Below are 288,358 nucleotides of genomic sequence, written 5' to 3' on the forward strand. Positions count from 1 at the left end.
ATTCTATTTTAGGGTGGACATTAAGTACGCCAAACCCGCCGCCCTTGGTAAAGCGCGTTACGAAAATTCGTTGGTATTAATACTCCCAAATTTCTCACCAGATGTGAGCTGTCACTTGATCGGAAGCCACTTGAAGTGAGAGCTGTGCTAATGCAATACTTTTGTTGTATTAACAAAGACATATTCGTACTTCTTGACACAATGACCTTGGTTCTGTATTTCTTGCAATCACAGAAAGGGGCAAAAGATATTTATTTAATGTACTGCAGCGTCATTCATTAATATTTTCAAAGTACCCAGATGTGATTACATATTCTTCTTATCAGTTTATATGAGAGGAGCATAGCAAGTTCATTGTCAAGCCCTAACCTACACCATAGGCTTATACAGACAGGATAGAGGCAGAAGTAGAAAAGATATTACAAATGGTTCAAATGGCTCTGAGCACTATGGGACCCAACATCTGTGGTCATCAGTCCCCTAGGACTTAGAACTACTTAAACCTAACGAACCTAAGGACATCACACACATCCATGCCCGAGGCCGGACTCGAACCTGCGACCGTAGCAATCCCGCGGTTCCGGACTGAGCGCCTGAACCGCTAGACCACCGCGGCCGGCAAAGATATTACAGCAGCGTGTCATTGAACCAGCGCTTGGGTCTTACAATAATCCGTTAATTATCCCAAAGAAAAGAGTCAGAGTTCTATCGTCCACTGATTTGAGATAATGGTATTGGAGGAAACGGTTGCATCCGTCGTGTCCAAGATATACGTCATCTTTGTGTTATGGTAAGTCTAAGCGGCAGTTTGTGAAGGTAATCACAAGAGGCATAAGTTCGGCTATTTCCATTAGATGTTTCAGTATTATTTTTTGTTCTGATTTAAGACAGAGTGTAAGAACGGATCTTCATGATATCTTGAAAGCAGAAAATACACTCCTGGAAATGGAAAAAAGAACACATTGACGCCGGTGTGTCAGACCCACCATACTTGCTCCGGACACTGCGAGAGGGCTGTACAAGCAATGATCACACGCACGGCACAGCGGACACACCAGGAACCGCGGTGTTGGCCGTCGAATGGCGCTAGCTGCGCAGCATTTGTGCACCGCCGCCGTCAGTGTCAGCCAGTTTGCCGTGGCATAAGGAGCTCCATCGCAGTCTTTAACACTGGTAGCATGTCGCGACAGCGTGGACGTGAACCGTATGTGCAGTTGACGGACTTTGAGCGAGGGCGTATAGTGGGCATGCGGGAGGCCGGGTGGACGTAGCGCCGAATTGCTCAACACGTGGGGCGTGAGGTCTCCACAGTACATCGATGTTGTCGCCAGTGGTCGGCGGAAGGTGCACGTGCCCGTCGACCTGAGACCGGACCGCAGCGACGCACGGATGCACGCCAAGACCGTAGGATCCTACGCAGTGCCGTAGGGGACCGCACCGCCACTTCCCAGCAAATTAGGGACACTGTTGCTCCTGGGGTATCGGCGAGGACCATTCGCAATCGTCTCCATGAAGCTGGGCTACGGTCCCGCACACCGTTAGGCCGTCTTCCGCTCACGCCCCAACATCGTGCAGCCCGCCTCCAGTGGTGTCGCGACAGGCGTGAATGGAGGGACGAATGGAGACGTGTCGTCTTCAGCGATGAGAGTCGCTTCTGCCTTGGTGCCAATGATGGTCGTATGCGTGTTTGGCGCCGTGCAGGTGAGCGCCACAATCAGGACTGCATACGACCGAGGCACACAGGGCCAACACCCGGCATCATGGTGTGGGGAGCGATCTACACTGGCCGTACACCACTGGTGATCGTCGAGGGGACACTGAATAGTGCACGGTACATCCAAACCGTCGTCGAACCCATCGTTCTACCATTCCTAGACCGGCAAGGGAACTTGCTGTTCCAACAGGACAATGCACGTCCACATGTATCCCGTGCCACCCAACGTGCTCTAGAAGGTGTAAGTCAACTACCCTGGCCAGCAAGATCTCCGGATCTGTCCCCCATTGAGCATGTTTGGGACTGGATGAAGCGTCGTCTCACGTGGTCTGCACGTCCAGCACGGACGCTGGTCTAACTGAGGCGCCAGGTGGAAATGGCATGGCAAGCCGTTCCACAGGACTACATCCAGCATCTCTACGATCGTCTCCATGGGAGAATAGCAGCCTGCATTGCTGCGAAAGGTGGATATACACTGTACTAGTGCCGACATTGTGCATGCTCTGTTGCCTGTGTCTATGTGCCTGTGGTTCTGTCAGTGTGATCATGTGATGTATCTGACCCCAGGAATGTGTCAATAAAGTTTCCCCTTCCTGGGACAATGAATTCACGGTGTTCTTATTTCAATTTCCAGGAGTGTAGTTGGTACAGGCATATTGATGTGTTAGATTTGCAAGCGTGTTTGAAAACTGTAGGGTGCATGGTAACACAGAGAAAACAAATTTTAGTATGTGGGGCTTCTGTATCTTCCCTCATCGGAATGTTCGTTACATTTTGGACATATTTGGTTTTTCTATCGCAGGGTGTGATCTGTCAGTTTTTGTTTCGCCAGATTATAAACGTTTTATGAAGTTAAACATTTTGGCTACTCCATATGTTTCTGGAAAAATTGGTAAAAATTCCTCATGTACTTAGGATGCACAGGTGCAAACTGACTGTAGTGTGAAACACGTTTCTTATGAGGCTTCTCTCTTAACAAAACTTGATTTGAGTAAGGATCTTTCTGTTCCCTTGAACAGTTGTAGAACTGGTCCTAGCCTAGAGCTCTTTGAGGAATTTGAAGTCGATGATGTTACATGTCATCTAACTATTGTTTCTGAGAGCTGAGTACTCACAAAATGTCAATGTTACTATAGAGTTATTGAACTGGAACATAGATGATTACATGGGGATTTGTCAGTATCGTTTTTATCCGTTCGGTTAGGCGAGCAAGGTACCCATGCACCACAGAGCGTTCGTTTCTGATGAGTTAAATCATGGATGTTTAATCAGATGAGTGCTATAACTGATTTGATTTCAGTGTTACTAAAATCCTAGGAAAAAATGTATTACTGCTGATACTCTCCAGCGCCGCGTAATGAGAGCAAGGAGGGCCATAATGAGAATAGGTTAATTTTCTTTTATTTGTAGGGATTTCTTTCCGAAAGTTTTATTACACGTTCACTTGCCAGTAGTGGTAAGAAATGGTACAAGAATCCTTCTTGGAAGGGAGTGAATTTAAGGCGGATGGTTCACTTCAGTATCGCAATTTGACAATACTAGATTGCTGATATACTTTCTCATAAAGAAAATGTCATTTTCAACAATTAGTCTGAGATGACTTTTATACCATCTTTCTAATACCTGCTACTTCGTTAACATAGAGAATAGATTCTGTAAGACAGAGCTTCACGGAAATCTTGCCTGAAAGGTAAAGCTAATGACTCTACCTCAATGCTGCCTGTACTTGCGATGAAACATCACTATCCTAGCACTTGTTTCAGGTAATTGTTCCAATGCCTGGTGTTTGAAAATTAAAGCACTCTAACATAGTGGGCTATGCGCTGGGCTATACTGATAGGTGGCTAAGAAATGCAAGAGGTGCGATGAGTTAGAGAGACCACTAAGATAATTCACACTGTAATAAAGGTGCTGGTGAAATCTCAAAAGTTGACGAGGTAATGAATTTATCTTGCTTGTTAGTTTTTCCTTGTTTATGCCGAACCAGTTTTGGTAATGTGAGTGGAGCAATGAAATACTGAGGACAAAACTGCGTTATGCCCTAGAACAATGTACCGAAACCTGGAAGTTGTCTGTGACATTTGCACTTTTCATTTCTGAATTTCTAGCATTTGCTGAAAAGTAATGAGTCCACACTTTTTATGTGAAATCTCTGAACTGAATTCCGTATATTTAATGTGAGGATAATGCATTTCAGATGTGTTTAAAATGTCTTTCACTGACAAAGTTTCATGAGCAGCAGTGTTTTTTTGAAAATATGTAAATAACGCAATGTTGTAGTAATAACTTATAATTTGAAGAGACTAGGAGGACTACTTTTGACAATAAAACGTATGGTGTTGTATATAAATTGTTGTTTATAAAGTACTGCGTGTGTGAGGGAGTATTAATTGTATTGAAATGTATATATTTGTATTTTTCGTCTCACGAATTGTAAATTTTCAGTATCTGGCAGTTCAATGTCAACGTCTCGCGACATTTCAGTCAACGCTCTGCAAGGTGTTCATTGCATGTTCAGTAGTAAAGTGTAAAGTTAGAACTAATAGTACGCCTACATCTCCAGCTACAGCCACAAGTCACTGTATGGCGCACGGTGGAGGGTACACTGTACTACTAGTCGTAATTTCCTTCCTTTTTCCACTCGTAAATGGAACGAGGAAGAAACGACTGTCTGTATGCATCCGTGGGGCCACTAGTATTCCTTGAAAAATGAGTTACATTTTCCTAAAATTCTCCCAGTAACTCGAAGTCTTCCATTCGCCTTCGCTCCCATGGCCCTTACGTGCTCGTTCCATTTCAAATAGATTTGTAACGTCACCCTTACATATTTTAATGACGTGCACACCACTCATGCTGTATTCGAACGTTACAGGATTGTTTTTCCTTCTCATCCGCATTAACTTACATTTTTCAACTTTTAGAACGTGCTGCCATTCGGCACACCGACGTGAAGTTCTGTCCAATTCATTTTGTATCCTCCTATAGTCGCCTAACGGTGACACCTTCATGTACACCACAGCATCAGAAGCAAACAGGCGCAGATCTCCGCCCACCCTGTCCACATAGAGAGAGAGTGAGGGCGCTCCTGTCACACTCCTAGGACGCACTCCTGACGACACCCTCCCTCTGACGAATACCTGCCGTTGAGGACAACTCACTGTGTTCTGTTACTAAAGATGTCCTAGAGCCCGTCACGTATGTGAGAATATAATCCGCGTGCTCGGGCTATATCATTCTGCAGTGGACACTGTACCAAATGGTTTCCGAAAATCTAGGAATATGGGTTCTATGTGTTTCCCTTCACCCATGGCTTACTGGTTTCTCACATGATTTCTTGCAAACCGTGTTCTGCACGAGCGTTGCTTCCTAAATCGGTGCTGGTTGTCGGAAAGTAGCTTTTCTGCCTCAAAGAAATTTATTATATTCGAACTGCGAATATCCTCAAGAATTCTGCAGGAAACTGATATTAAGTGTATTGACCAGTAATTTTGCGGCTCCATTCATTTACTCACATTATACACACGAGCCATTCGAGCTTTGATCCCAGATAAGGGAGGGTTTCGCAATAAATCCAAGCTATGCAAAGTCAAATGCCGAACAGTCCTTGCTATAAAAATAAATTGTGTTTCTACCCGGTCCAGGTGGCTTGTTTTCAACTCTTTCAGGACTTAAGTTTCACTGTCCTCCTCACGGGAGTCTGTGCGACGCTCAAACTATGGTATGTCTATACGATTCTCCTCAATGAATGATTTTTTAAACGAAAATTAAAAGTTCAGTCTGGAATGAAACCGTCGACTTGCTTAGTGGTTACTATATGACGATGGAAATTGTTTTATGCTTCGTGGCTCGACCTTTTTCTACATGCACTAATTGCTAATTTTGCCTGTCCATATTTCCGCGCCGGCCGAAGTGGCCGTGCGGTTAAAGGCGCTGCAGTCTGGAACCGCAAGACCGCTACGGTCGCAGGTTCGAATCCTGCCTCGGGCATGGATGTTTGTGATGTCCTTAGGTTAGTTAGGTTTAACTAGTTCTAAGTTCTAGGGGACTAATGACCTCAGCAGTTGAGTCTCATAGTGCTCAGAGCCATTTTTGATATTTCCGCGTTCTTTTTCTAATCCAGAGGCTCACAATCTCTGCTTCCTGAGCATTTTCTGAATGTTGTTAAACCATGACGGGTCTTATGCGCTTAGTCGCCACATGCTACTCCAGAGCGCGATTTGCAGCCAGATTAGTCTTGGATCATGATGCCTCTACGCTTATCGTATTGGAACTAAGTGTAGTTGATTTATAGTCCACGTGGAATGCTAAGAACTGTTGATTCGCTCCTTGTAGTTCAAATTCAGTCGATCAAGAAAGCTAGGACCGTTCTTTAAACTTTGTATTATTTCCAGCTAGTCGCTTCAGCACTAATGACTACGGTAGATTTTTAATGGCATTTGTCTATTCTAGCAGCTCCAGAAACCTCATTTATCTACCTGCGCCTCATGTAAAAGGGACAATAACTCCCGAGAATCTTTCCTCATCCGCATCAGAGACTTTCACAATGAGTGAAAATTTCAGTTCGTCATTGCCGTCTCTCAGTCCTTCCTGGAAACTCCCTCCTGACGACAAAAATAAGAGAGTTAGTGTCATTGTCTCTCCTCGGACGACGTGGGTGCCGCGCCTTACCCAAAACCGTTGCTCTCTGCTGTTCTATTTCTATCATGAATGGCTTCTGTGGTGCTTAGCTGCAGACGAATTTAGAAAGAGAACGAGAATTAGTTCATTAGTTCATCTGCAGAGGAATTTGGTGAGTATATAACTGAACGACAGGTGACTGAATGGTAAAGAAATTGCGTAACGGTGATAATGTAAATAGATGGAAAGACCAGTTGGTTCTACACAAAGGTATCTTGTTTAATACATGCAGATATGGTTTAGAACGATGGAGAGTGTGTATTCCTTTGGATTAAAGATGTGAACTCATTTGGTATATCTGCTGGACTTATGGTCATTTTGGTTTTAAGAACCGAAACAGAGGACGACCGAAGAAAGGCAGAAATACTGAATTCAGTGTTCCGAAACTGTTTCACTGCGGAAAATCGTAACACGGTCCCTGACTTCAGCCGTCGCACGGACGCCAAAATGGAAAATATTGAAATAAACGATATCGGAATTGAAAAACAACTGCTATCACTTAGTAGCGGAAAAGCATCCGGACCAGACGAGATACCCTTAAGATTCTACAGTGATTATGCTAAAGAACTTGCCCCCTTTCTATCAGCAATTTATCGTAGATCGCTGGAAGAACGTAAAGTACCTAGCGACTGGAAGAAAGCGCAGGTCGTTCCCATTTTCAAGAAGGGTCATAAATAAGATGCGAATATTAATAGGCCTATTTCGCTTACGTCAATCTGTTGTAGAATAATGGAACATGTTTTGTGTTCTCGTATTATGACGTTCTTAGATAATACAAATCTCCTTCATCATAACCAACATGGATTCCGCAAACAGAGATCATGTGAAACTCAGCTCGCCCTATTTGCCCAAGAAATTCACAGTGCCGTAGACACTGGCGAGCAGATTGATGCCGTATTCCTGGACTTCAGGAAGGCATTTGATACGGTTCCGCACTTACGTTTAGTGAAAAAAATACGAGCTTACGGAATATCGGACCAGGTTTGTGATTGGATTCAGGATTTCCTAGAAGAAAGAACACAACATGTCATTTTTAACGGTTCAAAATCTGCAGATGTAGAGGTAATTTCGGGAGTACCGCAGGGAAGCGTGATAGGACCTTTATTGTTTACAATATACATAAACGACTTAGTTGACAACATCGGTAGCTCCGTGAGGCTATTTGCAGATGACACGGTTGTCTACAAGAAAGTAGCAACATCAGAAGACTCGTACGTACTCCAGGAGGACCTGCAGAGGATTAATGCATGGTGCGACAGCTGGCAGCTTTCCCTAAACGTAGATAAATGTAATATAATGCGCATACATAGGGGCAGAAATCCATTCCAGTACGACTATGCCATAGGTGGTAAATCATTGGAAGCGGTAACGACCGTAAAATACTTAGGAGTTACTATCCGGAGCGATCTGAAGTGGAATGATCACATAAAACAAATAGTTGGAAAAGCAGGCGCCAGGTTGAGATTCATAGGAAGAATTCTAAGAAAATGTGACTCATCGACGAAAGAAGTAGCTTACAAAACGCTTGTTCGTCCGATTCTTGAGTATTGCTCATCAGTATGGGACCCTTACCAGGTTTGATTGATAGAAGAGATAGACATGATCCAGCGAAAAGCAGCGCGATTCGTCATGGGGACATTTAGTCAGCGCGAGAGCGTTACGGAGATGCTGAACAAGCTCCAGTGGCGGACACTTCAAGAAAGGCGTTACGCAATACGGAGAGGTTTATTATCGAAATTACGAGAGAGCACATTCCGGGAAGAGATGGGCAACATATTACTACCGCCCACATATATCTCGCGTAATGATCACAACGAAAAGATCCGAGAAATTAGAGCAAATACGGAGACTTACAAGCAGTCGTTCTTCCCACGCACAATTCGTGAATGGAACAGGGAAGGGGGGATCAGATAGTGGTACAATAAGTACCCTCCGCCACACACCGTAAGGTGGCTCGCGGAGTATAGATGTAGATGTATGTAGAAGAAATGTATAGCCCAGTTAAGGAGATATCATTATTGTAAAAGCATTAATCGAATGATCGGAAAGAAATTAAGTACATGTAAGCTATGCCAACAAAGCAAGTATGCATTAGGCACTAGGCTGGTACTCGTTTTCCATTTATTCCTAGGAAGTTCGCTGACATTTCTTCAGCTGACACGTTTTGGCAGTTACCGAGAGGAGTAGATGGTTCAAATGGCTCTGAGCACTATGGGACTTAACTTCTGAGGGCATCAGTCCCCTAGAACTCAGAACTACTTAAACCTAACTAAGCTAAGGACATCACACAACACCCATGCACGAGTCAGGATTCGGACCTGCGACCGTAGCAGTCGCGCGGTTCCAGACTGAAGCGCCTACAACAGCTCGGCCACACAGGTCGGCGGAATAGATGGTATATGTTAAATTATAGTTACAGTAGACTTATGGTCTAAGTTCCTTGAATTACATCCTGTCAAAGCTGCCACTGGCCAAGCTGTTACAAGGATTTTCCATAGGGATTCCATATCTAAAGTTGGGAAACCTGAGAGGTTAAATCTAACAATGGAGTGCAGTTTATATCTAGAGAATTAAAGAATTAATAAAAGAACAGGTGTAGCAAGTGGGTACATTCAGTGCACTAGCCAGCTTTAATTTATGAATGAATTAAATTAATTATACTGTATTATGTTAATTAAACCAATTCATTATACTGGATTATATTGAAATTTATAAATGTAATATAATACAATGAATTTAACTTGCAAAATGTAATACAATTAATTTAATTAATTTGTAAGAAGTGTTTGTGCATTAAAATCACACCTAATGTGCTCCATACCCCCTTACTCCTAAATTTAAAAATCAATGCAAATTTTGAACACACTAATTAAAATCTATATAGAAATAAAAAAAAGTTATTTGTAAATTTTGGCCATCCTGAGCGAACTCAAATTTTTTAAAAAAATTTGATGTTCAAAATCATTAAATATTCTTTTATATTCAGTCAACAAATTTTCAGCAAAACCTTTTGATACGAAACGTATCAGGTTTAGTTTCTGGTTGTACTCTCTTTCTTTCATTTCAGCCTACTGTTTCCTTTTTTTTTTTTTTTTTTTTAGTCAATATCGCTTTTGGACTGCGACTCACCCATCTTCTTTTTCGTCTGGCAGCCTCTTGGCTACAATTTCTGCAGATGGTTCAGTTGCTAATAACAGATGTCCTCATTTTCTTCTTGATGTGCTCAAGCAAATAACAAAAGTATTGGCCAGGCAAATAAAACCTACAGCTATTGAGCTGTCTCCACAGGGCAAGGAGATAACGTTTACAGTTAGTATTTGAGAACAAAGCTGATGGAAGAACAAAAATGAGACACCTGCTAGCGGTTTCCTGGTCCAGCTCCAGCTGCTAAGGCTGTCCAGGAAGCTGTGGCTGGACAGCACGGCGCGGCGCGGCCTCCCCGCCGCTCCGGATGGCGATCAGAATTTGAGTGAGACACAGGTCACTCAGGAGGCAGGAGCTACGCTATATTTCACGCCAGCCAGCCTACGGAATTGATCGATTTTCTTTGATTTTTCAACCAAATATTAACCAGTTTTTAAAATTCAAAATTCTAGTATAATCTACATGAAAACGGATATTCAGAAAACAAATAATGAATAAAATTAGGTATCTTAGATGTGCAGTTTTTCTGTTCAAATATTTTCAGTAGGTATTCTGTGTTGAGACTCCCATATAAATTTTTTCTTACTATACATGAGTATAAAGAGAAGTGTGTCTGTTGATACCTTATCATTAAACGTACCCTCAAAGTCATTGGTGTCTTTTGAGTGGTAACTATTTCGTCCAAGTGTCATGTTGATCACATAAGAACGATAATGTGTTACGAAATTAGGGGGACTTCAATCAGTACCTCCTCTGCTGAGTAACTCGTTTAAAATACAGAGGTGTGTCATAAGCTTTCAAATAATTATCTACTGGTTCTAAATTCCAAGGTTCTTGTGGAAACATGTATATGAAAAACGGAAGAAACGACATATTATACTGTTTTATATGATCATATATTGACAATCAGGAAACTGGAGGAGAGAATCACTGCTCAGAATAACATCAAATTTGAGTAACATATTATTGATGCAGCGGGGAAAGTCATGGGATAAAAAACATTTAACAAAAATTTGACCAATAGATGGCGCTGTAAGCGTCAGAATCTGCACACCAATAGACGCACAGCACACGGCCCTCCCACAGTTGCGATTCATCTGTCGACGACAGCCGATTCTAGTTATATTAAGACCCTCACAGCGCCATCTAGTGGGAATATTCGTCTCCAGGATGTCTCCCCCTGTGTAAATAATATGTTGTTCAAATCTAGCGTCAATCTGAGCATTGGTTCTCTTTCTACGGCGTTTTGAAACTGAAAATTTAATTACGGACATCCTATGTGTATGTATGTATGTTCCACAGCAGTTCCTAAATCACCGTCCCGATTTCAACCACAACTGGTGCAAATATCATTTACGATCTGGAGAGAACAACTGTAGAGTTAAGAACTGTCAGCCTCCTAGTGGGGTGGGGTTGTTAACTTACGAGAGTGAACGGGGGAGGAGTAAACTGACACAAACAGGGGAAGGAGGAGTTGTACAGAGAGAATGGGGAGGCAGAAATAGGCAGAGACTGGGGGATGGAGGATAAGGCTGATGATGTTTGGTTTGTGGAGCGCTCAACTGGGGAATGGAGGAAGTGGATAGGGAGCAGAGTCAAGGGAAGGAGGAGATAGGTGGGGTGGCGGTGGGAGGGAGAGAAGGTGACGGACAGAGAGGGGGGAGAAGTAGATGGACAGAGGGAGGTGAAGGTGGAGATGAACGCTTACAAGATTGGGATAAACACAAATGTGGGCAATATCAGGTACTCAGTAAGTTCATTATAATTGTTTCATTGGCAAAAAGCCAGGAACGATCGAAAGCCCATTTTAGTTTTCAGTACAGCATCCGTCTAAAATCGTGTCCTAAACTCTTACATCTACTTGGTTGTGTCTTACATAATAACTGGTTCCTAGACAATACCTTCACATATGTAAGATGGAAAGTGTTTACAGTGGTCAATGATCATGATACATTGATACAAAAATTGTCAGTCTAGCTCGCACTTTGCTAAAACGCGTTATCGATTTGAAGAAACAAACTGTCATTACGAAATTTGTCATAAGACAAAAAAGGAAAGAGCACTGCGTACACATTGTTTCACGTGACATTAAAAAGGTGGTTTACCCAATAACTGATAAAAGAAAAGTTCCTTCTAAAGGAATTTGAAAAGTATTCCATTTGACGCAATACAATGAAATACGATAGCAGCGAGTATAAGAGCATTCTGGTTATACCAGAGTCACAGGAGAAGAAATTAGTTGTACATTCGCTACCAGTTTGCGCCCACAATAAAAGAAAAACATTGTCTACATTAATAGAAGAACAACAGGCACAAACAACATAAAATATCGACATCACTTTAGCTTATACAGTAGCGGCGCGCCGTGTGAAAGGCAGGAAGGTTGACAATGGAATGACGTCAAGTTACAATACCACCACTGGGAGGCAAATCCAAGACGCAAAAGGCCCAAATACAACATCATGAAGGCTAACTAGGAAGAACAAGAAGGGTGTTTCAGCGTCCGGGAAGTTCATCGCTCAAGAACTGACAGTGGCTATACATAGAGCAATGGAGGCACCAGTACCTGCCAGCGCAGGTCATTCTAAAGGAGTTCCTCGCATCTGGACTGAGGTGCTGAAGAAACTTAAAATGTGAAGCGGGAAGAGCCAGGAAGCTATACCTCAACAGCACGACCCAAGGAGAAAGAATCCAAAGGTAGCGTAGATACAGATACGTTAAGTAACATTTTACGGAAGACAGATGTAGGAAACAAAAATGGAACGATAAGAGCAGTTCGCGGAGGCCAACTTAGAAACCGATCCTTGGGGTATACCGTATAAAATAATCTGCAAGAAAATATGATCATTGGCAGTTTTCCCCACGCTCAAAACAAATGATGGACGGTAACAGGAAGTTGGCAACAGTCAGCTGCCCTGCTAATGGAAACACTACTTCCTGATGATGGAGAAGACGGCTAGACAGAAGATGACCATAGTTTACAAAAATGTTATCGGAAGACTACAGAAACAATAAATGTGTGAAACCCTTCGCACAAGAAGACACTAGGCAAATAATTTTAAGGCTGAAGAAGAAGAAAACCTCCAGGACCGAAGAGATCCCTGCTGAAGTAATACAAGCTTTATGTGGCCAATTAGATGGATCCTTCCTTGCAAGAGACATTCCTTGTATAGTTCGCAGAAGTAACCGTGTACTGTGCAAGAATGCTGAAATGGTAGTAATTACTAAAGGGCAACACAAGGATACCGAATCCTACATACCAATCTGTCTAATGCACATTTCCCGTAAGATATCTGAAAACTATTATTCAAATCGTTACAAGGTTATTGGCTGCTACATGGGATAAGCCGTCACAAGTACGGGGCACGTCAACTGAAGACATAATTAATAAGACGATTTCACTAACGACAGATACTCATTCTATGTATTCTCTAGCGATGATCTTCGAACTGAGTGTCCTGGAGCACCGTGGCACTGCCTGAGAGGTTATTGCCACCTCTGACGCGATTCTTTAACATGCTCAGGAAAGACAATAACGAATAGAATAAGAAAAGATTGTCCACAGGGATCACTGTGTGGTCCAGAATTTTGGGATGTAGCACTGGAGCCTAAACTACGAAAGTTGCATGATAGCTGCAACATAAGCGGTCTGGTAGCTTTTGCAGTTACGTGTTAAGAGAAAGCAGACAGAAAAGTTACAAACTTGACGAATAAAAATATAAAAAATGCAGATTGATGCTAATATATATTGGTGGTAAACTCTAGTTGTTAAATAGCCTGTCGTGGGATATGGTGGGAGCGTTTGGGCCCGTAGATTGCAGATAGCGGAGCTAGCCTCAGTAGTAAGAGGTGTTCAAGGAGGAGTGTTAGTAAGATTAATGTGCGCCTGCAGCGCTACCCCAAATGATACCTTGGTAGTAATTCTAGAAATATGAGTACTTGACTTGCAAATTAGGAAAAGGCGAGAATTTTACTGGTTAAAGAACGACAGTGAAATGTAAAAACGAAGGATGCATGTAACTGAGGCGAATTCGAAAAAGGCAATAAAGGATCGCATATTACAACTATGGCAAAATGAATGCGACACTTCGGGCCCAGGCATGAGAACATACGAATTTCTCTCTAACATGAGAGGTAGACAGAAAATCACATTTCTTAACCCATCGAGTGAATTGGTAAATTACCTGACAGAACATGGCCCATATTCTATAGGTCTATTCAAAATCAGAAGACAGGTGAATGATAGCAGCGCGTGCGGCTGTGTGGGCATACCACAAAACCATTGTGGGTCTGCACGCTTTATCGAGACGGGGTGGGCAATGGAGTAACGCTTCAAACGGTCTGGGCTTGGAACCATTCCTGGGAGTCCAGTAGTAGATTCCGACGCACCACTACAGGCTCACTGTAACCCTTGGACATTCACAATGACGATGAAACACTGAAATTGCATCGGGAAAGGCGAGAATTTTACTGGTTAAAGAACGACAGTGAAATGTAAAAACGAAGGATGCATGGAACTGAGGCGAATTCGAAAAAGGCAATAAAAGATCGCATATTACAACTATGGCAAAATGAATGCGACACTTCGGGCCCAGGCATGAGAACATACGAATTTCTCTCTAACATGAGAGGCAGACAGAAAACCATATTTCTTAACCCATCGAGTGAATTGGTAAATTACCTGACAGACCATGGCCCATATTCTGTAGGTCTATTCAAAATCAGAAGACAGGTGAATGATAGCAGCGCGTGCGGCTGTGTGGGCATACCACAAAACCATTGTGGGTCTGCACGCTTTATCGAGACGGGGTGGGCAATGGAGTAATGCTTCAAACGGCCTGGGCTTGGAACCATTCCTGGGAGTCCAGTAGTAGATTCCGACGCACCACTACAGGCTCACTGTAACCCTTGAACATTCACAATGACGATAAAACACTGAAATAGCATCGGGATTGAATAGAAAAGGCACACTGCCGACTTACGTCCACGGGGAGTAACGTATCAAACAGTCTGTCCTTGGAACAATTCCTGGGAGTCCACTAGTAGATTCCGATGCACCGCTACAGGTTCACTGTAACCCTTGCACCTTCACACTCACGGTGAAACACAGAAATTGCATGGGGATTGAATGCAAAAGGCAATATGCCGAGTTCTGTCCGGGGGGGGGGGGGGGGGGGGGGGGGAGGAGACGCTTCTACACAGTCTGTGCTTTGAACGTATCCTGGGAGTCCAGTAGTAGATTCCCATGCGCCACTAGAGGCTCACTGTAACACTTGCAACTTCACAATGACGATGAAACACAGAATCAGCGTCGGTATTGAACCCAAAAGGGACAATGCCGACTTCTGTCCAGAGGACTAACGCTTCAAGAATCTGTGCTTGGAACCTAGCCTGGGAATCCAGTAATAGATTCCAATGCGCCACAGCAGGTTTACTGCAACCCCTTGGACCCGCACATTGACGATGTATCACAGGAATTGCATCTTGATTGAACACAAAAGGCACAATGCTGACTTCTGTCCAGGCTGCGTAACGCTTCAAACCGTCTGTGCTTGGAACTTTCTGGCAGGCAGTAGTAGATTTCGATGCACCAATACAGGTTTTCTGTAATCCTTGGACCTTCGCATTGATGATGATACACAGAAATAGCATCGGGAATGAATACAAAATTCACAATAGCGATTTGTGTCCAGGGGGAGTATCGCTTCAAACAGTATGTGCTTGGAACCTTTGCTGGTAGTCTAGTAGTACATTCCGATGCACCACTGCAGGTTTACTGCATCCCATGGACCTTCACAATTACGACGAAACACAGGAATTGCATCGGGATTGTATACAAAAGGTACAATGCCGTCTTCTTTCCGGGGGCAGTAACGCTTCAAACAGTCTGTGTTTGAAACTTTATTTTGAGACCAATATTAGATTCCGATGCACCACGGCAGGTTTACTGTAAACCTTGGACCTTCACATTGACGATGTAAGACAGAAATTGCACCGGGAATGAATTAAAAATGCACAACGCCGTCTTCGGCCCAGGGGGAGTAACGCTTCAAACAGTCGGTGCTTTGAACCCTTCCTGGGAGACCAGTATTAGATTCCGATGCACCACGGCAACTTTCCTGTAACCCTTCAACATTCACATTGACTATAAAACTAAGAAATTGCATCATGATGTAATACACGATGCACAATGCCGACTTTTGTCCAGGGCGAGTTACGCTTCAAACAGTCTGTGTTGGGGCCTTTCCTGGGAGCCCGGTATTATGTTACGATGCAGCAAGGCAGGCTTACTGTAACCCTTTTAAATTCAAATTGACAATCAAACACAGAATTTACACCGGGATTGAATACAAAAAGCATAATGCCGACTTCTGTGCAGGGTGAATAACGTCTCAAACAGTCTGAGCTTTGATATTTCTTGGCAGTCCAAGAGTTAATTACGATGCAAAACGGCTAATTTACTGTAACCTTAGGTTCTTCGCATTGACGATGAAACACAGAAATTACATCGGGATGGAATGCAAAAGGTACAACGGAGACTTCTGTCCATTGGGAGTAATGACTCAAATAGTTTGTGTTTTGAAACTTTCCTGGGAGACCGGTATTAGATTCCGATGCACCACGGCAGGTTCACTGTAACCCTTGGACCTTCACAAGGACGATGAAACACAGAAATTGCCTCGGGATTGAATACGAAAGGCACAATGACGACTTCTGTACAGGGGGATTAACGCTTCAAACAAGCTGTGTTGGAAACATTCCTGGGAGACCAGAATTGGATTCCGATGCATCACTGCAGGTTTCCTGTAACATTTGTATCTTCACATTGACGATGAAACACAGAAATTGCATTGGGATTCGTACTGTTGTGTTGGCAGAAGAGCTAACACCGTGTTACTAGAGGAGGCCCAAACGCACGCGTTTTAGCTCACGCAGGCTGGCGTGAGGAGGGAAGAACTATAGTGATGTGAGGTCTGGAATATGACAAGGAATTAGAATTCAGAAAGCGGACATAGCTAGTTTGATACATAACTTTAATCCATTAATGATAAACGTCACTCTTGAAGGTACATGATACACAATATCAATCTCAATAGTTACTGAATATGGCGCCTTGATAGGTCGTAGCAATCGACGTAGCTGAAGGCTATGCTAAACTGTCGTCTCGGCAAATGAGAGCGTATGTAGAGAGTAAACCATCGCTAGCAAAGTCGGTTGTACAACTGGGGCGAGTGCTAGGGAGTCTCTGGACTAGACCTGCCGTGTGGCAGCGTTCGGTCTGCAATCACTGATAGTGACGACACGCGGGTCCGACTTATACTAACGGACCGCGGCCGATTTAAAGGCTACCACCTAGCAAGTGTGGTGTCTGGCGGTGACACCACACACACAAAGAGCACAATGCCGACTTCTGTCCACTGGGAGTTACGCTTAAGAGAGTCTGTGCTATGAATCTTTCCTTGGAATCCAGTAGTAAATTCCTATGTAACCCTGCAGGCTTACTGCAGTCCTTGGAGCTTCACATTACCGATTAAACACAGAAAATGCAATCGGGATGGAAAAGAAAAGCACAATACTGACTTCTGTCCAGAAGGAGTAACGCTTCAAACGGTCTGAGCTTTGAACCTTTCCGGGTGACCAGTAGTAGATTCCGATACACCACGGCAGGTATCCTGTAACCCTTGGGCCTTCACATTGACGAAGAATCACAGAAATTGCTTTGGGATTTAATACAAAAGGCACAATGTCGGCATCTGTCCAGGGGGAGTATCGCCTCGCTGGGCTTGGAACGTTTTCTGGCAGTCCAGTAGTAGATTCCGATGCACTACTGCAGGTATAATGTAAACCTTGTACCTTCACATTGGCGAAGAAACACAGATATTACTTCGGAATTCATTACAAAAAGCACAATGCCGACTTCTGATTAGGGGATTAAACCTTCAGTCTGTGCTTTGATCCATTCCTGTTAGACCAGTATCAGATTCCGAGACACCACAGCAGGTTTTCTGTACCCTCGTACCTTCACATTACCGATGAAACACAGAAATTGCATCGGGATTGAGTACAAAAAGACACAATGCCGACTTCTGTCCATGGGGAGTAAAGCTTGGAACAGTGTGTGCTTTGAACATATCCTGGGAGGCTAGTAGTAGATTCCGATGCACCAGTGCAGGTTTACTACAAAATTTGGACCTTCACATTGACGTTGAAACACAGAAATTGCATCGCGATTGAATACAATGGTCACAATGCCGACTTCTCAGGGTGAGTAACGCCTCAAACAGTCTGTGCTTTGTACCTTTCCTTGGAATCTACTTGTAGATTCCGTTGCACCACTGCAGGTTTATTGTAGCCCATTGACCTTCACATTAAGGATGAAACACAGAAATTGCATCGGCATTGAATACAAAAGGCACATTGCCGACCTCTGTCCAGAGTGAGAAACGCCTGAAACAGCTTGTACTTTGAACCCTTCCTGGGAGTCCAGTAGTAGATTCCGATGCACCACTGCAGATGTACTGTAACCCTTGTACCTTCACATTGATGATGAAACACCGCCACCACAAAATCATATTCAGATGCCACAAGGGAATTGTGCACAAACACGCAACCCAAGCCAACAAATGACATCAGCCAACGGAAAGCAGACAGGCGAATGGCAAAGACAATATGCCAATGTAAATATTATTGAGGTAGCTAATGAAACTAAAACTACACTTAGCAGTGACCAGACAAACCAGGTAAACTAGAACCAGTCATTACTGAACCCCAGGTCGTGATTGAGGAATGTTTGGGGGCCAACTTCAATTTAGAAACTATGTTTGAATACACACTAGCTAGTGAAACTGTGAAACAAGAAAAATTATCATTTACACAACAAGAGTTGCCTACACTATTCTTAAGATATAATGTAAGTAGAAACTTACCTGATGATATGATAAATCACAACACAAAATGTCACAATGTAAAGAAAAGATTGTACTGTCTTCCTCCTCAGACATTGTAGGAGGTATACCTACTAACATAATTATTGATACAGGAGCTGCTGTCAGTGTGATTTCTCACAATTTTTATATTATGATGAAGGAAACTTCTATGATACCAGAGTTCCCAGTCCAAAACAGTTTAATATTAACTGCATCAGGTAAAGTTAAGTAGGGTTAACAATCAGGTATTAGTGACTACTAATATGGGAAATGGAATCGTACAATGGCCTTTCCTAGTTGTCTAAAACCTTGTTGCCAATTCAATATTGGGCACTGATTTTCTTTGCGAGAAGGACTGAACAATAGACTTCTCCAAAGGCATTTGTTATTTTAAGTATGAAAGCAGAGACATCAAGTACTTAATTTCCATTAATTTGAGTGTGTCATACTCGCATACTTCTAGAAAGACCATGCTTTTATCTTTACAGGTCATACCTACCAGTTTAGAATGTCATTTACTCTCAATCTGAGTGGTGGTTTGATTATAGCACCAATGGATTATTTATTAGGCCTGGAATTACTAAAAAGAATTACTTTATTTATGGATGATTTGTTGACTCCCACACTAACTTGTGAAGAGCATGAGGAGATGATAAAGTGTCTTATATAAATTTCAGCAACATGATGTAATAGGCAATTTCAAAAAATGAAATTTTGTGGTGAGAAAATGAATTTTTTCGGGCACATTATTATGCCTCAGTGTCCTAACTGACAACAAAATACATCCAGTTCATTACTTTCAAGTATCCCAGACAGAGGCAATCAAACGTCCCTTTGGATTTATCCAACTTCCAGAGTAACTTCATTCCAGATCAATTATTTAATGCAGAACCATTACTGAAATTTCTACACAAACAGATATCATACATTTGGTCAGAAGTATGCGAATCTGCTTTCAGTAAAATAAAAAATGCACTAGCTAATTCACAATTGTTGTACCATCTGGATATGTATCAGGTCGGGAGCTTCTCCCTTCCAAATCAGAGGCATTTACAGTACATGAACTGTCTGTACAATACTCTTTGCTAGTGAGCCTACACGACCATTGAGTTAGTTTTCACTATTATATGCACTTTTAGGAAATTCCGTCACTGTTTTGTTGGTAATCACACCAAAGTATACTGTGATAACCAGCCTTTAAGCTTCCTTCTCAATTGCAAATTACTGCACGCAACACTGGTTCAGTTCTAGAATACGGTTTTGAAATAGTTTACATAATGGGAGATAATGATGTAGTAACTTGGGATCTGAGGGATAAAGTACTAAATATAAAGTCTTACTGATGCAAGATAACATTTATCATCTGCATTAAATATCTTTAGTTACGTGTCTCATCTCCGTGACCGAGACCCCAGGTGGAGAGAAATCTGAATACAATTTACCCTTAACCCACCTGAGGCACTAGTTAGATACTGTGTGTTTCACAATAATGTATTACGTTATTGCTGTCTCATGAGGTATGATAACTGGTGCAATTGAATTCCACAGGACAGTCTGGAGAAGTTAATCTTGTGCACCCATAGAGCACTGGGGATCCTGGAGTGGCTAAATGTGCTGAGAAAATCAATGACTATTGCTATTTTTCTTTCCTCCAAAGCAGTATGTAATGAATTATCCAGAAATTCCTAGTCTGTCAAAATGTTAAACCTTCGAACCATGGCTCCAAAGGTGAGCTACACCTAATCATTACCAAGAAACCCCTGAAAATCCTTGCCATTCACTTAAGCTGGTCCCCTTCCCTGGGGCTGTGCAGGTGTTACACACATTGTTGGAATATGAAAGCTATTTTCCAAATATATCAGCTTACATATATTGAAAAGTGCCACTGGTGCAGTGACAATATGACAGGTGATTAAAAATTACACTCCACATGTTGGCAATCCAGAAGTAATCATTTCTGATAATGCACAAAAATTTACTAGTGTAAAATGTAAAAAGTTCCTGCATGTTTATTATATTGAACATATCCTAAAATCAAGTTACCATCCTGAAAGTAAACTCAGAGAAAGATAGCTTGGAGAGTTGGACAGATTAATGAGAACTTTTGCTTTAAACAACAAATTTTGTGGCCAAATTACTTTTCATTATTTTAAGGATATTTTAATAATCTACTTCATACCTCTGTAGTATGTTCTCTTCCTCTGCTCGTCTTATCCTCTTCACCCTCTGCTCAATGTATGTGGCCCTATCCTCACCTGCACAAAGAACATTATGTATAAGAACAGATGTAGATAGAATAGCTAAAATGTCAACAGAAACAGATGAAAACGTTTCTGAAAGAAATTTATTGGCAGACATGCAAGTGAAAGGCAAAGGTTCACAGTGCAAGTTGGGGACCTCCACACAGTTGTAATCTGCCAGCAATTTTCATATCACAGCACACACTAATGTGAGTGAAACATTCACTGTGAGGACATTTATCACAGCTTCCGAAGCCACAGGTATTGAACACTTACCACAAGTAAAAAAAAATTTTAATCTGAGGAGTAATTTTTGTAAAAATTGACATAATTCTGAGTATCTATCAGTTGTTTACAATCAACAACGAGGTGTAAATTAGTATAATGTTACTACCTAGCCAGTGTTTCATGCACTGGATCTGCAGACGGCCACGTTTGCTTGTTCCAATGCCAGCAGCTTGCAGTGTCACCTGGTCCAAAACACTGCTGCCATTTGCTATAAGACAAAGGCACGTTCTGCATAATGGTACTTTTTAGTGGTGTACTGTTACTTAGTTATGGGTTTATTTATGATAAAAATAAAAAATTTATTTTTCAGAATTGTTATACATCTGAAATTTACAAGTAGTGCACCTGTAACACAGCTGATGGGTAAAAAAAACCAAATAGGTAACTGAAATGTAATTCAAATGTAATTACATTTTAAATAATAAAACCTTAAAAGTACACTATAGATAAAGAACATGTTATGTGACACTATTTGCTAGTATTCACTGTTTTAATTTTATAAAGTTGCATGTATTAATAATTACTAGGACATTCTGTTCTAGTGTGTGCTTGTGTTTGGGTAATGGGGTGGTGAAGGGGATGAGGATGGTGTGGAGGTGGGGGGGGTGGAAAGGCATCTATCAGGTTTCTGTCATAACAGACATGCCAACTGAACTTTAAACTGTCATCCCTCCTTAGTTGCTCAAGAAGAGACCAAAAGCACCAGCTTCAAATATTTTCTGATTAAGTAGCCTGCGATCAAACAAAACTAAAGAGAGAAAAAAATGCTGAGTAGTCCACTACGCCTCACTAATGAATGTCTTAGTGTATATACCATGTAAAATGTGCCCTGCAGGAATTTCACCCCAGAAGAGTGTCTTGTCAATATACAGAAAAGGGCAAAGAGTCATCAGAAAAAAGATATAATTATTTGTTCCCCATTTGGGAACAACATAGAATTAGAAGAGACTTTGCCCAACATGAAACACATGTGATAAAGTGGCAGAGGGGATGCAGGGGGGTTGAAGGATGTCACGGAGTGGGAATCTCATGGAAGTGGAGGAAACCAAGAAGAGATTTAGGTGACAAATCTCATGCTGCAGAGAAAGTTGTTTTACTGTTGTGGTTTAGATGTTGTACACATTCAAATCAAACAATAGATGCACCAGACACTCATTCTAATGTGAAGTTTAGTGGTCATTATGCACCCACAGAAAGCTAAACATTGGTTGTAAGCCAGCTGGAGTGAGATACGGGCTACCAGATCTATTTGAAGGACACAAACTGACATTGGGTCTGGCAGATGAATTGAAGAATTGAGTAAAAAAAGTTATTCCTGATGTCCAGACATTAATAGACAGGACGAGCCTACCTTCAGAAAGTATCGGACTCAGCAGTGAAATTCTTATCACAAATAATTTTCTTTGACAAGTCGTACATTCCTCAGGTGTCTTCCATACAAAATGACCTTATTTCATGGTCCATTTGATTCTCTCCTTGTGTACAATATAAAATGAATTATGGTTCAGGTGTCTAGCAGATACAGTCAACGTTAAGTTCAAGACATCAGACAAACTGCATGAAACAAAAAAATAAAATAAAAACGGCTCCATTTGCAAAGTGAAGGTAGGTGAAAGTAACAAGGATTGGTGACATTCATGTGAATGTTCCATTTTCCAAATCAGACTAATTAAACACTAGGTTAATTATACAGAAATGAGGAAAAGATGTGTGTACTTTTAACACACAGAAGCATATACTGCAAAATGTTGGCCAGACTTACATCAGCTTCAGAATATGATAAAAGTACTACATGTGGAGTACTGGAGTGAATCCAGTTTAAGGTGCTCATCTCTAAGGGCTTGACCACAATAATGGAGGCATGCAAAATATTTTACAGAGCTACAGGTGGGTGGGAGGGAGAGGTCCAATTTTAAATGGATATATTTACTAACAAACATGACCCACTACTCAGAGAATAGGACAAATGGACATACTGCAGTGAAGAACGACGAGTAGGCCTTCAGTTTTAATGCCCAAAAATTAGCCACATACAGAATGTCACATACAAACACACAAATGGGGCATTTGAACTCTACAAAACACATGGAGTGGAAGATTCTATACATCCATCTTATCAAAGATGGTTGTGGGCCTTGGCTTTTTAGTACGGACTTTCCAATCTGTACAATTGAACAGCCAGCAGGTGATGTTTCAAGTGATCACTGGCACCTGTAGATATTTGATACAGTCATTGAATATTGGCCTTTGTTCTGACTGGATCAGACGTGGAATCTTCCAACACATTGTGCACGGTGGCTGAAGATGGCACAATATACCACCAAAACAGTATTCTCGGTAAAATAACAATTCGGAAATTTAGATGGCTAACAGGTGTTCAATTTGACACTCTGTACCTGGAGAAAAATGTTATTTCGAAATTGTACAGATGCCACACTGCAGACACAAGTTTAGATTAGATTAGATTTACTTCCATTCCAATTGATCCGTAGTGAGGAGATCCTCCAGGATGTGGAACATGTCAGAAAAACAACAATACACGACAAATATTTACAACTAAAACAAGTAAGCTAATGTACCATTCCACAGGTCCCAAGTGGAATGATCGTCTTTTTTTAATGAACACTAAGTCATTTTACAAATACTAATGCACTGAATTTAAAATAGTTTTTTATTTATTTATAAGGTAATAAACATGTAATACAACTACTGTAATACTTACTTACAATGAACACATTACTGCACTGAAATTGTGCAGAAGTTATGTTGTACTTATATACAAATCAGTTGATTTTACTAAGAAATTCATCAATGGAGTAGGAAGAGTTGGCCACCAATAAATCCTCTTCCCACGCCCGGGTTCCCGGGTTCGCTTCCCGGCGGGGTCAAGGATTTTCTCTGCCTCGTGATGGCTGGGTGTTGTGTGCTGTCCTTAGGTTAGTTGGGTTTAAGTAGTTCTAAGTTCTAGGGGACTTATGACCACAGCAGTTGCGTCCCATAGTGCTCAGAGCCATTTGAACCATTTGAACCAATAAATCCTTTAGGCTTCTCTTAAATTGAATTTCATTGGTTGTTAAGCTTTTTATGGCTGCTGGCAAGTTATTGAAAATGCGTGTTCCTGAATAATGCACACCTTTTTGTACAAGACTAAGTGACTTTAAATCCTTGTGAAGATTATTCTTATTTATAGTATCGATTCCATGAACTGGGCTGTTGGTTTGAAAAAGTGATATATTTTTAATGACAAATTTCATTAGGAATAAATATATTGGGAAGCAGTAGTTAGTATCCCTAGTTCCCTAAACAGGCTTCTGCAGGATGTTCTTGAGTTCACACCACATATAACTCTTACTGCACGTTTTTGTGCCTGGAAAACTTTAGCTTGGCTTGATGAATTACCCCAAAAAATAATCCCATATGACATTATGGAATGAAAGTAAGCATAGTATGCCAGCTTTTTCATTTTTATATCCCCTATGTCTGACACAATTCGCATTGCAAATAGAGATTTGTTAAGACGCTTCAGCTGTTCTGTGGTGTGCTCCTCCCAGTTGAATTTATTATCAAGCTGTAATCCCAAGAATTTAACACTGTCCACTTCTATCTGCTTGTCATTGTATGTTAGCCATATACTCTTGGGACACCCCTTACAAGTTCTGAACTGCATGTAGTGTGTTTTTTCAAAGTTTAGTGACAAAGAATTGGCTAGGAACCAGTGATTAACGTCCACAAATATTTTATTGGCTGATCTTTCTAAGACTACACTTGATTTGCTATTTATTGCAATGTTTGTATCATCGGCAAACAAAACAAACTTGGCATCTGGTAATGTTACTGATGAAAGGTCATTGATATACACAAGAAAAAGTAAGGGCCCCAAAATGTAATTATTTCCCAGTTGGATGATGCCTAATAGCTTGATACATGTCTCTTTCCTAACAACACCCTTTGTTTCCTGCCAGAGATATAAGATTAGAACCATTTTGCAGCATTTCCCATTACACTATAATCTAGTTTACTTAAAAGGATATTGTGATTTACACAGTCAAATGCCTTTGACAGATCACAAAATATACCAGTTGCCTGCAATTATTTGTCCAATGAATTAAGCACATTTTCACTGTAAGTGTAGATAGCCTTCTCAATATCAGAACCCTTTAGAAATCCGAACTGTGACTTTGACAGTATGTTATTTGAGATAAGATGGTTATAAAGATGACTGTACATTACTTTTTCGAAAATTTTTGAGAATGCTGGCAACAGTGAAATTGGATGGAAATTTGATGCTATTTCTTTATCTCCCTTCTTAAACAGTGGCTTAACTTCAGCATATTTCAGCCACTCAGGAAATATTCCACTGATAAACGACTGGTTACACAGATAGCTTAATATGTTACTTAGCTCAGAATCACATTCTTTAATTAACTTCATTGATATTTCATCATACCCACTAGATGTTTTTGATTTTAAAGATTTTATGATGGGCATTATTTCTGTTGGGGTAGTGAGGGTCAAATTCATATTATGGAAGTTACTTGAAATTTATGGTCTAAGGTAATCCATAGCAGCATCTACCGAACCTGACAACCCCATATTTTCGGTAACAGATATAAAATGTTTGTTAAAAAGTTCTGCAACACTACACACATCTGTCACCAATGTATCATTTACTCTTAATGCTATTTGTTCCTCTTCATGTCTGGTTCTACTGGTCTCTTCCTTCACTATATCCAATATTGTCTTTATTTTGTTACCTGATATGACTATCTTTTCCTTGTAATATATTTGCTTTGACATCCGTATTACAGCCTTTAATATTTTGCAGTATTTCTTATAATGTGCTATAGCATCAACATTGGAAAGGTTTCGGATTGACAGATACAATTTTCTTTTTGTTTTACAAGATACCCCTATTCCTCGAGTAATCCATGGTTTCTTTGTAGACTTTGCTCTAACCTTGGTAAGTTTTGGGGCAAAGCAGTGTTCGAATAAGGTAAGCACTTTATTAGCAAAAATGTTATATTTTTCATTCGTGCCATGAGCACTGTAAACATCAGTCCAGTGAATGTCTCTGAGGAGTGTCCTAAAATAATCAATTTTTGGCTTACTGATTACCCTCTTGAGCTCAGATTTAACAGATTTTATATCCTGTTCAGTATTAACATTTAACAGAAGGAACCGCATGTCATGGTCTGAGAGGCCATTGACTATTGGTTTTGTAATATAATTTTGTTCATTGGACTTTTCTATAAAGATATCAATGGCTGTTTGTGAGCAAATGGCTATCCTAGTGGGGAACTTTACAGTGGGAATTAAGTTGAATGATAGTGTTACTAACTCAAATAAGTTCTTATTGGGAGAGTCTTTAAGGAAATCTACATTGAAATCACCAGCAACCAATATTTCTTTAATCTGTTTGTAAACCACCTTGAAGCTGTACTGGCCCATTTAACAACAAAAAAAGTTACCTGCAGGTGCACGATATACACTTAATATTATGAAGGATTTTTGTGAAATTCTAATTCTGTTGCACATGCTTCCATATGCTGTTCTAGGAAAAATTTATGAATGTTATGTTCTTAAATTTGACAGTTCCTGATGAATGTGGCAACTCCTCCTTTCTCCATTTCTGATCTACAAAAGTGAGATGCTAACCTAAACTCTGTAACACTTAAAAGTTCTATACCAGTGGTAACATCATGAACAGAGAGGCAGATTATGTCAGCTGGGTTTGAAGACTAATTCATTTATGCAGATAGTTAATTCATTAATTTTATTTCTCAGTCCTCAAATATTTTGATGCAATAAAGATAGATGACATTTCACATTGACTGAGTTAAAATTGGGTGAAGTTAAAATATCTGCTGACAGTTGAAAATTCTTAACCAATGGGTGTTTATGCTGATGTAATAAGCTGGAATTATGTTTTTTGATTTCTTTCTCAAACTGAAGGTTTGTCTCAGTTCTAACCTCTCTTAAAATTTGCTTTCTTTCTGTCCTCCCTACCCTAAAAAAGGGTCTTTTCTGAATCCTAGAACCACTGGTATTTTACCACTCATGACAGTGCCTCCCCCCTTCAACTTTCCTGCTATTTCCCCAGCCAATTTACCCTTCCCCCTTCCTGTTGAGGTGAAGGCCATGCCTAGTATAATCCCACCTACTGAGAGAATCGACATGAACCACACCAATGTGTGACCCCGCACCCAACATGAGCAGCCGTTCCAGCTCCAAATTAACTCTCTTGACAGAAGAGTTCAAATGTTGTCGGTCATGGCGCCCAAGAACAGATACAAACTCAACACTAGTGTGCTTCGATGCTGATGCAATCTTCGCCAGGTCACACACTCTACTGTACCCAGGATCTCTGTCAATACTGTTACCTGCCCCACCCACTATAACCACAGTGTCTTCCTTAGTGAAATCTTTGCAAAGTGATCCTAAATCCTCTGTCACCTGCTCCAGACCAGCACTAGGTTTAAAAAAATTGGTGACCTGGTATTATGATCCTAGTTCATCCTGCAAAAGTTGGCCAACACCTGTTCCATGGGAACTACCTAACAACAACACTTTCTTTCTCTTTACTGATTTCCCTACATTCTTACTTTTCAGTCTGCTGCTGAAAGTTTGTTGTGCCCTGTCTACACCTACACCTGCAACTGCTTGAGGCTCACCAGCTTCTAACTGAAGCAACAGGTCAAATCTATTTTCCACATTCACCATAAAGCTGTCAGACAAATTTCTAGGCCTGTTCCTCCTGTTGCCTGTTGCTACTTCCCACCTCTCTTTACCCTTCTCCCTCCTTAACCTGTCAAGATCTCCCCTGGCCTTGTCTAACTCAGCCTGAAGGGCGGCAATTTTCCCCTCCTGTTCCAGTATCTTCCTATCTCTACTACAAATCCTATAAAACCACTGATGAGTCTTTTACTTCACCTATTCCCACGCCACTACAGTCACCCACATGGAAAAAACTACAGCACCCATCACACCAAAGCCCCGACCTAACAATTCTACGGCAAGTCAAGCACTTTTCACTCATGATAAACGTATAGTTTATTAAGAATAAGTCAGTGAAATTACAGATAAACACGAAAATATGGTTACACAAATTTGGCCTGTATGCAACTGTGTGTAAACAAAAACAAAAGTGCAAAGTTTCTGAAACAACAACTTAAACTTTACGCTACTTTCCGGAAATGCTAGTTAAATAATGAAGAGGTACACTAAGTTAAATTGCTGGAGAGAGCAAGGAACAACTAAATGATATTCTATAGATTTGCTACAGCAGAACGTAAACAGAAAATATGAGTGTACGGTCTTTTCGCGTTTTCTGCTATATTACGTAAAGAAAAATGAAACCTTTAATGGTACACTTAAACGGCACACTAATACACCTATTTACCACGTAATCAGTACCAATATATGTTTTATAATCTAAAATGACTTATCTTTACGAGAACACCAAAACTCGCGCTAGTTGCCTGGCTGCAGGCTGAAAAGAACAGAAGGGGAACAGTGTTTGAGAAGAGAGAGAGCCACAATGCTATTCAGTCTGTACATTGAACAAGAACTTTAAAAAAGATGAAAGGAAAACAGAGGTTTTTGAAGGAATTTTAAGTCTGTGGGAGATGGAACATCACTTGGGAGAGCAGTTAAATAAACCTCTTTAAAGAGATTATAAGATGAACAACAAAAGTGAAACAAATGTAATGGAAAGTAGTGTAATTAAATCAAGTGATTCTGAGTGAGTGAATTAGATTGTGGAATTACACATGAAGCAAGACATTATTGTATAACAGGATGCCATAAAAATATGTGGTATTCTCCCTTGGTTTAAACTGACTAAGGGGTTAGGTATTTTATCTAAAGATTTACAGTACAAGTTTTCTCTTATCAAATTTGTTGTACATGATCCAGAAGAGTTCATCAGTCTTCTGACTGGTTTGTTGTGGCCCATCCTGAACTACTCTCCTATCCCAACTACTTCACCTCGCAGTGTAACGCACTTAATTATTTTCTGGACTACTCTAATCTCTCCCTTCTCCTAAAGTTATTTTCTCTGTAGCTCACCCAGGTATGATGGAAGATACTCATTGCTCTCTTAACATGTGGCCTGTCATTTTGTCCCTTCTTGTCACTGTCACTGTTTCTGTGGTGAAACTCTTCGTTTCTAATAATTTGGGCCACTGAATTTTCAACATTTCTGTGTAGAACCATATCTCTAACACTTTGATTCTGTCCTTTTCTGATTTTCCCACAATACTTAATCGACTTCTATACAATTCTGTGGTCCTTCCAAATTTACAATGCTCCCCCACCCTGACCCCCACGCCTCCCAGTCTTTTATGACTTATGAAGAAATGCTAACTGTGCCTCCAGCAGTATTGGATTGCACGTCTCCCAATACTTTAACTCTTAATCTTCATTGGATAACCAATGCCTTCTAACTCCTCTTCTATCATGTCATCAGACAAATTGTACCCCACATAGATGCCGTAATGCACACTTTCCATCTATCAGCTTAATACTCTGACTTCAACAGTGGAACTACTTTTGCACTCTTAATGCTTGTTCCTTTGGTTTTATTTTCACCAAAGGTTGCCTTGACTTTTTTATATGCTCAATAGTCCTACCAATGACTATTTCACTATTGATTTCTTCACATTTTTTCTGCAGTCATTTCACTTTGGTTCCTCTGCTTTCCTATTTATTTTACACTTAAATGTCTTATAATGATGTATTCCTATCTCTTACTGCACATTTTTGTATTTCCTTACTTAATAAATCAATTTCAGTATTTCCTCTGTAACACAATGTTTCTTTACAGTCACCTTTGCATACTTACACTTGTCTGTTCAACTTCCGTGATTATCCTTTTCAGATAAATACCTTCCTCTTCAACTGACCTGCCTATTCCAGTATTCATTACCACAGTATTTACTGCTTCAGAGAACTTCAAACACACACATTCTTCCAAGTACCCCACTTCCTTCACCACCAATAGTTCTGGATAATTCTCATAAGCTTCAGTCTATTCTTCATCATTACTAACATCATTACTAAATTGTGATAGGACTCTATATCTGCTCCTGGGTACACCTTGCAATCCAATATCAGATTTTGAAAAAGGTCTCAAAATGATGTAATCCAGCTAGAATCTTCTCACGACTCTACAACTTTTCGAAATGTACCACCTCCTCTATTAATTTTTGAATAGTGTATTCATAATTAATAATAAGCTTATAGAACAATTGAATCTGTGTTTTTTACTTTGTCACTCCCATTGCCAAGTTCATACTGCTCTACAATTCTGCCTTCTATTACATCGCCTTACATTCCAATCACTCACGGTTATTAGAATTCCATACTCCTTTCGTAAACATTTTGTCATATACTTTCACTCTCTCTTTATCAGATTGTGACATTGGCAGATATACCTGAACCAATAGTGGTTTTTTCCCCCTGTCAATTCTGATGAGCATAATCTTATTACTGAACTGCCCACTGTATTTACCCGCACAGATCCACACCCAAAATCTGGGTAAGCAGTTGTAATGTGCATCACACAAGTCAGCAGATACAGCTAGAAATTCAACAACAGCCAGAGGCTGACACTCATAGAGTGCACAGATGAGAGGCTCTGTGAGCATCCATTGGTCGGCTGACAGCTTTTGGAGACAGGACTGGTCAGCTCTAACTCAGTCATGTTCGCCTTGATGTGTGTGTTACCTCACTGTTATTGTGCACCTCTCCATTGCTAGTGTATCTATTATAACAAGCTGTGTCTAGGTGTAATAAAGTTCATTGTGTGTCACCACATAGTGTTCTCTTGTGGGATTAGAACATACACAGTGACTCATTTGATTTTAGCCAAGGAATCTTTGGAATTATCTGATGGCTTCTGCTTCCTGGCTTTAGATTTCTGCCATGAATTATTACAACTTATTCCATGAAAATTGACACTGAAACTATTTTCCAACATATTAGTTGGAAAGATATTTGCTATGACTACAAGGAATGACAGCATCTGAACAGAAGTTTTGCATAATGGCTTACCACACAGATCAGTCCTCGCTTCTCTCTTGTTTAATTTAAATGAATGTGATATTTCTCCAATACAGCCCATATAATTTGGCTATGCAGATGACTGGTCAACATCTTCTGATCTAGCCATATTCAACCAATACTTCAAAAAAAGGTTACAACCTAATGTAAGCAAAACTTAAGTTGCACGTTTTCACCTGTCAGACTGGCACACAAAGCCCTTGATGCCCATTTTGAGAGAGACAGAGTATCATAACATGCACCCAAAATACCTTGGGACAGACACTTCCTTGAAAGTAGCACTTAACACGAACACCTGGAAAGCTCAAAAGCACATACAACATTCTGAACAAGCTCTGTGGTCTAGTCAGGCAGTGTCGGAAAACACTCTTCAGTCAATAGCACAGTACATCAACTGTGTGCCCATTTAGTGGAATAGTACATATGTGAAAAAGATATATGTACATCTTAACTGATCTGCATCCACTGTCAGTAGGTCTGTACAATATATTTCCACACATTGGTTACCTATCTCAGGTCATATTCCACATCATTACACAAGGTGAAAAAGTGCTCTACTACACACACACATCAGAATTCTTATCATGGCCAGGTTTCTTCCTGAAAATGAATTCAATGCCACCAATAAACAGAAATACTGTCAGCAACAAAAGTGTTCTCTGACATGTCTGAAACTGTCTTGCACCCACAAGAAAATACATGGACTTGACAAGCCCTGAGAAATTTGTGGATTTGAATGGTGCATGGAAGACATGTAAACATGTTCCACAAGTGAGGTAAATCTTCATTACCATCTTGGGACTGTGGTCTGTGATGGCAGATAGTAGCTCATGTGTTATAAACATGTCCCACAAGTGCCTACAAGGGTCATTTTGAAGAATTTCTGATAGTGATGATTAATGTGATGAGCTACATAACAGAGCTACAGGTGTGAGTAATCTGTAAAGCATAAATAAAGAAGTAATAAGTCATCTCACGTCAAATCTTTTCATTTAAAAAGTAACCCTCTGAAATTGCACCTACTGTCTTTTGTGTCATATTACATTTGAAAGCCGTGTTGAAATTTAGTAGTTTAGTAGTTTGTATATGTATCATTTGATTGAAAATCTGTTAACATGTCCCTTAAATAAATTGGTTATTCCATCTTTGTCTCATAGTTACCTTCCCCTAGGTAGATTGAAATGAGGGACTAGTCCAGAATGTTTTGCCAATGGTGAGTTCATTGTGAACTGTAAATAAACTAGCTTCAGCAAGAACAACAAATGGAATTAAGTACCTTCATTCTTTGTCCACTCCGAACAGTAGTGTCTCCAATGTCGAGGTACTCCCTTAAAAAAAATCTCCTTTTTATCTCATCAGGCACTCCTGAAATTATAAATAAAGATGTATCAATAATTATCATAGACATTCAGATCTTATCTAGACTGTAAAAAGAAGTTCTGCTTTACAGCACACAGACACAAAAATGAACAAAAGGTGACAAATGCTTTAGATACAGAGATCGCTTCATTTAACAAAAGAAAATGAGGCGTTGCAGAAAATATTACACACGAATTAAGTCAGCCAGAATAGTGCTTGGCCACATGCAGCAATGTCTTCTCATTTATGTGTAAATAACCTTGCAGCATGAGATAGCCAATGCAGTGAGGAGTAAGACTGGAATCAGTGTGTCAACTGCTACATTCTCTTTCCTAAAACTTTCTTGAAAACTTCGTTCCTCTGGAAGCCAGGACATGTTGGTATCTACATCTACATTTATACTCCGCAAGCCACCCAACGGTGTGTGGCGGAGGGCACTTTACGTGCTACTGTCATTACCTCCCTTTCCTGTTCCAGTCGCGTATGGTTCGCGGGAAGAACGACTGTCTGAAAGCCTCCGTGCGCGCTCTAATCTCTCTAATTTTACATTCGTGATCTCCTCGGGAGGTATAAGTAGGGGGAAGCAATATATTCGATACCTCATCCAGAAACGTACCCTCTCGAAACCTGGCGAGCAAGCTACACCGCGATGCAGAGCGCCTCTCTTGCAGAGTCTGCCACTTGAGTTTATTAAACATCTCCGTAACGCTATCACGGTTACCAAATAACCCTGTGACGAAACGCGCTGCTCTTCTTTGGATCTTCTCTATCTCCTCCGTCAGACCGATCTGGTACGGATCCCACACTGATGAGCAATACTCAAGTATAGGTCGAACGAGTGTTTTGTAAGCCACCTCCTTTGTTGATGGACTACATTTTCTAAGCACTCTCCCAATGAATCTCAACCTGGTACCCGCCTTACCAACAATTAATTTTATATGATCATTCCACTTCAAATCGTTCCGCACGCATACTCCCAGATATTTTACAGAAGTAACTGCTACCAGTGTTTGTTCCGCTATCATATAATCATACAATAAAGGATCCTTCTTTCTATGTATTCGCAATACATTACATTTGTCTATGTTAAGGGTCAGTTGCCACTCCCTGCACCAAGTGCCTATCCGCTGCAGATCTTCCTGCATTTCGCTACAATTTTCTAATGCTGCAACTTCTCTGTATACTACAGCATCATCCGCGAAAAGCCGCATGGAACTTCCGACACTATCTACTAGGTCATTTATATATATTGTGAAAAGCAATGGTCCCATAACACTCACCTGTGGCACGCCAGAGGTTACTTTAACGTCTGTAGACGTCTCTCCATTGATAACAACATGCTGTGTTCTGTTTGCTAAAAAGTCTTCAATCCAGCCACACAGCTGGTCTGATATTCCGTATGCTCTAACTTTGTTTATCAGGCGACAGTGCGGAACTGTATCGAACGCCTTCCGGAAGTCAAGAAAAACAGCATCTACCTGGGAGCCTGTATCTAATATTTTCTGGGTCTTATGAACAAATAAAGCGAGTTGGGTCTCACACGATCGCTGTTTCCGGAATCCATGTTGATTCCTACATAGTAGATTCTTGGTTTCCAAAAACGACATTATACTCGAGCAAAAAAATGTTCTGAAATTCTACAACAGATCGACGTAAGAGATATAGGTCTATAGTTTTGCGCATCTGCTCGACGACCTTTCTTGAAGACTGGGACTACCTGTGCTCTTTTCCAATCATTTGGAACCCTCCGTTCCTCTAGAGACTTGCGGTACACGGCTGTTAGAAGGGGGGCAAGTTCTTTCGCGTACTCTGTGTAGAATCGAATTGGTATCCCGTCAGATCCAGTGGACTTTCCTCTATTGAGTGATTCCAGTTGCTTTTTTATTCCTTGGACACTTATTTCGATGTCAGCCATTTTTTCGTTTGTGCGAGGATTTAGAGAAGGAACTGCAGTGCTGTCTTCCTCTGTGAAACAGCTTTGGAAAAAGGTGTTTAGTATTTCAGCTTTACGCGTGTCATCCTCTGTTTCAATGTCATCATCATCCCGTAGTGTCTGGATATGCTGTTTCGAGCCACTTACTGATTTAACGTAAGACCAGAACTTCCTAGGATTTTCTGTCAAGTCGGTACATAGAATTTTACTTTCGAATTCACTGAACGCTTCAAGCATAGCCCTCCTTACGCTAACTTTGACATCTTTTAGCTTCTGTTTGTCTGAGAGGTTTTAGCTGCGTTTAAACTTAGAGTGAAGCTCTCTTTGCTTTCGCAGTAGTTTCCTAACTTTGTTGTTGTACCACGGTGGGTTTTTCCCGTTCCTCACAGTTTTACTCGGCACGTACCTGTCTAAAACGCATTTTACGATTACCTTGAACTTTTTCCATAAACACTCAACATTGTCAGTGGAAATGAGGCGGCGGATATAGGTCAAAGGCTGCAGCCTCTCTTCTTCAGCCTGGTATTCGCATGATTCCCTTCACCGATCTACGGAGTGTTTTATGTCGTCGTGTTGCTGTTCCCAATAATAAATCGCGGGACGTGAAAGCTCTTCCCTGTGCTTGGACCTCTTCCTCCCGAACGCGTCGTCGGGAGGAGGTAATTTTAACTAGACTCCGGATAGGGCACTGTCTTTTTAGCCATCGACATCTTTTAAGTGGCGATCCTCCCCCACTCTGTCCCCACTGCTCTCAGCTGTGGACGGTAAGACACCTTTTACTAGAGTGCCCCTATTTGACTCAGTTAGCTGTCGCCTGATGTGTCGTCAATTTTAGCAGATGACACGCGCTCAGCCTATCGCGTTCTCGAGTTTATTAGTGCCAGTGAGATGACGTCTGTCATTTGAAGCTGCTCTTGGGGACAAACAACCCCCTTCTATAGTGGTTTTTAAGCTTTCCTTCTGTTTTTGGTTTCCCCTACTTTCTGAGTTTTGCTCCCGTTGCTGCTGGTTTCCAGCAGCAGAAAACCCGAGAACGGCACAAACGGATCTGGTTCCGGTGTCGCTTGACAGTGCCGGAGGGACCAGAAATGACAAATAAGGCATGGCCATGCTGGCGAAGAATGCACCAGCGCTGCCTGCCAGAGAAAACGCGATAGAACACCAAATCGTGTGATGCCAAGCCAGAACGGGGCGGAGCAGGGGGAGCGCGTGGCGGCAGGTGCAGTAGCTGCAGGAGCGACCGATGGCCGTGGCCATGTACCAATTCCGCTGGGGAACGGGTGCCGCGCGGCTGAGAGAGATAGGAAGCAAGGAAAGTCCAGAGCGTGCGTGCGCGCGCGCGCTCGCGAGAGTGCGTTGCACGCAACTTGCTCATCTGCGACTTAAACGTACGCACAAAGCGTTCAGCCTCGCCGTTCCACTGGGGGTAGAACGGGGCTGAGGTCAGATGGCGAATACCATTAGCACCACAGAAAGCTTCGAACTCTGAGGACGCGAGTTGGGGGCCACTGTCGGAGACGATAACTTCAAGAAGGCCCCCAATAGATGTCAAAGCCCCAATAGTACTGGCGGATGTAGAAGCAGACATAGGTACAGCAAAAGGAAAGGTGCTGTACGCATCAATAAAAAGGACCCGCAAAATCAATATGAACGCGCTGCCAAGGTGCAGTAGGAGTACGCCACGCAAAGAAGCGCTGTCGGGGAGTAGATTGATGCTCGGCGCAAGAGTTACAATTAGCAAGCAAATACTCAATGTGAAACTCCCTGGCAGATTAAAACTGTGTGCCCGACCGAGACTCGAACTCGGGACCTTTGCCTGTCGCGGGCAAGTGCTCTACCATCTGAGCTACCGAAGCACGATTCACGCCCGGTCCTCACAGCTTTACTTCTGCCAGTATCTCGTCTCCTACCTTCCAAACTTTACAGAAGCTCTCCTGCTCTCCTGGCAGAAGTAAAGCTGTGAGGACCGGGCGTGAGTCGTGCTTCGGTAGCTCAGATGGTAGAGCACTTACCCGCGGAAGGCAAAGGTCCCGAGTTCGAGTCTCGGTCGGGCACACAGTTTTAATCCGCCAGGAAGTTTCATATCAGCGCACACTCCGCTGCAGCGTGAAAATCTCACTCTGGAAATTCTCAATGTGTTTATTAATGCCGACCCAAGTGCAGTGACGACGCGCTAATTGCTTAGTCTGCACTGTACCCCAACGACCAGAGTGCAGCAATCGGAGGATTTCAGACTGTAACGAACCAGGTACAGCCACACGCGACTGATCATTCAGTTCGTAACAAGATAACACCGTGGTGTACAGAAAAGTTGTCACGTTGCGCAAAGTAACGCCGTACAAGGGGATCTCGAATCTGCGTAACAGGGTGAGGCCATTGAGTACGAATATACTGCAAAAGAATCAGCAAAGAAGCATCGGCAGCTGTCACGGTAGCAATGCGACGAAAATCTACCAATTCACAAGATAAGGAATTAGCTGATGGTTTTCCGGTAAACATGCAGCACAATTCGGAAGAATCAAACACTTCGTCAGGACCTATAGGCAGGCCGAAACAAAATTTCGTAATTGTAGTTAGACAAAAGCAAGGACCAACGTTGCAACTTTTGGGCAGTGTAGTCCTGAACTGGCTTTGGCGGGTGAAACGTCAGAGGCTTATGGTCTGTGACCAAATAGAACTTACGACCATACAAAAAAAATCATGAAACTTAGTTACTCCATAGACAATAGCTAAAGCTTCTTTCTCGATTTGAGAATTTTTGCTGGGCAGAATTGAGCAACTTATACGCAAAAGCGATCGGGCAATCGACAGAATTAATGCGATACAAGAGAACCGCTCCGATGCCGTGCGAAGATGCATCGACAGCCTAAACAACTGGTTTGGAGGGATCGAAAGGAATCAAACAGCGATCACTCAAAAAAGCAGATTTGAGCTCGTGGAAAGCAGCGCCACATCCCGAAGACCAAACAAAAGGGACGTTCTTACGCCGAAGGCGAGGCAAAGGCGCTGTAATCTGCACTGCATTTAGTATAAACCGAATATAACATGTAATTTTGCCCAACTCAGACTGAAGTTCTTTCAAGTTCCTGGGTGTTGGCAAGTCTCTAATCGCACTGAGATGTGACGGCGAGGGGTGGATACCCTGTACATTGATCATATATCCTAAATACTGAATCTCAGTGTGAAAAAAATTTGGACTTGTCTCTGTTGCACTTCAACCCTGCCTGTAGAAGTACAGTAAATAAGGCACGCAAATTCTGCAAATGTTCGTCAGGGATGCGATCTGATACAACTACATCGTCCAGATAATTGGCACAACCAGGGACAGCGGCACACAACAGCTGCAAATAAGACTGAAAAATAGCAGGAGGCGGAGCACAACCGAGCGGAAGTCGGCGAAACTTGAACAATCCAAGGTGGGTGTTGATCACAAAATAGCGCTGCGACTGTTCGCCGAGCGGAATCTGAAAGTATGCGTCCCGCAAATCAATCGTGGAAAAGAATTTTCCCGCACCAAGCTTATAAAAAATGTCTTCAGGACGCGGTAAGGGAAACGTAGCTACCACTGTATGGGGATTTACTGTAGACTTAATCAGCACAGATACGGAGACGACCTTTGGTTTCTTCACACACAATATAGGCGAAGCCCATGGCGAAGCAGAAACGGGTTCGATGACTCCACTGTCTTGCAAGTGCGTAAGTTCAGCAGCTACGGCGTCGCGCAGTGCGTGCGGTACCGGGCGTGCGCGCCGGAAAACAGGCACGGCATAGCCCGTAACTACAACATGGGCTGCAAAGTCCGTGGCACAACCAAGGCCATCAGAAAAGAGTTCAGCAAAGTCATCGCATAGGGCGCAACACTGCATCAACGCTAGAGACCATGCAGACAAAGTACATTGTCCCGAATTGCGAGGCCAAAAAGTTCAAATGCGTCCATGCCAAATATGTTCATAGCATCACTAGAGCGGAGTACATGGAAAGACACTGCATTTACTGGACAAGAAATCTCAGTGCTCGGCGTGTGTAGTTTGACTGCACGGGTTGTTGCACCATACGTGGCTTGCAGTGTGGAATGTGAACGACGAAGGGGGGGGGGGGGGGGGCGCGAACCAAGCAAGTCATACGTCGATCTGTTCAGTAAAGAAACAGACGCCCCAGTGTCCAGCTGCAGGCGAACAGAAGGTCCACAAATGTGCAAAGTAACAGTGTTTCCGCGCATCGCGCTGAATGCGAGAGGAAGTGTCTGGCAAAACTTGATCCTCACGACGAGCCGTTGACGCACCGTGAAGCAGAAGGCTTTGAATAAGAGGCATTGACGTCCATAGGCTGATGTGAATCATGATCGTGGCGGTTTCCGTTGCGGTGACGCCCACGCGAACGGGAGACAAGTTGTGAATTCGTGTTTCTCTTACTGCACACAACTTGCACACGGCCTTCCTACTACAAAAATAACACTGTGCTTGACAGGATGGGCAACTGTCCCCTGGGTGGGCACGAAAGCAGTTCGGACATGATTTCAGTTTCTGAGCAGGTGCCAGGCGTGAAACCTGTTTAGGTGCGCGCGAGCAGCGCGGCGTGGCTGGCAGTGCTGGCGCTCACAGTACACACACCCGGCACCCGGGGTCACGTCGAAAGCGGAGGTAGCCATGTCTAATGTATCTGGTCAGCAAGTCGACTGCTTCCTGCAAAGACGGCTTTTTAAAACTGAGGACTTGTTCGCGGATGCGGTGATCAGCCAGATTCTGCGCATTAGCGTCTCTAATTGCTCATGTGGACGCTCATATGCGGATATAATGATTAAAGTCACAATCGGAGGTTAGTCCCTGAAGGTCCGCTAATCAAAATTTACTGGACTGAGTAGAGCCACCTAGAGGCGAAGGAATTTGTAGTGTGGAGCTACCACATTGAAGCTTTAAAACTTACACTGTCACGGAAGTGGGAGTTCAATCACTTCATCGTAAGTTTCTGGGCGGGTGGTGGGAAACAGCTTCACGAGCACACGGTACAACACAACACAACACAACACCCGCGTTGGCAATGAGAAAAAGCAAGCCGCTCTGTACCTGGTATGTTGTATGGTGCGAAGTGTGCCTCGAGCTGGGCGATGTATTCTGGCCAGCGTTCAACGTCACGACCGAAGGCACGAAATGGCGGCGCCGTCGGTACAGGCGGTGGCGTCGGAGGCGCCGAAGTAGCTGCAGTTTGTAGTGTGCCCAGTCCATTTATGGCAGCAAGCAGCAGCGTCATTTGCCGAGCCTAAAAACCTCAAAGATCGGACAGCGAAGCCTGTTCCTGTGACGAAGCCTTGGTTTACACAAATGAAAGTTCTGTACTGAGGCTAGCACGATAAGAAAGCAGTACCGAGCAAAAATAGGAAATGCTAGGAGATGGGAAAAAGTAGCCTCGTCGTCACTTTTGTATCCCACCTGGAAGGCGGTGCGTGGGTAGGAGCGTGAAAAGGTAATACCCGTCGGTACTGCAGTATGAATTTAAATCACCTTCACCTTAGCAAGAAGAATACATATATTTGCAATGAGGTGCGAAGTGTCCCGGCCGTCTCCTCTTGATCAAATGGGCAGAATCTGGAGCGGAGCTCGTAGATCTCTCCCGCTCCGGCTAGAGTGCGCTGTCGTCGGTGTCTGTCGTAGTGCCAACCTAGCAGAGCGCACCTACTTTGTGACATCGTAGCTGACGACACCATAGAGTGTACTTAATGACGTAGGTATAATGCGTTCTCGTGGACAATGTCGTGTCTCTCCCGCAAGCCTGAAGAGGCGATCTTTATGTGCTAGACTTCCATTTCTTAGCCCAATTGGATAACAGTCCATCTAGTAACAGCGACATTTAGACTGAATAGGAAGGCGAAGCAAGAACATGCAATTATTCTTCTTCTGTGAGGTTGGTCTTTAAGAGTGACACCTCTCGGTCTCAGAATCTACGCAAAATAATTAAAACGTTTTGCTATTTCAGTACTTTAAATCCTAAACACTAAACCAAGCTGTGATGTCTTGTCATGAGAGTTACGCTACACCACTTTTAAATTTCCTGCTGGTCGTCGCTTTATCTTTGTCCTAAAAATGTGTGAAATAATATTCCAATATAAAGTGATAATGCTGCCCAAAGCTGCTGCTAACAATGAAACATGTACCCGTACCTTGAACTAACGAAAAGTACAGCTTGTCATCAGAAAGCCAATTGTCATAAATGCATATAAAAATGTCAACGGCCTTAACCAATACTAAGAACGCTGCTTGCTTCAAGCCTCCATGCAGACACTAAACATATAACGACTAAAAGTCCCATTGAAACATAAAGTACCGAATATATCACAATAAAATCACTAAGACAGGTAATTCAGGTAATCCACACTTACAGATTTGAGTAATGCGAAAACCCAATAGAAATAAAACATTTGTAATGTTTTATGCAACCTTCCCAATTCAGTGGGATGAAAAAGAACACACCCGACAATGTTTAACCCTGTAAAGGTGAATAAATCCACCTGCATACGACCATGAGCCCACTAAAACATAATCCACCTTTCCATGAAAAGGTCGCATTATGTAAACTAAAGCTAACTGCCTAAACGCCTTCCAGGCCTATTTGTCTGCTTTTGTTACTCAATTCAACTGCAGCCATGACAGCTACAGTTTCTTTGTGTTTGGTTCTGACATGAGTTCGGTTGATCCTAGCTGTTTGTGTGCCCTAAAACAAAGAACACGAAGACGAAAACGGAGTAAAAAGCAACTACACGTTATACCCAATAGACGGAATGAAAGATAGCTAAAAGCAGCGTCATGGAGAGAGAGAGAGAGAGAGAGAGAGAGAGGACCATCAAAGACGTCATAGAGACAACGGAGGTCGTGAACTAAAGATTAAGCGTCCTTCGCCATATTGCTACGACCGATAATAAGTAAAGCGCGGTCGACAGCTCGCGCGTCTTTCGCTAAGAGTGCCGACAGCTCTGACGGCAGACATAAATTGGAATGTAGGTGGTTGAGAAAAGGGTATTCCGTCAGGAAACGGCGAACTGTCAAAGGTGAAGGACAATGAGCACAACCGGCCTGTGTGGCCAAGAGGTTCTAGGTGCTTCAGTCTGGAACCTCGCGACCGCTACGGTCGCAGGTTCGAATCCTGCCTTGGGCATAGATGTGAGTGATGTCCTTAGGTTAGTTAGGTTTAAGTAGTTTCAAGTTCTAGGGGACTGAAGACCTCGGATGTTAAGTCCCATAGTGCTCAGAGTCATTTGTGCTCAATGTTCAAAAATGGTTCAAAGTAGCGGGGGTTCACCGCCAACAAATGGCGATGGTCAAAAAGACAGTGCCCAATACGCAACCCAGCTAGAATGATTCCGCCTCGAAAGGGACGAGTGTTATATACCAAGAGCCTGTTCCCACGAAGGGGAAGACCAGTGGTGACGCCAACGTGACACCACCTGCTGACCGACGGCAACACAGAGTTCACTGGAGGGAACGGAAGAACCAGCGGGTTGAGGCATGAGGACAGCAGCGTCGGAGGCCTCGTTTCCCGTCAGACCGATGTGACCAGGAACCCACGCTAGCATCGCAGTGGCCCCATCGAGAGTGCCTGAGTGAAAGCATTCCTGGACCCGTTCCACTATGGGATGGATGGTGTACAGCACATATCGCCTTTGAAGGCCACTAAGACAGTTAGGCTTTTCGATTGTGTCATTTGCTCCGTGTTGCCAGACGTATACTGCATGGCTTAACATGGGGCAAAGAGCTCTGCTGTAAATACTGAGTAGTGTTTCGAAAGCCGATACCGCATATCGTCAGTGCCAATGACGAAGGCACACTGAACAAAACGGTCGGTCCGATCAATGTAAACAAAGGCAATATTGCGAAGTTCCGTGCGAAGGTCAAGAAACTTACGGCGATAAAGCGAGTCTGCGGCAGTGTTCTTAGGAAGCAAATGAAGTCCAAGGTGAACACGGGTCACTGCATGAAGCCATGGTGGTGAAGGGCTCACACCAACTGGGAAAGTGACAGGCAGTGTGGAGTTAAGGTCCTGGAGCAATAGCCAAAAGCAAACACCAGGAGGTAACAGAGAAGAGGGATGCATCCAGTACTTGTAATCAAAGGAGTCATCGAAGAAGGAGGCATAGGATGGGTGGCTAGGAATATCAAACAGTATGCATATCTGCTGAGGAGAAAAACCACAGCGGTGGTTTGGACAGCGGTGGTTTGGACAGCGGTGGTTTGGACAGCGGTGGTGGCCAAACAAATGCCACGGTGACAGAATGTATTGAGGCAGCATAAGATGGACGAACATGCAGATACATAAACCACCCACTTACAGTCTAGTTTCGAATGGACAAGGGACAGATACAAACGGAGTAAGGTGGTCCGGTCCGTTCCGCTCCTCTGGATGTAGCGTAGAGGACACCTAGGACGTTCAGGGACTGCGTACAGTAGGCGGCCAGATAACAAACGTGGGAGGAGCAAGAACGTTTCCTATCGAGTATGAGCCCCAGGAATTTTGTAGTTTCGACGAACGGAAGAGCGACAGCTTCAAGATGTAAATACAGTGGAAGAAACCAATTAAGCCACCAGAAATTCATACAAACGGTTTTGTCAGCGGAAAAACGAAAGCCATTGTCGATGCTCCATGTGTAAAGACGATCGAGAAAGCACTGATCACGCTGCTTAATGTGACAGGTCCGTGGAGAACAGCAATAGAAGGCAAAATCTTCAAACGAAAAGGGAGCTGGAGATGCCCGGCGGGAGGCAAGACCATTATGTGATTAATGGCGATAGCAAAGAGGACGACGCTCAGGGCGGCACCCTGGGTAATGTCGGACAAGGCAGAAAGCACACGAAGGTTGAAAACTTTGTAGTACATGTGGGGCTTTCGAAGTCGCCTGCCCCGTTTCTTTGTAGAGAACTGGAATCCTATGTGGAATTTTTTAAGGACAGAGTTTTCCAGGCTTGCTCCAAATCAAAAAACAAGGCGTCAGTCTGGTATCTCTGTCAAACGGCCCCCTCTGAACGTTTTTCTACAAAGTGACGAAATGGTCAACTGCAGAACGGCATGCTCAAAATCCACATAGTGCAGTGGTTAGTAAATTGCGGGACTTGAACGACCATACCAGCCGCTCATGAATCATACATTCCAGCACCTTACAAACACAGCTGGTGAGAGAAAAGGGATAAGCCTTACCTGGCTTACGTGCAGGGATGATAGTGGCTTCACGTCAACATCTGCGAAATGTGCCCTCTGCCCAGATGCGATTGTACGTATGGCGGTGAAAGTTCTTGCCTGCAAGAGAAACGTGCTGTAACATCTGAATGTTAACATCTTCTGGACCTGCCGTGGAGGATTGGGATGACCTAGCTCAGTCATGGTGAAAGCGGCGTCCTAGCACTCACGATTCTGAGAAGAGAGGGGTATCATCTGAGCCGCCTCCACCCGTTTCCGATGGAAGAAGGCTTGGTGATAGTGGATGGAAGCTTGAAGCTAGCAGCGTTCTTAATATTGGTTAAAATAGCGATCCCAGGTCTTGGTGATAGCAGTATTATCATCTGCTCCTGTCAGGATGGATATTGGGGAATGGACCTTGGTCACGGAGAGCCGTGGGAGGTAGGCCCACATGACGTAAGAGGGAGCGGAACTGTTGAAAGAACTAGTAAATGAAATTCAGCTAGCTTTTTTGCTATCCCAAAAACGAGACGACACGGCACACACCACCGTTTATAACGAATACAGTTAACGATTGTAGGATGACGGTTAAAACGCAGAGAGCACGTCTTCACGCGCAAATTGCGTCGGGGCATACCTCAGTCCACCAAGGGACCAGAACACAGCGTGGTAAAGATAAAGTGCGAGGAACGGAACACTGTGGTGGTAATGACAGCGTTCGTAAGGTATTCTGCCTGGTCTTGGGAGATACTGTTCGTCAAAAGGCGCCAGGGAGTAGTAGTATCTCCTCTCAGCCTTACAAAGCCGCCATTTGGACGTGGATATAAGTGGGATGTGAGTCAGTAAACGTATAGATGGGGAAACGATCGCTTGAGTACGTGTCAGAGAACGGACCTCTCGAGACGACGGGCAATCTGGACAGTGGAGAAGAGGTCCAAATGGGAATTGGTGTATGAGGAGTTGGACGGAAACGTGGGTGCTTAAATTGATTGAGAGCGTCAGCCAAGAAGGCACCTCTCGGACAGGTTCTGGGAGAGCCCCCAAACGGCATGGTGCTCATTAAAGTCACCGAGCAGCAGAAAGGGGTGAGGGAGTGCCCAATAAGCTGCATGAATCTGCCCTTGTGACAACGAATGACAGAGGGATGTAAACGGTACAAAGGGAAAGCTGAAGTGAGGAAGGAACATACAAACTGCAACAATTTGAAGGTGGGTAGTCAGGGAGATGGGTTGACTATGAACGTCATTCTGGACGAGTAGCATGACGCCCCCATGAGATGGAATGCCGTCCTCAGGGGGAAGTTTAAAGCATACCAGGAAGAAATGCGAGAGCTCAAAGCAGTCGTGAGGACGCAATTTTGTTTTCTGGAGACAGAATGGCAGCGTTCTCTGAGCAACAGTATGTCCTCTTTGCTGGATACAACACCGCAAACATTCCACTCGAGGAGAGTCATGACGAGGATAGGAGATGAGGGAAAGAATGAAGAGGCGTCATTTTTTAACATTTTTTTTAAATGTTAAGGATAATAAGTTGACGTCTCTTAATGTAAGAATAGATGATGAATGCAGCTAGCCGCTAACTTTGTGTAATGTCTCGTCTGTATAGACGTGTATCTGTTGCGTTTAAGATCCCTTCACCTTCACACACAAATCTATACAGTAAAGTAAGGGCCTCCCCTTTTATCGGCTGATCCGTGATAAGACAGGCGAAAAGTTAGAGAGAGAGAGAGAGAGAGAGAGAGAGAGAGAGCGAATGAAAATAGACTAATGGAGGATTATTAGTATTTTCTCTCTCTCTCTCTCTCTCTCTCCTTTATCTATGTACAGTTTTTAATGTAATATTTCATTACGTGAAATCAGCCAAATAGAATCTTTGGTGGAGTCCTTCGTCTTGGTATTCAGCGGCTGGCTTGCTGTAAGAGATCTTTACATTTATTATTACTGTTAAGCACTGCATTCAGTCGGGAGAATCAATCGTGTGGACAATTTGTTCCTTTTACGAGAGATTGCGAATTCCAGATGTGTACGAAGCCTTTTTGGACGATTTAACACACTCAGTGGGGAAGTTTCAGCTGTGTCGAAGAGAGCCTGCAATCACTAATTACAGGGCCAACGTGATCATCAAATGATTCAGAAAAAAACTCATTCGTTCATTCTCTCCAGAACAAAAAAGTCACAAACCTTATTTATGAAGGAAATTGTGTATTCAATCCATCTCCATTACATGTCCAGATCTCCGGTGATTCCAAGTCTTAATTATTTTCCGTTTACAGTCTCTTTCTCTTCAACCAAACCGCTAGCGGCACAAATGTTAATGGCTCGCTTTAGCGAGAAGAGAAGCAAAATATGTATCTCTCAGAAACACGTCAATCCCTCAACAGATACTACAGAAGCTGTCCTAGTTACCACCCTAACAACCATGGAGAATCCATATATGCATCTGTTATTCCAAAGAATAAACGTACTAGAAAATACTTGGGCGTCGACGAGCTGTCGCCGCATATATTACAAGAAAATCAGATCAGATACTTTTCCAAAGTGAATGAATGTGGATGGTTTGATTGACAATGATTAATTGGTGCGTGGTAGAGGGTATTTTCTGTGGGGACATTACAATTTCATTGGCTGCTGAGGGTCAAACTTGAAAGACTCACTGCTACAGAGCAAGGAGGCTCGAAGATCCTGCTCCATTAGATCTACAGAGGCGTTGGCATTCTCCCTCCATTGGTCTGCAGAGTCGAGGGAAGAAAATCTGTTGGCAGTGCGCACCGGCGACAAGGAGGTCGGCTGGGTGAGGGTATCATGTGGTGACTCGGTCATCGTCTTCGCCGAATCAATTTGTTTTTGACTTTTTGAAACCTTTGCGGGTGGCAGATGACGATTCAGATGTTTGTTGGCTGGAGGGACGTAAAAAGTTTTTGCAGGAGTATTACTTCTGTCCTTTTCGGCCTGCTGGTTGTGTAGCATGTGACTTCGCCCCATGAGGCGAAAGTTTCGTGGCTTGCTGCACAGCTGGAGGAGGAGGAGGAGGAGGAGGAGACGGGGATGCTGCCATTTACAACTATCGTGCTGAATTTGAGGTTGCATGTCTCTGTGGCCATGTCCTTCATGGAGCGAGATGTGGCAAAAAGAGTACTGTAAGTGCCAGATGGAAAAAGTGCCTTACCCTGTCACTCGCAAGTTGTTGGCTAGTCAGTAACCCGGCGTTTAACCTTCACCTGGAGCTCCTGGACGGCCTGCTCATTGAGATACATGGGACAATTTCGGGAGGAGGTTGCAAAGTCGCCATAGCAATTGATACAGTGGAGAGGAGGTGGACAATCGTCCTCATGAGCATCCCAACGACAAGTTAACATCCTGCCAACTCCTGGTCATATGGGTAGAGTGTTGTAACGATGACATTGGTAGCAGCACGTCAGCTTCAGAATGTACAGATGGACTGCGATAACTTCATAGCCTGCTTTGATCTTTGATGGAAGTACTACTCTAACAAAAGTGAGAAGAGAGAGCCTATGGGCACTAAGGATGCATCTACCTTTTCCATCATTCGATGTACTGCAATGACGCCCTTCTCAGAGATGTATCTTTGGATTTCTACCTCAGTTAGACCATTGAGCAGCCTATAGTAAATACCACAACGTGAAGAACGGAGCATTCGATGGGCCTTGACACGAATATGATCGCAATGGAGGAGCAAAGCAGCAAGCAGTTGTTTGCTTTTGGAGACTACTACTGATTCTCAAGCACAAGTGCCATATCGTAAACTAGAGCAGGATTTCACAGGGTCATCAATTGCATCAGCACCTCTCTGAATAATAAATGGAGGACAGACCATTTTCAGTACGTGAAACCACAATGAACTGTGGTGCAGCTGGTAGGGTCTTTGAATCGTTAGCCATATTTCGTTTGTGTGTAGTAGGTGTAGACAGTGAAGAAGATGGTTGACTCATTGTGAGGACTCATTGTGAGGACTCATTGTGAGGACTCATTGTGAGGACTCATTGTGAGGACTCATTGTGAGGACTCATTGTGAGGACTCATTGTGAGGACTCATTGTGAGGACTCATTGTGAGGACTCATTGTGAGGACTCATTGTGAGGACTCATTGTGAGGACTCATTGTGAGGACTCATTGTGAGGACTCATTGTGAGGACTCATTGTGAGGACTCATTGTGAGGACTCATTGTGAGGACTCATTGTGAGGACTCATTGTGAGGACTCATTGTGAGGACTCATTGTGAGGACTCATTGTGAGGACTCATTGTGAGGACTCATTGTGAGGACTCATTGTGAGGACTCATTGTGAGGACTCATTGTGAGGACTCATTGTGAGGACTCATTGTGAGGACTCATTGTGAGGACTCATTGTGAGGACTCATTGTGAGGACTCATTGTGAGGACTCATTGTGAGGACTCATTGTGAGGACTCATTGTGAGGACTCATTGTGAGGACTCATTGTGAGGACTCATTGTGAGGACTCATTGTGAGGACTCATTGTGAGGACTCATTGTGAGGACTCATTGTGAGGACTCATTGTGAGGACTCATTGTGAGGACTCATTGTGAGGACTCATTGTGAGGACTCATTGTGAGGACTCATTGTGAGGACTCATTGTGAGGACTCATTGTGAGGACTCATTGTGAGGACTCATTGTGAGGACTCATTGTGAGGACTCATTGTGAGGACTCATTGTGAGAAAATCGCCAATGATTGCCAATGTCTCTGACGGCGTGCTCTTTCCAACTGTGGGACCACCCCTCAGTAGGGGCTTACCCGCCTTAGGTGATTGTTCACACCTCGCGAACACCTGACAGGGGGACCAATTGGCAATTTGAGAAGGTAACATCTCAGGCACTCACCCCTCCCAGGGTTTGGCCTGTACCAGGGGTATGTGCAAACTCCACCTTTCCACCTGGGGCTGGGAATTACGCGTTACACATCACCTGTTAGGCATCAGATGCGTGGGCCGGCCTTTGGGAGTAGAGAGGGTGGAAGAACGAAAAGAGGAACCTCAAACGCCGAAGCAGAGGAAGGATGAGACAAGGGGAACAAACAAATAAAGAAGAAAGGAACGAAAATAAGTGGCGATGTCAGGCTACTGAAAATGCAGAGCATATTCCCAAACATGTTCCCCAAGGGATGGGAAAAAGAAAAGCAAGAGGATAGACACGTAGCAGGGAAGGAAAAAGATGCTGCCAAGGCTGGGGCCCTGTGGTAGCCATGCACCAACTCGCCAAAGAGCAGCGAGCCCTGAGGGGATAGTCGTGAGGATCGTACCCAAAACCACCAGCTGAAGTAAAGTGGAAGGGCACGCATGCGTGTGTGTACTGGGACGTGCAGGGAACCCTACGTTTCTATCCTCAAGTAACAAGCGGCACTATGTCTCATAAACCACCTCAGTTTTCGACTTTCATAGTAACAATAAAAAGAGTAAAGCGATACTGCCATTGAAAACGCTTCAAAAGGGATAAAGATTCATGTAGAACGATAAACATACTCATCAAGGATCACTGTTGTGCACAACAGCGATATTACATCATACCAATATACAGGGTGTTTCAGTAGCGCACATGGAAAGTACGGGCCAAAAGTAGCTAAAGAGATCCAGTAAACGCGCGTGCGCATATCATCGCTTGCCAGGTTATCATATTAATTATAGATGGCAACAAACTATAAATGCCGATGGCTGCCACGGTATTTACATTGGTATCCTAAAGTTTGGAATCGACTAATCGTTTACGCATCCTCCCACTAATTCCCTTCCCTCCCCTCCCTCCCTCCCTCCCTCCCCCTCCCTCCCTCCCTGTGCACTCTGGCCTCACAATCAGTTACGAATATGAAGACATCATGGAGAGAGAGGTTACACCAATGAAGAATACGCTGGAATGACCTTCATGTGTGGCAAAGCGGATGGCTGTGCCCTTGAGACTGCACGATCCTATTACAACATTACAACAACAGATCAATCCCGACCTGTAATCTTCAGTCCTGAGACTGGTTTGATGCAGCTCTCCATGCTACTCTATCTTGTGCAAGTTTCATCATCTCCCAGTACTTACTGCAGCCTACACCCTTCTGAATCTGCTTAGTGTATTCATCTCTTGGTCTCCCTCTACGATTTTTACCCTCCACGCTGCCCTCCAGTACCAAATTGGTGATCCCTTGATGCCTCAGAACATCTAATCTTCAGCATTTTTCTGTAGCACCACATTTCAAAAGCTTCTATTCTCTTCTTGTCCAAACTATTTATCGTCCATGTTTCACTTCCATACCTGGCTACACTCCATACAAATACTTTCAGAAAAGACTTCCTGACACTTAAATCAATACTCGATGTTAACAAATTTCTCTTCTTCAGAAACGCTTTCCTTGCCATTGCCAGTCTACATTTTACATCCTCTCTACTTCGATCATCAGTTATTTTGGTCCCCAAATAGCAATACTCCTTTACTACTTTAAGTGTCTCATTTCCTCATCAAATTCCCTCAGCATCATCCGATTTAATTCGACTACATTCCATTATCCTCGTTTTGCTTTTGTTGATGTTCATGGGATTGATCTGTGACGTGCTGAATATCTTACTTGTATCTGTCAGTTGGTATGGAGAAATTTGGGGGATTTCTTTATACAGTTTTGCGTGATTAAGTCCTGACGCTATGGAAAGCCGTCATTTAGTTACCTGTGATCTGCTATCTGTTATGTGTTACTTTCCGATAATAAATCAAATTTTTTTCTGATTACCATTAACATATGACGATAAATGTTAATTGTTAAAATATTATTCCAAATGATCTCTATGTAGATGACGTGAGGTCATTCGTTTACTCTTAGAAGAAAAACGAGTGTTAATTGTGCGTTTATGGACGGTCAGAGTCGGGGTCAGTGATTACGATTCTAGAAATAATTGATTGGTCGAAGTTAAATTGCACACAGTCGTGTAGGGCGAATTGTGACCTTGAAAATTGGTTGTAGATGTGTGCAGGTCAATTTCGTGACAGGCTGGTAAGCGTCCCGAGTGTGTCGCGGCCGATGGTTTGCTTTAAACTCGCGAAAATACAATTTACGCGAATTCTTAGTTATCGCGAAAGGGTAGAATGGTTCAAATGGCTCTGAGCACTATGGGACTCAACTGCTGAGGTCATTAGTCCCCTAGAACTTAGGTTAGTTAGGTTTAACTAGTTCTAAGGACATCACAAACATCCATGCCCGAGGCAGGATTCGAACCTGCGACCGTAGCGGTCTTGCGGTTCCAGACTGCAGCGCCTTTAACCGCACGGCCACTTCGGCCGGCGAAAGGGTAGAATATTCGATGAGCCATTGTGGAGGACGTAAGTTTCGATACAAAGATCATTTTCAAAATCCAATATAAATGCTGTTGATTGAAGTAGCCTATCAACCCAAAAGCTCATACGTGGTGATCAGCAGAAACAGTGTACTATTTTTCATGCATACTATATTTCGCGCCCACAAATCATCCACACCTCGATATAAACATTTGGAAGAATTTGATTAAACAAAAGGAAAAATATGGAGTTTGTTCATGAAATAACAAAATATTCGAATAGTGATATTTTCTTATGGTGGTGTAGAGCCTTACGTGTTGTTAATATTACGATCAGTCTCACAAGTGCTGTCGTTAAAAGTCAAGTATTGGGCCTGATTAACAACCAGCTACTCGTTGAAATCTCAAAGGTTAAGTGAAAAATAATATCACACTTAAATAACGCTGCATCGAAACCCACTACCTTAATAATATATTAAGCTAGCTATTCCGGAATCAGGTGATACCGTGACCGTGTAGTTGTGTTGTCGACAACAAATAGGTACACTCAAACATAAAAATTTCTCATGCTCTGACATGGAAGAGGGAAAGAAGAGACGACAACGACGACGACATACGCGTATACATGTATTTTAAGGCGCCACGTATACCGCTTGTACAACAACACAACGGACGTCACGGTATACTATGAAGAAGCGCTCGCTCGCTCGCTCTCTCGCTCGCTCGCTCTCTCGCTCGCTCGCTCTCTCGCCAGCCCAATAGGCGTACATTAAGCTGGCTATATCAACGCCTTAAAGAAACCGGGAGTTCCGCACATGTACGAGAAGGTCGACCCACATCCATAACACCCGATGCTGAGAAAAGGGTGTTACTCTGATGTTAGTGTACAATGCGTACTTCAACGAGGAGGATTGCTACCCAAGAGTGTGTCCTGAGCCGTAGCAGTGTGTGGCGGATTTTACATCTATCCATATCTCCAGAGAGTGTAAGTCCTCAACAATGCAGACTTCGGTTTTAGAGCGAATTTCTGCCAATGGGTGAAACAACAGTGCATCCTGAATCCCTGCCTACAAGCAGTATTTTGTTCAAAGATGAGGCTGTATTTACCCGTGAGGGTATTTTTAATTATGATAAGTGTCACATTTGGGCCGATTTCAGTCCTGACGGAGCACATGTATGACAACATCAGCAGCATTATTCGATGAAGTTCAAGGCAGTACTGCTCGGACACCATGTAACTGGACCACTCTTCATACCACAAAGACTAACCGGACAGCAGTGCATGCGGTTTCTGCGGACTATACTTCCAGACATACACCATGATGTCCCACTGAACCAACGCCTGAACATGTGGCTGATGCAAGACGGCGCTACAGCACATTTTCATCTAAGAGTGTGCCTGCTTCTAATTTGGAAGTACGGTCAACATTGTGGAGGCCACAGCATAGGCATTGCTCTGCCTATCCAGTCTCCGGATTTAAATCTCACGGATTGCTGTGGTGGGGTCATGTCTAAAGCCAGGTCTACGCTACCAAGATCAGCTCTCTTGAGGCTTGAGGCTTGCGGATTGAAGCAGCGCTCCAGCATGTACAGAATTTCCTAGAACTGCCTGAGAGGATTCGTAACTCATTTTAGAGACGTGGTCCATGCGTCTGAATGAAACAATGAACTCATTTTGAACACTTACTTTAACGTTTAGAGATGCTGTGTGTTCCTTGACACTGATGAACTGGAAGAGTCAATGTCCTGTATGTCTATAACGGTTGATTTATGTACCCATGTGTATTGGGACGTTTGACTAGTTTTTGCTTGTGCTTTGAAAAGTGATGGTGAATAATTCACACATTAAAACACCCTGTATTTGAAATTAATTCGCAACCCAGCGATGTTACAAAACGATTGGTGATAACAACTGCAACAAGCCCGGACATGCAATAACTAGAAAATCCTTGCACGACCAGAACATCTGCAAGAGCATGAGGTCTCATTCACCTGCAGTGTTTTCTTTAGCCAGTGTGTAGCTGATTTTTCTTAAGTCAGTCACCCGTACTCTGCGGTAGTATGGTGTCAGTGTATTCGGCCGACGGTCGTACAAGTATCCAAAAGGTTTAGTAACTTTCCTACTTCCTACTTCCTACTTGTTACTTGTCTCTGTGCAGAAGCAGAATGAGGAGACTAAAACACATGGAGATAACAGTAGGGCACCAGAGAAACGTTTTGGAGCCACAGTGGCCAACACGGGCGGCTAGCCTGCAGCGTCCTTCCGACAGGGTGGGAGGTTAGCGCGTGGGGAGGGTCTCACGAGCGGCAGTCACCGGGAGTGTCACCGGGAGTGTCACCGGGAGTGTCACCGGGAGTGTCACCGGGAGTGTCACCGGGAGTGTCACCGGGAGTGTCACCGGGAGTGTCACCGGGAGTGTCACCGGGAGTGTCACCGGGAGTGTCACCGGGAGTGTCACCGGGAGTGTCACCGGGAGTGTCACCGGGAGTGTCACCGGGAGTGTCACCGGGAGTGTCACCGGGAGTGTCACCGGGAGTGTCACCGGGAGTGTCACCGGGAGTGTCACCGGGAGTGTCACCGGGAGTGTCACCGGGAGTGTCACCGGGAGTGTCACCGGGAGTGTCACCGGGAGTGTCACCGGGAGTGTCACCGGGAGTGTCACCGGGAGTGTCACCGGGAGTGTCACCGGGAGTGTCACCGGGAGTGTCACCGGGAGTGTCACCGGGAGTGTCACCGGGAGTGTCACCGGGAGTGTCACCGGGAGTGTCACCGGGAGTGTCACCGGGAGTGTCACCGGGAGTGTCACCGGGAGTGTCACCGGGAGTGTCACCGGGAGTGTCACCGGGAGTGTCACCGGGAGTGTCACCGGGAGTGTCACCGGGAGTGTCACCGGGAGTGTCACCGGGAGTGTCACCGGGAGTGTCACCGGGAGTGTCACCGGGAGTGTCACCGGGAGTGTCACCGGGAGTGTCACCGGGAGTGTCACCGGGAGTGTCACCGGGAGTGTCACCGGGAGTGTCACCGGGAGTGTCACCGGGAGTGTCACCGGGAGTGTCACCGGGAGTGTCACCGGGAGTGTCACCGGGAGTGTCACCGGGAGTGTCACCGGGAGTGTCACCGGGAGTGTCACCGGGAGTGTCACCGGGAGTGTCACCGGGAGTGTCACCGGGAGTGTCACCGGGAGTGTCACCGGGAGTGTCACCGGGAGTGTCACCGGGAGTGTCACCGGGAGTGTCACCGGGAGTGTCACCGGGAGTGTCACCGGGAGTGTCACCGGGAGTGTCACCGGGAGTGTCACCGGGAGTGTCACCGGGAGTGTCACCGGGAGTGTCACCGGGAGTGTCACCGGGAGTGTCACCGGGAGTGTCACCGGGAGTGTCACCGGGAGTGTCACCGGGAGTGTCACCGGGAGTGTCACCGGGAGTGTCACCGGGAGTGTCACCGGGAGTGTCACCGGGAGTGTCACCGGGAGTGTCACCGGGAGTGTCACCGGGAGTGTCACCGGGAGTGTCACCGGGAGTGTCACCGGGAGTGTCACCGGGAGTGTCACCGGGAGTGTCACCGGGAGTGTCACCGGGAGTGTCACCGGGAGTGTCACCGGGAGTGTCACCGGGAGTGTCACCGGGAGTGTCACCGGGAGTGTCACCGGGAGTGTCACCGGGAGTGTCACCGGGAGTGTCACCGGGAGTGTCACCGGGAGTGTCACCGGGAGTGTCACCGGGAGTGTCACCGGGAGTGTCACCGGGAGTGTCACCGGGAGTGTCACCGGGAGTGTCACCGGGAGTGTCACCGGGAGTGTCACCGGGAGTGTCACCGGGAGTGTCACCGGGAGTGTCACCGGGAGTGTCACCGGGAGTGTCACCGGGAGTGTCACCGGGAGTGTCACCGGGAGTGTCACCGGGAGTGTCACCGGGAGTGTCACCGGGAGTGTCACCGGGAGTGTCACCGGGAGTGTCACCGGGAGTGTCACCGGGAGTGTCACCGGGAGTGTCACCGGGAGTGTCACCGGGAGTGTCACCGGGAGTGTCACCGGGAGTGTCACCGGGAGTGTCACCGGGAGTGTCACCGGGAGTGTCACCGGGAGTGTCACCGGGAGTGTCACCGGGAGTGTCACCGGGAGTGTCACCGGGAGTGTCACCGGGAGTGTCACCGGGAGTGTCACCGGGAGTGTCACCGGGAGTGTCACCGGGAGTGTCACCGGGAGTGTCACCGGGAGTGTCACCGGGAGTGTCACCGGGAGTGTCACCGGGAGTGTCACCGGGAGTGTCACCGGGAGTGTCACCGGGAGTGTCACCGGGAGTGTCACCGGGAGTGTCACCGGGAGTGTCACCGGGAGTGTCACCGGGAGTGTCACCGGGAGTGTCACCGGGAGTGTCACCGGGAGTGTCACCGGGAGTGTCACCGGGAGTGTCACCGGGAGTGTCACCGGGAGTGTCACCGGGAGTGTCACCGGGAGTGTCACCGGGAGTGTCACCGGGAGTGTCACCGGGAGTGTCACCGGGAGTGTCACCGGGAGTGTCACCGGGAGTGTCACCGGGAGTGTCACCGGGAGTGTCACCGGGAGTGTCACCGGGAGTGTCACCGGGAGTGTCACCGGGAGTGTCACCGGGAGTGTCACCGGGAGTGTCACCGGGAGTGTCACCGGGAGTGTCACCGGGAGTGTCACCGGGAGTGTCACCGGGAGTGTCACCGGGAGTGTCACCGGGAGTGTCACCGGGAGTGTCACCGGGAGTGTCACCGGGAGTGTCACCGGGAGTGTCACCGGGAGTGTCACCGGGAGTGTCACCGGGAGTGTCACCGGGAGTGTCACCGGGAGTGTCACCGGGAGTGTCACCGGGAGTGTCACCGGGAGTGTCACCGGGAGTGTCACCGGGAGTGTCACCGGGAGTGTCACCGGGAGTGTCACCGGGAGTGTCACCGGGAGTGTCACCGGGAGTGTCACCGGGAGTGTCGGCTTGAAGTACACGTTATATCTCGATCTTCCGTAAAACTTTGCCAGTCTTGGCGATTTTGCGTTCTAATTTGTTGCAGACAGACTAAGTTTCTCTAGATATCGCCCGACAATCAAAGTTTGTCTTCACAAAGCACTGAGGAGCACTTGGGAACCTGTCCCAAATGGCTACTACGCTTTTGGTTTGCACTAACGACACTGTTTTGTGTTTTCAAAGCCCTACGCACAGTTTGTCACTTAGATTTGCGTGAAGGAGTAGCAGGAGGGGATGTGCTAGGTTTTTGTAAGCACACTGACAGTACACGAGTCCGATTGCCGCAGAAGAAGCAAGTCGCTTCATGCGAGGAGCAAGATCGGCGAGCATATGAGGCATTACAGCAAGGGCGGGACTCGACACTTCTCTCCGAAAGAGACACTTGTTGACGTACGTACTGCGGCTGTGCCACTGTTTACGAGCCGAATGCGACGTCTGTTTGTCGCGGCTATCTGCAGACAGACAGGCTCTACCTCAAAACTGTCTGCTGGGCTGTCAAAGGAATCTCGATAGTCAAGAATCTGCAGAAAGTGTTGCAAGGAAGGGTCCGGGTATTTAAGGATCTGTTCCCGAGTTCGGGAGTTACCCTCATTGTGCGTGATGGCATCACGAACCATTGTATCACTGTAAATATTTCTCACAGTCACATTCGAATCTACAATTTCTAGTAAGGGTCTACAAATTAGTCACCCACTGAGCGTGTGTATGTCCTTGTTGCTTATTCAACCGAAAGAATTTATTACGAGGACAGGGTACAAGTAGCGGCTTCCCATTACACTCTGTGCTCTGTTTGTAGATGATGCCTAATCGGCGGCTGCGCGAACTTCACTGGATATAACTCAGTTTATTCAGTTTCAGAGTAGGTCAAGTGGCACACCTGCCTGAGGTGGCTGTGCACCGAGCCCTTTCCCATGCCCCGCCCTGGACCAGCACGTTGTAAGGATCTGTTGCAGGCACAAACAGCCAGAAGCAAAACCAGTACAGATAAAGCAAAAAGAGGTTCAAAAGCGGCAGTTGGAAATTTCTTTGTAAAAGGGCTGTGCTGACATCCCACCCAACCCCCTACCTAGGAACTGGGGGAAAATAAAAATGGTGGAACCATGGTCCTCACAGACAGAAAGCCCAAGTGCACCCCCCTAACATCATTATGCCACCATAGGCACTTGGAATTGATGGGAAATTAAGCCCATTCCAGGACTTGAACCCTGGTTCTAATGGATGGAAAGCCCAGGTGCGCCCCTCAACATATGGAAACTGTCCAGATGCAGGAGACGAAGTTTGGGTTAGTTTACTTTACTTCATTTTCCCGACCAAAATAAATAGAGAAAGGTACTAATTATTTAAATCAGGCCTAATTACACAACTATATTCCTAGCACAAAATTGTTTATTCTTTCGTGGTCAATTGTTGACAAACTGCCTATTGGCTTCTGTATCGGGTTCATTAGATCATGATTAGATGAACGTCGGCCGAAGAACCCGATACAGAAGCCAGCAGTATATTCGTAGCGCTACACGAGGACAGCCTAAAATCGCAATACAGCTGAAAAACTGACTGTATCATACAACTGGTGTCTTCCCACTGGGAAAAAAATTTCGTAATACATTCGAAACTAGTGACAGACACACTCAGTTTACCCTTCACCTACAAGCTGGCGGGGAAAAGACAGGAGTGTAAGGTACTATATTTATTCTTTCGGGCTGGAAATATATACAACTGACGAGATGCTGGTGTTGGCAGAGAGGAGTTTTAAAAGTATATTACCTGTAAGCAAACAGCTAAGAACAGTATCTATTGTTGTCTGATATCAGAGTTCGCTACAGACGCTTGCTCAAAAACTACACTGCAGCCCAGGTAATCAAAGCCAATACATGCTACCACAACTGATGGAACAAATGCATCAGAGTTCTAATTACACGTTAAAATTGTCTTGAAAAAACCAGCACTCGTGATGAATGGGTCATAATGCAACACATGTACTGGGCAAAACTGTCGCCCCAAAAGACCGCAGAGGGGGTGGTAGTTGAACGAGCATTCTCCTCGAGAGGCGCCCACCAACTACGTAAAATCGAGGCCCTCTTATCTTCATCCTCCCTTCCTCCCTCCCTCCCACCCACCCTTCCACCGTCCACCCATCCACCTAGCGGGAGGACACAGGCTTCTTCACGCTGCCAGCTGCTCCTCCGAGCTTTGTGCTCTACCGCTTTTCTGCCTTCGCCATGCTCGCTAACCACCTTGAAGCGACACTCCTTCACCAACACAATAGCATGTACAGTCAACTAAACAAGATGGGATAAAAGGACGGCTGCCCCAAGTGCAACTTGTTCGCCTAGAATGTAGTAACAAAGCCCCCGGACGCCAGCCCTTTGTCAGAGCACGGCTGTGTCCGGTGACCACCCACAGCAGACTGGCTCGTTCTCGCCCCTAGCTACCCGCCATTCTGCAATGCAGAACAAACGTGTTTATCGTCAATGCGACTCTTTCTTGAAATCTGTTAAACGTACTTTTCAGAAAGACTGCACCCCTCTGGAACAACAATGAAATTCCGCAGAATGCTCCAGATAGCTCTTTCAAATTAGCTCGGCCGAGCACTTCTGCGGCCCACTAATACCCCTATGCGGTCACTGGTTCACCGGGCCAACCGACTACCGTCCCCGGCCTGCCTTGAGTCGGCGACCCTTCGCCAGCACACAAGGCAAGTTCAGCGGCACTGCCCTGCGCCACTCTTAGAAGCGCGGCTGCATCCAGCGACCACTCACAGCAGACTCGCCCCCTGCCCCCGTGCCTGCCGTTCTGCGATGGAGAACGATTTTGATGTATGGGCAAAACTGGTATAGATTTTACGTTCAACTGCAGCTGTCTCTACAGCTCAAGTACGTGGTTGAATGGACAGAGTTGATTCCAAATTGTCAACAGCATTCCTACCGGAAATGGTAATCCTATCTCATCTCATTATTTTGCGATATCCAGTGAAGTGAAGTGTATCGTCGCCAATTACAGATGATCAGCAGAGGTATGTCCATTGTGCGTAAAATCTGGAAAAAAATCGATGACCATTTTGCTGCGAAAACTACCGATCACCGCAGAATGTCCTAGTTATTTCGAAACCGTCATGGGAGTAAATAAAAGGCGAGAATTTAATATAGATGTTTTTCAGAGTTTAATCAAATTTCTTTCAGCTTGATGGACAAATGACATGACCCGAGGGCATTCTCACATTCAGAGACTGTAAATAAACTGTCAGGCACATGTGTATTACAAACACTTCAGAAACGTGAAATCATTTTACTTTCAACAACAACAAACTATAGTTTAGGAGGACATTGCTGTTTCGTCGCCTTTTACCAATGAGATACTATATCGTATTACGCTCTCACGATTTGTTTCGTAAACGCTGTCTCGCCCTGTGTGGGTGGCAGATTGTTCTTTTTTCGTTCCGGCGATATCTTTTAACAATATTTCAAACACCTGTCAAGAATCATTTTGTGGTGCCCTAGCCATCGCTTCCACCCACCAGGTCATTGTTACCAAATTGATAGGCTAATTACTTAAACTGATCATGGGAGTCACTCCGCTTGGAGGGTATGTTTTTTTTTTGAGCAGTCGGATAACCCTCACCAAGTAGGTCAAATAGGAGTCCATGAAGGAAGTATGATGTTCTTTTCGAGGAACACTATTGAGAAACGACATTTGAAGCTAGCCACAGAGGGATTCTACGGCCCACAACATACATTTCGCGTACGGGCAGCGCTATTAAAAACACGAGCATAACGACTATGTTACTGTCACTCTGCATAAAAGTGGTCTTGAGTCTACAGGCACACGTGGTTCGCTGATAGGACTAGGATTTCTGGTAGAAATGCTGTTCACCATTTGGAATCAACTCTATCCATTCAACCACGTACTTGAGCTGTAGAGACATCTTTTAATGATTACGGCACGGGTGAATCGTACTCGTGGCCTACTCATATCTCGAAACGAGTCACCTTTCTGGAACTTATATGCTAAGGGTCCCAAACAGCAAAAACTCCAGCGCTGTTTTTTTAGACGATACTGTGCATCTTGTAACTGTTCCTCAATCTCTGCCCTCTCGCTGCAGCTTCGTCCATGTGATCGTTCCAGTTTAAGTCTGACCTGAACGGAAGTCAGACAGCGTTATATTCTGCATCCCGTGGAGAAACATAACTGCTAAGGTCATCAGTCCCTAAGATTTCACACACATTTTTTTTACAGTCAGTGAAGTCCCATAAGCTTACACACTACTTAACCTAAATTATCCTAAGGACGAACACCCCCCCCCCCATGCCCCAGGAAGGACTCGAACCTCCGCCGGGACCAGCCGCACAGAGGAGGGACTGAGTTAATGCGTCAGGACCACGTTTTGACCCCTCGGTGGAAATGGGAACATGTTGTCATAGCTCTACCAGTCGTGTACAATGTGTAAGGCCAGCATCAAATGAAGCTTTCCCCTGCACCACGAGGTAGCAGAAAATATAATTATTACGAGCAGTTATGATGGTGTGTAGTCTTCCTTATTTTCCCAACAAGAAACATCACACGGCGTTGGAGGAGGACGAGAATTTTGCGAGTGCATTGCGATACAACTCTAAACTACATACAGGTACAGAAGTCTGAAGAGATCTGCGTCTCTCAGGGAGCATTCACGTCTATACCCAAACATTCTCTCCCACCTCAGTATTTTGTACCATCCAACAAAGAAAACCTAGAAACTATCGCTATTTTATATCATCTGTTAGAGAAATCGATAAGATATTACCAGGGCCCTGTCTCCTGATACATCTGAAACAAATACAGTCTGCTTTCCAGCATTGACCATATGTGGCAATCCTATTGAATATGCAAGTATTGGTTGATTGGAGCACGAGGTTCGTGATCGAAGTTGCTTCCAAAGACCAGTGTAAAATTTCATCACTTGCACTGTAGAAGGATCACATCCAACAGACTATCACATGAGATGGCTCTTGTATTAAACTGGTTATGGAGGAAGAATACATTGGATGTGTTACAACTGAAAAAAAAAAACAATCAGTGGACACCGCCATACACTTTGTTTTTTTTACCAAGACTTAATGTCAGCTTAGCAGCAGCTGAAACAGACCTCTAACATGTTTCGATTCTTTGGCTCTCAAAGAAGACAGAGGATCGCATGGGGTAAACCATACAGCTGCCACAACAGGCTGGAAGAAATAAAACACAGAGGTGATGTTTCTCATTGACAAAAATGTGGAAGATATCGCAACATAAGGAAACTGGAAGAGTTTGCAGTATTTTAGAGCACTTCCAACAGCTATTCGAAGGTCATGCATGACCTGTACAGTCACTCTCATCTTCCCCATCGACAGGGTATTCCATTTCGAAGAGCATTGTTCCTTCATTTTGCAGTCATGTACATGATTACTTTTCCAGTGTTGACCATCGCCGGAAGGTGCTGTTTACAAACAACACGCGTGAGGTAGTAAAAATAAAAACATCGCAGCAGCGTATGGAAATAGTAGACCGCAGCATTGCGGAACGCTTCCAAACAACTGGTTCAAGGTGATGACCTCTACATTTAATCGCATGCTCCACAGCGACAAGTAGCAGATATCCAGTGATGTCAGCCGATCATTATGCGGTGATCAAAGCATACCCAGTGGATGGTCAGGATGGAAAACGGGACCATTGATATAGGGCGATGTACTGTAATACACACTGCAGTTGATAGTGAGAGCAGTTCTAGCACAGCAATTTTACCTGTTGCGTAATTTCAGTTCCAGTCAATGACACGGTAGAGCACTTCCCAGTTTCTGCATCATCGCTACATCACCCCTCCACTACTGTGTTGCAAGTGCCATATACTAGGTAGCGAATGCAGCTAGATGACTGTACAGTGCATCCCGTCGACGACCTACACCAAAGAATACAAAGCAGCGTCCTATACCGATAAAAAGAGGTTATCTACATATTTCCAGCACATCAATCATAGGGAAAGAACACCAGTCATAACCGTAAATTGTGCACTGTGTGTGTGGGCGCCACAGAGTATTGTCGCCTTCGTAGGATAAAGTCGGAGATTGACAATTCCCTCCCACACTGTCCTTGACCAATCCTTCCTGCAACACTGGTCTTACCCACGGCACCCATGCAAAAGCACAAGATCTCCCCGTATGTGTGCGTGTTATGGAGGGTCGCACCTCTTACTCGTGTATAATAGGCTTGAAAGTGTTGCATTGCTATGCTGTCCAGACACATGGGTTGGAAACATTTCATGTAAATCAACTGTGCAATCATTCCTGAAGAATTATTGCATCATCTGGAGTCAGTACCCGGGAGTTACCGGCATGAGAGAAATGATCAGAGAGCATAAACGCACACTTTAATGATTACGCGGTTCTGCACCTAAAACTGCTATACTGTTAAAGCCATGCATTATCAGAAGTATTAGTCACGTGGAATGCAATGCTCTTAATACTGTAACGGAGTATATATTTTTCCAACATCCGTCATGACAACCACCCCGCATTTATGTTACTCCATTCACTATGGTGACAAATTTTAAAATATATTGTATATATAGTCATATTGCCGGCATGCCCATGTGTTGTAAGACTTTATACGAGGATATCTGCCTCCCCTATACACATGCCTCTTAAAAAAAACCTAAGAATTCCCCTCCTCCTGATGTTCTACATGCACGCATTTGCATAGGAAGGTCATGAAAAGTATAGTAACACTCGACTCATACCTTGATGAGACCCAGAGAGTGATGCAGATTGGAAAGTCGTAGTCTGGAAACAAATCCGTGTACTGCTGTGACACATGCGAGAGCTTGTCTGCAGACTCATGTAGCCACACACTTGATGGAAACTCAAAGTCTGACACAGTTCTATACGTTCATCTGACTTCCCCTCTATCTTGTAGGGATCTGCAACAGGGAGCGGACATGTGTACAGACGTGATTTCTGCTGCCACTGATATTCTTTCTTTCCATGTGTATGTGCTCTTATCGCTTACCATATGAGCATCGCTACTTTGTTTACACCGCCCAACTCTGACAGGCCCCCACAACCGTGTCAGAACATATCCAAACTGTAGGTTTCGGGTATTTTTTATCCTAGTAATAAGTTATTCGGTAGTTGACAATGCGTCGAATGCACGTAGCGTCCTGTACCACGAGTTTCCCTTCCCCAAACCTACAGACTGCACAGCCCTGGTAGCGTAATTTATAGGCGAATACTTAGCATGTTATGCATTCGAACTGTTGTGGGTTGACAGGAGAGCCAACACTGTATTATTACAGGAAGCCGAAAGGCACGCGTTTTAGCTCACGCAGGCTGGCGTGAGGTCTGGAACAGGACAAGGAAATTAGACTTTAGAAAAACGGACGTAGCTGGTGGAATACTTAACTTTAATCCATAAATGGTGACCGTCGCTCTTGACGGTACATGATTACAGTATCAATAGTAACTGGTAATGGTGCCTTGCTAGGTCGTAGCAAATGACGTAGCTGAAGGCTATGCTAACTATCGTCTCGGCAAATGAGAGCGTATTTTGTCAGTGAACCATCGCTAGCAAAGTCGGTTGTACAACTGGGGCGAGCGCTAGGAAGTCTCTCTAGACTAGACCTGCCGTGTGGCGGCGCTCTGTCTGCAATCACTGATAGTGGCGACACGCGGGTCCGACGTATACTAACAGACCGCGGCCGATTTAAAGGCTACCACCTAGCAAGTGTGGTGTCTGGCGGTGACACCACAATTTGTATACTTCTTGGCGACAATATTCTGGACTTTTGTTTATGATTCAACACTTCATATAGTAGCATCTACGCTTCCTATTGCTACTATATAAAGTGTTGAATCATAAACAAAGTATGTTTACTTTGACGCATCTTCTTGTATCTGTAACTAATGAAGGGTGTGTGAGTACTGACCATTTCGATTAACGTATCTACAATGTGTGTATTAATGCGTCAGGTAAAGCGAGAAAGACGTGACAACTGTGAAATTTTATTTTGATTACCGCCTCACGCATTATCGTTAGACGACTGTTCTGTATGTATCAACGTACGATATAGACGAATAAAGACAGGAATTATTCAGATTGTATGCTAGTATGTAACATACCAGTCCGTCGTTATCTGCAGGAAATCCCAACGTCTAACGCAAGTCCTTGTGTCCTTAAATATGTAGCATTTCTGGTTGACATATGAGAACACATCAATTTGGATGTTACCAGCCAGCAGCTAACGCAGGTACAATTTGACCTATGTGATACCCAGAAGGTTTAATGTAGCCAGGGGATTTCTTGATTTCGAATATCGGAGAGGTGATTGCAATAGCTTACAAACAAGACAGATCTCCGAAAACAGTGGACAGAACCAGGAAATTGTAACCCCTTTAATTTTGATTAGATAGAAACATGACCCAGCAGGAATTACCAAGGGCATATTCCTAAGCATGTGTAACAGGGTAGAGTCGGTGTTTTCCCTGACGAGTGTTATTTTTGTCTAAGAAAATGTCACATTCAGTAAAATAAATTAAAAATTATTCCTATTCCCCAGTTGCAAACAAGTATTTCGAATTAAAAATTACTCCTATTCCCCAGTTGGAAACAAGTATTTCGAAAAGTTGACCTTAATTTACAAACTTATTCCAATCTGGAAAACTTCGCTAAATATTTCCAGATGGGGAACCATCTGATTACTACCATGTCAGCTGCCATTTAACTGACTGTGGCTGAATTTCAAATTTTCACTTTGTACCATTTCCTTAACTGCAAAATATCATTTCTTTTACCGGTAGAGCCATGGTTACATCGTGACTCATAGATCAGACCGCATACACAGACTGAGTTACTATTTACTGCTAGTCTTATTTAAATTAAGCTTCGCTAGGCTTCCGTTGTGATGAGTACAATTAACCATATATTTTCCTTCAGGTGAAATGATGCCGAGTACCCTCTATCATTTCTCAGAGAACTACTAATCAAACTAAAGAAATGGCTAGTGAACAAGTAGTAACGTTTCACATGTCTTTACAAAGATGTCATAAGTTTTGTATGTGTTTCTTTCAATACATACTGGGATTTTGTTGGCTGCGCTCACTTCCTTAGCCTGACTACCTGGTGTCGGCGTTTCTTCAGGATGAACTCTTATGAATAAAATTAAGAATATTCAATTTATTTCAATTTTAAATCGTTTTTACGCAAATTATTCATACAAGAAACTACGCGTGTAGCTGCCATTCAAAACTGTCGTATAATTATGTTTACTTTAATTTGATTAAAACACATGCATGATTATCTCACATAAATAACCAAAACTTGTTGATACTTGATTTACTGTTACAATTTGGATTTTGCACATTCTTCATAGGCACTCTTTGACCTTGATTGAGCTATTTCCCTACAATCAGAATTCTGGAGAATGATAACTAACTCTCAAGTCCCAGCACGCAGCTTCAGAACATAAATTTGGATAAGCCGAAACACCCCCCCCCCCCCCTCCCTCCAACCCTAGAGGTCACTGTGTGGGACGGTATTGACGGCATATTCACGAACTGAACTGCGCTACGCGGTAAGTTCCACGCTGAAGAATTCTGTACACATAGCACAACAGGCGAAACTCACCTGCTGGTCCTGGAATTGCGGCCTCGTGGCAGCCTAATGCAGAGGCAGGCCAGCAGCCGCCGCGGCTGGACTTGGCCTCCCTCACCTCCTCCTCCTCCTCCTCCTCCTCCTGACTCGGCCTCAACCACATCACGGTGCTGCTGCGGCGGCTGCTGCTGCTGCTGGGCTGTTTCGCCTCCACCTTGCCTCTCTTGCACCTTACCTGCTGCCACGTTTGGTTCTACATACGTGGGCGCGGGTCTCGGGGATGGCTCAGACTGCATGTCGGGGCGGTAGAAGTGGCCTGTAAAATAAATATTCACCATTAGTATAAACAACATCTATCCGCCAAAGCTCACTGTCATCCACTGCTACAGACCAATAATGTGTCATCATTGCAGTATGTACATAGACAGCAATAATCCAGAATGAGATTTTCACTCTTCATCTGTCAGGAAGTTTCGTATCAGCGCACACTCCGCTGCAAAGTGTGTACCGGAACACAGTTTTAATCTGTCACGAGGTTTCGACAACGATAATACTTAATATTACTGCTCTTGCATGTCAGAAAAAATGAATACATCTTCTGGTACTTACTGCTATCCAACGTTGTTGACACAGTAGGCGGACGAATAATAATGAAGTTAGTACCGTCTGTAAACAGAAATTTATTTGACATGATCAAATAATTATGAGGTAATCTAAAGAAGTATGAAACACCAGTGATGACCATCTCAGAGGACTGTGTACTGCCCATTAGCAGTACAGTGTTTAGTGGAAATATGACATACAGTACTGTGGTTCTACTACGGTGGGTTATTAAGATCTCCTCATCGTTTTCTTTAACTCTGTCTAGCTACTCAGCTGTCAGTGAGTGCACTCCTTCCTGATGGAACTATCAGCTAGATCCATGTGGTAGTAACAAAGTCCACGAATTGCGTCTGTCAGCCTAATGAAGAGAATACGGCCTGTAAAAAGTTGATACTCAAATACAAGTCGTCGGTACAGTGGCTCAAAATGGTTCAAATGGCTCTGAGCACTATGGGACTTAACATCTGAGGTCATCAGTCCCCTAGAACTTAGAACTACTTAAACCTAACTAACCTAAGGACATCACACACATCCATGCCCGAGGCAGGATTCGAACCTGCGACCGTAGCGGTCACGCGGTTCCAAACTGAAGCGCTTAGAACCGCACGGCCACACCGGCCGGTGCTCGGTACAGTGCTTTTTGCTGTAAGACTAGCACAACTGAATATCCTTCCCATAGCTAATGTCACAGAATCCCCAGATCACGTTACGTATAAAGCAGACTACAATAAAGAAACAAAGAAGTTCCAACGCTACATTCATTCCGTGTTTACTTGAGCAGACGCAGATGGGATAGGGAAACAAGTTTTTGATATTAAACGTAAGTTGTGTAACAAAGCCACTTCATCAAAACCATTACACTACTTGAATCATTACTACTCGCATCCTCGGCACACCAAAAGGTACTCACGGTATTGGAACAAGACCTCCACGTCTTTCTCCCGTACAGGCCGTAGAGGTGGAACGGTCCTACACTCTACATCACTACTCGCCACCTGTAACAGAGATACAGAATGAAGTAATTGTTGTTACGCTAAATTAGAAGACACGGAATTTTATGAATAGCAGTAAATGTTCCTAAAACCCTCAGCAAAAACTTTTGACCGATATTCAATCCAGTACAGTGATATTAGGACAAACTGATATGTAATATTGTTAATGCGAAAAATAGAAAAAAACGCCTGCTTGCATCGATATAAAAGGAATTATTTTAGCCATTTGTAAATCATGACGATAGTTTCAGAGTAGGGCATGTCGGTGGAATGTACCTACATTCGGCAGCAGTACTTACGACCTGGAACAGACACACAGAATGCAATGGCTGTGGGGTATTATGCTGTATCAAAAGCGACGGTATTTTCTCACTAGTAGTCAACGTATTGTAAAACTCAAATCGAAATTTGTCAACATTCAGTTTAGTAATTATTATAAAAAAGTATTTCATCACGCACCATCATTAATAAGAACAAGATAAAGCGTCTTGCAGCGCCGTGCTAAGTGAAACTTTCAAGATTATTCTGTAAATTACGTATAAAGAACATCGAGTGAATGATTATTAGTCATATATCTAGTTATGTCCCTACCTCCTATTAAATTACTAAATAATATCACGGAAAGGTTTTCTGAAGTAACGTCATATATTTTTATTTCTGTACCAGCAAAGCTGCAGACTATTTATCGGAGGCCAAGGTGTATGAAGAAACGCAACAGGACCACGAAACTATAGGAAGAGTTAAGCGGTAATCGCGATCGATTATTTAAACACGGTTTGCAACACCAAACATCTACTAGGAGGCTATCCTTTATTCATATTACTTTACGAACCAGAATTAAGAAAAATTGTAGCTCGCAAACACCAAAACTCAGGCGTATGAATTAATTTCTTTTGCTTTTCTAACTGTATCATTTTGTAACTTTACAATAATACGTAATTGAAGACGGAGAATTGTTTTACTGAAAGCGACCAGCAGATGAGGCCGACCCAAAGAGGAACCTCCGTCGACGGTCTGCTCTTCCACTGTGTTAGAGATTAAATGGCGAGAACACAAATATCAGATTACGTGTCATACGCTGCCATTACCATTAACCGACACTTCTTGTCACCTTCGTTGAATTTCCTTGCGTTTTGAGATACAAAAGTATTTTAACACCCAAACGAAGTAAACGTTTCTAATCGTGATTTGTCTACCGACACCATTTAGTGTGGTGCATCACAACATTTGTGGATTTCTAGCCTGTGCAACCTGAAAAGGAATATCCTTTTCGATAAACAAAATTGGAATGGACAGTGTCTTGGAAGAAGGATACAAGATGAACACTAACAAAAGCAAAACGAGGGTAATGGAATGTAGTCGAATTAAATCAGGCGACGCTGAGGGAATTAAATTAGGAAATGAGACACTTGAAGTAGTAGATGAGTTTTGCTATTTGGGCAGCAAAATACCTGATAATGGTCGAGATAGAGAGGATGTAAAACGTTTCTGAAGAAGAGAAATTTGTTACCATGGAGTAAGGATTTAAGTGTCAGGAAGTCTTTTCTGAAAGTATTTGCATTGAGTGTTGCCATGTATGGAAATGAAACATGAACGATAAACAGTTTACACACGAAGAGAATAGAGCCCTTTGAAATGTGGTGCTACAGAAGAATGCTGAAGATTAGATGGGTGGATCACGTAACTAATGAGGAGGGTACTGAATACAATTGGGGAGAAGAGAAATTTGTGCTACAACTTTACTAGAGGAAGGGATCGTTGTGTAGGACATATTCTGAGGCATCAGTTGATCACCAATTTAATACTGGAGGGAAGCATGAGGGGTCCCAGTATCATCATTTACAATCACACGTCAGTTGTTTTTTTCGTGGTAACCGAAATTTCACTTCCAAAAAGTAACAAAGTAACCATCATCACTTTGTAAAAATTCGTGGTGGTTTCGTTTTGCAGTTTAGGGGCCAATGTTCTGTTACAGACGGTTCGAATATTTATTTTATTTTCAACATCATTTTCGATATCATCGTCTAAGTAAAAGATGCATTTCATTAAGTGTTTATAGCAGTTGAATATTACTCTGCATGTCATGAAAACCACACATTGATGTGTATGGGCGGTACGAGGAATATAAAGGGCAGAAACAATGTTTATGTTGATCTCTATTCTGAGAGTTCGGGAATCTATTAAGAAAATTGGAACCCAGGTGATGCAAAACTTTTTTTTGATGTGTGTAAAATATGAATCATTATTCGCGTCGCGATAATAAACGCAAACCCATCATCTGCTGACGAGCAAAGCAGACACGGATTCCGGTAAGGTTGCTGGAGTTTAACAATTTATTGTCACTCGACTAATCGTATTAATGTTAGCTGAGAAGACCTTTAGAGTTACTGTATTTTTAGTTCGGTTAACTCAACAGTAGATACGAACTTTTTGGATGCTGGCCAGGAAGAACACGAACTGACACTAGCTCCCACACGCATTTTCAGTCCAGACACACAGACGCAAGTACTACATCGATTTTCAACGGAAGCAGAGAGGCTTACTACAGCAAGCTCAATTCTGCGTCTTTGTATTGGTCTTGTAGTAAATAATATAACTCCTTCTGACGCTGAATGTGTCACGATCGAACTGAGTATCATTGTGCGCGAAATGACGCGAAATTTTATGTTTGCTTCTGATCTATAAAGTGCGTAGCTACAGTAATTGCTTGTAATACTGCATGGGGCGCGCTCTTTACCTTTCCATACTGACTCCTGCTTCTTCACATCTAGAACAGCAGTTGGAACACTATTGCTTCGCTCAGCCATTGTGAGCGAACTGATGAGAGACGTCTCTGCAGCTACGGACTTAGCGATGGTGAAGTGTAATCAAGTATTGTTGCACGTGATATGGCTTATGGATGACTGTACTCGCCTGTCATGTTGAACAGATGTAAAACCTTGGTATTACACTCGTCTTACAAACAGGAGAGTCAGTTATTCTTTGTGGCTAATCTCGCCCACATTCAGGCCACCGTTACATGTCTCTCATGCTGTTTTCTTCAGTCACTAGTATGAAGACTGCTGTGACTGTCATGGACGTATGAGATCGCCTGTTAACTAGGATGAGCTTTAGCTTCAATAATATTTCTGAGATATCGCAGTACCTGTGATCTGATGAATAACGATGCAATGTTCCTTCGGTGCATGCTCGGAGGAATATTGGATCGTTCTCTAATACTAGGAAGCGACTTTAATTAAAAGGTTCTCCCCTGCGCAGGAATTACATATCGTGCGTACGGTTGGAGGGCGTGTGACAAAGAGTCCCGGCCCGGCACAAATTTTCGCTGTCGTCATTCCCCTATATAGCTGATTTATATTCATGTTCGCAGCTCTGAATAGTTCCTGTGTAATAATATTTCTGTTTTCAATAGAATTTATGTAATATATCGAGATGAGGAAACTAAGGGCGTCTATATTGGAACGCATGCATTCTAACTTCATGATGTCTCTTTTCACAGATGTTGGTTAACAGTTACACCTATCACTACTGCAATATCTGTAATACAGCTCTCGTATCTTCACAGTGATACACAGCAGTGTATACAAGAGCACTGACGAAGAACAGGCCGACTTTCCTCTGGTGTCTGGGCTGACAGTGCGGTGGCAGACTGCCACGACGACTCCGTGCTGACTGTTCCCGCAGCCACAGGGAACACGTCACTGTACTCTGGCGCCGTCTGAGGGTTTTTGCGTAACACTGTTGTGTTTCGGATCTTCTGTTGATTGAAAGTATCCTCACAACAGTAAATAATCGTGTGATACGCAAAGAAACGTAGGTAAATGTTGTAAAAAGTTGAAAAAATCATCTTTACATTATTATTCTATAACGAACGGCTGGTGATCACGAAACCCTTATTCTGGAATACTCATAAACTGCACACGAAGAACTTCACAAATTCGGATTCAGGAGTTCGTATTTTGGGTCTCCTTCCTTAACTACTTCACCTTCTACACACATAATTCAAATCGCTGCCGACAGGAAACTAAAATGTATTCACACTGTCACCTTAGTTCGCATACTCTATAGAAAGTTTGCTTTGTAATTTTGCAACTTATCTTAGTTGATGTTGAGTACCACTGCTCGCTTCCACATGTATAACAATCACTGTTAAGGTTTGTGTCAACAACAGATGAAAGATCCTAAAATTGGTACTATGTGGTACGAAACTAATAGTCGATATTCGACAAACGCATTGACGTCACTTTAAACACAGTTAACGATTTATGGATCTACCTGAATGCAAACGTATTGGCTTACTACTTCCAAACTAGTTTCAGCGGCAACTCATAAGCACCTGCGGTATTTCTGTTTCTGCACGTTTTCTAATCTTTCCGTGCTACTATTTTTCTAAATTGTTGATCTCTCCTTCACAACATGACTTGTCCTGAGACTGACGTACAACTTTGGGGATATGAAGCAAAGATGCCCGCCACATTGAGGAGTGTTTCAGCACTATATATGTTTAAGACCGGTTATTCCATAACATTATGCTCTGTATTATGCAAAATAATTGTCACGAAAACTGGCAATTAGTCTAACATTAGACACTCAAAATGTACAGAAAATTTGCTATCAATTACGTTAACTACGCGAATGACGATGTAATTGCAGTGAATAAGATAGTTTCCTAGCCCAATCCACATCATAATTGCATAAATGTAAGAGAGATAAGAATGATGATAAAACTTCTAGACAAGAGCTGAAATCAAGGGAATATGTACACCACCTGTTTGTATGTAGGCTACACTAATTCTGCGAAGTGCAGAAAAATAATATTAGCCCTGTCTTTGATAAAAGAAGATAGGGTTAAAAAGGAAATAAATTTGAATTGATCATATACTATCCTCTCGACTGCATGTAATTACTTATTTCTCTCCATATAGGAAATTTCCTACAAACTACTCAAAATATAACATCCCATACACGTCAGAGTAATATACAACTGCTATAAACACTTAATGGAAATGTATCTTTTACTTAGGCGACGATATCGAAAATGATGTTGAAAATAAAATAAATATCGAACCGTCTGTAACAGAACACTGGCCCCTAAACTGCAAAACGAAACCACCTCGAATTTTTACAAAGTGATGATGGTTGCTTTGTTACTTTTTGGAAGTGAAATTTCGGTTACCACGAAAAAAAAAACTGACGTGTGATTCGAAATGAAGATACTCGAACAGAAATAAATATTTTCAACATTTAAATCAGGTTATGTGAAAAATTGACAAAAAACCTCATCAGAATGCCAGATCGTAGAATTCTCCAGCAAATCGTGAACTACAATTCGAATGGTTAAGTGTGTGGTCATGGATAACCATTACGTTCAGATTTTATGGTATTGCGTGTTTTTGGAAGTATCACGTTCTTGACTTAAACTATAAAACTGAAGTTGAGAAATATTTTTTAGGGTTTCACTTTTTTCTAGCTCATATTTGCTGCGAACATTGTAATATTACTGATGTTAGGCAAATGATATTGCATACAACCAGCGTTTGCTGACATAAACATAAACAAAGGTTACAAGTCATGCACATAGGCAACGGTAGTGTGACGTGAGAGATGCACAACAAAAGATAAAGGTGCACTTACTCTGTCCAAGGCCTTTTTATTGCTAAGGGTTCCCATGATGAATGATAGGAAGTGGACACGGTGAATAATTAATCGGATGTGGATAAAGAACCACATTGCTTTTTCCTAACTTCCTGTGCTTCATAAATGAAGTTGGCGGTTATTTTCTTTCACTCGCGGCAATTTTTTATCCAAAATACGGAAATTAAGATACTGTCGGAAAATACCAACATCAGATAGATTTTCAGTTGATACTGCGTACTATCACCAGGCTTGCTACGACGTACGGCAACGAATTACCAACAGGAACATCCACGGCTGAGTCGCACACGCTTTAAGGCCACATCAGCTGAACAGATTCTTAATGAAACGCAATATAGATACAAAATGGTAGCTACAGTGATTAAACCGTTGCAGTTCGAAATGTGTATCGGTCATGAAGGAATTTTGAGAATGACAAGTCACGTCTTTTTCATTTCGTCTATTTACGAACTGCGTAGCACACAAAACCACACAATATCGACCCTCATTTCCAGCAAAGAAATAATAACTACACAGTGTCTCAGCATCTTTGCATGTCTCTCATTATAAGTAATATCGTTGAATGTAAGTTCCAAAGTCGCTGAGTCCATACTAAAGTCGTTTTTGAAAGCGGAGCGGTGGACACTGCATCCGAATTCTGTAGCTTCTAAACTGTGCGCTTTCCACTCCTAGGTATTTACTGAAACCGTGTGCAACACATCACTTACCTTTCCGTACTCGAGCCACGACACGTACTACTGCATGCTCTTTACCTCGGGCACAGCGACATGATCACTTCCGACACGCTCCGTCATCTTAAAGCGACTGAAGGGATGCGTTTCCGCGGTTATGAACTTAGCGATCGTCAACTGTCTTTCATTGTTACGTGTACCGTGGCTTCTGCAATGTAAATGACTTTCTATTCGATCTTTACATGTAATCAAGTAGGCACTGGATGTCAGAAGCTTTTGATTCGGAAACTTCATTTTTGTGTGGTAACCACGTGTTTCATCTAATTACCTGATGTGCTTCCTTTGAGAATGCTATATGCCTACATCGTCACCTAGGAGCTGACGTCACGGGTTAGGAATAGTGTGAGGTAGAGTCATCAAACTTAATATTTTTGTTCAGAACTTTATGTGATCAGTAAGCAGTCAGACATACATACATTTTAAATATATTGCAATTTCAGATTAAAAGCAACAATAATTCCAATTTTCCTTTCATGTAAAAAACGTACCTTACTCCAAAATTTGCACTAGACAATCCACAAACGACGACTGGAAGTGAAGATAGCCTTAATTACAGCTATTCCCATTAGAATTTTCATTTCGGAAATATTGAGCTGAATGCTTGTAACAAACGCATAAGATAGTCGTTACAAGTGACTGTATTGTCTTTTGACTACATAACGGCAAAATAGTTTACTGCAGTTGATTGGCAAAACATCAAGTGCAAAATTTTCATAACAATTTCTGCTGTCGTCTTGCAGGAGAACAAGTGGAAGGTATGTATAGAAACGGTAATCTTTTATGATTGTTGTTTCGTGTCGCCCCAGGCAAGTAGAAGTTTCTAAAGGAAAACTGCTGTGCCAAGTTATGAAAAATTGTGTACGAAAATTTATGTAGTAATCTTTCCACAAGTTTCGTAGCAGATCAGAATACAGAAAAGTGTTGATAATTGTACAGCGCCACTTCTTGTTGCTATGATTCACTTAAATTGCAGCTGAACTACAACGGTGATAGTATTATTGGCCAGACACTTTTTGTTACTGAATGTGCATCCTGTGTATTTGTCCACATGATTAATAGCTTTCATACACTACCGAGATGTCGCTTACATTCTACCAATTAATGTCTTTCAGTAATTTATGATTAGATCTATCGTGATTATGCAATACTGGGGTAATGAAAGTAAACTAGCTTCACTCAGTTACTTTTTCATTCTGATGCCAATATTTTACTATATGAATTCTCTAGGAACGTCGTCATTTACATTGAAGGTATCGCTACCTGTATCCTGTTGTTATTTTCGCCAGTTGCGCAATTAACTGAATCATCATGCTCTGTAGGAACAGTTCTATTTAAAAAAGAAAAATAAAGAAAACTATAATGACCGTGAGACTTAGTACTTTGTACCACAACCTTGTTAAGTACATGATGGTAGCGAGAAGACAGCTTCAGACCATGAGTCACGGTTACCGCATGACAGATACACTCTGACGCAGTAGCTAGATGCAAGTGGTTACGACTGTCGCCGAAAGACGTCAGCTTCTTGTGGACTACGAAACTAGCAAGTAGTTTAAAAAATAAGCATAATAACGACAGTTTTTTCCAAATTATATGACTGTCATTAATTATTGTTAATTTGTTTATTAATCTGAACGATTGTGTGAATCGGATGTAAGGTATTAAATGATAAGTACATGTTGGCGTGAGAACTGAGATTGTACAGAAAAGGTGAATTATACTCACAAGGGAATTTTGTAATGTACAACTAGCTAGGTTATGAGGCTGGGAAAACAAGAAACACAGATCGATAATTCTGATGTTGTACCCTCTGTTAGAAAGGTGCATCCTAAAACAAACACAGAAAGGGAGAGCGCAGTACACCTCTATGCCTACAACTGTCCTGCCTCACTGATTTTCCGTGTAAGACCTCTACTACATTTTTGCTTCACGTTTCGTTTCTTGTTCACCCTTTATTAGAGCTTTAGAACAATTTACAACACAGGTTCCCAAACTTTTGTTTATCGCGCCTCCCTTCTGCCGAAAAGAAAACGTCCGTGCCTCCCCTAAAAAAAATATAGAGATTTTTATTAATTATCAAGAAACTATTGAAAAATTTGTGATGGTGACGTCATGTAACATGGTGGGCAGTTAATGTATCGAGTCGCAGTTATTACGTCATCAGTCTAGTGATTAGAAGCCACTTCTAAAGTAAAGAAAGTCCTTGGTAAACAAGGAAAAATATTAGCGACCTTTGCAGATTAGTAGATACGGGCCATTATTTTAAGTTGAGTGTAGCTTATTACTTTCACTCATTATCAAAAATAGTCACTCAGTCACGGTGTTAACGAACATCACTGATTTGTATGCCTATAGCGCTCCCCATTTTCATTGCGCATAGTTTGGCATTTATGTCAACGACGACAGCTACCGAACGGCGACAAAGGCCCAGTCCCCAGAACCAGACAAAAAATACAAAATAAGTTTTACGAAATAATTTTGCAGACTACACAGAACTTTAAAAAATATGAATAAAACAACTTCCTTACCTTGATTACATTCCCTTGCTGCACTCCATTTCTTCACCAGTATACGATTTTAGGACTACTCTTAGCGAAAGTTTATCCTAGATATGGTAAGCGGTGTCTTCATCCTGAAGAAATACTATTATTAGTTGAAATACCATACCACACGTAACATCAGAATCCATAAGGATCACACGCAGTATTTATATTTAAATCAGGTTCACTATGTTTATTTTATATTGTTTCTTCGAAATAGATTTTTATAATTTTACAGTATTACCTACATGTAAGGATAGTTAGGAGGAAAATAACAATACTTTTATAATAAATACGCCACATTATAAGAGAACTTATTTCCACACACATATGGCAAGAATCAAACAAATAAATCAATGTGAAGGATCAGCTTGCATATTTTTTGCAAGATTTAGAATTATTGGCTGAATAGTAGAAACTGCGCAACGTAAATCATTGGCAATACTGAGTTTGCTTCTAAGCTTATTTTTTATCACCACTACCGCTGAAAATGCTCTTCCGCCCAAATAAGTGCTTGAAAATGGTAAATACAGTTTCAGTGCTTGTTCTGCTGTGCTGGGATACACCATGAGATATTTCACCCACAATAAAGGCGTATCCATCTTCTCAAAGTCATACTTTGCTGCACAATCATTTTTAATTTCTAAGACTTCCTCTTGTAGTCTGTCTGGCAACACATCCACGTCAACGTGAAATGGATCCGTCGCTAACCAATAATAAATTTTATCATCACAACTGTTAGGGAAGTATTGTTCGAATTCATCAATGAGGTGCTGCAAATGGTTCGATATTTTACTCTTAGTATCAGTATCCTTAAAATCGTTTTGAAATCGGGCTTCTTCCAGGATCCCAAACAATCTGGGAAAGCAGGAATAATTGCAGGCTAAAATTTTACGTTTCCATAGTTGCAACTTATCAATTTGCTTTGATTGCATACCGATGAAAAATTATGTTTGAATTTGAAATTACAAGGTGCAGAGTCAATGTGTTTAAAGATTCTAAAATATCTGACAGATAAGCCAATGCAACATGAACACCGCGCTTTCTAAGTTCCACATACAATTCAGTTTGTTTGTTATTTTCCAAAAACTGCATCACTTCGTCTCAAAATGAAATATGCTAGGAAGATTATTTGAACTTGGAGAGTCAGCGTAGTTCTGTATGAAATAAAACTGTTTTATACTCTGCTCCAAAGTCTTCACAAAGAGCCGTAAATAACGTGGAATTTAACGCACTCTTCTTTAATATGATTCACGATTCTGATGCACAATTTCAAGACATCATTGAGTTCCTTTTTAATACACCGCTAAGCAGCTAAGACACTTCCACAATGGATAGCAGTAACACTAGGGTTTTTTTTTTGTTTTTGTTTTTTTTCTCTCTCTGATCATCTGCACGAATCCTGAGCGACATCCAAGCATTGATGGGACGCCGTCTGTGCATACGCATATCAGTTTCTGCCTTGATAACTCATTTTTACAAAAGAATTCAGAGACGGCTGCCATATATGAATTGCTTTTGAAGTTGTCTTTAACTCTGTAGAAAACAGCAACTCTTCTTTAGTTGCTTCATTTTCTATAAAGCGAACGAAAGCTAGCAGTTGGCAACAATTCGCAACGTCGGCACTCTCGTCTAACTGTATTGAGAAAAACTGCGATTGTTTGGCGGCCGCAACTAATTGATTTTGTATGTCTTCGGCCTTATCATCAATCTGACGTTTCACAGTATTGTCAGAAAGCGGTATTTGTGAAAGTTTTTGTTACTTTCTGACCCAAGAACAATATCAGCAGCCTTCAACAAACAGGGTTTGACTATTATGTCTCTCCGATAATATGACTTTTCTTGGTCCTTGAAATAAGTAGCGATAACTCATACCAGGCTTCCGGTACCTTTTCTGATGTCTGAGCGAAGGATCCAGCAGTGTCCAACTTCATCCGTTTCAAATTATCACATTTTGCAGCAAAAAATTCCTTCAACTTCTCGTCTGGAGCGCCATTTGTGGGCAAAGCATGCGTTTTTTTCACGACACTCACGGCGAAGTTAACTTCTTGTTTTCTTTTAACAGTATAATTTCGCACAAACACTGATTTTACTGAGACACAACTGTGAAAGATTCAACGCGATTTCAGCAAAATCCAATACATCAGATGTGTCAACAACCGCAAGCAACCAGCTGACATAAAGGAAAGCTACTGTCATCTGTCAGCACTGCGGATGACTGCCTGGGAGGAGTGGGGCGAAGAATGGGGAAGCCCAGCCGCAGCGCAGGAAGTCAGTGGACTGTCTGCGACCTGGTGGCCGAGCAGGGCTCTTGCTGGTCAGAAACAGCTTTTCCCGGATTAGGGCGGAAACAGCACCACAGAACAGGTAGCCAATTCTTAGGGTGCCTGTGGGCTGTTCTGAGCAGTGCAGCCTGGGGTTTTGTGCGAAAATCGTTTTCGTGCCTCTATCCTTCGTTACTTATAAACGAAACGTTATAAATTTTGAGAGAACACCAATGAATTGGTTATCAAATTTCACAGTAATTAAGAAAGGTCATGGATACACCTCAGAAATCGCGGAAACTGTGCACAGTGCCAAGCAGTTACCTCTGTACTCGTACCAAAAGAAGCCATTGTCGCAGCAAAGAGCGTACACTAATTTCAAACGAAATTATGCCGTATTTCAAAAAGGTTGAAGAAAAATAACTGTTCTGTCAGATAAGTAATCCGAATGAAAGAGCTGTAGTACTGACCGTTCGGGAAAAAAAAGAAAAAAAATAGCCTCACTAATGGACTTCATTCTCTACCTAGCTGGGTTATGTTTCATTGTTAGCACTCACGACAATGTTTCCAGAACGGCGTGAAGTACTCTGCTCAGAACGAACACTTGTACTAGTTTCGCTTTCACGTCGTGCACACTTTTCTGGTGACTAAGGGCATAATCCTGGCGCCCAAATTACGAATCCGCCAGTTTATTTGAAGCGTATACAGTCTGTTAAAGTCACTGTAATCGCATGACATGGGGATCCGCGGGTTGACAGGGTAATAAAACGGCATTTTTGCAGTTACGCAGTATAAGTGATTATTACTCTGATGAACATAGCCTACTACGGCTAAAAGTTATAACATGATTATGTTCAGTTCATGTGTACAAATGTACGGAATAGTTAATACCTGACTTTTATGTTTTCCAATTGTCAGAAGTAAGTTGTTTACAAATCTGATATATTAGAATTAACGCATATCGCCTTCGTAATTTTGAGTTTCTGTGTGTGACATTCTAAACGTGATCTTCAAAAGCTGTATGTTCTAGGATAGGTTATTGAGATAGATTATGGTGCTACATGCAATCGTTTGGCGTCCCACTTCCCGCGATCCTATCATTAATACCCGCATATTCATTTTTATTAAAATATCGATATGAAAAAGAAATATTAGGTTTATACTGCTAACTCCAACCGCTCCCCCTTGCAACATCATCACGCCACCCCGAGGGGGCGCGCCTACCAGTTTGGGAACCTCTGATTTACAATGTACAAATTTAGTATCTTGATAACATTTTACAATGAAAGAGGGTGAGGGCGTGGATTTTGAGGAATTGTCGTCGTGTAAGGGTTTCCTGATGCTAGTTGGAGAAGTGGACCACTTGCCCATTAAGTAGCGAGAAGAAGATCGTGAGTGACAGTCTTTCAGTTGTGCGAACTTCCGACGTGAGCCGCACGTGCAGAAGACGGTGTCGTCACCGCTTTGGCCTAATTGTAGCTGGTAATCACCTAAGGCTTCTTCTTGCCCACAGTCGATTCGTCTGTATGATCATCACTGATAAAGGTGGAGAGAAGAATCACATTTTTGGAGAGTAGGACGCCAGTGTGGTCTGGGCACTGAATCCGATCATGCTGCTGGAGACTGGGCGGCCTGTGGTCCCAGTGAATGCCTAAGGGATTTCTGTCTTGTTCTCCCTAACCGTTCTAATCAGGGTCGTCTCGTGCTTGTGTAGGAACGTAGTGGGCAGTGGAACGCTAATGTACCAGTTGTCCGTCGTTAGGTTTCTTCCCGATCCACATAACTTGGCTATGAGGCATGCAATCACATCAGATGGGGAGTTGGTCTTGCGGAAAGCTCCGCCAGGTTGCTTTCCAGCGTACACCTCCATGCAAGAAGTGTAGAGCACCTCGGAGTCGCACATGGCGAAGGTCTCCTTGCCGTTCTAGGCCGGCTTTGTCGGAATGTATTGAATGAAAGAGCATCGCCCACGGAAACTCTACAGTTTCTCGTCGATCGTAACGTTGCTGCCGGGGATGTAACTGTCCTGGCAGTTCTTCACTGAGACCTAACTGATCCCCAATACAGGCAGGCAGAGGGTAGTAACGTTGCCCCTCATCACGGCAATTCACCCCGGTAAGTCACAGAACAAAGGGGTGGTTTCATTGACGCCTTTATGCCACACACTGGGGCGTTTTTGTGGGGATTCTGAGTGTCGGTGTGTCTGAAATATTTTGCCGGCCACTCTTTAGGAAACCGGGAGATTTCAGTTCTGGGTGTCGCAGACTCGCCAATAGCAGAACATTTGTGGGTGAGAGAGGGTGTGTCGCCTTCCTCGTGGTGGCATTGGGCAAAATTGTGGTGAAATACGGTGCCAACGCTACATAATTAATCCAACTGGCAGGTCACTGGAACATCTCAGCTGCGGCCTTCTTTCTGCACTGGACTCGCATTCGGGAGGATGGCGGTTCAATCCCGCGTCCGGCCATCCTGATTTAGGTTTTCCGTGATTTCCCTAAATCTCTCCAGGCAAATTCCGGGATGGTTCCTTTGAAAGGGCACGGCCGGCTTCCTTCCCCGTCCTTCCCTCACACGATGAGACCGTATGGCCTCGCTGTTTGGTCTCTTCCCCCAAAACAACCCCAACATTCTCTCTGCATGTGTCAGCACTTTGCTGTTTGAAGCACCGCTGAGCCCGAGGATAAGGTCACAGGGCGACGCGGTTTTGCACCATTACTGAGCAAGTTTGAAATTTGGCACTAATGTGGATACAAATTTTGGCATTGCAATGCGGTTTCGAAATAGTGATCATTAAAACATATTGTGCAGTGTAGTCGCTGAGCAAGTAGGACATAACTTCGCGTGACGTGAACTGCTTAATGTGATGTAATAGGATCAGTATCTTTTCAGCTTGATGACACTGCAAGCCATATCTCAGGCAACTTTGCTGCTTTCTGGGTGCGTGGGTAGAATATTATTCGATTGCACTGGCATGTCGTGCCTTGGGACGATCATCTTTGTGAACCCCCCTGTGGGTCCGGGGGTTAGAATAGGCCCGAGGTATTCCTGCCTGTCGTAAGAGGCGACTAAAAGGAGTCCCTCCCACTCAAGGAGGTAGTTAGCGCCTGCGTCCGGAGGCGGACGGTTCCACGACCTATATTTGTGGTCATTTTGGCTTTTCACTTCTTCTCGCTTCTTCCTTCCTTTGGTTGGTTCCTTTCTTTGTTCTTCTCCATCTCACTGTCTTCGTTACTCTTTCCCTTGCCTTCTTCTCCTTGCCTTCTTCTCCTTGCCTTCTTCTCCTTGCCTTCTCTGGTCTCCTCCTCGGCGTTTGAGACAGTCTGTCCTTTCTCTCTTCTTTTTCCTCTTCTTCCTTCCTCCCCGTGCGTGCCTGAAGGCCGACCCACGCGTTCGCACGCGTAGCCGCTGATGGGGTAACGCGTAATTCCCCGTCCTGGGTAGACAAGTAAGGCACGTACGTACCCCCTGGTAAAGGCCAGGCCCAGGGAGGGGTAATTGCCTGAGCTGATACCTTCTGACCATGCCGATAGGTCCCTCCGTCTGTTTCTCAGGAGGTGTGACCTGAGGTGTAAACATTCACCTAAGGCGGGAGTGCCCTCTGAGGGGGTCCCCACAAGGAAGGAGCGCGCCATCGGAGACGCTGGCAATCATGGGGGATTCCTCTGCAATGGATTTCACTCCATCTGTCTCGACTTCTGCCCAAAAACGGAAACGTGACCAGCCACCAGTGACAAAAGTACTACCGCCTGCCCCACAGTTCCTCGTCGTTTCTCGATCTGAGGACGGAAATGATTTTTCGTCTGTCAACCCTTTCGTTATCCAGAAGGGCGTAGATGCCATAGCCGGAACTGTTAAGTCTTGTACCAGGTTGCGTTATAGTACCTTGTTACTAGAAACTGAGAGCGCCTTTCAGGCACAAAAACGGCTTCGAGCCACACTCCTGTACACGTTCCCTGTCCGGGTGGAGGCTCACCGAACTTTGAATTCGTCTCGTGGTGTGGTATATACTAGATCACTCGACGGATTGACTGACAAGGAGATTCAGTCTTTCCTCGCTGAGCAGGGCGTGACGGCTGTTCAGAGGGTCTTGAAAAAGGTCAACAATGACCTTGTACCGACCCGGACACTTTTCTTGACCTTTGATAGAGTTCAGCTGCCATCGCGCATCAAAGCGGACTACGAGGTTATTTCTGTTCGCCCCTATGTCCCGACACCTACGCGCTGCTACCAGTGTCAGCGTTTTAATCACACTCGCCAGTCTTGTTCCAGTGCAACTAAATGTGTCACTTGTGGCAGGGATGCCCATGAGGGTGACTGTCCACCTCCGTCTCCTCATTGTGTGAACTGTCAGGGTGACCATGCAGCGTCCTCCCGCGACTGTCCCATCTATAAGGAAGAACGCTGTATCCAAGAAATTCGGGTCAAAGAGGAAGTGTCCACCTCGGCTGCTCGCAAGCTATTTCCTAGCAGGAAACCCACGCTGCTCCCAGCGAGGAAATACAGTACTGTCCTCGCCTCGCCTCTCCTCAGACTACCAGGGAGGTGGAAACCCAGACATGCGATCTGACCTTCAGCACCACGGTCGTCCGTTCGGCCAGTGCTAAGATCGCGCTTTCGACGTCTGCTCTTCCTCCCGTCACCCCACAGACACAAGCCCCCTCATCAGCTTCTGCCAAGACGAAGACCAAGGAGTCAGATGCACGGGCCTTCAAGAAGGAACCGTCCCGTGCAGACTTCCTACGTACCTCGACCTCCCAGCCATCGACCGGTACTTCCACCAAACGACCTTCCAAGAAGGCTCATAGCAAGCACAGTTCTCCTTCTCCGCCACGGCGCATTTCTTCTCCTGCGCCACCCAGCGGTTGCCGCCCCAGGCCGTCATCCGTTTCGCCTTGCCGCACCGCTGGTAGCGGAGCATCTGGCCGTTCACCGGCGGAGGAAGCTCCCCCTCCCGGCCATCTTACCAAGATGGCCGATGAACCTATAGAACCAATGGACGATGACTGTCCGCCTACTGATAGCGGCGGCAGTGCTCGCTCGAAGCCAGGCCCTCAGCGGCCTTCGAGGTGACCCCTTCATTCATCTTCCTTTTCTTCTTACGATGGCACTTATTCACTGGAATATTCGCAGCATTCGCTCCAACCGAGAGGACTTGAAGTTGCTGCTCCGCTTGCACCGTCCGCTCGTCGTAGCCCTCCAGGAAACGAAGCTCCGCCCATGCGATCAAATTGCCTTGGCACACTACACCTCTGTGCGTTTTGACCTACCCCCTGTGGTAGGTATTCCGGCTCATGGAAGGGTTATGTTGCTGGTCCGGAATGATATTTACTACGATCCCATCACATTGCACACCGGCCTGCAGGCAGTTGCCATCCGAATTACTCTCGTCACTTTTACATTTTCCATTTGTACCGTTTACACTCCATCGTCGTCTGCCGTTACCAGGGCAGACATGATGCAACTTATTACCATCCGAATTACTCTCGTCACTTTTACATTTTCCATTTGTACCGTTTACACTCCATCGTCGTCTGCCGTTACCAGGGCAGACATGATGCAACTTATTGCTCAGCTACCTGCACCATTTTTGTTAACTGGAGACTTCAATGCCCACCATCCCCTTTGGGGCTCTCCAGCATCCTGCCCGAGTGGCTCCCTGTTAGCAGACCTTTTCAACCAGCTCAATTTTGTCTGCTTCAATACTGGCGCCCCCACTTTTCTTTCGACACATCTCACACCTATTCCCATTTAGACCTCTCTATATGTACTACCCAACTTGCACGCTGGATTGAGTGGTATGCACTTTCTGATACATGTAAGAGCGACCACTTCCCGTGTGTTACCCATCTCCTGCAGCATACCCCCTCTCCGTGCTCATCTAGTTGGAACATCTCCAAAGCAGACTGGGGGCTCTTCTCTTCCAGGGCGACCTTTCAGGATCAAACCTTCACAAGCTGCGATAGTCAGGTCGCACACCTCACGGACGTCATTCTCACTGCTGTTAAATATTCCATCCCTCACCCTACTTCTTCTCCACGTCGCGTACCGGTCCCCTGGTGGACCGCAGCATGTAGAGACGCTTTACGTGCTCGTCGACGTACTTTACGCACCTTTAAACGCCACCCTACAGTGGCGAATTGTATCATTTATAAACGATTACGTGCACAGTGTCGTCGTGTTATTAAAGAAAGCAAGAAAGCCAGCTGGGCTGCTTTCACAAGCACCTTCAACAGTTTTACTCCTTCTTCCGTTGTGTGGGGTAGCCTGCGCCGGCTATCTGGCACTAAGGTCCACTCACCAGTTTTTGTCCTTGTGGCCCCTGAGGATGTCTCCAATGCCTTCGGCCGCTTTTTCGCAGAGGTTTCGAGCTCCGCTCATTACCACCCTGCCTTCCTCCACCGAAAACAGGCAGAGGAGGCTAGGCCACCTAACGTCCGCTCCTCGAATCGTGAAAGTTATAATGCCCCATTCACCATGCGGGAACTCGAAAACGCACTTGCCCGGTCACGGTCCTCTGCTCCAGGGCCTGATTCTATTCATATTCAGATGCTGAAGAACCTTTCTCCTGCGGGTAAAGGTTTCTTTCTTCGTACTTATAATCGCATCTGGATTGAGGGTCATGTTCCCGCATGCTGGCGCGAGTCTATTGTACCGATTCCTAAGCCGGGGAAGGACAAGCACTTGCCTTCCAGTTATCCACCCATGTCGCTTACCAGCTGTGTCTGTAAGTTGATGGAGCGAATGGTTAACTCTCGTTTGGTTTGGCTGCTCGAATCTCGACGCCTACTTACCAATGTACAATGTGGATTTCGTAGGCGCCGCTCTGCTGTTGACCATCTGGTTATCTTGTCGACCTTCATTATGAATAACTTCTTGCGGAAGCGCCCAACCGCGGCTGTGTTCTTTGATTTGGAGAAGGCTTACGACACCTGTTGGAGGGCAGGCATTCTCCGCACCATGCATACATGGGGCCTTCGCGGTCGCCTCCCTCTTTTTATTCGTTCCTTTTTAATGGATCGACAGTTCAGGGTACGTGTGGGTTCTGTCCTGTCAGACACCTTTCACCAGGAGAATGGGGTGCCACAGGGCTCAGTTTTGAGCGTCGTTCTCTTCGCCATAGCGATCAATCCAATAATGGGTTGCCTCACAGCTGATGTATCTGGCTCCTTTTTCGTGGACGATTTTATCATCTATTGCAGCGCGCAGCGTACATATTTCCTGGAGCGCTGTCTTCAGCGTTCTCTTGACCGTCTTCACTCCTGGAGTGCCGAGAAGACGGTCTGTATTAACTTCTGGTGCTACAAAGAGTTTCTCCCACCGTCCTTACGACTCGGTCCCGTTGCTCTCCCATTCGTGGAGACAACAAAATTTTTAGGTCTTACATTTGACAGGAAACTTAGTTGGTCTCCACATGTGTCTTATTTGGCTGCCCGTTGTACCCGTTCTCTAAATGTCCTCCGTGTTCTCAGTGGTATGTCGTAGGGAGCGGATCGAACCGTCCTACTTCGCCTATATTGGTCGATCGTCCGCTCCAAGCTGGATTATGGGAGCTTCGTATACTCCTCTGCACGGCCATCCATCTTACACCGCCTCAACTCCATACAACATCGGGGTTTACGTCTTGCGATCGGAGCGTTTTATACTAGTCCCGTCGAGAGTCTTCATGCTGAAGCTGGTGAATTGCCACTCACCTACCGGCGCGATATACTGCTTTGTCGGTATGCCTGTCGGCTACTGTCAATGCCAGACCACCCGTCTTATCGTTCCTTTTTTGACGACTCTCTCGACCGTCAATACGGGTTGTATGTCTCTGCCCTGCTACCCCCTGGAGTTCGCTTTCGTCGCCTCCTTCAACACCCTGGTTTTTTACTCCCTGCAACCTTTCGAGTGGGCGAGAGCCACACGCCACCTTGGCTCCAGGCTCAGGTTTGCGTTCAGCTTGACTTCAGCTCGCTCCCAAAGGAGGTTACCCCCGGTTCGGTCTACCACTCCCGTTTTGTCGAACTTCGTTCGAAGTTCATTAATATGACCTTCATTTATACAGATGGCTCAAAGACCAATGACGGGGTCGGGTGTTCCTTTATTGTCGGGGCACAAAGTTTCAAATACCAGCTCCATGGCCATTGTTCGGTCTTCACAGCTGAGCTCTTTGCCCTCTACCAGGCTGTTCTTTACATCTGCCGCCACCGACATTCTGCTTATGTCATCTGCTCCGATTCCCTGAGCGCCATCCAGAGCCTCAGTGATCCGTATCCGATTCACCCTTTCGTGCACCGGATCCAACGCTCTCTTCGGCATCTGGTGGACGACGGCTCTCCGGTTAGCTTTATGTGGGTTCCTGGCCATGTCGGTATCCCTGGGAACGAAGCTGCAGATGCCGCGGCCAAGGCTGCGGTCCTCCAGCCTCGGACAGCTTCTTGTTGTGTCCTTTCGTCAGATTGTAGCAGGGTCATTTGTCGGCGCATTTTATCGCTGTGGCATGCCGATTGGGCTGCATTTACGGACAACAAGCTTCGGGCCTTGAAACCTCTTCCCGCGGCTTGGCCGTCCTCCTCACGCCCTTCTCGGCGGGAGGAGGTCGTTTTGGCCCGGTTACGAATTGGACACTGCCGGTTCAGCCATCGCCATCGCCATCTGCTGACGGCTGCACCAGCGCCGTTCTGCCCATGTGGGCAATTGCTGACGGTCCGCCACATTTTAACGTCCTGTCCGGATTTTAGTACACTGCGTCTTGATCTTGGCCTGCCATGTACTCTAGATGCCATTTTAGCGGATGACCCACGAGCAGCAGCTCGCGTTCTTCGTTTTATCAACCTGACAAACCTCTCCAAGGACATTTGATTCCGCTGTTTTTTTAATCCTATGCCTGTCAGTCTGTCTTTTATCGTGTTTTCCCTTTTAGTTGCTGTTTAAAACTTGTGCCTCGCGGTGCATTCCTAACGTAGTCTGGGCGCTAATGACCATTGAAGTTGTGCGCCCTAAAACCACAAAAAAAATCCTTGTGACACTAATAATTAGTTACTTCTTCAGTAATGATCTGAAACTTTTTCAAGATTTTGGGCCAGTCAGTTTATCTATAGCGTCCAAGTTCTTGGCATGAACCCAGATTTGTCCAACATATGTTTCTAATATTTAATCTCCGGCTGTAAGAAATTGAAACACTATCTGGTCACAATCTATGAAGAGTGACCAAGGAGACTGAATACTGTGCTTCTACTGCAGGGTACCGCCAGACCGCACACCGCACTGTTGACAATATAACCTATCCAGATATTTGATTTTGAGCCCAAATCTCCCCTCGGTTATTCTCGTGACACTGCGGCGAGCAATATTTGGCTTTTTATCTAAAGTTTCGCAACAGCGTTTCGCGAGAAGAGTCTTTTTTCCCCTCCAGTGATCCCCGTTTCCGTTCATGGACCATGTCTCCAACATTCGCCTCGTTAAGACCGTACCAGTTACCAATCTACAGTATCTCTAAGGCATGGTTGGGATCTTAGACGCTCGAGTAGAGCTCAAGAGTGTATCGCAGAAGTGCTGTGATTGCGGTGTCACATATAGATCATCTAAACAGTGCTACATTTCTCTGAATAAACAGATGTCGACCATTCGCCTTTCCTGCTGCCGATCTCACTTACAAATTCCGTTTCATGTTACCTCGCAATATTATGCCTAGATATTTAATCGACGTGATTGTGACTAGCAACGCAACAGGAATACTGTGTTCGAAAAGTACAGGATTTTTATTCCTGCTCATCTGCGTTCACTTGCACTTTTCCGCGTGTAGAACAAGCTGTCAGTCATGACATCGAGTAATATGTCTATCCAAGTCATCCACGCCTCCGTCAGTCCCTTCGCCACGGCACTTCCTCTGGACCGGAGCGTCCTCAGCAGACAGGGGCAGACCGCTGCTCACCCTGAACCTCACTGGCATTAGCGGTTTCCCTGTTCCAGCTAGCATCGTCTCCTCACGCTATCCAATTACCCAGAGTACTTTTAGTCTACAAGGCAGTAACACGGCAATAAACGGCTTTTCTCTCCAACGTTCCAACAATTTCATTTCAGTACAAATACTCGGCATGTCATCCGAGGAAAGTGAGGTACTACATCATCTGCAGCGCAAAGCATTTGACGGCGACAACAGCTGTTTAATGACCCTGGTTATTTATGTAACAGAAAATCCACAGGTCTGACTCGTTCAAGCTACTGAGTGCATTCAATACAGTTCTGTGCGTACTGCACAGACGTATGATTGTTTTACACGGACATGGACGTACAACCTTGCGCTACGTTTTACGATTACGTTTCTGATACAAGTTTGAAGTGATCCTTCCTCTAGTTTCAATATTCCCGCCACCGGTTATAAGTCAGGTGTGAGATGCGTTTGCATGTCGATTCTGTGTCTGTCTTGTCAGGACTCACTTCATTCCGCCCGGTAGCTACACAGCATTGCAATAAGCCCAAAATCGTTCACCGGAAAGGCACGTAGACGGATTCGTTCTCAAATCGTTACACAAACAGAATCAAATACCGTCAGATCAAGTTGTTCCGTAAGATAACTTTGCAATTCGAGGTACCTACGCGCCTTTCAGTCGAAGTGTTGTTGGGAAGATCGTAGTGAAAGTGATTTTCTTGTCGATGCAACAAGTAGTGATGAATTTGTGTTTCAACGAAGGTATATTAATTAATAATGGACCAAACGCGGGGGAGGGGGAGAACGAGAGGCACTTTATGCCCGCTTTTTCAAAATATTGCTATCTAGTCATTTACTAGACTTGTGTAGACTTGTGTAGACTTGTGTAGACTTAGAGAAAGCTTTTGACAATGCTGACTGGAATACTCTCTTTCAAATTCTGAAGGTGGCAGGGGTAAAACACAGGTAGCGAAAGGCGATTTACAATTTGTACAGAAACCAGATAGCAGTTATAAGAGTCGAAGGACATGAAAGGGATGCAGTGGTTGGGAAGGGAGTGAGACAGGGTTGTAACCTCTCCCCGATGTTATTCAATCTGTATATTGAGCAAGCCGTAAAGGGAACAAAAGAAAAATTCAGAGTAGGTATTAATCCATGGAGAAGAAATAAAAACTTTGAGTTTCGCGGATGACATTGTAATTCTGTCAGTGACAGCAAAGGACTTGGAAGAGCAGTTGAACGGAATGAACAGTGTCTTGAAAGGAGGGTATAAGATGAACATCAACAAAAGCAAAACGAGGATAATGGAATGTAGTCGAATTAAGTCAGGTGATACTGAGGGAATTAGATTAGGAAATGAGACACTTAAAGTAGTAAAGGAGTTTTGCTCTTTGGGGAACAAAATAACTGATGATGGTCGAAGTAGAGAAGATATAAAAAGTAGACTGGCAAGGAAAGCGCTTCTGAAGAAGAGAAATTTGTTGACTTCGTGACACTTAAATCTATACTCGATGTTATTTCTGAAAGTATTCGTATGGAGTGTGGCCATGTGTGGAAGTGAAACATGGGCGATAAATGGTTTGGACAAGAAGAGAATAGAAGCTTTCGATATGTAGTGCAACAGAAGAATGCTGAAGATTAGATGGGTAGATCACATAACTAATGAGCAGGTATTGAATAGAATTGGGGAGAAGAGGAGTTTGTGGCACAACTTGACTAGAAGAAGGGATCGGTTGGTCGGACATGTTCTGAGGCTTCAAGGGATCAACAGTTTAGTATTGGAGGGCAGCGTGGAGGGCAAAAGTCGTAGAGGGAGACCAAGAGATGAATACACTCAGCAGATTCAGAAGGATGTAGGTTGCAGTAAGTACTGGGAGATGAAGAAGCTTGCACAGGATAGAGTAGCATGGAGAGCTGCATCAAACCAGTCTTTCTCAGGACTGAAGACCACAACATCAACAACAGTCATTTACTTTACATTTTAGAATTTTGAAAAAAAATATTGTTTTTAATTAATTGTCCTACCAGATTACATTTTTTAAATTATTCACTTAAATTTAACCCAAAACGTTAAGCTGTAATTGTGGAAGCCATTTCTCGGATGTATTTTCAAGAGGACGTCACTTACGCATCTGTACCTTTTTAAATAATAAGTTGTGAGTAAATTTCAAATTTGCGTTTCTTAAATAAAGTACCCCCCCCCCCCCCCAATCCCGTTTGTAGTACTCGTTACTGAAGGTGTGTTGTTATTGTTAAGTGTGCTAAGAGATATTTCCAGGTTGTGGAGCCTACTTAACGTCAGTATGTCTTTAAAAACTACACTCCTGGAAATCGAAATAAGAACACCGTGAATTCATTGTCCCAGGAAGGGGAAACTTTATTGACACATTCCTGGGGTCAGATACATCACATGATCACACTGACAGAACCACAGGCACATAGACACAGGCAACAGAGCATGCACAATGTCGGCACTAGTACAGTGTATATCCACCTTTCGCAGCAATGCAGGCTGCTATTCTCCCATGGAGACGATCGTAGAGATGCTGGAAGTAGTCCTGTGGAACGGCTTGCCATGCCATTTCCACCTGGCGCCTCAGTTGGACCAGCGTTCGTGCTGGACGTGCAGACCGCGTGAGACGACGCTTCATCCAGTCCCAAACATGCTCAATGGGGGACAGATCCGGAGATCTTGCTGGCCAGGGTAGTTGACTTACACCTTCTAGAGCACGTTGGGTGGCACGGGATACATGCGGACGTGCATTGTCCTGTTGGAACAGCAAGTTCCCTTGCTGGTCTAGGAATGGTAGAGCGATGGGTTCGATGACGGTTTGGATGTACCGTGCACTATTCAGTGTCCCCTCGACGATCACCAGTGGTGTACGGCCAGTGTAGGAGATCGCTCCCCACACCATGATGCCGGGTGTTGGCCCTGTGTGCCTCGGTCGTATGCAGTCCTGATTGTGGCGCTCACCTGCACGGCGACAAACACGCATACGACCATCATTGGCACCAAGGCAGAAGCGACTCTCATCGCTGAAGACGACACGTCTCCATTCGTCCCTCCATTCACGCCTGTCGCGACACCACTGGAGGCGGGCTGCACGATGTTGGGGCGTGAGCGGAAGACGGCCTAACGGTGTGCGGGACCGTAGCCCAGCTTCATGGAGACGGTTGCGAATGGTCCTCGCCGATACCCCAGGAGCAACAGTGTCCCTAATTTGCTGGGAAGTGGCGGTGCGGTCCCCTACGGCACTGCGTAGGATCCTACGGTCTTGGCGTGCATCCGTGCGTCGCTGCGGTCCGGTCCCAGGTCGACGGGCACGTGCACCTTCCGCCGACCACTGGCGACAACATCGATGTACTGTGGAGACCTCACGCCCCACGTGTTGAGCAATTCGGCGGTACGTCTACCCGGTCTCCCGCATGCCCACTATACGCCCTCGCTCAAAGTCCGTCAACTGCACATACGGTTCACGTCCACGCTGTCGCGGCATGCTACCAGTGTTAAAGACTGCGATGGAGCTCCGTATGCCACGGCAAACTGGCTGACACTGACGGCGGCGGTGCACAAATGCTGTGCAGCTAGCGCCATTCGACGGCCAACACCGCGGTTCCTGGTGTGTCCGCTGTGCCGTGCGTGTGATCATTGCTTGTACAGCCCTCTCGCAGTGTCCGGAGCAAGTATGGTGGGTCTGACACACCGGTGTCAATGTGTTCTTTTTTCCATTTCCAGGAGTGTATGTTGCTGATACAGCTCAAAAATAAATAACGAATTTTAATAATTATTTCGATTCTATTTTAGGGTGGACATTAAGTACGCCAAACCCGCCGCCCTTGGTAAAGCGCGTTACGAAAATTCGTTGGTATTAATACTGCCAAATTTCTCACCAGATGTGAGCTGTCACTTGATCGGAAGCCACTTGAAGTGAGAGCTGTGCTAATGCAATACTTTTGTTGTATTAACAAAGACATATTCGTACTTCTTGACACAATGACCTTGGTTCTGTATTTCTTGCAATCACAGAAAGGGGCAAAAGATATTTATTTAATGTACTGCAGCGTCATTCATTAATATTTTCAAAGTACCCAGATGTGATTACATATTCTTCTTATCAGTTTATATGAGAGGAGCATAGCAAGTTCATTGTCAAGCCCTAACCTACACCATAGGCTTATACAGACAGGATAGAGGCAGTAGAAAAGATATTACAAATGGTTCAAATGGCTCTGAGCACTATGGGACCCAACATCTGTGGTCATCAGTCCCCTAGGACTTAGAACTACTTAAAACTAACGAACCTAAGGACATCACACACATCCATGCCCGAGGCAGGACTCGAACCTGCGACCGTAGCAGTCCCGCGGTTACGGACTGAGCGCCTGAACCACTAGACCACCGCGGCCGGCAAAGATATTACAGCAGCGTGTCATTGAACCAGCGCTTGGGTCTTACAATAATCCGTTAATTATCCCAAAGAAAAGAGTCAGAGTTCTATCGTCCACTGATTTGAGATAATGGTATTGGCGGAAACGGTTGCATCCGTCGTGTCCAAGATATACGTCATCTTTGTGTTATGGTAAGTCTAAGCGGCAGTTCGTGAAGGTAATCACAAGAGGCATAAGTTCGGCTACTTCCATTAGATGTTTCAGTATTATTTTTCGTTCTGATTTAAGACAGAGTGTAAGAACGGATCTGCATATTGATGTGTTAGATTTGCAAGCGTGTTTGAAAACTGTAGGGTGCATGGTAACACAGAGAAAACAGATTTTAGTATGTGGGGCTTCTGTATCTTCCCTCATCGGAATGTTCGTTACATTTTGGACATATTTGGTTTTTCTGTCGCAGGGTGTGATCTGTCAGTTTTTGTTTCGCCAGATTATAAACGTTTTATGAAGTTAAACATTTTGGCTACTCCATATGTTTCTGGAAAAATTGGTAAAAATTCCTCATGTACTTAGGATGCACAGGTGCAAACTGACTGTAGTGTGAAACACGTTTCTTATGAGGCTTCTCTCTTAACACAACTTGATTTGAGTAAGGATCTTTCTGTTTCCTTGAACAGTTGTAGAACTGGTCCTAGCCTAGAGCTCTTTGACGAATTTGAAGTCGATGATGTTACATGTCATCTAACTATTGTTTCTGAGAGCTGAGTACTCACAAAATGTCAATGTTACTATAGAGTTATTGAACTGGAACATAGATGGTTACATGGGGATTTGTCAGTTTCGTTTTTATCCGTTCGGTTAGGCGAGCAAGGTACCCATGCACCACAGAGCGTTAGTTTCTGATGAGTTAAATCATGGATGTTTAATCAGATGAGTGCTATAACTGATTTGATTTCAGTGTTACTAAAATCCTAGGAAAAAAATGTATTACTGCTGATACTCTCCAGCGCCGCGTAATGAGAGCAAGGAGGGCCATAATGAGAATAGGTTAATTTTCTTTTATTTGTAGGGATTTCTTTCCGAAAGTTTTATTACACGTTCACTTGCCAGTAGTGGTAAGAAATGGTACAAGAATCCTTCTTGGAAGGGAGTGAATTTAAGGCGGATGGTTGACTTCACTATCGCAATTTGACAATACTAGATTGCTGATATACTTTCTCATAAAGAAAATGTCATTTTCAACAATTAGTCTGAGATGACTTTTATACCATCTTTCTAATACCTGCTACTTCGTTAACATAGAGAATAGATTCTGTAAGACAGAGCTTCACGGAAATCTTGCCTGAAAGGTAAAGCTAATGACTCTACCTCAATGCTGCCTGTACTTGCGATGAAACATCACTATCCTAGCACTTGTTTCAGGAGATTGTTCCAATGCCTGGTGTTTGAAAATTAAAGCACTCTAGCATAGTGGGCTATGCGCTGGGCTGTACTGATAGGTGGCTAAGAAATGTAAGAGGTGCGATTAATTAGAGAGATCACTAAGATAATTCACACTGTAATAAAGGTGCTGGTGAAATCTCAAAAGTTGACGAGATAATGAATTTATCTTGCTTGTTAGTTTTTCCTTGTTTATGCCGAACCAGTTTTGGTAATGTGAGTGGAGCAATGAAATACTGAGGACAAAACTGTGTTGTGCCCTAGAACAATGTACCGAAACCTGGAAGTTGTCTGTCACATTTGCACTTTTCATTTCTGAATTTCTAGCATTTGCTGAAAAGTAATGAGTCTACACTTTTTATGTGAAATCTCTGAACTGAATTCCGTATATTTAATGTGAGGATAATGCATTTCAGATGTGTTTAAAATGGCTTTCACTGACAGTTTCATGAGCAGCAGTGTTTTTTTGAAAATATGTAAATAACGCAATGTTGTAGTAATAACTTATAATTTGAAGAGACTAGGAGGACTACTTTTCACAATAAAACGTATGGTGTTGTATATAAATTGTTGCTTATAAAATACTGCGTGTGTGAGAGAGTATTAATTGTATTGAAATGTATATATTTGTATTTTTCGTCTCACGAATTGTAAATTTTCAGTATCTGGTAGCTCAATGTCAACGTCTCGCGACATTTCAGTCAACGCTCTGCAAGGTGTTCATTGCATGTTCAGTAGTAAAGTGTAAAGTTAGAACTAACAGTACGCCTACATCTCCAGCTACAGCCACAAGTCACTGTATGGCGCACGGTGGAGGGTACACTGTACTACTAGTCGTAATTTCCTTCCTTTTTCCACTCGTAAATGGAACGAGGAAGAAACGACTGTCTATATGCATCCGTGGGGCCACTAGTATTCCTTGAAAAATGAGTTACATTTTCCTAAAATTCTCCCAGTAACTCGAAGTCTTCCATTCGCCTTCGCTCCCATGGCCCTTACGTGCTCGTTCCATTTCAAATAGATTTGTAACGTCACCCTTACATATTTTAATGACGTGCACACCACTCCTGCTGTATTCGAACGTTACAGGATTGTTTTTCCTTCTCATCCGCATTAACTTACATTTTTCAACTTTTAGAACGTGCTGCCATTCGGCACACCGACGTGAAGTTCTGTCCAATTCATTTTGTATCCTCCTATAGTCGCCTAACGGTGACACCTTCATGTACACCACAGCGTCAGAAGCAAACAGGCGCAGATCTCCGCCCACCCTGTCCACCAGATCATCTACACACATAGAGAGAGAGAGTGAGGGCGCCCCTGTCACACCTCTAGGACGCACCCCTGACGACACCCTCCCTCTGACGAATACCTGCCGTTGAGGACAACTCACTGTGTTCTGTTACTAAAGATGTCCTTGAGCCTGTCACGTATGTGAGAATATAATCCGCGTGCTCGGGCTATATCATTCTGCAGTGGACACTGTACCAAATGGTTTCCGAAAATCTAGGAATATGGGTTCTATGTGTTTCCCTTCATCCATGGCTTACTGGTTTCTCACATGATTTCTTGCAAACCGTGTTCTGCACGAGCGTTGCTTCCTAAATCGGTGCTGGTTGTCGGAAAGTAGCTTTTCTGCCTCAAAGAAATTTATTATATTCGAACTGCGAATATCCTCAAGAATTCTGCAGGAAACTGATATTAAGTGTATTGACCAGTAATTTTGCGGCTCCATTCATTTACTCACATTATACACATGAGCCATTCGAGCTTTGATCCCAGATAAGGGAGGGTTTCGCAATAAATCCAAGCTAAGCAAAGTCAAATGCCGAACAGTCCTTGCTATAAAAATAAATTGTGTTTCTACCCGGTCCAGGTGGCTTGTTTTCAACTCTTTCAGGACTTAAGTTTCACTGTCCTCCTCACGGGAGTCTGTGCGACGCTCAAACTATGGTATGTCTATACGATTCTCCTCAATGAATGATTTTTTAAACGAAAATTAAAAGTTCAGTCTGGAGTGAAACCGTCGACTTGCTTAGTGGTTACTATATGACGATGGAAATTGTTTTATGCTTCGTGGCTCGACCTTTTTCTGCATGCACTAACTGCTAATTTTGCCTGTCGGTATTTCCGCGCCGGCCGAAGTGGCCGTGCGGTTAAAGACGCTGCAGTCTGGAACCGCAAGACCGCTACGGTCGCAGGTTCGAATCCTGCCTCGGGCATGGATGTTTGTGATGTCCTTAAGTTAGTTAGGTTTAACTAGTTCTAAGTTCTAGGGGACTAATGACCTCAGCAGTTGAGTCTCATAGTGCTCAGACCCATTTTTGATATTTCCGCGTTCTTTTTCTAATCCAGAGGCTCACAATCTCTGCTTCCTGAGCATTTTCTGAATGTTGTTAAACCACGACGGGTCTTATGCGCTTAGTCGCCACATGCTACTCCAGAGCGCGATTTGCAGCCAGATTAGTCTTGGATCATGATGCCTCTACGCTTATCGTATTGGAACTAAGTGTAGTTGATTTATAGTCCACGTGGAATGCTAAGAACTGTTCATTCGCTCCTTGTAGTTCAAATTCAGTCGATCAAGAAAGCTAGGACCGTTCTTTAAACTTTGTATTATTTCCAGCTAGTCGGTTCAGCACCAATGACTACGGTAGATTTTTAATGGCATTTGTCTATTCTAGAAGCTCCAGAAACCTCATTTATCTACCTGCGCCTCATATAAAAGGGACAATAACTCGCGAGAATCTTTCCTCATCCGCATCAGAGACTTTCACAATGAGTGAAAATTTCAGTTCGACATTGCCGTCTCTCAGTCCTTCCTGGAAACTCCCTCCTGACGACAAAAATAAGAGAGTTAGTGTCATTGTCTCTCCTCACACGACGTGGGTGCCGGGCCTTACCCAAAACCGTTGCTCTCTGCTGTTCTATTTCTATCATGAATGGCTTCTGTGGTGCTTAGCTGCAGACGAATTTAGAAAGAGAACGAGAATTAGTTCATCTGCAGAGGAATTTGGTGAGTATACAACTGAACGACAGGTGGCTGAATGGTAAAGAAATTGCGTAACGGTGATAATGTAAATAGATGGAAAGACCAGTGGGTTCTACACAAAGGTATCTTGTTTAATACATGCAGATATAGTTTAGAACGATGGAGAGTGTGTATTCCTTTGGATTAAAGATGTGAACTCATTTGGTATATCTGCTGGACTTATGGTCATTTTGGTTTTAAGAAATGTATAGCCCAGTTAAGGAGATATCATTATTGTAAAAGCATTAATCGAATGATCAGAAAGAAATTAAGTACATGTAAGCTATGCCAACAAAGCAAGTATGCATTAGGCACTAGGCTGGTACTCGTTTTCCATTTATTCCTAGGAAGTTCGCTGACATTTCTTCAGCTGACACGTTTTGGCAGTTACCGAGAGGAGTAGATGGTTCAAAATGGCTCTGAGCACTATGGGACTTAACATCTGAGGGCATCAGTCCCCTAGAACTTAGAACTACTTAAACATAACTAAGCTAAGGACATCACACACATCCATGCCCGAGGCAGGATTCGGACCTGCGACCGTAGCAGTCGCGCGGTTCCAGACTGAAGCGCCTACAACAGCTCGGCCACACAGGTCGGCGGAATAGATGGTATATGTTAAATTATAGTTACAGTAGACTTATGGTCTAAGTTCCTTGAATTACATCCTGTCAAAGCTGCCACTGGCCAAGCTGTTACAAGGATTTTCCATAGGGATTCCATATCTAAAGTTGGGAAACCTGAGAGGTTAAATCTAACATTGGAGTGCAGTTTATATCTAGAGAATTAAAGAATTAATAAAAGAACAGGTGTAGCAAGTGGGTACATTCAGTGCACTAGGCAGCTTTAATTTATGAATGAATTAAATTAATTATACTGTATTATGTTAATTAAACCAATTCATTATACTGGATTATATTGAAATTTATAAATGTAATATAATACAATGAATTTAATTTGCAAAATGTAATAAAATTAATTTAATTAATTTGTAAGAAGTGTTTGTGCATTAAAATCACACCTAATGTGCTCCATACCCCCTTACTCCTAAATTTAAAAATCAATACCAATTTTGAACACACTAATTAAAATCTATATAGAAATAAAAAAAAGTTATTTGTAAATTTTGGCCATCCTGAGCGAACTCAAATTTTTAAAAAAAATTTGATGTTCAAAATCATTAAATATTCTTTTATATTCAGTCAACAAATTTTCAGCAAAACCTTTTGATGCGAAACGTATCAGGTTTAGTTTCTGGTTGTACTCTCTTTCTTTCATTTCAGCCTACTGTTTCCTTTTTTTTTAGTCAATATCGCTTTTGGACTGCGACTCACCCATCTTCTTTTTCGTCTGGCAGCCTCTTGGCAACAATTTCTGCAGATGGTTCAGTTGCTAATAACAGATGTCCTCATTTTCTTCTTGATGTGCTCAAGCAAATAACAAAAGTATTGGCCAGGCAAATAAAACCTACAGCTATTGAGCTGTCTCCACAGGGCAAGGAGATAACGTTTACAGTTACTATTTGAGAACAAAGCTGATGGAAGAACAAAAATGAGACACCTGCTAGCGGTTTCCTGGTCCAGCTCCAGCTGCTAAGGCTGTCCAGGAAGCTGTGGCTGGACAGCACGGCGCGGCGCGGCCTCCCCGCCGCTCCGGATGGCGATCAGAATTTGAGTGAGACACAGGTCACTCAGGAGGCAGGAGCTACGCTATATTTCACGCCAGCCAGCCTGCGGAATTGATCGATTTTCTTTGATTTTTCAACCAAATATTAACCAGTTTTTAAAATTCAAAATTCTAGTATAATCTACATGAAAACGGATATTCAGAAAACAAATAATGAATAAAATTGGGTATCTTAGATGTGCAGTTTTTCTGTTCAAATATTTTCAGTAGGTATTCTGTGTTGAGACTCCCATATAAGTTTTTTCTTACTATACATGAGTATAAAGAGAAGTGTGTCTTTTGATACCTTATCATTAAACGTACCCTCCAAAGTCATTGGTGTCTTTTGAGTGGTAACTATTTCGTCCAAGTGTCATGTTGATCACATAAGAACGATAATGTGTTACGAAATTAGGGGGACTTCAATCAGTACCTCCTCTGCTGAGTAACTCGTTTAAAATACAGAGGTGTGTCATAAGCTTTCAAATAATTATCTACTGGTTCTAAATTCCAAGGTTCTTGTGGAAACATGTATATGAAAAACGGAAGAAACGACATATTATACTGTTTTATATGATCATATATTGACAATCAGGAAACTGGAGGAGAGAATCACTGCTCAGAATAACATCAAATTTGAGTAACATATTATTGATGCAGTGGGGAAAGTCATGGGATAAAAAACATTTAACAAAAATTTGACCAATAGATGGCGCTGTAAGCGTCAGAATCTGCACACCAATAGACGCACAGCACACGGCCCTCCCACAGTTGCGATTCATCTGTCGACGACAGCCGATTCTAGTTATGTTAAGACCCTGACAGCGCCATCTAGTGGGAATATTCGTCTCCAGGATGTCTCCCCCTGTGTAAATAATATGTTGTTCAAATCTAGCGTCAATCTGAGCATTGGTTCTCTTTCTACAGCGTTTTGAAACTGAAAATTTAATTACGGACATCCTATGTGTATGTATGTATGTTCCACAGCAGTTCCTAAATCACTGTCCCGATTTCAACCACAACTGGTGCAAATATCATTTACGATCTGGAGAGTTAAGAACTGTCAGCCTCCTAGTGGGGTGGGGTTGTTAACTTACGAGAGTGAACGGGGGAGGAGTAGACTGACACAAACAGGGGAAGGAGGAGCTGTGCAGAGAGAATGGGGAGGCAGAAATAGGCAGAGACTGGGGGATGGAGGATAAGGCTGATGATGTTTGGTTTGTGGAGCGCTCAACTGGGGAATGGAGGAAGTGGATAGGGAGCAGAGTCAAGGGAAGGAGGAGATAGGTGGGGTGGCGGTGGGAGGGAGAGAAGGTGACGGACAGAGAGGGGCAAGAAGTAGATGGACAGAGGGAGGTGAAGGTGGAGATGAACGCTTACAAGATTGGGATAAACACAAATGTGGGCAATACCAGGTACTCAGTAAGTTCATTATAATTGTTTCATTGGCAAAAAGCCAGGAACGATCGAAAGCCCATTTTAGTTTTCAGTACAGCATCCGTCTAAAATCGTGTCCTAAACTCTTACTTCTATTTGGTTGTGTCTTACATAATAACTGGTTCCTAGACAATACCTTCACATATGTAAGATGGAAAGTCTTTATAGTGGTCAATGATCATGATACATTGATACAAAAATTGTCAGTCTAGCTCGCACTTTGTTTCTTCAAATCGATAACGCGTTTTACCAATTTACGAAATTTGTCATAAGAAAAAAAAGGAAAGAGCACTGCGTACACATTATTTCACGTCACATTAAAAAGAAGGTTTACCCAATAACTGATAAAAGAAAATTTCCTTCTAAAGGAATTTGAAAAGTATTCCATTTGACGCAATACAATGAAATACGATAGCAGCGAGTATAAGAGCATTCTGGTTATATCAGAGTCACAGGAGAAGAAGTTAGTTGTACATTCGCTACCAGTTTGCGCCCACAATAAAAGAAAAACATTGTCTACATTAATAGAAGAACAACAGGCACAAACAACATAAAATATCGACATCACTTTAGCTTATACAGTAGCGGCGCGCCGTGTGAAAGGCAGGAAGGTTGACAATGGAATGACGTCAAGTTACGATACCACCACTGGGAGGCAAATCCAAGACGCAAAAGGCCCAAATACAACATCATGAAGGCTAACTAGGAAGAACAAGAAGCGTGTTTCAGCGTCCGGGAAGTTGATCGCTCAAGAACTGACAGTGGCTATACATAGCGCAATGGAGGCACCAGTACCTGCCAGCGCAGGTCATTCTAAAGGAGTGCCTCGCATCTGGACTGAGGTGCTGAAGAAACTTAAGATGTGAAGCGGGAAGAGCCAGGAAGCTATACCTCAACAGCACGACCCAAGGAGAAAGAATCCAAAGGTAGAGTAGATACAGATACGTTAAGTAACATTTTACGGAAGACAAATGTAGGGAACAAAAATGGAACGATAAGAGCAGTTCGCGGAGGCCAACTTAGAAACCGATCCTTGGGGAATACCGTATAAAATAATCTGCGAGAAAATATGATCATTGGCAGTTTTCCCCACGCTCAAAACAAATGATGGACGGTAACAGGAAGTTGGCAACAGTCAGCTGCCCTGCTAATGGAAACACTACTTCCTGATGATGGAGAAGACGGCTAGACAGAAGATGACCATAGTTTACAAAAATGTTATCGGAAGACTACAGAAACAATAAATGTGTGAAACCCTTCGCACAAGAAGACACTAGGCAAATAATTTTAAGGCTGAAGAAGAAGAAGAAGAAAACCTCCAGGACCGAAGAGATCCCTGCTGAAGTAATACAAGCTTTATGTGGCCAATTAGATGGTTACTTGTGCGAACTATACAAGGAATGTCTCTTGCAAGGAAGGATCCGTGTACTGTGCAAGAATGCTGAAATGGTAGTAATTACTAAAGGGCAACACAAGGATACCCGACTCCTACATACCAATCTGTCTGATGCACATTTCCCGTAAGATATGCGAAAACTATTATTCAAATCGTTACAAGGTTATTGGCTGCTACATGGGATAAGCCGTCGCAAGTACGGGGCACGTCAACTGAAGACATAATTAATAAGACGATTTCGCTAACGACAGATACTCATTCTATGTATTCTCTAGCGATGATCTTCGAACTGAGTGTCCTGGAGCCCCGTGGCACTGCCTGAGAGATTATTGCCACCTCTGACGCGATTCTTTAACATGCTCAGGAAAGACAATAACGAATAGAATAAGAAAAGATTGTCCACAGAGATCACTGTGTGGTCCAGAATTTTGGGATGTAGCACTGGAGCCTATACTACGAAAGTTGCATGATAGCTGCAACATAAGCGGTCTGGTAGCATTTGCAGTTACGTGTTAAGAGAAAGCAGACAGAAAAGTTACAAACTTGACGAATAAAAATATAGAAAATGCAGATAGGCTATTTAACAATCAGAGTTTACCACCAATATATATTAGCATCAGTCGTGGGATATGGTGGGAGCGTTTGGGCCCGTAGATTGCAGATAGCGGAGCTAGCCTCAGTAGTAAGAGGTGTTCAAGGAGGAGTGTTAGTAAGATTAATGTGCGCCTGCAGCGCTACCCCAAATGATACCTTGGTAGTAATTCTAGAAATATGAGTACTTGACTTGCAAATTAGGAAAAGGCGAGAATCTTACTGGTTAAAGAACGACAGTGAAATGTAAAAACGAAGGATGCATGGAACTGAGGCGAATTCGAAAAAGGCAATAAAAGATCGCATATTACAACTATGGCAAAATGAATGCGACACTTCGGGCCCAGGCATGAGAACATACGAATTTCTCTCTAACATGAGAGGCAGACAGAAAATCATATTTCTTAACCCATCGAGTGAATTGGTAAATTACCTGACAGACCATGGCCCATATTCTGTAGGTCTATTCAAAATCAGCAGACAGGTGAATGATAGCAGCGCGTGCGGCTGTGTGGGCATACCACAAAACCATTGTGGGTCTGCACGCTTTATCGAGACGGGGTGGGCAATGGAGTGACGCTTCAAACGGTCTGGGCTTGGAACCATTCCTGGGAGTCCAGTAGTAGATTCCGACGCACCACTACAGGCTCACTGTAACCCTTGGACATTCACAATGACGATGAAACACTGAAATTGCATCGGGATTGAATAGAAAAGGCACACTGCCGACTTACGTCCACGGGGAGTAACGTATCAAACAGTCTGTCCTTGGAACAATTCCTGGGAGTCCACTAGTAGATTCCGATGCACCGCTACAGGTTCACTGTAACCCTTGCACCTTCACACTCACGGTGAAACACAGAAATTGCATGGGGATTGAATACAAAAGGCAATATGCCGAGTTCTGTCAGGGGGGGGAGTGGAGACGCTTCTACACAGTCTGTGCTTTGAACGTATCCTGGGAGTCCAGTAGTAGATTCCCATGCACCACTAGAGGCTCACTGTAACACTTGCAACTTCACAATGACGATGAAACACAGAATCAGCGTCGGTATTGAATACAAAAGGGACAATGCCGACTTCTGTCCAGAGGACTAACGCTTCAAGAATCTGTGCTTGGAACCTAGCCTGGGAATCCAGTAATAGATTCCAATGCACCACAGCAGGTTTACTGCAACCCCTTGGACCCGCACATTGACGATGTATCACAGGAATTGCATCTTGATTGAATACAAAAGGCACAATGCTGACTTCTGTCCAGGCCGCGTAACGCTTCAAACCGTCTGTGCTTGGAACTTTCTGGCAGGCAGTAGTAGATTTCGATGCACCAATACAGGTTTTCTGTAACCCTTGGACCTTCGCATTGATGATGATACACAGAAATAGCATCGGGAATGAATACAAAATTCACAATATCGATTTGTATCCAGGGGGAGTATCGCTTCAAACAGTATGTGCTTGGAACCTTTGCTGGTAGTCTAGTAGTACATTCCGATGCACCACTGCAGGTTTACTGCATCCCATGGACCTTCACAATTACGACGAAACACAGGAATTGCATCGGGATTGTATACAAAAGGTACAATGCCGTCTTCTTTCCAGGGGCAGTAACGCTTCAAACAGTCTGTGTTTGAAACTTTATTTTGAGACCAATATCAGATTCCGATGCACCACGGCAGGTTTACTGTAAACCTTGGACCTTCACATTGACGATGCAAGACAGAAATTGCACCGGGAATGAATTAAAAATGCACAACGCCGTCTTCGGCCCAGGGGGAGTAACGCTTCAAACAGTCGGTGCTTTGAACCCTTCCTGGGAGACCAGTATTAGATTCCGATGCACCACGGCAACTTTCCTGTAACCCTTCAACATTCACATTGACTATAAAACTAAGAAATTGCATCATGATGTAATACACGATGCACAATGCCGACTTTTGTCCAGGGCGAGTTACGCTTCAAACAGTCTGTGTTGGGGCCTTTCCTGGGAGCCCGGTATTATGTTACGATGCAGCAAGGCAGGCTTACTGTAACCCTTTTAAATTCAAATTGACAATGAAACACAGAATTTACACCGGGATTGAATACAAAAAGCATAATGCAGGGTGAATAACGTCTCAAACAATCTGAGCTTTGATATTTCTTGGCAGTCCAAGAGTTAATTACGATGCAAAACGGCTAATTTACTGTAACTTTAGGTTCTTCGCATTGACGATGAAACACAGAAATTACATCGGGATGGAATGCAAAAGGTACAACGGAGACTTCTGTCCATTGGGAGTAATGACTCAAATAGTTTGTGTTTTGAAACTTTCCTGGGAGACCGGTATTAGATTCCGATGCACCACGGCAGGTTCACTGTAACCCTTGGACCTTCACAAGGACGATGAAACACAGAAATTGCCTCGGGATTGAATACGAAAGGCACAATGACGACTTCTGTACAGGGGGATTAACGCTTCAAACAAGCTGTGTTGGAAACATTCCTGGGAGACCAGAATTGGATTCCGATGCATCACTGCAGGTTTCCTGTAACATTTGTATCTTCACATTGACGATGAAACACAGAAATTGCATTGGGATTCGTACTGTTGTGTTGGCAGAAGAGCTAACACCGTGTTACTAGAGGAGGCCCAAACGCACGCGTTTTAGCTCACGCAGGCTGGCGTGAGGAGGGAAGAACTATACTGATGTGAGGTCTGGAACATGACAAGGAATTAGAATTCAGAAAGCGGACATAGCTAGTTTGATACATAACTTTAATCCATTAATGATAAACGTCACTCTTGAAGGTACATGATACACAATATCAATCTCAATAGTTACTGAATATGGCGCCTTGATAGGTCGTAGCAATCGACGTAGCTGAAGGCTATGCTAAACTGTCGTCTCGGCAAATGAGAGCGTACGTAGAGAGTAAACCATCGCTAGCAAAGTCGGTTGTACAACTGGGGCGAGTGCTAGGGAGTCTCTGGACTAGACCTGCCGTGTGGCGGCGTTCGGTCTGCAATCACTGAAAGTGACGCCACGCGGGTCCGACTTATACTAACGGACCGCGGCCGATTTAAAGGCTACCACCTAGCAAGTGTGGTGTCTGGCGGTGACACCACACATACAAAGAGCACAATGCCGACTTCTGTCCACTGGGAGTTACGCTTAAGAGAGTCTGTGCTATGAATCTTTCCTTGGAATCCAGTAGTAAATTCCTATGTAACCCTGCAGGCTTATTGCAGTCCTTGGAGCTTCACATTACCGATTAAACACAGAAAATGCAATCGGGATGGAAAAGAAAAGCACAATACTGACTTCTGTCCAGAAGGAGTAACGCTTCAAACGGTCTGAGCTTTGAACCTTTCCGGGAGACCAGTAGTAGATTCCGATACACCACGGCAGGTATCCTGTAACCCTTGGGCCTTCACATTGACGAAGAATCACAGAAATTGCTTTGGGATTCAATACAAAAGGCACAATGTCGGCATCTGTCCAGGGGGAGTATCGCCTCGCTGGGCTTGGAACGTTTTCTGGCAGTCCAGTAGTAGATTCCGATGCACAACTGCAGGTATAATGTAAACCTTGTGCCCGCATCTCGTGGTCGTGCGGTAGCGTTCTCGCTTCCCACGCCCGGGTTCCCGGGTTCGATTCCCGGAGGGGTCAGGGATTTTCTCTGCCTCGTGATGGCTGGGTGTTGTGTGCTGTCCTTAGGTTAGTTAGGTTTAAGTAGTTCTAAGTTCTAGGGGACTTATGACCACAGCAGTTGAGTCCCATAGTGCTCAGAGCCATTTGAACCATTTTTTTGTAAACCTTGTACCTTCACATTGGCGAAGAAACACAGATATTACTTCGGAATTCATTACAAAAAGCACAATGCCGACTTCTGATTAGGGGATTAAACCTTCAGTCTGTGCTTTGATCCATTCCTGTTAGACCAATATCAGATTCCGAGACACCACTGCAGGTTTTCTGTACCCTCGTACCTTCACATTACCGATGAAACACAGAAATTGCATCGGGATTGAGTACAAAAAGACACAATGCCGACTTCTGTCCATGGGGAGTAAAGCTTGGAACAGTGTGTGCTTTGAACATTTCCTGGGAGGCTAGTAGTAGATTCCGATGCACCAGTGCAGGTTTACTACAAAATTTGGACCTTCACATTGACGTTGAAACACCGAAATTGCATCGCGATTGAATACAATGGTCACAATGCCGACTTCTCAGGGTGAGTAACGCCTCAAACAGTCTGTGCTTTGTACCTTTCCTTGGAATCTACTTGTAGATTCCGTTGCACCACTGCAGGTTTATTGTAGCCCATTGACCTTCACATTAAGGATGAAACACAGAAATTGCATCGGCATTGAATACAAAAGGCACATTGCCGACCTCTGTCCAGAGTGAGAAACGCCTGAAACAGCTTGTACTTTGAACCCTTCCTGGGAGTCCAGTAGTAGATTCCGATGCACCACTGCAGATGTACTGTAACCCTTGTACCTTCACATTGATGATGAAACACCGCCACCACAAAATCATATTCAGATGCCACAAGGGAATTGTGCACAAACACGCAACCCAAGCCAACAAATGACATCAGCCAACGGAAAGCAGACAGGCGAATGGCAAAGACAATATCCCAATGTAAATATTATTGAGGTAGCTAATGAAACTAAAACTACACTTAGCAGTGACCAGAAAAACCAGGTAAACTAGAACCAGTTATTACTGAACCCCAGGTCGTGATTGAGGAATGTTTGGGGGCCAACTTCAATTTAGAAACTATGTTTGAATACACACTAGCTAGTGAAACTGTGAAACAAGAAAAATTATCATTTACACAACAAGAGTTGCCTACACTATTCTTAAGATATAATGTAAGTAGAAACTTACCTGATGATCTGATAAATCACAACACAAAATGTCACAATGTAAAGAAAAGATTGTACTGTCTTCCTCCTCAGACATTGTAGGAGGTATACCTACTAACATAATTATTGATACAGGAGCTGCTGTCAGTGTGATTTCTCACAATTTTTATATTATGATGAAGGAAACTTCTATGATACCAGAGTTCCCAGTCCAAAACAGTTTAATGTTAACTGCATCAGGTAAAGTTAAGTAGGGTTAACAATCAGGTATTAGTGACTACTAATATGGGAAATGGAATCGTACAATGGCCTTTCCTAGTTGTCTAAAACCTTGTTGCCAATTCAATATTGGGCACTGATTTTCTTTGCGAGAAGGACTGAACAATAGACTTCTCCAAAGGCATTTGTTATTTTAAGTATGAAAGCAGAGACATAGTTTTGAACTTGGACACTCGACTAGTAGACCATAACAAGCGCTGTTCTGGCTACAAGATACAGATTATACATGAGACTGACGTAGATTCCACACAATAACCTGTATAGCACTGTGAGGTAGTGAATGATGTACTTACACAAATTAATTCCAAGTTATCAGAATGTGATGCTATTAATGAAGAGGAGAGATCCCAGCTTAAGCATATTTTACTTAAGAATAAGGATGTTTTCACTAGTAAGCCAGGTAGGATCAACACATATATGTATACGATTTAAATCAAGCCTCACCAAATCTATTACCGTAAGTCATACCTCTACCATAAGTCATACCTCTAGCTCTGCGACCTGCGGTTTGGGAAGAACTAAAGAAAATGATTACATGGAGTATTATAGAACCATCAACATCTCCATATTGTAGCCCTTTGCATGTAGTGAATAGACACAATGGAAGTATCAGGTTAGTATTAGATGCAACAGCTATCAACCAAATTATCTTACCTGTGAGGACACAACCAGAGAATTTTTAGAGAATTAAACAGATTCATGAGAACTTATACCTCAACACAGCACACAAACTGGTTACATTGCCTAGCACTTTTTGAGGAAATACTCAACAATTTAAATATATACAACACACCTTATACTCCCAGAGAAATCATGTTTGACACAAAGGAAACTAATGAATGGAGCAACCCACTACCAAAATTTTCTGACACCAAACCTTCACACGACTAAAAGGTAAGGGATGTACTCGTTGCAATTACTGAACAAGCTGATATTAGAAATAAGAACTATGGTGCTAATCTTAAAAGAAGGCAAAACTTTACATTTGGCATGCAAGTTTTACTTAAGACACACTACAAATCGTCATCACCTCTAAAACGTAATGTTAAGTGGCGTTCATCATATGAAGGTCCTTACACAATCATTGATATACCACACCCTGGAGCATATCTTCTGCAAAACCCAAAGAATAAGAGAATTTTAGGTTTGTACCCTCACAAAGATTTGAAAACCTTTAGCCCTTAGCAGAGTATGCTACACAACAACAAGGTAAGTCACATCTGGTACTTCAAGCTGGAAGAAGAAGAAGAAGAAGAAGATATAAGCTATTATCTTAAGTATCTACATTTTACAGCACCAGCAACGACAGCAGCAGCAAGAAGATAAGACACAGAAAGAACTAACAATTTTCATGCAAAGCACAGCTAATGATTATATTTATTAATACCCCGCAAAAAAGCTGACAGACTAAATGACCGGAGACAATTTCTGCCCTGAACCTGATATATTAATTGGCATGATAGACACTTGATTTGCTATTCACACTCGCACCACAGTCCACACGAACACAACATGCACAAAAAACACTGTACAGGAAATGACAAATGAGGTTAATTGAGCAATGCTATTTACTTTATTTTATTTGTAAATGATACTTTGTGCATGTGCTAATTTGGAATTGATTGTGGATGTGACGTGTCGTGTCTTATTGTAATCATGACTTTTCAGGACAAATCATCTCCAAGATGTTTTCTAATCTACTATGAAAGTTTATATTGCAGTAAACATTTAATGAGGGAGAACACTTATTGTGCAGTACTGATGTAAAGGAAAATATACTTAAAAGAAAACTTTTAAAAAATGGCACTGAACCTATAAGACAATTTTTTCTATAATAGTCGTACCCATATGTATTCGTAAATATCTAGTTTAATGCAACTGAGAAATGTAAAATGTGTATATGTATTACCAGACAATGTAATGTCAATGTATGGGTACATGTTTCATAGAAATTTTTTTATGTCTATGTAAATGTGTAATAGAACACTGTCCTCAATATGAAGTATAATTTGTTATGTGTTGTGCTCTCTGTTGTGAACGAACATTTTCTTTTGCAACGAACAATGTACGAACAAGTTGTGTGCAAATTGTTAAAAATCGGTTCACTGCGCTCATGATGGGACACGATAGGTGACGTGAGTCGCAAAACCACAGCACACTTTTCGACGAAACGACGACACAATATCCAGGAGACGGCATATGCCTTTCGGAAGACGAAATATGGAGGTTATTGAGTAGATGTAACACGGACTGGTCAGTATGGAACCACTGACACAACGTATTCCTACCAAGACGAAACCACATTTTAACTTCGTCTTCCAAAGCACGCTTCATTGCGGGATTCTTGATCTCCGACTTATTTCTTCAAGAACTTTCGTCTCAACGTAAACTAAACGTGTGACATGTGATATTTATTTTAAAGTGCAAAGACTTTAGCACAGTGTAAACCATTTCTAACAAGTGACATTCTACAGAGAATACGTTCACATATCTCTGAATGTGCACAAAAACATTACACATTTTCATTCGACGAATAAAAATAATTAATAACATTTTGAAGTGAAAGAGAACAATGGACTACATACCCAACAATTTTTTACAAAGTAACAGCACAAATGAATACGAACTGTGAAATGAATGTTGAAGTCAGTCATACAATAGCGAGAGACTTGTAGCAACACGCATCAATAGCATCAGTCTGGCTTTAGCTGTCGCCGCGGACGCACGATCCTCAGGTTTACTCCGCGAACGTTCAGTGTTTACACCAGTGTTTTCGTGTTTCGTGATAGTTAATTCACGTGAAAAACGCCAATAAACAGTTATAAATTGAGCTATTGGTCTTCGTTCGTGTCGTCTTTCTACGTAGTGCCGTTGGGATTTCGACGTTGTCCGAAATTTCTTCGCTGCAGAACACCATGGCAAACTCCGTGAGAAAAAAAAGCACCGTGATTTTCACTTTCGACAAGTACACCCGTCGAGTACAGCCCTCTGCACTTGAAATACACGACTGGATCACCGAGGTAATTGGCCTTCGTTGTGAATCTGTTCATACCATGCAGCTAGACTCTACAAAAATGCAGTATTCATCAAAGTTTAACGATCCCGTGAGAGTAGACCGCTTTCTGGAAAGATTTGGTTATGAAACGGAATTTATACACCGAGATGGTACTAAAAGTACTGTAAAACTCAGGAATTCCGAGTCTGTAATTAGAAATGTTGGGATTTTGAATATTCCTATAGAAGTAGACAACTCGAAAATTAAAGATGTCCTTTCAAAGTATGGGGTAGTCAGGCAAATAGTCAACGAAAGGTGGGCTTCGCATTTCAAGCTGCAGTGCTTTAATGGCATTCGCTCCGTGGAAGGCAAACATTCCCTCCCACATCTTTGTTGGACACAAGGCGCATGTTACATGACATGTAGGGGTTTGCCCTGAGTAAATATATAACGAGTCTGGTCACTTCCGTCAGCCAGCCGGTGTGGCCGTGCGGTTCTAGGCGCTTCAGTCTGGAACCGCGTGACCGCTACGGTCGCAGGTTCGAATCCTGCCTCGGGCATGGATGTGTGTGATGTCCTTAGAACTACTTAAACCTAACTAACCTAAGTTCTAGGGGACTGATGACCACAGATGTTAAGTCCCATAATGCCCAGAGCCAGAGCCACCTCCGCAGGACTGCCCTCGCCGTGTTTTTGTGCTAACAAATAACCTTACGCAACGCCGAAAATTAACACTTAACGATTTGTTGCCAGCCAGTAATACAACAGAGCCGGCGGCTGCCGTGGATCCTGTTACTACCTCTGAAAATGTTGCACTCAATGTTAATGAATTTTCGTCTTTAAAACCTGCATTAACTGCTGAAATTCCGTCCCGTGACAGCGAGATTCCCACAAAAAAGCGTCCGCTAGAGGACACTGAAAAAAATGTTGATGAGGACTCTTTCTGTGAAACACCCGTTGCCAGGAAGCCGAAGTCAAGTCCTGAAGATCTGTTGGAAGTGGGAAAAGGAGATGAAATGCAGGTCGATGTGGCTCCCACTTCTGCACAAGGAATTATGCCGCCACGAAGAGAGAGTGACGCAGCTGGTAGTTACCTTTCACAGAAATGTGACCCTGAGCCTGAGGTCACAGCGGCAACAACCGCATCAAGTGCGCAGCCCATACAGTGCGAACAGTACGAGGAAGTACACAAAGTAAATAACGTGCTGACTGCGAAGCGCAACACCGCGCCGATGGAGGAAATAAACAAGCATCACCGCCTCGCCAGCAAGACAACACGCCGGAGCCAAATATCGACGACTCGCAAGCCACCGCCGTTGCGCCAGACGGCCACCGTCGGAGGCTGCGACCGAAACCAGGTTTCGCAGTCACGCGTCATCAAGCGAAAGCCACACCAGAGGAGAAAGACATCAAGAAAAAGAATATTAAATATGAAGTCATCAGGGCCAACACTGACGAGGAGAAAGAGAAAGACCACAGTGACTTATAGCAATGCATTGTCAGGATTTCGTGATAATTTTCTTGTCAAGCACTTTGTTTAAAAGCAGTAAAAAATTTTCTACGAAGTTAGTACATGTAATGGGCACCCAGCTTGTAAAGATTGTGACTTGTAGAGAAGCACGTTGCTGCTATAATCATACCGATCCTCATCCCAAATAGCTTCTTCTGGCATGTCTGTGATGCAAGCTTATAGCATTACTACTGTTAACATAATTAATAAAATACAGTCACCCTTGAAATTGGCAGCACTAAAAGAATTCTTGTAGCAACGCGATATCCGTCCCAGACTGGTATAAGAAGTTGCGATAGCGGAATTTCGGATGCCGGGCTTTTTTGAAATTGTTAATGTTTCTACAGAAGCCAATATCGGTACAGCCATTCTTATAAGGGACGGCATTCCAGTGACTGAAATCAAACGACTAGAATCAGGAAGAGCCGTAGGCATAAATATTTTCGATGTGACCGTGCTCAACCTTTACGCCCCATCAGGAAATTCCCATAAATTGGATCGTGCGAAGTTTTTTCAAGATGAACTAATTTATTTATTGAGGAAAAATCCGTGTTCTCTTATACTAGGTGGAGATTGTAACTGTGTTTTAAACCAGAAATATCAACAACCCAATTTCAACTACTCGCCACAGTTAAAAAAGTTAGTAAGTTACCTACAGCTTAAGGATGTGTGGGAACTTCAGTACCCGACGTCAGTCGAGTTCACGTATGTAACCAGCCACTCCCGCAGCAGACTAGATTGAATCGACGGGTTGGCTGTACACGTAAATTGAAGCAAGTTAAAAGTGTACTGTGATCGCTAAACTACACGGGAACAGTTTCAACGTTTAATAAAAAATTTTGCAAATTTGGTGACACGTAAATTCTGAGGCCAATGGAATTTGAATATCTTTGTTTTAACTGACGAAGAACTGGAACAGGAAATAAGAGTAGCGTGGACTATGTGCCTCCGCACAGCAGACAAGCACCCAACAGTCATTGACTTGTGGACTAGGCGGGCTAAACCGAGGCTGAGGAAAGTTGTCATGCAGTATAGTGTAGCGAGGCACAGGGAGTTGGGGAATACAATGGAGTTTTATTATGTTTTAAGAGACTTATATCAACAGGCACATGACGTAATTCGTCTGAAGGATATAAAAAAAATAAAAGCCTAGTTATTAAGCATTAAACGGCAACATATGGAGGGACTAAAAATTAAATCGAAAGCCACATCAGTAGCAGCAGATGAAACAGCTTCTCTGTCTCACTTGGTGCGGCATGCTAAAAACAGACGTCAAACTTTTATTGATGAAGTCCAGACGCATACTGATACAAGGCTCACATGCCAGAAAGAAATACTGGACGAAGTCCACAGGTACTATGACATATGCCCCTATCACAGTGGACGATGCAGCTCTCGAGGACTTTCTCACTATTTTAGGTCCACAATTGTCGGGAACAGAAAACGCTGACATCCTGTCACCTATTACTAAAGATGAAGTGCATGAGGTAGTGCGTAACTCACCTCTCAAAAAATCTCCGGGACTTGATGGCCTCCCTGTGGAGTTTTATGCCCTCTACTGGTCTATAATTGGGGACAAGATCACTGCAGGGACCGATTTTCCACTCAGGACCTCATTTGCCATAGAAGAGTTTAAGGAAATTAAAATAGTACTGATTCCTAAGAGTAAAGGCAAAACTAACTTAAACAATTTTCGGCCTCTTTCGCTGCTAAATTCTGATTACAAAATAATTTCGCGGATTATCAACAACAGACTCTCTGCCTTATCCACCAAAATATTGAGTAATCATCAATCTTGTTCTCCAACCAGAACGATATTAGAAAGTCTATCTGCATACAGAGACGTCATTGCAATTACCTCAGTGACAAGTATAAAATGTGCTTTAATCTTCATAAATTTCAACAAAGCTTTTGACCGCGTTAGTCATAGATACCTCTTTGCGACACTGTCAAGAATGGCTTTCCATCCTCAGATTGTCAACATGCTAAGAAATATTGCAACAGGTATAAATCCGAAAATAGCAATCAATGGCCAAACAGCTAAACCCATACAGATAATGCGAGGGGTTCCACAGGGCAGTCCCTTACCTATGTTTTTGTTTTCCGTATCTTTAGAGCCCTTTCTCCGCACTGTCCACGCAAGATTAACAGGCATAACATTGAGTGGTGAGAAAACTGTCATACGAGCTTATGCTGATGACGTGGGTGTCGTAATAAGGAATAAGGAGGAGACAGTTACACAGGAAAGAGAAATCCAAAAGTATTGTCTAGCGTCGGGAGCGACAACAAATGAAAACAAAAGTAAGATACTGAATCTGTGGGGCCTAAATCACATCCGACTGGCATTGGCAAAACAAGACAACAAACATAAAACTTTGGGAATAACCTTAATGGCATGTCCGATGAGGATGGCTAATTTTAACTCGACGGAAACTAGGAGGAAAGTTCATGGTGCTGTAATGGAGAACATCCGTAAACTATGGACCTGGTGCAAAAAGCCAGATTCATCAACTCCTGCATTTTGTCTAAAGCGTATTTCACTGCACAGGTATTTCCAATCCCCAAACTAGTAGCGAAATGGATCATGTCCACTGTTACCAATTATTTATGGCGAGGAGACATAATCAGGGTTGGTGCGACTACCGTTCTACAGGATATCAGAAACGGGGGCATCGGTTTGGTGGATATTCGAAATAAAGCGTCTGCTCTGTTCCTCAAACGGACTTTCCATATACTCAGAGAACTTCCACGATGTATAACCGCAAAGCTCTTTGAGGCTGTGACACCCCATAGCCTGCAAGCACCGATTGATGTGCGAAGGATTACTCCCCGTCTGCAGTATGTGAGGAACTTTTTCCTCGAAGCAAGTTATCTTAGTGCCGAATTCAGAAGCAACACATGTATCACAGCGCGCGACATCATACTTGAAAGGAAGTTAAATGAGGGCAGAAACACAATTGAAAATAAATTCCCTAATTGAGACTGGAAAGCTGTATGGCGTAACAGCGTCTGTAGATAGCCCGGCATAGTTGATATTTCCGCATGGTACGAAACAGTTAACAATGGCATCAGCACCAACGAGAGACTATATGGGATCGGTTTAAACCAGACACACCTTTGTGGAAAATGCAATCTGGTGGATACACTCATCCACAGATTCACCTGTGGCGGCAATGTGAACAACTGGAATTGGATCAGGCAACAAATAGCCTTTCTCACCAGATCCTTGATGCTTCTGTGAATTGGGAGATAAAAGTCCGTGGGTGTATAACATTATTGTCCTCTCGGTAGTGTTGTAATCTTCGTAGGCTTATGTACTTTTGATGGTCGAACGGCTCCTCGTATCTTGGAGTACGTTCATTTCCATGACCCTGCTGTATATTGTAGTGTGTCGGCGGTGTACTGTCTCCTCCGTTCGTACTGATTTGTGTTTCCGTACTACCGGAATTTCCGCTCTGCGAGTTGCACAGTTGCAGAGGTAAACAGTTCTCATGGCTGCTTCATACCGACCTCGGCTCTGCAACCATGAGAGCCACCGTGCCTTTCCTCATCACGACCTGTCTAGCTGCTTAGATGCGACTTGGTCCGTAAGTGGGAGGTGGAGGACCTGATTGCGTCTGTCCCGTGCAACCTGCACTGCCACCGTTCAGAAACTCTGTGTCCCCAGTTAGTGGTGTTACAATTCCTGCGCCCTCTTTTGATTGCACCGCGTGCCCAGTTATCTGCGTGCGAAGATTTTCGCGTTCTCGCTGCACGATCTGGATGGAATTTTCCATCTCCGCCACTATCTCTTCAACTACTTTCTCGACGTTAATCTGTAATGACTTCCCCGCAACTTTCGCCAGTTTCTCCAGGCGATGTTTCAGTTTAGTTCTTGCACGAACGAAAGCATTTTTGTTTCCAAATCCGCACGCATCCTATATGATTTCTCATCGGTCTTCTTCTTAACAAAATTCAATAGAGTCATGATCTGATGCCCCTGCCAGTCCCTTTATTATAAATACTAATGTCGTTAAGCGAATGAGTAAGTGCCCATGTTCTAGCACCTTACACTTGTACCTTCACATTTACGATGAAACACAGAAATTGAATCGGGATTGGATAGAAAGGCACAATGCAAAGTTCTGTCCAGAAGGAGTAACGCTTCAACGGCCTGTGTTGGACCCTTTCCTGGGAGACCAGTATTAGATTCCGATGCACCATGGTATGTCTACTGTAAGCCTTGAACATTCAAATTGACGATGAAACACAGATATTGCATCGGGATTGAATACGAAAAGCACAATGCCCACTTCTGTCCAGGGGGAGTAGCTCTTAAAACAGTCTGTGCTTTGAACCTTTCCTTGTAGTCCAGTAGTAGATTCCGATGCACCACTGCAGGTTTACTGTAACCTTCTGACATTCACATTGACGATGAAACACAGAAATTGCAACGGGATTGAACACGAGAGCCACAATGGCGGTTTCTGTCCATGGCAGGTAACGCTTCAAACAGTCTGTGCTTTGAACCTTTCCATGGAGTCCAGTAGGAGATTCCGATCCACCAATGCAGTTTTACCGTAACCCTTGGACCTTCACATTGACAATGAAACACAGAAATTGCATCGGGATTCAATACAAAGACCACAATGAAGACTTTACCTGGTAGCCCATTGTTAGATTCCCATGCACCACTGCTTGTTTACTGTTACCCTTGTACCTTCACATTGACGATGAAACACAGAAACTGCATCGGTATTGAATACAAAGGGCACAATGCCGACTTGAGTTCAGGGAAGTAACGCTTCAAACAGTCTTGGCTTGGAGCCTTTAATGGGTCTCCAGTGTTACATTCCGATGCACCATTCCAAGTTTACTGTAACCCTTGTAATTTCACGCTGATGATGAAACACAGAAATTGCATCGAGATCGAATACATAACGCACAATGCCGACTTTTGCCCAGGGGGAGTAACGCTTCAGTATGTGCTTTGAACCTTTCCTGCTAGACCAATACTAGATTCCGATACACGACTGCAGGTTTAGTGTAACCTTTGGACCTTCACATTGACGATGAAACACAGAAATTGCATTGGGATTGAATACAAGAGCCAAAATGACGACTTGTGTATAGGGGGAGTAACGCTAAGTGGATTTGGATGCACCACTGACCATAAAACACAGAAATTGCAACGGTATTGAATACAAAAGGCATAATGCCAACTTCTGTATAGCGTAGTAACCCTTCAAGCAGTCTTAGCTTGGAGCATTTAATGGGTCTCCAGTATTAGATTCGATGTACCACTGCACGTTTACTGTAACCCTTGTACTTTCACACTGCCGATGAAACACAGAAATTGCATCTGAATTGAATACAAGAGGAACAATTAGGATTTTTATAAAGGGGGAGTAAGGCTTCAAACAGTCTGTGCTTTTAACCTTTCATGGGAATCCAGTAATAGATTCCTATACACGACTTCAGGTTCACTGCAACCCTTGGACCTTTACATTCAAAGTGATACACACAGATTGCATCGGGATCGAATACAAAAGGGAAAATGTCGACTTCTGTTCAAGGGGAGTAACGCCTAAAACAGCCAGTGGTTTGAACCTTTCCTGGGAGTCCAGTGTTGGATTCCGATTCACCACTGCAGGTTTACTGTAACACTTGGACCCTCTCAGTGACGATGAAACACAGAAATTGTATCGGGATTGAATACAAGAGGAACAATGACGACTTGTGTCCATGGGGAGTAACGCTTTAAACAGTCTGCGTTTTGAAACTTTCATGGGAATCCACTAATAGATTCCGATACACGACTGCATTTTTTACTGTAACCCTGGGACCTTTACTTTGACAATGAAACACAGAGATCGCATCGGGATTGAATAAAAAGGTCCAATGCCGAATCCTGTCCAGGGGGAGTAACGCCTCAAACAGTGTGTGATTGAAACTATCCTAGGGGTCCAGTATAAGATTCATATGCACCACTGCAGGTTTTCTGTAGCCCTTGGACCTTCCCATTCACGATGAAACACAGAAATTGCATCGGGATTGAATACAAGACCAACAATGACGACTTCTGTCCAGGGGGAGTAAGGCTTCAAACAGTGTGTGGTTTGAAACTTTAACGGGAATCCAGTAATAGATTCAGAAACATGACTGGGGAAGCACTGTAACCCTTGGACCTTTTCATTGACGATGAAACCCAGAGATTGCATCGGGATTGAATAGCAAAGGCACAATGTCGACTTCTGTAAAAGAGGAGTAACGCCTTAAACAGTCAGTCCTTTGAACCTTTCCTGGGAGTCCAGTTTTCGATTCCGATGCACCACTGCAGGGTACTGTAACCCTTGGACCTTCGCATTGACGATGAAACATAGAAACTGCATTGGGAGTGACTACAAAAGGCACAATGTCGACTTCTGTCTAGGGTCTAGGGGGAGTAACGCTTCAAACAGAAAGTGCTTGGAAGATTTCCTGGGAGTCCAGAAGTAGATTCCGATGCACCACTAGGAACTCACTGTAAGCCTTGGACCTTTACACTGATAATGTAACATAGGAATTGCATCGGGGTTGAATACAAAAGGCACAATGCCGATTTCTGTCCCGGGGGTTAACGCTTCAAACAGTCTGTGCTTTGAACCTTGCCTGGGAGACCAGTATTAGATTCTGATGCACCAATGCAAGTTTACTGTAACCCTTGTATCTTCACACAAAAGGCACAATGCCGACATTTGTCCTGGGGGAGTAACGCTTCAAACGGTTTGTGCTTTGAACCTTTAAGGGGGTCCAGTAGTAGATTCCGATGCACCACTGCAGGTTATTTCTATGTTATGTTGTTTCTAAAAGGTGAATATGTTCCGCCACTTGACTTCAGATTTGCAGTTCAGCTTAAGTATGTTTTACATGCATATCCCGTATCAGAGCTGTCTAAGAGTTTGCAATCTAAAAATTTCTAGCTGTATAACAAAAATAATGGCATTCCGATGAAAATATCCAGTGAGACAAAAAACTGTTTTAGATAATTCACTTTTAAAACTAGTGTTTCAAACCTGTTACTTAGGCGACGATGATACTGAAAATTTTATTTTCAAATTAATGCGTATTCGAACTGTCTTTGGAACCAGTAGCAGAAAAATGACCCCCAAAGTGCAAAAAGAAACCAGTACGAAATTTTAAAAGGTGATGGTGATTACTTCGTTTGAGCTGCCAGATTAGTCAAGGGCGTTAATGCCCTGATTCCTGAACTCGGGTAGGCGCGCCGGCCTTGTATCGAATCCCCCGGCAGATAACCGACGAGGGCCAGTCAGCCTGGATGTTGTGTCTAGGCGGTTTTCCACATCCCACTCGCAGACATTTGAAAACGTTCGCACTATTTCATGGCTTACACTTGGGGAATACGGTGTACAGCAGGAAGTGCACTAGCCACCCTCCGACCCCAACATCGCCAGATCCATGTTAAGAAGGCCGACCCCACGCTAAAGTGTGACAAAGGGCCAAAGGAAGCTTTGATTATGGATGATGGTGATTTACACCAATTCCATCCCGGGGAGTACGGGGCACAGTCGGAAGTGCCTCTGAAAGGCACCCTCTGACCCCAACATCGCCAGATCCATGGTAACATGGCCGACCCCACGCTAAAGTGTAACAAAGGCCCAAAGGAAATTAATGATGATGGATGATGGTGATTACTTTGTTACACTATGGAAATGAAACCTTGGAGACCATGAAAAGAAAGAACAGAGACGTGATTGGAAATGAAAGAACAGAATTAAATATTTTCAACATGAAAATCAAATGGATCTTGTAAAGTAGACACAAAACCTCATAAGAATGCCAGGTTCTGCAGAAGATCGTGAACTACAGTTCGAATGGGAAAAAGAGTTGTTGTTTGTTAGGTTTGGAAGGAGCAATAGCCTGAGTCTTGAAAGGAAACTGGTGATACGATGTGTATCATTTGGCGTAACGCATTTTTGTTTAATCGTTATTGGGTAGAGGGGATGGAGAGATCGCATTCCTGACTATGGTTACAAAGTTAATGTTAAATTTGTGGTCATGGATACCCAACCCATTACGTTCAGACTTGATCGTATGGCCCACTTTTGGATGTACAATCTTCTTGACTTTATCTATAAAACTGAAATTTAGGAATAAATGAAACACTAAAAGTATTTCTTACTCATATTTGCTGCGAACATTGTAATATTACTGATGTTAGGCAAATGATATTACAACCAGTGTCTGCTGATATAAACATGAACGAAGATTACAAGTCAACCACATATGCAACGGTAGTTTGACGTGTGGGATGCACAAGAGAAGGTAAAGGTGCACTTACCCTGCGTATGGCCTTTTTATTGGAAGAATTCCCGTGAAAAATGGTAGGAATAATTAATCGGATGTTGATAAAGAACAACACTGCTTCTTCGTAACTCTCTGTGTTTCATAAACGAAGTTGATTTATACTTTCTTTCACTCGGAGCAATTTTTAGCCACAATTTCGTAAATGGAGATACAGTCGGAATAAAACCGAAGAGACTGGTGATAGTACACAGTAGCAATTGAAAATCAGACTGGCTACGACGTACGACAACGAATTACCAACAGGAACGTACAACGGTTGAGATGCACACGCTATATAAGTTCACGTCAGTTCAGCAAATTATTAATGAAACGCAAAATAGATACAGAATGGAAGCTACAGTGATTAAATCCTAGCACTTCGAAATGTGTATCAACGATAAGGGAATTTTGATAGTCATATATAACGTCTCTTACATTTCGTCTATTTACGAACAGCATAGCAAACAAAACCACGCAAACCGCCCCTCATTTCAAGCAAAGAAATAACGACTACACTGTGCTTCAGTAACTTTGTCTCTCATAATAAGTAATATCGTTGAATGAAACTTCCAAAGTCGCTGAGTCAATATTGAAGGCGTGTCATGAAAGTGGGGCGGTGCACACAGCATCCAATTCTGCAGCTTCTAATCAGTGCGCTTTCCTCTGCTACGTATCTTACCTGAAACCGTGTGCAACGCATCACTTACCTTTCCGTACTCGTGCCACGGCACGTAGTACGGCTTCCTCTTCACCTCGGGCACAGCGACAGGAACACTTCCCGATGCCCTCCGTCATCTTGAAGCGACTGAAGGGATGCGTTTCCGCGGATATGACTTCAGCGATCGTCAACTGTCATTCATTGCTGCGTGTGCCGTAGCTTCGATGTTATCGCTTTGGAGGATGAAAGTCAAGCCGTCACATAGACTCCGGGACCAATAATAGTGCGTGTAATCATTTCAGAGTGTTAAACCGGAGTGGAGATTCCCGAAAGTGACATGCGAAACCCGCATACAGCCGCGAAGAAAGTATTCGAGGCTTCTTTTAAACCGTTTGTCTCAATTGTTTATGTGAATATCCAACGATAATATGTGTGTCGAAAAATGAATTTAACTTTGCCGTAAATAGGGTCGATCTAAAACTGTTACCACTCTCCGAGAAATTATTAGTTGGCTTTTTGCTGACGAGTTAAAAAGCATGTAATATTTAATAGAATCATATATGTAAATGGCTTTCTATTCGATCTTTACATTTAATGAATATAGTTTCTGGATAATTGAAGCTGTTCATTCGAAAACCTATTTTGTGTGTGTGTGTGTGTGTGTGTGTGTGTGTGTGTGTGTGTGTGTGAGTGAGTGTGGTGACCACGTGTTTCATCTCACTTATTTGATGTTTTCCCTTTGAGAATGCTGTATGTCTACATTATCACCTACCTTCTTTCACACGGGAAACGTACCGTACTCTAAAATTTTTACTAATCATTCTACAAACGACGACCTAGAAGTGAAGATAGTTTTAATTACAGCTATTCTCGTTAGAATTTCCAAATGGGAAATATTAAGCTGAATGGTTGTAACGCACAACAGAGTCGGTTAAATGTGGTTGTGTTGTTAGAGTAAAGACGGTGTTTTGCCTGGCAACAGCAGTGTTTTGCCGCTGTATAGTAAAAAAACGTAAGTGCAAAATTTTCATAACAAATTGTGCTGTCGCCCTGCAGCAGAAGAAATGGAAATACGAATGAAACGGTATCTTTTGTGATTGGAGTTTAGTGTCGCACCACACGTGTAAAAGTTTTTAGAGTACTGCGTGTGCCGAGCTATGGAAAATTGTCTTGTTTAAGCAGTAACCTTCCCACAAGTATCGTACCAGATTAGAATCCAGAAAAGTGTTGGTAAATGTACTGCGCCGCTCCTTGTTGACACGACTCATTTAAATTACAGGTGGACTGTAGATGTGATAACACTGTCGGCCAGTCACTTTCTGTTACTAAATGCGCAACCTGTGCATTTGTCCAAATGATTAGCGGTTTTCATACACTACCAAGATATGTCTTACATTCTACCAATTCTCGTCTTTCACATATTTATTGTAAGATCTACTGTGATTATGCAATACTGGGAAAGGAAAATAAACTGGAGTGACTCAGATTGTTCTTCATTCCGATTCCAATTCCTTAGTAAACGCTGAAGCAGTGCAGGATAACTTTTTATATGAATTCTCTAGGAACGTCATCATTTACATTTAAGTTATCGCTACGTGTTTTCTGTTATCTTCGCCAGTTGCCCAATTAACTGAATCACCATGCACTGTAAGAGCAATTGCCGGCCTCAGTGACCAAGTGGTTCTAGGCGCTTCAGTTTGGAACCGCGCGACCGCTATGGTCGCAGGTTCTAATCCTGCCTCGGGCATGGATGTATGTGATGTCCTTAGGTTAGTTAGGTTTAAGTAGTTCTAAGTTCTAGGAGACTTATGATCTCAGATGTTAAGTCCCATAGTGCTCAGAGCCATTTTTTGTAAGAGAAATTCTATGAAAAAACATAAAAATAAAATAAAAAAATAAAGAATGACCATGAGGCACACCGCTTCATTACGCGCCCATGTTATGCAAGAAACCCGCGGCGGGCAGCAGCTTTCAACAGCGAGTCATGTTTATCGTTACGTCTGTGGTCGAAAGGCTTCAGCTTCTTATGGACTATGAAATTATCTGGTAGTTAAAACATAATTTCGAAACAAAACTGTGATCATTATGCTTATTACAATTGTCATTAATTATTGCTAATTTGTTTAATAATTTGAAACCACTCAGCCTGCAAATCCGGGCAATCACAGTGGGTGGGATTATCGGTAGTACGGAGCTCCAACTTTGTGCGCGTTATGGGGCCCCTTAGGGACTTAGCTGACAAGAAGGGAAAGAAAACCAATGTGCAATCCGTGTGCATACCGGGTGGAGTCATTCCAGATGTGGAAAAGGTCCTCCCGGATGCCACGAAGAGCAAAGGATGTAGCCAACTGCAGGTGGTTGTCGGTACCAATGATGTGTGTCGCTATGGATTAGAAGAGATTCTCTCTGATTTCGAGTGGCTAACAGAAGTGGTAAACGCTGCTAGTGTTGCTTGCAAGAGCAAAGCGGAGCTGACCATTTGTAGCATAATCGACAGGACAGATTCAGACCCTCCACTCGGCTCTGTACCACAGGTCCGCAATCAGAAGCTCAGACGGTTCTGCGACCGTGGAGGCTGCAGATCCCTCGACTTGTGCCAAAGTGTGGTTGGGTTTCAGGTTCCGCTGACTGGGTCAGGTGTCCATTATAAGCAGGAGGCTGCTACACGGGTAGCAGGGATTGTGTGGCGTGGACTCGGCATTTTTTTAGGTTAGAGGATCTCGGGAAATCACAAGAAGGGTTTCAGTAACAAAGGGGCAGGCCGAACACAGGTAGAACGTAGATAGAGGAACCATTGGTATAACAGTTGTAAATTGTCGTAGCTGTGTTGGGAAAGTACCAGAGCTCCAAGCGCTTATAGAAAGCACTGATGCTCAAACCGTTATAGGCACTGAAAGCTGGCTAAAGCCGGATATATTCTCAGCCGAAATTTTTGCAAAGAACCTAACGGTGTTCTGAAAGGATTAGCGGTGGCGTGTTTGTTGCTGTTAGAAGTAGTTTAACTTGTCGCGAAACTGAAGTAAATACTTCCTGTGAGTTAGTATGGGCAGAGGTCATTGTTGGCAACCGGAATAAAATAATAATAGTATCCTTTTACCGACCTCCCAATTTAGATGATGCAGTTGCTGAAAGGCTCAAAGAAAACTTGAGTTTGATTTCAAATTCGTAGCAGACTCATACGGTAACAGTTGTTGGTACCCTCGATATGTTGGCGAAAATACATGTTTAATTACGGAGGCAAGCATAAAGTATCAGCCGAAATTGTGCTAAACGCATTCTCTAATAATTATTTCGAGCAGTTAGTTCATAGGCCGACGTGAATCGTAAACGGTTGTGAAAACACACTTGACATCTTAGCAACAATTAATCCTGTGTTAATAACGAGCATCAAAACGGATACAGGGATTAGTGTACGCAGGGTTCCCGTAGCGAGATTGAATATTGTAACCCCCAAATAGTCAGAAAAGCAGATACAAATTCACTTAACGCCTTCCTGAGAGACAATCTCCCCTCATTCCAAATTAATAATATAAGTGTAAACTAGATGTCGCCTGAACTCAAAGAAACAATATCGGCGGCAATTGAGAGATTTAGACCAAATAAATTAACAAACGACTAAGCTGATCCTCCTTAGTACACAAACGGGTTAGAACACTGTTTAAATTTGGCATGTTTGTTTCGTTGTTTCTGGAACAGACTCAAAATCCCCAAGATTGTTATAAGCACCTCGCATTGAAGTCTGCGCTAAATTTCGAGCTTCTGTAAAAGATCGCCTGTTTCCACAACGAAACTTTGTCTCGAAACTTGGCAGAAAATTCAAAGAGAATCTGGTCGTATGTGAAGTATGTTAGCGGCAAGAAACAATCAGTGTCTTCTCTGCGCGATTGCAATTGCGATACTATCGAAGACAGTGCTGCCAAAGCAGAGTTACTAAACACAGCCTTCCGAAATGCCTCCACAAAAGAAGACGAAGTAAATACTCCAGAATTCGAATCGAGAACGGCTGCCAACATGAGTAACCTAGAAGTAAATATCCTCGGAGTAGTGAAGCAACTTACATCACTTAATAAAAGCAAGTCTTCTGGTCCAGACTGTATACCAATTAGGTTCGTTTCGGAGTTTGCTGATGCATTAGCTCCATACTTAACAATCACATACAACCGTTCGCTCGACAAAGATCCGTACCCATAGACTGGAAAGTTGCACAGGTCACACCAATATTCAAGAAGTAGGAGTAATCCACTAAATTACAGGCCCATATCGTTAACGTCGATATGCAGCAGGATTTTGGAAGATATATTGTGTTCGAACATTGAGTTACCTCGAAGGAAACGGTCTATTGACACACAATCAACGTGGGTTTAGAAAACATCGTTCCTGTGAAATACAATTAGCTCTTTATTCACATAAAGTGTTTAGTGCTAGTGACAAGGGATTTCAGATCGATTCCGTATTTCTGGCTTTCCGCAAGGCTTTCGACACGATACCACACAAGCGGCTCGTAGTGAAATTGCTTGCTTATGGAATATCGTCTCAGTTATGTGACTGGATTTGCGACTTCCTGTCAAAGAGGTCACAGTTCGTGGTAATTGACGGAGAGTCATCGAGTAAAAAAGAAGTGATTTCTGCGTTCCCCAATGCAGTGTTATAGGCCCTTTGCTTTTCCTTATCTATATAAACGATTTGGGAGACAATCTGAGCAACAATCTTAGGTTGTTTGAGGGTTTGACGCTGTAGTTTATCGACTAATAAAGTCATCAGAAGATCAAAACAAATTGCAAATCGATTTAGAAAATATTTCTGTATGGTGCGAAAATTGGCAACTGAAACTGGAAGGAACACATAGAAAATGTTGTGGGGAAGGCTAACCGAAGACTCCGTTTTATTGGCAGGACACCTGTAAAATGTAAAAGATGTACTAAGGAGACCTCCTACACTACACTTGTCCGTTCTCTTTTAGAATACTGTTGCGCGGTATGGGATACGTACCAGATACGACTGACGGAGTACATCGAAAAAGTTCAAAGAAGTGCACCACTTTTCGTATTATCGTGAAATGTGGGAGAGAGTGTCACAGAAATGATACAGGATTTGGAATTTCGTGAGAAGATTCCGTATATTTTGTAATATAAAACAATGCAAGTTATGGAATTGGGGAAACAAGAAATACATTTCGAAAATTCTGTTATTTAATCCTCCGTTAGAAAGGTGGATACTACAACACCAACAGAAAGGAGGGGTGAGGAACACATTTCATTGTTGGAAGTGTGTGAGCACTCAGATAAAGGACTTTATATAGTTTGGAACGGAAATGAGGGAAAGAAAACAGGCGGACCAAAGTGCATGGTAAAATGGTTATCACAATAATAGCTTCAAAGTATACCATCACACTAGAGATCCACGTAAACCAATTGAGAGTTGCATTAATTAAACGCTAGTGTCGATTCGGCATTGCAGACTATTCCACAATTAAAATTTCATAGATAAAAGGCAGAACATGACACAGGAAAATAACACAAGCTGACCTAGTCTCTCTTTCTTTCCAAGCATTAATCCCGACATGCGGGGTCTGCTGTTTCGCTACGTCTCCTCCATTTCTCCCTGTCGTTGACATCTTCTGGTCTTAAGTCAACAACGTGCATGTCTCCCCTGACGTTGTCAGTCCATCTCTTTGCCGGTCTTCCTCGTAGTCTTGTTCCTCCTGCGTTGATGTGGAGCGCTGTTTTTGCGACTGAGTTGTCTTGCTTCCTCATGACACGAGCTAACCTACTGCACCAAGAAAAAATATCACTCTTGTTTTTGATGGAAAGTACTGTGACTAAAGAAGTTCAGAATAAATTTTAGCTTTGACACTGATGCAACGTTATGGTATTAAACCAAGAAAAGGAAAAATGTAAAGCATTAATTCCTTGTACACTTCATTCAATGCATTCTCGCAAAAAGCAAAAATAGCATACAAAGAACACGTATTGTACAAGTACAGTTTAGGAGAATACAACCTTCGTACCAGCAGTTTGGCCCCAGCATGTGTATGTCATATACAAGATGTGTAAGAAGAAACATCACTCTCATTACTTTTCTATCACAGTTTTAATTTTTTCAATAAGAATACTGTCCACTCCTAAGTAGTTCCCTTCAGGAGCTGCACCCCGGTGGAGTAACTCCAGTCTTGGTATAAGACCTGAAGGGCTTCAATTGTTAGGTCATTTAACATGGTTGTTACACTCCTTTTAATGTTGTTCAGAGTTCTAAAATTACGTCCACTTAAATTATTTTTCAGATTTGGGAAAAGAAAAAGTGGCAGAGACTCAAATCAGGTGAATACTAAGGCTTTTGGAACAACAGAAGTGCCGTTTGAGGTCAAAATATCTGTGATGGATGTGACCACTTGAAGTGGAGTGTTTTCATAATCCAGCAGCATCCACCTGCCTGTAATGTCCAGCCTCACTCGATTCACCCTTTTCCTGGCTTTTAAAGAACATCTTTGTGAAGCTCTTGCTTGGTGGTTTGTCGTGGATGAAGAATCTCACAACAGCCCTCACACGTTCGATCTTTTGATCGGATTTTGAAGTTGAAGGCTCTCTCTGAGCACAATTCTTCTTCAACGTGTTCTCGGTCTTCCTAAATCTATTAGCGACAGTGAAAAACTTGCGCTCTTTATAGAATTGTTTCCTAAGGACCGGTTTCTAGTTATCTAGGGTCACACTCGCGGATTCCCCAATTCAACATCAAACTTGATGGCATAACGTTGCTCTAAAGTCCGCTGTTCCATTTTCGTAACAGACAATAAAAACGCAACACCACTGATGGCACTCTAAGGAATCACATAATGTCTGTACAGAGGTGAAACTCTGAGTATCAGGGAGGGATGAAAGCATTGGTCTACACAAGAACAACAACACAGCGTTACCGGATCGCTCGCATAGTTGCGCACACTTTGCTGCAGAGTGAAAATCTCGTTCAGAAAAGCAATGAGACTGACAACACAGCGAACCGATCTGGCAACGCTGTGTCGTCCCACTTGTGCAGACCTACGTGTTCATCCCTTCCAGATGCTCATCCGAGTGTCAGCTCCATACAGCCATCAGGGGATGTTCGAGAGTGCCATCAGTGAAGTAGTATCCTTGTTGTGTGTTACGAAAACGGAACAGTGGAATTTAGAGCAACGCTATGTCATTACGTTTTGTGTCGAACTTGGGAAATCCACGTGTGTGACCTTTGACAAGTTGAAACAGGCCTATGGGGAACATTTCTAATAAAAAGCCCAAGATTTTTGTTGCCACAAGTCATTTTTGGAAGGCGAGAAAACGTTGAAGATGAATCTCGCTAAGGGAGATCAGTTTCATAAACCAACGAAAACAAGGGAAATGTGTGTGCTCTTGTGAGACTGCTCCTCCTGGACGAACTGACAACCAAGAGTAGTATAAAGCTGTCTTTGAAAGACTCAGGGAAAGGGTGACACGAGGGAGACCAGACACTGCAAACAAGTGGATGCTGCGTCATGGCAATGCCCCGTGCCACAGGGCCACTTCCATCACGGAATTTTTTACCTCAAAAGGGACCCCTGTCATTCAGCAGCCCCTGTTTTCGCCTGATATGAGTCCTCGTGACTTTTTTATTCACCCTAAACTGGAAAATGTCTCAAAAGGACGTTATTTTGGTATTTTGTGACTATGGAGAACACTGTCAAGAATGTGCCCGGCACGTTAAAGGCCTTTCAGCGCCGCTACCGAGACTGGAACAACGACTCCACTGGTGTGTATCTGATGAAAGGAAGTACTCTGAAGAGGAAAATATCGTTGTTTGAAAGCAATAAAAACATTGGTAGATAGGAAAATCAGTCTTATTGCTTTCCTGACACATCTCGTTAATTCACTCATAGCCCTGTGCCACATTCATCCAGCTAACGGCACTCAGCGGTAGATGCCATTTGGAATATGGCTGGTAGCCAGTGGCCACTGAAAATCGAGGAACCTCTCAAGCATAAACTGTTCTGATCTTGACGCAGCCGCGAGCTGTTTTGAAGAATAGCTTCTGGAAGGTTTTGTTATTACAACTGGATTAGAAGGTGAAGCGTACTATATTTCATTCAGTCTAAATACTATTTAAAAATAAAGGGAATGGAGTGGACTAGAACTCGAAACTTTACACTTACATTGGACGGTGCTTAACACTAGCCCATGAGCAGATACAGCACTGTGACAGCTCGTGGAGGGTGACAGCACTTCCTCCATACACGTTTGCATCGTACAGTGTTGCCAGACAGTGCATATGGCCAGACGTAGAATGCTTATGGGCGGCTGGTTATAGTGGCCATCTTGAGTGAACGATTCTGACAGCCTTTGTGGCAGCTGGACAGGGCCAGGTTTTATGTCTGAGACTGTACTTGATTCCTGGTTGTAGACAGTTCCATAGGCAGTCAGCAAACAGCATCTTGAACCATGGTTCATCTGGATTTCAGCTTAATTTTTTCGGGAATGCCATTTAATTGGGTATTGTTGCTTTCACGTGCTACATCCTGCTTTACTGCAAAGTTTTCACTGCGTGCAGTTCCATCTGTTTCTGCGAGATTTTTTCTCACAGTCAGAGACCTAAGCGTCGATGTCCTCCGTATTTCACAAAACGAAATTCACAATACAAAACAGGCATTGTTCGTGTGAAGGTGTTTAATTCACCCCAAAGTTCACTTGTACATATGGCCACATGCTGTGATGTCAAAGCAGTCTTACGTGAGTACTTAATTTTGTACTGAGGTTGTAATCAAGACAAATACTTATTGCAATCGCTGTCCATATGGGGCAACATAAATTTATTACTTGTGAAATATTGAGTATTTGTGGTGTCACCGCCAGGCACCACACTTGCTAGGTGGTAGCATTTAAATCGGCCGCGGTCCGTGAGTATACGTCGGACCCGCCTGTCGCCACTATCAGTGATTGCAGACCGAGCGCCGCCACACGGCAGGTCTAGTCCAGAGACTCCCTAGCACTTGACGCAGCTGTACAGCCGACTTTGCTAGCGATGGTTCACTGTCTACATACGCTCTCATTTGCAGAGACGACAGTTTAGCATAGCCTTCAGCTACGGCATTTGCTACGACCTAGCAAAGCGCCATATTCAGTTACTATGAATGTAATCCATTAATGATGAACGTCGCTCTTGACGGTATATGATTCAAAATATTATCTGTTCAGAATAAAGTTACGTATCAAACTAATTACGTCCGCTTTCTGAATTATAATTCCTTGTCATGTTCCAGACCTCACGTCAGTATAGTTCTTCCCTCCTCACGCCAGCCTGCGTGAGCTAAAACGCGTGCATTTCGGGCTCCGCTAGTAACACGGTGTTGGCTGTTCTGCCAACACAACAGTATTCATTGAAACATAGTGTGTGTAGATACTGACACGAAGTTTATAAAAACGGGTGTCAGTGCTTTACGTTTGTTGTGATGGTCGACATACACTCTGATGAGCGCAGGCAATTTTCATCGAAATGGGTCACATGTAGTTCCGTAGAAAGGTATGCAGTACTAAAGGTGTCGCTTACCTTTTCACAGAGCTGCTGTGTTTAGACACAAGTGCATAATCCATATGAGAGGTAGAGATTATAGGTGAACCTCCCGCGTAGCGGTCACCAAAAATTCTCCGCCTAAGTAAACAAAGTTGGCAGCGCGAAAGACAGAAATTTTCAGAAAAGATATCAATCAATAACTGTTCATATGTGGCACGAATGATTGTGAAGCAAATGCCAAGCGTAAGGTTCTGAAGCTCCGTTCAGGTCTTCAGGTCAGGTTTTGCCACGAACGTTGCCCATATGGGGGAGCTTGTTTTCGATCGATTTTCCTGAGCGGTGAAAATATATTTTGGCTCTGTAGTTCAAGTCACGTAGTATATGAAGGGCTTACTTCAATAGTGAGCCGCGCGGGATTAGCCGAGCGGTCTAGGCGCAGTGTCGCCTTGCGCGTCGAGCGAGCAGGTTGTCGTTAACTTCCGCCTGTGTCGCAGCGCCGCTGTGTCGAAGCTACTCAGTCTTGTGGGTTGTATTGGCCGGAGTCACACCGTAGTTGCGTAGCGGAGTTTGTTGTCGTTTTCCTCTTGGCGGCGGTGTTTTCTGCTCGCGCTATGGTGTCTGTCGAGTCTCCTAATTATGTTCCTCGTCGAGCTACTGTTCGTTTTAGTTTTGACGACAGTACGCGTCGTGTTCAACCTGGCTCCTTAAAACTTCACAAAGAATGCATACAAATCAGAATCAAAGCAAGCAGTATCTACCTGATCAGGTGTAACACGGATAACATCAGCCAACCAATCGTGAATTTCTATGATCCCGTTCAAGTAGAAAACTTCTCTCCCGGGTTGGTTCTATAGTGTTGTTTACACATCGCGATGGTTCTGTTAGTCAAGGCATCTTTGAAAATGCAGCACTCGAGTATACTCCGGTTAGAATTTATAACCTCCCTTTTGAAGCGGACGATTCATTTCTTAAAACAGCGTTGCTTCCGTTTGTAATAATACGGCATATTCGATGGAACGCTGGTCAGCACAACATAGCTTCCAGTGCTATAATGGTATCTGGACTGTGGAAATGTGCGTTAAAAAGAATATTCCTTGCCACTTAACTGTTTGTGGTTACCGCATCCATGTTACGTATACAGGGCAAGAACGAACTTGCTTTCTCTGTATCGAAAGCGGTCATCTCAGATCTAACTGCCCGCGCCGTACTACTGTTCTGACGTCGTCTTATCAAAAACGTCTTCCTTTAACGTTAGCAGACATAGTAACTTCGCAGTCAGTTGTCAGTCAGTCTCCAGCTTTAAGCGATTTAGGGGAAACATTACCCCCTTCTCCTCGAGAATTTCCACCGTTACCGACGCATACCAGGTTGATGTTGAAATGTGCGTTCAATCTGCGTCCCCCACTTCACCCGTCGACGTGACGGTTCTCGTGGGTTCCGTTGTTCCCGCAGAGACGTCGCCTGCTGGCCAGCCTTTACAGTGTTCTAGTGCAGTACCACCTCTCCTCCACGCTGAGACGGTCGAGCAACAGAATTCTACGGGTTCTCTTCCTGATGTTCAGGAGATGCCATCCGACACCGGCACTGCATTACCTGTCTCTTCTGTAACTGATGTTTTCAACCTGCCCGTGCCGCGGCACGTCGTAAAAAGAAAAGCGAGGATTCCTCGGCGTCAGGTGGGGAGCACTAGCATTATACCTTCTTTTCCCCGCCTCCGGACTTTGGGGAGAGACGGACGTGATAGTGCTTTTTCCTTAATGTTGTTTTATTGACCTTGTATGTGTTAACGGATGCAGGCGTATACATTTACAACCCTCAGTGTTAATAGGATACGTTCCCAATTACGGCTTGCTGCGTTACGCCAGTTTATTTACGATTCCCCAGCTGATATCGTGTGTTTACAAGAGGTATTATTTGATGTGTTTTGTCTTCCTGGATATTCTATGTTTTTCAATGTAGCGCCTGAAATTTCTACCGGTATGGCTCTCCTTTATCGAGATGGAATCCCTCTGATGGACTTCGAAACAATAGATAATGGTCGTGGTACAGGCTGTAGTTTTTATGACCTCGCCTTAATTTTTCTTTACGCTCCGCCTGGATCCGGTCGGTCATCCGATCGTGCGCGGTTCTATAAGGAAGAAGTTGTTTATTTACTTCGACAGAACCCACACTGGTTTTGTTAGGGGGCGATTTTAACTGCGTCTTACGCCGTGTTGATCAGCCCCCCAATTATACATTTTGTCGTGAACTTAATGATATGGTGACGTCCTTGCGTCTGCAGGATGCTTGGGTATGCAGATATCCTACATTGGTGCGGCTTACGCTTTTTACAGCTACTTCAAGTATCCGATTGGACCGTTTTTATTTATCTGCCCCCATTTGTAGTCAGCTTCTATCGATTGACGTAATTCCTGCTAGTTTCACTGATCGCTGTGCTGTTTCAATGACTTTTAACCACGTCCCGCAGTGGGTCCATCTCTCTCATCTTCAAATATTCAAATTTATCTACAATCTAAATGAGAACCAAAAATTGCAAAATACATTATTAAACACAAAAAATCGTATCTATACAGGCTAAATTAAATATATTAATTATTATATATTTTATATTTACATATAAATTTATTATATATACATATAAATTAAAACAATATGAAATACTTACACAACCAGAAATAGCATATGGAACTGGTCCATTTCTGCTGTATTAGTTTTGAAGATTTTTCAAAGACAGAAAGAATAATAATTAGGAATCACACAAACAAACAATATCAAGTAAATGGGCATTGGAGAAAATACATAGACTATACATCAAATCATTGTAAAATAGATCCAAATGAAACAATATAAAAGAAGACAGGACCAATAACGAGCACAATCAGGAAGAAACAGGTAGAATTGTATTGCAGAACACTACAAACAAATTCACTGAACCACTCCCATTGAATTTTTAAAAGTTTATAGACGTCATAATAATAATAATAATAATAATAAATAAAAGAATAGGCCTTCTGCCAGTCGTAAAAGGCGACGAAAAGACCAAACCACTAATAGGGCTAACCCCCCTTTTAGTGTGATTAGTTGGTTCAGGACAGAACTAATGAAGCCTCGGACAAGTGCCATCATGGTCGGGGACGACGCTTGAACCCTATGCCCGCCCACAATGGTAACGACACTGCTAGCCAACTGGAAAATGTTTTCCTTCTAGGGTGGTTGCAGGAAGCATATCCTGCAAAACACCTCTATTTAGATTTAAATCAAAGACAGAGGATGAGATGGTCAGATGAAGTTAATCGACACCTCATGTTCTGTTATTACCAAGCAACAAACCTAGGAACCAACACAACTGGATACAGATCACAAGTATACACAACATTTATTACCAGATACCCAGAATTAAAATTTTTATTACACGGATCTGATCAGCTAGTCGTTGTTCTGTTAATCAAAAATAACAGGATACCCCAGTCAGAATTAGAAAACATCAAACAACAAGTACAACAAATAATGGAACAAAATAATGTGCAATCAGAAGAAGAAGAAAATACAGTAATGGACTCAAACATCCCAGAGCAAACAAAAAAGACCAACAAGCACAAATAGAACAGGAAGTGACACACATGTTAGATATAGAAGAGAAATTTCAGCTGACATATATAGAATACAAAGACACAAATACAGACATTAGACCATTCTTGCATGGACCACCAAATAACCCACAAGTCGAAACAACAATAAAAATTGTCAACACACTCATACACAACAAAATAAATGAAAACACAACTATGGAAGAGTTACAACTACTGATTTATATAGGAGCACTCACTACACTAAATACACACACTAGGCAGAGATCAGAACCAACCAACACACAGAAGAAACCCACAAAACCAGCATGGCAACACAGGCTACAGATCAGAGTAGAAAAACTGAGGAAAGACATCAGACAGCTAACACAATTTATAAGAAATGAAATGTCAGAAAAAAAACTAAAAAGGTTAGGTAAAATCTCACAACAAGAAGCGATAGAGCAATCAGATCAAAAGAAGCAGAAATTACAAGCATTGGCCAAACGACTTAGAAGATACAAAAAAAGTGAAAATAGAAGGAAACAGAACCAAAGATTCAACACAAACCAAAAGAAATTTTACCAGACAATAGGTAACACACACATTAAAATCCACCAAACACGGTTTTATGCGGCAACATAGTCAAATATGAAAACTAAGACCAAATTCAAAAATATTTCTGTTTCGGTTGTCATATGGGTGCTGACGTATTTTATCTGAGTCAAGCATATTCCAGAATCCCCAAACAGCTTGTTAGGGATAACGCAAACCTCATTATAGCCTTCAAACGAGACAATCTGAATTTAAAGCACATTTACCAAGCACATGTCGGAATGGACATGTCCTTCAGTGATTTTGTAAAGATATGTGCAGATTGCTTGAACCATTTACGGTATGGATTTCTCGTTATTGATAAAACAATAAAACTGAATGATGGTAAGTACAGGCGAAACTTTCAAGAGTTTTTGCATGTATAGCACGGTAAGAGAGGCTAGTACATCAGTCTACGCCTCACCATGGACAATTTCGCGCGTATGTCTACCCCTCCACCCGAGAGGATGGGCATACACAGACAGAACATTCGCTTGTACTTGGATGCGAAAATTCAGGCTATGGCGCATAAAGTTGCAGGTATGCACATGGAACTAGCGAGGTATTACCAATCTTATTAGAATGGTGAATGCGTTAAATGATCTTGTTAATCAAGTCAGTAAGAAAGTAACCGACTTAACTGAAAAGGTTGATGCTATTCAGAGTAAACCAGATCTAGACTTCCTTATTTTTGAGAAGGGTGATCACGACCATAGTAAGAGGAGGAAGAAAACGACTGGATATATAAAGCCTCACGCTGCGGAGATGTCTGATTAGTATACGCTAAGATGTTGAAGCAGAAAGTGATTCAAGCGCGTAAAGCAGTTCATGAGAAATTATGGCTGCTGGGGTTAAAGCATATGGATTGGCAGCAAACACTAAAGAGAGATCTTTAAGCTCGTTACTGAATCTCTTGGACAGCTCTCATCAAAAACAAAAACACACGATAACGAGGGTGCTGCCATTGATGAATTCATTATTAGTCACGCTCTAGGTCAGATAGAACATTCGGCGTTAGCAGGGGAAGACCGTACATATTGGTAGCGCATCCCATAACTCTATCACCGATCTGTATTTTATCTTCAGTTAGAGAGGAAAATAAGATTCATTTAGCCAGGTATTTTGTCAAACTAAGACCTACCAAAAAGCCCATAAATTATTCAGTTAATGATAAGGACACGTACCGTGAAATTTTGCACATGACTCGTGTACACAAGATCACGAAAAGCCTGAGCAGCAAGACATATAAAACCAATACTTGAAGACGAAAACATCAACAACGATGGCAGCAGCGGTGATGGTATTGACATTTGTCTTAAAGCAATGAACAATCGAATCCCACAGTATGCAGGATGGTCCGTTGATAGTGACCGGTCCAAATATCTCACGAAATAAGCATCAAATGAAAAAACTACAAAGAACGAAACTCGTCTAGTTTGAAGGGGGAAACAAGATGGCGCTATGGTTGGCCCGCTAGATGGCGCTGCCATGGGTCAAACGGATAGCAACTCCGTTTTTTAAAATGGGAGCCCCATTTTTTATTACATATTCGTCTAGTACGTAAAGAAATATGAATGTTTTAATTTGACCACTTTTTTCGCTTTGTGACTATTACAGCACCATCTATCACAAACGTATAAGTACGTGGTATCACGCAACATTCCGCCAGTGCGGACGGTATTTGCTTAGTGATAAATTACCCGTGTTAAAGTGAACCGTTTACGAATTACGGAAAAGGTCGATCGGCTATTGTGATCAAAATGCCCAACTGGCGTGTGGTATGTATGCTGCTCGGTATCCTGGACGACATCATGCAAGTGTCCGGACCCTTTGCCGGACAGTTACGCTATGTAACGAAACGGGAAGTGTTTAGCCACATGTGAAACGTCAACCACGAGCTGCAACAAATGATGATGCCCAAGTAGGTGTTTTAGCTGCTGTAGAGGCTAATCCGCACATCAGTAACAAACAAATTGCGCGAAAATCGGGAATCTCAAAAACGTCGGTGTTGAGAATGCTATATCAACATCGACTGCACCCGTAACACATTTCTATGCACCAGGAACTGCATGGCGACGACTTTGAACGTCTTGTACAGTTCTGCCACTGGGTACAAGAGAAATTACGGGACTGTGACAGATTTTTTGCACGCGTTGTATTTAGCGAGGAAACGTCATTCAACAACAGCAATAACATAAATCGACATATTGGGCAACGGAAAATCCACGATGGCTGCGACAAGTGGAACATCAGCGACTTTGGTGGGTTAATGTATGGTGCGGCATTATGGGAGGAAGGATAATTGGCCCCCATTTTATCGATGGCAATCTAAATGGCGCCATGTATGCTGATTTCCTACGTAATTTTCTACCGATGTTACTACAAGATGTTTCACTGCATGACAGAATGGCGATGTACTTCCAACATGATGGATGTCCGGCACATAGCTCGCGTGCGGTTGAAGCGGTATTGAATAACATATTTCATGACAGGTGGATTGGTAGTCGAAGCACCATACCATGGCCGGTACGTTCACCGGATCTGACGTCCCCGGATTTCTTTCTGTGGGGAAAGTTGAAGGATATTTGCTATCGTGATCCACCGACAACGCCTGACAACATGCGTCAGCGCATTGTCAATGCATGTGCAAACATTACGGAAGGCCAACTACTCGCTGTTGAGAGGAATGTCGTTACACGTTGACGCTGACGCTGACGCTGGAAAGACGAGCCTATCCTTGGCTCGAGGTGGTGCAGTTTAGACAAAATTGGTCATTCCTGCGGTTCCTGTAAAAGAGAGAAATATATATTACCACTCTTGTTGATTGGTCCTAGCTGGTGTAACCTGAAAAAGAGAGACTCCCTCTGTTGAGGGATTAGTAAAACTTAATCCCTCAGCAGGTCAGGCCAACGCGTGGTTGGCCTGTGATGAGGTTGTTGGCCAGTCCACGGACGAGCCGGTTGCGGGAGCGTCCCGCTTTCTCGTAGAACTTCCTGGCGATGGCGCGAAACCTGCCTCGGAGAGGCAGGATCCCGGTGTCGTCGTGGAGTTGGCGCGTCGAGAAGCGCCCCCGGAAGATGCACAGCAGTCTTCAGTGCGCGGTTCTGTATCCGCTGCAGAGTCACAATGTGAGCATCTGCGGCTTTCCCCCAGACCACGGCCGCATACTCTAACAGTAGGCAAACCAATGTTAGGTAAAGCGGGATGCCGTGTTGCGGAGGCAATGAAGACTGCGGGTTTAGCAGCGGATACAAGGCGCGAAGGCGTCCTATTGCTCTCCCTTTCACATCACGGATGTGATGCTTCCAGGTGAGCCTGCGGTCTAGGGTAGCCCCTAGGTATTTCGCCGTCCCACTCCATGGGATAGGTTCTCCCAGGATTTCGACCGGCGTAAGCCCTGGCGGCAGAAGTCTTCGGGTGAAGACGACTGCCTGGCTCTTTGTGGCGTTGAATTTCAGCCGCCACTTTGTTGCCCATGAGCCCAAGGCGTCGCACCCGCGTTGGAGGCAGTTTCTCAGCACTTGGGCGTTCATGCTGCGAGTGAACAGGGCTGTATCATCAGCGTACAGCGCCACTTCCGGCGCGTCGTCAGTCTACAGGGAGTACAACGAGGGGTCGAGGAACGACCCCTGTGGCACCCCTACACGTATCTGCCGGTCTGTGGACGTACCGTCGTCAGCCCTCACGTGGAAGGTTCGTTCGGACAGGTACGACCGCAGCAGCGTCATGTGGGACGTCGGTATTCCTTGTTCAAAAAGTTTGAACTCGAGACCGTCGTGCCACACAGAGTCGGCACTCGGGAGACGTCGAGGAACACTGCCCCAAAGAATTCCCTTTTTTCCAGTGCCCTCATCGCCGGCTCTACCACCCACAAGAGCTGGTGGGTAGTGGCATGTTCTTCTCGGAACTCGAACTGCTCGTTCGGGATGATGCCCTCCTGGGTGACGTGTCGCATCAGTCTTCTCGCGTACAGCCTCTCGAAAACTTTCGAGAGGGACGGGAGCTGGCTGATGGGTCGGTAGCTCGATGCCTGGCGTGGGTCCTTGCCGGATTTCAGAATGGCCACGACCTCCGTGTGCTTCCACGCAGAGGGGTAGACACCCGATCGGTGAATCTCGTTGAAAACATCGGCAAGTTGCCGGTGTAAGCCCGGCGGAAGGTTCTTCAGCAGAAGGTTTGTGACGCCATCGCTGCCTCCAGCATTCTTGGGTTTCAGCGAGCGAAGCTGCACAGCAACTTCCTCCTCCGTTATCGGCTCGATAACGTCGCCTTCCTCCCTTGCGGCACGGAAGGTTGGTAGTTTATCGTAGACCCGCCGCATGTGGTCGTCGTCGATGACGTCGGCCACTGGTGTGAAGTTTGCTGCAAATTCGTCGGGGTCGGGGTCGCTGGCGGAGTCGTTCCCGACCTGTAAAGGCGGTATTCGCTGTCGCCGGCGTAGGAAGGACTTTACCCTCAATCCTGAGTACGGCAGTGCATGGAGGGTGGTAGACTCAAGGTCTTCCCATTCCTGGTTCCGGTGTTGCTCGACTGCTGCCTTAATTTCCCGTCTGATGCGGTTTAAGCGGCGCTTCGTGTCTGGTTGGCGAGTGAGCTGCCATTCACGAAACAGTCGGTTCTTCTCGGTGATCGCGTCCAGGATAGGGCGCGGTAGCTGTCGCGAGAAGTCTGGTGGTCCTTGGCGATGTCTCGGCGTGGCTTCCTCCGCTGCTCGGAGTATTCTTCGGGTGAAGAATGCTAGGGCGGCGTCTGCCGCTACCACGGCGGGGTTTGGCGCGTCCTCGAGCAATTCGAGGGCTTTCTTCTGAAAGCGCTCGTCGTCGAGCCTGCGATAGGTCGGACGGCTGTCTGGAAGAGAAGCTCCGGCCACGTCGAGGCCAAAAATGACCGGTACGTGGTCGGAGGAGAGGACGTTACGCGTCTCGGCGGTCGCGAAGTGTCCGATGCCCTTCAGAAGAGCAATATCGAGCACGTCGGGCTGTCCCCGTGCATGGAAGATCGTGGGGTCAAACGGCCCCACGGTGATCGCGACGTCGCGGTGAACAACGCGGGAGAGGCGGCGCCCGCTGCGGCTGTTGGCGAGTTCCATTCGGTGTGTTTCGCATTGAAATCCCTGGCAATGAAAGCTCGCCCCTCCAGTGACAGCATGTAACGCCGGAAATGCATATCCTTCTATTTCCATCTATTGTACTATAGATTTTTCCTTATTTTGTCACCTGAAGATATGACATTTCTGTCTCTTTATACACTCCTGGAAATGGAAAAAAGAACACATTGACACCGGTGTGTCAGACCCACCATACTTGCTCCGGACACTGCGAGAGGGCTGTACAAGCAATGATCACACGCACGGCACAGCGGACACACCAGGAACCGCGGTGTTGGCCGTCGAATGGCGCTAGCTGCGCAGCATTTGTGCACCGCCGCCGTCAGTGTCAGCCAGTTTGCCGTGGCATACGGAGCTCCATCGCAGTCTTTAACACTGGTAGCATGCCGCGACAGCGTGGACGTGAACCGTATGTGCAGTTGACGGACTTTGAGCGAGGGCGTATAGTGGGCATGCGGGAGGCCGGGTGGGCGTACCGCCGAATTGCTCAACACGTCGGGCGTGAGGTCTCCACAGTACATCGATGTTGTCGCCAGTGGTCGGCGGAAGGTGCACGTGCCCGTCGACCTGGAACCGGACCGCAGCGACGCACGGATGCACGCCAAGACCGTAGGATCCTACGCAGTGCCGTAGGGGACCGCACCGCCACTTCCCAGCAAATTAGGGACACTGTTGCTCCTGGGGTATCGGCGAGGACCATTCGCAACCGTCTCCATGAAGCTGGGCTACGGTCCCGCACACCGTTAGGCCGTCTTCCGCTCACGCCCCAACATCGTGCAGCCCGCCTCCAGTGGTGTCGCGACAGGCGTGAATGGAGGGACGAATGGAGACGTGTCGTCTTCAGCGATGAGAGTCGCTTCTGCCTTGGTGCCAATGATGGTCGTATGCGTGTTTGGCGCCGTGCAGGTGAGCGCCACAATCAGGACTGCATACGACCGAGGCACACAGGGCCAACTCCCGGCATCATGGTGTGGGGAGCGATCTCCTACACTGGCCGTACACCACTGGTGATCGTCGAGGGGACACTGAATAGTGCACGGTACATCCAAACCGTGATCGAACCCATCGTTCTACCATTCCTAGACCGGCAAGGGAACTTGCTGTTCCAACAGGACAATGCACGTCCGCATGTATCCCGTGCCACCCAACGTGCTCTAGAAGGTGTAAGTCAACTACCCTGGCCAGCAAGATCTCCGGATCTGTCCCCCATTGAGCATGTTTGGGACTGGATGAAGCGTCGTCTCACGCGGTCTGCACGTCCAGCACGAACGCTGGTCCAACTGAGGCGCCAGGTGGAAATGGCATGGCAAGCCGTTCCACAGGACTACATCCAGCATCTCTACGATCGTCTCCATGGGAGAATAGCAGCCTGCATTGCTGCGAAAGGTGGATATACACTGTACTAGTGCCGACATTGTGCATGCTCTGTTGCCTGTGTCTATGTGCCTGTGGTTCTGTCAGTGTGATCATGTGATGTATCTGACCCCAGGAATGTGTCAATAAAGTTTCCCCTTCCTGGGACAATGAATTCACGGTGTTCTTATTTCAATTTCCAGGAGTGTATATTGTAATTATTTTACTGTTTGTATATATATATATATATTCATGCATTTATGTTGGTTTGTTTTGTGAATATTATTTGTATTTATACGCTGCGTCTGGCCTAGGGAAAACTATGCTATCGAACGAATACATCGATAGGTCGTGTGGAGAACCAAAGTGTTTAGGATCTTTGGTAGTGTTAACTATGTCGCGTGGAGCGCGGGCAGAGGGAGAGTCTGGCTGGGGTGGTGCAGTGGAGCAGGTGTGTTGTGTGACGCTCCCGCGAGTTGCCGCGTTTTCGGGGTTGGGCAGCATGTAATTGCGTTCGACTTGCCATGATAGTTTCTGACACGGTGTCGCGGACGGGAAGCATTAGCTGGCGCACATCAAGAGCCCGTTTCGCCTGGTGACCGTGTCGAGAAGAAGGCGCGCCAACATCCAGCTTCTGCAACAGCGACGGCCGACAATGAATGACTGTCGCCACCTCCTCGATCGACGGCTTCAAACCTTCAATCAACCAACAAGGAAGTCTGGAAGCACGTAAAGTTTTAGAACTGTATGGCAGACCTCAGCTTTTCAAACTGTTTCGTGTTCATAACTAAATTACAGCAACGTAGCATGAACCTTTGTTGCTCATTGTCCCAATTGCATTACCAAGCAGGGTCCCTTCCTTTTCCGGAATGAACCCGAGTGTCGTTGAAATTCAAACGCCAGCATCATTCGATTTCACTGCTTTAATTTCAAAGTTCAGTTAAGGTATTCATAGCTGGCTACAATATTTAGATTACACAAGCACAAATTAAGAGTGCGAGTTTTGTTACCGTATTTTAGCTTACCTGTGACTGCAGCTCAGCTTGGTACGCACTAAATTTTACCATTGTTAATTGTTCAGAATCATTTAATTCAAGTTCAAAGTTAAATCTCTTATTTCTAAATTGCGTAGAATCAAGTAGCTTTTCAAATGATTGTTGAGGTAGTCCAAGAGTAACCGTATTTTACTGAATTTAGATGTGCTTCAGAAAGAAAGCTCACTATTAACTTCAGTCACTAAATTAACTTTTAATTTTCCGCTTTTATTAATTCTTTTACTAAATTAAGTCAGAGTGTAGCGAAATTTATTACTTCTGACAAACATTCAGTTTTCACACAACACGTGTCAACCTTCAGATGCCACGCTTTTAGTGCTAATTGTATGTGCAATAACCTTTCTTTTTCAGTTACTATAGTAATTGTCCATAGGACTGGCGACTGTAATTTTCCCAAAATCTCAAATATCTAATTACCGCTAGTTAATTGTTAACGTAACGACCGCACATTTACTTTCCTTATTAACTTTACCCTTTTTCAAAATTAATTTCCACCAGTTTCACTTGCATTTTTTCCTTTCATTTAGATGTAACCCTTTCCTCCCTCTTTACCGACAGGTTAACTTCGGTGACGATTGCTTTTCCCAAATTTCCATTAGGTACACGCGGTTTAATTTTTCACTGTCATTAAGGTCGATAAGTGAGGGGGAGGTAACAAGCAGGACGTCGAAGTCGGCTTCGTCTAGCGGTCTTCTAGGCTGCCGATACACCGACACGAAAAGAATCTTTCCGGCGGTGGTGTTGACGGCCACTCCTGTGGCTTCCAGCGCGTTGAGCGCCGGCAGTTGAACTCGGTGGTGGCGCAGTGACTTCTTCACGTAGATGGCCGTGCGTCCCCCGTGGGTGGCTCTGTCATCTCGGTAGAAGCAAAAATTTGCTGCTCGCACGTCGACCCCGAGTTTAAGGAAGGTCTCCTGCACAAGGCAGATGTCGACCGCCTCGTCCCGTAGGAATTGGCGAAACTCGCCCTGCCGGGGGGTGGAGATCCCGAGCATTGAACGTGCAAATGGTTATCCCATAAATATGGTCGTCATCCATTTTAAGGCTGGCTTCTCCCGGAGGTGGCCTGCAGGGCCGCCGTCACTGCTCCCACGAGGACTGGTAGCTGCGTCATCAGCTGGTTGAGTGATCGCAGAAGCGCGGCCAGCTCGGTGGTGTCTTCTTCGCCGTTTCGGGAAGTTTTGACTCCTTCGCGACGTTTCCGGTAGTCGGCAGCGGAGCGGCGTGCTGGGAACGCCCTGCGCGGGCGGCAGCCCCCCTTACAGCCGCGGGCTCCGGCAAGCCGGCCTCCCCGACTGCAGGCGGCGCCGCGGGCGAGGGCAGCTGCGACGGTTGCAGTGCCGGTGAGGCCTCCCCTGCAAGCGGCCCTGGCCTCTCGGAGGGGGCGGCCGGCTTCCCCTTAGCGACGTCCGCGAAGCTGCGGCTCGGGTTTACGCGGCTGGCGCGCTTCCCGCTCTGGAATGTGGCGCATCCCCGGTAACAGGCGACATGGTCCCCGTTACAGTTGCAGCACGTCGGTCGGTCTGCCTTCCTTCTTCTTCGGGCAGTCCCGCGACGGGTGCTCCTCGGCGCACTTGCAGCAGCGCACAGGCATCCTGCAAAACTTTGCCACGTGGTCCAGGCGTTGGCAGTTGAAGCACTGGGCTCGTCTGCCTTTGGCGTGGCAATGTTTTCAACCTGAAAAATTTTCCGGTTGTCGACATTGTCGACTAAAACCACAAGGAACAAGGGCATGTCCCTGTGGGTCCTGGGCGACCTCATCAGGCCGACGTGGCAGGTCTGGAAGCAGAGTTCCTCCAGCTGCCGCTGTAGGAACGCCGGTTCCATCTTCTGCGGCAGGTGACGAAAGACGACCTTCAGCTGCTCCGTGCTCTGCATGAAGCAGTTCCACTTCTCGGTCTCATAGAGTGGCATGAGGTTCGCATGGTCCTCTATGCACTCTGCTTTGACCTTGTAAGTGTCAGTCCCCGGGATCATCTTCCGCGGTTTAGCGACGGAGTAGAGCTTCTCTCTAAGCTCGCTATAGCCCTTACTCCACCGGATGGTAATCAGCGGCGGGCGGCGGGGTGGTTTCGTCGCCATAGTCTGTGTCGTCCCGACCCCGTCAGTCTCGGCTACTTCCGGTGGATCTGCAAACCGGTTTGCAGCCTCGACCTGCTCCGGCGTCACCGGTCCTAACGACCTGGCTCTCGTTGTGTGGCGCCGGGAGGGCGTGATGAAGCCTTCTTCGTCAGGCTTCCTCGGCGATGAGGTCGTCGTCCTGCGACGTACCTTCCTCTTCTTCCGCCTGGCGCGACCGGAACTTGCCTGGGGGGAGGGAGTGTCTTCTACGGCCGCGGCTGGGCGCTTCCGTGAGGTTTTCTCGACCTCGGCAGGCTCGTCGGGTGTTGGTGAAGGCGTGGCGGTTTCTATAGCCGGCATTCACGCCTGCCGCGACACCACTGGAGGCGGGATGCACGATGTTGAGGCGTGAGCGGAAGACGGCCTAACGGTGTGCGGGACCGTAGCCCAGCTTCATGGAGACGGTTGCGAATGGTCCTCGCCGATACCCCAGGAGCAACAGTGTCCCTAATTTGCTGGGAAGTGGCGGTGCGGTCCCCTACGGCACTGCGTAGGATCCTACGGTCTTGGCGTGCATCCGTGCGTCGCTGCGGTCTGGTCCCAGGTCGACGGGCACGTGCACCTTCCGCCGACCACTGGTGACAACATCGATGTACTGTAGAGACCTCATGCCCCACGTGTTGAGCAATTCTGCGGTACGTCCACCCAGCCTCCCGCATGCCCACTATACGCCCTCGCTCAAAGTCCGTCAACTGCACATACGGTTCACGTCCACGCTGTCGCGGCATGCTACCAGTGTTAAAGACTGCGATGGAGCTCCGTATGCCACGGCAAACTGGCTGACACTGACGGCGGCGGTGCACAAATGCTGCGCAGCTAGCGCCATTCGACGGCCAACACCGCGGTTCCTGGTGTGTCCGCTGTGCCGTGCGTGTGATCATTGCTTGTACAGCCCTCTCGCAGTGTCCGGAGCAAGTATGGTGGGTCTGACACACCGGTGTCAATGTGTTCTTTTTTCCATTTCCAGGAGTGTACATTTTAATGGTTATTGGTACATACTCGAAATTTGCATGGGCATTGCCTGTCAAAACAAAAACCAGTCCACATGTCGCTGATGTTTTTCAACGCTTGCTACAGACAGGAACGAATCGATGCCCGTACAATCTCCAAACGGATCATGGTGGGATGTTCTACAATAGGTATTTCAAGACAGTGGTGCAGCGGTGTGGAATACATCACTACTCGACATTCACTCACCTGTAGGCGAGTATTGTGAAGCGCTTGATAAGAACAGTAAAAGGTCGAATGTGGATGAGTTTAACCTTCGAGGCTCGTATTTATGGACAGATATTCTCCCAAAAAAATTGCTCAGTATAATAGAACCAAACATGACACAATAAAAAATGCGGCTAATCGATGTTCGTGATAATGGGCTCATGGATACCGTATACTTTCTCTTTAAGATGCTGGATCCACGCAAACTGGAACTGTAAATATCTCAGTTGACCAGTTCAGTAGGTATGATGTCTCAAATGCGGTCTTGTGTTTTGAGATGCGTACCAAATCACCTACAGTCAATTTCTAAGGTGCAGCGAACGAATTCTAGAACTCACATGCTGAAGGACAGTTAAGGTGAAGGAATTGCGGGCTCCTTCTACACTGAGGAGATACAGAAAAGCTCAGAACCAAATGTTTTTCTCGTGGAGAGAGTCATAAGGGGACGCGGATGTTAAGGCGCTAGTCAAATGGCTTGGTTTTCCTGCTACACAAAACAGTTGGATTGATGCCAACGATTTGCTATATAATGAGGGTGCATTGTTCACAATCAACACAGTAGCGTAACATGCGTGCTCGAAGACACATTAGAGGAGACGATGGTGATCTGGACGAACTACCTGTGGAATTACACATCCCTGGGTACAACTACTGTGGACCTGGGACAAAACTTCAGAAAAGGTGGCGCGAGGCGATAAGGGAGTCAATCTGCTTGACGAAGCATGCATGGAACACGACATTGCATACGCAGCAAATAAAAAATCTATCGAGTCGTCACATTGCAGATAGGATTTTAGCTGATAAGGCTAAGGCGATACGGAAAAGAAAAGATATTGGTATAGGTCAACGCATCGCGGCATTTACAGTTGATAAAACCATGCACGGAAAAAATCAAGTTGGGTTTAGGAGTGATGAATTTCAAGCGAGTTATGAACGCTGCACGTTGCGCACTTAACAATAAGAAAAAGAACAAGAAGGGTTGTCTGAAGAATCGTATCCTGACAGCGATGTATGCAGCTAAAAACGCAATGAAGCAGAAAAATTCCAGAACAAGAAGAAGAGGATCAGTTAAAGCACCTCATGTTCCACCAATACCCAAGAGATCCGGCGGTTTTATTCCTTTTCTCATCTCAGCCCTCTCCGCGCTCTCAGTGGCAGGTTACCTTGCCGGTGGGATTGCAGCTATAGCTCGAACGGTCAAGAACGCGCAAAACTCCTAAGCGCAGTTAGAAGAGGTGAGAAGACATAACCGCATGATGGAAGCCGCAGCCATTGGAAAAGGGCTATACTTGAAACCATAGAGGAAGGGTCTTGGTCTATTCACAAATTAAAAAAAAAAAAAAAGCCCATTTGGCGGACCTACCAGATCGACCCCACACAAATACAGACCTTCTTAAGTTTGTTAGACACAAATTCAAGATACCCAGATTCCGTGATGTGTTTATCCCGGATACATTACCGAAGACTACATGGAAAACTGGTGAATGCGGTATTATGAATTTTGATGTTACCGGATGCCCCGGCACCCACTGAATGGCATACGTTATGAAAGATGCAGATACTGTCTACTATTTGGACTCAATTGGTGATCTCCAGCCACTCGAAGAATTACAGCAATACTTCACTCAGGAGACATGTACTCTGTTAAAGTCCTGATAGCGTCGATAATTGCACACACCTCTGTGGACATCTTTGCATCATGTGTCTCTTGACGTTCACAAAGAAGAATAAGAAGCATCATGCTATATAAGGAGGATTTTTAAACATTCATTCAACAGTTGAGATTCAGATGCAGTGTCATACACTTTGACGTTGAAATGATGATCATCTGTATTGCGTGCAAATTACTTCCCACTAATTGATTTGAGTACTGGTCAATGGAGTGTTGCATTGATTGGACTGGAGACGTACAACAGCATCCTGAACATCACCGAGACTAACAATAAACTGCATCTGAATATTAATGGTGAAAAAGATATTCTGGAGATAGAACCTGGTGCATACGATATCGACGATTTAAACGACGTCTTAAAACAGTCGGGAAAAGGTATTGAACCACGTGCAAGCATCAATACACTTAAATCTGAAATAAGAACTGTAAATGTAACGATTGACTTCAACCAGAAAGGTTCAATAGGACGCCTGCTTGGATTCACAAAAGGACAGATTTTGAAGAAGGATCCAAGTAAATTTTACAAGTCCAACCGACAGTGGAAGTACTCACAGTCAGGAGTTCGGTGCAATGTTACACTCAACAAGTATTGTGCTATCTCAACGACACTCTCATTCACGCTATTTACGGATTCTTTCCCTCAGTTGCAATGGGGTATAAGATTGTTGAGACCCCCGCCAACGCAATATACCTTCCAGTGACAGCTCAGACATTGGACTTCGTGGAGCTGCGTATTGTGGATCAGAATAATCAACTTGGTGACTTTCGTGGCGAGGAAATCATTGTAAGATTACATCTAAGACAAGATGGGCGTGCGGTATAAAACAAGTGCACACAATCCACAGCGCGCCACTTCGCTACTTAATGGCAAAGTAATAACACCTGCTAACTAAGACTTTCTTAAATCAGTTGGTCTGAAACCGCGCAATGACATCATCACTCAGAAGAATTCCTGATATATTCCTCTCACCATACTGTACTGGACTGGTTATACTGTCATAAACCTTACGCTTCAACCACGTTTAACAAGAATGATGAAATATGGATTGTCATACAGCTCCAAAACACACTCACGCTTCCATGCAAGAGTTCCATATATCTCGAGGGGTCATTCAAGAAAACTGATGGCAGCGATGCAGTGGGATCCAAGCTGACACGTAATGCATTACCATTCCTCTTCCAAGAGATTCGATATGAGATGAATGGCTCTGAGATCGATCGTACACGCAATGTTGGCATAACATCAATCCTTAAAACATATGTCTTGCCATCACCAGCAGATTTGCATAGTTTAGAAAATGCAGGATGGTTCATAGACGAGCCACAGGATATATCAATTGAAGAGTACAGGCGATTTACTGCATGCATACCTCTAAAAATGCTTATGGGATACTTTGAGGATATGAGGCAGATTATTATGAATGCTAAACAAGAACTCATTCTGGTGCGAAGTGCGACGGACAATAACTCATACATTCAAGGAGCTCAAGAAGAGAATATGGTCTCACAATCAACAAGATGGAAAATGCCTCACATCAGTGTATCTGATGAGGAGCATTTGAAGCTTTTAAAAGTGCTGAATTCAGGTACATTTCTGTCACTGACATTCCACTCATGGGAGATCTTAGAGTACCCAGTGTTATCGACTGCGAGCAGACAAACGTGGGCCATTAAGACCTCCAGCCATCTACAGACACCCAGATTCATCATACTTGTATTTCCTCTTCTGTCAGTCTGAAAAGCATCAAATGATTCCACTGTGTTCGATAACTGCAAGTTAACTTATGCCAAAGTCTACCTCAAATGAGAATTCTACCCATATGACAATCTACATTTGCGATGGAATGAAAATGTATACAGCCTGGCGTATGACATGTTTGCAAGGTTTTGTCAGCATGGAACTGCTGAAGGAGAGAGAGGGAGGGAGGCGCCTACTAAGTCCACGTAAGTTCAAAAAGCTTTCACCAATCATTGTAATAGACTGCTCGAAACAGAATAAGATAATTAAGTCTGGACCTATAGATGTGCGAATTGAATTCGAATCATCGTCAAATTTTGCAGAACACAGTGCTGCATATGCCTTAGTTCTACATGACCATGTAATCAACTACTGTCCGCTCACAGGTGTCGTGCAGCGAGCTGTATAAATGAATAAGTACTGCCCTGTGCATCGATCATTCGATGATGGCATGTCAGCAAGTGAACATCATTGTAGATGTTACAGGATTCTATGACGGAGAGCATAGACAGTTCATATTTAAAGGTGTGTTTGTAGCGTGCACACAAGATACACGAATAATTGAAACTTTATCTACAAATATTGAATCACCGAGATTGTTCAAGCAAGTGAAGTGCTCTAAAACACGAAAGAGCGCGAAGTGGTTGACTAATTTCTAGCATGGAATTCACTGGGATTATCCAGGCATACCCTAAAAGATATAGTGACTGCACTTAAATTATTTGATCACATGGACACCATCGTTTACGTGAAGGGAAAGGACAAAATCTCCTGGGTGCGGCGAATATTTTGAATAGAAGCAAATTTAGACCTGGAATTCTACGGATGTCCATCTATCCATCGACTCAAGAACATTTACCAAAAAAGTGCTGTTGTATCAGCGTATGAGCATGTAAAATTACGTTTAAGTTGGATGAGAAGTAAATAAATAATTTGTTATTCGATAACATTGGCTGTTTTCTTTGTTTCTGTGACACACACGTCCATCGCATGTAAGTTTAGGGGTTATAATGTACCTGAGACGCATGCCACTGGAACTGTCCGAGGCACATACCTCAGCCTTTCAGACCGCTTTGACGTGGTGAGTAACGTTACCTGCGTCAGTAATAGACCAGCTTTCACCTCACCTGTGTGGAATACAGTGACTGTGGTAGTTCAGAGGCGATGCGTCAGATACCAGCCTTGCAGCCACCACCAAAAGTGACAGCAGCACGCGAACGCCTCGGCCAAGGCTGTAAGAGAGAGAGCTGAGGCACGCTGCTTGTGCGTGTTCGTAACTGCCGAATGAAGTGCAGCGCTTGTCATTCGGAAATTATTGTTTTTAAAGCAGCATACCTTATAGGCCTGTGCAGTGCAATGTGGATGTTTCCATGTCTTGTAAACACAAAAATACAATTTATCATATTTGTTTTAATAAAAAGAATGATGATTCAGGGGTGAAGTAACAATATTCGACATTTTTACAATAAAATAAGTGAATCATTGAATTCAGAATTTTTTAACAATGTTTGCGAAGTATCACTTTACACATACATCATTCAATTTTCAGATTATATCAGTTTACTGATCCATGATTGGTTTGTTGACAAAAAAAGTCAACCTTCTGCTGTTTCTGAATAATGTAAAATCTTAAACACGTATCTGGAAATATAAGCATTCTGCTCAGATAATTTATATATATAATTTTATAACTAATGCAGAGGTACTACAAGAAAGTGCAATTATCTTACAAGGTAAATACTACCACTAGTGAAGTTCCACCCGAAAAAGAAGACTTTTAAATAAAGGCGAAAGTATTTCTTTGAAGTGGTTGGCTATAAACATTTTCCACAACGACAAGCAATTGAACATGTAGATTTCTTTGAAGTAAGTACCTCTAAACATTTTCCGCTACAACAAGCAAGTGAACATGTACATTTCTTTGAAGTCGATGGCTGTAAATATCTTCCACTACAACAAGAAAATGAAAATATACAAAGAATTTAATTGGATGCAACTCGCATACTTATATCTAGTTCTGACTGGAAGGCTAGTGGTAGGTGAAACAACTAAAATTTAATCTATAACCACTCACACAGAAGCACATATGAAGTGTGAAAACTTTGTTTTTTCTTCATATACAGGTACAAATGAAGTGCCAGAAGTTAGGTTTCATTCATATATTAACTAGTAATACAGAAGAAAAATATTTACTATTTATATACATAGACTTTTTTCTAAATGATTTTTCAATTTTAATATTTTTTTCATTTTTATCATTTTCTTTACCAAAATGATGAGTATATATATATATATATATATATATATATATATATATAGAGAGAGAGAGAGAGAGAGAGAGAGAGAGAGAGAGAGAGAGAGAGAGAGAGATACATACATTTGACACAGGCTCCCTCACTCAATTGCGCACACCGGCATGCATGGAAGCATGCAGACTGATACACACCACACTACACACTCCTCTGATATTTACACTATTATTAAAAAGCCATACTATTTCCATGCATAACCCCCAATCATCACATTCACACGCTCGTTCCCTCTCTATCAATCAACCAGAGTCCCCCACACCTACATTTGTTTCAAGTAAATAGTGTGAGTATGGGAGGGTTTCCACCCCATCCTCACATATGACTCTTTTTATCGTCATGAGGAGACAATCCGACTTTAGACTGTAGCACAGTGTATACATTGTCACCTCGTGATCAAATGCTAGTTTGCTGAACCATGTGTCGACGTGCGCCTTGAATGTTGCGACCATACAGGCATTGCAAATAGTCCTTGACTGTAAGAACACGAGATGCCATGTGTCTAACACCCTTTGCCCACCTCCGAGTGTCTCCGTCTACTGTAAGATATGCAAACATTTTGGACCTCAATCCCACAAACTCTACAATAGGTAAACCATTCCATTCGTCTTTCACCAGACTGATAACCTTCTTGTTCTGAGTAACTATACTGTAACGATTATTGGCCCCATAAGATGATGTGTTGAATTCTTTACCATTGAACCTAATTATTCCATATGGATTGCAGTTCTTGATTCAGTAAATAAAGCTGTCTGTATCCATATAAAGTAACTTTCGTTCTATGAAATGAGGTTTCGAAAATGTAGAATTTGGAGATATCCAGTATGCAAATCCCCAAATAGATAAGCGTCATAAACTCTACTGCAGTCTTCGACATCTCCAAAGCAACAAAATTTTCGTTGAAGATGGTGGCACACTTAAATTTGGCCTGGCAATACATTTTCTCATGCCACAACGCCCTTCCCATTCGGTTCTAATGACAATATCGGCTTCATTTCGTACGTTCTGCATAGTTTTACCGAAAATGGAATTATTCAGTAATGTATAAGTCTTTTCTGAAATCATTACTCGCGACTGTCCTTTTTTCGGTATTTAGTTTGATAAACTCCTTCAACCAGGGGGATTGCTTGAAGGAAATTGTATGTGTAACTCCAACAAACTTCATCTCTAATCTGAGGCACAGCTGGAGGTTACGGTAATGAATAATATACCCCTGCTTATCTCCAACAGTAGCCAGAAGTTTGGGGATGGTGCTTCCTTGTGGAGTTTCCATGGAGAGACAAGCGACTTGCCATTATGTCCAGAGCAACAAATTATTAGGGTACGCGATGTCTGCCTCAAGCACATACCCTACATCAGAATCAGCTGCAAGACCCATTATTTTTCGACCTAATCCCTTCAATTCGTTTTCAGACAGCCACCAAAACCCACCAACCGGCAGTGGCTGCGTCATGGCGTGCCCGTATAAGTTGTTGACATCCAAGTACAAAATATAACTAGAATCAATGGATGCATTGAACTAGACACCGATCCATGGGTTTATTTGCCTTGGCGTGCCTGTGAACACATTGACAAAGTCCCCCACAGATCCCTCGCTCAAAAAATAGAAGCATTGCAGCATCAGTCAAAATTTCAATGCTGCATCCCGTTTCTTTTTTTTTTTTTTTATGCATAGTTTCCCAGGACAACCCAGGTGCCATGTAATAAAAGACGGGGTCCAGAGAGTATGTGGTCATACATGCACTCTGGAACTTATCGAAAACAGCTGCAGGCAAACGCACATCTGTGTCCATGTATAACCATGCGTAGTCTCCCAAATTGAGGATCTTGAATTCCCGCCAGACATTCAAGTATGCTCATAATCTGCCATAGTTATGGCATCGCCTGTAATAGTACTGGTAAATGCAGATAGGTCGGGAAGCCTGGTTTCATTGAGTTTCGCCATACTATCAGCATACTCGTATGGGAAAACTCATTTCCTAGTCGCTAGTTGGAACTTCTCCTCATTGCGGAATGCAGATCGAGTGAGATGCATATCATTCTAAGGTATATTCTTGACCAGTTTCTGGAGTGAAGTCTGCATAAAGCGTAAAGAGTCAAGGAAGTGGAGCATAATTTTTGGCATCATTGGTTTTGAAAAAGAAATGTACTTCACAACACTTTCAGGAAGGTCACTGAGCAGGTATGACGCTCATTTTCTAGTTGATCACATGGCTAAGTTCGGTCAAATTATGAAAAAAGACGGGTATGTGTCTTAGGTAACTGATACTTCAAGTTGCATGAATTGTGAGCTGCACTGCGGAACTTACCTGTAAGATGACCTTTATCTCTACGAGGAGTTTCCGCTTTTCTATCTAAGACCAGCCCACAAATATGACAATTAACCGCCTGTTCATGCAATTCATCATCTTCCTTTGGTTTGGTCATGTGAATGTTGGTGCTGTAGAGCCTGCCAACTTCCCATGAAAGTTTTTCAAGCTCAGTGAGAAGCCAAACCGCTGGATCGTTCCTTACATAAGACTGATAGCGATTAAGTTTAGAATCATAAGCACATACAACTTGGAAAGCTGCCAGATAAGGTACGTGTTTTTGTGTGAAGATTGTGTGTGAGGCTAGGAGATTCCATTCACAACGATTTACAGGAGCCAGCAGTCATTCAAAATCGGTGTACACAACAAAGGACATCGCTGCTGGTGGTGAGCATTTTGAAATTTAATGAACTTATTTTCCTCAGTGGGCATAATCACACGTACCGCATTCTTGGAAGCAAAATCTGCATTATTTTTCATCCGAACAGTTATTAGTGACACATCTATCAAACACCCTAAACAAATATTCATTTCATAGTTGTTTTTTTTTGTAGTTGGGAGGAAAGGAGTCGGGATATGTCTTTGATCTAGACATAGTGGTAATTATGACCTTCAGAGAAGAGCAGCATGTTTACATGCAACTCTCGCTCACCTGCAAATTTTGATAAATGAAGGGGGCTTGTCTTGATCATCTGACTTGCTTTTCTTCTTCTTCTTCTTCTTCAGGCTATAAACATGAACCGATATTCAGGTATTCTGAGCCTCAAACTTACGTATGTCCTGGGTCTTTACAGGGAACTCCATACCATCAAAGTTATACTGTCTCTTAATATCTTTGACTTCGTAACCGCCGGGACACTCGGGATAATCTCTATAATGATACTTTCTCTCGCAAGCCAGGGCTGACCATGCAAAACAAGCATTCTCATACCCATTTTCAACATGAACACATTCATGTTTCTTCTTAATATCCTCAGGGAGTTTAATATATCTGGACCCTCCATTTATTGGCTCATAGACATGTATGTGGATATCGAGGTGTGGTATACAGCTGAGCACTTTAGCGGAGCCACGTACTTCCATCTCGCAAAATCGGGCCATAATAGCACTCAAGGGGAATTCTCGATACCACTCAACAATGGAAGTGCTCCGAGAAATAACGCCATTATCAGCCCACATATAGCGCAGAGTCGTTGTTTCCGCCTCACCTTGATGTTTAGGTGGGTGACTCAAGTGCATCTCGGTATTATGCCGCGAATTAATGGCATTAAAGACTGATGACCACAGCTGTTAAGTCCCATAGTGCTCAGAGCCATTTAATGGCATTAAATCCCAGATCTTCTAGGACTTTGAGGAGGTCGGTCTCCAAGACAGAGAGGCACGTCTCTAAAAACCCGACATGGTCACGGTACCTCCCGCATGGATTCTCAATTCTAGTGAATGAGATGCGCCCCTCAAAAGCCCTAGCAACTGCTGAATATTCTAAGGGGTCATTACACCATTATTCTGATCCAAATCATTATCGACAGGATGGGGGAGAGAACTACCACTAGCCACAGGATAATTACTACTACTACTACTACTACTACTACTACTAGTACAGCTAGGGGTCCAGCTGGTAGACGATGGGGCTGGCGCGTCATGGAGGGTTATGCGTGTCGGGACACGAACCTTCTGCTGGCGGCGGCGGGGGCTAGGTGCTTCAGGAGGAGGAAGAGGAGGTGGAGGAGGAGGAGGAGGACGTGGTGATGACAGCCGACTGGAGCAGCCGGGCTGTGGCGACGGCCCCCAGGCTGCGTTTCTCCCGCTACCTGCCTGTGGGGTGAGAGACCGTTGTTCTTCTTGTTCATGGCCAGCCGGTTGAGTTGCCCATGGACGCCAGAGGACCTAGGGGGGTGCGGGGGGCGGTGCTTGCGTGCCTTCTGCTGCTGCTGCAGGGGCTACATAGGGCGCCGCATGTCTTTGCAGCTGTGTGACTTCGATTCCCGCCCCCGCAACCCCTGCTCTGTGTACACGAGCTATGCCGTGTGATATACCTGTAACATAAATAAGAAAAGAAAAACATAAGTTTAATGAATTACATTTAAAAGACCAATAAATTCTAAGACTAACATTACTGCAAATAATTACCATTATTTAATGTTTAAAACTATTCAGCTTCTCTGCTCTGGCTCTATGGTTTAAGCAACTCATTGCCACATTCAACAAGGCCCCGAAACCAGTCAGGCAGATCGAGTTCCTCCTCCTCCAAAAACTCGGTAATTTGGCTGTCCCCTGCAGCGGCCGTTATTTGAACGCCACCTTGCACGGATTCCTCGACACACCCCCTCCCTATGCGCGGGATTAGGAACATCTAGAAAGTGAAAGCAAAGAATATGTCTGAGAAAGCTCAATCTAGACACTTGGAAAATGAGTATTTGTATATATAGTGTGAGTCACCTAACGTTACCGCTGGATATATTTCGTAAACCACACCAAATACAGACGAACCGATTCCACAGACCGAACGTGAGGAGAGGGGCTAGTGTAATTGTTTAATACACACCATGCAAAAATGCACGGAAGTATGTTTTTTAACACAAACCTACGTTTTTTTAAATGGAACCCGGTTAGTTTTGTTAGCACATCTGAACATATAAACAAATACGTAATCAGTGCTGTTTGTTGCATTGTAAAATGTTAATTACATCCGGAGATATTGTAACCTAAAGTTGACGCTTGAAACCTCCGACGTTCAGTTGCGTGTTGTAACAAACACGGGCCACGATCGGCGAGCAACATCTGCAGGGATATGTTCACGATGACGACCGTGTTTACGAGTGTGGCTGTAGTGCACTGTTGTGGTTTGGTCTAGCTGTCGCAATGTCTGCATGTAGCGCTTGCTACTATTGTTATTCTGCATTCGTCTCCGCACGCAGACCAACTGTAGTACACCGTGTTACCAAACGTCTGTGATAGTGTAGTGTTGTAGGAACTGTGACCATGGTGTACTCGAACTCTTGAAAGGCGGAGATGATACTCATCTATGGCGAGTGTTGACGAAATGCAGCTGAAGCCTGCAGGGTGTATGCAGAACGGTACCCGGACAGAGAGCATCCAACGTGCCGCACATTGCAAAACATCTACCGCCAACTGTATGCAACAGGTATGGTTGTAGCACGCAAACGGGTCCGTAACAGGCCCGTGACAGGAGAAGCGGGTGCAGTTGGTGTGTTAGCTGCTGTTGCCATGAACCCACACATGAGTACACGGGACATTGCGAGAGCCGGTGGACTGAGTCAAAGTAGTGTCATGCGCATACTGCATCGTCACCGCTTTCACCCGTTTCATGTGTCGCTACATCAGCAATTACATGGTGATGACGTTAATCATCGAGTGCAATTCTGTCAATTGGCATTAACAGAGAATGCGTTGCAGTTCTACATGTTTACCGATGAAGCGGGTTTCACAAACCACGGGGCAGTGAATCTACGGAACATGCATTACTGTTCCGTGGACAATCCTCGCTGGCTCAGACACGTAGAGCGACAGCGACCGTGGACTGTAAATGTATGGTGCGGAATCATTGGCGACCATCTCATTGGTCCTCACTTCATTGCAGGGGCCCAAACAGCTGCAACATACATCGCGTTTCTACAGAATGATCTGCCAACGTTGCTCGAAAATGTCCCACTGGAAACGCGTCGACGTATGTGGTATCAGCATGATGGTGCACCTGCACTTTCTGCAATTAACACTAGGCTGACCCTTGACAGGATGTTCGACGGGCGTTTCATAGGACGTGGAGGACGCATAAATTGGTCAGCCCATTCTCCTGATCTTATACCTCTGGACTTCTTTCTGTGGGGTACGTTAAAGGAGAATGTGTACCGTGATGTGCCTACAACCCCAGAGGATATGAAACAACGTATCGTGGCAGCCTGCGGCGACATTACACCAGATGTACTGCGGCGTGTACGACATTCATTACTCCAGAGATTGCAATTGTGTGCAGCAAATGATGGCCACCACATTGAACATCTATTGGCCTGACATGTCGGGACACACTCCGTAATTGAAAACGGAAACCACGTGTGTACGTGTACCTCACCCCTCATGGTAATGTACACGTGCGTCAGTGAAAAAGACCAATAAAAAGGTGTTAGCATGTGGATGTAATGTCCTGTTCCAGTCTCTTCTGTACGTAAGATCCACCACCGCTCCCTTTGGATCCCTACATAATTCGGTGCTCTCCGATACACACGATCGAACAGCGGAGGAGTGGTACTCAAGCGTCAACTTTAGGTCACAATATCTCTGGGTGTAATTAACATTTTACAATGCAACAAACGGCGCTGATTACGTATTTGTTTATATGTTCAGATGTGCTAAAAAAACTAACGTGGTTCCATTTAAAAAAAAAGTAGGTTTGTGTTACAAAAATGCACGGAAGTATGTTTATGTTTTGTATTAACCAATTACACTAGCCCCTCTCCTCACGTTCGGTCTGTGGAATCGATTCGTCAGTATTTGATGTGGTTTACGAAATATATCCAGCAGTAATGTTAGGTGATATATATATATATATATATATATATATATATATATATATATATATATGAAATGATTTCATCTAAGAACTACGTTATTTTATTATTTTGAGCTTTTCCTCATTACAGAGGCTTATCTCCAACATAATAATTTACCTGGAAATGACAATACAAACAATAAACGTTCTTAACCTATACTCTCAAAATATTTCTCCAGGTGTTTCGATCTTGCGTGTCCTCTTCCTCTGCGCCCATTCTCCTGATTGTGTGCTGTACATTTTGGAGCCAGGTGGTCACAGGTCGTCCTCTTCTTCTTCTCCCCTCCGGTTCCCACTCCAGTATCAATTTTGGTATTCTGGCTTCCTCCATTCGTCGTACATGCCCGTACCACTGTAATTTCTTCCTATCCATTACGTCATATATTCTTTCTTTTATTTCCATTCTCCTTATTACTTCGGTGTTCCTTATCTTTTCTTTCCTGGAGATTCTTGCCGATCTTCTCCAAAAGTCCATCTCTAGAGCTTGTAATTTTTTAATGTACTTCATGTTAATTGTCCAGGTCTCCGTTCCATACAGAACCACACTCTGTAATATGGATTTGTATTAAGAACTACGTTTTTATTAGAAATATACTTACATTCGAGCTGTGCTTACTGCCGCCACTGGCACAGTCGCTGTCCCTACCGGCTCACTTCATTTTCAGAGTTTAATGACCATGAGGTTTAAGACACATGCACTCAAGCAATTATAGGAGTGCAATGAGGGTGAGTTGGATTGAGGTCTGGTTTATATAGACTATGAAATAGTCACATGACTAGTGCCGTAGCCCATAGGAGACCATCATTCTATGGGTGGGGGTGGTATGTCATGAAGGACCACTCTGCCCCCAGTTGTAAAATGTGAAATTTGTCATTCGGTCATTGAATATGGAAGTAACACATTAAACATGAAATGGAATGAAGTACTTGGGTAATTAATATGTTAGATGCAAGATGTGTTAGTTATTCTAACTAAACTATGTCTGGCGAGTGTAAAGGTCCAGGTTGGGGAGCTGTGATGTTAGCGGTCTTGCCCTCGGGGGCCGCTGGCACGGTGCGAGAAAGAAAGCAGATGATCTTGCGTCATCACCCGACCTTGCGTCATCACCCGACGTCGCGATGGCGTCCTCTGGTGGCAACAATATGAACTAAGCCAGTTGGGCTCTGTATCTCATGGTGGATATATCAGGTGCAGCCATCTTGGATGACGGTACTTGCGTCATCGCCTGATGTCAGGAGAGCGCCCTCTGGTGGCACCGATATCAATTAAACCAGTTGAGTCCAAACCCAGTGGAGAACACACCTGCTTGAAATTCGTTAAATAATAAAGACAAGTCCTTTTTTCCTGCCATATTCTTTGCTTAGTAGAGATAAGTGTGATGTGACGCATTATCATGTTGGAATTTGAACTTCTCGCCATTTTTCTTGGGGAGGGGGTTAGGTTAGTGGAGGCAGCCCAGTTGACCTGGTTCCTACCAAAATTCAAACTTCCCGCCAAAATCTGCCATCTTGATTGACGTCACAGCCGCCATCTTGGATGAAGTCATCGCCGCCATCTTGGATAACGATACTTTGGGGTAGAACCCGCCTCATTCCAATACTATGGAATTGTCATTGGACAAGAGGAAAAGAGGAAAGGCATTGGCTATGGATGAAGCTAAGTGTCATAATGGTGAAGGCAGTATGGGAGATTTGGAAACGAGCTGTTTCATATCATGAGGTCAGTGTGGAATGAGAAGAAGACTCCAGAAGATTGGAAGAGCGCACTCATTGTTTCTTTATTCAAGAAAGTCGAGTACGAAGGTTCGTAGAAATTACAGGAAGTCACACTGATGGCATATTGTGCCAAGTTTATGGAAAGATTCTGGAGAGCAGATTCCAGACAAGGATTGAGACCTAACTGGAAAAGGAACAGCATTGTTTCAGCATTTGCATTGAGGCAGCTCCAGGAGTATAACATTGGATTTGAGGAAGACTTTGTTATAAAATGGGAAGCGAAAGCAAATAAGTGGGGTCAAACAGGACAGGGCAGCGCATTGTCACCTCTAGTCTTCATTGTTGTCTTGGATAATATAATGACTAAGGTGACAGGAAAACTGCTCCTATCTTGTCTTGTTCAATGGTGTTCATGGATGACTTGATGATCTGGGGAAACAGGGAGGGGGAGATTCAGAAACAGCTGGATGCCTGGGAAGAAACCGCGAGACAATATGGAATGAAATTTAATGCAAACAAATATGAGAAATAGTTATAACTAGAAAGACAGGTAGATCACCTCCATTCCTTATTCTGCTAGTTGAACAATTGAAGAAGGTGAAAAGTGTCAAGCACTTGAGAAATGTGATTGAAGAAAAGGGAAGAAATGAGAGAGAGATCAGTGAACGAGGCTCACAGGCAGAAGCATTCTTGTAAAGCGTCAGGAACTTGGTTTGGAACAAAAGCAGAGAAGTGATACGTAGAAGTTACTACATCCCAATACTGACCTATGCATCTGAAATGCAGGTAATGAAGAAAAGAGATGTAAGCAGATTACAGGCATATGAAATGAAGTTCCTCAGAAGTAGGGTAAGGGAAATAGTGAGAGAGGAACCTTGGAACCTTTACAGAGCAGAATGGAAACATCAAAGCTAAGATTGTATCAGCACTTAAAGAGAATGGAAAATAAGAGAATTCCCAAGAAGATACACGAAACGGATTTACGAAGAAAACGATCAAAAGGAAGACCAAGGAATAGATGGCTGAAAGATGTGGAGGAGTGTGTTGAAATAAGCGGGGAGGACTGGACCAAAGTGAATACAGAAATATGGGAAAACAGGCTAGATGGCGAGGCTTAAGTTCGAAACAGACGCAGCCTGGGAGTCGAAAGTGTTCAAGATGATGATGACGATGGCAAAAAGATGTAAGAATTAAATTCAACTACAGTTTGAAGACAACAATCATGGAAGGACTTCTTTGGTAACAACACATATGTGAACATTAAGTGAAGTCACAAGCAGGTAGTTTTTGTGACAGAACTACTTCTTCAATGTGAGAAATCTCTTTACAGCATATCCTATACGTTTTGTTTTCTTACTTTGTAGCTCTATTAGCTTTTTCTCTATTCTATTTCTTCTATCTCTCATTTACTATTGAGGATATCTGAACTGCCATTTTCTCTGCTATGGTTGCACTGTACCTACCACACGCATTTCGGAGGCTGTGTATTAACTGCTTCGTGATAGTTGCAAATCTCACATCTACAGCAATCTTGACTGTACTGAGAATGATATGAAGTGCTAGAGAGACGTTTCAGGCGAATTTTTGACTGGAATTGTCAGAGAAACCTCTTTCAAGTGTAACTCCCCCGTTGAATTGTTAAAAGCTTTGTCAGTCTGTGTCGTAATTTTGAAATGTGAGTTAGGGGAAGAATGTCGCGTAATAAATACTTTGCGTGAAGCGCCGTTGCGACAGTGACAAAAGGTCGATAGTGGAAACGAAGCCACTGAATATTAAAAGTAACATTATTAAGGAATGCAGCCGGTTGACTACACAAAATAAGAGGGCACACATTTGCGAGTGAGAACCTCAAAATAAGAATCAATACTGTAAGGGAAATGGGTTATAAGTATAGTTACGTCGGTACACACTCAAATCGTACGTGCCTCTATCCCGATCGTACGTTCGCATACAACTAAGTACTATCATTCCCCATGGCTTTGGTAAAAAGAATTGTGATTAAAATGCATTTATTCATCTGAGAAAGAAAAGAAAGATGACAGGTTCTGAATGTCGCGGCACATATGACCCAAACATTGAAATTGACATTGGCGGCCACGAAGGGAAAGAGATGAACACATTCACATACCTCTATTGTTGAGCAGCGCCGTCGTGAAGGTCTTCCCCTCCATCTAAATTCTCCATACAGAAATTAAAAGAATAATAATCTAACAGTCACAGGAACTGGGGTCCATGATATCGCATGGAAGAAAATGGTATTGTTTCAGAAGTTGCTTTCATTATTTCGCATAATGTCACCTGAAATTACAGAACACTCCGGTTACACGTATTATCACCAGGATATGAGAACAACGAAAGGTAGCTAGTACCAAAACTAATAAACGAAGAGCGTAAATTTTCTTTTGTCCGTCAGTGTTGAATACTTTCCAAAGGAATCTTTGGTATGAGAGTCGAATAGTTATCGATGGATCTATCAATAATAAAAAATTGTTAACTTACTATGCAAAGTATTGCCCCCTTCCTCGAATTGTCCGAAGAAACGTCAGATTCCGGGCAGTGAGCCCAACCGCTTTACACACTGGTAGTTCCTTCACTCCATTACACACGTACTTGAATTACGCCCATAGAATGAAGGCTTTCACGGCAGGTGTTGTCGTCACTTAACACTTCCGGGCTGAGATGCCGTGGTCCATACGTAAGACTCTCCACTGACGTTTCGCCTTCGACTGCAGAAGGCATTCTCTGAGGACAATCGGCAAACTGCAACGAGAGCACAGCCTTTTTTTTTTCCCTTTATTGAGTTTCGATTCCCCCTAAAGGGGGCGGGCTGGCAGCAGCTTATTACGCCGCTCTTCAGCCTACAGAATTTGTTTCAAAAAGATGAAGATAATAAAAAATAAAAACAGTTGGTGATAAAATCGGTGACTTAAAGGTAAAATGGCAGAAAATTCTGGAGCGTAAAACATAAAACACAGGGTGGATGATGCTAATAAAATACACAGGAAGCAGAAAAATAATAGACACACAATTAAAAAACATGGCGACAGTCTGGGTTAATAATTCTCTACAGCGTCGTGGCGCAGCGGTAAGCGCTCCGGTTCGTAATTCGAAGGTCGCCGGATCGAATCTCGCGTCATATATATATATATATATATATATATATATTTGAATTACAAAAAACAAATACTAAATATATATATATATATATATATATATATATATATATATATATATATATACACACATTATGTTTTACGCAAACAAAGTTGTATTTCACAAATGTTATTAATTATCTTCATAATGTTATCCACGTATAGTTAACGGAAGACGTAGAAACGATATTCCGAAACGAATCCGTATAGCGTAAGTCAAACGTTCGAATTAGAATAGAGACACCACGAACACAAATTTGCTGTGGCAGGTATGAAATATAAACTCCGTTACTCGCTCGTTACACTTGAAGGACAGATGTTGAATGGGCCGCTCCATAACAGCGTAGTTGCGTGCTAACTCCGAAAGAAGGTAGATGCGGTCCCTAGCGCAACTTATAACATCGTCGAAAATCAGTGCGGACGGGAGAGCTTTGGTACACCCTGTTAAAAAAAAAAGGGAAAAATGGAGGCGGTACAAACAATTGGACAGCGATCCGCCTTCACCAACATGCATAAGCAATTCATTAATATATATATATAAAAATTTGAATTACAAAAAACAAATACTAAAAAAAAAAAAAAAAAAAAAGTTGCATGGCGCGAGATTCGATCCGGCGACCTTCGGATTACGAACCCGAGCGCTTACCGCTGCGCCACGACGCTGTAGAAAATTATTGATCGTAGAGAGTATTTCACCGCAACGGTTTCTTTTAACTGTCGATTTTCTCGACAACGGCTGAGAAGTGCATCTTGGTGCTTTGCCACATTACACATTTGGCCATGAGCTTTTATTATGCGCAGTATGAATCGAATCTGAATTTCACAATTGGCGGCCTCCCCTTGTAAGAAAAAACAGAAAAGGGAGCAGCTGGGACGTTATTATCTCATCATGAGCAAGATAAAAATGTAACAAATTAAATTCAGAGATCAGTACTTAGTCTAACTTGACACTAACATGTACAAAAACATAGTGCGGTTCTGCCTTAAGTTGAATGAACGTGGGTGTCATTTTTATTTCGTAACGTGGGACGTAGATCATGAGCTGAAGATTATTTAGTGGGTCAGGAAATCGTGTCTCTACATCTCTCTGCACCATGGTGAGTCTCCATTTGAAGGTAGACTTTCCTTTCCATTCAAATTGTCCTCCTGCATCACGCCGTCAGTCAGTAATGCGTCAGTTACAAGTAACCACACACGCGACAATTAGTCTGGGAGCACGCTACGCACCGTTTGGAGTCCAGCAGCCGGGTAGCGATGCCACGCGTGCTGGTCAATGAATCTTTATGAAGTGTTTTCTGCAGCGTTCGCAGCATTTACGAAACTATGCACCTGCGTCAAATCGTTGTACACCTTGGCTGTGAGAAGGGACCACAGGGCACCTCCTAAGTTCACTGCCCGAAGGTATTTACTGCACTTTATTATTTAGGCCGACTGTCATAGTGCACAAACACATGTACCGTAGCAGGCTTCCTCGATTCATCAAGTCTCATTTATTTCGAAGTAGAAGGCTCGTGGTATGAAACTTGTTCTCACTTACCTCTATGTGTATAACTCACATGTCACTGAATAAACCACTGCCACTGAATAAATCACTGTCATTGGTTACCTGTACACTGTTCTGTTAATTTTTACCGTTCAAAAATTTGTAGCTCATAAGACCACTGGCTAGGTTTTAGTAGTTTATGCCCACGTTCGTTATTTGCTCCTGTCTCCTCTTCCAACACTTTATCTATGTACATACCGCTCAAAATATTTCATTACACAAATTGGTAGGTGAATGTGCTCTCAGCAAATACGCGTACAGTTCGCGATCGCGGTACTACCTTACATCCCAAAAATCTTCAAACGTGTGTGAAATCTTATGGGACTTAACTGCTAAGGTCATCAGTCCCTAAGCTTACACACTACTTAACCTAAATTACCCTAAGGACAAACACACACACACACACACACACACACACACACACACACACACACACACACACACACACACCCATGCCCGAGGGAGGATTCGAACCTCCTCTGGGACCAGCCGCACAGTCCGTGACTGCAGCGACTTAGCCGCACGGGATTAGCCGAGCGGTCTGTCTTACATCTCATAGGGCATAAGAGAACACGTTTCCGAGAACAGCAGCACTACCCAAACTTAGGATCGTGCTACAAATGCATTTATACATCGAAACGACTGTACAAGAAACGAATGCACCAAAAGTGCTTATAGAAATTGTCTCCAAATGAGTCAAAATCTGTGCTTTAACTATCCGCAATTTATTGTAGAGGAAAGAAATTCACTTTTACGTTACCCAAACCTAGCCGGCCGGTGTGGCCGAGCGGTTCTAGGGGCTACAGTCTGGAACCGCGCGACCGTTTCCGTAGGTTCGAATCCTGCCTCGGGCATGGATGTGTGTGATGCCCTTAGGTTAGTTAGGTTTAAGTAGTTCTAAGTTGTAGGGGACTGACGACCTCAGATGTTAAGTCCCATAGTGCTCAGAAACATTTGAGCCATTTTTGAACCCAAACCTAGATAACAACGCATGATTCAAGCACCAAAGAAAGAAAATAATAAATGACACAGAAATAGAACAAATCTCCATACCTAAAATCACAAAACAAACAAGAATAACCTGACAAGTAATACGAGTAATATTACAGATAGTGAAGCTTGCACGCTGTGCGCTAGACTGCTGCTGAGTGCGTCAGTGTACTGTATATGTCTCATGTTGTGTTTGCTTCTTCGGCGCACCAATATGAGCATGTATTAATAATCGTGACCTCTGTCACCTCTCAACTTTCATCACACATAAAATATCTCCCACCTATGTTGAGTAAAATATTATAAATATAAGAAAATTCAAAGTATGTACATGTTTTCTTTTTCTGTTATTAATAGTATTCATATCATGTTTTCATGACGTAGAACTCATATTCCACCTGGCGTTACTGAGCTGCATGTTGTGTACACGCAATGATCGTCATAAACTATACAAATTGCCTGAAATAGTTGTGACGTCTGTAAAAGTTACTGCTTTTTATCGCCGGACGATGTCTTGTAGAATTTCGAAGGGCACCAGTCGTAAATAATTGTGTATGACTCGGTGTCAGCTAGTATTTCACCCCAGATTTGCGTTTGTAGCTTACCTTGCACTTATTTGCATATGGTGTCGTATTTACCTTATTTCATGTTTACAAATCGTACCTCATTAGCGTAGTTATCCTCTCACACAAACAGAGAATTAGTGTGAACTGGTAAGGATACATTTATCTTTATCTATCATAAGTATTATCTCTTGATGCACAGAACTTAGGCTAGGTTGCAGAGTAAGTAGTAGATGATACGAGAGACTTTCTTCAGCAGCTCGAAATCAGTTCAGCCTCGTAATACATACTGTAATTAATTCAATTCTAATCAAAGTTGCGTCGAAATTGCGTAGTGGTGTGGATACATCGTTAAAGTTTCTACGCACCATGACACGTACAACCATGTACTAATACCCTGCCTTAGGGAGTCCGAATTTTTTATGTAACATACCCAGATCCTTATTATCCTGACATACAAGTGGTGAGAAAAAAATAACTTACAACTACTTTATTTTAATACCAGGTCTGTGCTAATTGTTCACCCCATGTACCTGTATTCATAAACTTAAAACTGAAACCAGCGTGCTCAAAAAAATCAATCAAAACCTTAAAAGTACATTCTTTGCGTATTTCACAAGTCACTAAGTCCTGTCTGTGTGTCCTAGTTCAGCTACGTATCGTGTCCACATTCACTTGCGGTGAAAACAAAATTGGCATTACTCTGACAGTACGTTTGCTGCAGATTATAAACATAACTTTCCTTGGCCAGAGTTTCTTTCTCTTATCATAGAATATACAGTGTAACGTGTGATTCTAAACATGGTAAAACTTCTTTAAGTCTCAGTGTGCTTTAAGTCTTTTGACTTTGTGAAGGTACGATATTAGATAACATCCGTCGTGTGGAATCTGTACAATGGTGTAAGGGTCAGTATATTTAATTTGCCACTTAGCATTTCTCTTTGGTAATAAAGATGATTTAACATGAGTTTTCAGCAAGCTCTTCTCTCCACAAACAAATCTAGTTATACCATGCAATTTCCTGTCAAAATGTTTCTTCCTATGATTGGCATTCTCTGTAATAGAAACTGGCACTTGTCTCACCTTATTATCTAAATTTACTTGTTCTCTTGGAAAAAATGGGATGGGATTTACCCACTGTCGATGATATGCCTCGCTCAAGCCGCCCATGTCCGAACCACATTTCTTTGGTTCACTCCGAGTCGCCTGGACACTTCCCTTGTTGAAAGACCTTCCTGGCACAAAGTAACAATACGGACGCGATCGAACCGCAGTGTTGACCTTACGTCCTTCCTGGTGGAATGACTGGAACTGATCAGCTGTCGGATCCCCTCCGTCTAATAGGCGCTGCGCATGCATGGTTGTTTACGTCTTTGGGCGGGTTTAGTGACATCTCTGAACAGTCAAAGGGATTGTGTCTGTGATACAATATCCACAGTCAACGTCTTTATTCAGGAGTTCTGGGAACTGGGGTGATGCAAACCTTTGATGTGTGTATATAAAAATACTAACCTTTAAACATTCTCTTTTCAAACATTCATCCAGAACCTCACAGCAATCAGGAATGAGGTGAGAAGTCATACACACAGGGACACGAAAAAAATCGAAGGGAAATCAATAGGTGATCTCTTGGGGAGTTGGCTTGCCACAGTTTTGTATGCTGTTTTGAATACTTGTACGTAAGTTTTGAACAACTATTGTCTATTGTAGAATCAACATTCTTAGAAAGTTTTTGATCTAGCAGAGTCATTTAGTTCGCTCAGCAATGTTTCTTGAAAACATGTACGCTTCTGTACCCATTTATTCACCCAAACACTTATTCTTCTCCTTAAAATTTTATTCATCAACATTTTTCTTCAATAATAATAATAATAATGCTAAAATAGTGGCAGCTGCTCTGGTGTTTGCACATGGTATTGTAAGCTTCCACTTGCCTGTCTTGCAACATGACTGTAGTAGAAACTCTTCCAAAAGCACTTGTAACAAGTTCCAAAAATTAACTTGCCCAGGTAACTTGCTGAAGAGAACTTGCACAAGTTTTTGTTCTAATGTAAGCACCTCGGCAGGTACTTGCACAAATTACTTGCTAGTGTACATCTGACTTTACAGAGGCCAACAGAGCTCCTAGTGGCCTGAGAGCGAACTTTGGTTACAATAATGTCTATACTCTGCAAACCACTGCGAAGTGCATGCCAGAGAGTATGTACCACTGTACTAGTTATTAGAATTTTTTCCCATTCCATCCACATATGGAGCGTAGGAAGAGCAATTGTTTAAATTCCTCTGTGCATGCTATAATTAACCTCATCTTGTCTTCGCGATCCCTATGACAGTGATCACAGGGTGTTGTGGTTTATTCCTAGAGTCATCATTTATAGCCAGTCCTTGCAACTTTGTAAGTGGGCTTTCTCAGAATAGTTTACATCAAGAGTCTGCCAGCTCAGTTTCGTCAGAATCCCTGTGATACTCTCCCATGGATCAGATAAACCTCTGACTATTTGTGCTGCCCTTCCCTGCATATGTTCAATATCGTCTGTTTGTACTAATTGGTATGGGTCCCACACACTAGACTAACTTTCTAGGATGGGTAACATGAGCAATTTGCAAGCAATCTCCTTCGTAGACCAACTGCATTTCTTTGATATTCTAACAGTAAATCGAAGACTACCACTTTCTTTACCCATGACTGCGCCTAAGAGATCATTTCATTTCACATTCCTACAAAGTGTTACACCCAGGTATTTGGATGATTTGGCCGATTCCAACTGTGACTAATTGATGTTATTGGATACTATCCTTTTTCGTTTTGTGAAGTGCACAACGTTACATTCCTAATACTTTTTAGCGAGTTGCCAATCTTTGAATATTTATGCAGTTTCTTTCAATGGTTGTGCAGTCAGATCTCGATAAGCTTTGAGACAGTACTTCATTACAGTTAACTGTTTCATCTGCAAAAATTCTAAGACTACTGTCGATATTGCCTGCAATATTATTGATATGCTGTTCATATTGTATAAGTCGCAACAGACTGGCCTGCGGCGCACCCTGGTTTACTTTTACATCTGTCAATGAAGCTCCATCCAAGATAACTTGCCTACCAAAAAAATCCTCAGTCCAGTCACAAATTTGGCTTGATACCCCAATTGATTATACTTTCGATAATAAGCTTAGATGCGATACTGAGTCAAATGCGTTTTCGAAGTCAATAAATACTGCAAATCCTGACTGCCTTGGCCCAAATTTTTCAGTATTTCTTGTGAGAAAAGTGCGAGTTGGGTTTCACGTCATCGATGTTTCCGGAAAACATGTTGATTGTCATGTAAGAGGTTATTCTGTTCGAGATATTTTGTATGGTTGAACTGAGATTATGTTCTAAGATGCTGCAATAAAACTGTGTCAAGGATACTGGACTGTAGTTTTATGGGTCATTTCTATCACCCCTCTTGTAAGTAGCAGTGACTTAGGCTTTCCTCCAACTAATGGACACAGTTTATTGTTTGACTGATCTACGATGGATTATTGTTAAGAGGAGCCAACTCAAAAGCAAATTCAGTATAGAATCTGATAGAGATTCCACCAGGTCCTGGAGCTTTGTTCAATTTTAACGATTTCAGCTGTTTCTCAACACCACTGACACCAACACTTATTTCACTCATCTTTTCAATGGAATAAGTATTAAACTGAGGCAATCCTCCTGAGTTTTTTCTTAGAAATTGAGGGCAGCAAAGCGAAAACAGAAACCCTTAACTCCGTTTTCAAATGCTCCTTTACAGTTTCTGCTTCATCCTTGAGTGACTGCACACCAACTCTGGTGTGACTAACAGCCTTTACATATTACCAGAATTTCTTTGGGTTTTGTGGAAGATCATTTGAAAAAAAACATTTCTCTGGTAGTCATTGAAGCCTCCCCATAGGCTGCCCCCATAACGTAGATGGGAAGGTTTGTGTTTTTCATTGAGCCACTGAGTTATGCTGGCGGGAGAATGTCTGGAGTCACACTGACTGATCAGTCTGGCATGAGTGACCCTACAATGAGCGAAGTTTAGTTCCTTAGAAGGCTCCCATCGTGGAAGTATGTGGGTGGCAACCGCATGGGCATTAGCTACGTCTGACGTTACTTCCTTCTACTCGTGTCAGGCTTCATCTGTTTCCTTTCTCATCAGCCTCTGCTGGCCACAGGTTTCAAGGCACGAGATTATCTCCCACTTTTCCGTTTCTATCTCAATGGGATGCATGCCTACCACGGGTAATAGCAGGAACGTGCTGCCTTGTAGGAAGAGGAGAGATTCACAAAGGCTAAGGGACAATTCCAGACAGAAAAACCAGGCAACCAGTAGGCTGTCAAGGTACAGTCCCCTGATGTTTGTGCACAGGGGTGACTTCCATGCCATATAAAAACTATGTAGTCAAGAAAATGTTGAGCTCTTGTGGAAACCGTCCAGCCTCTACAATGACTGCTGAGCAACAGACATAGACAGATGTAAAAGTGGCTACTTGAAAGACCAACTGAAAAAGTACCAAATAGTAATAGCAGTAGCAATATCAGTACTGCGTTTTACCCTTTGGGTTGAACGTTACTGCTGGAGTCTTCATAACTGCACTTGACTCTGTATTAGGGCCTGATCTCCTAGACAAGCTCACTGTGTACATTGATGATATATTAATAGCAACATCTACTGGCATGAGCATTTAGGACTATGAGAGAATGCTACAGAGATTTTCGGCAGATGGGGTAACGGGGATCTTAAGAAATCAAAATGTGCTAGGAAAAACGTTAAATTTTTAGGTGACATATTTTCGCCTGCTGGAATAAAACCTGGCCATGAAAAATTGCTGGCGATTAAGAATTTTCCTGTACCTTGCACAAAACCGCAGCTAAAAGAGTTCACGAGTGTGTGTTCTTTCTTCCGCTGTTTTGTACCTAATCAACTGTTAAATAGTAGCGCCTTGTTGGGATTGTTAAAGGAGGACAGACAGTGGATTTGGACACAACAATGCCAAGCGACTTCGAGGACATAAAATATTCTTCGCCACACAGACATGAGCCAAGACTTTTGTATCGCTACTAATGCATCATATTCAGGTTTAGGTTCCTGCCTCTTTGATTACCGAAGGTGGGGGCACCAAAGATTTGAAATTGATCAGTTTCGCTAGCAGGATTCTTGCTGAATGTGAACGTGGGTACTTCACAACAGAGTTGGAGACTCTCTGTATTGTGTGGGGATTTAAGAAAACCCATTATTGTTTGTTTGGTAAGCATGTGCGAGTACACAGCGATCATCAGGTACTAAGTTTTTACTCACTTGTAGGTTGTTACACATCTGGCTTGCAAGGTGGACATTGTTCTTACAAACCTATTATTTTGAAATTATAAGTGTGAACAATAAACACAACGTAATTGCTGATGCCTTATCACGATTGCCTCAAGGTTTACCTGAATTCTAGGAATTGGTAGAACTGAATACTGAGTACAGGATTATGCTTATTGTGGTGTCATCGCCAGACACCACACTTGCTAGGTGGTAGCCTTTAAATCGGCCGCGGTCCGTTAGTATACGCCGGACCCGCGTGTCGCCACTGTCAGTGATTGCAGACCGAGCGCCACCACACGGCAGGTCTAGAGAGACCTACTAGCACTCGCCCCAGTTGTACAGCCGACTTTGCTAGGAAAGGTTCACTGACAAATACGCTCTCATTTGCCGAGACGATAGTTAGCATAGCCTTCGGCTACGTCATTTGCTACGACCTAGCAAGGCGCCATAGCATTTGATAATTAATATTGTGAAGCTTGTACAGTAACGAGAGATGTTCACCAATTGTGGATTAAAGTTAAGTATTCCAACAGCTACGTACTTTATTTGCTAGACTCAAATCCTTTAACTGTTCCAGACCTCACGCCAATCTGCGTGAGCTTAAAAGCGTGCATTTCGGCCTCCCCAAGCAACACAGTGTTGGCTCTTCTGCCAACACTACACTTATAAAGGACACTAAGTTTAGAAAATATTTTTTGAATATGTGTAATAACATGGCTAAACGGCAAGAGGAGGATCACCAGTGGAAAAAAGTAAGGTTTCAGTTAAGCAACAATCCACAATTAGCTGTGCGGCAGAACTACCAACTATACACATCAAAAAATGTTTTGCATAACCACGATTCCCAGAACTCCTGAAGATAGTCTTTGACTGTGGATATTGTATCACAGAGATAGTCCCTTTGACTGCTCAGAGACGTCACTAAACCAGCCCAAAGATGTAAACAGCCACACATGAGTAGCGCCTATTAGACGGAGGGGGTCAGGCAGCCGATCAGTTCCAGTCATTCCACCAGGAAGGAGGTACACGACTCGTATTGTCTGTAGTTCAACCACGCCTAGACGATCAATACCGCGATTCGATCGCGTCCGCATTGTTACTTTGTGCCAGGAAGGGTCCTCAACAACGAAAGTGTCCAGGCATCTTGGAGTGAATCAAAGCGATGTTCGGACGTGGAGTAGATATAGAGAGACAGGAACTGTCGATGACATGCCCCGCTCAGGTTGCCCAAGGGCTACTACTGCAGTGGATGACCGCTACCTACGGGTTATGGGTCAGAGGAACCCTGAAAAGAACTCCACCATGTTCAATAATGCTCTTCGTGCAACCATAGGACGTCGTGTTACGACTCAAACTGTGCGCAAGAGGCTGCATAATGCGCAACTTCCCTCCCGACGTCCATGGCGAGGTCCATCTCTGCAACCACGACAGCAGGCAGCGCGGTACAGATGGGCCCAACAACATGCCGAATGGACTGCTCAGGATTGGCATCACGTTCTCTTCACTGATGAATGTCACATTTGCCTTCAATCAGACACTCGTCGGAGACGTGTTTAAGGCGTTCAGCCTGATCAGGTTGCCTTCAGACACACTGTCAAGCGAGTGTAGCAAGGTGATGGCTCCCTGATGTTTTGGGGGTGGCATTATGTGGGGCCGACGTACACCGCTGGTGCTCATGGAAGGTGCCGTAATGGCTGTACGATATGTGAATGAATGCCATCCTCCGACCGATAGTGTAACCATATTGGCGAGGCATTCGCCTTTATGGACGACAATTCGCGCCCCCATCGTGCACATCTTGTGAATGACTTCCTTCAGGATAACGACATTGCTCGACCAGAGTGGTCAGCATGTTCTCCAGGCATCAACCCTATCAAACATGCCTGAAATAGATTGAAAATGGCTGTTTATTGACGACATAACCCACCAACCACTCTGAGGGATCTACGCCGAATCGCAATTGAGGAGTGGGACAGTCTGGACCAACAGTGCCTTGATGAACTTGTGGATAGTATGCCACGATGAATACAGGCATGCATCAATGCAAGAGGACGTGCTACTGGGTATTAGAGGTACCTGTGTGCACAGTAATCTTCACCATCACCTCTGAAGATTTCGCTGCATGGTGGTACAACTTGTAATGTGTGGTTTTCATGAGCAACAAAAATGTTGAAAATGATGTTTATGTTGATCTCGATTCCAACTGAGGTGATGCAAAACTTTTTTTGATGTGTGTGTTATAAGTTCAGGCAGAGAATTCACTTAAGAAGAACATTTGCAAAGTACTTACCTTGTTAATGATGCACTTCGATGAGATCAGATAAAATGACTTCTTCTGTCAGAGTAACATATCGTAAATGTAATTTCTGTCACCATGCGTTATTGGCAGCGTCACTCTCCGTCGGAACTTCCAAAAATGGCTTGTTGGATTCTGTTTTTCAATTTATTTAATTTGTTGCTTGCGGCAATGCTCAAAGGTTGGAAGCAAAATACTCATGGAACATTTGAAATTTGTCATTTGGATTCTGCATCATTTCTAACATGTTCTTGCAAAAGGAAGAAAAGACACAGGCGAATTCTGATGCTATTTTAAAGTAGTCCTTGTGGCTTTTGTTTCCACAGTATTTACATCCAAAACAGTATGCTTGTTTGTCTGATATTCATTTTTTCAGATATTTGAAATAAATATCATAATGTAGTATGCATCTTACTATACGTATGGGCATATTTCAGATGTAAATGCTATTTTCTATAATTTTAGGTCCCTTCAGCACAAGAAGAATCGTTACAAACTGTTAAGAATTTTGAAAATAAATGTGATTTTCGAAATTGTTAGTACTATGTGTGGGAGACCCATATTTTTAGATCTGTAGTGTGGAATAAGATAGGAAAGACATACTGTTTGACATTGTAGGGATAAATATTCATTTATTTGCATAAATGTCAATAACTGCAATGTTGTCCTTACAAGTTGGGGCCATAGAGCTCACTAAGGAACACACAGTCAACACCAAATATTAAGCCTGGTTCCCACACACAACAAAAGTGTCACCATGGCTAGTGGCATACTGCAGCATCAATGCAATTGTATGCGTGAACTCTCAGCTTATAGCAGTGTAATTTAAGAGACACAACTTCTGTCCTGCCACTAAACACCTTGGCTGTACTTCGTTGCGCCACTTTCCTTCCAGGACTCCTCCCTGGTGGTAGTATTTCGAAACACGAGCATTCTGTGCCATTTGTCGTTGAGTAATTGGTGCTGTGCTCCATTATATTTCAGTATGTTTTCAATGTATAACTGAAGAAAATGAAAACAATGGTCGGCAGGTATAATTGCAGCTTGTGGAAGTACAAGAACAGCAGCAGCAGCAGCAGCAGCAGCAGTAGCGTGTCTGTCTGTGTGTGTGTGTGTGTGTGTGTAAAAGAGTCTTATAAACTTCGTGATTTGTGAAACCAAGCTTTGTATAAATTATGGATTGTATGTAGAAAATAGCTCACGAGTGTTAAGTGGCACCTGTTAAAATAAAAATTACTTATTCGAAATGCCCATATCAACTAATACAATAAAATTGTAAAATTTTGGTAGAGTGGCGTGATGATATTTACATGCCAGCTACGGTTAGTTTGCCACTGCTGACAGCATTTTCTTCTGCTGGTGTTACTTCTTTTATAAATGTGTTTGTGGTCTCTGATTTATCCCTGTGCCAAATCTACTTTTAAATCCAAAAATTTGGATTTCTTTTTTCTTGTATTTAACTCTTGGCACAGCTCTAACACAATTACCTGCACTGTAACGATCACACCTACCCATATGATTTCAATTGATGCCATACTGAAAGCAGTCCAACTACGTAGAATTTGTGGCGTTCTGTGTGAATGGTAGCTCGCCATACCATTACAAAGAACCACTAGTTGTGGCACCACATTAGTTGAATGCGTGAACCCAGCTTAATCCATTGTGAGCCACAATCTATTGTCAGCGACACTATGCAAGGTAGAGTCCACAAAGAGTCACCAACCCCCCCCCCCCCCCCCTCCGCCCATAGTGCAGAGCACTGTGGGAACATTATCACTGTGATCCAATAGTAATCCGACAAGATAATTCAGTTGTGAAGGTGCGGTGGGGGTGAGGCATTGTAAGCATCATTCAAAACGAAGTCAGTGGTAGATGAATCAGCTGTACATGGGGCTGACTGCCATACCACCACTCAGAGATGGCAGTCTTGCAGGTGCATGGGTGGAATCTGAGTCTGACCGTTACAGGATTGGTTGGGAGTGTTACTGTCTGAGGTTGCCCGGGAGGACTAACCTGCAGGGTGTGAGTTTCATAGACTTTGGTTGTGGTGGTAGGGAGGTGTGATAGTAAGGTAGTCATCTGCAGATAGCCGGGATGTGACGGTAGTTGTGTTCACGCGTTTTGACAGTCTATATTGACGTGTGAAATGCGGGCTGATGAAGCTTTCTCGGCCGAGGAGAGCTCCAGAAGTAGTTTTGTGCTGTGGGAGCCGCGAAAAGCAAATTGTCGTGTGTGTTGTTTTCACAGCGCCAGCAAATTGTCGTGTTCTGCGCCCCACAGCGTGGGAAAGGAGGACTCGCAGAGGAAACCTGCTGCCACGAGGGGGCCTTCAGTTTTGCGACTCACTGAGTCTGCCGACCAAGCAAGGAAGACCAGAGAAGAAGACTCGCAGCCTGTTCCTTTGTACATCAAGTGCAAAGGCGGGTGGACGGCGCTGTTCGACTTAATGACGAATTGCGCCAAGAACGAGGTGGTCAACGGGTCTGTCGACCCAGACTCGCTGATCTGCGTTTGGGCAGCAAACTTGGCCGACAACAGGGCGATCATAAGTGCTGTGGCCGCCCACATTGTCGACGCTCCGCCGACGCGTGAGAAGGTGCCTTCCAACGGAAGGAAGAAGACGACCAAGGCACTCCTAAGGGGGCTGCCTCGGTGCTGTGGCGAAGCAGCGGTTCCGGAAAGGCTGCTGCGAGCCGCTTTCGGTAACGCAATCGCAAGGTTGCACAACCGGACGAACAAGAAGAGGGCACCGCTCTATGCCATGTCCGTGCAAACGGCCGATGGCGAGGGTGACATCTTCGACCTGCGGAAGCTTCTGGGCTTCCCGTTTAAGACAGAGGCTCTCCCGATCGCCAGTGCTTAAAGTGCCAGGGCGAGGGCAATGTCGCGAAGTACTGACGCAACGTGGCGCGGTGCGTCAAGTGCTCTGGAGAGCACGAGAGCCGCACCTGCGACCGTGACAGAGAAGCTTTGCCGACCTGCGCCCGGTGTGGCGGCCCGCACGTCGCCAGCTGGCGCGGCTGCCCGGCTTTTTCAAGCCACAGTCGCGCCGAAGGCGGCGAGGCGGCCGCGGCCGCACCGATTGATAAATTTGATACTAGCCATTATCCTGAAAATAATATTGTGGTGTTCCACAAGTAAATAAGAGAGTTTTAGGAAAAGTGAAAGATGAGTGCAATGGAAAAATAATGGAAGAATTTTGCGGTTTCAGAGAAAAAATTAATGCTAATAAAGTTGCTGTTGGAAAAGACGAAAAAATCTGAAGGAGTTAAGAAATGTATTGTTAAAAATAGAATATGGTCAGAGGATTATTAAGGTTGTTTGTTTAACAATAGAGACCACTACAGTAAAATTAATATGTTTGGATGTGAAAAACACGAAAACTACACAGTTGAAATAAACAAGAAATCGTTGAGTCCTCAGGATGATAAAAGATATGTTTTGGAAAACAAAACAGATTACTATATCGATATTACAAATGATAAGGAAAAATTTTAAATAGATTTTTTTATAAGTGGAGAGACTAATCAAGAAGCTCAACAACGCAAGTGACTTGAAAGTGATTAAAAACTGAGTTAGAGATAAATATTACTCAATGTCAAGATTTAAATACTAAACATGGAGAAAAAATTCGTATGGAACTTAATAATGACTATTAGATTAAAAGCACTTGCCCGCAAAAGGCAAAAGTCCCGAGTTCCAGTCTCGGTCCAGCACACTGTTTTAATCTGCCGGGAAGTTTCATATCAGCACACACTGTGCTGCAGAGTGAAAATCTCATTCTGGAGTATTAGATTAGTTTACCTGATAGATGTTGTAATTTATTTACTGATTGGGATTTTCAGTTGATTGAGAAAGAACGATGAAACTGAAATATAAATGAATGAAGAAACTTCAAAACAGAAATAATCAATTTCATGATTTGGAATTCACTGTAAAATTTTTTTGAAGAATTAATTTTTTCATATTAAATTTAATATATTTTAAATGGACAATACCAAACACCTGAAGCAGTGCAGTAATTGTACAGATAAAAGAATATCACAGTAATTCACAAATATAATTCCCTAAAAGATGGATAACATAATATATGTAAAGAATGTGGTGAAGAACATAAAAAAATTAAAGTTACAAGTGAATGTGGTAGAAGTGTAGTCAAGTGTCAGCTCAAAAAACATTTACAAATGAATGTTCATAAAACCTTCCAGCTGCTCAAGAAGAAAGAATTAGGAAAATGTTAGGTAAGGAATAGATTTCTTATGCACTCCACAATTCATTTTATTTTCTTACAGTCACCTTTTATAAAAAAAATATTAAATTTATTACCTTACATTCAACATTTGTGAGAAAAAATAAATAATTTATAATAAGTGAACATGATAATAAAAAATTTCATATTTATTTATTATGCGAAGTAATTTATACTAAAATAGGAGTTTCTTAAATGAAAATACCTAAGGATATGCTTTGTAGTAGGATATAAATGTTGGTCTGGATAACTTGGGTTTGTCCTGGATTGAGCAAGAATGCAGCCAAGTGAACTAGGACTGGCATCTATATCCTACTCAAGCTGAAGAAAAACTTGCAGCAACTAGTGAGTTCATTAGTAGTTGCGGCATGTCAGCAAATTGATTTCGTATGAGAACTAATATGACATCCTCAACCATTATCAACTACTAAACTAATTGTCCTTCATAATTAGTTCTGAAACTACAAAATTATTTTAATGAACCACTTTCATAAATGCAATCTTATTATATCAAACTCCCTTCAGACCAAAAGTCACAATAACAAAGACCGCCCGGCTAGCCATGTGGTATAATGCACTGCTTTCTGAGCTTGAAGGCATGCCAGTCTCCGGCACGAATTCCCCCGGTGGATTTGTGTTGAGGTCCAGCATACCGGCCAGCCTGTGGATGGTTTTTAAGGCGGTTTTCCATCTGCCTCTGCAAATGCAGGCTGGTTCCCCTATTCTGCCTCAGTTACACTATGTTGGCAATTGCTGTGCAAACACTGTATCCACATACGCGTACACCATCCTTACTCGACCACGTAAACATTTGGGGTTACACTCTTCTGGTGTGAGACGTTCCCAGGGGGGAGGGGGGTGTCCACTGGGAGCCGGTGTGGTGTGGCAGTGGGGTGGGTGGACTGCTTTGGCCTGTTGTGAGGTGTGAACCACTGAGGCCTACGTTGGGATGAAGCCTCTTTGTTGTTTCTGGATCCCTGGTTTAATACACAATATGAACACGAAATTCCTATTTATTAACCAGTGTACTTTATCACAAATCTAGTTCACTGTTCTTCCAAGGTAATTAGATCACTGTATTTGCATTCACTTTCGTTTATGTCAGAAAGGGCTCTCAGCATTCTCACTCCATGAGACATTCTAGACTATTAATACCTAGTGATAATCAAGTGATCATTGATATCGTGTGTGAACACTCAAGTTCACAAATAAAATCTTCAGTCAAGGCTTATAAGTTCACTATCCATTAAATCAGTGGTATTCTACAGACATACACCTTGCTTATTTGTGAAAGCAGGTGACCCACTTTGCTATCCCTTATTGTTCTAGGATGCAGCATACATGTATCAAATATGACACAATCATAATAACACCATTAAAAAATAAAAGTTAAGCATTGATGCACAGGATCTCAAAGCTCAGCCACATTTTGTAAGACGAACAGAACATATTGCCTTGGCAATCTGACGCAAGAACTCTTCATTTACAATGGACACACTTCTATGCACTGAAATAGTCATCATCTATGTAGATCTTCTTCTGCAAGAAATTCATCACATGATTTAAATGCCTATTTCCCTGTTTTAGACAGTAACTTGGTTTTCTTCATGTTTTCCATGTTTACTTCACACACATTGTACACGTTTATCTTGATATGAACAGCAGTATCATGAAGTGATGCAACAGGATTGATGGGGAGATGTACAACAGTGAATTGTTATCATTTTCTGGAGCAGAAGTTCTGAAAATAAAAATCTTCCAAAATAACAATTAGCAAAGTGCGGAATAATCATAAATGCAAAATAAAGAACAAATATGTTGAAAATTTTAAATGAATAATTAGTTGCTTAGTCATGACATACGCTCACTAAATTATCTCAAACGTAAACATTTAAGTAAAATATAAAATGCATTGACAGCTGCCATGACACCTGCTGCCAACAGCAAAAGGAAATCAGGTTTGACATCAAATTTTGTCAAATAAATAGATATCATGTACTGAAGCATTACAATCATTTGTGAGAAAATGGGCGCAAGTTACATTCTGAAGTGAATGTGTGACATTAAATTTCGGTCTAACTAAGCTACATGAAAATATTTTGAATTTACTGCGCTATATTTTACTGTGTTTCTATATTTTGTTGCAAAGCCTTGATCCACAAGATTTTCCTTGTAATGCCTTTGTAAACTTACATATTGTAAACATAAACATCAATGAGTTAAAACTTTGAAACAAATCATCCATATTTGACTCAAAATTATTTTACATAAAGCATTTACGATACCTGCAGAAAATAACTCCAGACTTTCTACTTCTGTTTATGCATCTACAGGTAGCGGGAGTAACTATTTTTACACAACTTTAGTTTTGTATTTCGATGATTAACACTAAAAACACGCACACTCCACCATATGTTTACGTCCAAGACGCTGAGTGTAGTATGTAAGTCCCTGGCTTCTCGTTTTCTGCTCTAAGCCAGGTTCACACATGCAAAAAACTATCGCCACAGCTAGTGCCGTACTACAGTTGCAATGCAGTTGCACGTGTACCTCCAGTTTTCATTGCCACAACTTTAAGTCTTAAAACTTTTCTCATGCCACAAAAAATTCAATTTGGTTGTTCTTTGCTACACTACTCTCTTTCCTCCGCTGCTTCCTGGTGGTTGTATTTCGAAACAAGATCTTTCTGCCACAGTTATTGTGGGGTAATTACTGCTGTCCACCATTCCATTTCAGTGTGCTTTCATTTTATTTCTGAGGAAAGACGAAACAGTGGTCAACAGGTACACTTTCGCAGCTTCTGAAACGACAAACACAACAACCAGTGTATAATTTTCTGTAGGTGTGTGTGTGTGTGTGTGTGTGTGTGTGTGTGTGTGTGTGTGTGTGCGCGCGAAATATTTGCAAACCAGTGATGTAGGTCTACCGCATAATCTTGACAGATTTTTAGATGAATAAATAAATAAATAAAAGTAATACATAACCAAATAAGCGAGTCAAACAACTGCGTTTTTAGACCAAGCACAGTATAAATTGAGGATTACATGCAGGAAATAACCCCCAAGTGTGATCTGGCAGCTGTTAAACATAAATTCAGTTATTCAAAACGCCTCGATCGACGAATACAGTTAGATTGTAAAATCTTCGGAGACTAGCATGTCTGCAGATGACATTTACGGTAGTGATGTGACAGACCTCTGCTTCCGCTTCCACAACTGCGGAAATTCCGCATGTCGCACATTTTCCGGATCTGCTTCCGATCTGGTTCCGCATTTTTATATCGCAAGATTATCGGAACTTTCAACACTGGCGAGATTATCGGTGCGCGCGCTTATTGGCCCATCGTGCTGGCTGCTGCTAAAACGGTAGTTTGGGTACAAGGTGTAGCAAGCCGATATGTGCCCATAGGGATTGATGTTCTTATTGGATTATTACACAGTGATCTCTGTCCATGGCCGCGAAAGTGTAGCGTTTTTTCGCTTGTCAGTCTATTGTGTGTTGCTGTATAACGTTATTGTATTGTACAGTATTTTTTAGACAATAGTTTTGTAGTGTAATGTTGGTTAAGAGCGCAATAATGAAACCAAAAACAAGTCTTATGTGGAACTATTTCGTTAAGAATAATTATTTGAGTACCAAATGTAGAATCTGTGACAAAGTATACTCACATAAAGAGTGCATGACCACTGCATTGAAGAATCATCTTAAATCATTATGTGTGAAATTTGCAGAGTTTGAGAATTTAGATGAAACTATCAAATTTTCAGTGGAGGTGGAAAAACAAAAGCTTCATCAATATTTATATGAGAATGTAGTTGGCACTAATAACATTGGTCGATTATCATGGGGTGAAATCTGGCCACTGCCCACACAAATCTGTTTTTTCTGAGTGATTCACAATACGATAACTCACCCTGTCCTTAGTTCTGTCCTGGCCATGTTGGTACAAGGCGATGGATAATGTACCTTTCCTCATTGCAGCCAGAACTTAACAATATCAACATACAACAGTTTGTGGCACGGAATAAATGCGCCATTGTAGTACATGAGTTGCACATGAGTTTATGTTGGCAGCATGGCACGAAATTTAAACGGGTTTTATGTCCCTGCCCCTCCTCCATTCTGAGGTGAGCATTTAAAACAGTTATCACACTCTGTGTAAAACTGTTTCTAAGTATTTTGTCTCACATTTATCAATTGAAGAGTGATGGTACTCATGTAACTACGAGGGCAGTTCAATAAGTAATGCAACACATTTTTTTTCTCGGCCAATTTTGGTAGAAAAAACCGGAAATTTCTTGTGGAATATTTTCAAACAATCCCGCTTCGTCTCGTGTAGTTTCATTGACTTCCGACAGGTGGCAGCGCTGTATGGAGCTGTTAAAATGGCGTCTGTAACGGATGTGCGTTGCAAACAACGGGCAGTGATCGAGTTTCTTTTGGCGGAAAACCAGGGCATCTCAGATATTCATAGGCGCTTGCAGAATGTCTACGGTGATCTGGCAGTGGACGAAAGCACGGTGAGTCGTTGGGCAAAGAGTGTGTCATCATCGCCACAAGGTCAAGCAAGACTGTCTGATCTCCCGCGTGCGGGCCGGCCGTGCACAGCTGTGACTCCTGCAATGGGGGAGCGTTCGAACACACTCGTTTGAGATGATCGACGGATCACCATCAAACAACTCAGTGCTCAACTTGACATCTCTGTTGGTAGTGCTGTCACAATTGTTCACCAGTTGAGATATTCAAAGGTTTGTTCCCGCTGGGTCCCTCGTTGTCTAACCGAACACCATAAAGAGCATAGGAGAACCATCTGTGCGGAATTGCTTGCTCGTCATGTGGCTGAGGGTGACAATTTCTTGTCAAAGATTGTTACAGGCGATGAAACATGGGTTCATCACTTCGAACCTGAAACAAAACGGCAATCAATGGAGTGGCGCCACACCCACTCCCCTACCAAGAAAAAGTTTAAAGCCATACCCTCAGCCGGTAAAGTCATGGTTACAGTCTTCTGGGACGCTGAAGGGGTTATTCTGTTCGATGTCCTTCCCCATGGTCAAACGATCAACTCTGAAGTGTATTGTGCTACTCTTCAGAAATTGAAGAAACGACTTCAGCGTGTTCGTAGGCACAAAAATCTGAACGAACTTCTCCTTCTTCATGACAACGCAAGACCTCACACAAGTCTTCGCACCCGAGAGGAGCTCACAAAACTTCAGTGGACTGTTCTTCCTCATGCACCCTACAGCCCCGATCTCGCACCGTCGGATTTCCATATGTTTGTCCCAATGAAGGACGCAATCCATGGGAGGCACTACGCAGATGATGAAGAAGTTATTGATGCAGTACGACGTTGGCTCCGACATCGACCAATGGAATGGTACCGTGCAGGCATACAGGCCCTCATTTCAAGGTGGCATAAGGCCGTAGCATTGAATGGAGATTACGTTGAAAAATAGTGTTGTGTAGCTAAAAGATTGGGGAATAACCTGGTGTATTTCAATGCTGAGTAAAACAACCCCTGTTTCAGAAAAAAAATGTGTTGCATTACTTATTGAACTGCCCTCATATTTGTAATTTCAACTAATACCAATCATGTAGCATCTACTCAGTATAATGTTAATTTATTTTTGCATTTTATTCTCCCTATTGCATACTATGTGTTGGTAATGTCTTTACCACCATCAGTTCTAAAATAAACACTAATGATGGTAAATAAGTTACTGAATCCTGGTATGCAATATGAAGAAATTTCCAATATTTATACATTAACACCCTACTGAGAGACTGCAGCATGTTTTATAAACTGATTCAGGAACAGTTCTTTTACAATTGTCATGTTATCTGGGCACACTCCGAATTATTGACTTGGTATACCTTACAACTTGGAATTTTAATTTTGAATTACTTTTTACATATTTCATTACTTTTGGTATTTTACTATTTTTGTGTCATTGTGATAGGTTTTTTTTACTCCAGCCAAAAATGCTAAACAACAACTTACATTGCAACGAAGTCTGCAAGTAAATGATTATTGGGGTCCCTCACAAGTAAAAGTCTCAAAAACTGGATTGTGTGATTGCTGAAAAGATCGCCCTCCAAAACTTGCCGAGGATACCAATTTCCGTGGAGTAATGAATCTGCACTTCCTAAGTATAAATTGATAGGTCGTGACTTTCTTACTTTTTATTTATGCAATAACTTGTACAATAAGCTGGCAAGAAAAATCAAAAATTTACTTGAAGAATTTGAAAAAATATCTTTCACATCTGATATATAGGCTGATCTACATTCTAGGACTTCATTGCTATGTTTAATGAAGTCTTGTGAAACATCCTTTGAATTCAATTTTGAAATGTAAAGCCATGACTGGGCGTCGTAAAGGAGATGTAATATCGACAAAATTTGAAACGATACTTCAAGAAGGGGCCATAAATCACCAAGCATTGTTCATGAGTGTGGATCTAACATGATTAAAGCTTTACAGTTGTCTGGCTTTGATGATGCGAATTGTGCAGTGCATCAGATACAACTTTGCATTCGAGCTGCTGTGGAATCGCAGGAGTGACTCGCACAACTTATTGCTGAACTGAAAAAAAAATTGCCACCCATTTCAATCATGTCTTCCTCACAGAAACCGAGATGGCAAAAATTCAAAAGGAGCACCTTAATCAACCTGCTTTATCTGTCATTCAGGATTGCACAACATGGTAAATATTGTTAAATATATATAAATGAATTTTAATTTTATGGTATATCTTTAGTGTAAGTATTGTGTGTTTGGTTTTTTTGTGAATCTCTTATCTGTTCATTTAATTTCTTCAATTTCCTCCTGAAATAGCATGTTCAATATGATGGAACGATTTTGAAAGTTCAAGAATTCGCTAATTTTTTACTTATGCAAATCCAATCATGAAGACTGAAGCCTGGATAAATGTTCAAAAATTTGTGGAAGGAGTGACACTATTGGAAAAAGTTACTACAAACTTCAGCAAATCCCAAGCAAACATTTCATCAGTCATACAACTAATTCAAGTTGTTGTGAGCACTTTACAGCAAGAAGAAACAAAAACTGATACTTCAGAACAATTCCAAAAATTTGAAAGAAAATTACATGATGAATTGAATTGACACACGAGATTTGGAGAACTGACCAAAAACTATAAGTACACAATTGCGATAGATTAAGTTCAGTGATACAAATCAAAATTTTTCAATGGCATTGTCATAGAGCAAGTCAAGTCGCAGATACTTAATTTGATGGTGATGAAGGCAGAGACCCAGTCTCGTCTCAAGATGAATGCATACCTACTAGCTCTAAAAGGTGCCAATTCTGAACTGAAAATCAGCCTACAACAAGCTGTGGCGTAATCACAGAATCTCAATGAGAAACAGCGTTACAAACGCTAGAATTCGTGCTAAATATGAACGAAGATCAGCAAGACCCGACTACAACTAACGAAAACGACAGTCTGCTTTTGATGCTAAATCAAACCAAATGGAGTACCAAAAAAAAAGACTTCCTCTATAAGATGGTACCCTAATATGGTGGAAATCAAAGGGACACAAGTACCACTATCTATTGCCATAAGTTCGCCAGCATGTTCACTGCTACGCTACTGGGAGCAGCTAACAGTAATTCAGTGGCCTCATATTCAAACAACATCGAAATAGACTGTAGGGTGAAAAAGCGGCAAAATTACTTTTTGTTAAATGTTATCTGTTGTTGATATATTTTGAGTATTAATGTAACAAAAAACAGTGTTTTTATAGAATTCTTGCTTTTTTTTCCTTAATATATACACTTCCGCCTCCAAATCCGCTAAAATTGGCTTTTGACACCTGTCTCCAAGTCTCCTTCTCTTATCATACTTCTCCCTCATCACTGATTTACATATCAGGTGTTGGTTAGTTTGGTATAGGAGACAGAATTTTTCGTTTTCCAGTATTATCGTTATTGTAAATATGTTTGTGGCCTCTGATTTATCCCTGCACGAAATCTGTTTTCGAATTTTCATTTCGGTTTCGTTTTGCTTGTACGTAACTCTTGTCACAACTCTAACGGCATAATCTGCACCATACCATTAATACCCGCTTGCATGATTTCGGTTGACACCATGTTGAAAGCTGTGCAACTAAATAGAATCTTTGGCGTCCTGTGTGAACCGTAGCCCATGGTGCTGCTACAAAAAGTCACAACCTCTGCTGTCACATTAGCTGCATGTTTGAACCTGGCTTTAAGGCCAGTTCACACTGGTCATCATGGCACTGTCATGTCAAGGTGTATGCACCCTCTCCATCATGCTTGGCACATGAAATCAATTCAAAACACGCGATCTCAACTCGCATGGCTGTCCTCAAGTGTTTTTTTCCACGGGAACTGTGATTTCGCAATATGATTTTCAACTGTTTTTACACAGCAACTGGACTTACTCAACACGGTAGCTTATATATGTGGCTGCCAGAGTCCACATTTGTATGAAAAAGCCATTTATTGGACTCAAACGGTCTGCAACTTGCAGGAGTAGCTTGTATGTTTGAGAAGAAAGACAAAAGTGCGAAATAACACAAAAAAGGGCGTGGGCGCGGAAAACGCCATTACATGGAACAGAAGGGGAGCTCAAGAAGGAGGAATCTGCATTTTATATTTTATAAAGTCAAAACATCAGGTTTTTTTTTATTTGTTAGTTAAACTACTACTAGACTTTCTAAAAGAGATACAGTGTTACAAACCACGAGGGTAAGTCATTTATTATCCGCAAAGTAGTTATAATATTTTACTGTAATCAAGTAGGAAACTTACAAGAACATCATTTTTCGATGTAGTCTCTTTGCATTTCAACGCACTTGGTCCATCATTGTACAAGCTTCCTGATGACCTCATAAAAGAAGGTTCTCGATTGAGCTGTGAGCCAGGAATGTACTGTTTCTTTCACTGCTTCGTCCGAAGCAAATCGATGGCCCCTTAATGCCTGTTTGAGTGGACCAGACAAGTGATAGTCAGAAGGGGCAAGACTGGGACTATTTGCACGATGATCCAGTACTTCAAATTTGAGTTTCTGGAGCGTTTCATCATTGTGGGGAGCATTATGCGGACGGCCATTGTCGTGCAACAACACAACACCTTTTGACAACAATCCTCGGCGTTTGTTTCGAGTTGCAGGCTTTAGCCTGGCAGTAAGAATCTCACTGCAACATATACTGTTTATTTTTCTGCCCCTTCCCCATAATGTTCCAGTACTGGACCTTGTGCATCTCAAAAAACCTTAAGCATCAGATGGCGAATTTGGATGGTTCCATTCCATACTCTGCCGTTTACTCTCCAGTTCGTAATGATGGATCCATGTTTCGTTACCAGTAATGATCCTGTCTAAGTCGTAATCCCCTTCGTTACCATAGCGATCCAAATATTTTTTGCAAATGTCCAAGCGCATTTGCTTATGCAACTGTGTGAGTTGGATTTCATAAAGTTTGTGCAAGATGGGTTTCAAACCAAGTCTGTTGTGGATAATTTTGTAGGCAGAACTGTGTCTAATTTGCAGACGATGTACCACTTCATTAATAGTTAATCGTCTGTCTAAGAGAATCATTTCACGTGAACGCTCAATGGTTTCTTCACTTGTGGCGGTAAACGGTCGTCTGGCTCCTTCATTGCACATAACACTTGTGCGACTATATCGGAATTTTTCAAACTATTAGTAGACACTCTGTTGTGGCAAAATACTGTTCCCGTACTTTACCGAAAGTCTTCGATGAATTTCGGCCCCTGATACGCCTTCCAACCACAAAAAATGGACCAAGCAGCTTGAAAATTGCAAATACATAACAACAAATAAAAAAAGCATGCGCCATCAACGTAAAACGACAGTACTACCAAAATAAACAAAAAATATAACTGAATTGCGGATAATAATTGACTTACCCTTGTACCATCACATCCCATGAAAAATTGGTTAGTTTAAAGTTAAATTTACTTGCTAGTCCAGTGCAAATTTTTGTGTGATAGTCATATCTCGCTCAAGATTCATAGGTTTCCTTTGCCCCTTGTATTTGGCTTTTAATAGTTCAAGTGCCTCATCTGTATTGGAGTTGCTAGTAAAACCACATAAACATTGGCCACTGATGTTTGCAAAACTGTTTCACATGCAACCCAGAGAGCTACATAATAAATAAACCTGCAACAAACGCATATTTAAACAAACAACTTGCAGTATCTCAAGGTTTCAGTCCATTTCTTTTTTAAACACTACGAATGCCTGCCAACACACAAATAAATTCCACCTACTAATCAATCTGATTCTACCCACAGTACTTTTTTCACTTCAATTTGCAGCCATAAAGCAATCGATTACATTGTAATATATAAAATACAGCACCAGTGTGTATAAAAATACACTTTATTCATGTATCAACCACGAAAACCAGAATGAAACGAGATATGGAGATCTGCATAAGGTCCATGTATTAGGATGAAATGAGCTTGGGTGTCGTAATCAACACTGGGCAGATGATGTCAGCCATCAAAACTTCCTTCCCATGAAACCTTCATGGTGCTGTGGTATGACATGATATGATGGAATGAGCAGTGTGGATGCCACCAGTTGGAATGCACTGCAGAGTGTTTTGATGGGATGGGATGTGGTGGCCAGTGTGAACTGCCATTTATGCCATCTCACACAGATATACATGTCTGTGGTGTATCCAGAGATTCTAATCTCCTTGATTTTGGTCTTGCTTAGCACTCCTCATTCTGACGAGCAGCTGCCTCCCAAAGTACAAATTTCGCAGTAACATAAGTTTGAGGATAAGTGTTATGAGACAAACATTCCAAATGTAGTTCTTATTTGTAACAGAGAACGTAAATGAAACTAAAGTTTCGACGATATGACGATTGGAAGAAAAGACGCCCATATTGAGGAAATCCTGACCCTAAAAACGATTTTGAATAGAGAACAATCAAAGTGATGGGCTCCGAAAGGGGCAGACATGCAACGACCGAAACTAGGGGTCCATCAGACAACTTTTTTCATGTCTACTGTAATCTCTTCACCATTGTTACTTCCACAGTTACATTCTTAATCTCCAAGGCGGCGATTGTCTTTATCCTTTATTTTCAACATGTGAACACACAACAATGACAATCAGCTCGCATAGATTGGTTCAGTTCTTTTAGCCCAATATAAGCTTCAAAAAAGTTTCTTTTTTTGGGCATGTAACTGTAGTATTAGCATTTTGTTGTTATGGCTTTAGCATCGAAAACAGAAAGTGAGTCACAAAACAATGACAGTCAAAGCCTAAAACAAAAATTTAGGGAAGTATGGCAAGAGCAAGAACAGTTTAAAGGACTGTTAACTACAGACCCAAAGACAGTTATTGTGCTCGGTGAAGGGCGTGTGATTATATATTAGGTTGTGTGCTGGAAAAAGCGAACTTTTTAAACGCTCAAACGCTATACACACAAAAGTCGAGTGTCGCAATTTGATAAACAGTCAGTGCTTTCATCGCAGGTGCATCAACTTATTACAAGCACCACAAGTCGTAAGCTCAAAGAGGACACCATAATTGCTGAAATAAGATTGGCGATAGCATTTACTAAGCACTCACTATCCTCATTAACAGCAGATCATATAGGTGAGCTCATAAAAGACATTTTCGTTGATTCTAAAATTTCCCGTAACACAGAAATACATAGAACAAAATCCACAAGTATTTAAAAAAATGTTGTGGCTAAAATAGAGTCTATGAACTTAACGATATTTTGCAAACTCAAATGTTTTCATTATTTGTAGATGAAGGCACTGATATTTCCAGTAAAATAAATATTGTGTGTAGTTGTTAGGCATTTTTCTGAAGCAAAGAAGTGTACTGTTATGCAGTTGTTGACAGTCATAACTTAAGATACCATACATTGTAGTGCACAAACTCTCTTTGATGCAGCCATCACATGCTTCAACGAGAAAAACATTCTTGCTAAAAATGTTATTGCCATGTCTGCAGATAATGCAAGCATGATGGTAGGTGAAAGTTGCTCATTGGCGATGATATTGAAAGCTGAGGCAGATGACTCATTCTTTGTTATTAAATTTCTATGTCATTCCTCGCAGACTGCTGCCAGTAAAGCTACAATTAAGGTGCTGAGAAACATAGAGGGTTCAATGACAGATAACACCCTACTTTAGCCACAACAGCAGAAGACAAGCAATGCCCTCTTCATTACAACATGTTTACAGAAAATCTTATCTTGAATTTATGAAATACTTTCTTGGTCTTTTTAACTCTGCAAATTCTTCTTTTCAAAGTAAGCAGAATTTAATAGGGCAGCTACAGCATCAAAGCTAGATATTAGTCAGAACACATTGTCAAAACTTTATGAAACCTATCTCCTTTTAAAAAAATGGATAAAATAAATCCTCTTGACTCTAAAACTTTACTTACTTTAGATCAAATCTTCCTTGGAAGTAAATGCTCAGAGTTGTTAAATACTTCCACTGGAAACGAAAACACAGATATTGATAATTTTGGACTATGGTGCCTGCAGTTTTATCAAACTGCTGTAATGGAAGTGATGCACTTAGGTTACCAGTAACAGATTAACTACTTCACTAGATCCAATTTGTTGGGCCAGATGTTGCTCTTCACTATAAAAGGAGAACAGATACAGCAAATTTGCAAATATTTCAGAAAAGTATCAGCATTTGTTACCAAATCCTGTCTCTTTACAGAATGAATGGAGTTCATTACCTTGCTATTTTGATGCAACAGACAACAAACTACTCCAAAAAGAATCACCTGAAGTCTTTTGGAGTAAACTGTCATCAATCAAAACTTTCAAAGGACAAACATATTTCTAAAAATATTTCTATACATGCAAATATAGCGTTAACACAACTGCATTCAAATGCAGAACCAGAAACATTTTTCTATATTATGTAACACTAAAACAAAAAACGGAATGAAATGGGATCTACACTTCTTGACGCAATGTTCAGAATTAAATCTGTTATTAAAGCTCAGAACTAAGATTGCAGAACCTACCAAGTAAGTGACAAGCCTCTGATTCTGCATGACCAACATATATATGATTTTAAGTAATCTTCAGCAAATGCAGTTACCAAAAGATGTCTTCAGCGAAAAAGGAGTGAGTGAATGTGTTTACCTACACCACATTTTGTTACATTTACTGCAAGACTGTATTTATTCAGCATTCATCTAGTTAATGAAAGCTTTACTCACTGCATTTTTAACAGAAAAGAGTAGCTACCGCTATCAGACAAGTGAGTAAGTATAAAAATGAAATCATTCACTCCATGATGTCCTGTACAAGTAGTAATTATTTTGTGTTGTAAATAAAAGGTATAAATTAATACCTGTTCCCTTTATTTAGATCCCCTACTTCCTGGTCTTGATCGCAACTCGTCAACAGAATTAAGAACATTTCATGCTGCTAGTAACTGCTGCCATCCATTGGTATCTAAACCACAGGGATAGATTAATTACATATAAAAGCAGGTTACTCATGCAGATCTAACACGGGGAAAGGAGGAGTTGTGACATATTAAGACAGAACACAAGTTTAAAAACATTGAGACAAGTAGATTTTGTAGTGATCAACACACAGAAGTGTGTGCTTGTAAATTAATACTGAAAAATAGTACACTTTTAATTGTAACTATATATAGATCCTCACTAGGAAATTTTGAACTACTTATAAGGAATCCCAATTCCCTACTGTGCTGTCTGTCTGACAGCAGCAAGCAATTAATAGTCTCTTGTGATTTCAGTGTAGATTTTGTAAAGGATTCTGATTTAAAAATGATCTGGAATCCTTATTTGGATCCTACAATTTGATCTCAGTAGTTAACTTTCCAATTTCGGTGGATAAAGGCAATAGGACCACAATTGATAGTTATTTTCTTGCTGTGAGCTTCATCAAAGAAAACATTTTTTACCCAGTAACAAATAATATCTCTGATCATGATGCAAAGTTAGTTAGGATAAATAACAATGCCATACAGCATGTATACGCCTCATGGAAATCAGTTACAATAACTAATGACTCCAGGATAAATGTTTTTGAGAACAGTTTACTGGAAATGACCTGGGAGGTAATTTATAATGAACCAAAAGCTAACATAAAAATTAATCTAGTTCACAATAAATTCATATAATTATTTGGAAATGGCTTTCTGCATAAGCTTGTGAGAGGTCCATGGCTAAGGAATTTACATCTGCTCGAGTACGCTAGCAATAAATTCGATGGTTGCTCATGCGGTGCCTGTGATATTTAAGCTACAATAGAATCACAGACCAAAGAGCAATGTCAGCAGCAGCAGTAGCAGTAGTAGCCAGCAGTTGGGTGGCTGGGTCAGGTTGCTCATAGAGAGCAGTTATCGAGTTGTATAGCTCACAGAGAGTGGTGTTTTGTAGCTCGAGAAGAGCAGTAGAGTTATGAAATTACCAAGACCGGTCATGGGGAACTATGGCGGTGCCTGAGCGATGTAGTGTAAGGTAAAAGCAAAATATTTTTGTTCTTTATTGCTGCGCTAAACCTGATTTTTGTTCTATTGTTATATCAAGGTCCCATGTAAATGCTTTTCAAAAATCTTTCAACAATAATCTTTCTTATAAAGATAAGTTTCGACAGTCATTCATCTGAATTTAAATGTTTTTACTAATTTCTCCTACCCATAGTCATGTCGATTATCATAAAGAAAATCAGTTGTTTTTCATACATAACAAAATCTAGTGGCCAGCATTGCATCGGGCGGTGCCAGAAAAATTTCTTACAGGAGCAGGTATATACACGTTTTCCAGCGACGTAATTGAGGTAAGAATTTTCAGTTTATGTAGAATGATTTTTCAGGGCCATGACGCAGCACTGCTGACGTCCAGATTTACCAGTTTATATTCACAGTCAGTTAATTATTGAAAGGTTACATTACGAGATTTCTTTTGAAAGATCATATATGAGTCACATTTTTATTGGGAGGTTACTCACCTTTTTATTGGTAGGCTATGGAATTAATCTGTTGGGAGGTTACAAGCTAATCAGAAAGGACACTAAAGAGCTATGCAGAAAACCATGGATCACTAGAGGAATTAAATTATACTGTGAAAGGAAAAGACAGATGGAGAAGTAGAGGTCCTGCCTTAGTTGCACACTATGAAAAATACTCACAATTACCAAAAAAAAAGGTTACTAAAAAGTCAAGAAACATGCACATAATTGTCAGAAATCAGTACTTCTGAGAACAGACATAAGGATATATGGAATGTGGTGAAATGAGAGACAGGACAACGAGTCATAGAACAATACAACATCACTATTGAATTGAATGGAACTGCTATAAATGATGAATGAAAGTTATACCAAAACCATTTAATATTCATTTCTTAAATATAGTAGAAAATGTACAGACAAAAAATACAAGAGCAAAATCAGAACACTATGTTGAAAATGTAACTCTCACAAAATTCAGTCATTTGAATGTATCACCTACTTCTCCTTCTAAAATTAAGGAACCTACACATGTTCTCAAAAATAAAATCTCATCTGGTTGAAGGTGTTTGCTTATTACATGGAAACAAATTTTTAGAACTCTAATGTACAGTACTATCCGAAATACATCACTAACTCAAGGCATTTCTGTAGAGAAACTGAAATATGCCATTTTTAAATCCCTCTATAACAAAGGTGATAAGAAAGATGTCAATAACTACTGATTTGTTTCACTGTTGACATCATTCTCCAAAATTTTTGAGAAGACGATGTATTCTAGAATAGTGTCTCACCTTAGTAACAGTAGTATCCTTAGCAAATCACTGTTTGAGTTGCAGAAGCATTACTCTACCGAGATTGACATTTACATGCTGACACACCGGATTTTACTAGCATTAAATAATAAAAAGGGCCGGTTGGTATTTTCCGTGACATCTCTACGGAATTGGACTGCGTGAATTACAGTATTATCGTAGATAAATTGACATTTTATGGGGTTGATGGTATAGCCAGCCCAAGGATAATATTATATCTAGACAAAAGAATGCAGAAAGCTGTAATTAGTAATTCAAGCAATGTAGGCCCTGAGATATAATTCTGACTGGGGAAAAATCATGTATGCGGTTACCCAAGGTTCAGTCTTAAGGTCCACTACCGTTTCTCATATATGAAAATGAGCTTCCGCCCACTATACAACAAACAGAGTTATTTCTTTTTGCGAATGACTCTAGTATTGTAATCAATCCAAGAATATGCACAGAAATGGAACAAACGGTAAATAAAGTTCGTAAAAGTGTCATTGACTGGTTTCCTGTGAATGGTCTCAGCCACTATTTTAAAAAGACACAACATATTCAGTTCTGCACATCTATAGATACTACACCAACGATAAGTGTAACATATGGTGAGGAAATAATAAATATGGTGGAAACTCAACAATTCCTAGGGATCCATATTGATGGGAATTTAAATTGGAAAAATATATACATTTTGGAGCCCTTAGAACAACTTACTTCAACCACATTTGCGCTTGTAAGCATTCCAAGTCTTGGGGTGAGACAAATTAGTAAGTTGACGTATTTTGCATATTTTGATTCAATAATGTCAACAGAATTATGTTCTGGGGTGACTCATCTTTAAGAAAAAAGTCTTCATCACTGAAAAACGTGCTGTAAGAATATTATGTTGTACTTATCCACGATCATCTTTTAGAAATCTGTTCAAGAGTTGAGCATTCTGACTACTACTTCACAGTATATTTATTCCCTCATGAAGTTTGTTTGCCGGCCGGTGTGGCCGAGCGGTTCTAGGCGCTTTAGTCTGGAACTGTGCAACCGCTACGGTCATAGGTTCGAGTCCTGCCTCGGGCATGGATGTGTGTGATGTCCTTAGGTTAGTTAGGTTTATGTAGTTCTAAGTTCTAGGGGACTGATGACCTCAGATGTTAAATCCCATAGTGCTCAGAGCCATTTGAACCATTTGAAGTTTGTTCCTTTTGAGCTGTGGTGGATCATGAACAACAATGAGGTACATAATTACGATGGCAGGAAAAAAAGACATAGCTACATTACTCCACTTTAAGGTTGTCTGTAGCACAAAAAGGGATCCACAATGCTGCAACAAAAATTTATGATCGGCTAGCCAGTGACATAAAATGGGTGACAGCAAAGTAAAATTTGAAAACAAACTGAAGAACTTTTTGCTTGACAACTCCTTCTATTCTGTAGAGCAAATTCTATTACTGTAATGTGTGAAAGGTGGAGGGTAGGAATTACTAACTCATATCCATGTTTTTTTTTCTTTCTGTTGTACAAAATTAAAAAGAAACTCACAAACTTTCGGAATGTAACTGTATACAGAAATTAATTTTTAATGTGAATGTAAAATGACTCGTTCCACATCATTACGAATATATCGTGCACAGTGATCTGTGGAACATGCAACAATAACTAGCTAACTTACTAACAGCATAGCCACAGTTAACTAACAGCATAGCTACAGTCGAACATAAACTGCGGCATAGCGTAGTAGCCATTAACGTTGTCAAGTGCTTATTGTAATACTGGTTCTCCACGAACTCTATGTTATTAGTGGAGTGAGTAAGATGCGCAGTGGGACTCGAAACCGTAGATTCGATAAGAATCAAGAGCTGCGTAAGTTATTAGAACGGCGGAACGTTTTGAGAATATTGGAACTGGTACTGGTTTCAGCACTTACAATGCACCTGTTTTGTTTTACCATTACATAAAAAGTCAGCTTTGAGATCTAAATCTTTATATTTTCAAATACGCGCTTCGGCGTTACATAATACAGTATAATAATCTGAGGATTAGGATTTCGTGAAACTACAAAACTAGTCACTTGAAGAAATAAAAATTTGCGCCTGGAAGCTAACTTTTTTTGTATAATGTGTAATATTATTTCCCCTTGCCAACCCCTACCCGCTACCTCGTGCTTCCCAAGTTTCCGGTGCCCGACAACCTTAGCTAAAAGTAACAGACAATAAAATTTTATAAAATAAAAAAAAAAACTTAAACAAGCCTTTTCTTTTCGTACACCTCCGGTTCAATATAACTGAAAATAGTGCGTCATTCCCATAATAAATACTCCATTTCACTGCTTCTGTTGGCGCCTTTAGTAAGAGCCATAAAAATTATGAACTGCGCACATGATGTAGAAACTAACAGCAGCAGGTTCCCCAAATAACATTAGGAATATTTTGTTTGGAAATAGTGAACGTTCAGTGCTCAAAATAGCTAATAAAGGGAAATGGTTACTACCCAATACATGATTAACTCTTTTTTTGTAGTCAATCTAGAATTTTTTGCGTCCATGGGGACTTTTTAAGATGAACATTAGGACTTATTACAAGTCGTGTAGGCCGTAGGGACATGGTCGAAAATAAGTTGGCAACACACGATAGTTTTCCATTTGTTGATAACTGTTGATTCGAACAAAATTTCGTAATTGTAAGTTCATGTTTTCATATAATTATATTTATGGTGTCGTATAACCTATCAGAACTTACGTTTGTGTTTGGCTGTAATAAATGTTTTATTATAAACTACGTGTTGATAATAGAGAAAAGAAAGAAATTGTACAGTGATTTTAACATACACTTTTGATCTGTATTTGAATGTTGTGATTAACAACAATTAGTTACAGTGTGTTTCTCTCACAAAGCCCGTGAAGTTGGAGCTGGAACTGAACTTGGAAAGGGGAGAACACGAGATTATACGTACTGTATTTTGATTAATTTTTCATCTCACCGGGGATCACGTGCCATTAATTTTTGCGTCGTGTATTCGTCTGAAGACCACTAAGCATCCGTTTCTGGTTTTGAATCTTACTGTACGACTTTCCTTTAGTGTAAACTTCATTCAGCTTTTTTGTTATGTTATTCTCTCATATCTCCTTGTGTCAATTTGAATCAAAGAGAGTTGGTGGGTAGGTAGGTGTGAGTGATTGTTACTTATGATGTAGTTTTGTTAGTTTTGTATATTTTCATTAACTTTCTATGCTACTACATAATTGGTGGCCTTATGTGCTGCTTGTCGAACAATTTACCTCCTAGTGCATCACTGGTGTGCTTGCCTTGTCCTGTCGCAATGCACATTTTTTTTTTTTCATTTCGTGACGTTACCTTTCTGTTAAAAATATTTTTTTCTTGTTACATTCATTATGTATCCGATTTTATGGAGAGCGCATGGGTCATTCCATGTCAAATAAACCAATTGTACTACATGATTTGAACCATGACCCCTCAGATTTGGATGAATTATTTTTCAGGTAATGTACCCACTAACACTAGTTTAAATTTGAGATTTCAAATTTTTCTGATCTTTGGTTTTTGAGTTTCAAGGGTTTAAAAATCAAAAGAACCTCTGTTTTTGATCAATCAATGATTGTTTAAAATGCTGTAGCTCAAATACTATACAACCCAGAGAGCTCAAATTGCACCATTGTTTTCCTCTAAAAATGCCCTCCAATTTGATATGTAACATGACTAAAATGTTCAGATTTAGGTAGCATAAACTATTTCAAAAAAACATGTTTTCAAATTTCCAAAATATGTACCCTCGGATTTCTTTATAAAAATTGTATGTGTTGTCCAGTCTAACTGACTACATGCGTGCAAAATTTCAAGATGGGATCTCATTGGGTTCTTGTATAAAATAATATTTTACTACCGCAATACACACTAGTGAGGTGCAAAGCAGACTATTTCTAGGCTATGAAGGCCTAAGGTAGGCCTACATAATTCTAACAAACTTATTTTTTTAGCCTTTTTATGCAACATTGCTCCTTATTGTTTGTTAATTCATTAAATGATATAGTGTTGTTTTAATTTAATGTTCATGATTCTTTTAACTATGCATCAGAAGGGAGTGAACACATTTTAATTGGTAATACTTGTGCAACAAGTCAAAATTTTGAATAAAGCCACTCACATTCATCCTTAGTCGTAAATGGTAGAGATTATCTTTTTCTTGGTTTTCCAGTGTTATTTGTAATCATTTACAACTCGTTCTTTATATTAGAAATTTGATATAAGTAATTTCACTTGGGAAAAAGATTAACTTGTTGATATCTGCATGGATAGAACTGTATTTCTAATACCAATTGGTATTTACAAAGTTAATACACATGGTATCTATACAACTTAGCGTTTAGTGAGGGTAGGTGTAACATAATTTAAACGTGCTTCTTTTATGATCTTTTAATATACTTTTCCAAAGCAATAGAAGACAACTTCATTTCTTTAGCACTTCAACTGAGGTTCTTCCCGTAGCTGTTGTTGGATTCGCTGTTTGTAAAAGAGTATTTCCTGGGACATCTAATATATCTCTTGGTTGTGGATAGCAAAAAGACTGGGCTGGACCCTTTGGGTGTAAAAAATTTATTCGGTACATGTCATTGTATTTTTCTTCAGTGCATCATAGCCACCGAGAGTCGTCATACGCTACTGTCACAAGACCAGCAGTAATATTTTTCATATGTGACGGTGTTATTTGGTTCAGTGTTGTCACATATTCAAGAGACTCGTCCAGACTAAAATGATATGGCTTGACAGTAATTTGACTCTCTGTGCAGGGTTTATATGAGTGAAACTATTGTGTTCCCACAATCGCTTTTGAGTCACTAAACTGAGGAAGTAAGTATTCTTTGGTCTGTTCATACTCCTCTGTTGTGCAATATTCAAAGCCAATGTTTTTTATGTTTTCTATGGCAAATACATGAAGTGATTTGGGTGTAAAGATTTGTTGGTCATATGGCCTTTGTAAGCTGGCTTTAGCAGCTAGCCGCTTAACAGTTCCGCCAAGGACATTGCATGTGCTCTTGCCATGGGATGTTGCAAAGAACTCAAACTTTGCCTCAACTTCAAAATCAGTTTTATGCAAACACAAATTAAGGAAGTTTTTCTTATTTTTATATTGTGCAGCACTGCCATCAGAAAAGTAAGTAGGCCTAATCTTTTTAACTGCAAAAGACAAGTTTTGGTTTATGATTTCTAGCAGTTTTTCCTGGAATACGTAGAAAGCAACTGCATTATGTTTCAGGCAATCTGATATGAAGACATACTGGAGATGTTTTAGTTTTCCCTCCCATTTATAATATATAATGAAAGGGTGCAGTGTAGCTTCCCCGTTGCATCAAGGTGGCCATAAGTGGGGTAGTGGCCAAAACTAGAGCCTTGTCCCTATATGAAAATCTCACGTTTTTTTAATAATAAAAAGTGAATGTCGTACAAAATCGTAAGATTCTTAAGTTATAATTTTTATGGGTAGACAGAAGCGTCCGATCCCACGTGTCAGCTTTGACCCGTGACGTAAGGGTGTTGTCGTGTGTGACGTCATGGCGGCATGGAGTTTGGTTTGTTTGTGTGGCGTGTTTGTAGATGTCGTCGTGTTGTGGTTTGTTGTGCTGTGTGGTGGTATGTTCAGGATTTTCGTTTGTGTGGTGTAATGGGCTCAGTTTGCTTTTGCTCATAATCCAGAATTGTTTTGAGTGTCGGCTGTGTTTGTAGTCAAAATTCATTTCAGTAAGTTAATGATTTTGTGTGAAGGTTAATTTAGTGTTGTTCGCTGTACATTGTGTAGTAATTTTAATAAAATTAATTAATTAGTTGTTGCTTTTGTTCAGGAATGGATATGACGGATAAAATTAACAGAACACAGGTCAAGGGAAGTTTTCGATCCCAATGTGTGGCTGTGTATGTTGATATTGGTATTGGGAGATGATTTTGAGCTATATAGGCAAGAGGAAGTGTTTTATCCTAATTTTGGAATCGGGAGCTGCTGTTGAGCTATATAGGTCAAGGGAAGTGTCCGATTCCAGATGATATTGTGTTTAGTGCTATTTGGGGAGTTTTGTGATGTCGGTTTTTTTCATCATTTTGTGTGGTTTTGTATGGGGGTGGGTGTCTAAATTTGTTTATATTTAGTTTGCCCCCACCCAAAAACACCCCATTTCCCACGCTTGTCTCGTTAGTGTCATTAGGCTTTTTGTGGGAAGTGTGTGTGTGTTTGTTTTTCGATGTATTTTCGTCCTCATAATGTGTACGTACCAACTTCATATGCGCCATATTGAAATCGTGGTCTATGGTCGTTTCCGCCATATTTGTGACGTCATGGATCAAAGCAGACGGGCGGGATCGGATGCTTCCGTATTTCCTTTTTTTTGTATATTTTATTCTCACATTAAAATATCATTTAATGAATTAACAAACAATAAGGGGGTAATGTTGCATAAAAAGGCTAACATAATAATTTAAGTTTGTTAGAATTGCATAGGCCTACCTTTGGCCTTCATAGCCTAGAAATAGTCTGCTTTTCACCTCACTACTGTGTATTGCGGTAGTAAAATATTATTTTATACAAGAACCCAATGAGATCCCATCTTGAAATTTTGCATGCATGTAGTCAGTCAGACTGGACAACACATACAATTTTTATTAAAAAAATCCGAGGGTATGAATTTTGGAAATTTAAAAAAAAATATATTTTTTTGGAATAGTTTAAAATTTTCAAATTTAGGTAGCATAGTCATGTTACATATCAAATTGAAGGGAATTTATAGAGGAAAACAATGGTGCAAGTTTGAGCTCTCTAGGTTGTATAGTTTTTGAGCTAAAGCATTTTAAAACAATCATCGATTGATCAAAAACGGAGGTATTTTTATTTTTAAACCCTTGAAAGTCAAAAACCAAAGGGCAGAAAAATTTGAAATTTCAAATCTAAACTAGTGTTAGTGGGTACATTACCTGGGGGGGGGGGGGGGATATCCAAATCTGAGATATCAACTTTCAGGCTGTTAGTTGATTTGAGACGGAATGACCTACTGTTGTATGGACGATTAACAGGGGCGCTACATACAGAAGGAAAATAGATTATGCCGTATGTGAAACCAAGCCTCAACGGGTAGATCAGATAACAAATTAAATGCTACTGAACTGAAATCTGTAGAAATGAAATTCATTCCCCAATTTGAATAAAAGAAGGGATAAGTTACGACGATTCGTGATGTGTAATTTAACATTTAATTTGGTAAGTGGTGAAAGTGGGGGGGGGGGGGGGGTAACAATTGTAGAGAGAGGCCAAGGATTGTAAGCCGTTTCAAATCACTTTAGGTATTAGTATTTACATAGGGATAAAACTGGCACATGGGTAGACTAGTGTGAAAAGCTACATCAAACTAGTCATTTTAAAATTGCTTGTATTCGTATTTGTGATGCATGTACACTGTAAAAATGAAAGTTGATGCAAGTTTACCACTTAGAAAAGCTGAAATGTAAATTACTTAAGACCACTGTCGCATGCTGCTAAAATTGGGCACTTTATAGAAAACAATTTGCACTAAGCTGTTCTGCTGATAATGTAAGCTGAGATAGTCTTATTATTTGGAAAAAGCTGTTTCACTAGTGATGGAAATCTTTGCATTGTAATTAATATCAATTTGAAATTATAAAATTACTCGGCAACTTACTATAATATGTGATAATGTATTTTTAAAGAAATCAACATTCGTTATTGCATTATGAATTCTGCTATTGTAAGATAATATCATAATATAATTTGTTTCTTCTAAAACAGTTTTCGTTTTTCAGGTGGCAACTGTGTACTGATGAATGTCGTAGTCCCTTCTGTATAAGTACTGGACCTTATAGTTACAGAAATTGAGGCCGCAATGACAGTAGAATTGAATCAGCTGGGAGATGCTCTGCCTGCATTGCAGTCTTCTTCAGTTGCAAGGCAATTGGGGCAGCAGTGTAGCAGTAGCTTAATAACCAGGTTATGTGACGGCACACAGACATTTTTTGTCATCGATTACTACATTCCCTCATTTGTGATAAGTTTTGATACATCAAGAGCTGGTATTTCATGATTTGCCTGAGGTGAAACATCAATTTTGAAGATGAAATTTGTGGTATCGTAATGGAGCAAGCAATGGGGAACATAGCAGCACACTGAACAAAAACATATGCAGATGATGATTGACGACATCCTGTGTTTTGCAAATTCCAGTCTCAATACATCACATATGAATAACACAGTTGTTTTGTGTAAGCGCTACTCAAAGGTGAAGAGGAAGTTGTGGTGGGATGCATCAAACCAGTCAGAACAACGCTTATGAAATTTTCATTACTTCCTCTTACAAGGTAAGATGTGATGGTTCAAATTTTGGACTCAATGTACATTGTTGGATTGCTTTTTTTATCAGGGTTTTTTCTTCCCATTTTGTTCTGATTCACTGTAAGATTTCCCACAAATACCTTATAATGAACCATAAAGCTGCAGAGTAAACCTACTTATGAAATGAAACTCAAGACCAGTAATTATTTTAGATGTATGCTGTAATTTGTTGGTATGGGTTAATGCTTTCTAAGTTTGAAGTCTCTTTCAATATGATGGTGCATGCCAAACTTGGAAAATGCTCACCAGACCGATTGTGAATGCAGTTGTCCTTCTTGGGATAGTTTGTATCTGTTTGTCCCACAATCTCCATGTTGGTCTCCCATGGGTTAAACAAACCTTTAACCATTTGTGTCATCCCTCTATGTATGCATTAGTATTCTTTGTTAGTCTTGTGTGGTAATAGTCCTAAAGACCTCGGCACTGTATAAAATGTGTCGCACATGTACATTGTAAGCAGTCTCCTTTGTAGACTGTTTGCATGTTCCTAGTGGAGCTAGAAGTAGAAAGGATGACAAGGACTACATTAACGTAAGGTTAATCAGCACAGCAACATATTAAGTCTTATTGGTTATCACACATCACACACAGCTTTCTTGGGATGTTCTTCAATATTAAAAATTCCCTCAAGTTTCTTGAAGTTAATACCCTTTTCAGTATAATTCCTCCCTCCTCCCTCTGAAGTATGCTAATGCTTATTACAAAAGAACTGAAATACCTTTTTCAGAAGAAAATTATACTTGAATCTGCCTAATCACTATTCAAGTATCAGAAAATTAAAATGTGTAAAACAAAATGCCTTGAATCTTGCCTTTTACAATATTTCTTAATGAAATAAGAATTCAAATCTAGCTTGTTGGTAGTTTCTCAAGGAGAAAATTTCTCTGTTTGTTTTCACATTTTACTTTGCTGTCACACATTTTATGTCACTGGCTAGCTGATCATAAATTTTTGTTGCAGCGTTGTACGCCCCTTTTTGTGCTACAGACAACCCTAAAGTGGTGTACTGAATGTCGTTTTTCATTCTGGTATCGTAATTATGTACCTCATTGTTCATTTTGAGCTGTGGTGTATTATGAACAACAAACGTCATGAGGGAATAAATATACTGTGAAGCAGTAGTCAGAATGCTCAACTCTTTTAACAGATGTCTTCAAGATGAAAATGGTAAGCACAACATAACATAGTTACAGTACATTTTTGTGCCATGAAGACTTTCTTTCTTAAAGATGGGTTACCACAGAACATAATTCTTTTGACATTATTGAATGAAAATATGCAAAATACATCAACTTACTAATTTGTCTCGTCCCAAGATTTGTAATGCTTCCAGGTGAAAATTGGTTGAACTAAGTTGTTCTAAGAGTTCCAGAATGTATATGATTTCCAATTTAAATTCTCATTAATATAGACCCCTAAGAATTTTGAATTTCCACCGTACTTATTATTTCCTCACCATGTGTTACACTTATTGTTGATGTAGTGTCTATAGATGTGAAGAACTGAATATGTTGTGTCTTTTTTAAATAGAGGCTGAGACCATTCACAGAAAACCAGTCAATGATACTTTTAAGAACTTTATTTACAATTTGTTCCATTTCTGTACATATGCTTGGATTGATTACAGTACTAGAGTCATATGCAAAAAGAACTAATTCTGCTTGTTGTATAGTATATGGAAGATCATTAGCATACAGGGTGTACATAAAGCCAGGAACACTTTCAGTTATTTATTACACAAGAACCAAACATTGTACAGATATCATACATATGTCATTTCAAAGAGAGAGGGTTTTTTTTTTTTTCATGTATACCGCCACAGCGTAGTTTGGTAATTTTCTGATAGTCGGCAGCCAGCGCTAATTGCAAACATGGTGACCATGCTACAGAAGGGGACAGCTGTTCCATGAAATGGCCTCCCTGATCACCAGATTTCACTCCATGTAACTTTTTTTCTGTGGGGACACATTAAAAATGTGGTGTATGTACCGCCTCTACCACATGATGTAGCAGAGCTCCAGGAGAGAACATGGGAAGCGACTGCCACAGTCGACGATGCCGTGTTGGGAAGGGTATGGCAAGAATTCGATTACCATGTTGATGTGTGCCGGGTCACACATGGTATGTATTAAAATATTTGTAAAAAAAAAAAAAAAAAAACTTTCAGAGTTTCTTTTCAAAATGCAGTATGATATCTGTACAGTGTTTAGTTATTGTACTATAAATAATTGAAAGTGTTCCCGGATATTATGTACACCCTGTATATGAGGAATAGTGGTGGACCTAAGATTGAACCTTGTGGAACCACATACATGATTTCTCCCGTCAGAATTATGTCCCTGAACTACATTTCTTGAATTGCTAAGTACAGTTTTTTGCATTCTTCTGGCTAGATATGGCATTATCCATGAGTTGGCTGTACCATCCACCACATATCTCGACAGATAAAAAAGGTTCGAGAATTAATCATACAGCAAAGTATGCATCTCTTTGTGTGCTATCGTGGTACCATCCAAAGATTGTAGTGCTGTAACAAAGTCAGCAGCTTGCATCAATATAACAAAAGATAACAGTGTCTCGCTGCATACTGCAGTGACAAATGGGAGACACTGGTGAACCTTCACCGCGCGGGATTAAATGAGCGGTCTAAGGCGCTGTAGTCGTGGACTGTGCGGCTCGTCCTGGCGGAGATTCGAATCCTCCCTTGTGTGTGTGTGTGTGTGTGTGTGTGTGTGTGTGTGTGTGTGTGTGTCCTTAGAATAATTTAGGTAGTGTGTAAGCTTAGGGACTGATGACCTTAGTTGTTAAGTCCCATAAGATTTCACACACATTTTAATGTTTTTGGTGAAGCTTCACACTTCCTCCCAGCCCCACAGGGCCATCACGCAGACACTGATTAACATCCACCGACCAGAGGAATCCTTAGCCTAGTTCATGATCAACTATTAAGTTGATAGCATAGTCTTCAATAGGGCACCAGTGTATTTCATGTCTTCTGCTGAACTTTAATTTTGAACCTTACGTTAGTGTACAACAAGAGAAGAGTCTTGTAAAATTTTCTGCGTCCAGTGATAGTTTAATATCCATATACAGTAGCTAAGACTCCGAGCATTCCTGTGGAAGTGGAATATATACAAAGTTAAATAAATCTTCATATCTGTCTTGTAATAAAGTGAGCTAATATTTCCGTTCTCCTCTCGCAGCAAGTAAAACGTCCACTGTTGTAGTGCCAAATGTATTTTTGTCATTCACAATAGCTATGATTTGCAAAGAAAACCTTCTTTCGATATCTTGAACTGTTTATGAAGTAGACGGGTGCTATGATTACACGATTCACATCATGCATGGACAGAACAATGGGTGCACAAGAATTGTGATGGATATCGCTCTGCTCTCAGCTTTAAATACAATTTCAGTATGTTAGCTACATTTCATATATTGCAGTCATGATGTCAAACGAATCATATGCAAAGACTGTGCAGTGCGTTTTTACCTACGAATGACATGTCCCATACCATCTGTTATGTGAACACTACTCAGCCTTTTACAACGGCATGACTACCACCAAATTATCAGTTAGGGTGAATGGACATAGACAGAGGATGTATACAGGCAACAAGCCTCCCCTGACTCAGGTTGTGGGTGACTTTTCTGCACTCTACTCCTTTTCCTAAACCTCACCAGTCCTCTTCTGCTCCTTTTCTTAAACCTCACCAGTCCTTTTCTACTCCTGTGCAGTGCTCATGTGTGACTGTTGCTCATGTCGGCACCAATGACTCCTGCTGTCTGGGTTCAGAGGTCATCCTCAGTTCGTACAGGTGGTTGGCGGAATTGGTGAAGGCGGAAAGCCTCGCTCGCGGGGTGAAATCAGAGCTAACTATTTGTAGTATTGTTCCCAGAACCGATCGCGGTCCTCTGGTTTGGAGCCGAGTGGAAGGCTTAAACCAGAGGCTCAGACGATTCTGCGGAGATCTGGAGTGCAAATTTCTCGACCTCCGCTATCGGGTGGAGAAATGTAGGGTCCCCCTGAATAGGTCAGGCGTGCACTACACGCCGGAAACGGCTACAAGGGTGTAGCGGAGTACGTGTGGAGTGCACATGGGGGTTTTTTAGGTTAGAGAATCCCCTCCCTAGGCCCGACAAGACGCCTCCTGAGACGCAGCAAGGTAGGAGTAGGCAAAATGCAACAGGGAATAACAATATTAATGTGCTAATAGTAAACTGCAGGAGCGTCTACAGAAAGGTCCCAGAACTGCTCTCATTAATAAACGGTCACAACGCCCATATAGTACTAGGGTCAGAAAGTTGGCTGAAACCAGATGTAAATAGTAATGAAATCCTAAACTCAGATTGGAATGTATACCGCAGAGACAAGCTGGACAGTGAAGGGGGAGGCGTGTTTATAGCGATAAGAAGTGCAATAGTATCGAAGGAAATTGACGGAGATCCAAAATGTGAAATGATTTGGGTGAAGGTCACGGTTAAAGCAGGCTCAGACATGGTAATTGGATGTCTCTATAGGCCCCCTGGCTCAGCAGCTGTTGTGGCTGAGCACCTGAAGGATGATTTGGAAAATATTTCGAGTAGATTTCCCCACCATGTTATAGTTCTGGGTGGAGATTTTAATTTGCCGGATATAGGCTGGGAGACTCAGACGTTCATAACGGGTGGCAGGGACAAAGAATCCAGTGAAATTTTTTTAAGTGCTTTATCTGAAAACTACCTTGAGCAGTTAGAGAACCGACTCGTGGCAATAACATATTAGACCTTCTGGTGACAAACAGACCCGAACTATTTGAAAAAGTTAACGCAGAACAGGGAATCAGCGATCATAAAGCAGTTACGGCATCGATGATTTCAGCCGTAAATAGGAATATTAAAAAGGGTAGGAAGATTTTTCTGTTTAGAAAAAGTGACAAAAAGCAGATTTCAGAGTACCTGTTGGCTCAACACAAAAGTTTTGTCTCAAGTACAGATAGTGTTGAGGATCAGTGGACCTAGTTCAAAACCGTCGTACATAATGCGTTAGATGAGTATGTGCCAAGCAAGATCGTAAGAGATGGAAAAGAGCCACCGTGGTACAACAACAGAGTTAGAAAACTGCTGCGGAAGCAAAGGGAACTTCACAGCAAACATAAACATAGCCAAAGCCTTGCAGACAAACAAAACTTACGTGAAGCGAAATGTAGTGTGAGGAGGGCTATGCGAGAGGCGTTCAATGAATTCGAAAGTAAAGTTCTATGTACTGACTTGGCAGAAAATCCTAAGAAATTTTGGTCTTATGTCAAAGCGGTAGGTGGATCAAAACAAAATGTCCAGACACTCTGTGACCAAAATGGTATTGAAACAGAGGATGACAGACTAAAGGCCAAAATACTAAATGTCTTTTTCCAAAGTTGTTTCACAGAGGAAGATTGCACTGTAGTTCCTTCTCTAGATTGTTGCACAGATGACAAAATGGTAGATATCGAAATAGACGACAGAGGGATAGAGAAACAATTAAAATCGCTCAAAAGAGGAAAGGCCTCTGGACCTGATGGGATACCAGTTCAATTTTACACAGAGTACGCGAAGGAACTTGCCCCCCTTCTTGCAGCGGTGTACCGTAGGTCTCTAGAAGAGCGTAGCGTTCCAAAGGATTGGAAAAGGGCACAGGTCATCCCCGTTTTCAAGAAGGGACGTCGAGCAGATGTGCAGAACTATAGACCTATATCTCTAACGTCGATCAGTTGTAGAATTTTGGAACACGTATTGTGTTCGAGTATAATGACTTTTCTGGAGACTAGAAATCTACTCTGTAGGAATCAGCATGGGTTTCGAAAAAGACGGTCATGTGAAACCCAGCTCGCGCTATTCGTCCACGAGACTCAGAGGGCCATAGATACGGGTTCACAGGTAGATGCCGTGTTTCTTGACTTCCGCAAGGCGTTCGATACAGTTCCCCACAGTCGTTTAATGAACAAAGTAAGAGCATATGGACTATCAGACCAATAGTGTGATTGGATTGAGGAGTTCCTAGATAACAGGACGCATGAACCATGGACCTTGCCGTTGGTGGGGAGGCTTGCGTGCCTCAGCGATACAGATGGCCGTACCGTAGGTGCAACCACAACGGAAGGGTATCTGTTGAGAGGCCAGACAAACATGTGGTTCCTGAAGAGGGGCAGCAGCCTTTTCAGTAGTTGCAGGGGCAACAGTCTGCATGATTGACTGATCTGGCCTTGTAACATTAACCAAAACGGCCTTGCTGTGCTGGTACTGCGAACGGCTGAAAGCAAGGGGAAACTACAGCCGTAATTTCTCCCGAGGACATGCAGCTTTACTGTATGATTAAATGATGATGGCGTCCTCTTGGGTAAAATATTCCGGAGGTAAAATAGTCCCCCATTCGGATCTCCGGGCGGGGACTACTCAAGAGGACGTCGTTATCAGGAGAAAGAAAACTGGCATTCTACGGATCGGAGCGTGGAATGTCAGATCCCTTAATCGGGCAGGTAGGTTAGAAAATTTAAAAAGGGAAATGGATGGGTTAAAGTTAGATATAGTGGGAATTAGTGAAGTTCGGTGGCTGGAGGAACAAGACTTTTGGTCAGGTGATTACAGGGTTATAAATACAAAATCAAATAAGGGTAATGCAGGAGTAGGTTTAATAATGAATAGGAAAATAGGAATGCCGGTAAGCTACTACAAACAGCATAGTGAACGCATTATTGTGGCCAAGATAGATACGAAGCCCATGCCTACTACAGTATTACAATTTATATGCCAACTAGCTCTGCAGATGATGAAGAAATTGATGAAATGTATGACGAGATAAAATAAATTATTCAGGTAGTGAAGGGAGACGAAAATTTAATAGTCATGGGTGACTGGAATTCGTCAGTAGGAAAAGGGAGAGAAGGAAACATAGTAGGTGAATATGGATTGGGGGGAAGAAATGAAAGAGGAAGCCGCCTTGTAGAATTTTGCACAGAGCATAACTTAATCATAGCTAACACTTGGTTCAAGAATCATGAAAGAAGGTTGTATACCTGGAAGAATCCTGGAGATATTAAAAGGTATCAGATAGATTACATAATGGTAAGACAGAGATTTAGGAACCAGGTTTTAAATTGTAAGACATTTCCAGGGGCAGATGTGGATTCTGACCACAATTTATTGGTTATGAACTGCAGATTGAAACTGAAGAAACTGCAAAAAGGCAGGAATTTAAGGAGATGGGACCTGGATAAACTGAAAGAACCAGAGGTTGTACAGAGTTTCAGGGAGAGCATAAGGGAACAATTGACAGGAATGGGGGAAAGAAATACAGTAGAAGAAGAATGGGTAGCTCTGAGGGATGAAGTAGTGAAGGCAGCAGAGGATCAAGTAGGTAAAAAGACGAGGGGTAATAGAAATCCTTGGGTAACGGAAGAAATATTGAATTTAATTGATGAAAGGAGAAAATATAAAAATGCAGTAAATGAAGCAGGCAAAAAGGAATACAAACGTCTCAAAAATGAGATTGAGAGGAAGTGCAAAATGTCTAAGCAGGGATGGCTAGAGGACAAATGTAAGGATGTAGAGGCTTGTCTCACTAGGGGTAAGATAGATACTGCCTACAGGAAAATTAAAGAGGCCTTTGGAGAGAAGAGAACCACTTGTATGAATATCAAGAGCTCAGATGGCAACCCAGTTCTAAGCAAAGAAGGGAAGGCAGAAAGGTGGAAGGAGTATATAGAGGGTTTATACAAGGGCGATGTACTTGAGGACAATATTATGGAAATGGAAGAGGACGTAGATGAAGATGAAATGGGAGATAAGATACTGCGTGAAGAGTTTGACAGAGCACTGAAAGACCTGAGTCGAAACAAGGCCCCAGGAGTAGACAACATTCCATTAGAACTACTGATGGCCTTGGTAGAGCCAGTCATGACAAAACTCTACCAACTGGTGAGCAAGATGTATGAGACAGGCGAAATACCCACAGACTTCAAGAAGAATATAATAATTCCAATCCCAAAGAAAGCAGGTGTTGACAGATGTGAAAATTACCGAACTATCAGTTTAATAAGTCACAGCTGCAAAATACTAACGCGAATTCTTTACAGACGAATGGAAAAACTGGTAGAAGCGGACCTCGGGGAAGATCAGTTTGGATTCCGTAGAAATGTTGGAACACGTGAGGCAATACTAACCTTACGACTTATCTTAGAAGAAAAATTAAGAAAAGGCAAACCTACGTTTCTAGCATTTGTAGACTTAGAGAAAGCATTTGACAACGTTAACTGGAATACTCTCTTTCAAATTCTGAAGGTGGCAGGGGTAAAATACAGGGAGCGAAAGGCTATTTACAATTTGTACAGAAACAAGATGGCAGTTATAAGAGTCGAGGGGCATGAAAGGGAAGCAGTGGTTGGGAAAGGAGTGAGACAGGGTTGTAGCCTCTCCCCGATGTTGTTCAATCTGTATATTGAGCAAGCAGTAAAGGAAACAAAAGATAAATTCGGAGTAGGTATTAAAATTCATGGAGAAGAAGTAAAAACTTTGAGGTTCGCCGATGACATTGTAATTCTGTCAGAGACAGCAAAAGACTTGGAAGAGCAGTTGAACGGAATGGACAGTGTCTTGAAAGGAGGATATAAGATGAACATCAACAAAAGCAAAACGAGGATAATGGAATGTAGTCAAATTAAATCGGGTGATGCTGAGGGAATTAGATTAGGAAATGAGACACTTAAAGTAGTAAAGGAGTTTTGCTATTTAGGGAGTAAAATAACTGATGATGGTCGAAGTAGAGAGGATATAAAATGTAGACTGGCAATGGCAGAGAAATCGTTTCTGAAGAAGAGAAATTTGTTAACATCGAGTATAGATTTAAGTGTCAGGAAGTCGTTTCTGAAAGTATTTGTATGGAGTGTAGCCATGTATTGAAGTGAAACATGGACGATAACCAGTTTGGACAAGAAGAGAATAGAAGCTTTCGAAATGTGGTGCTACAGAAGAATGCTGAAGATAAGGTGGGTAGATCACGTAACCAATGAGGAGGTATTGAATAGGATTGGGGAGAAGAGAAGTTTGTGGCACAACTTGACTAGAAGAAGGGATCGGTTGGTAGGACATGTTTTGAGGCATCAAGGGATCACAAATTTAGCATTGGAGGGCAGCGTGGAGGGTAAAAATCGTAGAGGGAGACCAAGAGATCAATACACTAAGCAGATTCAGAAGGATGTTGGTTGCAGTAAGTACTGGGAGATGAAGAAGCTTGCACAGGATAGAGTAGCATGGAGAGCTGCATCAAACCAGTCTCAGGACTGAAGACCACAACAACAACAGGACGCAGCATGTCATTCTCAATGGAGAGAAGTCTTCCGAAGTAAGAGTGATTTCAGGTGTGCCGCAGGGGAGTGTCATAGGACCGTTGCTATTCACAATATACATAAATGACCTTGTGGATGACATCGGAAGTTCACTGAGGCTTTTTGCGGATGATGCTGTGGTGTATCGAGAGGTTGTAACAATGGAAAATTGCACTGAAATGCAGGAGGATCTGCAGCGAATTGACGCATGGTGCAGGGAATGGCAATTGAATCTCAATGTAGACAAGTGTAATGTGCTGCGAATACACAGAAAGATAGATCCTTTATCATTTAGCTACAAAATAGCAGGTCAGCAACAGGAAGCAGTTAATACCATAAATTATCTGGGAGTACGCATTAGGAGTGATTTAAAATGGAATGATCATATAATGTTGATCGTCGGTAAAGCAGATGCCAGACTGAGATTCATTGGAAGAATCCTAAGGAAATGCAATCCGAAAACAAAGGAAGTAGGTTACAGTACGCCTGTTCGCCCACTGCTTGAATACTGCTCAGCAGTGTGGAATCCGTACCAGATAGGGTTGATAGAAGATATAGAGAAGATCCAACGGAGAGCAGCGCGCTTCGTTACAGGATCATTTAGTAATCGCGAAAGCGTTACGGAGATGATAGATAAACTCCAGTGGAAGACTCTGCAGGAGAGACGCTCAGTAGCTCGGTACGGGCTTTTGTCAAAGTTTCGAGAACATACCTTCACCGAAGAGTCAAGCAGTATATTGCTCCCTCCTATGTATATCTCGCGAAGAGACCATGAGGATAAAATCAGAGAGATTAGAGCCCACACAGAGGCATACCGACAATCCTTCTTTCCACGAACAATACGAGAATGGAATAGAAGGGAGAACCGATAGAGGTGCTCAAGGTACCCTCCGCCACGCACCGTCAGGTGGCTTGCAGAGTATGGATGTAGATGTTGTTAAACCTCACCAGTCCTTTTCTTTCATCCCTCTTCCTTCCCCTTTAAACCATTCTGTAAGGACGAGGAGCCACTGGCTCCGAAAGCTTGCATGCATAACACCTTTGTTATATGTGTGTTCTCCTACCACCGCTTGGAGAGTAAATTTTTTATTTGTCCAATTACATTGTATTTTCAAAAACTGATTAAGTTCATTTAGAGAAGAGTTTTAAATTGAAAAACTTAAGTTGTCCTAGTCTTCTTCTTCTTCTTCTTCCGCGGCTCTATAGATACTCTTAAACTATCTCTTTCCATTTATTCTGGCCCCTTCCTAACATTTTCCAATTCGTGTAGCCCGTCTTCTGAATGTCTTCTATGATTCGATCCTCCCATCTAGTTTTTGGTCAACAATGTTCACTCTGTCCATCTGTCTTTCCTTGTAAAACTTTCCCCACCCTACCCCCACCCCGCCCCCGTACCATTTGTCCACGCCCCATGTCTAGCCCACCTCATCCTAGATGACTTGCTAACAGGCTGATCTTTGGAGATGGCTTACAACTCCTCACTCTTTCCCTTTCGCAAATTGAGCAGATGATTCTCCCCCGAGTGTCCTCTTGAACGCATCTGGCAATTTGGCGTCCTTTGCTGTCAGAGCCCAGGTTTCAGAGACGTGAATAACCACTGGTCTGGCTAGTTTTGTTGTTCTAGTCAGGAGCCTTGAAGATGGAAGCTTTGTTAAGGTGAAATAAGCTTTATTAGCTGTAGTTAGCCTCTGCTTTATTTCATAGAAAGTATCTTCGAAAAAGTCGACCATTTCAAGTACCTGGGTTCAATTGTTACCATACCTGGGTTCAATTGTTACCATACCTGGGTTCAATTGTTACCAGTCTCAAAGGTGTAGATACCCATTGTTATTTTGGCTGGGATGTCCTCCCTGTGTGTTTTTCCAGCAGCTAGGTATTTTGTTTTCTGCTCATTGATATTTAGTCCTGTATTCCTGCCAGGCTGTTCAAGTGAGGTGAATGTCTCTGACACAGTAGCAAGAACTCTTGACAGTAATGGAAATGTCATCTGTGTAGGCCAGTATTTGCACAGATTTATGAAAAATCTTTTCCCTATTTAAGGTATTTGCATATATCATCACCGTCTCCAAGGCGACATCGAATGGGAGGCGTGCCAGCGCATCATCTTGCAGTATTCCTAATTTCCAAAGCATTGGACAACATTCCTCCAGTTTTTATGCTAGCTTGTGTCCCTTTCATTGTCAAATCTACTATCCTTGTTAGAGAGATATTTACATCCCAGATTAACCATTGTGATACCTCTATAGTTACTGCATTCTGTATAGTTTCCTTTCTTATATATGGGGCATGTAATTCTTTCTTTCCATTTTTGAGGTATTTCCTCTTCTTCCCATATTAGTTTAACCAGTTTCAGGATGTTTATTTCCAATTCAGAGCCTCCTTGCTTGAAAAGCTCTGCTGGAATGCTATCCGTTCCTGGAGTCTTCTTCTTTAATTTCCTCATTGCAGTTCTCACCTCTTACAAGTTACATAGTCCACACTGTTATCTGGATCCTCTTTCTCCTGTTTTTCTGTTGAGTTCCTTAGTATAACTGCTCTTGGGTAAGGAGTTTGTTAAAGTAGTGACACCACCTCTCTCAAACTCTTTCTCTTTACATACAATTTCACCCTATGCATAGCTTCTTCTCTTTGCTTATAATTTCGCCCTTTTCATCTTTTATTAAACTTATTCTGCCCTTGAAAAGTTTCCATGTGTTATTTACCTCTCTTTAAAATTTCCTTGCCTCATTTGTACTTCTTAGAATCTTCACCTCATCAATATTTGCCTTCATCCACTCCCTCTTTTTTCTTTGATGTGTCCTTTTTTTAGTTCTCTGTTTTTCTTTATATTCTTCCATTATAATCCTGGTGGTTGTAACGTCCTTCTGTATGTTTCATTTGTTTCTGTTTCACATTTGGTTCTTGTTTGCCTTACGTTGCTCCCAAGTATCTCACTTGCTGCTATCTGTACTGCCTTTTTTATCGTTTCCCATTCATCTTCAGTGTTTTTACATTCTCCAGCGTTTTCAAGGGCCTGAATTATTCTCTCCTTGTATCATTCCTGTGATTCCTCATATTCTAAAGCTGTAATGTTATATTGGTTTGTTCTGGGCTGGGTTCCTTTCACTGCGTTAAATACTCATACCCTCACCCGTGCCAAAACTAGGTAAAGATCCGTGTCTATATTTTGACCTCTTAAACTCCTTACATCCAGTTACTCTGACTTGTGTGTTGCACCAGTTAGTACATGGTCAGTCGGATTTGTTGTATTTGCCTCTAGTGCTGTCCATGTTCCCTTATGTATTTCCTTGTGTGGGAACAATGTGGAGCCTACCACTGTGTTTCTAGATGTTGCAAAGAGTATCAAACTTGTCCCATTGTCATTACTTATTGCATGTCAACTGCATATACTGATTGCCGGTCTATAGATGTGTTCTCTTCCCAGCTGGCCGTATAGGTCTCTGGCTAATATTTTTGTATCATTCCCAGTGCATTAATCATATGCTCTTCCCAAAGATTTGTAGAAAGCTTCTTTCTCCTCATCCTCTTGATTCTTCAGTTGGTGTGAGGACATAGATAGTAATAGGATTCAACCCCATGAACCCAACACTAAGTGCTTACTCACAGTCCCCACTAAAAATGGGATTAAAGTCTGGTAATGAACTTGCTAAATATGAAATAATATCACTAGAGAACTTAAAGTATAGATTCACACTGTACAGACAATAATTACTATATTTTTTGACTGCACAGGAAAGGTGAACAGGCCTGTGTCATTGCATGTCCACTAAAACAACTGGAGTCAACTTTTCATGATTTAACAATGGAAAATCCAGGATCGAATGTACAATATTATGAAAAGGAAAGTTGCCACTCACCATTTAGCGGAAATCCTGAGTCGCAGATAGGTACATCAAAAAGATTGTCATAAATAAAGCTTTTGCCCAGTATGGCCTTTTTCAAATACACACACACACACACACACACACACGGCTTCAGTTGCCTGAGACTACAGGTGTGTGTGTGTGTGTGTGTGTGTGTGTAGCATGCGCCGTCTATTTTTGATGAAGGTCTTACTGGCCAAAAGCTTTATTTGTGACAGTTATTTTGTTGTACCTGCCTGGGACTCAGCATCTCCGCTATACGGTGAGTGATAACTTTCCTTTTCACAATATTGTACTTTTCATGATTGACATTTATCACACAGTTTTTGAATTACATTTCGAAAGAGCTAAAGTTATTAACTTTAACTACTTTAGACATTTTGACAATAATCAAGCATAATTCAGTAATAGCATAAGTGGCATATTTTTCACTTACTACAGCCACAATTCACCCCACATTGCTTTCATACAACAGAATTACGCGGTAGAAAGGTACATCCCACTCTCGTATAATGTCACATTGTCTTCACACACAGAACATAATAATATTTTTTAAAGCAAAGATTTCAGCCTCATTTCTCAATACATTCTCTTCCTGCCAAGAAGTGTACAGAACAGTCTTGTGCCAAAACCCACTTCAGAGTTGTTGCGTACATAGTTCCGTGTAGTCAGCGCGTATACAACTGTCCCACTAGAGCGTGCCCCGCTAAGCACAACAGCGCAGGCGCAGCGCTCGTCCATCTCCGCACTACGAGATGGCGCTGCCTTAGAGACGGACCAAATTCTGCGTCCGCCGATCGGTGTGTTAATATGTAACGCAGCCAATGAGATTGCTGCTAACGTAGAACCTTTTCTCCTCGCGGATCACACTCGCGCAGTGATACCTGAATGCGCGGGGTATTATAACAAGTGTACAGACCTCAGATTAGTCAGTCTGCATTTGTCTGCACCAGTCTGTACGAGTCTGCATTAGTCTGTACCAGTCTATAGTCAAGTTTCAGTCTGCGCCTAATAAGATTACCATATTCCTGTACATAGCCATGAAGATGAATGAATAGACACTTTGTCAAGTATCAGAGATATGTGAGAATAAGATTAACGTACCAAGACCAAAGGAACTTCAGATTGTCAATTGTAAACAGCATCCAGAATCAAGTTACGTAATGTCTATGCTTTTTATTATTTTAATAAATGTGTGTGAAAATTAATCAAGCTCTATTTAAAGTTGGTCACCGTCAACCTGCTACTCTAAGCGTGCAAGTGGCATTTCTATCGTCTGACCTAACGACAGGAGATAAACACGCCACGATAAGACCACGAGACATATTGCTGACACTCGCCTACTTCGTTAGAGCGACAAGTCAAATAATCTGATGGTGTGTGTACCGAAGGTCTTACACTATGCACACCACAAGAGTCTTTATTAAATCCAGTTACACTCAACTGCCTTCTCAACTTTATTTGTTAACCAATCAATTGTAGGTTCACATAAACTAATCTCTTCACCAAACTCGCTCTCTCATATTGCAAATAAATTTCAAAAATGTAATGAGTGACACAGATGTACTTACAAATACTTCGATAAAAGTTTTTTTTAAAGTGTACCTAAAAGTAGCATAACTAAACATTATTTGCACTTTTTGGATTGGGTTAGTAATACTCGTAAAGATTCACAATACGCACTACTGTCTAACTGTGGTTGAAGCTAAACCAGTTTGTAGTTGTGCTGCTCTACAAAGAGATTTTGCGAGTATGCATCTTCTGCCATTCATGCACCTGTCACTTGCCCACACATGCCAGAACACTACGTTGTCTTGGCCATAGGTAGTGCAGACAGGCATTCACACACAGAGTAGCATGGTGTGATGCACGAATATGTTAGAAAGGTAATCAGAGACAGAGCACAAGCCAGGATTGCTGGAAATGTGGTAAAGGAAACAGACAATGTCCTCTCCGTAGGAAGCATACCCGTATTTGGCTTAAGTGATGTAAGAAAAGCACAGAAAATTCAAATCTCAATGGCCTGATAGGGTTTTCAACCACAGTTCTTCGAACGAGTCTCTTGAGTCATACCACTGTGCCAAGTTTCTCGGTCCCTCTTCCCTGGCCCTCTTCAAGTGGTTCTGCCATTGCATCCTCAGGATCCCTCATTCCAGCTTCTATTCCTAGATCAGAATAACAAAGCGGTCGTCAGTTTGGGCTCAAAAGGGAGGATGTAAGCTGTTTGCTGTTAGGTGCAAGTGCTCTTGCAACAGCAGCTGTACATTCAATCCTGAGTACGTTCATATGTTCCTTGTGTACTTGCGATAATGTTAAGTTTGCTTTGCAGGATCTTAATAGTGGGCTCAGTTTCCAATGCAGTTTCACAGTTAGCTTCACGAACTCCATTAAGAAAACATGTCAGACTGAGAAACATAGTGTGTAGGAACAACTCTCAGCAATTCATACAGTCAGAAGTTGTTGTCCACAGCTGATCAGTAACTGGCAGCTGAAGTAGAAGAAAGATTGACAACTGTGTTCAGGACATAAGGTGTGAAATCATTGGTTGCTGCTACGCTAGATATCCTATAATCAACTAGCATTGTCACTTAGTTATTGACCCGGGTGTAAGTCGTGAATGCCTGACATTGACCCAAACAATATTATCCAATGCTATGATTGTCATCCACCACAGAAATCTGGATTTCGATGCATTAAAATGTTTTGTCTTCAAATAAAGGAGTTATTGAAGCGTGTATCATTCAGCGCTGCACACAAAGAAAATTTACTGCCTGCGTAAAGCCAATTGTTTTGAAGTGACAGTTTAGAAAGTGTGTAACAACTGCGGTTTTGCTTATTTACAAAGCTGTTGCCGTTATTAACAAAGTGAGCTCCAGGAAATAAGGGCTAACCTTTCTCCTTTTTGCTCAGTGTACTGTCTCAGCAAATACACGTTCACATGTTTGGCTTGCAGCATCGTACATTAAACATGATTTGCCATGGAATAAAAGTGAGTAAATATCAGAAACTAAACAAACCTGATTTCAGTCAAAACAAAGCGAAATGACAGCACTAGTTGCAAGTCTCATGAGCTTGAGTGTTCGTTTTGCAGTGTGGCAATGTGGCTCTCTCTACCTGCTCTAGTGCCATACTGTAGTGGCAGTTTTCATTTGGTCGCTATTTCTTAACAGGACGGTGGAATTGACAGGCGTAAAGGTAATTTCTGGAGAACACACATGTAGTACATAACGCCGCCAACTCTGTGAGGCGTTTTTGCAGACGATGCTGTTGGGTCATTCCACATCAAACCACGCAGGTCATAACACTTATCATCTCAGATCTTCATGTAACTTTGCACATTTGCTAAAACTTATAATGTAAGAACTCGTGCAAAGTCTTTTTGCTCTCAGACTAAAACTTGTTTATATATCGAATTTCAAATGTAGTGATATTCTGATAACTGGGCTCTGCAAGAATGTCAGTGCAAAATGGTACTTACGTTCATAAATGCCCATAACTGTGGAGCTTCTGAAGCTTTTGATTTGGAATTTTTTTCATATGTTAAGAGAAGCACGTACTTAACAGGCGTGTGATTATGTAAGCAGTAATGACATGAATATAATAGAAAGAAACATTCTACATGGGAAAAATATATTAAAAAAAAGATGCTGTGACTTACCAAACGGGAAAGTGCTGATAGACAGAGACAATAAAAAACACACAAACACACACACAAATATCAAGCTTTCGCAACCCACGGTTGCTTCATGAGGAAAGAGGGAAGGAGAGGGAAAGACGAAAGGATGTGGGTTCTAAGGGAGAGGGTAAGGAGTCATTCCAATCCCGGGAGCAGAAAGACTTGCCTTAGGGGGGAAAAAGGGACAGGTATACACTCGCTCGCGCGCGCGCACACACACACACACACACACACACACACACACACACACACACACACACACACACCTTGGCATATTCTCTCTTCCCGTTACCTACCAGGCCTCAACCTCCGCTAATTTCAAGTTGCCGCCCCTCATACGTCACCTGTCATTCAACAACATCTTTGCCTCTGTACTTCCGCCTCGATTGACATCTCTGCCCAACCTCTTTGCATTTGCATGTGTCTGCTTGTGTCTGTATATGTGCGAATGGATATGTGTGTGTGTGTGTGTGTGTGTGTGTGTGTGTGTGTGTGTGCGTGTGTGCGCGAGTGTGTGTGTGTGTGTGTGTGTGTGTGTGTGTGTGTGTGTGTGTGTGTGTGTGTGCGAGTGTATACCTGTCCCTTTTTCCCCCCTAAGGTAAGTCTTTCCGCTCCCGGGATTGGAATGACTCCTTACCCCTCTCCCTTAAAACCCATATCCTTTCGTCTTTCCCTCTCCTTCCCTCTTTCCTGATGAAGCAACCGTGGGTTGCGAAAGCTTGCTATTTGTGTGTTTTGTATTGTGTCTGTCTACCAGCGCTTTCCCGTTTGGTAAGTCACAGCATCTTTTTTTAATACAGGGTGATTCAAAAAGAGTACCACAACTTTAGGAATTTAAAACTCTGCAACGACAAAAGGCAGAGCTAAACACTATCTGTCGGCGAATTAAGGGAGCTATAAAGTTTCATTTAGTTGTACATTTGTTCGCTTGAGGCGCTGTTGACTAGGCGTCAGCGTCAGTTAATGCTAAGATGGCGACCGCTCAACAGAAAGCTTTTTGTGTTATTGAGTACGGCAGAAGTGAATCGACGACAGTTGTTCAGCGTGCGTTTCGAACGAAGTATGGTATTAAACCTCCTGATAGGTGGTGTATTAAACGTTGGTATAAACAGTTTACAGAGAATGGGTGTTTGTGCAAAGGGAAAAGTTCTGGACGGCCGAGAATGAGTGATGAAAATGTAGCACGCATCCAGCAAGCATTTGTTCGCAGCCCAGGAAAATCGACTCGCAGAGCTAGCAGAGAGCTGCAAATTCCACAATCAACTGTATGGAGAGTCCTACGAAAAAGGTTAGTTATGAAACCTGAACGTCAACTACCCGAGGCGATGGATCGGCCGCCAGGCAGCCCGTGACAGAGCACTTCATCACTGGCCTCCAAGAAGCCCTGATCTTACCCCCTGCGATTTTTTCTTATGGGGGTATGTTAAGGATATGGTGTTTCGGCCACTTCTCCCAGCCACCATTGATGATTTGAAACGAGAAATAACAGCAGCTATCCAAACTGTTACGCCTGATATGCTACAGAGAGTGTGGAACGAGTTGGAATATCGGGTTGATATTGCTCGTGTGTCTGGAGGGGGCCATATTGAACATCTCTGAACTTGTTTTTGAGTGAAAAAAAACCTTTTTAAATACTCTTTGTAATGATGTATAACAGAAGGTTATATTATGTTTCTTTCATTAAATACACATTTTTAAAGTTGTGGTATTCTTTTTGAATCACCCTGTATATTTATGCAGTAAAGGCTACAAAGTACAATACAAAAATTTAATACTTGTCACTTTCGTATTTCCAGAAAAAATGCACACATATTGAAAAATGCTTGTCACATTTCTCCAACCTGGTAGTAACTTATAATTGGTCTTAAATAATTCCCAAGACAGTACACATTGTAATAAGATTATTTGTGGGTTTTCTATGAATGGACACAGTTTTTTTTCCATCACAACACTAAGTATTGATTTCAGATTTATTTAAGTAAGATTATACATACCTTATACCCACTGCTTCAGATTTTCATTAATTTTTTTTTCTTATTATTATTTTCTGCATGGTAATAATCGATGCAAAATTTTTTCACATGCTTCATGTAGTTTGAGGAGGGGGGGGGGGGGGGTCAATGGAAATTTTTTAAAATGTAAATGCTGCAACTGAAGTTTGTCATTTGGATTGCATTACTTCAGACAAAAATAATGACAGTAATAATAATAACAGAAAATATCTTATTTTCAACATATTGCTGTCATATTTCCCAAATGTCACGGAAGGATCGTATTTTTATTGGGGAAAAAAATCAATAACTATTCTTGACTTATGAGAATATAGAAAATCAATTTAAGCTGTTTTGGTCCAAACAATGAGTTTTAAATATGTAAAACACTTTCTGGGAGCTGATACAAGATTTATGTTTATTGAAACTCTGATATTATTTGAAGAAGAAAAAAAAAAGAAAAGAAAAACAAAGCAGTACCCTGAGTTTTGATAGATATTGGAGGGTAATTTAACATATATCGCATCATTGTCCAGAAGATCATTCAAATTGGATTATGTAAACTGACAAGGCTGCCTCATGAAAACAAAGAGCCAAAAGTTGTAAAAGTAATTGAAACAATTTCATTATGCAGGTTAACTTTGTTCAGGGTGTCAAATTAGCATCTTTAAACACCAAATATTGTAGCCACTCTGATGTTAATTTAAAATGTACATGTTAAGCAGTGAAGATCCTTGAAACTGTCAAAGAAACTTTTTAAGAGCATCTCTCTTTTTAATGCACTGTGACAAATTGTATTCTGTTAACTTCATATCTTTTTCATTAAAGTGATACATTCTGCCTAATAATATTGATTTAGGTACACCAACAGCACACAAAATGTTTTCCTAAGGTACATAACAAAAGTCTTCCTTCTCAGGCCAAAAGAATGACACTGCTGGTCCAGGTGCGTGGAGAAAAAGTAGTTAAACATCTCTTTCTTCATCACAGACATTTCTGATGAAGCAAAGTACGACCTGTCATAATGTACAGCTGCTACAAAAGAATTTTGTTGAGGACGAGTGCATATCTGTTGGGGCATTTTCACTGAATGGAAAAAATCAAGGAAGGCTTTTCAGAAGAAGTTACTTTTCTAATCTCTCAAGAATCACAAGAAAATGATTTGTAATGGTGAAAATTCCTGGTACCAGGTGTTGTGCGGGTTGTCGAAAATCTCTTCTCGAGGTTCTTGCATAGGAAATCTACATTGACTTTCTCTAAGAATCGTAAAAAACATTTGTCAAAATTAGTTTCGCAGAAATCGTAAACACCAGATGCAGTTGTTATTCCGCATCATCCGCTACTTGAAGATTAGCTCTTCTCAATATATGCTTTATAGTTCCTCCCAAACCATTGCTCACAGTTTTACTGTGGCTTGTAGCGAGAAAGGACTGTGTGAGCACAAAAACGACTTTTCTATTGATGCTGAGCAAATTTTTAAAGCTTTTTCTGTTCTTAGGTTGAACAGCACATTCATCATTGAAATAACAAACTTTCTTCGCATGTGGGTAATACTCTGCCAGCCACTTAACAGTTTCTTGCTGGACAGTATTTACAAATCCTCCATCATGTTCCATATCATCACTTACAAAGCAGTGGTTCAGTATTACCAATTTACTTTTTTCATTTACCACATACACACACTAGGGTGTATTGTACAGCTGCTTCTTGTTCAGTGGTAACTCTGAATTTCATTCTGAATTACAAAACTGTGATTTTCAGCAAAGTCCATTAACAGAATTGCTTTTTCTGGGGTTAGATTTTCCTTCAATTTTTCAATGATTTTGACTGACACTAAGATTTAAATGAGTGTGGTAAGTTCTTTGTTTCCTCAATGTGTTCCACATCCAAAAGTAGTTTCACATTTCGGTGAATGAGTGCTGGCAGTACCAGCTAAAATACACCACTTTGATCTTAGCAAACAAAATTTAGAATGACCAATGTTCATGTTCAGATTCTTCCACTTAAAACGAGAGTACAGTTCTCTTAAGGTGCAAAGGATGAATCTTTTTTGTGTACACACATTCTTCTGAATGCTAATTTTTGTCTTTTGCTCCTGGTAACATTCGAGTGTATTCATCATTTTGGTAGAAATCAGTGACTATCTTTACCACTTCATCAGCAATCTTTCCCCCTTTGAAAACAGAAATGGGTATTTATCAATTCTTAAACCACAGTTTCCTTGCTTGTCAAACCACATACTCACTAACATTGAATTCTGACATTGTTTTCTTTTGACCAAGAGGGCGGAACTAATATTAAAATTTGAATTTTTTTTTTCAGGTACTACTCTTATGCTAGCCACTTTATCTTTCATTAACAACATCAAGGTATCAAAATCTTTGGCTTTCTTAAAAATTTCACAATAAAATTTTTCTTCTCTACGGTAAGATTCTTCAATACTGCAGTAGCATACTTTTCTTTCCAAAACATGTTTCACTTTTTCTAGGTTCATTATGCCATATGAAGCCTCGCTGTGATTTGGAATGGTGTGAAATTTTAAGGGAGAGCACTGCAAATCATGTAAAGTTTTAGTTTTATTTGCATACTTTGATGTTTTAGTACTGGTTAGTGAAATGTCACCTCCGGGTCACCTGCATCACTTTCATTTCAATCAGTCAGTTTTTTGTTCACAAATCTTGCACTGTTTTTGGTCTGGTTTCATGGAGATTCATCAAACAGTTGATGGTTTAGATAAAGACAAGCAAACTGATCTCAAAGATTTTTTAACTGTTCGTATGTGTTTTTTGAAAGGATCGCAAGAAGTTATTTGAAGACTTTCAAAAACTTTTGAGTAATAGTATATGTGATTTCCATATATTGTAGCACTTTCTTGATCTTGTAGAAAGTGTACATTGTATCGCAGCAGTATAAAAGCTCGTTTGTCTTCACTCAGCTCTGCTATTTTTTGTAGAGTTTTTACTAGGGTCTAGGTTGTAAACTGACACAGTGGTTTCAGTAATTTTCCAACATTGCATGAATTCACATTTTCTATTGCATTTAACTGAGCACTAATCCACTTAAAACATCTTTTATACAAGTGGAATGATAGAGCCGCACCACAAACAAATATGAGATGTCTCGTAGAAGAACAAAGATCAACTGATGCCAAATACACCAATTGATGCACGCCAGCGATTCTCAACAATGAATTTCAGCAATTGTTTAATTGTTTTCATGCTTATAAAGGTTTCAAATAAGCTACTGCAATCTAAGAACACTTTTTTTATCACTGTGAGCAGGTGATTGGCTAAACACATAAATCAGATATATTATAATCTTTAAAAAAATTACTGAATTAGTCAAATGAAAGGAAATAAATTTTCACACTTACAGTTAACATGCTGCTTAGAATGAGTTGTACTTAAAGGTGCTTATTTGATACCCTTGCATCTGAGGCAGTGAGGCAGCAAGTGGATGAACTTACTTAAAATGGCCCTTTTCCATTGCAGCAAGAAGTATTTTGATTTCAGGTGTGTGTGTCAATTAGCAGAAGACCCATTGAAATTTTTATTTTATTGGAAAGCTTATAATCTAGAGGATTATTTAAGACTACAATCAGGTTCCCAGCAGGTTAGAGAAATGTGATATAAGCATTTCTCCACATCCTCGCAATTTCTCTGAAATCGATAATCGACGTACATTGATATTTAAAAAAAATTTCTTTCTAACTTTACTGCTTCAGTAACTGGGTATCTGTTAACTTCTTACTTAACTTCTGAAAAAAAAATCCAAATCAAAAGTTTCATAAACACCTCAGTTATTGGCATTTTGCATTGGCATTCTTGCAGAGTCCAGTTATCAGAATATAACTACATTTAAAATTCGATATAAAATAAAGTTGTGGTCTGAGACCAAAAAGATTTTGCAGAAGTTCCTGTGTTATAAGTGTAAGCAAATGTGCAAAGTTTTGTGAAAATCTGAGATACAGGGTTACAAATCTTTGGATTATTGCGTGTTTTGATGTGGAATGACCCTGTTGCCTCTAGGAACCTTGCAATGCCAGAAGTTTCTAGTGAAGTGCAGGAACATCTGTGGGGGGGGGGGGGGGGGACCTACAATTGGTCTGGGAACAGTAGTTGACTCTGAATGTAAATAAATGTGACTTATGTCAATACAAGAACAGCTCCTTTGTTGTTTGAGTATTTTACTTGAGAACACTATGGAAAATGGCAAAACAGCTGTAAAGTAGCTAGTATTAACCATCCGGAGCGATTTAAAGTGGTAGGACCACATGAAACAAGTTTCTTCCAATGGATTTCAGTCTGATATCTGACTCTCTCACAACTGAAGAATGTGCACTTAATCCAGGAAAGAAGTGCTTACAAAACACTTCTTCGAACGATTGTCAAGTATTGTTCATCAGTCTGTGACCCTCAGCAAGTATCGTTTAGTAAGCATGAGAGTGCCACCGGAGTTCGTCAAGCATGTCTGCAACAGACACAGAGAGACGAGGTGCATATCACTGAGACCATTACTGTTGTAATTCTGGAAGAAAAGTCAGGCACTATATTACGCCATCCTGCATACGTCGTACGAATGGCCACAACAAGAAAACTTGAGAAATTACAGCTTTGCACAGGTTTATTGAGAGTTGCTCTTCCTGCACACCATTTGCGAAGGTAACACGAAAGGACAAAATTATAGTTGTGCTGGAGATATCTTCCACCACACACCACTAAGCAGCTTACGGAATGTGGTTGTAGAAGTATGGCCTTGGCCTACGGGTCCCAGAGGATCGAATCAGGTCTTTGGCTCCTCCTGCTGGATAATAGCCACCTCTGCACCTTTCCAGGCATTGTGTTCTCCAGCTACATGCACATTGCTCTTCCATGCCCTATAATTCTATCTACCTACATGTCCTTATGTTGCATCTCGATTCGTCTATCTGCCATCCATTCATCTGGCTACATGTCCCACCCACCTTTATTCCATTTTCATTACAGTTTTAAATTAATTTTCCTCTCCTAGTCTGTTCACTTGTCAGTTTTCAGGTCTTAAATGACTTTTGCATTATGGAGGTGATATTCAACTGCCCTGAGTTAAGAGGCAATGAATAATGATTGTCAGCTTTCCTTTTTGAGAAACATTGGAATCCCAGTTTTCAAAACTAATTTGCTCACCAAAAGCTCAGGAACTTGACTGTAGGATTTTCTTATCTTTCTGTGTGACGTGTTAGATACGTGAAACTTGATGAGAATGTAATTATCTGCTTTCTCACGTCTGACATGGGGAGGCCACAACATTGGGATCATGGATTTACTTCAAACTTTCTACACCTTTAGAAGGCCATTAAAACAACACAATTTGCAACTAGTAAGGTGCATTACTCTGACAATCCCGAGAAAATCGCAAGAGCGGTTTTATGTGCCTGTTTTGTAACTGACGTAGCTGCGCATATGTGCCAGACGTTAATGCTAATGGTAATCAAGTGGTTAGTGTTTGAGCTTCTTCATCTACTTGTCAATAGTTATAGTTTGTTGTAATAATTGAATTTAACTAAAGTTAGTAAGTAGTCAAATAACATGAAACTTGCTAAAACTTCTTACAAATACACATGGTTCCTTTATTATTGTTGTTGTTGTTTGTTGTTGTTGTTGTTGTTGTTGTTATTATTATTATTAATATTATTAATAGTTGTAGTAGTAGTAGTAGTATATTACCTCTCAGATGCCATATAAATTAAATAATATGACCAGTAATGAAAAAAATTAAATTAAAACTTAAACTTGAGTGGGAGTTGAACTGTTTGCTACATAACACATTCATCTTGCGAAGCTCAAACCCTAACCACGTGACCACCGCGAACCAGAGCCAGAACATTCAGCATCGAGATGCCCTTAATCGGATTCTGTTCTCAGTTAAATTATATTGGCTCTGACTGGGCTAATTGTGATTGATATGGGGCCTAAACTACAGAAGAAGTTAATCATAGTTTCACTGTTGTTTTGAATCTCCCCACATTAGTGCTGGTTTTTTGCAGTGGAAATGACAAGAATTATTCAAGCTTTATTAATTGATGGGGAGAAACTGGTAAAGTCATTGGTAAGAAAGTATCCAGTCATTCGCCTGCTTGCGCAGAAACAGGTGTTGTGACTCGCCGATCATTCAAAGTGCCGCCGCGCAATTACGCGCATCCTCTACATGCGGCACTGTCTGCCAGCCATGCAGCAGCTGCGCCACCTAAGCGGCCAGCCGAGCAGCGGCCGCAAGACTGGGACTCAGTGCTCATTCGAATGCTAACGTGTACGCATGTCTTGCTTGTCAACTTACTCTGTGACTTATATGTGTTGTGTCGTTCTGAAATATATGTGTTAAACTTGACGTTATAACAATTGGCGACGAGGTAATGGGTTTTTCCTTTTCACCGTTGACCCACAGGATTCCATGGCTACTGTCGAGCAACTATTGCAAAATCTCCTTGAACGGCAAACGCTTCTAACAGCGGCGATTCGCGACTTCGTCAAATGCGGGGCGTTTCTCGTCGTTGGCTATACCTCCTTTTCCTCCTTACGACGAGACGGTGGAAGACTGGTCTGATTATGAAAAACGTCTTCGACAGCACTTCTTGGCATTTCATGTCACGGACGAACAACCATGTAAGTCTCTGTTCCTTTCCTGGATTTCACCTCAAATGTATCGGTTGTTGTCGCAATTGGCTCCTTTGAAGGATCCTGTGTCTTTGTCCTTTGCTGAAATGTGCTCACTTCTGTCTGTGTATTTTCAAAAGCAAACGCATGTGGTAGCCTCTCGTGTTGCCTTTTATCATTGTCAAAAACAACTGAATCAATCCTGTTGCGCTTGGGCTGCTGAACTTCATGGCCTCAGTCGAAAGTGTCAATTTGTTACTGACGTTCACAAAGAATGCTATGCCGATTCCATGGTACGGGATGCTATTATCCGGTCGGCGGCCGACAAAGAAGTTAGGCAACGTGCCCTTCAGTTGGCGAATCCGACTCTAGATGAAGTTCTCTCCATTGCGCAGTCTTTTGAAATTTCTCACGCCGCTGGGGCGCAAATAGAGATGTGGGGTGATGTCGGGGAAATACAACCTATGTGCGCTGTTGACGACGCGTGCGGCCCGTCCCCGCCGGCCGACGTGGCCGCAGTGCGCTCCCACGTGCAGCCTCGGCCTAGCCGTAAACAGCCTGCTAAGAAACTGCAGCAAAACCCCCAGCAACTTCCTTCATGTCCGCGGTGTTTTACGAAACATTCACGCGGGATTGTCCCCAACATTGGGCTGTGTGTCACAATTGCAAAAAGAAAGGTCATGTGTCTTCCGTTTGGAAATCCGACTGCATACATGATGTCCATGAACGTGATGCTGATTCTGATTCTGTGTTGTCTGTCAATTGCACTTCTTCCCTTTCAGGGAAGTTATTCCTCACTGTCCAAATCCTTGGTCGAGATGTTCGCATGCAAGTGGATACCGGTTCTGCTGCCACTATAATTAATTCTCAGACGTATCTACAGTTGGGTTCTCCATTCCTGTCACCTGTCACTCGGCAATCACGGATGTACAATAAACAGAAGATTTCTCTCTTGGGACAGTTTAATGCTGAGGTATCTTACAAATCCGTCGTTCGCACTGTTCCCATATTTGTGGTCGACCAGAGCAGTGCAGAAAATCTTTTTGGTTTCGATGCCTTTCGCGTTTTTGGGTTCTCCATAGATGACTCTGTCATTATTGTCTCTGATGCTATTCCTTATGCTCAACTGGATTCCTTGTCGACGACATTTTCGTCCCTTTTTTCTCCTGGGTTAGGCCGTGCAAACGACTTTGAAGCTCATATCACGCTCAAACCCACTGCTCGGTCTAAGTTTTTTCGGGCACGGCCCATTCCTGTGGCCCTTCGTGATCGGGTAAAACGGGAGTTGGATTGTCTCACTACTTCAGGGGTCTTGCTTCCTGTCACTTCCAGTGAGTGGTCCTCTCCTGTCGTTGTCGTTGCTAAGCCAAATGGTGATATTCGTCTCTGTGGCGATTTCAAAGCCACTGTAAATGCTCAATGCCTCATTGACACTTACCCTATGCCCCGTCCTGAAGAACTGTTCACTAAACTTGCTGGAGGCCAGTATTTTTCTAAAATTGATCTGTCAGAAGCTTATCAACTTCCTATCGACGCTGCTTCCTGGTAGTTTCTGGTCCTTAACACGCCTTTCGGCCTCTATCAATACCAACGCTTGCCATTCGGGGTTGCTAGCGCCCCTGCTCTCTTTCAGCGATTCTCGGAACAGTTATTGCTCCCTGTCTCTGGGTGTATCAATTACATGGACGACATTGTTGTCACTGGCTCCACCACTGAAGAACATCTTCAAAATCTCCGCGCACTTTTTCATGTCTTACAGACTGCCGGTCTTCAGAAATCACAATTTTTTCAGGCATCTATCACGTACTTGGGGTTCCAACTCTCTCGGGATGGTATTCGTCCACTTCAGCAAACTGTTGCTGCAATCGATGCCCTTCCTCGCCCTACATCTGTTAAGGAACTGCAGGCCTTCTTGGGGAAAATAGCGTACTATCACAAGTTTTTACCGTCTGAGGCTTCGGTGGCTCAGCCGTTGCATCGCCTGTTACATAAAAACGTGCCCTTTCACTGGTCCACGTCATGCGATGCGGCTTTCCAAAAATTGAAGACTATGCTGAAACAGGCTACTTATCGACCTGGCCAACATCTTGTTCTTGCCACAGACGCCTCTCAATACGGGGTCGGTGCAGTCCTTGCGCACCGTTTTTCTGACGGTTCGGAACAACCCATTGCTTATGCCTCCAAAACGCTCACGGATGCCCAACAAAAGTATTCTCAAATTGAGAAAGAAGCTTTGGCCATTGTTTATGCTCTTCATAAGTTTGGTGTTTTTCTCTATGGCTCAAAATTTCACCTTGTTACGGATCACAAACCACTTGTTTCCTTGTTTCATCCATCAACATCCCTTCCCGACAAGGCTGCACACTGCCTCCAGCGTTGGGCTCTTTACTTGTCTCGTTTCAATTATGAGATTCATTTCTGGCCAACGGCTCAACATGCGAATGCTGATGCTCTGTCTCGCCTTCCCATGGGTCCTGATCAGGCATTCGATAGGGATGAAGTTTTGTGTTTCCACCTGGATGTTGCCCAGCAGCGGGTTGTGGACGGGTTCCCCATCACTGGGGACAGTCTGGCAGCTGCTACGGGTTCTGACCCTACCCTCTCCCGGGTTTTACACTGTATTCAGAAGGGTTGGCCAGATCGCCCGTCCGCTAAGACTTCTGATCCGTTGCGGAACTACTACACATTGCGCTACCACCTCAAGGCTAGGGATGGTGTTATCCTCCTCCCCACTGACAATGCTTCGCCGCGTGTTGTGGTACCTGCGTCTTTGCGTGCTTCAGTCTTGCGCCTCCTTCACCAAGGGCACTGGGGTGTGTCTCGCACAAAATCTCTGGCGCGCCGTCATGTGTACTGGCCTGGCATCGACTCTGAAATAGCACAAATGGTCGCTGCCTGCGGCCCTTGTGCATCACAGGCGGCTGCCCCGAAGTCATCTTTGTCACCGTGGCCTTTGCCTGAGAAGCCCTGGGAGCGCATTCATGCTGACTTTGCGGGACCCTTTTTAGGTACTTATTGGCTCCTCGTAATTGAAGCCTACTCTAACTTTCCTTTCATTGTCCGTTGCACGTCGCCTACCACCGCGGCAACCACCAGTGCTCTCGCCCGCATTTTTTCTTTGGAAGGCCTCCCCTCTACTCTTGTTACTGATAATGGTCCGCAATTTGCCTGTTCTGAATTTGCGGATTTTTGTGCTCGTCACGGTGTTATGCATGTCATGGCCCCGCCGTTCCATCCACAATCCAACGGTGAGGCTGAACGACTGGTCCGCACATTTAAGGCTCAAATGCGGAAACTTATGACTTCTTCTGCTGCTGATGATGCGCTTCTCCAGTTTCTGGCGTCTTACCGTTTCACCCCCATGGGCGACCACAGCCCGGCTGAGCTCTTACATTGCTGACAGCCCCGCACGCTACTTCATCTTCTGCGGCCTTCCACCTCATGGCCGCGGGTGCCTTCACTTGGCCGGTTCACCGCCGACGACCTCGTCTGGGTATGGGGATATGGCAGGCGGCCAAAATGGAGCCCGGGCTGCATCTTAAGACACCGTGGAAGACGCCTGTATGAAATCCAGACGGACACGGGTGTTGCAGTGCGTCATTCGGACCAGCTTCGGCCTCGTGTGCCAGCAACACCTGTTCCGAATGCCGCTACACCACCTTTGGCTCTACCTGACGCTTGGGATCTTGGCATCTCTCAATACTCACAACGCAGCCCTCTCACCGTCATCGCGATGTCAGCACAAGAACGGACGCCACCAGGAGACGTGCCCATGCATGAACCGGATGAGCATCCTCTGTCAGAGCAAATCTACTCGCCTCCTCCTCCAACGGACGCCGACACATCGCCCATGTCTTCTGTCATATCAACTGGGCTTGCCACAATGGGCAGATTGGTGCGTGGGGCCCCAGCAGATTCGACCCCTACGTCTCCTGCCATCTCGACCCGTTATCATCAGGGACACTTCCGTCCGGACGGGAAGCCGCCGCCTCGAGACTTTACGGCGAGTCAAACAACGACTATGGACGTTAGCCATCTCCAGGACACCTCCATCAAGATCAGTGCAACAATTTCAAAGGGGGGAAAAATGTTGTGACTCGCCGATCATTCAAAGCGCCGCCGCGCAATTACGCGCGTCCTCTACGTGCGGCGCTGTCTGCCAGCCATGCAGCAGCTGCGCCACCTAAGCGGCCAGCTGAGCAGCGGCCGCTGGACTGGGACTCAGTGCTCATTCGAATGCTAACATGTACGCATGTCTTGCTTGTCAACTTACTCTGTGACTTATATGTGTTGTGTCGTTCTGAAATATATGTGTTAAACTTGACGTTATATCAACAGGAAATCAGATTGTTCGTGTATTTTAAACCTAAACTGCCAGATCATAGTGTGTTGCCACTGTATCAGCTCATTTATAATGCAATTGCTGTGGTACAATAAAGTTTGTATTTTAGATTTACTGAAAACAAGAATCACAAAACGGAATTATTTAACTGGATAGATAAAAAAAATTACTCATCAAGCGGCCACCGAACACACATAAAAGACTGTTGTAATTGGCAAGTGTTTGGAGCCAGTGGCTCCTCTTCCTTCCTCTTCAAATTCTGCCTGAAGAAGGAGTGAAGGAAAAGGACTGGAAGGGTCTAGGAAAACGGGTAGATTTTGGGAACATTACCAGGAACCACAAGTCAGGGGAGACTTACACCGTACGAGACGAAAAGGAAAGCTGCCAATTACAACTGTCTGTCATGTGTATTTTGCCGCTGCTTGGTGAGTAGATTTTTTATCTATCTGATTAAGTGATGATGTCACTAATTGATTGTTTTCTTTGTTACAAAACAGAATTAGATACATTGAGTGTCAGTTTTGCAATGGTGGTACTCACCAGATAATGATGCATCAGATCCACCATAGAAAGCTTACACATGGAAATGCTGTATACAGGTTATTGTAGATGGCAAAATGTGGTTCAAAAATTACTATATGGTGGGACAACACCAAGTGGAACATCTTTTTAAGGTTTATTTACTCTGCCTTTTTAAGGCACTGAAAGGAGCCCTTTGCAGCAAGTTCACTTGTAATCTGAGGCATTGAGTAGTTTGCATTGTGTGTGTCTGAATACTGTTCAATTAATATATTTCTTCGTGTTAGTTTATTATACCATAAGGCTTGAGCATAAGCAGTTAATGATAACTTTTGAAAGATATACCTTGTTACAAATAATATGCCATCTCATATTTAATTTTTTAAATTAGATTTCATTTCATCTCACAGGTGACAGCAGTGTTCGTCAAGACTTTTGGTACAGTGAGAGTTTCTTCTGGATGTGGAACACACGTAGCTTGCACTCACCTGAAGGTGCAGCTCTCGACATTACCAGAAGGCTTGGATGTGGTGCCAGGGCTGTGGAAAGCTCTACACTGCACAGCTCTTTGCTAAGTCATTAGTCAAAAATTCACACACTGTGGCTAGTCTCTTATTGACTACTATTCTTGTTGTGACCATCCATATCTTTAACTTGAAGAGTCAGGAGTGTTCTGAAACAGGTTAAATTAAATGTGCTTTTTCACGTATTTGTAGACTATTTACAGTAAAACAGGCACATTCCATGTGAGAAAGTTTTGACATTGACTAAGTTCTGACAGTAAATGAAAGGAATGTGGATGTAGATCTCCTCTTTCATGTCATGTTATAGCTCATGCCCAGTAATGATTTTAGAAGATGCTTGAGAAATATTTGATATTTTTAACATAAATTAATTTTTTATGGACCAACATTTGTTTAATGAATGTTTCTATCAATTGAAATGTCTTTCACATGGTGAAAATGAACTTATCTAATCGCCCAGATGTGTTGACTTTGTTAACAAGGCATCATTAATGGCTGTCATTGTATGTTACATTATGTTGGTTACCAGATGTTGATTTAGGTTTAAAATATTTTACACACAAGTTTTGCCATAAAACGCAACAGTTATCCACTTTTCTGTTCTTTTGCATATTATTCATATGTTGGTCAAAATTTCTGTTTTTCACTAAATTCTTTGGCTATATTGGGATGTCGTAACTGATGCAAATTATATATCTGTTGTTCAGAATTGCCCACACCAAGAAACTTGAATTATTTGTGCTGTGTTGGTATTGACAGCATTGTGCCCTAGTGTGCAAGTGGTTTTATTGTGGTATTTTAGTGTGTAAAGAAAGTTTTAGCAGTAGTGTTAGCAAATGGACAGGCCTGAAGGGTTTTTAATATGCATGCTTAAAACTTGTCAGATCTTTAGAAATTAAAGTAAATCTTCAGAAAGATATTTTATCTGTTCAATTTTTTTTTTCCTTCTTTGGAGAGTTAAAACTTCAGGTACACATATAGGAAACAAATTGTTTATATCAAAAATCAAATAAAAACAAAATTTTCACGTGAATACTGCAAGATGTCTACTCTTTGCTGTGGTCTGAAGTGCAGTGAGGGGAAAAAGGCAGAATAAAGTTGCTACGTTAGAGCACCACACTGTGAACCCTGAAGACATTCTTTACGTGTAACTGACCTTTCTGTAGGGCATCTGAAGGGGCAGGTGGGAGGTTAACATAGGCGACTCCTCGGTGTTTTGCTCTATAGCCAGAGAGAAGCCTTTCACTTCCTGTTTCAAAGATTGTAGCCCTTGGTTTTAACCTTAATTCATCAGCAGGTGTAAAACATTGTTTGAAAAATCTGATATATTTCTCAGTCTTGTTTTTGTGAACAGTGGCAACCCAGTAGTCCTTTCATTTGAATCCTGTGAAGCTCACTCAAAGGTCCAGCCAGTGAGAAATCATAAGCACGCACTTGTGTGACTCATTCCTTCTTCCCAGTACCCTACCAACTTTCCCTACTCAGGAATAACAGGCATCATTGTAATTCCAGTTAGCATTGGACAAAGCCGAGATTCACTGGCAATCCAAGCCTTGATTTCTGATGTCAGCGGTGGCATCCTGTTTAATCCAGATACCTACTGCTCCCTTGCAGGAAAGCAGCTTTTAAAAGAACCTTCTATACTTATGACACTGTGTCATCAACTCTAGCTTCGTAACCCATTGATAATGGAACACAGAGCAACATGAATGAAATTTTCACTCTACAGCACAGTGTGCTCTGGTAAGAAACTTCCTTGCAGATTAAAACTATGTGTGAGACCGAGACTCGGGACCTTTGCCTTTCTGTGGACAAGTGAAGTTTGGAAGGTAGGAGACGAGTTACTGGTGGAATTGAAACTGTGAGGACGAATCGTGAGTCGTGTGGGTAGCTCAGATAGTTGGGACCTTTGCCTTTCACGGGCAAGTGCTCAAGTTCAAGTTTCGGTCCAGCACACAGTTTTAATCTGCCAGAAAGTTTCACAGAGCAACATTATGAAATTTGGGGCACACCCCTAGTTTGTTTGGGTAATAATACACATTTAAATGTGTTCAAGAAACTTTGGGATTTCTTGTACACTAGGTTTTTCAGTTGAGTTAAGCAAGATCTTACCATTGTATGCTCAGAGGTTTGTAGCAACTCAGTACTTGGAGTTGTAACAAAGTTTTCAGAATGGAAGGATGTGTCCCATAAGGTGTTGCATTTTGTAACATAAAATTTTTGCAGGCTTAATGTAAGGTTACACACTTTGATCATTTCCATAAAAGTCAGCAAAAAATATGATTTTTCAATGTTAATTGGGAAAACTAGAAACCACAAATTTAACATAATATTAAAACCAGTCACTTAATATTAATAGGTAGTATGTCAGTCAAAATGTGTTGTATTAATAAACCTGGAATGATACAATCCCTTCTTTTGTTCACTTGGTGATGCTAGGCTACCCTCAACAAAAATTGGTTTCATTGTTTGTCCCTGATCGATGTATTAAACTTTTTTATCAGAGCAATTCCTCTTTCTGCAGTATCATTGACCAACTTAAGGATACAGGGTACTTATAAATGGTGGAAAAATCTAAATTTTTATGACTTTATTAAATTCTATAGTCTTTCCAGGTTATGTTGATATATACATTATAGGATTTCAAATGAAAAATGACCTATATATACTAAATTTTAAAGTTACGGTCATGTATGCTGCCACGCCCCCTTTATTTCTGTTAAAGAAACCAGTATTATTTCGAAAAGAACTTTGAACTTTCTGTTTCCAGTAATTATATGTATGATACAATGTATTTGTTGGTAACAGAGCTGGTTTCTAGTGTCTGTAAATGATCTTTGCTAGTATTTACTTTTGTTTCACTGAAACAGTGTTACTGAATTTTTATTGCCCAAGTGCTACATATACAGGGTGTTACAAAAAGGTACGGCCAAACTTTCAGGAAACATTCCTCACACACAAAGAAAGAAAATATGTTATGTGGACATGTGTCCGGAAACGCTTACTTCCATGTTAGAGCTCATTTTAATACTTCTCTTCAAATCACATTAATCATGGAATGGAAACACACAGCAACAGAAAGTACCAGCGTGACTTCAAACACTTTGTTACAGGATATGTTCAAAATGTCCTCCGTTAGCGAGAATACATGCATCCACCCTCCGTCGCATGGAATCCCTGATGCGCTGATGCAGCCCTGGAGAATGGTGTATTGTATCACAGCCGTCCACAATACGAGCACGAAGAGTCTGTACATTTGGTACCGGGGTTGCGTAGACAAGAGCATTCAAATGCCCCCATAAATGAAAGTCAAGAGGGTTGAGGTCAGGAGAGCATGGAGGCCATGGAATTGGTCCGCCTCTACCAATCCATCGGTCCCCGAATCTGTTGTTGAGAAGCGTACGAAATGTGCAGGAGCTCCATCGTGCATGAACCATATGTTGTGTCGTACTTGTAAAGGCACATGTTCTAGCAGCACAGGTAGAGTATCCCGTATGAAATCATGATAATGTGCTCCATTGAGCGTAGGTGTACATACCTACGAAACTAAAATGAGCTCTAACATGGAAATTAAGCGTTTCCGGACACATGTCCGCATAACATCTTTTCTTTATTTGTGTGTGAGGAATGTTTCCTGAAAGTTTGGCCGTACCTTTTTGTAACACCCTGTATTTGTGGAAGTACATATCCTTAGTGTGCAATAAATACAAACTATGCCATGCATCAAGAAATCCAATAAAAGTAAATTCCGTGGTAACCAGTTCACAAACAAAGCAAGCCATACTGTTGAAAGTAACCTATGTATCAGTTCTTCAGGGACGAAACTCCCACATGGCACGTCTCCTGGTGATTCAAATTTTTGTGTTAACAATGACACTGTTTGTAGTGGATTTGTTGTTGATGTGGGCATCTTATCTTCTTTGATTAAGGAAGTGATGAAATGTAAACAATGTGATGGTGTAGGCTGTCTGAAAATAACTGAACAACAAAGTAGCAGGAAGAGTTTAGTGACAAAATTAGTTGTTCTGTGTAGATCCTGCAATAAATCTACCTCGAAAATGACTTCGGACATTGTGCATAATTCGTATGATGTGAATTTGAAGTTAGTGTGTGCAGTGTGCACAATAGGCTGCTCAAACGTTTTGTGGTTTGATGGACCTTCCTCCTCCTCCCAGTAGGTTCAGCAAGTACATAAAAATACTTTTAGGTGCCTTGACGGTTGTGTCTAAAGCATCTCTGAAACATGCAGTAGAAGAAACTGTAAATACTAGTGGAACCAGGGACAATGCTGTTGCACTTGATGGGACATGGCAATGTTGAGGACATCATTCCTTGAATGGTGGTGTAAGTGCTACTTCTCTGGAGAATGGAAAAGTTGTTGATATTGAGTGCTTATGTAAGTACTGGCACACTTGCCATGGTAACACTTGAAGGACGTATTGAACACCAGTGTTCTAAGAATTATGACGAGTACAGTGGAGCTCTCCAAATATTTCAGAGGTCGGTGCCCTTTTATAAAGTTATATATACGACGTACCTAGGTGATGGGGACTCTAAAGCTTTCATAAAATTAATGAGTTCAGTGGTTATGGTGATACCTTGGTAACAAAACTGGAGTGTTGTGGACATTTGCAAAAGAGGATGGGTGCTAGATTGAGGAAGCTATGAAGATAAATGAAAGCAAAGTTGCTGTCTGATGGAAAATCTCTGTCTGGCCGAGGCAGATTGACAGTAACTGAAATAGACCTTCTTCATAGTTATTATGGACTGGCCATTAGACAAACTGCACCTCTGAATGATGTTACAGCAGTGAGAAAAGCAGTATGGACCACCTACTTTCACAAGTTGTCCACAGGTGACCGCCCTTTTCAGATATTGCCCTAAAGGAGCAGATTCTTGGTGTGGTTACCAAAAAGCAAAAGAAAGTGGTCAGATATACCATCATAAGCATTCTCTTCAACCAATTTTTAGAGACCTGAGTGACCCTGTTTTGGTTAGTAGATGTCTTCGTGATTGCACTCAGAATAAAAATGATAGTTTCAACCATTGCATGTGGGAAAGATCACCCAAGAATGTTTTTGTAGGACTAAATATATTGAAAGTTGGTGTACTAGATGCTGTGATAGTTTCTATGATAGGAAGGTTGGAAGACCTGAGAAATTTAGGCATAAAATGTGGCTCTAATATGGAAGAAAATTGCTTGCGTGTGACAGACAATGGGTGCATGAAGCTGAAAGATTCGCTCTTCAAGTTACTAAAGAAGCAAGAAGTGCTAAAAGGAATGCCAAGAGGAAGCTCGAAGATGAAGAAATGCTGGAGGATGAAGACTATGCTTCAGGAACGTTCTGAGGCACAGTTTAATTGGACTCATATCTTCATTCACAATTTCCCGCTAGCTGTATTTTTCAGAATTCAGGTACAAATATTTCCTAAAGTTTATGAAGCATTGCTGTAATTTTTTTTCTGGAACTTGCAATAGTCCATACTTATGTAGTAGGCCTAAGCTTTATTGCAGAATCAGCTAAATTATAGAAAAAATAACATTTTATTAGGAAAAATTTATAAAAATTAAATTGTAAGATGTGATACTTTTTTATTCTTGTAATATACATAATTGGTGGAATTAAATAGGTCTAGTACCTCAGCCATCATGTCATGCATATCTGGTAAAAATTTGGTCTCCTTCAAATGTATAACATTGAATTAAATGGTACCTCAATTTGAGGAAGCATTTTGGGAAGAAATGCATCAATTTCTTTGTAATTTTTTTAATAACTGTAAACAGGTTCAAAAATATTCAAAATACTTCTAATTTGCTTAGGAAGTGTGCTGCATTACCTGATATCAACAAAAAATCTGTAAAACATATACATTATAAACAGTGCCTGAAAGAAATAGGTGTCAATTTTTACATAATATTGAGCCAGAAAAGTAGCCTGTATCCTTAAAGAGTGTTCACAAAGCTTCTTTGGGACTCATCATAGTTTTCTGTCTCATCGTGGACTTCAAATAATCAAAGTAATCTTTGTTTTATTAATAACAAAATGGCTCGTATTTTCCTTCAATAAGTAGGTTTTTGTCCCTAATCATTTCATTTCCCTTTTCGTTGCAGGTTTGGTTTCTAAATTTTTAGTCACATTTTCCTTTGTTCAGGATGGTCAGGAGCAGACAGGTGAGGTTGGGGTGTCCATTTTGAAGCAAAGTTTCAGACTAAACCATAATAAAAATTTATTCTGGTTCTGTAAACAGCATCATCAGGAGAATGCAGCCAGTTCGGAGTTGTTGAAGAAGGCGGCCTGAGATGAAGCCATCAAGGAGACAAGCGTAGGTGCCCCTGTTCGGTTCGGGAGCCAGCGGAGAAAAGTGTCACCTTCATGGCTACTTCTTTTCAGTGATCACCCCAGGGCCTGGGGTGACCCATCCTACACTCACTGTCGATTCCCTCTGCACGAATTGTGTAATAAGCAACGTCGTGCAGTCAGCATTTTTACCCGTGGACAGCCGAGTGCTTATCAGGTGAACTACTCATGGCACGATCACAGTAATTGCCCAGGACAAGCCAGCTCCAAGCAGGGTTTTTACATTAACTGCATTTGAAAGGCAGATAATAAAAATTTTTGTTTTTCCATGGTATAATTCCATCTGAACTAGTAGTCTGATACACTCCTGCTGCAGGAGCAGCAATTACCATTCAAAATTCTTTAAAGAAAAAAAAAAAAAAAAGTATAGTTGTGCCCTCAGACAGGGTGGTGTTGGGCATAGGGCCCTTACAGACTAAAAGGGGGAAAGGCTCTACTTTTTTACTTGCAGTTAATCACTTTGCAAGGGTGTTCTGTAATCCTAAGTTGACAATAAATTCGTAATTTGTAATTGTTGCTGCACTGTGAAAGACCGACTGGCCATTGCCCTGTGTTTGCAATAGATGGGTGAGGTAGGCCCAGTGGATGGGTGACATCAGGGTAGCAGTGGTGGTTGTGGCTGCAGCACCTTAATGGGTGGCTGCTGTTGTCGTTGTCAGCAGGCTCACAAGTAACAGCGTATTAAATGGAACACTCACACAGGCGTGCATAATATTGGGGTAACAAATTAGCTTGAAAAATTCTCTAGTGAGCTAACCTGCTAGTTGTAGTGTCACTTAAGTAGGTAAAATATGTGTTAGGATTTCTCTATGGTAGCATAAGGTATTAGGTGTATGCATTCCCCCATTGTAAGCTATTTAGTGTATAAATGAATCCCAAACTGCGTTTCTTACTTAACTCTGACATTGATAGGGCTCAAAGGCCGTAGAAGTGTTTGACATGGAATTTGATATCTTCTCCTTACAGCCTAAGCTCTATATTAGGGGTGGGTGTCCATGCCTCAGAAATAATTATTCCAAGCATTACACTTCAAAACAGTGAGGCAGAAATAGACCTTGATATGGTGACAATTATCATGGGGTTATGACACGGAGTGTAACCGGCTGTTACCTACAAGGATAACAACTGGCTGACTAAGTGTTGACACAACTCTAGTGTAACAAGGCTTGGTGATTTCCGCTAGTTAACATGCTGTTTCACACTGGCTGTACTCAAACTAAAATCAAGGTCTGAACAGAAGTAATCCTTAGCATAGACACAACTATTAGGTTGGCAAACTTATTGCTAAAAAAAAAAAAGCGCTAGTTGGCTAAGTAGCATGTTTCTATAAAACTTCCCACACAACAGGATAATGTTGACTCACATGCGTGTATTTAGTCACTGGAACAATACAAGGTAGAACAGTAATTGAATCTAATTCTGACTGGTTCATTATGAGAACTTGGTTACACGGTATACTTGCAGGTACTACTATCAGATACTCGACAGGCTGGTTTGGTGGCAAAGAGGATAGTAGAATACATTTAATACTCTTTCTTTAGCTTCCAATTGGTTAATATTCAGAGTTGGTGCACTGCAGCATGGAATTTCAGGTTTTTGGGAAAAACTTAGTGTGACAAGGAATAAGGCATAAATGAAATATTCAGCTGTCTGGTTTGGCAAACTTCATAATGAGGAAGGCAAAATGCTGCATATTAAAAAAGATTCATACTACCAGCTACCACATGAGGTTACTTCCGAATTGGCGCATCTAGACCTCAATGGTGCAGGCATGTGATGAGAATGGAGCCAACTAGAACAGCCAAAATAAATTTGCAAAGACAGGTGGATGGGAAAAGACCTCAAGGGAGACCTCGAACCCAATGGATGGACTTGATTAAGGCTGATCTAGTGACCAGAGGATGGACAGTGGATAATGTCCTCTGTGAACAGGTGTATTTGGACAGGACGAAGTGAAGAGGCTCATTACTGGTACTCGGGAAACCGGATCTGTTAAATGATGATGATGATGATGATGATGATGATGATCACTTAACAATATTGACAGTATCCCATACCTCAATATATTCTTCTCAACTAGCAGGTGCACTATTGTATATCGGCATCTTGCCTGTCAATCAGTTTAGGTACCATAAACATCATCAGCGCACCTTGAAACGTTAGAATATACTTGTTTAAACTGTCCATCTGATTCAGTGGACCTACTCAATCAATATCACACCTTTCGAAAACATGTTCAGGTATTTTCGTGATTTCTAGAGGCCTCTTTATGTTGTTCTTTTGACAACTTTGGCAATTTCGTATGTATCCCTCTATATCTATCTTCATACCATTCCACAAACAGTATTTTTTTTATTTGCTCATAGGTCCCTCCTATGCCCTGGTGTCCTCCAATGGGAGAATTGTGAAACTGTTTTAATATCACAACCTTTTCGCCTTCACGTATTTCTTCTGCCATTATCGGCTCAACTGTTTATCATTTCCTGATACACTTTTCTATATCACTGATACAGTTTTCACACTTTTAAAAAAAATCTTTCACAGTCCTCGGCTCAGCTTTTTTTTTTTTTTAATTATTTATTTATTTATTTATTTATTTTTTAAAACCAAGCAAGAAAAAGCATGTTGCATAACAACATAGTTGTGAATCCCATTAATTCCTACAAAGCTACGTTTTGCAAGCACTTGATACTCTCCCTTTAATTTGGTCGAAAATGGGATTAGGCTTAATTCTTGAAATAAAATTTTCAAAGAAAAATCGCACAATAGATCTATCGGGGAGTCTTCTGCAGATGCTGACAAGTTTAACTTTTTAAGGTTGTCCTCTTCAAACAGATTTATTATCCATAGCAGCTCATCAGGAATTCTTGGAAAGTAATACCTACAACAAGAAATCAATATTAAGTAACACTCTTGAATAAGCAAACAACTTTCCTCTTGAAGTAAGATTTCATATTTTCAGTCGGTAAGATATTTTACATAGTTATTTTAAAAATCGTCCGGCGACCCACTTGAATAGGCCGCACAACCCACTAGTGGGTCGCGACCCACAGTTTGCGAAGCACTGGCTGAGAAAAGCCGATGCATAGCATCGGGTGCACACTAGAATTTTCCTTTCTTATGTCCCAATAATGCACTAAAATTTCCATCTCTATTCTTTTGCACACCTTACCTAAGGATTTGTCAAAACAAACAACAACCTGTGATGCATTTACGAGGTCAGCTTTAACCCTTGACTCAAAAAAGGTAGCTATTCTGTATTGCATGATATAACCAATTTTGTTCTTTTGTAAATGTCTGCTCTTGGCCACTTCAGTGTCGGAGAACATTGCGTGGAAAAGTAACACACCGTTCGCAGAACTACGCAGTGACTTGTGTGAAATGATGCACTCCGAACACCTCAGTATTTCCGTCTTTGTTACTTCAACTTATATTTTCATCCGATCAAGTCCTTTCAGTTTATCCCCAGGTTTTAACGTTGCAGTGAGGTCCTTTTGTGGAGGTGCAACAATTCTAGCGGCCAGCGTCACTATTGTTGGTCTGGCTGAATCCGCAGATGTGGTAGTGGATGTAGAACCTGCCTGCTGGGTTGAAGTCGTTACTGTTGGTCATGTGTAGACATACAGACTTGTCTTGCTTCTCATGGCAGCTGCTTTTGCATCTTGAAACCATGGGTAGTTGATTTCATCTTCCTTTAGGAAGCAAGCAAAATCATGGATCATTAACAATCACAGTCACTATTTCTTGACAAAACCATGAACAAAGGTCCAATAATGTGCTGTCTGAATCTTGCTACCCACGCTCAAATTTTCTGACTGTGCAGTGGTGTTTTAAGCTCAGCATGAGAATTCTCCGTTGATCTCAATGATGTATTTTGTGTATTAACATGACCAGATAGGCAGAACGTGGCCTCTTCTGTATAGAAGCTGACATCAGGAACATCATTTTTATTTATCTCAATAAAATTCTGTTTGCAGTAACTGTTTTACTTTTCATGATCTGCATTTTTCGATTCTTGCATTGCTGTTGCTTTACACAGGAACAATAAAAGTGTTTGCCTTACCGCTTTATGCATGATTGCAAGCCCAATATCTTTTTCTTGTGCCAACTTGTGCAATGATTTTGATGGGATCTGCTGCATAGTCAGAAATATCCAAAAACTTACGTTTGTTTAGTTAAGGTGGTCTTTCAGTTCATCCACCATGTAATACTTAGCCTGTCTTTCAAAATTTCGCATTAAGTTGATGAACAGCTTTATGATGAGGTACAGCTGTTTTCAGAAATTTTTCAGCAAATGCCTCCTGCACTAAATCGGAACATTTTTTTCTTGCTTTCGGCAAGGCAATAAATACATATTCAGTTGAAAGAAAGCACCATAATTCAAAAACAAATGGAACATCTAAACACAGCATATCACATTATATAGCTTTCATCAATGGAATACAATAGTTAAATGTTACACAACAGTAGCACAAATTAAAACAGAATTGTGTATCTACGAAAAAACAGTTATGCCATCTTGTGTTTTCCAACTTTGTTTAGAACTTCCAGAGTAATCTACATCCATAGTCCAGCACATAGCAACTTTTGAAAAACACTGTATTAGCAATACAGAGCATTTCACAATTCCTATCGCAGCCTTTTAGGTGTAGTAGAGGTGACTTAGTAGATAACATTATAAGGAGCCTGTCTCCATAAATGTACCATATGGATGTAAAATAAGTGTAACCCTGCAACGGATGGGTTAGAAAATTTAACTGGAATGGACAAGTTGGGTCTGAGAGACCAGAATTTAATTAAAATGTAGAATGATATATTTTACGATCTGGGATACGTTCCTCCACTTAATATGTGAGAATTATACTTAACACTTTGAGGCCCGGGAGCTTATATACACTCTTGGTCCAGTGGACTGGCCCTTTTTATAGTGTGTTCGCATGTTTTTATTTAAGATATCCTGAAACAGAAAACATATGAAAGACCTGTGTTTAAGATTTATTTTAATTATATTGATTGATGACAAAATTAATAACATCGAACATAAAATGTATGATTTCGGGTTCACAAAAAAGTATATTTTTTAGTTTTGTATAAATTCAGTGTGGAAGATTTTGAAGCATTCTGGCATGCAGAGTGGTACATTGCAGTCTGGACAGCACCAGCTGGCATCCTTCCTAGCTGCATTACCACTAGATTTTTTTTGTTTTCTCAGAGAAAACTTTACACACATTAGTTGAATGCTCCTTCTTCTCAGTGGCTGGAATTTTTTCTGCAAAGTGTCGTCCTAGATGTCTGTTACTGCGAGTTTCACTAGGAACATTGTCTAGTGCTAAATTTGTACCAGTGTGAATCAGTCCTTCGCCAATTTGTCGTAGAAAAGTGGCAGCTTTTTTTTTGAGCAGGAGTCCTGATTTCCCTGTATAAGACAAATGCGTTTTTTGCAGCTATTATAAGCATGTGGAAGAACAATTTCTTCCATCACTTTCCTCCTAAATAGTAAGAAATCATTTAATCACTCCTGTTGACCCCCGTTTTGTAAATACTATAGTCAAGAATGGCATCTGGTTTTGATTTTACTTTTGATACCTTCCTTTGTTTGAACAGATGTGTCAGAGCTGGTCATTTTGTGCACAGTGGACAGGCATTGTTCATCTCTTGTGCCTGTCCACTTCAATGCAAGCGGATGATGCCTCCTAATGGACACAGACTCATACCCTTTCAGTTTTTTAGAAACAATTTTGTTTGGTAGTTCTTTTCAGTTTGTCATGCATGTACCTACTGCTTTCGTTTTATGTTTGCCACAGAAAATCGAATACTGCTGGTGAACTATAAAACCTGTCTGTGTAAACAGTGTGGCCTTTTCCCAGGTAATCTGCTAGCAACCTCTCAAATAATGGTATTATGGGGTTGTCTTGTGTTCCTTTCCCAGCATATACCTCTAATCTAAGAACATAACCTCTTGATTTCATACTTGTCAGGTTTATTTTTTATGTAAACCCGAAATACCACTCTTCCACGAAAACCACACATGCCTTCGTCAATAGTGAGGTTTTATGATGGGTAAAATGATTTTTAAATTCTAATAAGAAATGATCCAGGATTGACCTGATTTTATGCATGGGATCATGCTGAGGTTGACTTTTTGGAACGTAAGTTGCATTGTCATTCAAATGCAGGTTTGATAATATTGCCTTGAATCTGTTTCTGGCCATAACAGAACCAGGAAAAGGGGTTGAATAAAATTATTGGTAGACCAGTAATCTGTCAGTTTTGGTTTTTTCACAAGACACTTATGTATAAATATGCCAAAAAACAAATACATTTCATGCAGCTTTACTCCCACCCACGAATTACAAAAACTGTGAGGCTTTACACCAGAAGACGCTTTAAGTTTGTCATAAACAGACTTTGCATATCTGTTTGTTTCGGATTTTATGTGTTTCATTATGGAATCGGGGAGAAAGATTGAAAACACATCTAGTGGAGTGGAATTCTCATGAGCAGCTGCCATTACTCCACTTTTTTCTACAAATTGTGGCATAGTAGGCTGATCGGCAGTGAATTTCCAGCCTAATTTGGCAACAGTGGGTTTTTCCCACGAAATTCGTTGCCTCTTTGTTGGATGTACAGATAGTTGTGTTGCAGAGGATGAACTTTGTTCAGTAAATATCGGCTACACATATGCAGGCTCATCAGATTCCTCTGCAAGATAGACGAGACAAACAGAAATAAATTTTCTACTAACTGAAGCAACTCTAGCAATAGAAGTCGTAATAATAATACCGAAGAAAAACTGCACTAGACAGCTCCTTACCTGTATCTGAATCCTCTTCATTCTCTTCACATCAGATATTTCCCACTCAGAACCAGAATCGTCCAATTCTTCTTCTAAGGCTTCTAAAATTTCTTTCTCACTCAGAAAACGTGACATATTTGAGAGAGAAATTAACAAGAAATGGCAAACAGTAACGAGAATTTTTGAAACTCATGTTCACACCCGTGCACAATGGCGCAGCATGTCACGGAAGCTGCTATGCATGTCTTGTCGTTTCTTTTGACGTAGTTGTAAAACCAGAACACAGAGGGGAGCAGCAGTCAAGGGACATATAGGCAGGAGTTCCATGCAGCACTACCACAATAGCTGGCCTGCTTCCGGACATCTAGTAGGCTGTGAGCGGCGTGCAACAGCCGCCGAACCTATACTCAGGTGCGGTCGTTTAGAAGCAGTTCTGTGGCCTGACCTATGCTCGGGCTCAGTTACCAAAGCTTTAAATTAAATGGCATCCGTCCATCCTTGAAGGATGATGATGATGTAGCATAGTTGGTTCAGACTCTGCAACGTCTGCTATGGCCGAAAAGTCCCACTCAAGATTGGCAGTCTCTACTGCAGTTTTGGCACGTAATGTGAAGTACTTCCACCAGAGGCCGCTCTCTCTTTCCGTCTTGCCCTCTTCCTGATGTCTTTGCATACGCCCATTCTCTGCAAGCTCAACCCCATTGCGCACAGCTTGTTGCCACTTGACACAGTCACCAGCTGTATTTTCCCACTGACTTGGATCGATGCTGGCCTTGGTCAGATATTTGTCTGACATCCTTGGAGTGAAGGTGTGGTCTTCCTATTGGCTTCACACTCTCCCGAAGTTCTCCATACAGCACTTTTTTTGGTATTCACTCAAGAGTCCATGCGACTGACATGTCCCAGCCACCTTAGACATCGGTGGCTCAGGAGTGCATGAATGTTGGTTGTGCTTGTGAGCTGTAATAGTTCGGTGTTGAGTACTCTATCCTTTCAAGAGATCAGAAGGATTCTCCGGAGACAACAGAGATGGAAGCTGTTCAGTCAGGATTCATGTTTAGCAAGAGTTGTCCATGTCTCACAGCTATACAAAAGGGTGCTGATAACACAAGTATTGTATACTTGCAATTTAGTTTTTAATGTGAGTCGTACATTCTTCCATACTCTGATTTTCGATGTACCCATGACAGCCGATACTTTTGCAATTCTGTTGGTAATCTCAGTGTCCACAGACAAGTTGCTAGATCCCAAGTAGGTAAAATCAACTACCTGGAGAAGATTGCCGTCAGTGCTTGAGGGATGGAAGGTACGTGGTTCCCTGTGCCGTGTCTTAGTCTTTAGGAGGCTGATGGTAAGACCAAATTTTACACATGCATGTGATAACTTGTTGATTAGATACTGCAGCTCATCCTCTGATTTTGCTACCAGAGCTGCATCGTCCGCATATAACATCTTGTGAATAACAATTGTATTGGCTTTGGTCTTGGCCTTGAGATGGGCAATGTTGAAGAAGTTTCCATCAGACCTTGTATGTAAATACGCTCCCTCTTCACAGTCTTCAAAAACAAATCTCAGCAGAAGGGAAAAGAAAATGCCAAACAGAGTAGGAGCTAACACACACCCCTGCTTTACACCGCTATTTACAGGGAATGATTCAGATGTTTTGTCGTTGAAACAGACTGTTGCTTGCATTTTCTCATGGAAAGAGACAATTATTTGTAGTAGTTCAGGTGGGCATCCAATCTTTTACAGTAACTTGAAGATCCCAATTCTGCTCACTAAATCAAATGCTTTGACGAGGCCAACAAAAGCAATATAGAGTGGTCTCTGTTGCTCGCAGCACTTCTCTTGCAGATGTCGTAGAGAAAAAATCATGTCTGTGGTTGATTGGCCAGGTCTGAAGCCGCAGTGAGAGCCTGGGTAGATTCTAGATGCTAGGAATTGCAATCACATTAGGATAACTCTTGCATAAGCCTTTCCAGCTACACTCAGCAGGAAATGTCTTGGTAATTGTTACTTTGTATAAGCAGAAAGCAGACAGAAGTGATTGCAACAATCTTTGAATTTCGCATACTTAGTGGGACGTAGCCTTCTTCCCAGACTGAGAAGTGAATGTGGGTGCTGTAGGACAACAGGCTTGCTATACTCAATAATCTCTGCAGGGATCCCATCTTCACCTCGAGCCTTTCCATTAGCTAGGCAATCTATCGCTCTGCCAGGTTCTTCCATAGTGGGCATTGCATCAAGCTCTTCCATAACGCATTTGTTTGATGGCACAAGTGCATCCTTGCATGCTTCATTTTCAGATGCATGCAGCTCGAGGTAGTGTTCAATCCAGCATTCCATTTGCTTGCCTTTGTCAGTAATAACTTCTTCTGTCTTTGTCTTCAGAGGAGCTGTTTTCCGACAGTTGGACCAACTTCTTTCTTAATACTATCGTACATTGCCTTAATGTCCCCAGAATCAGCAGCTTTCTGTATATCTGCACATAAATTTCACCAGTCATCCCGAGTTATTCCATTTGGGTTTCTTTTATAAGCAAGCAGGGCTTTCTGTTTTTCCACAATGACTGGTTCCATCTCCTCCGAATTTTGCTGTTACCAGTCCTTGTTTCTATTCTCTTTCATTCCATAGGCAAATACTGCTGAGTTGTAGGTGGTGTCAGAAAGTTGTGCCCATTTGTTATCAATATTCATTTCTGTTTGTGTGTTTCTTAATAAAGCACTTTCAAACTACTGGCAAATTCTTGTTTTCATTGTGAGCTATGAACATGATGTGTTGATATGTGGTTGACCTCTCTGTTTAGCATGGTGATATTTGTTAGGGATGAGCCTCAGTCTGCTCACCACCAAAGCGTGGTCAGTGTTACAGTTAGCACTTTGACAGCTTTGTGTCAGTAGGGCATTTTTTAGATCTGTACACCTACCTATGACAAAATCAAGTTGGTGCCAGTGATGAGAGCGGGGGTGTCTCCAGGTCACCTTGTGTCGATCTTGAAGTTGGAAATATGTGTTTGTGATACACAGACCATGAAAGCAGCACTCTTCTAGTGGTCTCTGGCCATTATCATATATTTTTCCCACTCCATGATAACCCAGGCATGGCAGCCACGTCATTATCTGACCCAACTCAAGCATTAAAGTTGCCCACGATGTATAGTGACTCTGAGCCATGTACTTTGGCTATTCTGTTGCTGAGTAAATCATGAAACAGATTCTTCTCTTCTACACTGGATGATAAGGTGGGAGCGTACACATTAAATATGTTCCCTCTCCAAATTCAAGCGATGGAGCTCCATATCAATAACTGCAATCTTACTAATGAAATCAATCTCTTGGGTATCAACAATATATCTTGGACACATGGTCCTGACATTCCAAGTGGCAGTATGAAATGGTGGTTTCTTTATTATTTCCCTTTTGTTTTTCTTAGGTGTACTTTATCTACCCGCTTGTTGAAGATCTCTTCCAAGCTCCACACACCCTATGAAACAGCGGGTAGTGGCGGGACAGCACCTTATTGGCTGGGGGCTGCCCAGCTTGAGGCAGGTGGTAGCTGTCCCATGAGATGCGATCTCTCCCACCGTCAGAAGTGGCCTCTGGCACTCAAGTCTTCCTGTGTTGTTCCGATGTCTAGATGTCGCTGAAATGTCCTCTCCAGGATGCTACATGCCTGGGCAATAAATATGAAGACACAAGTCACCTATGCATCACAGTCTCCCTCTCGACCTAAATGATAGTGTCCAGAGGAAAGGCAAGCGAATACATCTGGTATCACTTCGGTTGCAGGAGCTGCCGAGAGGGTATGTAGTACACCTTCCAACCATATTTGGGACCCCACTCCAGATTTTTTTTTTTCAGTTTTTTCTCCCTTAGCCTTCATCCCTCCCAAGACTAAACGCAAGGCAGTGGTATGTAAGATAATCAGATGAGAAAAGGAGTGGTAACTGAGGAAAGAGTGGGGTAGGGAATATGTAGGATATAAGATGGGTCGTTGTGAGGCACACTTCGTCTGGCTCCTCTGCTGGGACCTGTCTGGTTAGGTTAGACCTGCCGGTAGCTGCGTTACCGCCAGCATAGCTCTCAGCTTCGCTGGAGCACGCAAATTCTCCCACCCGCACGGACAGTGCTACGATAAGGCGGTGCCTCCTGAGAGAGTACTTAAGTGAACATTTTAATTAATAACTAGAATACTTGCTTGATCTAAGCATGGTAAATAAAACGTACTATGAATGGGTATACTATTTACACTATTTAGCAACATAATGTACCTAAGTGCAAAATTACTTTCTCCACAATAAGAAGACATTATTAAAAATATGAAAAAAATATTAATACATATAATGAAGAAATTCAGTGCTTATCAGTGTTAATGTTTTACAATCTTCACATGCCATAAGAGTGCTTGAGGCAAAGATATGTTTTGCATGAAACACAGAAATAGCAAGTCTTTCTGTATTTTTCACTCAGAGCACCTTCCTGGTTTTCCTTCCACTGCAAGTCCTTTGTTGTTGTTCTTTTCCCTTCCCAAGCATCCTCAATGCAAGAGTTCTTGTATCTCTTGAAAGCTACTGAGAATATGCCCTTTCTTCAAGAAGTTCTCTTGTGAGTTTGAATGCAAGTTGTTTTATGAAATTACATCTCTTTTTACCTGTGGTGTGTGTACTGTAAGACCTTCAGTACACACACCATCAGATTATTTGACTTGTCGCTCTAACGAAGTAGGCGAGTGTCAGCAATATGTCTCGTGGTCTTATCGTGGCGTGTTTATCTCCTGCCGTTAGGTCACACGATAGAAATGCCACTTGCACGCTTAGAGTAGCAGGTTGACGGTGACCAACTTTAAACAGAACTTGATTAATTTTCACACACATTTATTAAAATAATAAAAAGCATAGACATTACGTAACTTGATTCTGGATGCTGTTTACAATTGACAATCTGAAGTTCCTTTGGTCTTGGTACGTTAATATTATTCTCACATATCTCTGATACTTGACAAAGTGTCTATACATGGCTATGTACAGGAATATGGTAATCTTATTAGGCACAGACTGAAACTTGACTATAGACTGGTACAGACTAATGCAGACTGGTGCAGATAAATGCAGACCAATGCAGACTGTCTAATCGGAGGTCTGTACACTCCTTATAATACCTCGCGCGTTCAAGTATCACTGCGCGAGTGTGATCCGTGAGGAGAAAAGGTTCTAAATTAGCAGCAATCTCATTGGCTGCGTTGCATATTAATACGCGGATCGGCGGAAGCAGAATTTGGTCCATCTCTAAGGCAGCGCCATCTCGTAGTGCAGAGACGGACGAGCGCTGCGCCTGCGCTGTTGTGCTTAGCGGGGCGCGCTCTAGTGGGAAAGTTGTGTACACGCTGACTACGCTGAACTATGTACACAACATTATCTTTCACTGCAAAAATTATAAAAATGATGAAAGCATGAATGGCAGCAACATTCATTAGTGAGTAGAGTTTACCAAAGGTCATTGTCTGGTATTCCTAGCCACATTATAGAGTGGTGATAATTCATCAACACAGTCTACTCCAGCTTTTGTTACATTGTAGCATCAGGGTTGCCACAGGTTCTGGATATCGGGGAAATTTGGAGGAAAAACAAAATTGGAAAAATCTCGTTTTTGTCTCAGTAGATGAAATTGTTCGCTTACTGAGGTGTCATGCGTTGTCACTGGCTGGATGCAGCTGAGTATGTGTGCCTCTTCCTTACTCCCTCACTCCTACTTCTTTTCCCCTTCCTACAACTCCCCTCGGCTTCCAGTCGGTGCTGCCACTACTTCTTGCAGCTAGCCTAGCACCTGCCAGTGAAAGGCTGGGAGGCACGAGTAGTGGTTTTTTTGCAACTGATTCTCAGAGACTAGGCGCAGTGGCCGGAGATGGTGGTCATGTATGCATGCGTTGTGTCTTGAGTGATTGTGTGTGTGCTTTCATTTTCTGACAAAAGCTATGGCTGAAAATTTAATTGTAACAGTGTGAGTGTCTTTTGTATGTGCCTGTCTGCAGTTGAGCAATCATCTTCATAGTGAGTTGCTACCTATACTCATTATTTTTGATTCATAGAGTATTTGAACAAGTTGTCTGTTGCATGGATTGATCATGTGGTCTCATTTCAACATGCTGTCTATGGCTCATGAACAACTGGCCACATGAGTGGATTTCCATGACGGGCCAAAAGCAGAGGCAGTTTCTGCATGTATCTGTATTGGATCGGGCCTGCCGAGCTGAAGCCATTCGATTCCCACTAATGTGCAGGTCCTGGCCATCGGATGTAGTCTCACTGATCTGCCTGCAGACTGGGTCTGTTTGCGTGTGGTACAATGCAGCAGGTGTTCATGGGCCCAGGACTGTGGTGTTCCTCAGGAGGCCAGAGACAATGGGCAATCGTCTCACCGCAAGTACATTGTACAGTGTGGTGTGTTACAGACATTTTATTTGTTCTAGTACGTTTTTGCACTTCAAAAGTAGTTTCTATGTCAGAAAGTATCGATGATAAGAAGATGAAAATTGTGTTTGTTGCTGGCAGTTTGTACGCTATGTACTCACATATGTCATGAAAGAAAAATCACACTGCACCTGTAAAATGAGATATAACACAGTGAGTAATAACCAACAATAACGAACATAATAGAACCAACATTTTATTGGCAGCTACCTACAGTGTTGGTTTACACAATTCTTCCCCGCCTTACACACTTCTTTCAAGAGGCCTACTTTTTTCTGAGGTTATTTCTGAAATCAGTGAAGGTATTTTATATCTGTCTTGCTACTCCAAGGAAATGAATATTTTTGTCTTTTCGAATGTGTTTCAGTTTATTGAAATAAAATAACATCAGTGGTCTGAATGAAACACACATCCCATTTGACTTGCTTTATCCATCAGAAAACAGTTCATTACAAAAGATGTTGATGTTAGTACTCAAGATTTTTGCTCACATCAGGAAATGCCATCTGCTTGCAAGTTTTTTCAGATATTTCCTCATTTGCACAATTGTTTCTTCTATCGTAGCTGCAAAGACTTGTTGTCAACTTACATCTTAACTCACCTTGAGATCTCAAAAATTGTGAGGGAAAAATGCTAAAACTTGTCCAAAGATCAGGTAATTTCTTTTGGGGAAACATGTGGCAATCCTCCATGCTATGATCGTGTGTTTCTTTTGGTCTCCACTCTCTACATCAATCTTACCACTGAAGTGCATAGAAGAAACATGAGTTTAAAGCCCTCTTGGAAACGGACAAACTGGAATGGACATTTCAAATTTTTTGGGAATGTAAACTCTGTTAGAAGTCCCCCCCCCCCCTCCCCCTCCCCCGCCCACTCCCCACCTCTCCTAACTCTTCCCACCATATTTAGCTTACATTCAGTCATTTTCAGAGGATGTGACATGAACCAATTATCCACTGTTATATTCCTGTTTGAACCAAAAATGTCTTCGTATATCCTTTCAACAGCATCGTCAGGTTTGAAATTGGTGTTTTCAAACAGCCCTGTTGGCTGCTTTCCACATTATCTTTCCAGATTACACATGTAGCAAGTTTTGGCATCAGCTAATGAAAACACTTGTATTGCATATTTTGCAGGCTTACAAGGGGAGGCCGCCAATTGTGAAATTCAGATTCGATTCATACTGCGTATAATAAAAGCTCATGGCCAGAGGTGTAATGTGGCAAAGCACCAAGATGCACTTCTCAGCCGTTGTTGAGAAAATCGACAGTTAAAGGAAATCGTTGCGGTGAAATGCTCTCTACGGTTAATAGTTTTATACAGCGTCGTGGCGCAGCGGTAAGCGCTCGGGTTTGTAATCGGAAGGTCGCCGGATCGAATCTCGCGCCATGCAACATTTTTTTTTTTTTTATTATTAGTTTTTTGTAATTCAAATATATATATATATATATATATATATATATATTATTTTTATTTTTATTATTTATTTTATGGCCTTCATTGGACCACTGTAGTCAAAAATACAAAGTTCTAAACATGTTGTTATACATGGATACAATTTGGTTCGACAATAACTTAATATATTTAGATAATATAATTATTAGAGGCTATTCTTATATGAAAGGTCTTTTGCTCTTCTGTCTGCCCAATATTTCTTCATTCTTTCAGATATTTTCTTTCTTTCTTCATCTGAGACAACTCTTCCTGTACTCCTTTTATTGATTTTCATTTGTGGTCTGGTTTGCGGGACTTGCAGTATTCTGGTTTTCTCTGTCTTGTTTTTTAGGTCATCTACTGTAATTTGAAGTTCTTTTATATCTTCCTTAATTTCTGTGATCCATTTAATGTCGCTCTTGCTATTCCACAATTCTTGTATTATTTTTTTACTAATTCTGTTTTCTGCAGTTCTCATCAGATGTCCAAAGATGAGATGCGTTTCTTCCTGATTGTGCTCATGACTGGTTCTATTTTCTTATATACTGTTTCATTTGATGCTATTCTCCAATGTCCATTTATTTTATACTGTTTATTTATACGTCCTAATTATTCTTCTTTCTATTTTTAGTATTCTGTCAATTTCTGATGTATTAGTTGTTTTGAAGATAGTTTCAGCTGCATACATTATTTCTGGTTGTGTAACTGTTTTATAGTGTTTTAATTTTGCATCTATGGATAGGCTTTTTTTGCTGTATGTAGTTTTGGTAATGTAATTTGCATAGTTCAGTTTTTTTATTCTATTTTGCCATGATGGCTTCTCATTTAAATTGTATGTTATTATTTCACCTAAATATTTAAATTTATCAACAATTTTGATTTCCTGTTCTCCTATTGTAATTTTGTTTGCAAGTGGTGGATCAGTTAGCATAATCTCCGTTTTTTCAAATGATATTCTAAGGCCTACTTTCTCTGCTATTTCTTGTAGTGATTTCACTTGTTGCCTGGCTTCTTGAACGGTGTTGGCTAGGAGAGCAAGATCATCAGTGAATCCCAAGCAGTTTAAGCTAATATCATATTTTGCACTTCCAATTCTTATCCTCTTTGGATTGTCCTTGTACCATTTCCAGTGCACAGTTGAAAAGTAATGGTGATAGGCAGTCACCTTGTCTCAAGCCTGTTTTTATGAGGAATGGTTCCGAAATTTCTCCTCTAAACTTCACTTTTGATTTGGTGTTGGTTAGAGTGAGTTGTATTATTTTAATTAGTTTTGGATGGAGTCCTAGATTTCTTAAAATTTTTAATACTGAAGGTCTGTGGAGACAGTCATATGCCTTCTTAAAATCTACAAATGTTATTGCCAGAGGTTTGTTCCGTTTCTTGTAGTATGCCATAATCAATTTTAAACTAATTATCTGCTCTGCACAGCTTCTCCATGGTCTGAAACCTCCCTGATATTCCCCTAACTCCTAATTGCTCCTTCATTCTTTCATATAGGATCTTGGATAGAATTTTATATGTGCAATCTAGGAGAGAGATTCCTCTGTAGTTGTCTGGGTTGCTCTTATCTCCCTTTTTGTGTAGTGGGTGGATGATAGCTGTGGTCCAATGTTCGGGAAATTGTTCTGTTACCCAAATTTTTGTTAGAGCCGTGTGTAAGGAGGTCTTGACTGTGTCACTTGCATATTTCCACATTTCAACAAAAACCTGATCTTCTCCACATGCCTTATAATTTTTTTGTTCTTTAAGAATTTCTTCTACTTCTTGGAAAGTTGGAGGGTCTAGTTTGTTTATATATATATAATATATGGTTATAATAGAGGAAAACATTCCACGTAGGAAATATATATCTTAAAACAAAGATGATGTGACTTACCAAATGAAAGTGCTGGCAGGTCGAACACACCCGTCAACTCCTATCCTTAATAAAAGTCCTCAATCTTTCCTCTCCCACATCCACACCGGCTATTCAGAGCATCCTCCTACAGGCCAACCGCAAATTAGAACAGCATGCCACCCTTCACCTCAAAAAACTATCCAATCTCCTGGTTTCCCACCTCCGGAAAGGCAACTCACTCACCCTTCACAACCTTTCCAGCAAACCTCAACCACCTCTCATTGCACACAAACCCAGTCTCCCCCATCTACTCAGTCTCCCACTTCCAGCTCCACTCCCTCCAAAACCACAAAAGTCCAATCAACACAATCTGGCACCACAACACCCTAATTCAGTAGTTAACCTTTCCTCCATACCTCTCTCCCAATCCGAAACCTCTGTCCTATCCAAAGGCCTCACCTTCAGCCCCCACTCCCAGATTCAACCAAACACCCCTCGTCAAAGATTTACTGTCTTACACTCGTACTCTCTACTGGAAGTATCACTTTGCCACGAAGAAAAATGATCCTAATCCTACCCCTAATGATCCAACTCCCCAAGACACTATCCAAATTGACCCCTGCCTGGAACAGTTCCGTCCTCCGTCACAGCGGGACCCACCTCCTCTTCCTCAAAATCACCCTCTCCAAACCTTCCAGGAATTTCTGACTTCCAGCCTTGCCTCTCAATCCTTCTTAAAAAACCTTAATCCTACTCCCAACATCACCACTGCTGAAGCCCAGGCTATCCATGATCTGAAGGCTGACCGGTCCATCGTCATTCTTCCGGCGGACAAGGGTTCCACGACCGTGGTACTTGATCGTCGGGAGTATGTGGCTGAGGGACTGCGTCAGCTTTCAGACAACACCACATACAAAGTTTGCCAAGGTAATCCCATTCCTGATGTCCAGGCGGAGCTTCAAGGAATCCTCAGAACCTTAGGCCCCCTACAAAACCTTTCACCTGACTCCACCGACACCCCGCACCCCTACCTTCTACCTTCTTCCTAAAATTCACAAACCCAATCATCCCGGCCGCCCCATTGTAGCTGGTTACCAAGCCCCCACAGAACGTATCTCTGCCTACGTAGATCAACACCTTCAACCCATTACGTGCAGTCTCCCATCCTTCATCAAAGACACCAACCACTTTCTCGAACGCCTGGAATCCTTAACCAATCCGTTACCCCCTGAAACCATCCTTGTAACCATTGATGCCACTTCCTTATACACAAATATCCCGCACGTCCAGGGCCTCACTGCGATGGAGCACTTCCTTTCACGTCGATCACCTGCCACCCTACCTAAAACCTCTCTCCTCATTACCTTAGCCAGCTTCATCCTGACCCACAACTTCTTCACTTTTGAAGGCCAGACATACCAACAATTAAAGGGAACAGCCATGGGTACCAGGATGGCCCCTTCGTACGCCAACCTATTCATGGGTCGCTTAGAGGAAGCCTTCTTGGTTACCCAGGCCTGCCAACCCAAAGTTTGGTACAGATTTATTGATGACATCTTCATGATCTGGACTCACAGTGAAGAAGAACTCCAGAATTTCCTCTCCAACCTCAACTCCTTTGGTTCCATCAGATTCAATTGGTCCTAATCCAAATCCCATGCCACTTTCCTTGATGTTGACCTCCACCTTTCCAATGGCCAGCTTCACACGTCCGTCCACATCAAACCCACCAACAAGCAACAGTACCTCCATTATGACAGCTGCCACCCATTCCACATCAAATGGTCCCTTCCCTACAGCCTAGGTCTTCGTGGCAAACGAATCTGCTCCAGTCCGGAATCCCTGAACCATTACACCAACAACCTGACAACAGCTTTCGCATCTCGCAACTACCCTTCAGACCTGGTACAGAAGCAAATAACCAGAGCCAGTACCTCATCCTCTCAAAGCCAGAACCTCCCACAGAAGAACCACAAAAGTACCCCACTTGTGACAGGATACTTTCCGGGACTGGATCAGATTCTGAATGTGGCTCTCCAGCAGGGATATGACTTCCTCAAATCCTGCCCTGAAATGAGATCCATCCTTCATGAAATCCTCCCCACTCCACCAAGAGTGTCTTTCCGCCGTCCACCTAACCTTCGTAACCTCTTAGTTCATCCCTATGAAATCCCCAAACCACCTTCCCTACCCTCTGGCTCCTACCCTTGTAACCACCCCCGGTGTAAAACCTGTCCCATGCACCCTCCCACCACCACCTACTCCAGTCCTGTAACCCGGAAGGTGTACACGATCAAAGGCAGTGCCACATGTGAAAGCACCCATGTGATCTACCAACTGAACTGCCTACACTGTGACGCATTCTATGTGGGAATGACCAGCAACAAACTGTCCATTCGCATGAATGGACACAGGCAGACAGTGTTTGTTGGTAATGAGGATCACCCTGTGGCTAAACATGCCTTGGTGCACGACCAGCACATCTTGGCACAGTGTTACACCATCCGGGTTATCTGGATACTTCCCACTAACACCAACCTATCCAAACTCCGGAGGTGTAAACTTGCCCTTCAATATATCCTCTCTTCCCGTTATCCACCAGGCCTCAATCTCCGCTAATTTCAAGTTGCCGCAACTCATACGTCACCTGTCATTCAACAACATCTTTGCCTCTGTACTTCTGCCTCGACTGACATCTCTGTCCAAACTCTTTGTCTTTAAATATGTCTGCTTGTGTCTGTATATGTGTGGATGGATATGTGTGTGTGTGTGTGAATGTATACCTGTCCTTTTTTCCCCCTAAGGTAAGTCTTTCCCTCTCCTTCCCTCTTTTCTGATGAGGCAACAGTTTGTTGCGAAAGCTTGAATTTTGTGTGTATGTTTGTGTGTGTTTGTGTGTCTATCGACGTGCCAGCGCTTTCATTTGGTAAGTCACATCATCTTTGTTTTATTTATTTATATATATATATATATTAATGAATTGCTTATGCATTTTGGTGAAGGCGGATCGCTCTCCAATTGTACCGCCTCCATTTTTCCGTTTGTTTAACAGGGTGTACCAAAGCTCTCACGTCCGCACTGATTTTCGACGATGTTATAAGTTGCGCTAGGGGCCGCATCTACCTTCTTTCGAAGTTAGCATGCAACTACGCTTTTATGCGGCGGCTTGTTTCGGCCCATTCAACATCTGTCCTTCAAGTGTAACGAGCGAGTAACGGAGCTTATATTTCATACCTGCCACAGCAAATTTGTGTTCGTGGGGTTTCTATTCTTATTCGAATGTTTGACTTACGCTATACGTATTCGTTTCGGAATATTGTTTCTACGTCTTCCGTTAACTATACGTGGTTAACATTATGAAGACAGTTAATAACATTTGTGAAATACAACTGTGTGTGTGTGTGTGTGTGTGTGTGTGTGTGTGTGTTTAGACACATTTGGAGAAAAAAAAAAAGAAAAGTTGCATGGCGCGAGATTCGATCCGGCGACCTTCGGATTACGAACCCGAGCGCTTATCGCTGCGCCACGACGCTGTCGATTTATTAATCGTTGAGAGTATTTCACCACAACGGTTTATTTTAACAGTCAATTTTCTCGACAACGGCTGAGAAGTGCATCTTGGTGCTTTGCCACATTACACCTCTGGCCATGAGCTTTTATTATGCGCAGTATGAATTGAATCTGAATTTCACAATTGGCGGCCTCCCCTTGTTAGATGGCATTTAAACTTTGAATATGCATCAACTTCTGAAGGCTAAAAGCATTTATGACGTGTGGGAAAATTCTTCTGAGCAATAATGCTTGTTGACAGTGCTCTACAAAATTTGAAATAAATCTGTCGCCTTCTTTTTCTCTCTGGCCTAGATGTAACATCATCAAGGCGAAAAACTCTCATTAAGAACCTGAAGCAAAGGAGTGACATAAGAGCAGGAAAACATACTATTCCTAAACCATCTTGTAGCGGTTCCACCTGCTTTTTACCTCTCCACTTGTCCTCGGTGTCAACGTACTGGCTGAAATATGGGGTTGCAGTTTGGACAGTGACTACTGTAACGTAGCCAACAGGTGCACAAGTTGTGTTTCACAATACTTCAATTTCACTTTTTCGCAACCCTCCATATAGATATTAATATGTGTATGGCCAGTGCATGTTTAAACTTTCCATAAGCCTCATTAATAGTTAGCAGGCGAACCTCCATATACTGCTACAATAGTTTACTGTTGAATGTCTGTAAGCAGTAAAACCTAATCACAAATTTCGCAGTTCTTGAAAAATAATCAGATACGTATGGAACAGACACTGTCATTGCTTTAACACGTGGCCTACTTGTTTAACACCATTTCCACAGTTAAAGTTGAAGCATTGTTGTTGTTCTAACCAACACAGGTTCCTCGTCTGAAACTCGGCTGTGGACTGACTGCCTCGTGACCAAAAATTGGGCTCTTATATATCATCACAATAGTAGGCACTGAAATTGCACATTATTTAAAGTTAAATTTTCAGAAATTACAGTTAAAACTTAACTCATCAAATTAACTGAATACATCGAAAAATTGGTACTTTTAAACAGTTTCTTCTACTGCAGGAGTTAGGCTGAATTATTTGTTTAAATGATGAAATTAACGACTATAGTTATGCAAACAATAGTTTTGACAAAACTGTTAATTACTTTGGAATTAATGAAGGGCTGGTTTTGCTAACATGTTTTCGAATGGAGCCAAATAGATACTTTAAGATTACTAGTATTTCGTCTTCCGAATGTTTATAATTGGTACAGAATTTATATTTGTTTATAAGTCAACAGTAGAATTTAAGTTACGAAACAATTACTGATTTTACCCTATAACAGAAGATGCTAACTAGGTATAGTCAAAATAAATAAGAAAATCAATTATATACATAAATCTAAGCACAAAATTAGATCTGGTGTTATATTCTTTAAACTTGAGGGCCAATATTTCTCTTTTATGAAAATGCAGATTATATTCACATATCTTAATGGTAATTAGTTAAAATTGAAAGAAAAGAAAAACTGATTTAAGGAGGCAGATGGCCAATCAAGAGGGGAAGAAGAAATATGCCAGCTTGCTTCGTCACATCACCCCCTCATTGGATGGATCAGATAGATATTGCAAATAGGTAACTGTGCAATTCAATGACCACAAGTGACACCAGAAACTGGGTTTAAAATCTACACACACAAAAATATTACATAATAAATCTTATCAAAGACTACAGGACATATGTTTTTTCAAGTTTATACTTATGTGAACTGTCAATACAGAAATCCCCATACAAAATAATTACGTACAGTGTATTGTTGTGCAATATCACAAAATATCTACAAGATATATTTTTAACAAAAATTAAGCACAACTTCATCATAAGTGATGTCCTTTTTGAGTAATCGAAGATTACATTTAAAGATACATCACTTTGTACAAGTCCTGTCTTGCTAAACAAAATAAATCCTCATGGGCTGTAAAATGTTTCACAAGCACTTTCATACTTTTAATGATCTTTAACAAACTTTCTCACCAACCTGTCCACGGCTTCAACAGGTGGCAGTTAGTAAGGAAATGCACTGCGATCAAGTCCCTTAGAGATGGGTCTCCTCTGCCATAGTACATGGAAAAAATCGTACAAAATACCCTACTTTAGTACACTCATACTTCTCATTTAAATAAGTCTAAAAAAAAAGAATGTTTAACACTAATGGCAAATGATAGTCATTACATCATAAATATATACATTACACAGTTCTCATAACATTGCAATAATCAGCACTAAAATTAATTATAGTATGAAAGATGTGGACTAGTAAAAATTTCAAATCAAGTGCACATTACACTACACAACCTTACTCTCAGTCGTAACTGCCTGAAACTGGTTGAACTTGAAAGATTTGGGTCTCTTTTTTCCATTTGCAAAATAGCAAAAACTCAAGTTGTGCATTACCTCTAGTAAAAACTCAAGATGTGCATAAGCGTAGATTTACAAATCATTATGAAAAAAAAAAAATCACCATTACATAGCTCAATTACTATTCAATCACTATTAAGGGGACGGAAGTTGTACCAAATCATAGCCCCACTTCTATAGGGTAGAGTTAGGTTAACTGGGCCACAATTTTAAAAATTGGTCTGAATCATTTTCTGTACAACTTAACAGTGTTTAATTTTATGGGAAGCCTAGGATACATGTTTTCTTTGCAATTTAGTGTTAAAGGACACTATTACTTCCAGTTTGTGTGAAATCAGAGGTATAAACTTCTTTGCAAAATGACCACTTAACCTAACCGGTATGGTTAACTGGTCCGAGGTGGTATGGTTAACTGGTCCAGGTAGTAAAATCAATAGAAATACAGTAAATACATTTAATTTTGAGTTTTACAATGTTTTAAAGTATATTTCCCCAACATTTAGTTTTTATTGCATTACATGTCAAATGTACTGACTGAAATTTTAAATAAAAGCAGTCTTAGCAAAGGCTGTATTCATATAAATCGACATTGAAATAAATCATGTCTTCAGATCTTGGACGGAAGTCTTTAAGGGGCTGGGGTGGTTTCATAATAATGTCTGCAGTGGCAACAAATGCATTTTCACCTTTTATGGAAAATTTGTTAGACAGTTTGTGCCGCTTATAGAAAATCACTTCAGCCCCAGAACTAAGAGATTTTTTCACAACAGCTACGTAATTGCTACCTGAGTCTCTTTAATTTCTGAAATACCCTCATCTGCTTCAATGTCTTCATCCTATGAACAATCGGATTCTTCTAAAACCAAGTGAGTGCTGTCTTCTGATGATGATTCTGGTTCTTGTGGAGTAGGTTTCCTTTTTTTATTCTTCTTTTCATCTCTGGCAGAGGATGCTTCTTCCAGGCGAGCCTTCACTGGAGAACTTGTAAGATTAAGAGATTCTCCTTTCTTTTGGCCACGATTATCTCTTTTTTGGGGACCACACTTTGGAAATGGAAGCAAGGCTTCTGAAGCCACAAACAGTTCTGCTTTGAATTCTTGTTCATGAGGACAATGAAAAATGAGATTATCAGCAGAAGTTGAAGGAACTGGATGAGAAGCAGATGCAGGAGGAGGTGGAGGAACTGAACCTGGAACTGTATTAGAAACACTACTTTCTGAAACAACTTCATTCTCAGTTGGCTCAAATGGTCAGTCTGTCACAGTCTGTCTGAACACAAAAAATCTGTGTCACTGAATGTTTGAAAGGCATTATTCCTGTAGCTTTTTGAAACCTTTTCTGATATTAGACGGAGTGAAAGCAGATGGAAATGTTTCACCTACTAGTCCTGCTACATCCCTACTAGTCCTGCCACATCATAGATATGCAGTGTCTGACCAGGATGAATTAGTAGCCATCTGTCACAAGCTTTGTTGTAAAAGAACTTGAAAGGCCCAAAAACTGCAGCCATAAGCTGCAGCCTCTGGACGTTGCCGTGTGGTGGTATTGTTAACAAAACTATGCAATTTTCTTTGGCAAATGTTATTGCCCTTATGGACATGCGGCTTTCATGATTGTCAATGATAAGAAGTTTTGGCTTTTCTTTGCTTGGTCGTTCCTGTTTGACAAAATGTGCCAGTACGTCCATAAATATGTTCCCGGTCATCCATCCTGAGGTGTGAGCCACCCCTGCACTTCCAGGTTGTGCATTGTGGAGCATGTGATCATGAAAGTGGACACATGGGAACACAAAAAAAGGAGGAACAGCTTTTCCAGTGCACCCAATTATTCCACACATGGTTACAAGTGTGTCTCTCTCTGCAGAAGTTATCTTCCCCACTTGCTTCTGGCCACATGGAGACACTAGCTTTCCAGGATTCTGTACTGTTGTGAGGCCAGTCTCATCAAGGTTGTAGACGTCTTCTGGACCAAATTTGAAGTTTCTATAAGCTTCCTTCAAATTGGTATAAAATTTACCAACATTTGACTTATTGAAACTAGTGGCATGACTCAGACTAGTAGTTTCGGGTTGTCTAAGAGAGAGCTGATGCCTCTTCATAAAAGAATGAAGCCACTCCTTCCCAGCCATATTTTGTTGTTGCCAGTTTGCCAGAAGTTCCTTCTTGTTAGCTGCAGCAAATTCATATGCTAACTTCCTCGTATCTGTGAATGATAAACCGTAATGCGTACCAGCAATTTCATTCAAGTGGGAACACAAAGAAAGCTCCTCTGCTGGTGTAAGCACCCTTTGGTGCTAATTTGATGACCTGAAGTTTACTTCACGGTCATCAGCATTTTTGCAGACATAACGTTTTAGCGTTGTTTGAGGAATCTGAAACCGATTAGATGCTGCACGAACACTAGTTCCTGCTTTGATAGCTGTCACTGCTAGTTTAAGATCTTCAGCTGAATACGTCTGGTGGTTAGTTGTACGAATACGAACTCGTGGCATCTGAAAGAAAAACTTATACCTCAGCTAAAACAGGCCTTAAATACAGTTCTTCACTATTCTAACTAAATATTACGTGAAATATTTTGAAATTAAAAGCTGTGTAAATTACAAAAGTAAATAGTTATGTTGGGGTTAACTGGAGCGGTCCACATAACCTTACTGCCTTGGTGTCCAGTTAACCTAACCACACATTTTTCTTTTAATGTCGCTAATACAACTGCTAAACTAATGTTAGTGCCGTGCGGTTAAAGGCGCTGCAGTCTGGAACCGCAAGACCGCTACGGTCGCAGGTTCGAATCCTGCCTCGGGCATGGATGTTTGTGATGTCCTTAGGTTAGTTAGGTTTAACTAGTTCTAAGTTCTAGGGGACTAATGACCTCAGCAGTTGAGTCCCATAGTGCTCAGAGCCAACCAAACTAATGTTAGTCAAAAACAGAACCATCTGCTGTAAAGGGTGAACACAATTGCTATGGTGTATTTGACTTCTCCAAAACTCTTCCTGAAGTCACAAATAAACAACAAACAATATGAGCAGGAAAAAAAATGTGGGACCTCCTTTAATGAAATTAAAAAATAAATAAATAAATAATTAATTAATAGTTACCTTTTTTTTTAAATTGTTTTTGTTATTTGCTCTTTCTTTCAATCTGTACGTACGAACTTCGTTGTAGGACCTCTTATTTACGTGTGGTAATAAAAATTCATTTACACAGAATTAAGTACGTTTAAAATTATGTGAATTCATATTAACTGATTAAGAATATTTAGTAGAGAATTAAATCCTTTATATAACTCGGCCTCGGCACACATTTTCTGAATGCAGTGGTTTTTTTTTTTAAATATTTACTGAATTCTTTCCCGGCGTTAGCTATGGAACACAAGACTGTCTCTATTAGCAGAAAATGGTTAAATATTGCCAAGCCGACGTTTACTTATCATCGATAAAACACACTTCACTATACATTTAAGTTATTTGAAAGAACCAAAATTGTTAAATTCCAACGTTAACTATCCGCCTATGAATGCACAAATGTGAAACTAGTAAATAACTCCGTCAGTCTCAGGATCGCTGTAAAAGAGAAATCATTTTCTTAATTCACTGCTAATTTTTATCTGCTCCCGATTTACGGGTTTGGTTAATTTTTCTTAGCGGAACAATTTTTTAAATGTGCCGCCGCTGCAAATCGTTCGGTCGCGGCACAGCCCAGCAACACCGCTAAAAACGCTGAAAATTCTTTAAAGAAATATTATAGATGACATGGGCAAGCTAATTTACATTAATAATACACACTTTTGATAAATTATAATGTATTTAGACCACAACAATAATTCAACTTACATTAGTTTGTAATTTCTCCTCTAATGGCGGCTAAATCTAGATACAGACAGAAGAAGTCTACCCGTTCATAAAATGCTACGTCACAGCTTGCTCTCACTTTCAGCTCTACAGAGAGAGGACAAAGAATACACACTACGTGGTGGTTTTTATATTACTGCTGACCATTAACATCTCTTTGTAATCTTACAACATTAGTTTCCTCTGTGGCTGAATTTTACATTTTTGTTATCGCAGATATTGACACATTTCGCAATTACATTATTAGTATAGAAATATTACAATCATAAATACATCAAGAATATTACTACAGAAAATATTACAATAATAACGAATGCCTTTTACACAAAATTAAATAATATTTTTTGTTAAATAATTACAGTATATACAAATTGCTTCACAGCAGCGTATGTGGCACAATTAAATTTTTGTTTATTAATAGTGTGAGTTTGCCAGGGAACGTTACATTGCCCCCTGGCAGCATTTGGCAAAGAGTTTCTATACTTTGACACAATGGTGCCAGTAACGTTCTTTACAATTCTGTATTTTTTTTTTATGGAATGGATCTTTTAATTAGTCCCAGGGTTATGTACACTCATGGCTCCCCCATTTGGGCGAAGGCAGACAGGAAACCTGGGCAAAACTGTGCCGGAGCCCAGCCATCCCAGTTGGTTCATGATTAATCTTGTCTCTTTAACAGTCATTCTTTTGAATTGATTTAGCAGTTTGTCATCAACGGTTACCTAATATCGCAGTCACATACAGTTCAACGAAAGTTTTTTGTGTGTGATTAACAACTCGTTATTATTAATTTTGCGATATACTGCAAGGTGACTTGTCCTAGGATATATCACTTAGTTTTTTTTTTTTTTTTAAATCATTTAGCACAACGTCACTTTTCATAATGTTCCCACTACCTACGTGTTACAAATCCATCTCCTACACTTGTTAGTGTTCATTTCCTCTCATCAGTTTACAGGTATACATGATAAGTGTTCAATGTTTATCAAAAATGGAGTTCATTGACATGTTATGCAGTTTGTGTAAATATTTTGGAATATGTCAATAATGCTGTAGTTGGTGAGCGGTGCGGAGTGATTGTTGAGCGGTGTTCGGCGTGGCGCGTCGGCTCCGTGTAGGTCACCGCCCCCGGTGTTGACAGCTACGGCGCGGAGAAGCGTGTGGCTGTCAAGTCTGGTACAGGCTGCTGCGGCCGCTGCATGGCTGAGGTAGCCGGATGCTCGTTGTATATCAGCTCGCCCGTGTGACATCTTCTTGCAGTGCTCCAGCAAACATGCAACAAGTTCACAAACAGTTTACTATCCTTATAGGCATTTTTCCTGCTGTGGGAAAGAACGCACACAGTTATTGGCAGTTATTATTCAGTAGGCCTTCACTAGTCTGGTTTGCACAATGTTTCGTTGTCACAGTAACACGTTTAATGGGCACACAATATTTTTTCACCATGTCATGACTTGTCATTAATCACACGCAAGTTTTCACCTTAGGACAGAATGTATCTCTGTAGTCAATGCGCTTTCCTAGTGTCCCTTGACACACAAAGAGTTATAGTTTGACACTAACTTGGTCCACCGTCCGTTATTGACTCGCTGTTCGTGTCGTGCTAGTTCCTTGTCCACTTGCACACACGGCGATGATACAGTTTCTTATTGCTTGTTCAAAACAACCTCGTGACGTATTGCTGCAGGTTTAACAGTCACTGTCTGTCTCTGCCACACAATACTGCACTCTTGTTTAAGTTTTTTCATTTGCAATGTCCGTTGTGCAATTTTTGTAACAGCACATTCGTAACTTCTTTGTTCGCTCTTTACCAAGGAGTGTAATAATTGCGTACATGGTAACAAATATTAAAATTTCGTATTAGTTTGCCCAAAAATCATCTATATTTATGTTCGAGTAGATTTTATTTGTGCATTCCAGCCGGATTAAGGCATATTGTTCAATAACTCCTTTGAAATTATGCCTCAGTTTACTTGCAAGGTCCTACGTAACTACAGTGTAGTCTCTGTAGGCTAAAATTGTCTTGGACTGTATCAGGCTAGCTCTTTTAACTGATTGGATCTGCACATGCTTCAATTGAAGCTTCTTTGTGCGTAACTTTGCGTTACTTAAATTTGCAATAAGTTTGCCTCCCATGGTGCCCTCGGGTCACTACTGGGTGCGTTATTCTCTTTGATAACACTGGTTTGAAAATAAAGCTCTCAGGGTCTCATATTATTCATATTATTCTGGGTTCGAATCTGTCAATCTGACAGCTACACATATAATAGAAAAGATTGTACCAAGAAATATTTCAAGTTTGACACACATATAGAATATTATGCAGTACACCAACTAATCACTACTAAAATGTTCCTCCTGACTGATCTCTGTCACAATTTAACACTACAAATAATTGCACTAATCAGGTTATCTGTGCAGACATTTAGAGCATGTTTAAGCTAACACTAATTAAAAGAAGACATAACACAAATATTCATAAACAAAAGAGAAAGTCAATCATATTCTTATAACTAAATACTTCTACACTAGTACATTATCTCTACAGATCACACATCATGTTCATTCATTTTAAAAAGAATGGTGTCCCTTTTTTTTTTTACACATAACACATAGGACTATTAGTCATTTACTGTAGGAATATTTTCACATCCTTACGCGGGTACAGTCCTCGTACTCTTCCTGAGTGGGGATCTGCTAAGAGATAACTACTATTTCCTTCTTGGACTAAGGAATGGAGTATGAGGCTCGACAGTAGGTTTTGTGAGGCTTCACCTCAATATTGCCTTGATATCCGTTAACAATTCCTGTTCGTTCTGAAAATACATCTGCATATTTAGATAATAACTGTACCAAATCCTGCTGTTGCATTGAGTTCAAATTTTCGGACTGTGATACTTTGTTCACAAGTGCATCCACATTTGCTTTTAATTTATCACTTTGCACGTCTGGATAATAGAGATTTTGTCCTAGAGAATGATTGTCTAAATGTAGTATCCACTGATTCCTACATTTTATGTTAATAGCATTACAATTAGGCACAGGTACCTCTACAGATCTGAGCATGGACAATTCTATCGTCCTACCCGCGTTCATCAAACTTAATTTTCCCCGAGAAAGGTCGATTACTGCGTCCCTTTCTCTCAAAAAATCTACACCCAAAATGCAGGCTACCTTTAAACCCTTTACTACCAGGAATGAGCACGCTATGGCTTCTCCCCCTATATACATCTCTACCCGCACTTGGAGTTTAATTATTTGTCGCTGTGCACTGATGGCTCCAGTGACTTTGCAATTGTTTACAGGAAAAGTCAGCATACATTTTTCTTTCCCCAGTACTCTGAATAAGTCCATACTCATGACACTGACAGTAGCACCTGTATCTACGATTGCTTGTACATCAATATTGTTAATTTTGATCTCTATTATCGCTTGTACTATGTCTTTGTGTTCCTTTATGCACGTGGGTGGTTCAGTTATTAATTCATGTCCCATCTGTACCCCGTCATTATACCTGAGGATACAGATTCCCGATATTTTGTTCTGTGTCGGGCTGCTCTCACTCCAAACCTCAGCCAACGATGGAGATTGTATCTCGGCTGAATCTAGTTTGTTGGATTATTACTGGTGGATGGGTGTGGCTGCTCTGTGTCGCTGACCTCCACTATGTGTAAGTTGTGTTGCGTCGGCCGCCACGGTTGCGCAATTGGCGCATTTTGTGGTGGCGGTCGGTTATTGTCATATCTTTCACTGTTTTGCCGGTCCGGACTGGGCCTCTGGTTCTGTGGCCAAGTTCGGTTTGCATCGTTATAGGTATTAGTGTTCCACGGCCCCCTGGCATTTTTCCACCTACTATTGCTTGGTGGGCCTGTTTCATATCGGTCCTCTGACCTCCTTTTCCGGTCATTATTCGCCGGCGGACTATTGCCGTTCCAGTCTCTACCTCTATTCCCATTTTGTACATAATCTTGTCTCCTATTGTTACCTCTGCCGTTTCCATTATTTGGTGGAGGCGTGTTATTTCGACAATTTCTGTAACCGTTTCCATTACTTCTAGCCTGTTCAGAGGCTGCCTTAACATCCTCCTGAATCAGGTCAATTGAGTCCAGAACAGACAAGAAATGTTCCATGTCGTTCTCCGGTACGTGTATAAGTTTTTCCTTTACGTGTATCGGCAAGTGTGATTTCAAAAGTCTGATCAAATCCCGGGATGAAATCTGCTCGTCCCAGTAACGGGTCTTATTAATATATTTCTCAAAATATTTTCGCAAATTGCCTAATCTTGGAGAATACGGCTCTGGATTATATACCTCTCTCCGTAATCTCTCCTGAATACATGTTGACCAATATTTGGCCAAGAATGCCTTTTCAAATTGCTCATATGTGTCGCAACTGTCAGCTGCTTCGGTTGCCCATAATGCAGCATCTCCTTGTATGTAAGACATAACGAACTGTATTTTCTGTGTATGACTCCAAACGCTAGGCAAAATGTTTCTAAATCCCTTGATAAACACTATAGGGTGAACAGATTTCTTCTCCGTTGTAAAGATCTGAAACTGTCGGTTTCTAATCAGGCTTTCTTCAATCACTATTTTGGAGTGACATTTGTTTGTTTCGCTAACATTGGTTGCCCGTTCTGTCTCGCAGTCGCAATTTTTCACTGCTGTATTTATATGCCTATCATTGTTGGACCTGGCTGGCGTAACACACGCCTGTGCGTCGCCGTGCAGCAAGCTGTTTTCCAGCTCCGCAAGACGATGGTTGACGTTCCGCTGCCACAGCGGAATGTCAGTGTGCACCACCTTTTTTAGGTCCTGCACTTCCGCGTTGGAGCCCACGCCTTTGGCTTCAATTGCGGCGTGCACCGTCTCGTCTATTTTTTTTATAAATTGGTTTTCAATTTTATGCACTTGTTCGGACATTTTCTGCTCAATTACTAGACTTGTGTCAATTTCTAATTGTTCCATCCTGTTAGCCAGTACACTGATTTCACCCACGATACTGGTGTTAGCCACTTGGATATTATCTACTCTTTCGCTCAGTTCTTGCACCGCTTTGGGTATGGTTTCATAGTTTTGTCTCAAACTAACAATCTCACTTTGCATGGCTTCCAAAGATTGCATTAACTGCAAGTCTCTCTCATGCTGGCATCGATCACGCTCTGCTTGTTTAGTATCACGTTCTCTATCGCGTTCTGCTTGCATACGTGCAAATTCAGCTACCAATCTCTGGTCACGCTCTGCTTGTTCATGCACAAACGTAGCTTGGAAATTGAGCATGCGTTCGAACATAACTCTTAATGATTGCACTTCTGACACCTCACCACCCTCTGGTCCGTGTCTAGTGCTTGTGGGTGGCACAGTATTTCTACTTTCAACTGAATTACTGGCTGGCAGTGGCGACATTTCTTGCCCTTCTGCCCCCAGATTCTCACATTGTACTTCCTGAACTACGCCACTAACATTACTTTGTGCCCCACTTTCTACCTCGGTATCACTGCTTGCTAACTGTTGTTCATTATCCATGTTTATATCTTTCTGACTACGCAATCTAACCATAGTCAACAAAAGAAACAAAATCTGAACTAAATATCCTAACACTCAGGTTTCACTGACATAATCACACAAGAAATGGTCATTTATTGAAACACACTTATTATATACTACAATGACTAACTACTCAAATGTCCTGTTATTAAAAAAAAAAAAAAAATACACTAACAACAAGCACACCACTAATGATCCGAGAACACTGCACTGAGGCTACTTTACTACCCACAGGACAACTACACTGTAGCTTTACCTTATGGTGATATATCTTGGGTGCAGCTGCCCCCTGGTATTGTGGTAGGTAATTAATTTTTCGATGTAATGAGCTCTCTTCTTCAGCTTGCCTCTGGGTATATAGTGTTCTCATGCAAAAAATCATATACAGGTATTACCACACAATATTGGTTAGGCAATACATACAATACATGAAAAAATATTAGTTGTTCTCCAACAAAGTTCGACTACAATAATTCCCTAGTTATCTCATGGGTATTTTGTGGCCACTGCATATTCGAGCCCGACACTGGGCGCCAATTTAATGAAATTAAAAAATAAATAAATAATTAATAGTTACCTTTTTTTTTAATTGTTTTTGTTATTTGCTCTTTCTTTCAATCTGTACGTACGAACTTTGTTGTAGGACCTCTTATTTACGTGTGGTAATAAAAATTCATTTACACAGAATTAAGTACGTTTAAAATTATGTGCATTCATATTAACTGATTAAGAATATTTAGTTGAGAATTAAATCCTTTATATAACTCGGCCTCGGCACACATTTTCTAAATGCAGTGGTCTTTTTTTTAAATATTTACTGAATTCTTTCCCGGCGTTAGCTATGGAACACAAGACTGTCTCTATTAGCAGAAAATGGTTAAATATTGCCAAGCCGACGTTTACTTATCATTGATAAAACACACTTCACTATACATTTAAGTTATTTGAAAGAACCAAAATTGTTAAATTCCAACGTTAACTATCCGCCTATGAATGCACAAATGTGAAACTAGTAAATAACTCCGTCAGTCTCAGGATCGCTGTAAAAGAAAAAACATTTTCTTAATTCACTGCTAATTTTTATCTGCTCCCGATTTACGGGTTTGGTTAATTTTTCTTAGCGGAACAATTTTTTAAATGTGCCGCCGCTGCAAATCGTTCGGTCGCGGCACAGCCCAGCAACACCGCTAAAAACGCTGAAAATTCTTTAAAGAAATATTATAGATGACATGGGCAAGCTAATTTACATTAATAATACACACTTTTGATAAATTATAATGTATTTAGACCACAACAATAATTCAACTTACATTAGTTTGTAATTTCTCCTCTAATGGCGGCTAAATCTAGATACAGACAGAAGTCTACCCGTTCATAAAATGTTACGTCACAGCTTGCTCTCACTTTCAGCTCTACAGGGAGACGACAAAGAATACACACTACGTGGTGGTTTTTATATTACTGCTGACCATTAACATCTCTTTGTAATCTTACAACATTATTTTCCTCTGTGGCTGAATTTTACATTTTTGTTATCGCAGATATTGACACATTTCGCAATTACATTATTAGTATAGAAATATTACTATCATAAATACATCAAGAATATTACTACAGAAAATATTACAATAATAACGAATGTCTTTTACACAAAATTAAATAATATTTTTTGTTAAATAATTACAGTATATACAAATTGCTTCATAGCAGCGTATATGGTACAATTAAATTTTTGTTTATTAATAGTGTGAGTTTGCCAGGGAACGTTACACTCGGAAACAAAGAAAGCCACACAAAACAGTCGTTTATTGCTTTCAACTGTTACTAGTAGCTGAAGATCTTCGACCTTAGTAGTTACTTGAGCCATCTGCTGGAAGACACAGAAAACAGATTCTGATACAATTTACAAGCAAGGACCAGTTGACCTGACCTGTCCAGTTAACCTAACTCTCCCCTACTCAGCTCTAAGCAGTAGGCCTACTCTCATTCAACTAGAAAAATAAATCCTCACATAATCACTAAATGTTACCAAACAGTTGACCTGTCAGAATTCTTGCACCACAGTTATCAGTTAATCAGCAAACTTTCTTTTCTTTATCCCAGTATTACAACCTCAAGCTCATAATTTCTCAAAATACAAATAGAAGTTTTTCAGATAACATATAGGTCTGGTGTTGCAGCATTATATTACTTGTACCTCACTAAAATGTTGCTCTTTCTGTTAAGTTCTCATTTCCAGCTGCAATGTCATGATTGCACAATATAAACAGTACCCAATGTTGCTTAGCTCACAATTAGACCATCAATACAATTACACTACGTTTGTTTGTGTACAGTAATCCTTTTCATTACTCAATCATGTCTGTCAGCACCATTATTTTACTTATCTTTCTCACTTCATTAGCTAGTGGAGTGCATTCTCAAAAAATGTCCCTACTGCAGAGACAGGCTCACTGCCCATTAAGACCCTAACATTATTCGTTATTTTATTATTTCCTTATTGCTTCATTAACTAATCTGCTCTGCTTATCTAATGCACAATTGATTCTACTGAAAAACACTCCACAGTAACAGATCCTTATGCAAAGGCTAACTTAACTCTAATTACTTATCACACAACATTATCACTCAGAAAAACTATTGTTTCGCTGTATTCTAGCCTGAAGGGGAATATACATATTAGACCTGCTGATACATTCCACACATATTACTCCAGGCAACTATGTTTAAAGTTGTAATTCCTTGATGTTAGAAAAGGCTGTACCATGACATGGGTAGACAGTTATCTCCATATACTGATTGCATTGAGCACAAACACTTCTATTGTACCACAATTAATATTAAGATCTAGTATTCAAGATGGTTTTCACTGCGTATTGCCTCTGCTGTTGCAACCATGAGCTGATTACTTCAGATGGTACTTATCCTCTGCATATGCTGACACCTTTCATTTTCTGTTTACCTTACCTTCTTGTTTGACATAAATCCTTTAACTATGGTACCACTTCATTTTCTTCCATCCTTTTATATATATATTAACAAAGATATATATGTGTGTGTGTGTGTGTGTGTGTGTGTGTGTGTGTGTGTGTGTGTGTGTGTGTGTGTGTGTGGCGGGGGGGGGGGGGGGGGGGGGGGGCGCGAGTGTATACCTGTCCATTTTTTCCCCTAAGGTAAGTCCTTCCACTCCAGGGATTGGAATGACTCCTTACCCTCTCCCTTAAAACCCAAATCCTTTCGTCTTTCCCTCTCCTTCCCTCTTTCCTGACGTGGCAACCGTTGGTTGCGAAAGCTAGAATTTTATTTTGTGTGTGTGTTTGTGTGTCTATCGACGTGCCAGCGCTTTCGTTTGGAAAGTCACATCATCTTTGTTTTTAGATATATTTTTTCCCACGTGGAATGTTTCCCTCTATATATATATATATATATATATATATATATATATATATATATATATATATATATATATATATATATATATATATATATATAATAAAGGGAAACATTCCACGTAGGAAAAATATATCTAAAAACAAAGATGATGTGACTTACCAAATGAAAGTGCTGGCAGGTCGACAGACACACAAACAAACACAAACATTCACACAAAATTCAAGCTTTCGCAACAAACTGTTGCCTCATCAGGAAAGAGGGAAGGAGAGGGAAAGACGAAAGGATGTGGGTTTTAAGGGAGAGGGTAAGGAGTCATTCCAATCCCGGGAGCGGAAAGACTTACCTTAGGGGTAAAAAAGGACAGGTATACACTCTCACACACACACATATCCATCCACACATACAGACACAAGCAGACATATTTAAAGACAAAGAGTTTGGGCAGAGATGTCAGTCGAGGCGGAAGTGTAGAGGCAAAGAAGTTGTTGAAAGACAGGTGAGGTATGAGTGGCGGCAACTTGAAATTAGCGGAGATTCAGGCCTGGCGGATAACGAGAAGAGAGGATATACTGAAGGGCAAGTTCCCATCTTCAACCAAACAGCCCTCGTCAAAGATTTACTGTCCTACACTCGTACTCTCTGCTGGAAATATCACTTTTCCACGAAGAAAAATGATCCTAATCCTACTCCTAATGATCCAACTCCCCAAGACACCATCCAAATTGAACCCTGCCTGGAACAGTTCCGTCCTCCGTCACAGCGGGACCCACCTCCTTGTCCTCAAAATCACCCTCTCCAAACCTTCCAGGAATTTCTGACTTCCAGCCTTGCATCTCAATCCTTCTTAAAAAACCTTAATCCTACACCCAACATCACCACTGCTGAAACCCAGGCTATCCGTGATCTGAAGGCTGACCGATCCATCGTCATTCTTCCGGCGGACAAGGGTTCCACGACCGTGGTACTTGATCGTCGGGAGTATGTGGCTGAGGGACTGCGTCAGCTTTCAGACAACACCACATACAAAGTTTGCCAAGGTAACCCCAGTCCCGATGTCCAGGCGGAGCTACAAGGAATCCTCAGAACCTTAGGCCCCCTGCAAAACCTTTCACCTGACTCCATCAACCTCCTGACCCCACCGACACCCCGCACCGCTACCTTCTTCCTAAAATCCACAAACCCAATCATCCCGGCCGCCCCATTGTAGCTGGTTACCAAGCCCCTACAGAACGTATCTCTGCCTACGTAGATCAACACCTTCAACCCATTACGTGCAGTCTCCCATCCTTCATCAAAGACACCAACCACTTCCTCGAACGCCTGGAATCCTTACCCAGTCTGTTACCCCCGGAAACCATCTTTGTAACCATTGATGCCACTTCCTTATACACAAATATCCCGCACGTCCAGGGCCTCGCTGCGATGGAGCATTTCCTTTCACGCCGATCACCTCCCATCCTACCTAAAACCTCTTTCCTCATTACCTTAGCCAGCTTCATCCTGACCCGCAAATTCTTCACTTTTGAAGGCCAGACATACCAACAATTAAAGGGAACAGCCATGGGTACCAGGGTGGCCCCCTCGTACGCCAACCTATTCATGGGTCACTTAGAGGAAGCCTTCTTGGTTACCCAGGTCTGCCAACCCAAAGTTTGGTACAGATTTATTGATGACATCTTCATGATCTGGACTCACAGTGAAGAAGAACTCCAGAATTTCCTCTCCAACCTCAACTCCTTTGGTTCCATCAGATTCACGTGGTCCTACTCCAAATCCCATGCCACTTTCCTTGATGTTGACCTCCACCTTTCCAATGGCCAGCTTCACACGTCCGTCCACATCAAACCCACCAACAAGCAACAGTACCTCCATTACGACAGCTGCCACCCATTCCACATCAAACGGTCCCTTCCCTACAGCCTAGGTCTTCGTGGCAAACGAATCTGCTCCAGTCCGGAATCCCTGAACCATTACACCAACAACCTGACAACAGCTTTCGCATCTCGCAACTACCCTTCAGACCTGGTACAGAAGCAAATAACCAGAGCCAGTTCCTCATCCTCTCAAACCCAGAACCTCCCACAGAAGAACCACAAAAGTACCCCACTTGTGACAGGATACTTTCCGGGACTGGATCAGATTCTGAATGTGGCTCTCCAGCAGGGATATGACTTCCTCAAATCCTGCCCTGAAATGAGATCCATCCTTCATGAAATCCTCCCCACTCCACCAAGAGTGTCTTTCCGCCGTCCACCTAACCTTCGTAACCTCTTAGTTCATCCCTATGAAATCCCCAAACCACCTTCCGTACCCTCTGGCTCCTACCCTTGTAACCACCCCCAGTGTAAAACCTGTCCCATGCACCCTCCCACCACCACCTACTCCAGTCCTGTAACCCGGAAGGTGTACACAATCAAAGGCAGTGCCACATGTGAAAGCACCCATGTGATCTACCAACTGAACTGCCTACACTGTGACGCATTCTATGTGGGAATGACCAGCAACAAACTGTCCATTCGCATGAATGGACACAGGCAGACAGTGTTTGTTGGTAATGAGGATCACCCTGTGGCTAAACATGCCTTGGTGCACGACCAACACATCTTGGCACAGTGTTACACCATCCGGGTTATCTGGATACTTCCCACTAACACCAACCTATCCAAACTCCGGAGGTGTAAACTTGCTCTTCAATATATCCTCTCTTCCCGTTATCCACCAGGCCTCAATCTCCGCTAATTTCAAGTTGCCACAACTCATACCTCACCTGTCATTCAACAACATCTTTGCCTCTGTACTTCTGCCTCGACTGACATCTCTGTCCAAACTCTTTGTCTTTAAATATGTCTGCTTGTGTCTGTATATGTGTGGATGGATATGTGTGTGTGTGTGAGTGTATACCTGTCCTTTTTTCCCCCTAAGGTAAGTCTTTCCCTCTCCTTCCCTCTTTTCTGATGAAGCAACAGTTTGTTGCGAAAGCTTGAATTTTGTGTGTATGTTTGTGTGTGTTTGTGTGTCTATCGACGTGCCAGCGCTTTCATTTGGTAAGTCACATCATCTTTGTTTTATTTATATATATATATATATATATATATTAATGAATTGCTTATGCATTTTGGTGAAGGCGGATCGCTCTCCAATTGTACCGCCTCCATTTTTCCGTTTGTTTAACAGGGTGTACCAAAGCTCTCACGTCCGCACTGATTTTCGACGATGTTATAAGTTGCGCTAGGGGCCGCATCTACCTTCTTTCGAAGTTAGCACGCAACTACGCTTTTATGCGGCGGCTCGTTTCGGCCCATTCAACATCTGTCCTTCAAGTGTAACGAGCGAGTAACGGAGCTTATATTTCATACCTGCCACAGCAAATTTGTGTTCGTGGGGTTTCTATTCTTATTCGAACATGTGACTTACGCTATACGTATTCGTTTCGGAATATTGTTTCTACGTCTTCCGTTAACTATACGTGGTTAACATTATGAAGACAATTAATAACATTTGTGAAATACAACTCTGTGTGTGTGTGTGTGTGTGTGTGTGTGTGTATAGACACATTTGGAAAAAAAAAAAAAAAAAAGAAAAGTTGCATGGCGCGAGATTCGATCCGGCGACCTTCGGATTACGAACCCGAGCGCTTATCGCTGCGCCACGACGCTGTCGATTTATTAATCGTTGAGAGTATTTCACCACAACGGTTTATTTTAACAGTCAATTTTCTCGACAACGGCTGAGAAGTGCATCTTGGTGCTTTGCCACATTACACCTCTGGCCATGAGCTTTTATTATGCGCAGTATGAATTGAATCTGAATTTCACAATTGGCGGCCTCCCCTTGTTAGATGGCATTTAAACTTTGAATACGCATCAACTTCTGAAGGCTAAAAGCATTTATGACGTGTGGGAAAATTCTTCTGAGCAATAATGCTTGTTGACAGTGCTCTACAAAATTTGAAATAAATCTGTCACCTTCTTTTTCTCTCTGGCCTAGATGTAACATCATCAAGGCGAAAAACTCTCATTAAGAACCTGAAGCAAAGGAGTGACATAAGAGCAGGAAAACATACTATTCCTAAACCATCTTGTAGCGGTTCCACCTGCTTTTTACCTCTCCACTTGTCCTCGGTGTCAACGTACTGGCTGAAATATGGGGTTGCAATTTGGACAGTGACTACTGTAACGTAGCCAACAGGTGCACAAGTTGTGTTTCACAATACTTCAATTTCACTTTTTCCCAACCCTCCATATAGATATTAATATGTGTATGGCCAGTGCATGTTTAAACTTTCCATAAGCCTCATTAATAGTTAGCAGGCGAACCTCCATATACTGCTACAATAGTTTACTGTTGAACGTCTGTAAGCAGTAAAACCTAATCACAAATTTCGCAGTTCTTGAAAAATAATCAGATACGTATGGAACAGACACTGTCATTGCTTTAACACGTGGCCTACTTGTTTAACACCATTTCCACAGTTAAAGTTGAAGCATTGTTGTTGTTCTAACCAACACAGGTTCCTCGTCTGAAACTCGGCTGTGGACTGACTGCCTCGTGACCAAAAACTGGGCTCTTATATATCATCACAATAGTAGGCACTGAAATTGCACATTATTTAAAGTTAAATTTTCAGAAATTACAGTTAAAACTTAACTCATCAAATTAACTGAATACATCGAAAAATTGGTACTTTTAAACAGTTTCTTCTACTGCAGGAGTTAGGCTGAATTATTTGTTTAAATGATGAAATTAACGACTATAGTTATGCAAACAATAGTTTTGACAAAACTGTTAATTACTTTGGAATGAATGAAGGGCTGGTTTAGCTAACATGTTTTCGAATGGAGCCAAATAGATACTTTAAGATTACTAGTATTTCGTCTTCCGAATGTTTATAATTGGTACAGAATTTATATTTGTTTATAAGTCAACAGTAGAATTTAAGTTACGAAACAATTACTGATTTTACCCTATGACAGAAGATGCTAACTAGGTATAGTCAAAATAAATAAGAAAATCAATTATATACATAAATCTAAGCACAAAATTAGATCTGGTGTTATATTCTTTAAACTTGAGGGCCAATATTTCTCTTTTATGAAAATGCAGATTATATTCACATATCTTAATGGTAATTAGTTAAAACTGAAAGAAAAGAAAAACTGATTTAAGGAGGCAGATGGCCAATCAGGAGGGGAAGAAGAAATATGCCAGCTTGCTTCGTCACATCACCCCCTCATTGGATGGATCAGATAGATATTGCAAATAGGTAACTGTGCAATTCAATGACCACAAGTGACACCAGAAACTGGGTTTAAAATCTACACACACAAAAATATTACATAATAAATCTTATCAAAGACTACAGGACATATGTTTTTTCAAGTTTATACTTATGTGAACTGTCAATACAGAAATCCCCATACAAAATAATTACGTACAGTGTATTGTTGTGCAATATCACAAAATATCTACAAGATATATTTTTAACAAAAATTAAGCACAACTTCATCATAAGTGATGTCCTTTTTGAGTAATTGAAGATTACATTTAAAGATACATCACTTTGTACAAGTCCTGTCTTGCTAAACAAAATAAATCCTCATGGGCTGTAAAATGTTTCACAAGCACTTTCATACTATTAATGATCTTTAACAAACTTTCTCACCAACCTGTCCACGGCTTCAACAGGTGGCAGTTAGTAAGGAAATGCACTGCGATCAAGTCCCTTAGAGATGGGTCTCCTCTGCCATAGTACATGGAAAAAATCGTACAAAATACCCTACTTTAGTACACTCATACTTCTCATTTAAATAAGTCTAAAAAAAAAGAATGTTTAACACTAATGGCAAATGATAGTCATTACATCATAAATATATACATTACACAGTTCTCATAACATTGCAATAATCAGCACTAAAATTAATTATAGTATGAAAGATGTGGACTAGTAAAAATTTCAAATCAAGTGCACATTACACTACACAACCTTACTCTCAGTCGTAACTGCCTGAAACTGGTTGAACTTGAAAGATTTGGGTCTCTTTTTTCCATTTGCAAAATAGCAAAAACTCAAGTTGTGCATTACCTCTAGTAAAAACTCAAGATGTGCATAAGCGTAGATTTACAAATCATTATGAAAAAAAAAAAAAATCACCATTACATAGCTCAATTACTATTCAATCACTATTAAGGGGACGGAAGTTGTACCAAATCATAGCCCCACTTCTATAGGGTAGAGTTAGGTTAACTGGGCCACAATTTTAAAAATTGGTCTGAATCATTTTCTGTACAACTTAACAGTGTTTAATTTTATGGGAAGCCTAGGATACATGTTTTCTTTGCAATTTAGTGTTAAAGGACACTATTACTTCCAGTTTGTGTGAAATCAGAGGTATAAACTTCTTCGCAAAATGACCACTTAACCTAACCGGTATGGTTAACTGGTCCGAGGTGGTATGGTTAACTGGTCCAGGTAGTAAAATCAATAGAAATACAGTAAATACATTTAATTTTGAGTTTTACAATGTTTTAAAGTATATTTCCCCAACATTTAGTTTTTATTGCATTACATGTCAAATGTACTGACTGAAATTTTAAATAAAAGCAGTCTTAGCAAAGGCTGTATTCATATAAATCGACATTGAAATAAATCATGTCTTCAGATCTTGGACGGAAGTCTTTAAGGGGCTGGGGTGGTTTCATAATAATGTCTGCAGTGGCAACAAATGCATTTTCACCTTTTATGGAAAATTTGTTAGACAGTTTGTGCCGCTTATAGAAAATCACTTCAGCCCCAGAACTAAGAGATTTTTTCACAACAGCTACGTAATTGCTACCTGAGTCTCTTTAATTTCTGAAATACCCTCATCTGCTTCAATGTCTTCATCCTATGAACAATCGGATTCTTCTAAAACCAAGTGAGTGCTGTCTTCTGATGATGATTCTGGTTCTTGTGGAGTAGGTTTCCTTTTTTTATTCTTCTTTTCATCTCTGGCAGAGGATGCTTCTTCCAGGCGAGCCTTCACTGGAGAACTTGTAAGATTAAGAGATTCTCCTTTCTTTTGGCCACGATTATCTCTTTTTTGGGGACCACACTTTGGAAATGGAAGCAAGGCTTCTGAAGCCACAAACAGTTCTGCTTTGAATTCTTGTTCATGAGGACAATGAAAAATGAGATTATCAGCAGAAGTTGAAGGAACTGGATGAGAAGCAGATGCAGGAGGAGGTGGAGGAACTGAACCTGGAACTGTATTAGAAACACTACTTTCTGAAACAACTTCATTCTCAGTTGGCTCAAATGGTCAGTCTGTCACAGTCTGTCTGAACACAAAAAATCTGTGTCACTGAATGTTTGAAAGGCATTATTCCTGTAGCTTTTTGAAACCTTTTCTGATATTAGACGGAGTGAAAGCAGATGGAAATGTTTCACCTACTAGTCCTGCTACATCCCTACTAGTCCTGCCACATCATAGATATGCAGTGTCTGACCAGGATGAATTAGTAGCCATCTGTCACAAGCTTTGTTGTAAAAGAACTTGAAAGGCCCAAAAACTGCAGCCATAAGCTGCAGCCTCTGGACGTTGCCGTGTGGTGGTATTGTTAACAAAACTATGCAATTTTCTTTGGCAAATGTTATTGCCCTTATGGACATGCGGCTTTCATGATTGTCAATGATAAGAAGTTTTGGCTTTTCTTTGCTTGGTCGTTCCTGTTTGACAAAATGTGCCAGTACGTCCATAAATATGTCCCCGGTCATCCATCCTGAGGTGTGAGCCACCCCTGCACTTCCAGGTTGTGCATTGTGGAGCATGTGATCATGAAAGTGGACACATGGGAACACAAAAAAAGGAGGAACAGCTTTTCCAGTGCACCCAATTATGCCACACATGGTTACAAGTGTGTCTCTCTCTGCAGAAGTTATCTTCCCCACTTGCTTCTGGCCACATGGAGACACTAGCTTTCCAGGATTCTGTACTGTTGTGAGGCCAGTCTCATCAAGGTTGTAGATGTCTTCTGGACCAAATTTGAAGTTTCTATAAGCTTCCTTCAAATTGGTATAAAATTTACCAACATTTGACTTATTGAAACTAGTGGCATGACTCAGACTAGTAGTTTCGGGTTGTCTAAGAGAGAGCTGATGCCTCTTCATAAAAGAATGAAGCCACTCCTTCCCAGCCATATTTTGTTGTTGCCAGTTTGCCAGAAGTTCCTTCTTGTTAGCTGCAGCAAATTCATATGCTAACTTCCTCGTATCTGTGAATGATAAACCGTAATGCGTACCAGCAATTTCATTCAAGTGGGAACACAAAGAAAGCTCCTCTGCTGGTGTAAGCACCCTTTGGTGCTAATTTGATGACCTGAAGTTTACTTCACGGTCATCAGCAGATTTGCAGACATAACGTTTTAGCGTTGTTTGAGGAATCTGAAACCGATTAGATGCTGCACGAACACTAGTTCTTGCTTTGATAGCTGTCACTGCTAGTTTAAGATCTTCAGCTGAATACGTCTGGTGGTTAGTTGTACGAATACGAACTCGTGGCATCTGAAAGAAAAACTTATACCTCAGCTAAAACAGGCCTTAAATACAGTTCTTCACTATTCTAACTAAATATTACGTGAAATATTTTGAAATTAAAAGCTGTGTAAATTACAAAAGTAAATAGTTATGTTGGGGTTAACTGGAGCGGTCCACATAACCTTACTGCCTTGGTGTCCAGTTAACCTAACCAAACATTTTTCTTTTAATGTCGCTAAAACAACTGCTAAACTAATGTTAGTGCCGTGCGGTTAAAGGCGCTGCAGTCTGGAACCGCAAGACCGCTACGGTCGCAGGTTCGAATCCTGCCTCGGGCATGGATGTTTGTGATGTCCTTAGGTTAGTTAGGTTTAACTAGTTCTAAGTTCTAGGGGACTAATGACCTCAGCAGTTGAGTCCCATAGTGCTCAGAGCCAACCAAACTAATGTTAGTCAAAAACAGAACCATCTGCTGTAAAGGGTGAACACAATTGCTATGGTGTATTTGACTTCTCCAAAACTCTTCCTGAAGTCACAAATAAACAACAAACAATATGAGCAGGAAAAAAAATGTGGGACCTCCTTTAATGAAATTAAAAAATAAATAAATAAATAATTAATGAATAGTTACCTTTTTTTTAATTGTTTTTGTTATTTGCTCTTTCTTTCAATCTGTACGTACGAACTTTGTTGTAGGACCTCTTATTTACGTGTGGTAATAAAAATTCATTTACACAGAATTAAGTACGTTTAAAATTATGTGCATTCATATTAACTGATTAAGAATATTTAGTTGAGAATTAAATCCTTTATATAACTCGGCCTCGGCACACATTTTCTAAATGCAGTGGGTTTTTTTTTAAATATTTACTGAATTCTTTCCCGGCGTTAGCTATGGAACACAAGACTGTCTCTATTAGCAGAAAATGGTTAAATATTGCCAAGCCGACGTTTACTTATCATCGATAAAACACACTTCACTATACATTTAAGTTATTTGAAAGAACCAAAATTGTTAAATTCCAACGTTAACTATCCGCCTATGAATGCACAAATGTGAAACTAGTAAATAACTCCGTCAGTCTCAGGATCGCTGTAAAAGAAAAAACATTTTCTTAATTCACTGCTAATTTTTATCTGCTCCCGATTTACGGGTTTGGTTAATTTTTCTTAGCGGAACAATTTTTTAAATGTGCCGCCGCTGCAAATCGTTCGGTCGCGGCACAGCCCAGCAACACCGCTAAAAACGCTGAAAATTCTTTAAAGAAATATTATAGATGACATGGGCAAGCTAATTTACATTAATAATACACACTTTTGATAAATTATAATGTATTTAGACCACAACAATAATTCAACTTACATTAGTTTGTAATTTCTCCTCTAATGGCGGCTAAATCTAGATACAGACAGAAGAAGTCTACCCGTTCATAAAATGCTACGTCACAGCTTGCTCTCACTTTCAGCTCTACAGGGAGACGACAAAGAATACACACTACGTGGTGGTTTTTATATTACTGCTGACCATTAACATCTCTTTGTAATCTTACAACATTATTTTCCTCTGTGGCTGAATTTTACATTTTTGTTATCGCAGATATTGACACATTTCACAATTACATTATTAGTATAGAAATATTACAATCATAAATACATCAAGAATATTACTACAGAAAATATTACAATAATAAAGAATGTCTGTTACACAAAATTAAATAATATTTTTTGTTGAATAATTACAGTATATACAAATTGCTTCACAGCAGCGTATGTGGTACAATTAAATTTTTGTTTATTAATAGTGTGAGTTTGCCAGGGAACGTTACATTGCCCCCTGGCAGCATTTGGCAAAGAGTTTCTATACTTTGACACAATGGTGCCAGTAACGTTCTTTACAATTCTGTATTTTTTTTTTTATGGAATGGCTCTTTTAATTAGTCCCAGGGTTATGTACGCTCATGGCTCCCCCATTTGGGCGAAGGCAGACAGGAAACCTGGGCAAAACTGTGCCGGAGCCCAGCCATCCCAGTTGGTTCATGATTAATCTTGTCTCTTTAACAGTCATTCTTTTGAATTGATTTAGCAGTTTGTCATCAACGGTTACCTAATATCACAGTCACATACAGTTCAACGAAATTTTTTTGTGTGTGATTAACAACTCGTTGTTATTAATTTTGCGATATACTGCATGGTCACTTGTCCTAGGATATATCACTTAGTTTTTTTTTTTTAAATCATTTAGCACAACGTCACTTTTCATAATGTTCCCACTACCTACGTGTTACAAATCCATCTCCTACACTTGTTAGTGTTCATTTCCTCTCATCAGTTTACAGGTATACATGATAAGTGTTCAATGTTTATCAAAAATGGAGTTCATTGACATGTTATGCAGTTTGTGTAAATATTTTGGAATATGTCAATAATGCTGTAGTTGGTGAGCGGTGCGGAGTGATTGTTGAGCGGTGTTCGGCGTGGCGCGTCGGCTCCGTGTAGGTCACCGCCCCCGGTGTTGACAGCTACGGCGCGGAGAGGCGTGTGGCTGTCAAGTCTGGTACGGGCTGCTGCGGCCGCTGCATGGCTGAGGTAGCCGGATGCTCGTTGTATATCAGCTCGCCCGTGTGACGTCTTCTTGCAGTGCTCCAGCAAACATGCAACAAGTTCACAAACAGTTTACTATCCTTATGGACATTTTTCCTGCTGTGGGAAAGAACGCACACAGTTATTGGCAGTTATTATTCAGTAGGCCTTCACTAGTCTGGTTTGCACAATGTTTCGTTGTCACAGTAACACGTTTTATGGGCACACAATATTTTTTCACCATGTCATGACTTGTCAGTAATCACACGCAAGTTTTCACCTTAGGACAGAATGTATCCATGTAGTCAATGCGCTTTCCTAGCGTCCCTTGACACACAAAGAGTTATAGTTTGACACTAACTTGGTCCACCGTCCGTTATTGGCTCGCTGTTCGTGTCGTGCTAGTTCCTTGTCCACTTGCACACACGGCGATGATACAGTTTCTTATTGCTTGTTCAAAACAACCTCGTGACGTATTGCTGCAGGTTTAACAGTCACTGTCTGTCTCTGCCACACAATACTGCACTCTTGTTTAAGTTTTTTCATTTGCAATGTCCGTTGTGCAATTTTTGTAACAGCACATTCGTAACTTCTTTGTTCGCTCTTTACCAAGGAGTGTGATAATTGCGTACATGGTAACAAATATTAAAATTTCGTATTAGTTTGCCCAAAAATCATCTATATTTATGTTCGAGTAGATTTTATTTGTGCATTCCAGCCGGATTAAGGCATATTGTTCAATAACTCCTTTGAAATTATGCCTCAGTTTACTTGCAAGGTCCTACGTAACTACAGTGTAGTCTCTGTAGGCTAAAATTGACTTGGACTGTATCAGGATAGCTCTTTTAACTGATTGGATCTGCACATGCTTCAATTGAAGCTTCTTTGTGCGTAACTTTGCGTTACTTAAATTTGCAATAAGTTTGCCTCCCATGGTGCCCTCGGGTCACTACTGGGGTCGTTATTCTCTTTGATAACACTGGTTTGAAAATAAAGTTCTCAGGGTCTCATATTATTGATATTATTCTGGGTTCGAATCTGTCAATCTGACAGCTACACATATATAAATATATATATATAATAGAAAAGATTGTACCAAGAAATATTTCAAGTTTGACACACATATAGAATATTATGCAGTACACCAACTAATCACTACTAAAATGTTCCTCCTGACTGATCTCTGTCACAATTTAACACTACAAATAATTGCACTAATCAGGTTATCTGTGCAGACATTTAGAGCATGTTTAAGCTAACACTAATTAAAAGAAGACATAACACAAATATTCATAAACAAAAGAGAAAGTCAATCATATTCTTATAACTAAATACTTCTACACTAGTACATTATCTCTACAGATCACACATCGTTAATGTTCATTCATTTTCAAAAGAATGGTGTCCCTTTTTTTTTTTACACATAACACATAGGACTATTAGTCATTTACTGTAGGAATATTTTCACATCCTTACGCGGGTACAGTCCCCGTACTCTTCCTGAGTGGGGATCTGCTAAGAGATAACTACTATTTCCTTCTTGGACTAAGGAATGGAGTATGAGGCTCGACAGTAGGTTTTGTGAGGCTTCACCTCGATATTGCCTTGATATCCGTTAACAATTCCTGTTCGTTCTGAAAATACATCTGCATATTTAGATAATAACTGTACCAAATCCTGCTGTTGCATTGAGTTCAAATTTTCGGACTGTGATACTTTGTTCACAAGTGCGTCCACATTTGCTTTTAATTTATCACTTTGTACGTCTGGATAATAGAGATTTTGTCCTAGAGAATGATTGCCTATATGTAGTATCCACTGATTCCTACATTTTATGTTAATAGCATTACAATTAGGCACAGGTATCTCTTCAGATCTGAGCATGGACAATTCTATCCTCCTACCCGCGTTCATCAAACTTAATTTTCCCCGAGAAAGGTCGATTACTGCGTCCCTTTCTCTCAAAAAATCTACACCCAAAATGCAGGCTACCTTTAAATCCTTTACTACCAGGAATGAGCACGCTATGGCTTCTCCCCCTATATACATCTCTACCCGCACTTGGAGTTTAATTATTTGTCGCTGTGCACTGATGGCTCCAGTGACTTTGCAATTGTTTACAGGAAAAGTCAGCATACATTTTTCTTTCCCCAGTACTCTGAATAAGTCCATACTCATGGCACTGACAGTAGCACCTGTATCTACGATTGCTTGTACATCAGTATTGTTAATTTTGATCTCTATTATCGCTTGTACTTTGTCTTTGTGTTCCTTTATGCACGTGGGTGGTTCAGTTATTAATTCATGTCCCATCTGTACCCCGTCATTATACCTGAGGATACAGATTCCCGATATTTTGTTCTGTGTCGGGCTGCTCTCACTCCAAACCTCAGCCAACGATGGAGATTGTATCTCGGCTGAATCTAGTTTGTTGGATTATTACTGGTGGATGGGTGTGGCTGCTCTGTGTCGCTGACCTCCACTATGTGTAAGTTGTGTTGCGTCGGCCGCCACGGTTGCGCAATTGGCGCATTTTGTGGTGGCGGTCGGTTATTGTCATATCTTTCACTGTTTTGCCGGTCCGGACTGGGCCTCTGGTTCTGTGGCCAAGTTCGGTTTGCATCGTTATAGGTATTAGTGTTCCACGGCCCCCTGGCATTTTTCCACCTACTATTGCTTGGTGGGCCTGTTTCATATCGGTCCTCTGACCTCCTTTTCCGGTCATTATTCGCCGGCGGACTATTGCCGTTCCAGTCTCTACCTCTATTCCCATTTTGTACATAATCTTGTCTCCTATTGTTACCTCTGCCGTTTCCATTATTTGGTGGAGGCGTGTTATTTCGACAATTTCTGTAACCGTTTCCATTACTTCTAGCCTGTTCAGAGGCTGCCTTAACATCCTCCTGAATCAGGTCAATTGAGTCCAGAACAGACAAGAAATGTTCCATGTCGTTCTCCGGTACGTGTATAAGTTTTTCCTTTACGTGTATCGGCAAGTGTGATTTCAAAAGTCTGATCAAATCC

The 288,358-nt window shown here is 42.1% G+C and overlaps 1 long non-coding RNA gene across 7 annotated transcripts; it reads left to right on the forward strand.

Moving 5' to 3' along the window:
- The first annotated feature begins 36,897 nt into the window (after positions 1-36,897).
- Positions 36,898-233,559, forward strand: LOC126473560 (uncharacterized). Of its 7 annotated transcripts, none has more exons than XR_007586486.1 (4): positions 36,898-36,913; positions 201,173-201,724; positions 202,719-202,925; positions 232,527-233,559. It is a non-coding gene; the product is annotated as an uncharacterized LOC126473560 (long non-coding RNA). The 7 variants fall into 7 exon arrangements; XR_007586487.1 differs by lacking the exon at positions 36,898-36,913 and adding an exon at positions 195,150-195,218; XR_007586482.1 differs by lacking the exon at positions 36,898-36,913 and adding an exon at positions 195,732-196,034.
- Positions 233,560-288,358: the final 54,799 nt, after the last annotated feature.

The sequence above is a fragment of the Schistocerca serialis genome, chromosome 4 (genome assembly GCF_023864345.2).
Source record: "Schistocerca serialis cubense isolate TAMUIC-IGC-003099 chromosome 4, iqSchSeri2.2, whole genome shotgun sequence".
Taxonomy (NCBI): domain Eukaryota; kingdom Metazoa; phylum Arthropoda; class Insecta; order Orthoptera; family Acrididae; genus Schistocerca; species Schistocerca serialis.